General features: G+C 38.1%; 1 protein-coding gene across 2 annotated transcripts; it reads left to right on the top strand.

Moving 5' to 3' along the window:
* The first annotated feature begins 46,791 nt into the window (after nucleotides 1-46,791).
* TMTC2 (transmembrane O-mannosyltransferase targeting cadherins 2) lies at nucleotides 46,792-287,686 on the top strand. Of its 2 annotated transcripts, XM_071552136.1 has the most exons (12): nucleotides 46,792-46,958; nucleotides 153,583-154,153; nucleotides 197,791-198,619; nucleotides 212,071-212,185; nucleotides 221,455-221,540; nucleotides 222,409-222,593; nucleotides 224,288-224,366; nucleotides 235,259-235,380; nucleotides 249,386-249,467; nucleotides 262,462-262,576; nucleotides 270,158-270,221; nucleotides 287,077-287,686. In XM_071552136.1, the coding sequence occupies exons 1-12, from the start codon at nucleotides 46,876-46,878 to the stop codon at nucleotides 287,254-287,256; spliced, it is 2,511 nt and encodes an 836-aa protein (XP_071408237.1). In that variant the 5' UTR covers nucleotides 46,792-46,875; the 3' UTR covers nucleotides 287,257-287,686. The 2 variants fall into 2 exon arrangements, with proteins under 2 accessions (XP_071408237.1, XP_071408239.1); XM_071552138.1 differs by lacking the exon at nucleotides 153,583-154,153 and having other exon boundaries at nucleotides 46,881-46,958.
* The last annotated feature ends 672 nt before the right edge of the window (nucleotides 287,687-288,358 follow it).

Below are 288,358 nucleotides of genomic sequence, written 5' to 3'. Positions count from 1 at the left end.
AGGTGTTTCTTCCTAGTTGCAACCAATACATTTCCACACCTATTTTGTAAATGAGAGAATGAAGACAAATATAATAAACTGTGTTCTGCAGAAGAGACAAAGTGGAAATAGATGCTCTCCTCCTACATGTCAGCATGCTCTCTTCAAGGACAATTACATCTCCCTTTTCATGACAGGATTTCTGAAATAAAATATTCTTAGGTTGACCTGCAGCCTTCTTCCTGTCTAAAGCAGTGACTTCATAGATTAAAGCTACAATATAAGTTAAAGACATACCTCACAGGAAAAAAAAATCAGTAATATTTAAAGAGAATTTAATATGTGAATTTGAAAGTCAGTTTAAATATATACTGACATTCATCAAACTTGTATTTAAATTGGCATTCAGACTCAAAGCTACTGTGATAATGCAATTCTGGACTCTGAAATTTGTAGGCAGGGAAAAAATTTACAGACTAATGAGAAACTTATTAGAAAATGCAAATTTTTTTTAAAAGTTTATATTACACATCAAGAAGTTCTACATCGTTGTGTATGAAGAAAAGTACACCATAACACATCTTCAGCTTTCACTGTGGTTCCTTTGTGTAAGTTCCTTAAACTAGTGGGGAGTTACAGATTTCACATACCCTTGCAAAAGCTGCGGGGAATGCATTGTACTCTGTTGAGGCTCACATTACACTGCGCTGTCAGCTTACAACTTGGGCACTGAGGTCATAGTCTGACTGCGCATTAGAGCCAGGCTTAGAGTCTGTAGTGCAAGATCAAAAATCACACAGTGTAAAGGCAGCATTAACACCATGTTGCGTGGTCTTAATTTCATGAAATAGAGTTTGTATAACCATGCCTGATCTGGATCAAAAATATATTAGATCTGGAAATGTATCAATCAAGTGTTAATGACTGGGATATTATGACCTAAACCAGATATTTGTCAAGGACTTTGATACTTACATTTCTTAACTGATGCAGGATGCCAGAAGGGAAACATACTTTAAAAACAAGATAAAACAAAACAAAAAAACAACAACAAAATCAAACAGAATTACTTAAAAATATATGGAAACTTAGAGAGATGTAGAGCACATTGAGCAGAACTTCACAAACACCGGGACAGAAAAGACAGGCTCTGAAACTCTCACAGAAGTGGAGGAATGCTCTGCTCCATGTTACATGAAAGGAGAGAGAGGTGTTTTTAATCACAGAGTGAAGAGAGGATACAAGATTTTCTGACTTATAGAGGCCTAAAACTCTCAGATTTTGGAGGCTAAGTTTATGTATAGCAAATCACATTGGAAATCTGAAACAGAAGACAGGAATTAATAGGGCATTGAGTTTGAAGTCTTTAAAAATTTACTTAGATTTTTACTTTGAAGAAATGAAGGCAATTTTGACAGAGAAGATGCAAAATAAGATGAACTGCTGCAATAAGGAATACATAAAGTATGTGGAGATGAAAATCAGCATACGTGAAACAGTTCCATGCATTGTAATAAACAACACAATGCCTGACCTTCAGAAGAAAATGCAGACACTGGAAGTAATTACACCACATTATAAGAGTTTGCTGGTGCCATAAGAGTCTGAAGGGAGAATGAAGAAACAAGAATTTTTGGACATCATTGCTTCAGAAGATGACTAACCATCAGTATAAAAGTAAATGAAAAATTTATTCATTTTAAGTTGGACACAGGTGCATAAGTCAGTGGACTGCCAGAAACTGTGATATTATCACTAAAAGAAAAGCCACAGTTAGTAGAAGGTAATTGGCTAGATTCAGGATTAAATAGGAGTGATCTTTCACCTACTGAGAAAGGAAGAAAACTAAGTGTGGGGGAAAAATAACATGGAAACCTCACAATTTCTGAAAAACAAACAAAGAAAGGTGTCCTTTTTTATAAATTATCATCTTGAGAAGATGCGTTGTTAAACAAAATAATGAGGAAGAGTTTAAGGATGCTTTCCAGTAGATAATATATTTCTCAAAGGAGTACATGCCAGTTCTGACAGAACTGACAGTTCACATCTCCGGCAAAGTTCTGCTTACTGTTAGCGACCTACACAAGACATCTTAGCTGGCAGAAATAAGCATGTGAGCAAGACCAGAAGCTTTGTATTGTTCCAAACAGTAACAAAGATACTTAAATTTAAATTTAAATTGAGCATAAGGAGCAGAAGCAAGCAATGAACATGGTAAAGCACACAGACAGCCACCTGCAAGGCAGAATCTCCTGTAACTCCAAGCGGCATGTGTAGATCAGAGGAGGAGTCCATGGGGATCAGGGAGGAGAAGAGCCTATGCGTACTCAGCCACCCACAGCCAGAGGGTGACACTTTGCCTCACTACCCAATGACCAAGTGCAAGTCTGGTGTTGCACAGCAGCAGAGATTAAAAGCATAGTGTTTGAGGTGGCTATGCAAGAGGTACACCTGAGTAATGAGTTAGAAAAACTTAAAGACCCAGGCCTGAGGTGTTATGAGCCTAAGGACAAAGCTTTCTGTATTGCCTGTGAATGATTAAGAGAAAATCATTTATTCATATGTATGAGAGAATAAACTTAAAATGCATGACAGCTATAGTCACTTTTGTCATGGGACATGTCCACATGATATCTCAAACTATGCCTGCTTATTGTCTATTCTAGCAAAACGGGGGAGCTCAGGCCTGAGGAAAATAAAGTTTGCAAAGCTTGTAGCCACAGGCTACTTCTCCAAAAGGGATGACTTTATCCATCTTTTTATATTTGGAATGTTCCATGGCCCTTTCTCAGGGACCTGATGGTGCCAGGGTCCTTAGGGTCCTGATACCCTCCCCAGCACTGCCCCCGCCCTGCCCATGGCCCATGTCTGACTCCCAGGGCTCCCCTCACCATGCTCAGGGCACAGGACTCCGTGCCGGCCACCAGAGCCATCAGCCTCTGCCCCAGCAACACTGCAGCAGCAGCAGTGTCCAGCTCCCCACAGCCCTGCTCTGCCCAGCCATGGGTCGGTCCTGAGCTTGGCCCACCCACAGGCCTGTGTCTCAGCCTCAGCTTCATCCCCAGAGAGGACCCAATGCCCAGGGCTGGGCTATCCCTGGCTGGGACAGTGGGATGGAGCCCGGAGTCAGACTCTTCCCTGCTGCACCCCAGCACCCCAAACAGCATCCAAACCCACAACAGCTGACACAGTCCAGCGCCACTCCAGGGCTACATCATTAGGAGCTTTGCTTGAACCTATCTATGTCCTCTAATTTCTGCCTATGAATAGAGACATGGTCTCTAGTCTAGTTGTGCTCTGCAGGTAGCTTACAGGTTGATGGGACAATATTTGGAAATTTTCTGCTGCATTAACATGATTTTCAGTCATTGATTTTTAGTTTACATTCAGCTGGAGAAAAAGAGTGGTGAAGAATTAAAACCTCAAGACACACTTTTATAACCAGAGCCATGACCTGTGAACACAAGGACTTGGTTCATGTCTTGCTGCTCAGCTTAAAATGGGGCAGGAGTGAAAGAGCACTCTGCCAGGCTTCTCTACTGCAAAATCAAGAAAGGACTTGCTGAATAAAGGATCTCTGTGAGAAACTAAACTGCATTTTAGCTGGTATCTGAGTGGCTGGAGTTGAAGTTTGCTTTCCACAGAAGCAATCCTGTTTGTCTCACATCTAAATTTTAGGGACTTAAATTTTAGGCACCCTGGAGATCTGGGTGCCTAAGTAGTACCTGAGAAGGTTAAGGGATGGCAGAATCAAGCATCCACATGCAGAGTAGACCATCTACATCTTACCACTGCAAAAAACTCCATAGACAGGATTTACTTGCTTTAGTCTTTCTTATTCTATATTTATATTTACCCCTTATTCATTGTGAAATTCCTCAAATAGGTCTACAGTTTTTCATACAGAAAATTAACAAGCATTACTGCTGTCTTCTAAAATGTGAGTAGCAGGTGCTATAATCACATAATAACTTAAGCTGGAAAGGACCCCTGAGGTCAGCCCCCAGAGCAGGGCTAACTCCAGAGTTAGACAAAAGCTAAGCTGAAGAAGACACAGCAATCTCCAGAAGACGGAGACATCTCCATCTGGAATGTGAGTGGCCAGAACACAGTAGGTGGTGGGGATTCAGTCTAGCCTTCCTCTCATGTCTGGGACTGCAGTGACCACCAAACAGTGGCAAAAGAGGAAGAAAAAAGGGAGACAATAAAACATTTGTTTCTTCTGGCCCTGTTCTGGAGGGATTGGTTGCTTCACCTGTGTGCTGTGTGACGTGCCGGCATTTCAGACCAGTGCAGCAGGCTTGGGCAAGGCCTCGGAATCCCATCTCTCTAATCCTAAATTAGATCTAGCACCAGGCATGGACAGTGCTGCTTAGCCTCGCCAACATGTGCACATGCACATGCCAAGAATAGGAGCTAAAGATATCAATGAAAAGTCTGTCTTAAAAACAAGAGTGCCTACAGTGTTTTAGCAAATCCAAGGTCTGTTATCAGCTATACAGATACTTACAGGGTTATATTTTTGTATATTGGCACTTAACATGTGACCTAAATTTCACCTGAAAGGGTGTTCTTTTCCTGTGCCTGCAGTGCCACATTGTTACTGATTGTATGAGCAGAGGCCCGTGGTTGTGTCTCTGTAGGTCATTAGCAACACCTGATTGTGGCACTTGACCTTCAAAATTCTGTTTTCAAGTTACAATTTAGAGAATAACTTTCTGACCTAGTACATGTGGAATCACTTCTGTGAATGACTACCCAAAAAAAAAAAAAGACTGAGTCCTTTTCTTGTAATTGTCAAATTGCTTGAGGATGATGTTCTTCGGTTTTCTTAATTTTTTATCATTGCAAGAAAAAAAAGTCAGTCCTTATTGGAAAACCACTAGTTAAAATCTTTTAAATTGCTTCTGCAAAGGAATTGTGTACTGCTTTCTATACGTCTAGCACCTGATTTGTGTTCCCAGAACACATGCTTCATTAGCCCCTTTCACAAGCTAAGCGTCTGCTGTTCCAAATGTAATGCAAATCACTTTTTAATTGTCACACTGACTAGATAGGAAATGCTTTTGTTGGAGCTAGGACTTGTAGTTAATTAAGCCAATTACCATGTGATAAAAGCACTTCTGGAAAGATAACGCCCAAGAGCTACTCTCAAGAGGTGGTGGAAGACTTTACTGCAGATAGAAATGTTACAGAAGCAGAGGGGAATGAAGCACGAGAAAGTTTAAAATAAATTTTAAAAGTATTTGCTTCTTTTTGTAGTTTGAAGCAGTGTCAGCTGATCTTCTATGAGAAACACGATTGTTGGGCTGAGAATCTACTTACTATGTCTGTGTAAGGAGATAAAATCGAACTTTTTACTCAGCAGAGAAGATTGACAATAACGTTCCTCCTGAGATCCTGTTTATATCACAAAATTATCTGATTTATCTATTGCACTTTTGACTTCTTTCCAAGAGAAGACTTTTTGATGTTTAACACCAGAGAGAGTCTCACAGACTTGCTGTGAGTGTGAGTCCTTTCTTCAAAGTAATAACGAAAAAGATTCCTGGGCCTTTAAAATGGAAATGTATCACATTCCTTCTAGCACTGTTTCTCAAAGCAATGGATAACACCAAGACATTTGAGAATTTAACATGTGCTACCCTTGAAATATGCAGTGTACATGAAGTCTTAGGAAGAAGCTGCATTGGTTTTTCAGAAGTCCTGCTAAATTGGGTCGATGAGTAGCTTGGAACATGGAGTGACCAAGAGATGTTGTTATGATAAATTCCTTTCAGTATGGAAGATACTCGGGTGTCATTTGCTGGGAATTTCTCAATGTTTTTGAGAAACCCATCATTGCTCAGTGTAAAATAAAAAGTCTTTCACAGTCTGTCCTAATACACTGTGAACGTTGTTCCTTTTTTGCCACTTACTTCTTCTGTTGTATCCTGGAATGAAACATTATTTTCAAAAATAATAAAATCTCTCAAGTACAATTTTATTAGGATGCTGAACTACTTAATTGCAATTGGTAGTCTAATTTTGTTCCCTTCTATTTAACTTTAACAGAAGTTAAATTCAGAAGCTGACAAGATTCTGTTCATCAGTGTAATTTATTGATGTTCTAACGTACTTTCTATTACCATACCATCTACTAGATAAAGTCTTTTCATTTTTAGAAAGTCTACAAAGTATTTAATCAATCTTCAGTTCTTCACTGAAGGATCATACAGTGCAAATGATTTTTGGAGATTCTTCTCATAGTGCAATGCTGGTTGCAAATCAATATGCAGAGAAATACTGTAGTTATAGTTGGTTTGTTACCTACTAACAATGCTACTGTACAAGCAAAGATGTTTGAGAATATTAATGCACTGCATGGAAATACATAAGAACAAATGACTTAATTTTAATATCAGCTTCAATTAGAAACAGACTTATATGATTAAGGAAAAAGACTAGTCTAGAAGAAAATATTTCAACCTGCTGAGTGGGAAATTAAAATCAGTGCAATGTAAACATCACCAGCAAAACAGCTCATAATATTCAAAACCAGTAACTTTTTATAACAATACTATTGCATATCTACACTTGTATATTTGTAGTAAGTTGTGCCAGTTATTGCTACAGCAGCGGCTGCACATCCAGATAAGATGTGCCCTAGGATTTGTGTTGGGCAGGAGTAGGGGGTAGTTGTGGGCCATCCCCATGGAATCAGTGCCACTGGTTTTCCTTCCTGTACTTCTCTGATCCTGCATTGCTGCAAGAGGCTGAGCAAGAAGGGGCTCTGGCAGGGGACAAAGGTCATCAATCAGCTATAAGGGGGCCATGGATTTTGTGAGTGATGCGTGTATTTACGTCCGGGAACTGGGTGCTCTGACAGTTCAGCACAGCCAGCACCTGCTGGTTTTGCAAAATATTGGATAACTCTTTTGCACAGCAGACCTTACGTAAACAACTGTGTGCCATTAAGTTGTTGGCTTTGCTTCTGTATTGACTGGCTTTAGAGACCAAATCTTGAATTAAACAAATGTTTTATTCCATTGTGGCTTACACCACTGTGATATCTTTACTTCCAGATGTCTGTGTTTTCTAAAGCTTTCTATTTGCCATTAATCTTTCTTTTACTGGCTTTCCAGAAGGTTTGAGTCAATCTGAAATGTGGACATAGTAGGATAAGTGGAGCCATTCGACTGTTCATACTATGCAGTTATAGCAAAGAATCTGTATGTTGTATGTAGCAACACTTAAGGTCCAGAAAAAGATGTAATATTCCACTCAAGCCTACCTATCTTATCTATACAGAGGCTGAGATGGAGTGTTTTCATGCTGATTGAGAAGTCTGAATGTGACAACTATTCAGATTAAGATTTAGGAATAAATCAAAGGAAAATTTTAATGACATTTTTCAGCACACTGGCAACATCTCTCATCCCAGAAGAGGAATGCTTCAGATCCAATTAAAGATTACTGCTCAGTAAAGAATTCTCTTTCCAAAGACGTTGGATATACTATTCGATGTGCTAACTGCAGAATCACATAGTGGACCATAATAGCACAGAGCAGTTTGATTTAAAAGAATCAAAGAAAACAATCACAGGAAGACTGCTTTTCCTTTCATGGACATACATTTGCAGTAAAACTTCAAATCTCTTATGGACGCCTTTTGGTGCATCACAGACTGTTTCATTCTACACCAGCAAGTGATCAAAATGGCTTCACTACTCTGTAATCCTGTACCTTCTGTCATCAGTATTTTAGAACTGTATTAATTTCTGATTTCATGAATCTTGAATTTTTGAGTTGTCTCTCACTTCTGATTCAGAAAGGACTTCCAGCTGAGTGGCTGACCTTTAATTACTGACTCACTTCATGTTGGCAATTCAAGTGCTATAAGTCAATAGACCAATAAAAGCTTCTTTTGAAGGGCAGGGTGACCTCTATGTGACGAATTCTATACAGGGTAGGAACCTCAGATATGCAGCTCACTCAGGACATGTTTAACTTCCAGTTGTGAAACTTGGGTGGTGCACAAATATGCAATTCTTTGCCTGCTATTATAAACCAGAATAGAAAAATTTGGAAGTGGTAAGTTGGAGGAATATAATGATCAAAATTACTTATGCAATTACATGCCAACAGTGAAGAGGAACAAAGTGACCAGAAGGTAAGAAAATGTGTTGAAGCCATTGAGCAAGATGCTGTTCTGGACAGGTAGTTTTAGATTATTCATCAGCAGATAAGATGTTCAGGTATGTGCATGCACACCCACGTTTGATAATGATATTATCTAGCTGATAAAACTTTCTAAGAGGTTTAGCTGGGACTCAGACGACCAGAAAGATTATGTGGTCAGGTCACAAATGTTTGTTTTCTTAGTCTTGGCAAGTATTCATTACCAAGTACATCTCACACCCCAAAGTGTAACAGCACCCTTCCTAGCTATTGTTAACTAATTGGTTTAGATTAGGTTTCTACCTCGAGTAACTTTCCAGTTAGGTAAGTTCTTACTTAACTGAAAATAAAAATTTATGCCTGTGGGGCCTGTCACAAAAGGGTAGATGTAAGTTTAAAATGGTGAATTAAGTTCACAGGTTCGAGTTAATTTAAGAAGAGTAAAAAGAGTAGGAAGCTGAAATAATACACTTCACATTGGTTGCAAGGGATTCTTAAAGGAAGGATGGTTGGGTAGATCAGTGTGACTGTCTCTTTTGACAGACCCTGTTACCTCATCTACCTTTGGTGGGATAACTGGAATAAAGAAATGCCATGGGGAAGGGCAATTTTAACTCAGAAGATGGACTTTGCATGTACTGACAAATACAACCTACTTTTTTGGTTTTTTTTAATAAAGCAAAGGCTATGAAAGGGTTTCACAGACTAAACTTTTATTTCTTGTTTTCTGGCAAGGTAGGAGGGTTTGGCTGTGGGCTAACTCTGTGCTTCCATTTATCCTCCTGCAGAATCATATGATAGACATTAGATTCTCTTTTTAAGGCCAAACTTTAGACTGCCAAATCAACTCTGGAGAAGATCACGGGAAAGTTTCTCTTTTTGTATATATGTATGTATCCCAAACAAAGCAGTGTATCCCAAACAAAGGAGTGTAAGTATCTTGCTAATATTCTACCCCTGGTATACAGATGTTACAAATCATGTTTATATTCATGAATATTCATTGCCTAAACAGTAGCAGACATGAGAAAGTCTGAATGGGAAACCTAACAGGAACAGTCTTGTGGGAGGTTTTGACTATTATTTATTTATTTACTTGTTTGCTTGTTTATTATTTTTTAAACTTACTTCACTTAAAAGGTAAGTTAAAATTCTCTTTTAAAAAATCTTTTTGAAGAGTTTAACTATGAACACTTGTGTTATGGGGTATTTTATTACTGGGTATTACTGGCCTTTTCTTGATCTAAGTGTAGACTACTAATCAAAAGTAACTGCAATGTCTTTTAGCAGTGCTTTTGCACTAACTTCTACAATGTTTCATGGAAAGCCCTCAAGGACTCTGACTTGCATCCTGAAAGAGAGAGGCAATAGCAATCATACATAATTTTGCTTAGCATCTTGTTGAACTATCTATCTTCTAGTAGTGATAAGGCGTATTCGAAATAGATTTGACTAAAACGAAGTTTTTTTGGTCACTTTTGATTTTCAGTTTTTGCTCAGAGGATATATTTCCAGTTATACCTCTCTACCAGTGCAATGTGCCTTTTCCCCCCTGAACCTCTCATGATGTGATATACCCTGTGCACATCCACTGTGTAGGCAGAAAGGAGCAATACAAGACCACACCATTTTTCACTAAAGCCTCCTTACAGGTTCTTTAAAGGAAATATTCCTTATCTCTCCCCTGCTCTGAACATTTTCTTTTAAAAGAAAACAAAACCAAAACCAAACAAACAAATCCACAAGCATACTCTGAGTACAGTACATACCTTAAAACTTTATGTTCTCTCAACCCTGGGTCTCTCAATTATGCCATAGTGCACACAGGGCCAGCACTCCTGGGCCAGTCTCACTCATGAGCTGTGGTGCAACATGGAATCATCTGCGGGATCTGTAGCATTTGTGGCAGTTTTGCCCCAGACATCGTTTATTAGCTCTTTAGAGGTGTTGGATATTTGAAATGTTGTTTAGTGCCCTTGTAATTTTTGAGGATTATTTTATACTGGATGAAACAGGGTGGAGTTAAAGCACAGATGAAGGTCTAACTCACAATCAAGTTGTGGAATCATTTACACACCTCAATCTCTTAGTCAGGCTGGGAGTTCCAGGATGTAGAAACAATCTTGGGTTGTTTCCCCTTCTTTCCCTGGATCTCTTGTTTTTCTTTTTTATCACTTTAAAATGGGGAAGGAACATGTGAAAGAATAAAGTTGTAAAATGGGAATATAAAAGCAACATCAAATCTTTAAAATATTTTGATCTGAACAAAATTTTATTAAATATTTATTGCTTTTATTCCTAGGGATCTAGCAACACCAAATTGCATTGTCCTGGCCTTACATTATATAAAATGTGCATTGAAGAGACATAGCATGTCTGAAGATATTTTTAATCTTGAATCTATCCAACGACTTTGGACAAATGTCACAGTTCCAGCTACTGAATCTCACTCAATGTTGGGTGGTACCATACCTTCTGGGAAAGGATATAAATAACTTTAGTGACTGGACAAAAAAAAAAAAAAAAAGGTAGCATAGAAAAACTCTTGTTCCAGAAAGAGGATGAAAATGCTAGCACTGGTTATACTTACTAAAGTACTCCCATCTTCTAAACCAGCTGTCATTTCAAGTTTTGTCCTGATACAGTTTTCTTTCTGTGGTAATATTGTGAGGGAAGATACTTTCTAGTGTACTTCTATATCTTATTACATGCTACATCTTGGCATTTGTAATTAAAAAATTAATAATAAGAAGTGTATTTCTTTTCACAAAATGAAATTTCAGATAGTATATTTTCATCCTTATTCACAATTTTCATGCTGGGAAACAACAGATGCAGCCAAACACCTGGAGTTACACTGGACAGCATTTCAGCTGAAATGTTACAACACTATTATAAGTCTGTGAAAGAGACAGACTCCCTTTGATATACACTTGTTTTTTCTGGACTCAAGTCACTTATTTTGCAGCAGGTTATCTGAAACTTGCCCAAAGTAGTCCAAACTAGCATTGCAGAAAAAGTATTCTATTTTCTTGAAATATTTATAGTTGTTGCAGTGTTACTTGCAGTGCTGTAGTGTTTCAACCTTCTATAACTATAATAATGTACAAGCAGCAGAGGTCACCATACACCAAGCTCCATCAGTGTCCAAACTTCAGCTGGGAACTGGGCTGGGCACCAATTCACATAACATTGGCTCAAATTGATACGAAACTCTTTGAAAGAGTTCTAGTCAGCAAGTGTCCGCATATGGTGGGAGGAACATTGTAAATGCTGCAGCAATAATTGACTTCTGGGAAAAGAATACAAATGTTTAAGTGTCTGTAATTAATAATCATTTCAAGATGCTTGCCATGAATTGGAAACTTTTTTGCAAACTACCCTGCTTAACTAATCACCCTATGCTAGTCCCTGTAATTTGTCCAGTGCCTCTAAAAGAAATTGCAAAATGACTGATCCATGCCCTTTAAAACACATTAATAATAAATTCAAATGTGTTCGTTTTGGCTCTCAAGTAAAGCTGAAGCTCCATGCTGAGCACAGTTACAAATAATGTATGAACTACCATGATGTTAACTACAGATGTCGAGCTGATGAAGAAGAGAGCAAACTATCCTTCCTAGCACATATGCTCAGGAAGTTTAAAATGTATGACTTCTTTTATTGTATCTTGCCTTCTGAACAGTGTACAGCTTCTTTCTGACACCACAATGTACTCATTTGCATTTGGATATTTCCATGGAGAGTCTGTAGAAAGAACGTTCTCAGACCAAGGACAACAATAACCATAGGACTTTAATGTATCTACAAATTATAGGGCAAACTCATGCCCTCATACTTTCCATTGCAAATTGTGCTTTGATGCTGTCACATCCATAACAATGGTAAAAACATGCAGGTTTATTTGTAAAACTAATAGGATGGCATCCTGACCTCCTCTGAAGTCAGCAGAAGCTGCACCTTAACAGAACTGCAATTTAAGCCTTATTCTTGGCAGGGGTGATGCATTTGTATTAAAGCTTTATTTAATTTTTCTTTCAGAGTTGTTACTTAAACATTAGAACATTTCTTGTGGTACAATGCAAATGGACTGAAATACATACTTAGCAGTTTTGAGTAACATTGAGCAAGTTTTAGCGTAGAAATAATTTTTTCCCCGAAATTAGGTTAAAGGACTTTGGCAATTTCAAGAAATAGTGAGTAGAAAAGGAAGGCTAAACTACTGTAGCTGAGGCTTATTTCCTTTAGTCTTATGCTATATTAAAAATCCTGATTTTCATGGCATGTGAGCTGTCAAGGTATAATGTCCAATATACTGTTTACATTATGTTTTGTTTAAAGGGAGAAACTCAATAATATCATAATGTTGCTAATACAAAGTTGCCTAAGCAATTGTTATGTTTTCTGAAAAATACTGGAGCATTTTGTATGTAGTGTCTTTGATTTAAAAGGCCATTTGTTTTTTAACAAGCATAAGATGATAGAAGAATGAGTTTTAAACCAAGGTCAAGTAGTAGCTTCATCGTATAAAGATGAGGAAATTACAAGTACAGCTGCAATTCCGTCCACAGGTTATGTTGTGTTCTGAGACTGGTGCAGAAGCACAGCACAGAGGCTGAAGAAGAGGGAGAGATCAAGCACATGTCAGTGAGAGCCTTGAGGGAACAGTTGCAGAGACACAGATTAAATTTGAGATGTGTAGCCACAGCTAGTTTACAAAAGTTATTTTAAAAATGGTTTGTCAGTGAAGTATTGTATCAAAGACAGTGGCTGCTATTTTATGGCTGAGACCAGAAGGATGCAAAACCTAATGACCAGTAACAGTTTTGTTCCACCCTCTCTGAACTCCTGTTTTCAGTGGCTTTTTTTGGATATTTCAGTAACCCCAGAAACATTCCTTTAAATAAAGGTAAAGCTGTGATCTGCCCAAAGTCTGCTAACGATCCATTTAAGACTTGTAGAAATTAGATGGTGGGTTCTCTCTCCTAAAATAAGAAGGACGACACACATGTGTGTCTGGTTTTCCACTGAAAAACCCTGACTGAATACCTACCATGTGCACATGTGATCTCCACACAGAGGTTTTCTTCTTTAAGTGTCAGTTTGTCCTACACACTCATTTGTTGACGGGATTGACAGGAAGAGACATAGTTCCTAGATGGGGAATAAAGAAGGATAGGACAGGCTAAGGAGAAGTGAATGGGATGGGGCTTAGGGAAAAGGCAATCATCCATTCTAGCCACAATTACTTTAGGGTTCTGGTATTATTATTTCTTCTCTGCCTCTTTGGGTTTTTATTAGGGTCAGGCAGAGCCAGAGGAAATCCCATACAGCACAGGTACAATACAACAATGTTGCCAAAAAGCCTGAAGGCTTGCCTGAGGCCAAAGCAAGCAGGAATAGACATAGTCATCTGCTTAAGAATTTGAACAAATTAATAGTGCAGTGCCCTTTTTTGACTGAAGAAAACCTTAGCTCTCTGGTGGAAGAGCCTGCCTCTCTCTCCTAAAGGTCCTCATCAAGTAGTCTTCTTCTAGAACTCTCTTTTGAGGATTGTAGTGCTGAAGGGAATGATGTGGTCCAGTTGTTGTAGACCATAACTCAAAAACATGATGATTAATCTAATGGGACAAATGCAGCGGAATGCCATAGAAATTAAATTACTCTGATAAAATTAGTATTGCAAAATATTATAGAACCCATTTCTAAAAATATCTAAAATTAATCTAAATAACTTAATGGAGAAATATGTCCATTCTGCTAAAAGTGTATGCTACTTCCATACTGACTGTGGCAAGATCTTTTTATAAATAAAGTGATTAATTCACATCTTAAATGATCCTTCATTCTTATGACAGTTTTTGTAGCTGCTTAAAATTTCCTGTAGTTTCACCCTTCTTCCCAAACCAGACAATATTAAAGTATTCTGCATTCATTTACTATACATTCCCTCTAGTCCATATATACATTATAATACTTGCAGGCAGAACATTCTATTTAATGAGCAATCTAAGGTTTCACAGCTCGCCAAGAAAACGAAAAGTTTTTGACTAGTGGAGATTAAAAAGAAGAAGAAGAAATTCCAGAACTCTGAATTGTAAAACTTTACACCTTACAGCTGCCAGCTGTAATCCACAAGGAGACAGCATTCTTAGGCTCCCAGGAACATAGACTGGGCTATTTTTTAGCAAATACTTTTGCTGTTTCTTCAGAAAAGGAAGGAAAGGGAAGACAGAGGTCTCAAACCCCAGAACACCATGTATAGAGTACATAGCATTGATGAGGGGCTATTTTGTCATGGAGTGTGGAAGGATTGTGGTGATTTGATAAGATCTATTAAGATTATGTTTTCTTGTTATTACAGTTGAAATCTAACAGCTGAAACGTTACACAGGCTAAGTCACACTAAGCCTGAGAGGATTTTCACAATGTAACATTTACAAAAGATAAGGACATGGTGGTTTCTGGTTCTTTTTAACTGAAATACCTTCATCGTACTATTATCACATTATTTTTATCTTAAACCAGTTTTTACTGTAAGATTAAATGTATTTGTTTTAAATCCATAACAAGGCTTATTTTAAAAACCCGTTTTCTTAATAATGTCAATAAATTAGCATCAAACAAAATCCACAGGGCAGTTAAGATTCCTGAAGTTGCAGCTGACTTGCAGAAGTGAAGCAATGCATTTAGCACTGAGGGGTACTGGGCAGCACATTGCTGTGCTGAGACTTTTGAGAAAAAAACTGCTTCCTCTTCTGAGTAAATGAGGGGCCCAATAGCTTCAACAAAAGAAGGAGCAATGGAAAACTATTTAGGGCAGGTCCAGAAAAGCTTGGATTTAAAAAGTGGGGGAAGGCAAGGGAGAAAAGGGAGAGAGATATGACAGACTACAACTCTGCATATCTATTCCTCATGTGCTTGTCTGCCTATGCCTGTGTGGTGAGAGAGAGGAAGAAAGAACAATAAGAAATACCAAAGAATCAGTAAAAGGTCAAATCTGAAGATGCAATGGCCTCAAATTCAGAGGTGCGCTGGAATACAGGAAGACAGAGAAAAACATCTTCTGAGCAAAACTGGGTGATAGCATATACCTTGCTAATGACTATTGCATATAAAGAAATATCTGGGTCCAGCATGAGTTTGTTTTCCCAGTGAAAAGATCCCAGAGAAGCTGATATAAGATCTAGCAAGCAAAATAGTCTTGTAACCCTTACAGTTCATTAGATATTGGAAAAGAATCTGTAAACTTGACAACACTAAATATGTGCATGAGACAAGAATGGGGCTTAGTTATCTATGTGCTCACTTGTTTAAAAACAGTGGTTATTTTTTTAAGTGCTCCTTGGTTGTGTCTTTTAATTGCACCCTTGTTGTCAACTGATCTTGATTTTGTTACAGATTTCTTCCATGTTCATTTCTATGGAGCATATTTTTTGATTGGTATAAAACACTAACACGAAATAGAAAACAAATCCCTTATATTATGGAACAACTCCATGAAGTCCCTAGAATTAGTCTGCTTTAATTCAGATTCACATAGATAGGTTTAGTGCTAGGCAAGTCTGTGAGTAGAATTAGAACAGAGATACTTCCTTAGAGGCTCACTTAAAAGATTATCATATCTTCATCTGTGGTTTTAAATGCAGCTATCACTTTAAGACTTTTCTTCTAGTTAGAAAACAGAGGCAAGAGTCATATGGAAATCTACTCCTACTCTTTGGTTCTTCTGATCTGAAGTAAGCCACAGTAAAATGGAAGTAGTAAGCACAAGAGGAATTGGTGTTTTAGGCTCATGTTAAGCTTTGGTTTCTTGTTTGACCCGGGGATAAGCACATGAAATGAAAGATCCGAAGGAGACTTGATTGTATTGTTTTGTATTTTCCCTTTTGGCCTGAAATTCTATGCATCCACGTCCCTTCATGGCACTTTGGAAACAGGTCATTAAAAGAATAAACCTCTTCACTGGGCACAGAGGATGCCTTTTCCCTTTCAGTAGCCCAGGTGTGGCTGAAAAAAAAGGGGACTCCACCACCAGGAAGCCTGGCTATCCAAAAGTCCAGCATTTGGTAAAAAACATTTTCCTTGTTGACAGTGAATGAACCTGCTGGTAATGTTCTAATGCTGGAACACAATCCTTTCCAGAATTGGGATTTTTACACTAATTTCCTGTCAGTATCACTCTAAGAGAAGGTACACTGCATTTGGTGTGAGCCCTAGAAAGCATGAGCCAAATTATCATTTGAATACCATGTCAAAACCAGCTACCCAGTGTGGAATTATCTACTCGCAATAATAAAAAGAAATGTAAGAGAGACACAGACTTCAAAAGACTTCAGGATAGTTATGCTTTTCACATTTTAATCTTTTCTGACATAGTAGAGCCATCTACCCTGCTATCCCATTTTATCATAGAGTTTCTATGGCGGGAAAACTGCGTACAGAAGAGCTCTCATGCTCTAGCTGAAATCATGGAGAAAAGGGCTTAAATTGGAATCTCTTAAAGACTATAAGTATTTTTCTACTTAGATATTGAGGAAAGCTCTGGAGAATGTACTCACTTTGATATAATTTGGATAAATTTTAACAAATTGGTGAGGGTTTGGGAAAACATGATTTTCCTTAAAATTTGCCAGGCTTACTGTTTCAGCAAGAGCTTCTGAATGTATTTCTTTAATAAGTGACCACTTCTATTCAGCTCAGTAAAAATATAGTCCGTGTTTCTTCATTTATATTTTCTCTGTCAAATGCAAAATCCTATCCAAGTTTAAAAGATTAATTTATCATCATTATTATTATTATATTACTCTTTCATGTTATGGCTATTACTTCCAGTGGCTACATGAAGAACTTTTACACAAATGAGATTTATATTGTGCAAAACTTCTGTCAGTTGAGATACCTACAATACCTTGAGTGATGAATAGCTAGAAGAGGTGTGACATACAAGCATGGTCAAAGTAAAAAAGACTGATACACTCCACTTTACTCAGCTGATACAATTTAAGGAATAATTTGCCCATGTAATAACAAGTTTTGCATATTTTTCAAATACAGTCTTGTGCAAAATATTTTCAGTTTATCAGGAACTATGTGTCTGTTCCATTTGTTTCATCCCCAGAAACTGATCTCATACAGATGCATTTTAGAAATGACCTTGCTAATAATTTTTCATCTTTTTAATTAAAGGATATAAAAATTCCTATATATGTATTATGGAGAAGTTCAGTGTGACATGTCAAAAGGACATGTGACTGGAAAGAATAGCCTCACAGCTGTCTCTCTTTAGGAATCTTTCACTTGTTTTCATTATGTGACTCTCTTCTTTTATTCAAATGAAGCATGTTGTTATGCTAATTTCATTTAATTTTCATGGTTAATGTTTCTTCAGCAGGTTTTCTGAGGTCATGTGTTTTCTCTTTTTCTACAGCATGTGTTGGTCACAAGATAAACTTGCAGGTTATCACAATATCCTAGACATGAAAATGGTCCTAGTGTAATAATTTTTTTCAATGGCACAAACTGGTAATGGACAGTTTGAGAGAAGTCAGTATATTTTTGAACAAAATTATTTTTTCTTTGACTTCTTTTCCTGCTCTCAACACCACAGTGATCTGTCAGCTTTATAGCCATATTGCACATGGATGCCTCTTCTTCCTTTGTATTTCATCATGTGTCATTTCCAAGTGCTTTGGAAGTACTCAGTAAAGCTGCACCACATCCCTTTTTTGAAGACATTGCATGCAGGTTCTCAAGCTGCATGTCTTTTCTATGGATGCTTGAGAGCTTTATCACATCTCCCTCTCCTTCCTCCTCTAGTTCAGCTGTGGCCCAAGCTGTCTTATTTGAGACACTTTTGTTAGGCCTCATTACATTGAAATTTTTATTTTTATGGATGTTTCCCTTTGATGTTGATTGTGAGGTGAGCAGATTTCCTAATGAAACATACATCAAAGAACTTTCACTCTTTCACAGAAATTCTTTGGAAAGTGACGAGGGAGAGACATCTTGAAAATTAAATTTAAATTACTCCTGAAAAGGCTTGACCTGCAGACTTCTCATCTCAGTAATAAGTTCTGGCCGATGCAAAACCCCAGCTGGAAGAGAGAGCCATGATCAGCCTATGTGAGTGGGAAGATGGAAGAGGTTAGTCAGGCCCTTCCACAGCCAAGAGCTTTAAGAGATTTTCACACCCACTGTCATCACTCTTCCCTCTCCCCACCTCCTCCAGCTATCCTGCTTCTTTCTGTGAACTCTTTTCAACCACTGACATGTTTTTCTGGAGCAGCAGAAGCCAGCAAACCTTAGTTATATTTGCCCCTTCTGGTCGTGCTCGCTCTGCCTTGGCCCTCATGCACCATCACCTCTGTGGATCATTGACCCCTTCACAGCTCACATTGTGCTTCAGGCTGCCCCTTTCTTCAGCCAGCCCTTCCTCACATTCTGTTCATTGTGCACTTTGTTTTCACCCAAGATTTTATTCTTATTGACACAAATTCTTTTTCCCCTGGCAAAATAAAGGATTCACTGTGTGAATAAAAATTATTCCTGAGTGCATGTCCATGAGAGACTGTGAGAGGATAAAAAGATAAGTAAAGCACAAGGAAAGCTGGCACGAGGCCTGCTAGAAGCAAAGGTACCCACTAAATCCCTTGTCTGACTTCACTAAGCTAGTGTGCAGGAAGACAGAAAACATAGAAATAATTCAAACTGGGAAACAATAGGAAAAAAACCTTCATATGAGAAGAAAAATTCAGCACTTAATCGTCACAGATGGGTTTATAATACTAGATGGAGGATTGAATCAGGAATATATGTTGAAGGACCATAATTTAAAGGAATATTATTAAGGACCCGTGAATAAGGGAAAAAGGGAACATGATAAGGTCATCATTTGCCTGGAAGAATAATGTCTTTGATCTTTTGCTATTAGAGTCTGACCTCGTGTGTAACACATTATGGAAAAAATTATTTGTCTTATAATATTTCTAGAGAAATAGATTCAATTTTTTGAATTAATTTCTTGCAGAGATGTAAATATTATGGCTGAAACACAACTTTCAAAGGAAAGTGGATAAATGTGCAGGTGGTTTAGATCCACCGTTTGTACTTTATGGATAATGGTATTGATCACTAGATTGCAAGTGACATGCCTGGTAATTTTGTTATGTTAAACTGTAAGTGCTTCATAAATCTGGGGAATGAATCATGGTCATGACACTCTCTCAAAATCATAGACTGAGAGACTTGCTAAAAACTTGTAAAAGTTGCTTTTTGAGGATCTGCATCCAGTATTAATAAACAGTTGCATCAGATCTTGCAGTAAATAATGTCAGTGAGGTTATTTCTTAACTGTTTTCTATAACTTCAGCAGTGAATACCATTATTTCTACATGTGAAAAATTCAGTTCTACCATTTTAAATATACTTAAATTAAAGCAGGCAGTTCACAGTATTGTTCTATATAAGAAGCTGGTCAGTTTAATTTTGTTTGTGGAGATGCTCTGGAACAGAGAGGTCCAAATCCTGGGCCATGTTGACAGTTGTGTTCTGTTTCATTTGCAGAAAAGTGCTCCAGTAGGGATAACTTCTGATCTTGATTAAGTTCTGTAATTGCTCCTGTCTGTACAGCATTCCTTTGGTTCATATCTAAGTGGAGGCACTTAAACAGTCTCCTGACTGCCACATGGATATGGAGAGCCATTAGAAGACAGAGCTGTTGCTGAGGAAGGGGACCAAGTTGAGCGATGGTTTTGAAACAAAGAGGTTTTGTTGCTTCAGGGTATTGATATATGATAAAAGCAACTTAGCAATCATGTTTGTATTGACAGTAGCATCAGAATAAAGAAAGAAACAACATATAATGGAAACCTCAGGTCATAAGTTCATCTATCCTAACACCTGTAAAGTAATAGTCTTCTGTGAAATGCAGGTGGTCCACAAAGAGAGGCATACATAGTGCTTAAATCAAAATACAGGCTTCAGTTAATGGCTGAAATAGGTCCCCAGAGGAATTGTCTTTCCTTGGAACAACTCTGTACATGACAGCCTGTAAAAGAGGTAAAACAAACGCGGATAATTTTACAAAGCTAATTTTAAGAGTTGAGCATCACCAATGTGTGAAACTACTGCAGACCTACTGTGGTTTTAGGAGAGTCCAGCACTAAACAATGGCACAAATGAATCTTAAGGTCTTTAACTATTAAAGGTCTTGACACAAAGGTGAAGTAATTCCGGCTGTTCTGCTGGACCACTTGAAAGTGATATGTGATATCTAACTAAGATATTCATACCAGGTGCAAGTAACAGATGCAACCAGCATGATGACAGACCAAGAGTCCTTGTAAATCTCATCAGAGGAGCCCATTTATTAACAGCTTCAGCACTTCCAGCTGTTTCATGTCAGCAGATCTGACTGAGCTTCTCTGTTAATAGACCTTATAAAGTTTCTGTGATTATCTTATTTCTTATTCTAAATTCTTGGTTGTCAGGCTGATGAGCTACAGGAAAGATAGTCAAAAAGTTCCTTGACTCAGACCTGATTTTCACCCCCATTTTGGTTTCTATTTGGTCGTGTTCAGACATTTCCTGAGGGAAGCCTTTTTCAGCAGAGAAGTAGAACATAGCACAGGTATTTTGAACAGCAACAGAGAAGTATATATGGAACTGCTTTTATAGCCATGTCACTTTTCACATGCAAGAGTGATCCTAGAGAGCAAGAAGCTGAACTTAGATAAGCTTCTTGAATCATCCCTTTCTGAACACGTGGAGAGTAATCTGAGGCACTAATTCACATCTTCCCAGTGAAGTTATACTACAGTCTGCGAAAGACATGGTCTGCATTCATTGCCATGTATCACTCTGCAGTCCCTTTCTCATAGTCCCTAGAGATGACTCAGGTATCTACTCCAGTGTCATTGCAGACGTCTTAAGACATTATAAATTAATTATAATCTTAGCAAAATTTAGTAAAGCAATTGAGCTAGTATAAATTACACAGCTGGGCTGAAGACTAATTTCTCAAATGATCTTCATGTTATTGTTATACCCATTATCTTATTATTACACATGACACTATTTATATATAATGAAACAAATGTGCTTTGTTCTCAGTTTTCAAGCCTGTTCTGTGTTTTCAGTTAAAATCTTTATTTATGGGAGTAACCATGAAGCTACAATGGCTGACCCAGTGTCAATACAGCCTGGAGGATGAATAGATGGAGGGCAACCCTGTGGAGAAAGACTTGGGGGTGATGGTGAATGAAAGGCTGGACAAGGTGTGCTTGCAGCCCTGAAAGTCCTGCACCAAAAGCAGCATGGCCAGCAGGTTGAGAGAGGCGATTCTGTCCCTCTTCTCTGATGAGACCCCACCTGGAGTGCTGTATCCAGCTCTGGGGTCCTCAGCAGAGGAAGGATGTCAATCTGTTAGAGCAACTCCAGAGGAGGGACACCAATATGATTAAAGGAATAGAGCACCTCTCCTATGAGAAAAAGGGTAGGAGGACTAGCATTGTTCAGGCTCAAGAAGAGAAGGTTTCAGGATGACCTAACTGTGGCTTTTCACTACCTGAAGAGAGTCTACAAAAAAGATGGAGAGAGACTTTTTACAAGAGCATGTAGTGATGGGACAAGGGGGAATGATCTCAAAATGAAAGGAGTAGCTTTAGATTAGATTTTAGAAAGAAATTCTTTACTTGAGAGTAGTGAGGTACTGGAACAGGTTGCCCAGAGAAATTGTGGATGCTCCATCCTTGGTAATATTCAAAACCAGTCTGGATGGGGCTCTGAGCAACCTGGTCTAGTGGAAGATGTCCCTGCCCACAGTAGTGGGATTGGACCTTGATGATCTTTAAGGTCCTTTCTAATCCAAGCCATTCTATGAGTCTATGATCCCACTCAGGACAATGCAGGCTGCTCTGACATGAATGACACTTGATACTACAGTGACTCCACACTCCACAGCTGTGTTATGCCAGCCACAGACCACACGATTTTCTTAGGCACAGGCCTGGAATGGTATCTCTATAGGACCACAGAAAGAAATTTTAATGGCTGAATGAGAATGCCATGGCAAAGAAGCAGGAAATGGAGATTTGAAGGCAACAGAAATAGCCCTGTTAAACCCCTGAAAGTCAGTCCTTCAGATACACTGAGGAAACTTCACTGACTGTTGAAAAATAAAGGTTAGAAAATTAGGTTGCATCTTTAAGGAACGCAAATTCATATTCTTATTTATCTGGACTTTTTGAAGAGTAAAAGTGAGCATGTTGTTTTATACATAAGGTTGGAACAGGAAGAAATAATATAGAAAAGCAACTGAGATGCAAAACTGGTCCATTATGCTAATGTTATTCTAACCTCCTCTGAGTCTGGTTGTTCTTGACTAAGGATTTGTTTGTAAGTTGGTGATCCTTTGCTCTTAATGCTACTTCAGTATCTGAGCTATTTAATTGAAAGTAACCTCACCTATCTCAACACTATACTGCAGTCTCATCTGTGATGCCACTGTAGATGTATACATCTCAGATCTCCAACATTCAGGTCAGTACGGTTTGCCAAGAAACTTATAAGAGAATTTACAGTGAAAGAACTGTCTTAAAAATTTCTTCTTTCATTGCTGTTTTTCTCTGCACAGAGGGCAGTCTTGTATTTTCAGTCTGAATAGCCTCAGGCAATTTACACAGTACAGAATAATACTATTCTGTTGAGAAATGAATTACAGTGAGAGGTATTGGAGAGCTCTGTAACCTCAGAGAGCATCAGAAATACCGTGTTTCACAGAGGCATTGCAAAACTCCCCATTAGCCAGGTATTGCAGTCAGTTACAACTCTGTGAGGAAACCTACCTATTACTCACAGAGTACTTATCCAGGTTGTTCAGAAAGGACACAGGCCCAGAATCATACCTGTACTGAAACCTCAGAATCTGAGAATGGATTTAAGCATATCAAGATCCGTTACCTGCAATATTAATATATTAGCCATATTAGTAGCTGTAGCCCTGCTTCTGCTTCAGCTTGGGGAACTTCTGTCCTCCTTCCTTTTCCAGTGACCTGAACATCTTTGACTGGGCGGAAGAAGAGGGCAGGTGTCCCACTACACTGTTGTTAAGCAATGTCTTTGTGCATCTGCTGACTTAGACCAGTTAGGGGCACGATCATCAGGAAAACAACTGTGTGCTGAAAGCCTAACAGGACTTTGTAGATGTATTAGGGAAACTTCCCAGTCTCATAATTCTTGAGCCTCTCTGGCAGTCACACTTCCAACACCAGACACTTTCACTGCTGGCACCAAAGCCCTTTCACAGTGGCTCCAGTGACTCAATGGGGTCCCCATTTGACTCCCTGCACATCCCACTCACACACATTCAGACCAGGTTTCCTGGCCGGTTCGACCTCAGATTTCCCATGGCAGAGTGGTAGATGTGTCATTTCTTAGAGACATTTATTCATGCCACAGTAACAAAGAAACAGGCAGCTTCCTGTCAGGTCTTGGAATCTAAGCAAGGTCAGCCTCTGTTAGCACAGAATGGGAGACCTCCTGGCAATACCGGGGCTGGAGGTTCTAGTCCTGAGGACTTCACTGTCACTGTCCAAGCTCGCTCGGCTGTGGCAGATGAATGTGAGGAGTTAAATGGTGGGGCCAGTTCTGAGCACACTGTGCCTCACCTAAAAAATCCACTGCACAGGCTGGAAGGGCACACCTACATGGGTAGAGCCTTTCCCAAATTTTTGTTCCGGAAGTGGAGCCACCACATCAACAAAGAAACAGCCCCAGGCTGATGCCAACGAGAAGGGACCCCCAACAAAGCAACCTCTGGGCTTTTATACCCTCACAGTCTACCTGAACACCAGTCTCACTCTTCTCCTGAGGCCTCCGCTCCTGATGTGTCTCTTAGTGTCCACCACCTGGTTTACAACACCCTTTTTGTGTGCTTTGTTATCCAAAGGGTTGGCATTTCACAGCCTCCTGCCTTGGGCACCCATCCAGAGCTCAATCTGCATCTCAATCTGCAGCTTGCAAATAGACCTACCTTCATCAGACATACTCCTCAACAGACCATGCCTTCAGACTGACTGCTAAGGTGCTGTGAGCAAAATTGGCTCAAAATCAGCTTGGGCAAAAAATCATTATGTGACCACCTATGACTATTGCTGACCCTGTGCAGGTTACTGGGGAGCTGTTTCAGCCAGTTTCACTCTAGGAGGGTAGATCGCTCTCTTCTAGATGACTTGCAGCACTTTGCTGTTTCTGTACCTGGCCGGTACGCATTAGCCTTGATACATGTCTATCTGATGCTTTTTTATTTCTTATAACTAGTCTCTAGAGCACACCATAAGATTGCAGAGGATTATCTCATCTCTTTTATTTTTGTCTTTTCTTCCTTATTCCCAAAGCCCTATGATTTAGCATTTTGATTGTGTTCCTTTATACACCTTAGTTTGCACATTACTGCCTCTAACCTGCATTTTGTACTTGCAGCTTTCTGAAGTCACACCAATAACAACCAATACATTAGATAATGAAATACAGTACATGAATGACATTCTTATTTAATTGACAACTGTCTCAGTTGGCAAGATATAAAGGCTTAATCTGGCAATAAAATACTTCTGATTAATTCATTGTCCCTACCCCAATACCCTCCATTAATTTTAGAGGGATTTGGACTGTGGAGTCTTCACTGATAACATCTTTGGGCAAACATACTAACTGGGGTGTATTGTAGTGATTAGGCCTTAGCCTAATTTTTGCTTTGTCATGTAATCTTGTCCCCTCTTTCCGTGAGACCCTAAGGTGGATTTACATTCTGAGCAATAATTTTTATTTATTGGCTGCAAAGGATCTGCCTAGTAATCACCTTCAGATGTACCTGGAAGGTCCCTGGAAGGTCTTTGTCTATCACCACCGCTCTGTCAGAGCTACCAGATTCATCTACTTTCCCAGCTCTGTGAGAATCCCACTGAAAGAACCAGTAAGACTCTTCTCTCAACAGACAGACTTGACAGTATAGGAATACTTGGTAAAGTTTTCAATTTATTGGAGATTATTTTTAAAATATGGTTTAGAAAAACCTCTGACCAGACTATCATAGGGCTCCTTTTCTCTAAAGCTCCAGTTCATCTTTCCCTGTTCATGCTAGTGCCAAGTCAGACTGGCTGCAGTGGCAAAGCAGAAGGGATGTGTTGAGGCAGCTGCTCACCCAGTTTCGGTACATAATGCAACTCTCAACACTGATAGCAGTTCCATGCTCTGTCCTCAGCTCTAACATTACTTGGACATGCAGGTGTCCATCCTCAAACTCCAGAACACTTTTATAGCTCTCTGCCTGGTTAGTTTCCTCACAGACCTATCCTAACTGGCTTATTCCATGTCTAAGTGCACAGGAAGGTTGTTCCAATGGGACATGGTGTGTAGAGGCTAGAACCTCCTGTGAGAAGTTTATGGCCCAGCTGACGCCAAAGTCCTGACAAGGAGCTCTCTAAAACAGACATGGAGAGCCCTTATTGAGTATACAAATACCCTGAAGTGTCAGTTCCCATCTCTGCTACATGCCAAAGCTGGAAGAGTCCTTTTTCTCCACCCTCCATTACAAGGCCCAAGAGCCCAACACCCTCATTGAACAGACTGTCTCTCGCTCTCCAGATGTTCGCCCACTCCTGGGCAGTGAAATAGGAAAATGTTTCATGTAGCAGGAACTTTAACAGTTCCTGTACATTCCTGAAAGTTTTAATGAGGCTGAGGCTCATTAAAACACATCCAGCTCTCACATCATGGGAGCTGAAGTGTGGGCATAAAATACCAGATTAGTGTTACTGTGAATGAGGAGGGTACAGCACGCCTGGTCTCAAAAACCAGGAAAATCATTCTGTCACTACAACAGTTAAGTCTTCTAAACCCACATTTGGCTACACAGTCTGAAGAGAGGAAAGTATGATTAAGGCCATAAGTAGGCAGTAGTATGTCAATGAGGCAGCCTGGCTGTCTGTCTCCTTATGCACAAAGTTCGAAGTTTCTTTGTTCTCCCTCTTCCACCAAATCACCACCATCACCTTCAGCAGATGAGCCATTTAAGTCTGCAGATCATTCATTGTGATCCAGTTCATGCCTCATCTTATCTGAACTGATCACTCTCCTTTTCTTGTCTAGTCAATATGTGCAGAGACCAGTATGGAAACCAAATGGTTCTTTCAGATGCTGCTCCTTGGATGAATGTGTTCAGAATAGGGAATCAGTTCACAGGTCTTGTCCTTAGTACAGACTTCAAGGGAAGTGGCTAAGCAGACTAAATACTATATCAACAAGGAGGTTCAAAGGGTCTACAAATGTAGACTTGTGTTATTTATTTTCTGCTCAGAATTTGCTTCACATGGGATTCCCTCTAAGGCCTGCTCTGGTCCTATCTCAGACAGAGGACCATGAAGAAGGACAGAAAACACCAGGATCTGCAATGAGGGAGGAATCTGAGAACTTTCACAGCAATACGTCATCTCTCTTTGTGACCTAAGGGCCGTGTTGGTGTACTGTGAATTTCCCTAAGGATGATCAGGTGTTCCTGGCACAAGAGGTTAATGATCAACTAAATCTGTGAAAAATTTTTGCCTCTTTACAACCACATACTCCTGTCCTTCCTATGGTGCCTACAATACCTCCTCCAAGTGCTGATGTGGTACACCTCAGCTGTCTGTTTGTCTCCCCGGAATCTCACCATCCTGCACCTACTGAGGGTAAGTGAGCAGTGGTATCACATTGCTGCAAGCATGTCCAAACCGAGGTGGGGCACGCCATAGTTATGGGGTAGGAAAGCATCCATTGCTTGAAAATCTCAAGCTGAAGGCCTAGATTTTGCGGGTTAGATTTTAGAAGCTGTGCAGCCTTCATTGCTGAATCTTCATTCCTGCCCTGGAAGACACAGTGGATGAAAGCCACTTACCAAGTCTTGTTTTGTTTCCAAACAAATCCTAGAACTTTAAGCACACTTTTCTTTTTTGTCATATTACTTTAAAGAGTAAGATGAATAGGGCTGTCTTTATGTTCCCTGTATATCTTTCAGCAATTCGCCTAGCCCAAGCAGGAATGCTAGTATTTATGTCTCCTATATTTCACAGAGTACTCACTCTGTGGCCAGAGGGTCTATGTATTATTGTTATTTTTGGTACAGCTTTCAGGGCCTGCATATTGCCAATAGCTATTTTTTTCATTTTCTTTCTTTTCTTTTTTTTTTTTAAATAAGGAGACAGTAAAAAACTTGGCCTTTGACAATGTCTGTGTCTCTTGACTCAGTGCACTTTTGGAAAGCCATCTCCTCTGGTATTCACACTGTATCATCCTCTACTACATGACAATTTAAAATAAGATATTCCCAGGCCTGCCAGCTTTCTCTAAACAAAGCTGAGAATGAGCTCACTATATGCATGATGTGTATTGGCACAGATGTGCCAATGGGAGGGGGGCAGTTAGGGTAATTTAGGACACTTAGGAGAGACCTGTGGACCTCTCACTAGCCTTCCTTCAGGATCTTCCTCTTCATTCATTTCAATAAAGCATTTTCACCCTCAGACCATCAGCCTCCACAAACCCCAAATAAAGCACTGAAACAAAATACCCGGGCACCAAGGTTTCCTATTCCTGTGGCTGCTACGGAGTAATAAGGTGAGGAGGCAAGAGCAGAAATTTATTCTCCATGAGGTGGTGGTTTGAGCTGCATCTGCCTCTGGAACAAACAACACATGCCCTCTTGTAAAGGTACAATAGGGGTTCTGATACAGGAGGGTACTGCCTGCATTTTTACAACCAAAGCTGACCCCAGTGATCATAAGGACAAATGTGGCATTCTTGTATCCTTAGAATGGCTGCAATCCCTATTTATTGAATATATGAGTCAGTTATAAACAAATAAAATTCACATCAGAATTCACATCTTGAAAAAAGTGACTAATCAGACACTTTTAAAAAGCTGAACCTGAAATTCTTATTTGGAAGTGTCCATATGATTTAAATTTTATTTAAATATAATTACCTCTTTGAATCTTGTACGATGCTTTAGAAGAATTCAGGTGCCTAATTCCTCATAATATGAGAAACAAATAAGGCACACAAATATCTTTGCAATATGTAAATAAGATCTCAAATGCACATGAGCACTGAAAACAGAACTCGGATTTGTGGTTTTGTTGTGAAATTTTATTCACAGGCTGCCTGTCTTTACCAAAAATTTGTCCACTGCTTCTTGACTTTTTTTTAATGTTTAAGCACTTTGAATAGTTTTGTTTGTTCTCAGTGTAACCAATCTCACAGAGGGATTATTAGGCTTGCAGAATTTGTATACATTTATAAATCTTTTTTGTTGTAGCTGAAACATTCTTTGAGGGGAGAAGAAAGTTTTTTCTGAAAAACTCCCTTTCTTTATTTAAAATGTACTTCTGTTTTGTTTGAAGAAGGCCACATGTCCTAACTAGGCTGGCAGGAATGGGTGTATGGCTGCACACACAGAACACAATGTACTTTTTTTGGTAATTTTTTTAATCTCTCCCAGTCTCTTCTCCTTTTATACCCACAAACTTTAATAAACTGAAAGAGAAATCCTGTGAAGGCTGGAGCTTTCAAACCAAAAATGCAATGCTTGAAATGAAACAGAGTGATCTCATACATCCCTAATTTTTAGTGCCTTTTCTATGCTTAGCAGACAACTTTATTGTTACAAGACTTGAGTCCTTGTCAGCCTTGAAAATGCCACTTACTGACTTGAAGTCACTTGTATTTACTGTAAGCAAGTGCCTCTTGTATGTGTCCATACACAATAACTTTCCAAACAAAATGTTGGTTTTTGTGTTGATCAAGAGATATAATTTCAACGTCAAGCTATTCTCAGACTGTGCTAAAGTGAAGGAAAGTTTTTCAGTGTACTGTGGTACAGTTTTGCACTCCTATACATCTTACATTAGAATAATATGCACTGGGCTTGATCCAACAGAGAGTGGCTTTTGTGTCTGTTGATCCTGGACATTTCAAGAACCCCCCAGGACCTCTAGTCAGAAAGTCTATTTTTGATTCTAATGGGAGAAAAGTGCTTCCTTCTATGGCAGCAGAGTGCCAAATTATGCAACCTATGCTGGCTCTTTCCTGACTGGCCCTGCATAAGAGCTGTGGTAAAGATTTTAGTCTTGAGCTGTGGTAAAGATTTTAGTCTTTACATCTAAAGCCAGTTTGGCATAAAAGATTGATAAGCTGATGACTGGAAACTAAATGTAGTATTTCATAAGAGAACATACACAGAAAGAGCTGCTGAGTGTTTTCCCCTTTTGCACAATAAATGAACTAACTAGCCAAATCCATTGTTAGGTTATCTGTCCCATAAATAACCCCTGCAAGTTTGGAAAATGAAATCAGCCATCACAAGCAGGCTTTTGGAAATGCCACAAGGGCTGAATGCAGTCAGCATACTCAAGAAATCATTTGTCATGATTCAGCCAATGGACCAGGGCAAAAATCTAAAGAAAGGCTGCAGTAGAATAAAACAGGGTCGGGTTCCATGCACACAATCACTTCAAAAGATGATTAGTCCAGCAACAATTACATACTTATTCTACTTTGCGTATTAAAGAAAAGAAATTACTGAAGTGGGAAGAATACTATATTTATCAAAATGAACAGAACATAGCTGCAACCAGAAATGTAGGCAGCAACAGGAAATATGGACTGTCTCCGTTGATACCTTCCAATGCTGTCGATCCAAAGCTGGAATAGGTCCCTGATTCACTGAAGTACTTAAGCATGTGTTTGATCCACAGTGAGTTCAAAGAGACTTAATCTTGTCCTTAAAGTAAGCATCTGCTTAAATATTTAGCTGAGTGAGGACCTACCACCTTGATCCCATTTTTATTGGAAACATCCACTGACTTCCATGACTGCAGAAGTAGACTCCTAAATAGGACTTGCAGAACTGTGGATCTGGGCCTTAGTCATTCATATATTTTTCTTGAAGCATCTGTCCTTAGTAGAGGATGTACTGTCTATCAGCAATATATATTTATCCAGCCTTGGGATAGTTAATGGATTGAGGAATATCCTTACTAGGAATCTTCTCAGCTGGTTGGGATGATAGAGTACATGAGCATGACTGCACAAGCTGGATAATAGGATGAAGTTTGTTGGTTTGTTTTGGTCTGGTAATGCCCTGAATAAATAATATGGTACCCAGTTACTTCCCATACATTTTCCCACAGGCCAGATACAGCTTTGAGGACACAATTAGGTGGAATAAGGTCTAATGCTCATGCAGAGCAAAAGAGGCTCTGGTGTTTCATAGAGATTCAGACCAGAGGCCATGCTGCAGGGTGGGCGAGGTGGGAGCAGTGGCGAAAGTGTCACGCACAGCACGCGAGGTTTGGCGGGTCTGTGCGAAGCCCCATTAAAATCATTGAGAACGAAAAACACGCTTTACTCTGCAGAGATGGGATTACTCATGCGCCTAAAATTAAACATGTGGTTAAGTGCTTTGCTGAATCAGGGCCAGAGAGATGGAAAATGAGCACTGCCAGTACTGATTCTCCCCCATCCTCTTTTCCACACAGCTGCCTCCTGACGCCTGCTGACTTCTGTAAATAAGAATTGTAGCTATAGGACTTATTAATTACTAAAAGAAACTAGGCCATATCTGAGGTCCTGGCCTGACTGAGGTCCTACTTAGTCAAAATTCCATTAACACCAAGTTAAGATCTGACTTCATGATCATAAAAATGGGATTCTATAGCATAAGAATAGAGTTGTTCCTAATACAATGGATGGAGATGAGGTTTCCTATGACTAAACCAAATTGGTTAGAAAGTATAACTAACAGACAAGTCCAAAGGAAAGGTAAATTTTCTATTGGGAAACATACAGTAGAGACCTTCTTCTGCATTTTTCTTGTGTGTGCACTTAATCAGTTCACTTGTCAAGCCTTTTAGCAGAAATTAACTTTCATTTTGCCATAAATACCTTTCACAGTATCTTAGAAAATTACATATGTTTGTGCACAACAGATTTATTATTAACACAATCACTCATTTAGAAGATCTGTCAATAATTATTAATTTGATCCATCATACAAAAGATTTGTGGTCACATCAAATTATTTCTTTGGTTTTAAACCAAAAATTCAAGCTAGAGTGTGGAATCTCTGTTTGAACTCTGGGAAATGTCATATGTGTGTGTTTGACAAAAAAGACTGTACATATGACAAGCATCTGGAATTTACATTACATAATTTGGTAAATCACCATATTCTTACATTACCTCACCACTTGCAGAATGATGTTCAAAGAGTTACATTCCACCTGCTTTTAGACGAGGCTATACTTCCTCTGTCCACGCAAGCACCCCATGAGAAAACAATTGAAATAAAGTATACAAGAATGTAAGTGATACTACAGATATTACAAGAGCTTAATAAACTGTGTGTTTTATTTTTGTCTAAATTATAAAGCCATGGATTTTCTGATAAATGCAGATGATAAGGCTTTGATGTACATTTTATTATCTTTGGAAATGTGGGCATTTGATCTTTCTATCTAATTGAAATAGGCAGTACAAAATAGGCAAATTCTATACATTTAGAAAATGTTGTCTTCCCCTCTCACAGTGCAACAAAGTTTAAAAGACCTTAGAATTACAGAGCGTGTGGTTTGTTCTCCTAAGTTAAATCAATATTAGAGTTAAGGCTGAGGAATTCTGAAATTTTTTGCACAAATCATTTAACTTACCTGTTTCTCTACTTGTCAGTCTATACAATAGTGTATTACTGATAACTGACTTTGAACCAATGCAGTAAAATGGACCTAGAATTATAAAAATCTTGAAGATATTAGATGGAAACCGATGTGTAAGTACAAATTATTATGTCTAATGTATATTAAGTATAATATAGGCACTACATCATAATTAACAACAACAGTAGTAATAATGCAATGAACAACAATCCTTGGTAACACAGTGTCTTTCATTACTGCCAATGGATCTGGGTGTACAACAGAAGATACTCCAGCTATTTGCTTTTTAATAGAGAAAGTGAGTTGCCAGGCTGGACACTTATCCGTAAGGTTTTGCTAGATGCAGACTAATACCAGGAAATGGAGAACTGGTCACATATCTCTACCGTGCTCCAGAGGACCATAAAGCCTCTTCAAACCATACTTCAATGTTCAACTCCTTTCTTGGTTCTTGCCTTCATAATCATCATGAAAAACACAACCCAAGACAGTTGGTCTGGGGTGTTTTTTTGGTTTTGTTTTTTTTGTTTGTTTTTTTTTGTCAATCCTCACATATTAAATGCACAGATGTCTGTGGTGGTTTAGGTGTAAGGAGGATGTGCTCATACCATATACATCAGAAAATAATTAATGTCCCTTCCCAAAATAAAAAGGAGAGCCCAGCCCTCACAATGTCCATGTCTTGCAAGAGCCAGTTTTATTTAGCTGTTGTGCCTGTACTTAACACTTACCCAGTTGAAAACTGAAGTCAGGGACAAACGGATCCATGTCAAGTTTCTTTCCTCTAACTGACAGCTGAAGAACTCGGTGGCTAGAACTCAAAAGTGATGCTGTCTGTCAGACTTTCCTGTGGAGCAGCAGAGCTGGGAGCTGGTGTTTGCTTTTTTTTAGCTGTAAAAAAAATCACATTAAGCTGAGCTCAAGTAAAATGCATTTTAAAAAAATATATAATTTCTTTTTCAGCATTACTGTTATGAGGGACTGAAGAGTGTTTAAGGAATGCAATCCAGGAAAGATGGTAGAAGCTTTTTTTGTATCTGTGACTAGATTAATATTAGAGTGACTATAACTTCTACATTATCAGCTCACTTTGGAAGATAATGGTTATTTGGATGAATCAGCTAAAAGGCCTGGAAGGAGATAAAAGGGAACAATGCTGCACTGTGCTGACTAGCAAGGAATGCCTATGCCTAAGAATATCCTAGTGGAAGCACTGACCTGTGACAGTTTACCTCTGGTACTGGAGTATGTAATTTTTCTCTGTCTACATCACCATCATGTGGTCCCCCACTTCCCTTAACAATTTTACAGTGTTAATGTAATGGTCTGAGACCTGTTCTTGCAGTCCTCTTAAAGGACATCCCAAAATCGGTAGGACAGAATCAACATGCAATGGGAGGTGAGGTGTCACGGTATTAGAAAACATATGTATTTTCATACATATTTTTATGAGTTTTTCATATTTTTTTTTGTATGTGTATTTTCAGTGATGCTCCGTCACAGAAAAATCTACTGTACAGGGTCCAGGAGTAAGAAGCCTGCATGATTAACCCATCCCAAAAGTGAAGAATGAAAGCTGGAATATCTCTGTCTATCAGTTCTTAGCATGATTTCAAGAAGATAAGGTCCCTCCGTGTATTGCAGCTGAAGAAGACATTTAGCCTGCGAGTCAGAGAGGACATGTAATTTAAGAATGACCTAGTTTCACTGGACTGGCTAAGACTACGGATATTCTCTGAACTATGCTGGAAAGCAACCACAAGTCATATGGCTCTGCTTGAGAAAACCATGGAACAGTAAGAATAATTTTAGCTTGAAAAATGAAGTTCTGTCAGTTTGGATAGCTATCTCACAGAGACAGTCTGGTCTGTGTCTGTGGTACCCTCAGCCTACCCAGTAGCAGGTGCCGAGCTGGGGGGTTACAAAGTTGGATTTAACTAATAGAATTAAAGAGTTTCGTGGCTGGTCATTTTAACTTCCTGATGAAGGGAGAGCAATACAAGAGCAATACAAGAGCAGGAAGCATGAGGTAAGAACCACAAACAAAGCCTGGAGGGATGATTTGTCAACAGAATCTGGGTGTGGTAAGAGCGCATCCTAGCAGAAGGTCTTAAAGCAGGCAACAAAACAATAGCAAGAGTTCATGTGGTCTAGACCAATGGCCAAATACAGGAAACCACAAAGTGCGCTTGCTGGCAGAGAGGAAGAAGAGCCTGAGAGTGGAAAATCACTGCGACAGCCCAGCAATGTCCAGGAGGGACTCAGACACTTCCTCACACAGCACCAGGAATAGTGTGGGCGACTCTGGCTCTGTGTGCTCAAGGATGGATCAGGAAAGATGCCAGCAGTGAAAGCAGCATCTCTGGGGGAGTGTATGCAAGGGGGAAAAAGCAGAGCAGCAGGAGGGAAAGTTGGAACTAGACAGAAATAGCCATTTCACAGCTACCCATCACAAAAAGTGGTCTGTAAGATCAATTGGGGGCTGAAAGCAGCTTGTCCTGCAAATGACCTTATGAAGGAGAGCAGCTGGCTAAGGGCCCTCTACCATTTAAGGAACACTGGAGTCTTGTGTCAGAAATTTATTGACATCTGTAGATGCTCACCCCTGGAGCACCTTCGCCCAGTGATGAAGGAGAAAATCTAAGGGTCATGTTGGCCATGAGCCAGAGTGGTCCAACTGCACAGGACTACAGGTGAGCCTGACAAACCAATAACTGAGGAAAGAGTAACCCTTACTGAGACGTCACTGGACTGGAATGGTCTGCAAAGGGCTTGAACGGAAGGAATTACTAGGTGGACTAGCTCAAGACAAACTTACAGCACATATGAGTGTCACAGGCATTTTTGGTAAAAATTAACATACTCTAAAATAGAGGAAACCATGAAATATGTAACCTTTTTAAACAATCTTAGGTAATGCTGCTGTACCCAGTACACACAGTCAACCTAACAGTATAACTTCTAGTTGTCTTCCCTGAGTGGGATGAAGTGGCTGGAAGGCTGCAGTGTGGGATCTGTCAGAACACCCCTAGAGAAAAGCATTCCCTTTTTTTTTCACTGCTGCTGGCAACTTAATGTTGCCTGAAGACATGTGCAGCAGAAGCATTTGGTATTTTGTCAAAGCAAGAAGGACTGGGTGTTATACCCAAACTGCATGGTAGCAATTGACTTTCTGTGTTTTGCATATACCTCTGCAATGTACCCAAGGCACCATGGAGGCAAAGCAAAATCTGCATGCAAGTCAGAGAGGAGACTGACATGGAAAAGTGATGGCAACTGGCTGGATTTGGCTTAAAAAATGGGATGGAAACTGGCACTAGTACACAGTCCTGTGCCATCCAGCAGTGATAAGGGCAGAGTGACCACCAAGGGGCAGCATTTTCTTTATTGTTTAGTCACATTGTTTCTAAGATCTGCTGCCCTACCATCCCTACACCACTCAGATATCTGAAATAAATAAATACAGTTGTGGTTTTGAAAATCGCCTTGAGAGCCTGTAGATACCAGTTAACATGAGAGCACCCAGCACTGGCCACTTCTTTGGATTAGGACACAGTGGGGAAGTCACAGAGTCTGGAGAAGAAAAGGTAAAATGTCCTGACTAACACCAAAGGTACCATTGATCAATATTTTACATTTAAATGTGATGAAGTGTAAAAGTGTGATTAATGGCACAATTAAATTTCCTTGCTTCCAGCAGAGACCTGAACATGCACTTTGAAGCTTTTTTCCAGTACCATAATGTTTTGCTAGTTTAAAGGTATTCCTTAATTTCATTTTGAGTTTACATCCCAATTTTACAGAGGTACAGTGAAAGCTTATGTCACATTATCAGCAAAAACTATTAGATTATGATCCTTTAATCACTCATATTGAGCACAAAGGCCCTGATTCTGCAATGCATTTAAGTGTGTTTTGAATTTTAATTATATATGAAGACCATTGTTATTCAGAAAAGTGTTTAGGCATGTGCTTATATGTTTTGGTGAACTGGAGCTTGAGAGCAATAAGAAGGCATCTGGCACTTACCTAAGAGCAATCAAGGGTGAGTCATAGTAGTGAAACTGAAGCTGTGGCCACAAAGAGTTATTACATAGAGCAGTCTCCCTACCCTGTACTGAATATTCCAGTCTTCAGACTCCTGAGGTGTCTTTTTTGCAGGTTGAAAATGCATTATTTTACCAGAGTTCTTTCATTTCTTGTCAAGCGAGGATGATGAATATGGGAATGTTTGTTTTTTCATTGTACTTTCCACTGGACAAATAATTCCCTGCACACAATGGTGACTGTTAAACAAACTCCTGCTGTAAAACCAATTGAAAGGCTCCCATTGATTCTAAGGGAAGCTGCTTCAGGCCCTGGGTGAGTCAATGCACAGCCAGCCCTGGTCTCAGCACTTCTTGTCTTGTCTCTGTACTGTGGCAGCAGATCAAGGTCTCCCAGCCAGTGACTAAAACAATGCATAGATCAGAGACTCATCTGCCAACTCTAGTCTTCTGACAGCAGGCTGCTGCCTCTTTTTAGCTGTTTCTTTGTTTCTAGGTTTTGCAGTCATCAGTGCAAGCTACCCTAGGGTGGCAGAACTGTCTTAACATCACCTGGCACAGGCTCTGCGGTAGATTCTGCAAGCACTGTACTTGGGTGTGGGGCACCACTGCTCCACATGCCTCAGCCATGATGCCAAGGGAAGAATTTAACTTGCTGTCAGCTCAGAGTAATAAATGAGGTAACTCTTGAACTGATTATCAGCTGTTTTACCTGCAATGTCCAGGACCATTTAAAACCTTACTATGACTGATTAAAAAGCATAATGGAAAATTGATTTTTTTTCTGCTTTATAGGGGAAAAATCAATGCAGATTAAGAACAGGAGAAACACCAAAAGGGAAGAAATGCAACTGAAAATTCCACCGGACTCAAACTCAAACCCAAGAGTATATATTCTAAACTGTAGGAATACATGCTTTCTAAAGCCCACTAAGTCTCTGCACTGGTAAAATAAGCTGAAACAAACTTGAAAGCAGATGGAAAATACATGGAATGTCTCTAAGTAAAAAGAAACTGCTATCCTCTGCACTTGCTAACAAACAAAGTTCTTTTTTTTTTGTTATTATGAAATGTCTCTAACGTAATATACTGTCTGAAAGTGAGCTCCTTCATCGATCCACCATGAATTCTTCAAAGGCATTTTGGAAGGCACTCTAAACCATAGGCTTTATTTAGGCTTTGAGGAGAGAGAATACTGCAATCAGAAAGGAAGAAAGACAGACAGACAGAGGAAATGATTACCTTTCAATCCCTCTGTTTAGAAAGAATGACATGCTTCTTTCTTGATCTTATATACTTACAGAACAAGATTTGAAAATGTGGCATAGAACCGTAACTCACTGCTGAAGTGTTATCATCCTACATTGAATATCAGGGACTTCTGGACACGGGACTTCTTTGCCCTTCCTGGAATGCCATCCTCCCACTGCTTTTGGATTAATCACTGTATGCTCCCCTCTGTACCTTTCTAGCAGAAGAGATTAATGCAAAGGGTGGGCAGACATGCCCTCTCTGCTATGTAGTCACTTCTCTTTATTTAGAATAAAGGTCAATTTTGACAGCAATACAATTTTTTTTATTTATTGTTTTCTATTTTTAAATTCCTCAAACTCTCAAACAAACCTAGATGAGTTTTCCTCCTTTCTGAAGTTGTGCAGCCACATTCCTCATGTAAAGGAAAAAAGGGTTGCTGCTGCAGTGCAGTGCTCTAGGCATTTAAGATCTGCTAAAACTACAGCAGAAAGTAGGTAGTTTTTCTGGTGGTGATGGGTATGTATCTAGCTGAGGATGTACACCTGAGCTTGCTGTTAACTTTTGTAGGGCTTCTCATACACTTCACCATTTCACCTCATATGGAAAGTAGGCTGGGGAAAATGCTAGGCATTAGTTGTGGGAAAGATCTTCCTGTCTCCATTTTGACAACGGGATTAAGAAAACATGATTTCTAATGGCTACACTGAGAACTGGGGACATTTGACATCTGTTTCTGTAATTCTGAGCTCCCTAAATGCTCTAAAAACCATCCAGAAGCACTAGGTTCTGTGATACGAACACCAGAAGTCCCTCAAGAGGAATATAACTGGGAAACTGGGCACTGTATATAATGGGTACTGGCCTCATCCCCAGCTGCCTGCAGCTGGAGGACCCAGAACTGAGCATTGCAGGAAGTCCACTCCAGTCCTGTTCTCTCCTTTTTTTCCCCACCATGTTCTCTGCTATGTGCATGTTTTTGTCTATCCATTGCCAAACTCTGAAGATCAGAAAACTTATAAACTCAAACTAAACCATTTGGCCTAAAAAGCTGCAATAAAAGTGAACACTGGAGAATATGAATCAGATAAATGTGTCCCTGTGACAAGAGTTTGTTGTTTCTACTGCAAAATAATTTATTATTCCATATGTTTTGCCACTGAAGGTTGACTACAGAATGCGCGTTATAGAGACTATCAGAAATTTTCTCTGAAGCTGAGTTCAAATATGTGCAAAAATTAGACATTTATTTTTTTGGTATGTCAGTAACATTGCAGCAATCTCCTCATAGAGTGTATGGCAAAGATGGAGATATATTTACAGATAACATGAGAAACAAGGCAGTTAAATGCCACCCTGATGCCTGATCCCGTCAGATCTTGGAAGCTCAGGAGGGCCAGCCCCAGTTAGTTCTTGGATGGGAGGCCTCCTGAGAATACCGGGGACTGTAGGTTCTAGTCCTGAGGACTTCACTGTCACCGTCCAACCTCGCTCAGCTGTGGCAGATGAATCTCAGGAGTTAAACCGTGGGGCCAGTTCTGCACATGCTGCGCCTCACCTAAAAAATCCACTGCGCAGGCTCGAAGGGCACACCCACGTGGAGAGAGCCCTTCCCAAATCTTCATTGGCAGAGCCGAGCCATATGATGTGATATGAAGCATGTATCCAGCTTTGGTGTCTGCACAAATCAACGATGACTTAAGTGAACTAAAAATTTTGCCCTGTGTTCATAAAATCGGGCTCATGGCTCAATTCCTTTTTGCTAGTAAAACCCTTGGGTTGCTTAGCAACATTTTTGGAGTGTCGTGTGGTAGCCCTTTTGCCTGCCTGGTGCTGCTCGGTAGCCCTGTGGCAGTGCTTATCAGATAGTATTCATGAAAAACTTTTGTCAAGACTCTTTCAAAGTTAAAGAGAAATTCTTGTTTAAGGAGGGTTGGAATTGTAAATAAAGAAACTTTTTTCTTATCTGATTTCAGCTTTGACTATGGGGAAAGAAGTACTTTGTGGGTTGTTTGTGGGTTATTTGTACACAGGGACGACTGTGTCACAGGAACCTTTTAGCCAATTACCATCTGCTGCTGCTAATGGAAACTGTCCAAATTGCCCCAAATTAGGCAAATCTCTGAGACCAAACCATATGATGAATGAAAAATTCGAAGTCAATTAAGTGTTCAAAATGGAATTCTAAAATGGGTGGGTTTCTTCCATGGCCCTAGCTAAAATATGCTACAAGTAGCTACAAATGTACAGCAGTGCAGTGCTGAGGGTGAGTCCAGGGAAAGAGGGATAACTCTGAGGTAATGGAAAACGTAGTTGCCTGGAAACAGTTGGAATATGCCCTGTGCTTTGGATGGGTCTATACGTTGTGGGTGCTGGGAATAGGGTGGAGAGCCAGGAACCACTTGGGAATATGTATTTCAGCAATGGACTTTAGTAACACAAGACAACTGAACAGACCCACCTTGCATGTGCATGTGATTAATAGCTGTGGCAAAGGGTTAGTGAACAACAGCCTGATGCCAAATGGATATCAGTGGGATCAAACCATGCATTTGGCAGATATAGGAAGGAGCATTCATTGTTGTACACCGAATAAAGGAGAGTGCAGCAGCAACTCCCTGAACCCATGGTAGAGCTCTGGCACATGAACAAGAATCTGGCTGTAACCCCGTACAACAAGGACCATGCATGTACACATGTGCACGCAATTACATGGCATAAATATAACAAGAAAATTGAATATAAAATATTACAGAAAGCCAATAATTCTCATATCTTTCTTTCTCCTTGATGCATAAGGAAACTTGGCTATTTTAAAATCTGCATTCTGTTTACATTGCCAAATTTAATGCTCTTTCTTGTGCAAAATAAGGTAGGAAGGAATTTAAAATGTCAACCTTCTCTAGACCTATTTATCTCTTTTCATGCCTCCCTCTGTATTTAGTACTAAGGAATAGATACTAGATGATAGAAACTATGACAGTTATGTGAAGCTATGACAGGTTATACCACCAGCAAACATGATTGTTGGACAATGTACCTGCCCAACAAAATACAGATTTTATGGTAACTAGTATATGGGAAAATCTTTCTGCTGATCATGCAGGTTGTATCTTTCACTCATTCACAGATTCAGAAAACTAAATAAAGGCTTTAACACAGAAAGTCAGTATTTTGCATGAGATGTATTCAGTAGGACATTGCTGTTTTCCAAAAATTTCTAATGGAAATGGGAAGGATAACATTCTTTTTAAGAACTTTATCTACAAGTTATAACAAAACGAATCTCGTGATGCTAAGTTCTCTGACAGGTCAACTGGAGATTGATCAAAGTCCAAGTTTGCTGTTACTAATGCGGAAAAACATTGGTATAAATGGGCTGGTTTGTTGATAGTAAATTTCATGGGAGCTAGAGCTAGGTATATTTTCCCAAGCAAACAAAGTAAGCAAACATTTAGAAGGTTGCCACTTTGTAAAACACAGGGAATTCTCTCTCCTGTGCCAATGTACCTGGAAGAAAAAAGTGCCAGAATAGGGTCTCAGAATAATTTTATTTTTGTGTACACTGGAGATTATAACCTTTCACTTCACTGAATTCTATGCTACACATCAATGTAACTGGAATTCAGCATCTGTACTTAATAGCCGGTAGCCAAGCAATTGACTCACTGTTCACACAAAGTGTACAATTCTATATCTATCTGCGTGACACAGCAGGGGAGAAATCTGGGTCACCTGCATTTCCTGAGTCACTGCTGTCAGTGAAAGGCTGAGAATGCTCCATTGAACTGATTAAACTTCTGCTAGAAACCTTATGTGCACCCCCCGCCCCAAACAGTTCATTTTTTGTATTTTACCATATTTGCAAATAAAAGCTGGAACTGCCTTAGCTCTAATTCAAAGAAGCAATGTCTTCAATCCACCAAAAATACAGTAATATCTTAAATCTATTAAAAATTTAATTTAATGTCACTTTATTGCTGGCATGTGCTAACTATATTTTAAAGTATGGAGACAGAGGCCATCTGAGATCTCCATTCAGGATTTCATATATACAGAGAAGGTGTTTCTTCAACCGAGCAAGCAGAGTAGAAACAATTTGATTCTGCTAATTCACTTGCTGTTTCTCTTTTATTGTTCATTGACAATCTAGAACTCCTTGATTATCCTCTCTGGATTTGTCTATATTGCAGTACAAAACACCATTTGGTTCCAACATTGTTATGAAAAATCAAATTGACTCTACTTAGAGTGATTCAAAGGTTTATTCCTTGTAATAATTTTCCCTTGTTTATTTAATTCTTGAGAATTGTGCCTGTGCTGGTGTTAGATATGTTTTGGTAATGTTGACATGTTCCCTCTAAATTAAGAGTAATCATGGTTTTCCTGGCTTTACTTCATTCTTGTACAACTGGAAGCCAAGACTGTACTGAAATTAAGAAGTAAATTAGATTATTCCATAGAAAATCTGCAGGAATTAAGGTGGAAATTATACTTGCATCTTTGGCTGCTTTTGCGCTGCCATGAGATGAAGGTCTGATGTTGCTGCCATAAAGATGTATCATTTTTTGTCCAGTTTTCACAGCCTATACCCCAAGGTGAACATTTGAAGTACAAATGAAGTAGATGTAGACAGACCTAGAGTAAAAAACTGCCTTTCAACTTCTGCATCACAGGGGAAATGTCAGTACCCTGAAAAGTAGAGGACTAATGGACAACACAATGACTTGCTTGTTTCTATGGGCAAGAAGATGACAAGGAACAGATTTTCAGCTGTTGATGAAGCTTTTTCATCTACTGGGTTATATAGCTGCCAAGAAATGATGAGAAGCAGGATATGATATACCACTCATACTCCCTATCCTCCACCTGCACAAAATCCAGGCTGTGCACCACAGACCTCTTGGTTATATTGCAGTCATCCATCTGTCAAGTAGGACTTTCCTCAGAATTAACATTTGAGGCCAAATTAATCCCTGAGATAATTCCATTGTGTTTTGTCTAAGGAAATATCAGTTACTGTGAACGGAAGGATGATCTCATGATGAAAGCAGATGAATGACTTGGAAATATGGCTGGGATCTTGGAGAGATTCCTCTTCTGCTGTAGAGTTTCCATTTGATCTGGACAAACTAACACAAATGCCGGTTGCCTAGATTTCCACCTGTGTAAAATGAGGTTAATTCTTATTCACTTTCTGAGCCATCTTTTAAGAATCTGTATTCCTTTGAGCTGTTTTGATAAATGGAACAACAGTAACAAAAATAAAACTGGTATATTTCTATTTTTATGAAATATGAAAAACCAGTAAAGAGGCCTATGTTCTGGGCGATGACAAATAGACATATCTGCAATTAGTAAATTTACACTGTCAACTTACTCTGAACAAGAAGGATTAAAAACTTTGTTTGATCTCTCTTTGAGCTATCTCAAAGGACAAGGGAGATAAATATGTAAAGCAGATTAGGATTAGTCTAGAATGAAGTAATATTAAGAAAATCATCCTTGAAAATTCAGAAGAGACTAAGAACTGCCTTTTTCTTTGCCACTGAGATATGCTCACCTGTGAGTCACACAAATGCTCTTACATGTTTTGTGCGTACAAGAAACTTCCCTTTAACTAGCTTTTTTCCTCCCAGAGAGAGTTTACATAATGAGATTAGGTCAAGCTAAAAAGGCACTGTTTTTCTCTCTCCCTCTCTCTCTCTCTCTGTCCAGCTCTGCAGCAATACTCTAGCTCCACTGACTGATCTAAAGCAGGAACTGGTGCCTCCTGGAAACGTGCATCCTTAGGAAACGCGTTCAGTTAAAATATCTTTCAAGTACTGACGGAAGTCCTGCGTGTTCTTGGGTTTTCAGCATGTGTTTAGTTTTTACTGTCTTATTTAAAGCAGATTTCCCTGAGATTTTACAGTTTTGCAGTTGCAACTAATTTTTACTTTGGCTGTCATTGCTGATATTATTATTATAATGCTAGCAAAATAAAAAAAAAAAGCAATTTCTTAGAGAAAGCAGAAATATTAGTCTCTTGAGGATTAATATGATCTTGTTAGCATGACAGGGAAACAGCAGCTTGGATCCTAGTCCATAAAATCAAACAACTTTACCCCATGAATGAATTTTTAAATGTGAAAGCAGCACTAGGCTAAAACATTCTCCTCTACTTCACTTTCTTCACTTCTGATAAAGTAAGGTCACTTTTTCCTTCCTCTCATAACACTAGCTTATCCTTGACTGCTAGCAATTGCAACTGCCTGGCTGTTTTGAAATGCACCAAACTTTACATTTCTGAGATTCATTAAGCCACATCTTTTAGTGTAATTGAGGTTGTTCAAAATTAGGCACAATATAACATCTTTTTGATGGTATCTAAGCATAAAATATTTAAAAATCCTACTTGATTATTCCTATAATGAACACTTAAAATCCAGTTACCTCTTTCTAATCAAAACCCCCAACGGTTCTCAAAGGTTTAGCCTTTCTCTTCTCAGATGCTTTAAGGAAGCTGACACAAATATTTTCTACAAGCCCCAGCAAATGAGCCCAGTGTACAGAAATTGAAGTGTCTAATCTAATCTGTTGAGGGATCTGTACCACATGCATTACCCTGACATTTAAACTCTCATAGTCAGTGACCGGTTAACCAAATCTGTCACTATGACAGACATATATTTCTACATGCTGTGCCACAACTTAATCTTTCAGGCACAGTTTAGGTAAAGTATATTGTAGCACAGTAACTCAGAGTTCATAATGTTTTTAATGAAGAAATTTCTGAACTGGTATTAAACCAGATCATTTTGATTGCCATATTTGCAATAAAGTGAAATAAATTAATTTGTCTACTAAGCTATACACAATAGATCTTAGACTACATAATTTCAGTTATCTTTAAAATTACTGTTGTCATTATTATGTGTTTTTACAACCCTACACCTCTTCCCTTTTCCCTGATACCAGAGCTTGTGACTTTCTGGAAGTGAAGGCTATTTTCAAAATGCCTCTTTAGTGACAGGTCTGAACTTCTAAATTACCTCTTCCAACACCTTTTGATTACTGCATATCACACTGTAAATCTGCTGTGAGTCAGCATATTATCTGATATCTCTGGATGATAGAGTAAAATATAATGTTGTTTGTAACCCCATGCATTTTAACAGAGGAAAAGAAGGAATTCTTCCATCATGATTTGATTTCTACCCTCTTGTTTTCTTCAGTGGTGTTGTTTGTTTAACAAGAACAATTTGTATGTTGAACTTGTTTTTAGCTTTCTGCACTGGCTCTTTCTGGCTGCTGCCCCCAGCTTGGCCAGGCTTTTGGAGTTCCAGAGCTGACAAATGGGGTGGTGCAAGCACACGTTGCCATTTATTTCTTTGTACAAAGCAGGTTATCTCCACCAGAGAAAGCTCTTGCCATTGGAAGGAAACTTATCCCTTGTTTATACAGAGAAATGTCTCTGCGAGATACTGACTTTATGAAATTCTTGTGAGTGTAACTAAATCCACTTGGATAGGCTGGTGGAGCCCTAATGCTACCTCCAGTCACCTGGAGCACTTGTGATGTCCTGGGGAGCAGGTACTCCTTACACAGTCTATACACTTCATCCTCCTCTTTCTTGACACTCATCTGTTTTTATTAGAGTGTCAGGCTTTGTTAAACTTTTTTTTTCCTGAAGGATTTGTTTTAAGCTTTTCCGCTTGTCCTCATTTACCCCAGTCAGTAGTTCTGCCTCTTTGAAGAAAAAATACACATGCTTTTGATGGATAACAAGAGACTTTTACCACTGTGACTCAGCAGCAATTATGTTGATTCTTATGTAGAATTTACTAGGATGTTCTAGAGAAAGAGCTGTGCAAACCTAGTGTGTGAGCTCAGCAAGAAGGACTAAGTCATGACGATAGGGATCTTCGCAGTAGGTCCAGAAACACATTGAGAATCGGCATTTGAAAGGAAAGCTCACAGGTCTTCTGACAAAGCGTACCAACTCCTTAAAATCTAGGTTCTGTGCTTCAGGCAAAAATATTTAATGCCAGATCAATGTGATCTGCTAACCAGTTCAGTAAGGTCCCTCAAAGCTTTAATATTCTGAACAAAATATACTCTCCCCCAAGTCTGCAATTACTTCCACTGATGGTGGTAACACATTCCCTGAATCTAAGTAGAAGCAGCTGAGATGTTTGTGACACTGGGGCAGACTTCACAGGAGCACTTTAAGCCTTGCTTGAAAGAAGTCTTAATGCATTTTATGTATTTTGAGGTTGCAAAGAACAGCATTAAGTAAACACATAGGGGAGAAAGAAAACTTGTTAAAAGCTCCCCAATTTATTAGACACAGCTTGATGTACAGACTCCCATTCTTTAGAAACAGCATGATGTACTACTGGATGGAAATCACAAGGAAACAGTTACACAAAAGGGCTGGCTAGCAGCACAAGGTGGCAACATTTTAAAAACTCCCCATAAAAATAGAAATAATCAGCTGATGGACCCAAATCCTTTCCATAACTTCACACCTCTATATCCCAGGAATTCCAGAAGACCTTCTCTAGATTTCCTCCCACTGCGTTTATCTGTCCCGCTCCCAGTGCGCAGCTCAGGCTATGCCCACCTCACCTCTCACAGGCAGCGCCCCGTTGTGGGGCTGGCCTGGGGGAGCTCCAGCTTGCAGCACTCCCTGGGGGTGTCTTACTTTCCGCCCCTGCTCTGCCAGGTTTCAGTGGTTTTGCTTAAGTGGAAGCTGAGCTAAGAGATCCCCATGAATGTTCACTGTGGTGGAAGGGGCAACAGCAGGCTCCAGGCAAGAGTGTGGAGTCCCCTGCTCTGGCATCCCATCCACAGTGGTCCCTGCCCTCTCTTTGCTACTAATCTGACCTATTCTGGGGAGCCGAGTAAAAAAAGGGGGGGAAAAGGCGAACAGGAAAACAAAGAAAAGAGAGGTAGGAAAGGGAAGAAAAGGGGAACAAAGAAAAAGAGAAAAGAAATTAAAATGAACTAAGAAGAAATGAAAATGACAAGAAAGAAAAAACAACTGAGAAAAACGATTGAAAAAGAAGTCAAAAAGAAAACAGAAAGAAAAGCAGAGGAGAAAAGAAAGGGAAAGAAAATAACCCGCTGCAGAAGGTGATAGTGGCCAGCTATTAGAGGCGGCAGCGGGGAATGCCCGGCGGGCCCCGCACATATCCCCGCACACGGCCGTGCCCGCGGGGCCGCCCCAGCACCGCGGGGCGGGGGGCGCGGGGCGGGGCGGGGCGGGGCGCGGAGGGGCGGTCGCGGGGCGGGTCCGCACGCAGGCGCGGTGGGAGCCCCGGGCGCCCCACGCGGGCGCTCCCAGAGCCTCGGCAGCGGCGCCGGCTCGGCAGCAAGGGGGGCGCGGGCCGGGGCCGGGGCCGGAGACGGAGACGGAGCCGCAGTCGCAGCCGCGGCCGCGGCAGCGCCGGGTGCCGCGGCAGGAGGGCGGGAGCTGGAGACGCGCCCCGCTGCGCTCAGCCCAGCCGCGCTCTCCCCGCCGCTCGCCCCGCTGCCATGGGGTAGGGGCGGCGGATCGGGGGGACGCCGACAGGCTGCGGCGGCCGGCGGAGCGCGGAGCGGCGCCCCGGGGGGCGCGGGGGCAGCCGGGGCGGGCTTGGCGTGGGAGGTCGGGCAGGGCGAGGGGCTGCCTAGGTGCGAGAGCGGCGGCGGCAGGCGGAGAGATGATCGCGGAGTTGTTGAGCAGCGCCCTGGGGCTCGCCCTGTACCTCAACACCCTAGGCGCCGACTTCTGCTACGATGACAGGTAGGGCGCGGAGCGGCGGGGCTGGGCGGGCGGGGGCTGCCCACCTGTCGGGAGCGGAGCTTCGGCCGCCCGCCTCGGGGTGCCCGAGGCGGCGCCGGAGGGTCCCAGTGGCTCCTGAGCTCCGGGTGGCCGCGGCGGCACCCGCCGCTCTCGGGGCTTTGACAGCTTGGACTCGGTCCTTTCCAGCCCCAGGCAGCGGGAAGGGAACTGCCGCTCCAACTTGGCATGTCCTGGGCTGATCCGATCCCTCGTGCGCAGTGCCAGCGGGGCGCTCCGCCGCTTCCCGTCCCGCCGCCCCTCTCCTCCGGGACCGAGCCCCGTGCGGGATGTCTCTGCCCGGCTGCTCCCGGGAGAGGAGCCCCGTCGGCAGGACCACGCGGGGCTGGCTGGTAATGGACTCCCCACCTGCTCCTCTCCTGGCCCTACCTGCCCGCCAGAGCTGCGGGAAGGCGCTGTTCGCGGTCGGGGGAAAGACCGCTTTGTGCCTTTTCCGGTGACTTAATCTGATCGCATTTAAAACAGATGCATAATTATAATGTTTTACGGAGAACAGCACGCCTGGCTAAACTTATTAACCGTCCTGGGGTGATTCATGCTCCATTGGAATTAAACCATCCAAAAAGTGAGCAGGGATTGACTTTGACAGCTTTTCATCAGCCTCTTTCCTCCGTGGCCTGCGACCGTCTGCCCCGGGAGCGGGTGGGGGGTTTCGGCGCGTTTTGCCCTGCCCCGTCCCGGCAGCGCTGGAACCCTGCGGGAGCCGGCCACCCGTGACGGGTGTCTGTGCGTGCGAGTGAGTGAGTGAGTGCCCCTGGCGGGGTGTGTAAGCGAAGGGTCCCTGCGGCGCGACGCAGGTTCCCGGTGCCAGCGAACTCTCCGAGCAGCCGTCAGGCAGAGTTGGTGCCTTGGAGCCTTTGGTGTGAGAGCAGGAGGAACGCGAGAAAGCACAGTGGGATGGGATAAGGGATGTGCCTGAGCAGGAAGGTATTTGCTGGATGAGCTGAACTTCCCGGCCCGTTGATGGGATGCAAAAGGGTCAGATATGTCTTTGATTAGGTATTCGCCTTGGGAAATAACCTGCCTGTCCTGGAGTAGATTAGTTACTAAACTTGGAATTTTTCTCCCTTAAGCGGTATTACAGTGCACCTGCCGTGTTTAAGGATCTGTCACCGCTTCCAGAATACTCCCCCCTGTTTTCAAGGCTTGCTTCTATTAAATCTATTATACTGGAAGCAAATGCCAAGTGTTAGTCCTGGTCTAGGTCTTTGGCTGGGAACAGAGTTGGCTGCAGAATGTTGCAATTCAGGCTTCAGCCCTGCAGGTCATTTACATGCACTTGAAGCCTTGTGAGCAATTAAGTGGTTTTAGGTTTCTATGAGTCTTCCAATTTCCTACAATGATTTCTCTTAAACCTATTTAAAGTTTTGAAACTTCATTCACAAACAATAAAAGCAAAATTTGCTCTTACTCTGTAATGTGAGGTCTGAGTTGGATCAAGAGAAAGTAGTGAGTACTTTGACACACTGATACTATTTTAAACCCCATGTTATAGTTAAGAACTGCAGGAGTTGTATAATATATAACTCCGCTCAGCATATATTGCAATATTTGTGCAAAACTGGGTTATTTAAGGACATTCTTATAAGCCTGTCTTGTAGGCCAGTTCAAATGGGTAGGGCATGGAAAGCTATTTGAAGTACAACCTGGTGCTATTGATGTGGAAGTCAAGGTTACTCTTGATCTTGCCTGAGTGTGCTTTGATGCAGTTAGAGAAAGCGACATTTGAGTGTCATCTCGGAAAGGGTGGAAAAGGTAATCATGCCTTGTCTTTGCTGGTGCTAATCCCCAGCTATTTAGGTGTTCTAAAATACTTATTTGTTTGTGTGTTTACCTCCTAGCTAAATAAAGTACTTCTCGTCATTGTAGCTAAGATTTAGGTATTCACTAGAGTGCCCTGAAAGCCAGTTAATGGCATTTCTGTATATGGGGTCATCTAATTAGGATGTTTTTCAACTGCAGCACGGAAGGAACAAGGCAGAAATAGCTGTTTCGAGCTAGTAACTGTTGAACTAGAAGGGTTTATCTATTCAAAAAGGCAGGCTCTCAGACCCAAAGTATTTTTTTAACTGTAATCACAGGATCTCGCTGCCCTGCAGGAGCCAGCTTGAGAAATAACCCTAGAAAAGGAGGTTGGTGCTGGAGCTGCAGGATACAGCCCTCCATGTGGGAGATGGATCATGCTACTAACTTCAAGTGAAACAAGATTGCGCATTTAAGCTGGAAACCTGCAATGTCTTGTTTCAGGGGGTCAGCATGTTGCCATGGCTTTTTCTGCTTCCTTTGCTATCATATTGAAATTACATCAGATTGTTCTCTTTTTAATATAGTGATCAAGCTTACTACATAAAGGCTGTCTGTAATTGGTTTCTGTATTTTTTTACGTAGGTTGGGCAAGATTAAATGGCGTCATAAAACTTCTTATAGCAAAATCAATTTCCCAGTGGTAAAACTTAATATTTTAGCAGGAGCACGGCACCAAACCAAAGACTATCTGGACAGCGATATAACAAACTTGCTTGTAGTCTGGGCTTTATGGCTCTATATCAAAGGATTCAATATTTTATTTCCCCCCTTCACCCAATTAAACTGAAATTGAATGAATTTAAAGCCTAAGGAAGTTGAGTGAGCAAATCTATATGTTCTTACTTTTTGTCATTAGACTGCCTAGCTTGTTGTTTCTTTCAGACTAAACAGATCTGTGGCACACACATAATCAGTACAAATGTGATACTTTTGATCAGTTGACTTATTGATTACTTTGAATGAAAGTTACGGTCTTTAAACTCAAGAACCAGTGTAAAGAAGCACTGCCTTTTTTCTTCTTCTGCCTTTTTTTTTTTCCCCTGTATATTTAGACCTAGAAAACACAAGCTTTTGCTATCCTGGTCCCTGCTTCTGGAATTTTTACAGACAGCTGTGATATTTCTTAGTTTCATGTGAATTACGAACCTCCTTCTTCATTTAGGAGCAAATAGATATATTTTCCCTTCTTTTTACTTACTTGTTTTATTTGAAGCTGAATGTGACATGCAGTAACCCAAAACAAGAGATAATGAGGGAAGAGGTGGGGAAAATACTTAGATGTTTGTCTAATGCCACAGTAGCTCACATTGCTTGGTGATAAAAGTTTGTTTATTGCTGAGCAAAATCATCTTGAAACTGGTAAGGGGGTAGGGAAAAATAATTTCTATTCCTGCAGGTGCATTGAAGATCTTGGTTGTTGCACCATGTTAAATCCAGTTTCTTGGCAGATTAAGGGGTGCTAATCTCTGCACATGCAGTTCATGTTTCATGCTAATATCTGCTAGTATTACAGGAGGGAAACCCATTGCTGCAATTAGTCTTACTTATCTGCACTATTGTTTTTCCCTACCATTTAAGCCATCTCTGCTTGCCTCCCCCTCCCAGAAAGCAATTTGACCTGCAGGTGCCTTATGTTGAAGCTGTAGTCCTTCATGTGACCTGTGTTAACTAAGACAGGTCACTGTCACTTTATAGCTGGAGTGTGGAAGATTTAGTGTTTTGCATATCTGAGGTCATGCATTGTTACAGTGAACATGTCAAAAGCAAGTCATCCATTGAGGTGTTCCTTTTTCTCCTAAATGTCAGAAGAAAGGCGTATTTTAAAGAGAGCGTGAGTAAAAATGATGTATGATCTCAGGGGCACGGTGACAAAACTGGTGCTCTGGAAAACACATACAGATTTGTCTGTGTCCATGTAGTGCTCTTCCATGAGATTTGGTAGTGCAGACCAACTTTCGCTAACTTGTACTGCATTTTATTTAGCTGATCTGAAGGAGGCAGCCTTGCTGATGCTAGAAAATATCCATCAGCCTTGTTTCAAAGTTGCCGGGCAATATTCCAAACTGCATTCAAGAAATTCTGATAAATGTTTTCACCCTGTAGTGTCAGACATGCATAATTTAAAATCAGGCTGAGCCCATACACATTTGACAGTACCTCTGTTGGGTCTGCCACATGAGATTTAATCAAGCAAGTGACCCAAATACGTGCACTAGAAGAACAAGTGTAAGTACACTGGGGAAAATTGCTTGCCATCTGTCTCCTTGTTGTGTGTGTATATTTGATTATTAATTTACATCTCTGATTTTTAAGGCCCCTTTTTGTCATCTACTCTCAATTTTTCAACTCCCAAGTGCACCTCTCCAGTAGCTTTTAGTAGCTCCAGTTCACAGGTGGCTGAATTCTGAATTCCAGCAGTTAGGTTGGTGGTGGGAAGCCAGGGACTTCCATGCTTTCTCTGTAATGTTTTCCTTTTGTTCCACCCTCCATCTTCTGCGTGCTAATTTCAAACCAGCTGCTAATTTCAAACCAGCGTAAGGGTAATTTGTATATGAAACAGGGGCTTTAACATATTCATGAAGGAAAAAGGTAACCTGGAGAGGATGCCTGAGTGACTTAGGCTGTGTAGTTTTCAGGTGTTGTAGTTAAGTATTACCCAGGTGAACCAAATCTAACCTAATGGGATGAACCTGGCACAATACTAATCTATTAATATGATGCCAGTTCCATTTTTAAATGCTTAATATAACCTAAAAATATATTTGGCTTTTTATTAAAAAGGATTTGTGTATAAAAAGTCCTGTTAAATGAAACACTTTGATCAAAATATGAAAAGTGTGAAATCTTACTTTCATCAATTATTGTGGATTTTTTTTCTTTTCATTTGAGATGCTGTAGTACAGAGATTGTTGGAAGCAAAAAGAAATTATGCCCCCACAGGCTTTCTTTTAAGGTTCTTGTTGCATATGTAACACTAACATAAAGCATGCCACTTCTGGTAGCTGGTTCAGAGAATAAATTCATGACTGTTAGCAGACTCTCTCTGAGTCACTGATGGGATGTGCCTCATCTGCAGGAAGTTCTTCCAGCACACAATGGAGTTACAAATTCAAATGATCAGCTTTCTCCAGCATCTCCCATATGTATTCCAGCTGCACTTCTGAATCCTTAAAGTTTGCCAGAGTGAAAGTCCCTGAAAAGGCTCAGAAGTATCTCATCTCAATTTGTTAACCATCTGATAGCTGCAAGAGTGGTGAATTAGAGCTCCTTTACTTCCCTCATCTGGAAGTTTGCCCTTCCTTTGCTGTTGGCTGCTAGGATTTTTTCTGTGTTTTTGTTGTTGTTGTTGTTTTTTTTTTTTTTGTGAAGTTGACTGAATCAGACTTTGCTGTTTGTTTATGGAATTTCTTTCTTTAGCTGAAATATTTGATGCTGAAGCTGTAGATTCAATCCTGCTGGCAACCTGGGATGAAAGTTGCTCCAAATATACAGTTGGAAAAACAGATTAAATCTGAAGACAGAGATGGTCATTGTTATTGTTACTTATGTAAAAGTGAATCTGTTATTTGGGCCAGTGTTTTAGGTTAGATTTTTTTAGTTTTTATTTCTAAATATTTTATAGACCTTACTCAACTTTTGGGTTAACTGTGTTTTTTTGGAAAATAAAACTTTTTAAACTGTCCGTTTCCCTCAATGTTCTTTTAACAATAGTATTTGTTGGAGTGGTTGCTCATTTTATCTGGAGACCTGAACCTTATGCTGAAAGTTCTTTGTTCTTTTGCCCTCAGATTTTTAAATAAATTGGGGAATTTTTCTTGATTATGGAACCCTATCATTTGCTTTTAGTCTTGGCAACCTTTGAACACCCTCTTCTTTCCTGCTTGGGGTGACTGATCATATGAACTCTCCTTGTCTTTTAGATCAAGTTCTTTGGTCCTATTCACGTTATCTCAGGATGGTCCTTCAGACTTGAGATATTTGTGTTATTGTTTGCACAAGCAGTCCCTGACCAGTAAGAGGGTGTAAATATTGGAATTTCTTTCCACTTTCACCCTCTGCAGAGCTCCATACTAAACTGTTTTTCCCCAAAGTTAGCCCATTGGTAAATGAAACTCGAAGGTGTTTTTTGGAATGGCATCCTAAATATTACTTAGAATGTCAACACTACTGCTTAGTTTGTTACTTCAAGACAGTTGAAATATTTTGCAGATCTGTGAATAGCTTGTAACACACATCTCCAAAGGCAGTGACGTGCACTTGTCTCTGCCTTCAGAGGATGCTTTAGGCTAGCACAGGGTGGCTGCTGTTGTGTATGACAGCTTGTTGTGAAACAAAGAAACAAGCTGGATCACTGGGGCAGCAGCCAAGGATCAAGTAATCTATCAATCTCTGTTTCACTTCAGGAAAACGAAAATTGATAAATCAGACTGTTTGAAGCTGATAAAATTTGGTAACCTAGCCTCTGTAGCTGGGTATGATGGGTATGATGAAGCTTCACCACATCAGCTACTTATGGCCTTGTTAAGCCTTGTAAGGGAGAAAAAGTAAAAGTGGCTTTCTTGAATACTAATTCTTGTGTTCCCTAGGATGTTAGGAATTACTCTGTTAGCCATTATTGTCTTAGTGGCTTCATGAGGAGATTTTTCAAGAATAGTGGGAGGTTTCAGTTGGAGGAAAATATTACCCATTTACTGTATTCATGTCCCTTATTTTCTTCATCTCTTCATCTATTTAGTTGCTCTTCTTATTGGAAATATTGTGCTTTTAGCCTAAGATGTATTATCTTCTGTATCTTAATTATTTTGATTTTTTTTGTCCAGTAGTTTATTCAAATGGCCCACATTCATTCTTCAAAAATGGTTAACGTCAGTGTAAACTCTAAAAACATATATAGGTATATGTACTATCATTATATTTAAATAGCAGAATTTTGTTGTATACCTAAAATTTGAGACCACATCTTTTTTGGCATCTGTCTTCAAGCAGACAGCTGGACAGGGTTCCCATTAGTCTGCCACAAAGGCTCCTTAATTTATTTGCAGGGGTCACTGACTGCCTGAGATCATTTCCTTCTCTCCAGGATTTAAGCACACTGGCCTCAGGAGTGCTCCCAGTCCCAGCTGGCCCAGGCAGCCAGAGACTGACAGGTAATTGAACAAGGATTTTCCACATGATGGTACAAACCATTACTTCTAGATGACTGGCCTGGTCTGTGGCATCCTCTGTTATTCACCAAACTGTCAGCAGACCCAAAAACCCTACCCTGACCTCTGACCTTGTGGTTCAATGGAGGACAGATTTTTCTGAATTTAGCATCCTGTTTCTGCACTTAGCATTACTCTAGGCTGTTTTACTAATGAGAGAATTGTATAATTTTAACTCCTATGTGTTCTAGTCAGCTAGTCTAGTATGAGTTTAGGGGAACAACATAGTAATTGGTAGCAGAACTATAGCTGTAAACTCTCTGCCAGTGCCTGGATGGTATTTTCATGCAGACTGGTAACTTGCGTACTTCAATCTTAAGAAAAGACTTGAACTCTTGAATCAGGGTCACGATTCAGTGACCAAAGTGGTCATGGAAACAAACCCACTCAGCAGCAGCCTAAACTCTTTCTAGATCTCTGTCATGTCTTTTCTCCCTACCTCTGTGGCTTTTTACATATAGCAATTATTAACTGGTGCTGGGCCCAGGAAACCGGACTCCAAAGTGCCACTTCCCCATCGTGGCTGTAAAATGACCTGCTCCCAGTGTTTAGATGGGAAGTCCGTCTTTGAACACTCTCAAATACCTAAATAAAAGATACACCACAAGTGTTTATCTGCAGTCCCAACTTAGAGATATCATTTAATTTCTATACATGGTGTTTCCAGTTGCTTGGTTACCTGCTCTGTGTAAGTGTAACTTTAGATTTTAACTGCTTTTCTAAGAATATTCTTTCCCTCTGATAAGTCCCACTGAAAATAGTCTCTTTTTGATGTTTGCAGTGGTTGTAAGGTGATATAATTACTTGGGGGGGGGGGGGGAGGGGGAGTCACTGGATGTTGTCCATTATAAAGATCTTAAGAATTAACTATCTGTAGGTAGGGGTCAGCCAAGTCCTTTATTATGGAATATCACAGTTGAAACCAAGTGCCAGAAATCCACCCAACCAGTTGCAAACTCTTAGTTTTATTGGAGAGCGCCTTGATATGACTTCATTCAAATTCCAACAGGAGATGAAAGTTTTCCAGAGTAGTGTGCTGAAGGTACAGAAGGTACCTACCTCTGCCTACTCTAGAAGGTAGGCAGAGGAGGTCTGCCCTGTTGGCATTTAAATTCTAAATATTCAGTGTGGGGCTGATTTTGGAACTATGTGTCTTGCAGTAATTCCTGTACCTGTATTTTACCCCAAGGTGTTTCCCTGAGGTGTGTTGTATCAGGTTCAGTGTTTGAGCTGTTGTGAGTTGAGAAGTTGAAGTTCTTTACTATGTTAATGCCTATATACTTGACAGCTTTTACTCACTTTGCATTGAAATATGCGATTTGTTGGATTATAAAGTAGTTGATCAGCATCTTGGAGACAACGTGGGGAGAAGTGGAATTCCTAATCCAGAATAAATTTGGGTTTTTTTCGCAAATGCCTAATTTGTTTCACATTTCTCTTATGAAACCTTGAAGTGAGAATTCATTCCAAAAGTCAGCTGCTTCTGAGTCTTTAACTTTGGTTTCTCCTAGTCTTTTGTGTGTGTGTGCAGTTTGATTTACTTGTTTTCAGAGTGTGTTTTTCATGGTGGATCTTTGAGAAGACAATGGGAGGATCTTGCTGCCTAGTGTGCAAAACAGCACATTCAATGATACACTTAAAAATCTCATTTTTAAAATGCACAATGCCTGTGCCTTTATAGGCTATTTAGTTTCTCTTCTGCAGACTGATCCTCTTGGTGCTTTTAGCCTTTATGTGATATTGTAGCCTTTTGGAAACATTGGGATCTCCTTGGTTTCACTTTACAGACTGTTGACTTTCCTGGGTCAGAATCAGTTATGTTTGGCTGGCTCCTTTGTTTGAGGGGAATTGTAGTTACTGGGATACTTTGAGAAGGGGATTAGGTCCAGTTGAAAATTCAGATGAGATATCTCCAGTCACCTCTGGCCTTTAGAGTAGCTTTCCTAAGCCCGAATAACACAGGATTTCTGTTACTGAAGTGGAAGGAGCCCACACTGTGTTGGGTGTGACTGTAGGTGGAACTTCTAGCTGTTGTTCTGTAGACTATGAACCTTTTGCTGTGTAATCTTTTTTTCATGCTTCATATGCGTTTTAAAAATAGATTTTTTTCTTTTCATTTAGAAGTGTATTTGAAGGAGTACTGTGCAGTGTTTTATCCTCTCATTTACAACAGTTACGTGAAGATGAAGGTGCTGTCATGCCTCCTCTTGTATTTGTTACTATTTATCTGATATGACTGCTTAGTGTAGCAACAATGTTGATTACTTTAATTATTGTAATAAGAAGATAAGAGAAATTAGGCTCAGAAGTGAAGCAGGATCTTAAGAAACCTTATTTTGTATGTTATGCATCAGCACTCTAGGTACCACTAAAATGAGAATATTTATGTCTTGGATTAAGCCTCTTTGTATTGGCCTATCTGACCTTGTTAGTGCCAGAATTTAGTCAGTGAATCTTGGGCAACTAACTCTCTGATATAATTTGTGAAGCTTGGTTTGGAAGTTCAGTTTGAGAATCTCCAGCAAGGTTGCTCTCATTTTGCTATCCTTTCTTTGGCTTTCCAGGCCTTTTCCCAGGTCCCATGCCAAAAAAAAAACCCACTGGGAAGATACTTCTAGGTATGGTATGCACCTCTCTATGTATTTCCTTGCTGCAAAATCTTGAATTATAACAAGAATTTCCTTGTAATAAATGCCATGATTTTTTAGTGTATGTGTTTAATTTTGTTCTAACAGTTTGTTGTACTTGAGGAAATTTTTAAAGATTATTTTGTTTGTGGGTGATTTTTTAGGAAGAAAAGAGGATCTGTCCAGCAAAACTAACATTAGTTGCAGAAGAAAGGTTTCCTTTTTTAGCTAATTATTTGTAATTAAACTTCAGATCTTTTACATTTTTATAATTAAAGCAGAAGAAAACTTAGGTTTTTAAATCACTTTTATCTGAATTAAAGTTCCAGTGCCAAAAAATAATTTAAATGCTGCATGTCTGTATAAGTAAAGCCTGCTGAAATGAAAAGTTCTAAGAGAATGATGAAAAAAATAAATCAACCAAAAATGCCATTTTTGTGTCTAGCAGCTTTCATTTTGTAGCACAAACAGTTCTTTATTGCTTTTTTTGTAATACCAGTATACTTGAATGAATTTTCTATTTGTGTGAAAAGATGTAGTTATATGTTCTATTCTATTTCACATTGCTGTACTCATCTCTTGCATGTAAATCACTTGGCTTGTTAAAAATGTTAGTATTTCTCTTTAATAGATGTCATGCTTCTGGAGAGTTCTCCAAATGCACTTTTATCCAGAAAACAAAAGACTTAAGGATGGGGAAAGACCACAAAGAAAATGGTTCCTCACACTGTTGGGCTCATGCCAAAAAGCCAAACTCAAACTGGATCACCCCTGAGTTCTGTCTGCACTGCTGTTTGCTGCCAGACATGGTCATGCTCTACCTGGACTCTGGTGATGAAAGCAGCTCTGCACCAGTGTTGTGTAGCTTGAACTGCTGTTATGGAGTTGTTGCGGTGATGTGGCTTATGGAATAGCACTGGCAGGTGAACCCTGGGATTGATGCCCTCTCCACCTGTATGGACCTGTGGCTGTGTGTTTGGATGTGCCCCTAGTGATTGTTCAATTAGCTCTATCTCTTACTGCTTCTGCTTCTTCTCTCTCTGTTCCTACTCATGATGTGCTTGCCAACTTTGGCAGCCAAAACTGCATCTTTTGTAGGTCTCTGGCTGGCTGTTTCAGTGTGGCTCAAGCCTTCAAAAGGGCATCTATCTTTTTGTGGACATCTGGCTATTTTAAACTGATGGCTTGGGCTTACAGAGAGGAAGTTATATATACTTTCCCCTGTCCATAGAATTGTGAGGTGTCTAGATGCTGTGTAGCCAGAGCAGGTGGGCCATGGGTTTTTTGGAGTGTGTTTTGCTGTACTTGCTTTTATTAAAAGATGGCGAAGTTGTGGAGAGTCTCCATCTTTGGAGCTTCTCAAAACCCACCTGAACACAGTTGTGTGCACCCCGCTGCAGGTAAACCTGCTTTAGTTGAAGTGTGTGGAGTGGGTATGTGTTAGACTAGATGATCTCCAGAGGTCCCTCCCAACACTAGTAATTCTGTGAAATTCTCACTAATGATGAATGAGTAGGTTTGCATGTGTTCAAAGCAGAACCCTGGATTACCCTGATGGACTTGGGTAACTGAAGCTTCATGCCTGACTGATGCAGGGTTAAAAGCAAAAGTAAGGATTCGATATCCAGGAAGCGAGGAAGCTAGTTGGCCCTCTGGAATGTTGAGCCTGCTTCTAGCACATGATAAAAGAAAATAATGTAAGGATATTAATAAAAAATGATGTTTATAAATTAGCAAAACTGACCAGCTGAGTTACAGTAAACCTGTGAGAGAGTTTTCAGGAAACTCTTCTCCTTTAGGGGACAGTCATCTTGCTCTTCCATTTTTTTTTCATAAGTGTTCCTCTTCGAATCTATGTGAGCAATCCTATCTGAAAACAATTAAAGCACATCTTGTTTAAGGGCTGGGTGAGTGGCTGGTGAGATGAAGAAAGGATCCTACAAAGAAGAAAGGCCTTAAGGAGTATTGACTTTCACCTATTTGTGTGCCACATATCTAGTCTGCTAGCTTGCAATACTAATAATTAATATTTGATATTTTACTCTTGAAAAATGATGAGAATACTGACTGTATAGGAACACCTATAGCATTTTGTCCATGTATCACTAAGATATGTGCTCAACCTACTGTAATTTTGACCTGTTGACTGATGTGTATGGAAATAGACTAGTTTTGCAGGAAAAAAAGGTTTGCAGCTATCTGTGCAGCTCTAGATCTCAGTGCTGCTTGGGGAGAGTGCTGGAGAAGAAGCCTGGTCTAAGCAGGAAAATTGGATAGTACAGGTCTGCAGATACCATGGTGATGAGTATCGTATACATATCTTGAAAGGCTGTGAAGCAGTAGCTTGAAGCAAGATACCAGCACCCTGATAAGCACAGTTTTAAGAAAGCACATGCTGTGCATGAAATTTAACTTGATTCTGTGCTTGTCTTTTTATGAACATTGTGCAGACTGAAATTAATAGGTTTTGTTGAGGCTCTCTGTCTTGTAGCTTATTATAAGCAAGAAGTTTCAGTTTATGTTCACACTATGCTATTTGTTAATGATGTGAAAAAGTATGAGTTTATTTTAAAGCAAAAAAGTTTAAAACTCAATTTCTTCCTGCTGTATCCTAATGTTAGGGTACTGTTCTTTGAGTAAATAAAATTCCTCTGAAGCATGAATATAAAGAACTAAGACACAGGTAAATATAAGTATGAAAAAGATGACAGGATTCCAGAATAAAGAGTATTTTATTAATACCTATGCCTCAATCTTTCTGTAAATATTTAAGCAAAAATCTAAGTGACATGGTGAAGAATTTTCAGTAATGGATGTGATTAAAATTATCAACATTTTATTTCCTTCTGGTCTAGTGTAATTGAAACAATTCTGGTTAAAAGTATAAATTGCCCTGGATCTTAGTGTGGATGAGGATGTAGCACATCTATTCATTGTGTATCACAGTGGGTATGATGGCTGAAGGTTTTTGGTTGAGCAAAGGCACAGAGAGCACTTTATTTTGCATAGTTCTTTCAAGATAAGAAATCATAGGGAAACGTCTGTGTGTACAGTATGAAAATGCACAATGTTAAACTTTGTATGTGGCTGAGAGGATATTAGTGGAGAGTATTTGTTTTTCATTCTCCTTTTTCTTGGATTGAAATCCTACATAAAATGAGTGAGGTAGTGGAGTGTGGTCCTGTTAAGGAAGAGCAGATACTGTGATAATTCTTAGCATGGACTTGAAATTGTACCACTTAGTCCTTTGCCAAGAGCACACTTGTAGAATAACCTGCTCAAGAAAGACTGCTTATTCTTGGGGAACCGAGGGGGGAATGGCTCTCGAGTAATCCAGACACACACAGGAGTCATGAACGCTCAAAAGCCTTAATTTGTGGTTATGGTGGTGTTTTAAGGGCTTGGGTAGGGGCATGGTTTGGAGGGGATTGGACAGTGCGTGTGAGGGCAGGATTAGACTCAAGGGCAAGGATGGGAGAGGCTCAGGTGGGGGGAGGAGGAACCATGGGTCTGCGAGCAGGGGGCAGGTGGGCACACTGCTGGTCCTGCTGGGGCTTCAGGAGCAGCTGCAGCTCTGTGCCGCTTCTGCGAAAAACACCCAGAGAGGGGGAAGGAATATGGGGGTTGTGAGCCTCGGGGGTTGACTCTGACAGCTTATCATGCTGTATTTTGTAGTGTAAAATGCAAAAAACTCTATTCATGACAGGATGATTGCATTTAATATGCATATTTAATTGCTCATATAATAATAGATGTATAAAAATAAACCCATAATTTTTCATCCTCTCTATACTTGCATGCTGTCTTATGTCTGCACCAGCAGCACTGGTTGTGGATAAAGTGAAGGGATGGACCCTATGATCAGTGACTCCTCCAACAGAGTGATTGAGTTAGTATCAAATGATGCCCTTGTGAATTTCTGAGCTTAAAAATACAGTAAGCAGTAGGGTAATCAGAAAAAGCAAGGGTTTTTTCTGTGTTCAGAGAGTTCTTAATTCTTTAGTCATTGTTCTGAGTTCCAGCAGGAACTTCTAAGCTTTTCCTTTCTGCAGCAAAGGGTCCCTTCTGATTTTGCAGTTTTTGGGTTTCCTTTTTTTTATTGCTGAAGGTTAGAAGATAGGTACTTGGGTAACCTTACACTGTCTCTGTTAAATCAAACTAAATGAGAAAGCAAATGCAGGGATTACATTTCAGTTATTGTTTCAGGAACTGACTAAACCTTGATTTAATTGAATTCAATTTAGATTGGTTGAATATTGCTGCTGTTGTAATTAAAGAAAGAAAACTGCAGCTTACTAATATGTTTTTCTTATACCTGCCTGAAATTTATTATTTTTTGAAGTACAGATAATCAAGTGAACTCTCCAGCTAACCAAGGTCAATGCTTGTGCCTAGATGATTATTCATTAACTATTTCATGCTTACTAGAATGTTAAAAAATGAGCAGATTGCAGAGGACAAGTAGCCTCCTTAGTAACATGCGGAAAGGAGGAAAAATATAACTTAATCTACTTTAGTGGTGATTTTTTAATTTTGTCCTAACTTAGTTAAACTCAAGACAAAAGCAAATTATTTTGTGGGTCTAGGAAAAGGTAAAATGGCAGCATATGCCTTGGCTTTGCTGTTGGGATTTCAGTTTTACAAACACTTGGACATGTGTTCAGCTTTTCAGATGTAAATAGTCCCCTTAGATAAAATCTGAGTCCAACTGGAATCAATGGTAAAACCTGTGGCAATTTAAATAAGGCTAGAATTTCATGAATGAGTTCAGTGAGACTACTTTGTATACATAAAGTTAAACACATGGCTAAGTGTTTGCAGAATAGAGGGCCTGCAAGGATATGAGAATAAGACCCTTGCAATGCAGTTTCAGGTTAGACCTGTCTTGCTGCCACAGTGAGAAAGTAGGCAAACATTTTGTGCATTAACAAACACAGTATATAAAACATCATAAATAATTGCAATTCATAAAATGCTTGGTTGGTCCTGAATTATGGAGCAGTGAAAATGTTTATGGGATGTGCTTGTTCTTGTAATATATTATTATTTTATATATTTTGTGTTTATTTTTTATATATATATATATATAAATATATATGGAATGTATTTGTATGTTATATTTTTTTTGGCATAAATGCATTTAGCTATCATTATTTGTTTCATTATTCAAAAGAACTTAGTAGCAGGAGGCTTTTTCTTGGAAGAGGAGAGGTAAAATAGAAATTGCAAGGCAGCTCCCCCTGCCTCCTCCTCAGGACTCAAATCACAGGAGTCATGCAGTATTTGATAATTATGCCAACTGTTTTAATCGTCATGTATATTAACTACTTGATTTAACCTCAAGCTTGATAAAGAAATGCCATGGGTATTACCGTAACTGAGATGATTCTCACCATCTGAGGCTCTCCCCTCCAGATGTTTCACCAGTTTGCAAATTTGATTTGGAGCCGCATGTGCAGCAAAACAACCATTACATACAGTATCAGATCTGTGTCTCTCTTTGTTCAGAGCACCTTTGCAGAGCCTAGTTTCAGGTTTCTTAGTGAGAAATATTATATGAATGACTGCTCCCTTATAATCCCATGAGATTTAGGTAAGTGCAATTTTCCAGGTTTTTGAGGGAGTCACAATTTACATTTCATAACACAGACTACAAGCAATTAGCATGAGTCTTATGGCAGGCTGACAGTCCTTTGTGCTGATGGAAACAGTTACACAATAGTGCACGTGCAGATAATGTTATCAGATGCCCTTTGTGTGTGTTCTTGTTCTACCTGGAGCAAACTAAACAGCTGCAGCCTAATTCATTGTATTTAAACTCAACCTGCTCTGTTGTACTATGAACTTGCATAAAGAGAGAAATGTTAAGGTCTTCAGAAAGTTATAGTTACTATTCATTGTTTTTAAATGGCCGAATTTTGGCAGGTTCAGGCTATTTTTCTGTACATGTGTGCATGGCTTTTAAATGGCAGTGATGGGAGTAACATGACCCCTTGGAGAGATTAGATTCTCCATACAGGGTGGTACAGAACCATGTATGTCTCTTCTCGAAGTTGGAGATTGATACTGCCTGCATGTTTGGAGAATGGAGAAGAACATACCAGCTGCATTATCCTGCTGATGGTGCAATACAGGTTTTGAGGAATAGACAGGGAAGACTTCGTATAGTGGGCAAGAAGGAAAAGAAGTAAAGCGGCAAGGGAGTAAAAGGTTTGATGCCGGTACAAATCTCTTCAGCTGTTGTTTGCATCAGTATCTGGGGCAAATACTTCTTCAGTTCTTACTCATTGTTTGTTGGGTTTTGTATAAGGGTTTTTTCTTTTGGTCTGATAAGATGCTGATGCAATTTCATTCACTTCAGTTATGTTATCCCACTGGGTAGGGAATGATACCTTAGGGTGCTTTCAGGAGCACTTAAGAGATTTTCAGTTTTAGACTGAAAAGTATGAGAAAAGCAATGCATGGAAAAGAAGCAGCGTGTGGTCCTGTGTCTTAGAGACCGAATGGTGCTTGCAGGTACGAGAGCTGTGTGAACATGTTGTGGTGACAGTGAGGGAAGATCTGAAAAAAGAAGGTGTGGCAGAAGACATAATAAGAGAAGTGGGCATGAGATACAGACCTTGGTTGCTTTTATGTGTGTGGGATGCAGAAGATCCAAACCCAGTATGCAAGCTGTGAGGAAAAATTGCTCTCAGAGTATGAATCCTGCTACTGCATTTGCTGAGAGATGTTATCCCTAGGCTTTGGTAATCTCAACCGTTTCTATTGTAGCAAGCCAGGCTGGGTCAAACTCTTTAAGCCTGTTTACCTGACTGAAAGAAACCTGAGATGGATCATGCCATCAGCATGGCCAACAGGTCTGAAGGGATAATTGCTAGTAGAGTGAGTGAGGGTAAGCAATTGGTGCTGGTAATCTGATCAGAGGTTACCAGCAAAGCCTCTCCAGGGAGGCCTCCATGAATTTCACTCCTGCCTTTCCTGCCTTTTCAGCTTGCTCCTCTAACCTGTTCTCTCTCTGTCTCCTTAGGTGGCTTTCTGCTCTCATGTTTCTTCCAATGGAAAGCTAGTAAGACATATACAGAAAACAGATGCTGGAACCAAAGTAGGAGAAATGAGCAATGACTTAGTTAATAGATTTAGGCCTATTCAAGGAGAAAAGCACAATGTGGCCTAAAAAAGAGACAAATTGTTTGGGAAAGGAAAATGGGTAAAACAGTGTGACTGAAGACAGAGACTTAGCTGATGCTGTGCAAAAACTATATTGCTACAGAAGCTATGGTTTTGTGGCTGCCTTGTTTGGCTATTCCTCACATGAATTCCTAGTTTGGGACAGACTGCGATGATGCAGAGCAATGATGCGGAGCGCTGCTGCTTTGAGCTGGTCCTTGCCAAGGCTGCTGTGTGGCTAATGAAGTGCAAGGCTTTAACCTAGTCTTGGCAATAGTGATGTGGATGAAAGGCCAAGCTGAACTATCATCAGAGACAATACTGTTTTTAGGGCTGTGTGTATGAAGAAATAGTTGATATAAAGGTATGGAAACTCTTAGAAAGTGGCGCTGTGTCTTTTGCTTGTAATACTTTACACTGAAGCAGTTTTCAAATTCTCAACATGGGAACTGACTGTGAGTTTCAAACATAGCATTGCACAGCATGTGGCATTCATTTATGACTCCATTATTAGATTAAATGTTATGAATTAAACAAGTATTCTTTTCCCTGTGTTTGCTTAGGTTATTCTTATCAAAGACACACATCTTTAATTCCAAGTATTTAGGCTTTTCTCTTTCTTTTTGGATTTACTCTTCTTTCCTACCATGTCTTACCTTCAAGGACAAAGGAAAACTTAATTTTTACATAAAAGAAGAAATTATTTGTAAAGACACATTATACTCCGAGGCTTCCAAGACTTGTGGTCTGAAACTGGAAATGTGGCCACAGCTAATGTATTCACAGACCAGCTCAGTGTGGAGTTTTACTGAAATGTTTGGTGGATGCTCTCAAGAAAGATGAGCGAAGCTTGAAAAGTTTTCTTGTAATTCCCTCCATATTGCCCGACTCTTGATGCTTATATGAGCTTGGTAGAAACACATTATATAATTACTTATCAATTTATTACAAAAAACAAAACAGCTTTCCCCATCCCCACTTGCTTCTTCTTGTATCTCCCTCTGTTATCCTAAACCAGGAAGAAAATAAACCCAAGTTTTCCATGCTGTTAGTATTTATATACATGTATATAAATACGCACATGCCATTTTCTTAAATGTGAGGAATGTGTTAGAAGTGCTGATGGCAATGGCCTCTGTTCACCTTTAGCTAATACAGCATTTCTTACCAGATGTCTGTGTTCTGTGCATGGTGGGATAGGCTTTGTGCTTAGTGGTAGGTAGATGACAATATTTGGAAGGTAATAATAAGACATACTACATGTAAAAGTGAAAAAGACATAATTTATATCTAGTGCATATTCAGGAATGGTAATACTTTTCATAATATGATTTTATCAGTTCTTAAGTACATAGGTCAATAATATTCTATTTTCAAGCTGATTCAGTTGGAGTTTTGGAGACTCTGTAAATACTAGGGACAATTGAGAGGACTAAAATTAGGAAATTGTCCAGGGTGACATATGGGCAGCACATACTCTTATGTTCCTCCGAGGTCTAAATATACTGAGAATCTGAGTTGAAAGTGTATTGTGTTTGTGCTTTGGTGTTCATCGAAGTTATATTTCTGACATAAGCTAGAGTTGTAGCTCTGTCTTCAGGGCAGAGGTAGCCAGAAGACTGGGATAGAGACCAGGACCAGACTTAATCAATAAATTGCTTATCTGCAATATGGGTGGTTCAAAAGTATAAACTGTAATTTCTAATTTCTTACCATTACATGAGTTCTGAAGCAGTCTGATCTTTCTAGTGTTGTCCTTGCTATTTGAGAGGCTATAGAAGTAGAAGCTGTCCCAGTGCTAAAGTGCTTGTTGTTCAGGCCCCTGTTCTGGAACAAAAGCCCCTACCTCAAACCAGCATACTTAATACCTACCTTTGGCCATTTTTTATTTTACTTTATAGAATTGCTTGTATAAACAGTAACATTGGTATGACTGTCTTATTTTTTTAAGAATGTAAAAATACCAGCAATTTTGCTCATGTTTTATTTCTGATTACTTCATGCTGTGGCTATTGATGAGGTAATGGAAACCTGTATCTGGATCACCGGTGTGGGGAAAGCAAATTGTGTGCCATGTTTTTCATCAGCTGTAATTAAAGGATTGACTATTACAATCAAAATTAATTGAGTTTAATAAAGGATTGCTGTACTGGGTTGAGGTTTTTTTTTCCTTTTTTTTTTTTTTTGTAGCGTATTCAAATCACACTCTCATAACTTTCCCTTCATGTTTCAGAAAGGTTTTGGGAAATTCTATTTTCCTCCTTCAGTGTAACTATTTCGAGGAAAAAAGGGATTCAATACTTCCTGAAGGTAGTTGTATTTCTTAAATCATTGAATCAAAATGCAATGGTTAATGTTAATAAATATTTACTTTGGTTTTAAGCTTTAAATCATGAACAGTGCCACAAACTAATCTGTGGATTTGCCTGAGGTGATGTTGTGAGCCTTCAGAGTGTTATGTTTGAAGTTGTGCTCATCCATTGATGTACTGAATAAAATTTGCATTTTTAACAAAGACCTATAGCTTTATCTAGGTACATGATTTTATGCATATTTTCCAGTAGTATTTTAAAACGTTTTTTCCCATTTAGTTGTTTTAACATTATTTTCTTCTCTGTGCTGGGTTTGTGTGTTTGTTTTCTCTTTTTTTTATCTTTAGTAAAACTGTTGTTTTCAAACTATCAGAAAAAAATGTTGGAAGCAAAAGCAATTTCCTATCATCGTAGACCATGAACTGTGAAAGTGATGCAAGCTCAACTAATCTTCTCACAAGTCAATATTAAATCTGTTCTGTCTCCTATTGTTTGTGGTTGTTGTCTGCTTTGTCTGTATCTGCTTATTCTTTTCTGCCTCTGACATAGCACCTCCTGTGGGCTAAGGACAAACCTGCGTGGAGCTTGTACCATATCTTGTGAGTAGGTGTCTTCAGTGATGGGTTGGATTCTTCAAATGTCATTACCCAGTACTCTGAACCTGGTATTTTTGTTGATTCTTATAATTCACTTCTGCATCTTGCTTTTGGAAGTATTTTGTAAGAATGAATGTCAGGGTTTATGTTGCTGAATACTGGTAATAGTGTCTCTTCTATATTACATGAAGTTCTTGAACACTAAGAGATCATAAAATAGAAAAATAATAGAAAACAATGGTGCTTATGTGAAATTTGTTTTACTCATTGCTTTTGCTCGTGAGCTGCAGTACACCTTCCGGGACACCTTTGCCAGAAGGGTGAATCTGTGAGAGACTTCCCCTTGTCAGGGGTCAGGGCACTTTTTGAATCTGGAGCATTGTCAGTCCTGAGGATGTGCTGCTTTCCAAGAATGTTTGCTGCAGAATGGGTGCATTGACCTGGCTGAAAGCCCTTGGCTTTTCCTCCCCTGCTTGCTTTGCTCAGATAATCCTGCAGCAGCTGTCGGAGTTTCCTTTTGATTCCTCTGGCTTCAGCAAAGCTGCAGGGACACTAGAAACCTGGCCCTGACCCCTGGTGAGCTGGTAGAGATAAGAGCAATGTCATCCTTAAGGAACCTGTGTACCATTGCCCTGGTTCAGCTAAGTGAAGAGTCAAAATCAAATCCTTAATTTGATTTGCAAGGATGAGTGACAGGCACTCCTGCCATCGCCAGTTCCCCTGTGATGCCAGCTGCATGTGCCCTGCTCCCAGTGCCCCTGTGCAGCACAGATGTGGAGTAGTGATGTGCTGTCAGCAGTTCTGTGTCATTGTATCCCTGCTTGTGAGAGCAAGAGTGTTTGTAGATCAGGTTATGTTCAAATTTGATTCTGTCTGTCTTGTGATCCACTACAAAAAGTGTTGTCGGTGGGTGTCTTTGGGGGAGCTGGGAACTAGGCAGCAATGAGATCAAAAATACAGAGCTGCCAAGTTGATCTTATGTTTTTGGTACTGTTTGAAAAGCTCAGTGGAACACACATCTCTTATTTTAGATGATGCCTTGCTGTGCCTGAGAACATTTCTCTTAAAAGTTTTCCTCTTACTAGTTTTAGCTTCAGCATGTATTTGTGAACTATCTGTTCAGGAAGGATGGTTTGCAGTTGATTCAGTTATTTTCCTACAAAGTATCCCCACTGAACTGATTTGGAAATGGCTTAATGTACACTCTGCAGTGTGATGCGGCTGACAGTGAGAAGGGTAGGAGTAGGTGATTAAATCGTTCCATAAATACTGATTGACAGTTTGAACATATACTGCTCAGATTAGCTACCTCTGCTTTATGTACACTGTTAAAATAATTTCTTTTCCTGCAGGTAAAACTTAATGATCTGATTTTAGATTAATCTGGTTTAACTTCTAGTAGCATGATCTCCCTTCTCTTTTTGTTTTGACATCATGTTCAGCTATGTTAGGTTGATCCTATAGTTTTAGCATTTGAACTTGGTATGTGAGATTTTTACAAGTGTGTAGTTATTACTGATTTGCCTTTTCTAGACCTTCCATGTCACATTGTTTAATAATGTTTTTCATGCCTAGAAATATAGAGGGTGATACAAAGGTTATGCCTTATTGTTTCAACCTATGAACACTGTTCCTTGAGGAGCTGGATTTGGCAATAATCCCCGCACCCTCAGCCCCTCTATGCAATATTAATCCCAACATAACTGCTGGAAGGTACACGTAAAAGATCTACAAATGTATTTCTGCAAAGACTTGTGATGTGAAATTAAAAATATATGTTCCTCCCTTGGTTTTTGCTCTTATCAATATGTCTGGATTATGGCTTTCTTACTGGGTGGGTAGTATAAGCTTGGCTTTGACCCTTCCATGGGGTATCAGAAACTCTTGGCTGAAAACATTTTCAACTCTGAAGTCTCTTAGTCTTGAAGCCTTTTTCTTTGTCCTGTTACTGGCAGTACTGATCTGACAAGCTGCGTGTGAAAGCAGCAGCTTAAGGTCGCCACTTGCAATGTGTCTGGGGACCTTGGGCCGTTCCATTTGCTCCTGGCTGCCTGAGAGCTAACCACAAACCCAGGCATGGGCATGGGAACCAGTTTAGGGGTGCCTCAGCAGCTGGTGCATCCTGGAAGAAGTAATACCTAAGTGCTTTTTGCACAAGGTATTGTGAATATCATCCTATCGCTATTTGAAAAACAGTGAAACAGAGCCCTTCGTGATTGTTCACTCCTTTGTATGCCTCATGGCTTCCTAATTAAGAAAAAGCTGACTAGTGCGTCTATTCTGTTCCTTTGTTTCAAAGCAAGAAATGTGCATTTATGTATTGGAAAGGGGAGTCTTATCATTTATCCCTTTCCTTTTCCATCTGCAAAAATGGTAGAAAATAAGGAAATACTAATGCAGTGTTCAAATTAACATGCCTCTGTTTTTGAAAAGGGCTTTTCTCACCTATTGACTGCAGTTTATGCTTTAAAAAGTGACCCTGTGTATGTAACTGCTAATGTGGTGCACAGTGACTGTGAATACTGGGTGAGGGGACTAAAGTCAGATCCTCCTTTATCAAATCTTTACTCAGCTTAGTCAAGCTTTACTTTGCTGTGATAGTGGATCTCTGCAGATCTTCCAGATTTACAGTCCCTAATCCAGGGTAATTTTCAGGAGTTCCAGTTTGTGGTATTCTCACCACCAAAAGAATTGCCCAAATATTGAACTTCTTAAATTCCTGTATGTTACTCCTGTTTGAGGACATAGTGTACAATGGGGAGGAAGGTATTGTTAGTCTGTGTAAAAAGCAGTTTCTCAACAGCTTTACTTCCTGGTTCCAATCTGGTGTTTCGTAGGTTTTATTGTTTGGTTTTATTGGTGTTTGGGTTTTTTTTGTTTGTTTGGTTTTTTCTGATGTAGATATTGAGTTTATTGAGATTTTTCAATTGCGTTTCTACCTTCCTGAGATTTTTCTTCTTTATTGTGGAAAAACTAATTGTTAATTTCCTTGTTCTTTTTATGTTAGTTTTGAACATGACCCTGAAACAAATGATTCAAAAGTGCTATTGGTCAGGCAGGTTTGCCTGAGTATTTGCACTGATGTAGTAGGGCACTGCTGCCAGTAATGGGGGCACATCTACTGGCTTCTTCAAAGGCAGTATGTATATATTTTTCTTCTTCTCCAGGGATTTTCTAGTTTTGATATTTACTCAGATATTTTTCCTTTGTAGTGGTTTTAATTTTGGATTGCTGAGCAGTATTAGGGACAGTGCAATGCCTCAAGAGATCTGCTTAGTTATCACAGAATTTTTGTTAATAGTTGACTGTGTATTTGCAAGATCAGCCTTTTGCAGAATGCCACCATTTATTTATCTGTTTGTTTTACCTACCAAGACAACCTAAACACTAAACCAGCACCAGTCCAATGAACAGATGGAGAGCACCTGCTGTGTACCTCTGCTTCAGAATGGGTGTTCTCTCAGCACAGATAATGTGTAAGCAGAAGTCGTGCATATATTTTAGTTTGTCCTTTTCTTCAAATTCTGCTTCTGTTTACGGACCTTCTCTCTAACTCTGTAGTGTTTCTCTCCTGAACAGATATGTAGAATAAACAGGAGGTGAACTACTGTTTCCAGAGTAAAATTGTACTTTTAGTTGAGTGGTAAGCTCTTAAATTGTGTATGACGTGTTTGGCCTTACAAATCCATCCTAGAAGAGATAGTCAGCAGATGCATTGTAACTAGACTCTATTGGAAAAGGTTGCAGTCTGGAGAGGAATGTCCACTCAGTACTTTAAATCTCTTTCCATTAAAAGTTTCCTTAGTTGCCAAGGAAATAAAGCAATGATCATGTTTTGGGGCTGACTGTTTTGCTAACATTTCATATTTCCAGAGCACAGCTAACCTTGTTAAACTGTTGAGGATGATGTGAAATTCAAGGACTCTTACTAATGTTTTTGATGGGATTAAAATATATTTTTACACCCCCTCCCCACCAAAATCCTGAACCTCTTTTCTCAAGGTGATGGAGGAAAGAACTCCTTATTTAATGGATTTTGGTAATTGTAGCTAGTAATTAGGTACTCTCTCCCCCTCTCATGATGTAAAAAGCTCCATACACTGTAATCTGGGCTGCCTTTGCTGAGGATTAACTGTGATGGGGTTCTCCCTGCTGTGTCTCCTGCTGCAGCTTTTGACTGCTCCTTTGGTGTTGTGGATTTTGCTGGGAAGAGGAGCTGTTACCCATGTCCCATTCTTAACTGTCTTGTTTCTGCTTACCGCTTCATAGTGAGAAGTGTTGTTTTCATCCCTTTGTTTTTTCCTTTGGTCTGTGTACTTAGGAAATAAGATACAGAGACTATTGGTTTCTCTTTCTGTGGCAGTTACTAAGGCATGTTTAAGGGCATTGGACTTAAGAGTTTTACTTTGTGCACTGGATATTTGTGCACATGATAAAATTATGTTAACTCAGATGTTGATCACTTTTCCTTCCTCTTCTAATTCAGAACATCAGTGTAAGACAGGAGTGACCAATTTCCAGTGAGTCTGTGATGCTGCATCCTCATCCTCTTCCCCCAGCTGTTTCTGAGAAAGAAACAGGAAGTGATATTCTTCCTTACTTTTGATGTTGGCAAACTTGGTGATGGCTTTTTTATTGAATAAAGAGGAAATGGAAGTGGAGGCAGTTTGTATTCAGGCTTTTTCTTTCTGTGTGCGTTCTTGGTGCATGTTTGGATGGGTGGTACTGACAGCACTGGTACTGATGGCACTTGCTCTGTAACCCATTTCTGATTTAAAAACTGGGGCTTGAATGACATACTAGTAGTATGAGCAAGATTTATTTTGCTTAACTTTTGTCTTAAAGTATTTAGGTCTAGATGAATGTAGTTATGGAGGAGAGAATATTGCTCAGTGGTAACAAAGATATGTGGCTCCTGCACGCTCAGTGAATTTCATTACCAGAGAGACTTCTCTCCTTCTTTGTCTCCATTCATAATGGTTTCTTATTTCAAGTCAAATGTCTAAAACATTTACTTCTCCTACATGGATGACAGGATTATCTCCTTTAGCTTGAGTATTGTTGTTTATTCATAACCTTTAGAAATAATCATCTTGTGATAAGGAGTGGATGCTGATTTGTTGGTTTACATAACCAAGATATCAAAGATTACCAAGTAATGTGGCTAAAGTATGCAAAATATATCAAGTTAACATTTGTTTTAAGAAAATCTTCCCTTACCAGTAATACTCCATGAGAAGACTCATGTAGAAAGATGGTAAATTAGAGTGACTAGCATTATTGTTGATCTCCTGTGTACACAAATACTAGTCTTTTTTAAACAGGATTACTAGAAAATATGATTACAAAATCAGTGGTGTATCTTTTATCCTCCTTCCCTTCCCTTGTTTTTAATGTTTAAAATAAAGATAAAAACCCAAAAAAACCCCCCCTAGTGCTATTAGCTCTGAGTTAGAGTTTTAGCTGATGTAAGTCAATATATAGCTAGTAAACAGAACTGGGCTAACAACAAAGAAAGATGTTCCTTTTTTCATCTGTCAGATGCAAGAAGAAGGCAGACCGATTTTTAAAAACAGCTACAATTATGACAAATTAGAGAAATCAAAATATTCTGTAGAAACATAGAGAATTCATGGGGCTGTCTTTCCTAGGCACACCGGAAGAGAGAGACATGATGCAAGTGAAGTGGTTAAATTAGGTCGTGGCATGAGCTTTAGTGGGGATTGCTAGTAAATTATTTGCACAGTGGAGTAGAGCTTCCTTCCTTAATTGTTTCCACCTGGTAGCAGGCTATTGTCAGAGCAGGGACCTCTCTGCCCCTTGGAGCAGCACTCTGAATGAGAAATATACAGTGCTCTGTAAGTAGTGTTTGGATAATAGCTAATTCTGTCTGGGTTAGTTTTACAAAGCTGTTTGGAAATGTGGTAGAACAGTGCTATCCTTGAGGAATACATGCTTTCTCACTGCAATCTCATTTGGGGACTGTCTTTCTGTGTTATTGTGTCACCTCTGCTTCTGCTACTGCAAGAACCATGGTATGTTTTCAAAGATCAGTATAAAAATGTGAAGTGTTACATCTGTCTGTTAAAGCACCGTGACTTCTTTGTTGGGGAAACTGCACTGCCTTAATAGAAAACAAATGAAGTAGAGCCCTTTATTGTACTTTTGATTTAGGTACTAGGAAGTTTGAGAAAAAAACCTTGCCTTACACAAAAAAACCCACACCCAAACCAAACAAAAACCAACAACCCCAAAAACAAATGAAAAAAGAAAAAGGAAAGGGCATGCATGTGAAGTGATATCAACCCTATCTTGAAAAAAATCGTAATGACTTCTAATGCAAGCACTCATGCTTTGGAAATCGACCCCTCACGTCTTATGCAGCTTGTGGAATTGCTCAGAAATTCAGCCCAGTTTTAGTAGCTGAATATGGAAGTCTCCCATTTTGTAATCTATGCCTTTTTAAAAGCGTCCTTGATTTCTACTTTCAAAGTCTGGAGGACTTAAAAGTGAAATGGGATAAGCGTTTATCAGGAATCAACTGAAATGCCATGGCTCGAGGTAAGTATGCAGGATTACTGTGGGCTGCCTATGTACACCTATCGTAGTTTCACAGTCTCATTTAGTTTCTCTCAAATAGTGGTACTGTGGCCTACTTAATAATTTGTTGGGCATCAAAAATTAAGAGTTAAATTACAGTGATTAAAAATGTACAAGGAGTGAGACTTATGACTGTCTGGATGTATTAATAAATGGAATCCTATCGGTTGCTGACAGCCCATTGCCTGTGCTGGATGGATAGCTTTGTCATGATCGAACACGCACATTCGCTTTGATGTCCCTGACATCAAGCAGGAGACAGACAAATGCCTACTCACTCCCAGTGAAGCTTCATCTGCCTCGGCTACCTCGACTTCCAGGAGCTGCTTGGTATTAGCTGTGGAATATTAAGCAGGGTTGAATCTGCCTCAGTATGTTGGAATGAGATTGCATATTTCATTAAAGCTTAATTTGTTTTTCATGGGGAAATACCAGAGGCTTCAGCAATTATCATACTTTTAAGATTGAGAGAAAGATGCTTGGATGAAATTTAGCAAACAAGGCTGTCAGTGCTCATTTAGTAACTCCTTTGTGAATCATTTTGAACTGAATTTGCATGATTGTAGCAGACCCAAAAAACGTCTTGCAACAATTACTCAGTGATACCACTATATAATCAGTGGGAGGTAATGGGTACGCTTCTTACAAAGATTTTTTTCACAATTTCTGGCTCTTTCAGTCCCTTCTGCCTCTCTGAGGGCATTCTGAGAGAACCTGGCTTTGACCCAGAGAAGATACATGAAGTATCAGTAGGTTGAGGGGAAGAGGAATACTGGCCTTTTGACAGAAGGATAAGATTCTGGTTTTTCAGATATGACCATGCAGTTCTTGAAATCTGCAAGATTTAAGGACAGAAATCTTGTGAGGTACTTAAATCCCTCATATTGGAGCCTGGATTAAAAGTGCTTTATATATCTAGGGTTCATGATGTGATCTAGGAATGGAATTAAGCCCGTGTAACTTGCATGCTAAATTTTGAAATGCTTGCCAGCTCGGGGGGAAAAAACCCCAAAAACAAAAAAAGGAAATTGGAGAGGAAGTAGTGCCAATTAAGCTCTAACGTTGTGTTACATTTTTCTTTCTTTCAAGTAGTGGACTAGGAAGCTGAGTCTTGAGTTGAAATGAAAAAGGAATTTGTGCCTTACAGTTAATATTACTGTGCAAGTTAAGGATTCGTAAATGACAGAGTTCAAGACTGGCAGAAAAAATAAGTTAAATCTGAAATAGAGGTGCAGACGTTTTTGATGGTGATGGAGTAGGGTGGAAAGTGTGTGTGGAGCTCTGTGGGACAATGTAATTTTTGTTTCCAGTCATGGAAGTGGTTAGCAGCTGCTTATTGCCCTTAACAGTTTGTTCTTAACTGACACGTTCTCATCTTGAGAGTTTTCAGTTGTATGCTTGAATCTCATCAGGCTTGGTTTTCTCAAAATGGTATAAGAAGCCTGGCATATTTCTTCTACCACGGCAGCAGAAATCAAATTGCACCAGAACAATCAGACATTGTAAAGTGAGTTGTTATGGAAGTCTCTTTGCATGAGATACAGCTGTTTCTCAAGCATATGCTATCAGAACAGCTATGAGCCTCAGTAATGCTGGATGGGAAACAAAGAATTACCACTGAATGACTATTCAAAAGAGGAATAAAATCCAAGTGAAGGCTCATCTTTGGAGGAGCTGAAATACAGCTTGGCTTGCACTTGCTGCCTTTTGGGTGTGCTTTTTTTTTTTTTTTAATTCTGTGGCATAGATAGATTTCCTGAGAAAAAAACAGTTAAAACCACACAGATCCCTTTCAAAGATGGTGTTGCTGGTCTGGATAGTTATGCTCTGTGCAGCTGCAGTTCCATTGTGTTGTTGCACATGCTTATGTTTTTACATATAGAAAACTGGCTTCAGAAGTTTATTGCAGTTCTTAGTCCACAGTTGCGGTTCTAATCTCTTGGTTTGATACTTGATTTCAAAGCTGGAAATAGCTTTGTCAGTGTGCTTGTAATGTTAACTAACACAGTCCTAGGGACATTTTTTTTTAATGATTCAATGATAATTTAATAATTTTTAGATATAGTATCATTGCTAGTAAAAGATGTGTTGGCTAAGCCAAAGGGTAAAGGAAACATTAAAAATGTTTTTAATATGTACGTCTGAGCACTGTCTAAACTGTTTCATTTTAAACAGTGATAACACCTCACCTTGCAGTATGTTGTTTCCCTGAATTTCAGTAGCCTTTGGTCTGATCCCTCCATGAACAACTGAACCCTGCTAGCAGCAGAGCGATCTTTTCCAGCGCATTGCCATGCTGTGTGCATGTATTTTTGTATATTGATACTGTTGCCTTCAGTAATATTTTTAAAACCATACTTCTGTATCTAATGTTCTTGGTTAGTAATTTAACTGATGTCCTCTATAAATGTGATCTTTTTGTTTCCACTCCATTGCTGTGAAAGTGCAAAGTGTATGTAATTTTAGGGTTTATGGACAATCTTCAAAGGATTTGGGAACCCCTCTGCCAATTAGATAACATCTATTTTGCCATTGCTCTCATATAATTGTGTATGATAACATAAAACTGAGACTCCTAAACCAATTTGATTATTCATTCAGATAAGAAGTTTTACCATAAATCCTTGTTGACAGTGAAATGGAAAATCAGAGTGGTTTTAGTGGCTTAGGTGGATGCACAACTGCTCCAGCATTATGTTATGATGAAATGGTTCCCTGTAAGGGAATGCCTATAAGGTACCATATGGCAATATGTTCTGTAATTTTTTTCTTACATTTTTTTTAATGGAAGCAATTTCTTGTAAAGATAGTGGCCTTGTATCTCTTACTAGGTAAAAGCATCGTTGTTCTCTCCTGTAGAGCAAATATACAATGAGAGAATGGGTTTGTGGTGACGCTCCTGCTTTTTCTCTGGTGGAAGATAGAATGAGGTTGTGCAGGACAGAATGGGGATGGGCAAAGTCCTTTAAGTGTTCATGTTCTGCAGTGAAGACGAAGAAGAAAGATTGCAGCATACAGGGTGGGGAGTGCACTTGACCTTAGTGATCCTCAGAGTAAGAAAAAAAATTACCTTTTCGATGTAAGCATCTTTCTCTTAATCTTCAAGTTTCACAGCTGGTGGGAAGAAAGCTGCATGTGGCCACTTTGTGAAGTAGCAGAGAATGTAATTGTGACTTGTATCCTTGATTTATTGTTGAGCACTGATAGTGAGTGACTGCCTGAAGAATGCTCTTAGAAACATAGTCTGTCTCAAACTTCATGTCTGGGTTTAGCTTGTCTTTAGCATCTGTGTTACGTGTGTTGGGTGGATGCCCAGTTGTCAGAAATGTTAGTGACTGCTCTCTGCATCTTCATCTCAGCATCAGGAAACTGAACAAGAGATCAGGAGGCCAGCCAGACTTTCTGGCTTCTCTTGCTGCCTTGCCTTTGCTTTTGAAAGCATCCTTAAATCTGTGCTCTCTGCTGTCAGCAGAGGTGTGCTTGTCTAGCTGGGAAGGTATCAGCCTGATTCTTACTTGCTGCCTTCTGGGGGTGAGGTGGGACAGAGAAGAATCAATTAAGAGAGGAAAAGCACATTTTAAATTAAACTGAGTAGATAAAACTCCCAAAAGGATGAAACTATTTGCAGGACATGATGAAGGTTTTGACATTTGCATAATTGCATTAACATGTGAAAATCAAACGTATTTCTTGCCTCACAGTGAGAGAAGCTGGTTTTAAATATTCTATGAAATTTTGTTTAATATTTGATAGTGAAAGAATTTTTTTAGAGCGTGTAATTGAGTTGGATTCATGGATAAACAAGTTAAAAGTTATTTCCATCTGTGTCTCTTGTTCCACATAAATCCCCAATTTTCTATGCTCTCTTGAGTACTTTTAGCACTTTAGCAGTAAAACCTTTATTTTACCTGACATTAGAACCAATTTCTCAGTGAAAGCAGTTTTAAATATTAAAGCATCATTTTTTTGTCAGTAAAAATGTTGCTTAACTGAAAATTCTGTCTGTAAATACTAAGTCCAGCTTCCAGATGACCTCCAGGTAGGCTTCTAATCTTCTAGTTGGTATTTTGAAGAGTGTGTAAAGACCAAAGACAAAGGGAACACTTCTAGAGGAACTGGGTTCCCAGCTTAGTTACGTGAAGATAATTTCTTCTTTATCGCTTAGGACTCAGTGTCCTTGGGGCATGATAGTAGCATTTTCTTCTGATTTTGTTTTGTTTTGCAAGACTGTTAATTGATGTATTCATGATTTGTGAAATGTTATGCATAAATCTGTTGCATATTATGTTTTTATAGACTTCTGTTATTTTGACAGTATTGTCACCACCAGTAATGTAAGATTGATTTGAAATTGAATCTGTATTACGCCAGCAAGTAGTGCATCCAATTTTCACATGAGGAACTAATCCATTTGTGTTCTGAATTCAGGGAAAATTCAGCCTTTTCCAAAAGGAGGCCTGATTTCACAGAATGTTAATTATCTTTGAAATATCTTGCAGAGCTGTATGAACACAGCTTAATAATCATGCAGATTTATTTAAAAAAAATGTGTTAGCCTCCTTGGTGCAGGAAAAGCCTTGCATAGTTCTTGAGCAATGAGATTTGTATCACACTCTTCATCAAGCTAGACTTCCGTGGATTGTTCTGAGCTGCAAGTACAGGAATTAGCTTTGTAAAGGATAGTTTCACATTTGCTTCTAAGGTAGCTTGCAAATGAAGTGATAAGTTTTAGTTGAGGAAGATACATCTAATATTTATATGCTTAAAGGAATCTTGGAATTGCTAAACTCTGATGGTTGAGGATAAGTCCTTGCATCATGGATAGCCAAGCCAAATCCTTGCCAGCGTATCACATTGCCATTTCTCAGTGTAGAAGGATCAGAAAGTGCCTTGCTAGGAATTGGTTGATATGGTGTAGTGACTCAGTCTTCTGTTGGAAATTATGCTTTTTAAGTACAATAATATTCTTGGTGAGGAGAAATAAGATGCTATCAGGAAATAACTGAAGAAAACTGTATAGCATACCAAATGCAAATTGTAGGGCGAGGCAAATTTTTGGCAAGAAATTCAGGAGTGTTTTCATGTAAGACTGTAAAGGTCCAAACCTTTATTTTTCTTTTATTTCAAGAGGGGAAAGAAACATTCGCTTCTCAAAATTTGTTAATGTTTTGTCCCACTTTGTTAAGTAGTGATGTTGCTGTTGACTCTGAACTGGTCAATGTAAGATCTCACCTCTCACAGATATGGTAGTTAAGATACTGTGTACTCTACATGTTAGTCACAGTTAAAAGTTCCTATCAAGGAAACCAGCAAATGAGGAGATAAGGCTGTACTTAAAATGTACAAAAATGATTGTAGACTCATTTATCTGACTGCTCTGGTACACACTGCCTTAAAGTACATAATGAGTAACTACATCATGGTTCATGTAGGGTTTAGCATTCCTAGGTTAGGCTTTTATCAAAGGCATTAGAAGAATGAATAGCTATCATATGTATAAATCATATGGATAAGCAGAACATAAAGCAGAAGTGAAATATCCTGCACCCCTTAGTGGCTAATCTGCAAAGGATAACAGCATACTTTCCCTGGATGATTATACAGCTACCCCTTCACTTTGCATAGCTCCCATGACGAACCTTCAAATCGTATTTACTTATAAAATTTCATTTATTGTCTGAAATTGAAGTTATTATGTGAGAATAATGTGGAATCTTCTCTGTTAATAATCAGTGCATTCTAGTAATTAGGAAGAGTGGATTACAGTGCTGTCCCTGTTGTTTTCTCCTCTTCCCTGCCCAGGCCTCCCCTTCTATTTTTGTACTGGGTAAGAAAAGACTTGATTAACTTGTTTGGTGTATGCTTGGAACAGAAGACATTTTTCTGGTAGAGTTTGGGTAGCGCATTGCCAGTATGGATGGATGGTTAATGGATTTTTCAAGGCATGCTGAGAACAATGAAGACAAGTAACTGTATATTAGTCATGTATTTTTGTCTCCTTGGCTTTGGATTAGGGTGCTATGATCTTTATTTTTGATTGGTGACCTTTCACTTCCACATCATGATTAGGTCATTAAGTTAGATCAAGGTCTTGATTTTGGTCTTTATTTCTGTGTTACTGTATTGTACCAAGCCACTCTTTAAATCTCTTGAAAGAATGAAGTGACTTCAAGAATAGAGTGAATGTCTTATTTGTTAATGTTATTCTTTACCATTGCTACGTGGCCCCTACTGCTATGTATGGGTGCAACAAAATAGCTTGTTATTTGTCTACTAAGACTGCAAGAGAATCTTCAAATGAGATCTCAGAAGCAAGTGTCTTCTGCTAGCTATCATATACATACATGTCTCTAGGAGAGGCACCCAAAAAAAAAAATCAGTCTGTGTGGAAGGGGATTGAGCTGTTTGACTCTGAGGTTTTTTTCACTTTGGAATTTACTTAGTTTCTTTTTCCTTTTGACTGGTGTGAAGTAACCCAAAGTAGGATTGTCTCTGAAGCAGGCTGTGAAGTCATTCTGTTTTCCCAGACTTTAGGAAGAGAAGGTTATGTTTGCTTTACTCTTCTTGACCTCTGTTCTCATGCATGGTCAGTGTATTCTCTGGGTTTCTGTCAAGCAGCACACCTTATGGAGGAGAATTTAGTTAGCTGATAACCATTTTCATGAAACCCTGAGCCTCTGGCTATGTATAAATACATATTCCCATACTTTATCCTACCTGGAGCAATGTATGAAAATTACCTGGGGGGGGGGAACCTTCCTACTCACTGAATCTGGTTTTGATAATAAAAAGCAAATTATATTGAAGCAAAAATAATGTAAACCTTTAAACTGTCAAATAATATTAAAAACTAATCAAGAGAAGTGGTATTCTTCCTGTGTTCTCCTTCTGCCTCTGATTTTAAGATCTAAGCATTAGCACTATATGAGGCTATGGGTTGTATAAAGACACAAACTGTTTCCTCTTGGGCCTTCATTTTATTCTGTTTCAGTTAAACAAAATGAGGACTGATTAAGTCTCTAATGCTCCCTCTGAATTATTGCAAACTTGGTTAAGATATGTCTGTGTCTATGCTGATAGTTTGATAATATGAAGGTGCTTACAATCTGATTAATGCATGCTGCATTTTTCTTCTCTCCTTCTGGGAATAAAAGTCTGGAGCTAATAAAATGTTTCCTGACCTTGAATAGACGAGTATAGTGTTTTCTTTCTTGATACAGGTGTAGGTATGAGTACTGATATTTGCTGATTTTGTTGCCATAAAATTTGAGAAGTATAGTAAACACTACAATTTGTGAGAAGATATGCACAGTAAATCTTACCTATCTCCTTTTTTGCATTAGAATGTTTAACTCCCTGGGTGAGTAGTGTTAAAAAGAAAGCTACTATGTAGCTAATAATAAAAAGGCATTTTTTGGTTTAAAGACATCTGTTCAAAATTTGTATTTAAAACAGTGAATTAAAAATACTTAGGATAATTGTAATACTGCAAATATTTTTTATGTATATGACATCTGGGGATTCTACTTTGTATCCTCTTAACACAGGTACTAAAAAAAAAAAAGAAGGAAATGGAACATGTCTGGCTTTAAAAGTTTGCTACAAATGTATCAAAAATTATGAAGACTTTCCCTTTTTTTTTCCCCTCCATTATAATTTCCCAAATACTTTTTAATGCAGTGGCACTCCCAGCTTTTTCGAGTTGTTTTGCATTAAAATGGTTTTCTTTGGAGTTTGCAATGACAGCATAATGAAGGTCTGCCTACAAGTAAGGTTGAATTAGGAAGTGTTGATTCAGTTATAGAGTCAGGTGAAATTTCCAGCTGAAAACATTTGAGCTGGTAGATTTTTCATAACAATCAAATAGAGAAAAAAAACAAGTCATGACGTGTTCTTCCCTCCTGGTTATGCGGCTCAAATTTCTTAACAGCAAAGGTTATCCTGATGCAGCCAAGGTCCCCTCCTAAAGCAGCAGCAGCTTTCTCAGCTGCAGGAGATAACAGATGGATGGATGGATGGAGATGCAGATGTAACTCGAGCTGGGGAGCTGTTTACTAGTCACTCTGTCAATCCCTGCACCTCACTGTCATCCACCTCTTTGAAGAGCTGGCTCCAGGTTTTGTCAGGAGTCCCATTTGGCTTCTATTCAAATCTGATCGAATAAAGACAAGAGAGAAATTTGTGTCTTTGCTATACCACACATTCTCTTATGCCTATTTGTTTTTAGTGGTTGGCACACCATATTTATCAGGAAACTGTCTTTAAAAGGGTATTTGCACTGAGCACCTGGTATCTTTACCACAGTATAACCTGAGACTTCTCCAGCAGTCCTTGAACTGCTTTAGGGAAAGTGGGAGCATCTTTCATGTCTTGAGCCTTCCCAGCCCTAAAAAGGATTAGTGCCATAGTCACTGTTTAAAACCAGCACAAATAATATATAGCACAGCCTTAAGGCTGTCCTAGAAGTGGGAGGATGGTGATCCCTGAAGGGTGAATCTGAAAGGTGGTTTTGTTCTGATGTGTAGGAGATGATGGCTTGTGGCCACCTCTGTTGGTCTTTATTTTTTCTGAGTTGAGGAAGGCAGGGTGAGAGGAGAAGCTCTGGGAGCAGCCCTTTGTTCCTAGAGTCTTCTGGCATTTAAGGTTATGGAGAGCACATCTACACCGGAGATGATAGCTGAGCAGGAACTGGGATGTTTTTGTTGCTATATTGTTTTTATAGTTGGAGGAGGAAGAGAGGAGGGATGCTTGTAAAAGGTGTCTTCCTCCAAAGCAGGATGTTTTTCCCATCTGAACCTGTGTCTACAGCAGGAGGGAAACAGAGGCTGTAGAACTTGCGGGAGACACATTTTTCCAGTAGAAAATTGCTAAAATGCAACTGTCAGCTGGGCAGTCTCCTAAAATGCTGTTTGCTGCTTGTTCTCAGTGATGGGCACTTGGGTGTCAGCTTCTGTCTGTAATTGTAGCTAGATTAGTTCCTTCTTTTTTTGATGGGTGGGAGAGGCAGCCATGGCCACAAGTGTCCTGCTCATATTTACTTAAACAGATGAGTTTTTGACAAGGAATGGGAACATTTATCAAGAAATTCAGAAGGATTTTGCTAAATGTCAGCAGCAGCCTATGCCCAGAAGATGGAAGGAGGGGTTATAAGATTTCCAGTGGGTGTTGTGAACCTGCAAATCTCTCTGGTTGTGTTACGGTGAGGGTCAAAGGCTATTTCTGGATTTCTTTGGGGAGCTTTGAAGTGGTGGCATTACTTCAGTAAGCATTGCCCATGTAAAGGTTATGAGGGTCAATCATGTGACACAAGACTACATAACTGAAATACGCATTATTTTATATAATCACATTGTGTGTGATCCACTTGTGCTCTACTCATCTAGAAGCCTTTGGTGGTGGCCTGGCAGCCTGCTCAATAAGAAAAAACCAAACTTCTTCCTGCTTTTTGAAGGTCTGACACAGTTAATGTGATTTTTATCTTGCTATTATCATACAAAAAAAAATCCTGTAATTAATGATGTGTCTTTGAAAACAAATTTCTAATCTCTATTCAGGTGACCATCTATGCCTCTGAAGTTCCAATGTGTTGTTTATTAGAAAATATTTTCATAGGTTTGGACTCTTTCGAAAGAGTCTGATTTTTGCTTTTTTAAGGCAGCTTTTAGCAGATCAATAGTTTTTTAAAATCATTACCCTGACTTATTGGCTGAGATTACTCCATGCCCACCTATCTCCTAACTTTCTACTGTGTCTTTGAAATCAATTGTTTTGGGATGGAAGTCACTCTCTGCAAATGTAGCATTTCTTGTAAAGTTCTCTGAAGTGGTGAAGTGGTTTAAAACATTTTGTTAAGAAGGAAATTGGTTTCCTCATAAATCGAAGAAGTGGAAGTAGCATTTTTTTTTCCTATTTGTAATGTTCAGAGAACAGTATCAAAGAATTTGGTATGTGTTTAAAAAGCAAACATGCAGAAGAACAAAAAATATGAAAGAAGGCTTTGATAGGCTTTTTTCCTCCCTAGGCTCTTATACTTACAGGCAGAAACAGGACTCTCAGCCTTATCTTGTAGGGATTTACACCTGATAGGAAACTAGAGTGCATTTTGAAGGACAGAATTACTTTGTTGTCTTTGGAATAGTTACTAAGCCGGGTAACAGCATGACTGTTTACAGGGAATAATGCCTCTAGGCTTTAGGCAAAGCAGTGTGAAGGATGTGAGAATAACTGGCCCTGGGAGACACCAGGGAAAGCTGGAGCCTGCTGGATAGGCTTCAGCATCCCAAGGCATCTGATCGACTGTGAAATTTAGCAGAAATAATGGTACTTTGTAACTCAGGTAACAAGAATTTAGGATACAGTGTTGCTGCTTATTTCTTTCATGAAGTGGTCTGTCGACATTTATGTTGTTTCTTTTGTGTGCAGATGTGACTCTCTGGCGCTGTGGGGAGGTCTGGTAGTAAGATATGTGTGCTGTTTACTGTGTCGTTGGCTCAGACACCTTACATGTTTCTTATTTGACTCTTTGAACTTTTTTAGTGGGAATTTTCACTGTGAAAGATGTATTCAATTTCAGAAATTGAGCTATGAGATTGCATTAGCTTTATTAATGTTTGTGGAGTTGTAACATACTGTGATTTTAACAGTAATGGGGTTTGCAGCTCTGGGCTGATTTTAGTCCTGCAATACTACTTAAAAATAGAGCTGCCTAAAATGATTAGAAAAATTATTTATATGCTCACTAAGCATCAGGCTGCAGCCAAGATTGCCATCCTATGAATTAGTGTATGATTCTACTTCTCCCAGACTGTCCTTCCAGCTCTCTTCCTGCCTTTTCTATCTGTCCTCCAACTACTTGCTTAGTATGTGTTGGCAATAGTTCAAAAAGGAAAAAGTCTGTCCCCTGCTGACCCCGGGAAAGCCTTCGAAGCTGGAAATTAGAGGGCTTTGCTGAAAGGTGGGAGATCATATTTCAAAATAAAAAAAAAAGAAAAAAATGGAGGTAGGTTTCAGTCTGGCTTCAATCTGGGAAGGGAGTGCTGGCGGCCCTGCAACACAGTGTCTCCCATGTGTTTCTCAGCCTCCTCATCCTGGCAGCCACTGGAAGGATGCTGGTTCTCTGAAAGGATTGCTTCTTGCATGAACCAAAAGAGTGAGACACAGTTATTTTATTTAGCCCCACCTTTACAAGTATCAAAAGTGTGAAGGAGGAATACGATTTATGCTGACCTAGGGGAAATAATCTGTTGTTCATTTTCAGTATGGCTCTGGCATTGAAGATGATGTGTTATAGGGCTTCTGTCCCATCCTTTTAGCAAATCTGAGCTCCTTTGAGATTATAGGCTTTTCAAATTGTTGATAGCAGTGGTACACTTGTAACTGTCTGCTGCTACCTTGAAGTCCCTTGCATAGAAAGAAAGGAGGGAACATTTGAAATAAATTTAGTAATGTTAGTAAAGACCTTTATTGAGAAAATGTTCTTGTCTGTTCAGGTGTGTGCATGAGGTGATCCCGCTACCATTCTGTATTTCCTGTAATCTTGTTTTTGTATGCGTTGGTTCCCCTGCTTCTTGCAGTCCAACTCAGAATAAGGGACATCTCACTGATTTATCTGTACAGGGAATGCTGTACAGGTAGCATAATAAATAGTTCCAGTGGGCTTGACAACTAATGCTCAAAATACATTCTTTCAGACTAAAGTGACACTAATATGAGAATAATATTAAAAATTAAAGTATTTCTGAAACAATGTTTTGGAATTGGTTTGAACCCACACTCAATTCAGACAACTATGCCGTGGAACACTGTTTATTACATGATTTTGAACTAGCAGCTATACACAGGCTACAAAAATAGCTATGTCATTATTGTCTTAAAAGTAAACAAAACAAATCTCATGCTAACCTACAGAGAAGGTAAGAGGCAGATACTTCTGTAAGTCAAATAAATGAGAGTATAAGACTGGTTATGCTTTGACAGTGTCATTTGTTCAGAACCAGATAAAAATGGAAGTGTGCGGGAGTGGCCACAGATTTGTATTTTTGAGATGGAAAAGGTCACCTTTCTGCATTTGAGCATGTAGGGATTCTGAATACATTTGAGCACTGGGTTGCTAGTTAGCTGGTGATAGATGGTATGATTGTGGCGTTGAGCTCTGCTGCTGTAAATTAAGTTTGTTTTGAGGGGTGGCAGGGTCGAATTAGCACTTGTGTTAGTGAGGGAGACTTCTGGCTCAGTGTTTGGTTTTTAATGCCAAAATCTAGCCCACAGGGGGAAAAGCTTCTATTAGTATTACGCTGTTTTCTGGAAGAAGGTAATATACCAATGCAAGCAAGTTGTTCTTGGAGTATCAACTGTAAAAGATTGTATGTGAAAAAATTGTTATGGATATCTAGTGTATAAAGAAAAGAGGAGACAGGTATGCTGCTGCCTGTATGTTCTACTGGAAAAGATTAAACTGAAATAACTTTCAAAACCAAGAAGGACTTTCTGAGTAAATAAAAATATATTTTCATATAAATTCACAATGTAAGTCACAAAATTAATGTTAGGACGTCTTATGATCTGAATTATATTAGATACTTTTAACTTTCACTCAGTTATCCCTTTTGTAAGATGTTAAGTAACTGGACAAAATCTAGGGGTATACAATGTTAAGTACTTTGCTATTTTTTTCAGTATTCTAATCAAGACTTGTGTCTGTATGTCTGTGTCTCCTAGAAAGCTGAAGACAATCTGCTTACTTATGTAATGCATAATTTATGCAATTGTGATAATTCCCACTCACTTCACTTTTCATCTTTCTTTGTATAGTGTGTAAAAGAGGCGAGTTGATTTTTTGAACATTTTTGTGTTGAAATCTATAGTCTTGCAATTTTGGATGAGTTCCATATCCACACTAAGGGATGGATTGGGGGACTTGTCTCAAAAGGCTGTGAAATGAGTTTCAGGGGTAGGCTGTGCTTATAAGGGCTCTCCCTGTCATTCTCTCCTCCAGAGGAAGGCCAAATTTTGGTTCAGAGAGAAAGACCAGCTTGTGCAGTGGGAAAATTGTCTTTCCTCTACTCTTGAAGTGCTCCTGAGTGTTCACTTCATCAACTTTCTCAGGGAATTTAAATTGCCTTATAAATGAGTTTCTGCTTAGGTGTTGTTTGAGTTGAAGTATCTATGGCACAAGTAATTAATTAAGAATAGTAACTGAAGCTGAACAATGCAATTAGAGGACAAGATTTCACGTTCTGACTCTGCAGGGGAGAATTAATACCTCAGGTAAAAAAACAATCACACATCACATCAGGTTATTAAACATCTAGATGATATTTGCAGTGTATTTATGGCCAAAACATAAATCCATAAAATCTGGTTTCCATAGAAGAGCATCAGACTCTTAAAAGCAGCACTTGTGTAGTGTTGTTGCCTCTGCACATTTGATTTCAAACTGTTTCTAGTTTTCTGTGGTGATGCAAAGTGCAATAATCCTGTTGAGTCCCTAGAAGGGAAAATGTATTTAATTTTCTTTTTTTTTTTTAACTTTTGTTAACTTACAGGCATAGACTGAGAAGCTTAGTGGCCTTCGTCAGTGTTGCATTTCCAAGAAGACTCCAGAGAATCATGTATGTGGTGTCCTGTCTGAGTCCTTGTCAGTTTTGCTGCTGGAGGGCAGAGCAGTGACTGTGTGCCTGGGGGCATCTGGCTGTGCCCTGGACACTGGATATGTGGGCTCTGGAACAGGATGTACCCTGGCCATGTCAAGGCATGTGGGTACCTGGTGGGTGAGGCTGGTCAGGTGGCCTCTGGTCAGTATCCTCACTGGAGTGTTTCTTGGGAATGGACCTTAGGACTTAAATGGTGGGGCCAGTTCTGCGCACGCTGTGCCTCACCTGAAAAATCCACTGTGCAGGCTGGAAGGGCACACCCACATGGGGAGAGCCCTGCCCAAATCTTCATTCGCAAAGTCTGGCCATACACATACACATATTTGTCCAGTTGATGACTAGCCTTCACTTTTAATTTCACAGGGATAAGGGCACGTTAAATATTATGCAATAGAAAAGGGGGGAAAAATAAAAGAACTACTATTGAGGACATGGTATGTCTGAAGGAGTGAGCTTCCTATGCTATTTTACTGTATAATTATGTGTAAAGGTTTTTATTACAATCTGTGTTTTTAGTTCTTGACAATGCAGGTTGTCAAAGGCACTCAGCTGTTATTGCATCACATCTCTGTTCTGAAACAAGAGTTTGTTAAAATCACTTACAATTTTAAGTGAGAACTAGAATATCTGTTTTAGCAGGGCTTTCAGGCAGAAGCAGCCACAGAGCAGCATCACTGCTTGAAACTTTGATTCATGAAAAACAAATAGTAAATGACAGAATACAGACCTTTCAAAATGTGGAAGATAGCATTTGCAACTGTCACATAGTCTAGTGTCCTATACTCCTGAATGTCCAAATTAATTTACATCTAAAGAATAGAAATGTTATTTTATTGTAAAGTGAGCAGTACCAAAAAATGGCTAGAAACCTTTTTTGTCAGGAAGGCATAGTAAATCCTTTTTGTCTGAGTTACTCAATAAATGTTGCTGCAGCACCACAGTCAGATATTGCAGCACTAATATTCTAAGCATTATCAGTAAAATCTAAGTTTTATTGTGAATAAACATGTTTATTGCAATGTGCTGAGATTCCAGAAAGTTACTGATGCAGTGCACTATCTCTATCAAATCCCAAGTTATTCCACTCATGTGATTTGCAGATAAGTAAACAAAGTGCTTTATTATCCTGCCAGATAGTCGTTTTCCGTAAAACTGGTGGAATTGCTTTCCAAAACTTGCTAAAACACATCTTTAAAAGATTTTCAAGTTCTACTTTTCATGTTGTTTCACTCTTAGGCCAGTACTCTAATGATGGTTTCGATTCCTCATTGATGCTGATAAATTTGTAATTTTCATACTGAATCCCATCATCCTGAGCTCAGTGTTGGCAGAACACTGCTCTACAACACCTAAGTTCTATTCTGTGATCTCATGCAATACTCTCCTGTTTCATTTAATTTTATCAGGACTGATTTTTGAGTAAGCAGATGGCTCTAGGAATCCATAAGGAAATGCCTTGCCATAAATACTTTGTTTCATGACATTTGAGTTTGGTGTGATTTAAGGGTTTATGAGCATATTCAGGGGTTTTTTTTGTGCTGTTCATCAGTAGAGTTTCATTGCCGATCCTCAGACTCATAAATGGAGACCAGAATTTTGTTGCCAGATGCCTTTCTGAGCAAAGCCTGTTTGGCCGACAGGACGCTGGTTCTGTGCGTGCCGTTGCTTAGGCTGCTCAGGCAGTCTCATCAAAAGCTTAATCCTCTGTCTGTTTTGAGGATCTGGATATATCTAGTGCTGCTAATATGAACTGGAGAAAAATAGCACAAAAAGGCAACCTGGTTTAGCAACATTGTAGGTTTTCTTTATTTGTTTTTATTTGTTTTTGTTGTTGTTGTTGTGGTGTTTTTTTTGTTTCCACAGAGTGGATTGATCTAAATTTCTAAAATGTAATGTTAATTGCCAAAATCATTACTTTGAAAAAAAATAAAGCAGGCAATGCTAAGTACAAAGAATATTTTATTCTTCTTGACCTCTAACTATCATTATATATTGGTTAGTGACTAACTATATAATTATTTACTGTGAAATTTAGCTTTCCTTTACTTATTTTTTGTTATTTTCCAGTGTATATCTTGAGTCTTAATTTTTCCTATGTTATAAAAGAGTGAATGACACTTCTAATTGCATTTTTCATAGGATTTTTTTTTTTACCTTTTATCGTGATCCTTTTGGTTAAATAATGTTATGTCGCAGTATCTTAGATGTTATTGTATTGTGTTCTTGAGACAATGAAGGCCAACCACAGACTTTTTTTTGTATTAGCAAAACTGCAGCCAGAAGGTCAAGGGAAGCAATGGCTCCCCTCTAACCAGTACCTGGGAGCTTGCATCTGGGGAATCGCATCCAGTGTGGGGCTTCTCAATACGAGAGAAGAGTTTTTTGAAGAAGAATCCAGCAGAGGAACATTGAGGTGGTTTGTGTACAAGGGTGTAACTTCAGGGGAGAAGGCTGAGGAGACTGGGTTTGCTTAAGTTGAAAATGAGAGAACTAAGGGGGATCTGACTGCTGACTTCAGCTATCTAGAAGGGGGGCATTTAAAGGAGATGGATCTTGTTGATGTTACACTGGAAATGGAAGACAACAGTTACTTGTTGTTGCAGGAAAATTTTGCTTAGGTAAAAGGTTAAAAAATACCCACAGTGTGAGTGGTTAAGCACTAGAAGAGTTTTTTCAGGTTTCTCTTCTCTTGGAGTCCTGAATAAGTAGACTGAACAAGGAAGGTATGGAGCAAACTGATCTTTCTTTGAAATTAGCCCTGCCTGATGCAAGGGCTTGGGTAAGATGACCTCCCATCCTAACCTAGAGTACTTGGTGATTCGACGAGCATCCCTATGAACAATGTTTGTTTTGTTTTTTTTTTTTTAAATTTTAGTTCTTGTTGCCTTAAATAAACTGAATAACTAAGAAAAATTGGGTTTATGCCAACTGCACCTCTGAAGTCTACTTACCAAAGGAGGTATTTGTAGTTAACTAGACCTAATTGATTTTGCTTACCCATGTCCCTCCAGATTTGTTCATGGAACAAGAAGAGATCACACTTTCATTTTACTGATGGACTGGAAAATAAGCTCTCCTGTTTTTGCAACTCCCTGGGGGTTCATCAGTTTTGAATAAATTGGTAACTGAATGGAGCTATTTGCATGAACCAAGATTAGAAGAAAAAATAGAGCCTTGCTGTATTCATAAAACGTGCTATAGCTGTCAAAGCTGATTTTTCTCTTTAATGAACTACACGGGTTGAGACAAACTTTTTTTTTTTAAGAGCTCACTATTAAGTTTTCGCTCTTGCATCATCATACAGTGAATATTCTCAAGAGTGTTAGTACATTTTTGCATGAATAAAAATTCGTCTGTCTTCGTCTTCTCTCTTTGCCAGGCAGACCAGGTGCATTATGTATGTGGAACAGAAGTATAAAGAAGATACATATGAAAAAGACTGTGTAAAGAAAAAGGAAATTAAAAAGACAGGAATTTTGTTCTGAAAATTTCTAGCAGCTAATGTAGTATAGCCTTCAAACCTAGGCTATTGTGCTGGATTTTGTGTTACATTTTCCCTCTGTTTGTGTAGCTCTTTGCTTTTGAATTGAATGTTTGCTGAGATGGAGGGAAAGTTTCTTAAAAGGGTGAAATGAACAAAGTTGTCTGAGCAAAGTTGTGCCCCAGCAACAGAGTGATTTTGTTTTTCAGTTGACTGAACTAAATGTAGGGGGAAGAAACTGGGAAATGGCTTTGGATAGCACTGTGCACATCCCCTTCATAGGGCTAATCATCAGCTCAAATTAGCTGTCAGTGATTGGGATTGTTTTCGTGTGTCCCAAATCTTACCTTTTCAAAGCAACTCCCTGGCAGGACTGCAGACTATTAAGGACAGAAATGGGACTTCTTTGGGTATAAGGAAACAAGTGATAGGATTGGACAAAAAAATTGCTCATGAATTTAGTATCTTCTTCATTCCTTCCCTTTTTTCTGTTTTGTCTCTTAGCTGACATTCCTGTTGCTCATTCCAAGTGACCCAAACAGGGGCTTATGTTCTTTCATTTCCATCTTCCACCTTCTACCTCCTTCTCCTAAGTGTGAATCACTGCCATTCTCTGACTATGTATGTAGCTCCAACTATCTGCTATGGCTCAAACATCCTTTCCTGAATACATGCAATTTCCATGGGTGGTGAAATTAGGAGGCATGTATGATAGAGAAATAGTTCCTTAGAAATGAGTATTCATTGGTTTCTGTTCTTATTTGGTTTGAACCTTGGGTGTTTCAGGAACTGAGTTTGGGGAGGAATTGTTGCAAACAGTACTGCTCATGGTGCTGTTTTCTTACATAGACTGTAGATGTGTCTTTAAAAGCATTGGTGTGTACCTAGAAAGGTAATAATGATAGAATCACTCCTTTCTGTCTTAGCATGGATTGAGAATACTGGGCAATATCATAAAGCCTCATCTTGTTTGTTCATAGTTAGGCTATTGGCCTGTATACTCTCTTCAGCTACCCTGCTTGATTGAAGCAGAAAAAAAACCCAAACAAAAACCTCAACAAAACAAATCCTCAAACAAACAAGACCCCAGCAAACCCACTAGAAACTCCAAACAAAAGGCCTGGCACTAAACTTCTGCGTAGTCATATTGAGTGTCCTGAGTTTTTGTTCACAATTTGGTGAGAAGAGTGTATAGGAAGGACGGTTTGGCTATATGTTAATGTGTGTGGTCACAGTCCTTCTGGCTATGCCTGTATATTGTGGACTGTTTGAACAGCATGCTTTGCCCTCTGATCACGTTCAGTGATTTGTTCAATGTTGTTCATCATAAATGCTCTTTACTATTAAAAGGTAAAGCTTAACTGTGGATGAAACAAAGAAAACAAATCATTTCACCTGGCACTACTTTAGCAAGATGGTACATAGTGGTTTTTTATCACAGGCAAGCTGTCCATTCTATTTCCTCTTAATATAATTAGGAATGAAATTCTGTTTTGTTTTATCAGTTTTTGAAATAATATTCATGGTACTATTTGTCAGGTTTTGTGCATAAAAATAAGCTGCATTTCCAGGGACAGATCATTCAACAAACTTAGAAGCCATGCAATTAGGTTATAAAGCATATAACCAATTTAATGCAATAGTAATAGCAGTATTTTTCCTGTATAAAGCTTCCAAGGAAAATGGGAATCATCACAACTACAATTACATATTTCAAGTGTTCCCGTATATGTCTTTTACAAGTCAAATCAAACAGATGCTATTCTGTAGGAAGAAATGCATTAGATTGAAACAAGGTGTGTATTATTGGCCTTTGCAGGTATCTCTGGGGTATGAGTAATGTTAGATTCACTGGCCTTCGTCCTGGCTTTAGGGATCAGCAGCAGTGGCAGGCACAGCTTTGGTGCTGCGAAATTTGTCTCTAGCTCCGTTGTTAAACTCTTCTTGCAGTGGTATGGGGGTGGGGAATGATGTTCTATCTGAAGGTCAACTGAGAAAGATGCAATCTGCTGGAAATGTTAGCTTATTTGAAAAGCATTTTTTATCCCATAATGACTAAAATGATGGCACCAGATGCAGAGCAGTGGCTTTGAGATGATTTATATTGATCATCTTTACTCATGTCCTGTTTTGCTGCCTAATAAGTACTGCTGAGCTTTTTGTCCTAAGCTGATGATAAGATATAAGGATTGTCAATAGCTCTCATTATCATTACTTTGAATTTGCATATTAACACACAAACATATCATAATTACTGTGTTTTTATGGCTGTTTGCTGTATGTACACATGGAGAGGAAATAAAAAAACCCTGTATTTTTCATTTTGTTCTGTAAGTCTGGACAGTGGTCTTGATGCAGTAACATATAATCATTAGGAAGGGCTATAGATAGTGGGTTTTGAAACTTAACTTTTTTGCCCCTGTGTTGTAACATGAGACCATTTCATCTCTTTGATCCCTTAAGCTGTGTACTGCATAACCTTGGATTAGTAGAAACAAGAAATGCTGTGCATAATCTAATGACATATTTCTTTTGGCTACATCAAAGAAGGTTAGATAAGATCTGCTGTAGGAAATCTTCTGCGTAGTCTACAGGAGTGAAGGTTGTAGCCAAGGATACTATAACTTCCTTTTGCAAAGAAGGATAAAACTGAAACAATCTGCCATGCTGGTTTATTTTAAAAGGCTTAGAGAAGCCTTGAACATACTTGAAGTAATGTTGACACCGTAAGAGCAGATCTTCTCATGTGTTCTCCTCTCCTACTTCCTGATATTGGAAATACTGATAAGTACCTGAATGTTGTTAAGGCTTGTGTCTTATTTTAGAATATTGAGAAACTGCTGTTTAATTCACCTATTTATGATATTGTGCTGCTTAAAATTCTCCTCAAGTTAAGGTGGTGAACAGTATTTTTGTTTTCCATCTGAAGCTGAAATAGCGGTAATACTGCTTTTCAATGTGTTGCTCTTGTGTAGCCCTGAAGGTAAATAGGTTTCATTGTATCCTGTAATGGAATGAATGGCAAATTGGCTTCATTCCAGCCTCACGTGAAATGGGCGTAATGTTTTTATGGTTTGGAGATGGTGCAAAACTGGCAAAATGAGTTAAAGATGCAGTCAGTGAGTCCTTTTAAAGACACATGTTGTGCTCCTCCCTTAATCTTTGAATAAAATTGGTCTTTGCTTTTTAGGAAGAAAAATAACTGATGTGAGAAGGAATTTTTAAAGAAAATTATTTCTTCTCCTGAAAGCTTAAAAACAATTACATTTTCTGCTGTAGCCTTGCCGAACAGAAATGTGTAGGCATAGTGCAGAAACATTTGGGATGCAGTGAGAAAGAGGTGCAGGCATTGATCTATTCTCCGGGGTGACATGACTTGAGGGAGTGGCCTGAACTTGTGTCAGGGGAGGTTTAGGTTAGAGATTAGAAAAAATTTGTTCACCCAGAGGGTGAACAGGCTCCCCAGGGCAGTGGTCACAGCACCAAGTCTGACAGAGTTCAAGAAGCGTTTGGACAATACTCTCAGACACGTGGTGTGACTCTTGGGAATGGTTGTGAGCAGGGCCTGAACTTGATTATCCTTGTGGGTCCCTTCCAACTCTTCATATGCTGTGATTGTGTGAATTATTTAAAATAATATGTACAGGAGGAGTCAGGCCAGTCTCATTTTATGTAGAATTTCTGAGGTGCTTGTAGATGGTTGGAATTACTGTGTGTAGTTACAGTACAGGCAGGAGCTGACTTGGATATCAGGCTACATCTTCTGTCCTCTATTTGCAGCTCTTTCCTCCTACCCCTGGCACGGGGAAAAGTGGCACCTACATTGAGTGAGCACCCTAAGAATTTGCATGTGTGATGAACTGCTCTGCAGTGAAATGCTTCTCCTTTGACAGTTCATCTGTCATACATTGACCAATATTATTGAGTGCAACAAATCATGATGCTGTTCATGTTTAATTGATGGCTTTTAAGAAACCTGTGCAAAAGTGCGTATTTCAACTCTACCATTTTGTGAGGGATATTCACAGAGATGTTCAGTTGCCTCACTCACAATGTACAGAGGAAATTCCAAGGTAAAAAAGTACTTAATACTAGCCAATAGAATTGATGATTTTTGAGTATTTTCCATTTTTATATCTGAAAGTAGCAGATAGTTTCTTTCTTATATAAGAGAATGTGTAGAGACTGTAATGAGTAGCAATGAGGTGATGTTAGTAATGTTAAATTTCCTGTGCATAAAGTAGTTTGACTGCTGACCTGGCCTGAATCAGCACTTTCCTTTTATTTCAGAGTGTACTGAAGGGATTCTGCTCCCCTCTCACTGCCTCCAATTCCTGATAACTAAATGTCTTATCAGAGATCAGTCTTTGCATCTCTTAGGAAGAAAAAATAATCAGTGTGAAAAGGAAGTGAGTTTCTTAAAGCCCTTTGGATAGGAAGAGACCAGAATAGCTTTTATATGAGGGAGGTATCCTTCAGGATGTAGAGGAAGGAAAAGAAATTGACACAGAAAAATTCAATCATGCTGCCTAGAATTTTTGTAATAAATATTTTCAGAGATAAAGTAGACAGGATAACAGTTCAAGAATTCACTTTGAAAGTGTTTTTGCGAAGCTTCTCGTGGGAGAAGTGAGGACGGACTGCTATTTTTGCTCTGGCATTTTAGCAAGTACGAATCTTTAACTTTGGCATGTCTTATGTTTAAAATCTATTCTTAGTTTAAATGTAAATAGCAAAACACATAAATGCACTGAAAGTGGTTGTATGTGGCACTGAGTAAAACTGCCTACAGTAACAATGGGTTTAAAGTAAATAAAATATTTAGGATTTTTTTTCTTGGCATTAGAACTTCAGCTACCTCAGAGCAATATCTTTTCATCTCTGTTCATTGTGGACAAAAATGCTTCTGATTCATTTCTGAAGTGGAAGCCAAACTTCAATGTAGCTCTCTGTGGTGGTGTGAGATGAGAATTTTTAACCAAGTGTTTTCTGTACTTCAGGCAACTGAGATGTAAAGATGTGGTAGTTCTTTAAAATTTGTTCTTTCATACAATTCAGTGTCAAACTGTATTTTGAAGTTCCTTTAGAGTCCAGTGTACACTATTGACTAAGTTTATGGAGAAGCTAATCACATCGTGAAGTCACTTAAGACATGTGGCTTATTGGTTGTAAACATAAATGGTATTCTTGATCTCCAAACTTTATCACTGGGAAGAATGTATCAAAATACAGTTAAGACTGTCTACATTTAAAGCACATTTCCACTGATACTGATTGAAATGGTGCAAATGGTTGCAGTGGTTGCAAGTCACTGCTAGTTGTCTAGAGCAAGTTATTAATCTCTTTTTGCTGGTCAAAGAACCTACAGCTGCTCAATGTATCTGACTTTAGTATTTTGATTTAGTACAGTATGTAATGAAAAATACTTCACTAAAATGCATATACCGAGAAAGGAATTCAAGTCAGCTAATACAAACCAACTCTGAAAAGATTTCTGTGTGTGTGTGGGCTCGGCTTTGCGAACGAAGATTTGGGAAGGGCTGTCCCCATGTGGGTGTGCCCTTCCAGCCTGCGCAGTGGATTTTAGGTGAGGCTCGGCGTGCACAGAACTGGCCCCACCGTTTAAGTCCTGAGGTTCATCTGCCACGGCCGAGCGAGCTTGGACAGTGCCAGTGAAGTCCTCAGGACTAGAACCTACAGCACCCAGCATTTCCCAGGAGGTCTCCCATCCAAGTACTAATCCGGGGCTGACCCTGCTTAGCTTCCGAGATCTGACGGGATCGGATGTCAGGGAAGCATTTAACTGCCTAAAGATTTTTGTAAACAGAAAAGAAAAAGTATAGGCATAAGAATGAGTTTCTTGGTATTTATGAGATCATTCAGACACGTTTTGTCTAAGGTCCTGAAAAATACTTTTGACCCTTCCTGGTTCACTAAGTTTGTACCTTTGCAACACTTCTAGTGATATAAACAGAACAAACCTTTTGGTATACACTCATTTTACAAAAAATAAGCAAAGAAAAGAACAAACAAAAAAAAAATTGAGTAAATAAGCTTTTTATTCTTCCCTTCTCTTTTTTCAGTCTATGTTCACTCTGTGGCACTGAAAGCCTTTCCTCCTTCAAAAATTAGCATGGAATCACAATTTAAACATATCCTTTTCAAGCATCAACTATTTAAACAGATGGGGGGTAAAAAAAAGAAACAGCAAATACAGCTCTTTGCAGAAGATGACTCCAGCCAGTACGATTAGAGGAAGTTTAGCTGCTGGAGAGCTTTTCTGTTCCTTAGTGATTCATTGTAGAACAGCTCTGCCTAAGCACTGATGGTACTTGCTGGGTTTGGTTTGTGGAACTTAATGGTTTCAAGTTTCTTTTTTGTGTACTCATGTGTCTTGGTTTAAAGACAAAATTATTGGGAGGCAGGAGCTCCAATAAAATGAACCCCCTTCCCTTTTATTTCCCCAAGCTAGAGGGACAAAAAAATGTGATGAGGTAAAAGTGAAAAAAATAGCAATTTACTAAAAAGAAAATAGCAGTAACTACAAAGATACAGGGGAAATGCTTTACCCACAAAAGAGGAATCCACCAACCATGTGATCTCCACCCCAGCCCCTGGAACAAAGGGGAAGCAAAGATGGTGGAGAGTCCTCGCATGTCTGCCCAACCAAACTAAAGGAAACAGTGTGAGAAGAGGGGCAAAAGCAAAAACCCAGGAAAACTGCACTGCTTACAAGGAGCCACACTACCAAGTTGGCCACTCCATGCCTCCCTGTTCGGTTCAGGTCTTAACTGCAGTGGTGTTGCCAGTTTGAACTCTCTTCATCTCCTGCCACGTGTTGTCCCGCTGGGTTTGTCTGGGCTGCAGGCAATAATGCTCCATTTCACTTGACTCTGTCTGATTCAGTGGTCCCAGCATAGGCGGCAGTTCCACATGGTGAATGAGTGGTGGGTGAGTGGGCAGCCATGGTGGCGCTCCAGTGGTGGTCTGGTATAGTGGTCCCGGGTGGATGGCGGCGGTGGGGATCCTGTGGCAGTGGTGGCTTGAGTCAGTGCTACAGTGGCAGGGAATTGTGTTGGCACGGTGACTCCCTCAGTGTGGCTTTTTCACTGTCCCAGGAATGGTTTCTGCTTCCAGTAGTTTCTGAGACCCTGGAACTGCTCTGGCCCACAGCAAACTCCTCTTCCCCCTTTTCCCTCCAACTTCCTGGGTCAGAACGGATAATGCTCCTAAACATGATACTGTTGTTGAGGTACAAAAATGTTATCTAATGACTGAGATGAAGGCAAGCAGAGGAAACATTTAATTCTCCTAAAAACACACATCTCAGTAAAAATCTTATTCCTCTGCAGTGTACTTAATTTTGTAGATTTGTAAAGACATAAACAGAATTGAAAGACTGTTACAAGTTACAGTGTTGGAATAGGTTGTTACCATTTCCTGTCAGTTTGCTGACAGGGCTGGGTAAGATGCAATTCAACTGTTAACCATTCATATCAGCAGTGTTAGTAAAGGTTTTTTTACCATTTTGCTGTCATAAACAGTCTAGTATGTAAGTTATATCTCAGTCTTTGGACACCAGGAACACTGAAAACAGTAATGATAAATAATGTGAAGTTTCTGAGTAGCACTCTAAAGTTCTAAAATGAGTTTTCATTTTTAATTCTTAATCAAGACAATGTGCTGAAATTTGTCCTGTGATTTAATTTTTATCCTCCCCCCCCCCCCCCCCCCCCCCCCGAGGCAGTGAGTAGATAAGTACTGTCAGATTTTCTTTTTGCTTTCTAACTCAGTTGGATGGATCAACATGTGTCTACTGTCTACAGCAACTTCAGAGTGCTTAAGTTATGGATTTTATTTTTTTTAGTTGACAGTGACTTTTGATCCGGAGCTGGTTTATGCTCTGAGGCTCTAATGTGGCATGGAAACACTCTTATTCAATATGAACTGGACAATGAGTTCCCCGAAAGCTGAAGAAGCAGAGCTGAGTAAACCTGCTGACTCCAGAGCAGCTGAGTCTTACAAGCTGAGCTATTCACTTAGTAATAACACTGTAATGACACTCACCATTTGTGGCTGTTTTTTCTTGCTGGAAATGTTGGGTCAGAAGAATCATATTTACTACAACAGCACGTGGTACGTGTCTGGTCTAGAGGGATTCATCTGCCTCACATACTGGTATGCAACCACAAACCATATGCTCTTAGCTATTGAGTACATCTCTTGTGGGTTTAGGGAGTTTGGAAGGAACCATTAGCCTAAAAAAGAAAAAAATGAAACTGAGGTGGGGGAAATCTCTGCAGTGGTCTATTTCATCAGAGGGTTTTGCTTAGTAAGCAAACATACCATGTTAAATAAGGATGTGGAGAAACATGTACCTCTAAATCTTAGCGGCTGTCTGCCAATCTGACTTGGGGAAGAGTTTTTTCATGACTCAGCTGTGGTGACTTTATATTTAGTGCTTGAGCAGAGAACATCAATTTAATGTAAGTAGAAACATTCAAGCATCTTCTCTATAGCTGTGATAGACTGTTGGTGCTTTAGAAGAAGGTGAAATCTACCCCCTCCTCATTAATCTAAATTCATTAATCTTCTGGCCTGTTAATAAGGGGAGTAGTGGAGCATTGAATGTTGTCCCCTTCTTTTAATGTCTTGGGTAGAAATTGTGATTTGCCTCTTCTCTAATTCTCCCCTCGCTTGTGTGCTGTCTGCTTGGGTCTGGTATTGCAGTGTATACCTGAAAATCCTCCTTTATTCCCATTATTAAAACTGCTAATAAGTCCAGGACAGATAAGCTGAACTTTCCTTCCCTGTACAACTTAGGAGAGGCAAAAAGAGTTCCATATAGCAAGAGATATCTTTTAGAGGAAATGCTCTGAACCTCTACTAGTATGTTCCTTAGTCTTCCCGGTGATTGGTAGAGTAGCTCGGCCTATGTGGAAGACATAAAAATAAATGAGACTTTACCCATTTAAATATTTTTGAATGGGATCTCTAGTTCATAGGTTCAATAAGGTTTGGGCATACAGTTCTATTGGTAAATTGGCATCAATTTCTTTATTATGTTAACTTCTGTACATGGTACGTGCTTTGGTTTGCACAAGAATCTGTAAACAGGTGCTCAGATAAATATCAGAGTGTCTCCATATTTTGCTATTTAAAAAAAAAAGAATTTACAGACAGAATTGTACCTCAAGGTCAGCTGTCAGACAAAGCAAATGGTAAAATGGAAGCATTGACAGGTGACGAGAAGTGAAAAGTTTGGCTTCATGGCACAAAGTTATTGGCTGCCTTATAGTAAATGAAACTGCTGTTGCTGAATTGTATGGATGTTGCACCTTACTGTCCCGGGCCCAGACGTTTCCTGACATATAATTTTGCAGATCTCAGCATGGGCAGAAGAAAGCGGGATTAGAGGTTTTTTTTGTTGTTGTTTTCTAACATTAGAATGGGGAGACCTAGTAGCATACATAATTTGATAGAATGAAATGGAGCAAAAAGAGTAGTTAGAATTCTTGTACTCCATCAGCCTGTTACTGTATAAAACCAGAATGTTTACCTTTCCCTCTCACTTTGTCAAATACAGTATATGCTTTTGGTTGTTTGGATCCAAGACTGAATAAGCTTTGTACTTGTGTGGGAATATCTGTTCTTGGTTTTTGACTTCCAACCTCTATGTAAAATGCAATGCCATTGTGATTATCAGGCTGTGTCAATGCAGTCATTATTATTCATGAAGATTTGTAAATGATTCTGAGTGGAATGACTGCAGAAGACAAATATTAGAGGTATTTAATGTCACCATCTGATATCTGAAGCAAGCTATGCTGCTGGTTCTTAGTATTCTGTAATGAATGATAGATAAAATAAGCATTTGACTGAAAGCTGATGATAGAAAGCAGTAGCCTATGTGAATGCTACTCCTTGGGCTACAGGTTTTTCAAACAAACTGACACATGAAAATAGTTCTTAAAGAGGAGAAGGCAAGATTGGAGAGATGAGCTTAAAGTTCATTAAAGCAATGAAATAATTGGACTCCTCAAATTGCATTTAATGGATGTTAAAATCTTGGCTTAATTTTAAAATTTCAGGAACTGAAAGCACACTCAAGAGTATTGTATCTAGTATGTGTAACCACAGGTGCCAATAGCTGTTGTGTCATGAGTAATATATTTGTACCTATCTAGAAACAGTCAGTGTCTTTTAATGTGAGTTCTACAATTTGGGAAGGAATGTGTTTCTGCATTGTCTCAACTGAGAGAGACAGTGAAAGCTGGGGAATTGCTGGAGCTGGGTAGCTGGTGAAGAGTTGTGCAGGCTCTCTTGGTTTGATGACAGCATGTTCAGAAGGTGGGATCTCTGATGAGGAAGAACCCTCTTTATCTTTCATTTATTTCCCTCCCCCAAATATTGAAAAAGTTTGAAGTTACGAGGAGTCTGGGTGAAGGAGGAAAAAGATAACAATTTTACTAAAAAATGGAGAACAAAAACAAACAGCAGAAAAATATTACATGGCCCCATCGCTCCCCCATGGTTAAACCCAGAAAAACCTGGAAGAGGATTTAGTTCAAAGAAAGAAGTCCTATGCCACTGTGAATGCAGTGCGGATCCTGACAAAGCAGAGCCATGTGACATGTCAGTGATGGAGCTGGAGCGGCACCAGGACCTGGGTGATCATGATCCATGTGCTGGCAGTGCCCTGTACAGCTCCCAGAAGGAAATTCCTGGGCTTTTGGTGTGGCTGTGGCAGTGGCTGAGAGTGGCACTGGAACCCCTCAGGGACCCGATGTCTACTGCTGGCGATGGTGGCGAGGGAAGGCAGGCGTGACCGAGTGTGAAAGACAGCCACTGATGAAGCAGGCCGGTCCCTGGGGAAAAGGCTCCACTGAGTAAAAACCCAGGTACCAAGAGAGACAGTTCCAGATGTTCTGAAGACTTTTACCTCTTTTCCCTGGTTTCTCGAGATGTTTTGCTTCAGGAACTCTCCCTCTTTCCACCGGGGTATCAGTGCTGCGGAACAGTCCTTCCCTGGCACAGCTCTGGCGGGGTGGAGTGGCCATCTCCTGCAGTTTGAACTATGTGATAATAGGAAAAATACAACAAACAAATATTTCTCATTTTACTAAAACTATAACACGAGTTTTGATTGAATCCATGTTTCTGTTAGATAATAGCCCAATGGACCATAAAAATGACCATTTTCAGTTGTGCATTTTATAAGTTAATCTTTTATGCTGCCTCATACTTAATCAGTGTAAGTAAGCCTGGAAGAAACTCTTTTTTTGAAGGTACCTGAAGACTAAACCATATCAGAAAACATGTTGAGTTTGTGTGTAGAAGTTTGGCAATTCAGAGGCAGTTTTGAAAATCTGTTGTAGTAGAGAGCTACTTTTATGAATGCAGTTTATTATTCATCAGCTGCATTTTGTTGGTAAAACATAATTTTCTATTTAACTAGGTAAGCAATGTATTTTATTTAGACACATATTGGTTAAAACCTATTGTAGTTTACCAGAGGCGAAGTACACAAAGCATCAAGGCTGTCATTGCCAGCCTGACAATCAGTTCCTCCTGTCTTATAGATGCTGCCATTTTACCTTCTGTTTGACTTCTTTTCTTAGTTTAGGATTTTTTTTTAAATGCAGGCCCAAACACAGAATTTCACTAGTATATGCTTTGATTTCTGAAATTTGAGAATATATTCTTTTATTTACCTCAGAATACTAACAGATATTTTTATGCTTAGGGGACATACAGTATTTAAAAGATTTCACATTCCCATAAAATGACAATTTTGTTTCCAGCAAGATGATTGTGATTTGATTACAGACGGTGGGAATTTTCTACCTGAATAACTGACTTATTTAGTAAAACTTCACAAGAGTTGGTGACTTCCTAATTCAGTGGCTTTTCATTTTTATATGCTCAAGTAAACAGATTATTAGCTAATCTCAAAGCTTAATAAAATCAAATGTCCCATCTCTGATTTATGGGGATCAAATAATGTATTTAATCATCTCCTTACACATGGGTAGCCATGGTGTACCTCCTGCTGTTGAGGGCTGCTCTTCTTCCAGATAAAGCTAGTAGACTCTTCTTATAACAAGTTCCTGCAGTGATATAGCTCCACTATTTTTGGGTTTTTAATGCCTGAAATAGTGTTGTAGTTTGGGATTATTATGTAAATTCTCTCCCCTGCCCCTTAGCTGCCCAGGCCAGCGGTTAACAAAAGAAGCAGTTAACTGTTGATCGCTGGGGTGGGGGCAGGTTTGTCTCTTTTGGTTTTTTTTTTGGATATTCTGCCCAGTCTTGGCTCAGCAGAACGGGGGAGTGGGGGCTCGAAGGAGGCAGGCTGCCCTGCTGGTTACTGCTGGGGTTTTTCCTGGCTGTCTTGCCGCTGCCTACTTCAGACTACTTTTCGTGCCGCGCTGCTCCTGCTCCCTGCCTTGGATTTGCTGCTGGTTGCTCGTACCTTTCTGCTTCTTGGACGGGGAACACAGGGGGAAGAGACTGAGTCCATCTGAAAGCTCACTGCTCGTCTGTCTCGCTGGAGAGGGACTGAAACTCACTCTGCAGCCAGCCGGGCTGTGACATGAACACTTGAGTATAACCTTTCCTCCCGGAGAAAAAACCTGCTGGGTTTTGTTGTTGGTTTTTTTTTTGTTTTGTTTTGTTTTTTTTTTTTGTTTTGTTTTTTTTCCCTCTCTTGTGGTGTTGGGGAAGTGGGTTGCACTAGTCTGTTTACATATATATATATAGCAGTTATCCTTCTTGTATTAAAATTCCTTTTCTTAAATTTGATAAAGAGTGGTGTGATTATCGTGGAGGAGGCCCCTCCCCTGCTTGTGGGTAAAGCATTTTGGTTTTTTTCCCCTCAAACCGAGACAAATAGAAACACTGATTCCTACAGTATTTAACTTCTTAAACCTTTCTGGTTTGCTATCAGGCAGTGTATTCTAATGTTTTAAACTAAGCAGAGATCTGAGCTTGCTGCAGTTCCTCTCCACTGCACATGATTTGCACAAACTTTGCTAAGTAATTGCTTGAAAAAATTGTGTATACTAATTCTTCATGAAAATATTGAGTGGAATAATAATTGGATTGTTTCACTTTGAATCATGAGTTGAATTAGATGTGTTGAGCTTTTGTGAGTATAAGCAGGTTTCCTTTGTCTGCAATAGCAGACACAGTTTCTATGATTTGATGTAGCTTTTGGAGACTGCGGGAGCATTTGCCTATAGGGTTTCAAATTAAATTAGTTTTTTACAGCTGTTGGCTTCCTGATGCCAAGAGTCCACAGATTAAACTGTTCCTTTTTATTTTAAAGAAAGATCTGTAAGCATCCTTGTAACCCCCTACACCCACTCCCTCTCAAAACCCCTCACCCTTGATCATAGCTATATCTGAGAATGAAAGCAAAATCTCTTAAATGAAAGATATAAAAATAGGATTTATATATATATATATCTAAAAATATATTTAAACTTGAAAGTTGATGTTGAATGTACAAGTCTTGTCCCCATCAGGTGTGTATATTAAATCATGTAACAAATTAAACTTTATATTTAGGATGGGGGAAAAATAATTATGTCAAAACAATATGAACACTTATTATGCAAATATCCAATAAGCAAATGCTGAACTTTTGAGCCTTAAATTTAGATTGTCTGCTTCTGGTGTGCATTGTGTAAGCAGGCAGGATGTTAGGAGCCTGGATAAGAAGCTGGAAAATAGTTCATGCTTTCTGCAAAGGCCACTGGAGCAGGCATGCTCAGAGGTCTTATGTGTGTGGTTCATGTACAACATTACCAAACCTTACAAGCCTTTATACTCTTTTTTTCCCTCTTCAAACTGTGTGTGCAAATTAGGGCAGCGTAATTGAAGGTTGTGTATACACACGAGGGTGCAGATACATTCACTGTCCCCTGTGTGTGCTTTTACAAAAGAACTTTGACAACTAAAACCTATGTCATATTTGGACCAATTTTAGTTTTATTGCTGTGTCCAGGTATGCATACATGCCTTATTACCTCAGTCATCTAGCTATTAATACTCAATTATACCCTTTTTAATTCAAAAGGAGACTCAAGTTGTCTCGTTTCCAATTCTTCCTTTCTTTCTCTGTGAATTATTTCAATACTCTTCGTTTAACAAGTAAGGAATGCAGCATTACTTAATACAGCTCACCCACATTAATGAAGTTGGCAACTACATGATATAATGGGATTGTGAACAGTAGATTTTAAAAAAAGACTATGTAGTGAACTGTAGTGGAAAAAAGACAGAGTGGAAACAGATAAGGCATGTAGTGAGTGTGGATCCTGTAAAGACTGCAGAAGGTTTTTCCTCTGAGGATGGTGTAGTTTCTTCAAAAATTTTAAATTTTCTTTTTTTCCTCTTCTCAGAGAAAAGAGTTCTCATTTCTTTCCTGTTCATTTTGCTTAAATCATGTTAGGTATTGTTTTATACTTTATTAAACAAATGGAAGTCTCATGTAGGTCCAAGAAACAGGTTAAATGCCTATTCACTTAATAGATTTCAATAAATATCAGAAAAAATGTGTTAAATGTTGAACTTGCTTGAGGGAAAAAATCTTGCCAGGTTCAGAGTTGATGTTAAAATACTGTAAACAGTGGAAGTAAGCAAGTTCCAGGCAAAGATTGCTCCAGCGAAGGTAGCTCAGTCCAGGTTTAAGCTTTTTGCAATAATTACCTGGAGTGCATTTCAACTGCTATTCATTATAAGTCTGAACAATTATGTTAATATAATGGGATAAAATGAAACCCAACATCATATTGTCTGGGAGGATCTCAGCAGAGCTTGAATTCAAGTCCAAAGGATTTAAGTCTTCATCATGTGTGCTTTGCAGAGAGGGATGAGTGCAGAACAGGCTTTCTGAGAGGTGAATGTTCTCCAGACCAGGTTGAGCCAGGCTGCCTGAAAGTCTCTCATATACTGGTATTGTTACCTCCTCATGACTGAGATTTGATTAAAGCAGAGAGAGAAAGAGTTTGTGTCTTGTCAATATTTCTGTACTGAGTGGTAGTTTTTTCTTTTTTGTTGGTTTAAAAGAAAGAAAACAAAAGTGTCGGTGCCACTGGGAATTGTGACCTGGATGTGTTTACCAGGTCACTTAATTGATCTGCGAATTCCTCAGATGAACCTCATTAGAGAGCACAAGGTTAAAAGAAATGTCAGACTTTGATGAGGAGGTAAAGGTCAGAGTTATGGCAGTGATTTTGGTCGTAGAGGAAATAAAACTTTTGAAACCTCATGTTGATGATGAAGAATTCCCTACAGGTTGGCACTGTCTCATTTAAAGAAATAAATACAATTTATGCTGATCTTTAAATTTCAAGTCATATTGTGTGTTAGTTATGTCTTTTGATCTGAAATTTTGAATGCAAATGTTACACTCCTTGCTGTTACTAAATTAATTAGAAGGAATCAACATAAAAGCAATTAGCATGTTCATGTCCTCAATCTAAATTCATCTATCTAGAGGAATTGGTTTGCATAAACAATAAGAATCAAAATTTCTTCCTATATGCTGAAGAGCTGCAAATCAACAGATGTAACACTGAACATACTGTTATAGACGTTTTTGCTCTCTTTGAGGATCATGTAATGAAATATAAGCAGGTGCAAATACATTTATGACTTTACTGAAATAAAATCCTTACTTGCCTATTTGCAAAAAAGTGAAAAAGTCTCAACCAAAAAAAAAAAGAGACCGAAAACTCATTATACCTTACCTTGACTTGATTTATTTTTCATGATTATCTTGAGAATTCTGGATATGCTCTGTAATCTGATCTTGCAAATGTTTCTCATCTTACAGCTTTATTATAGAACTGGTCTACCTGGATGCATAAGAAAATTGCATTAATTTTCCTTCTTAGGATTGCAGTTTGTCTTTCAGACTTCCTTGTGATGACACTCACCTAGTCTGAATTGAATTTAGAAGGACAAAGAACTGGAACTATTTATTCCTCCCTAGAGACCTCTCATGCAGTGAGGTTGATTTTGCTTAATCAGAATCAGGCCTTATGAATTTAAGCAAAGTGCTGTGATTTCAAAAATGGACTTTACATTGTCCAGAAGAAAAACATGTGTGAAACTCTGTACTGTGCTCAGTGTTTCTTGGGGCGGTAATATACAAAATATGAGTTCATGGAAAGGAGGGCAGGGGTGTGAGGAATCATAAGGTCAAGTTTGTTAAATAAATTAATCAAATTCTGCTTATAGTTGTTCTTTTGTAAGCCACTTTAAAAAAGCAATGTGTTGATAAAACTGTACCAACCACAAGCAGAATCACTTGTCATTTAAAGAAGTTGAGGAGGGCATCCCCTTGCAGGTAGGGTGGATAGAGCAGGATCGTGTCGCCTCTCTAAGGGAAATCCATCACCTTTCAACAAGTTGTCCATCACAACTCTTAGTCCTGGAACTTGGGAAAAACCAAATTGTATATCTTCTATTAAGTGTCTGAGCGGAACTAATACAGTATTTGTACTGTGGATAGGAAGGACATTCCTAAACCTCTGGAAATAACTCCTGTGTTATGATGATCTGTGGTCCCAGGCAGTAATCTTGTCAGATTGGTGTGAATGTATAATCATGCCTAATAAAGCACGACAGCTTTGGGCTGAGATAAAGACCATAGTACTGCCTAACAGTTGCTTTCACTAGGTATCAGTATATGAATTTTGTTAATATATATAAAATTCTTCAAAAAATAGAATTTTTACAATACTTTGTTAATTGACCATTTAATAAAATTCCACGCTAAAAGTCTACCTGTAGCTTAACTTGAGTTCTAGGAAGCAGTGAAATAGTTAAACCTCTCTTACCACATAAAGTTGTATTTCCAACAAAATACGGCAGAATTCCCTTGTTTCATTTAAAAGTGGGTTTAGTGTTTTTTTTTCCCACTTGTGATTTGATGTTTGTATATATTACATGAACATCTATAGAAACACATAACAAAATTCAGAAATACCTTGTTCTTAGTAGCTATTTAGATGAACTGTGTCATGTTTAAGCTGCTGTTGGAGGGGCTTCAGTGTGTTGCAAGGCAGTGTGCTGTCTTGTGAACTCTTGCATATTGGGATTGTGTGCTTGTGGCAGAGCAGAGCTGTCTGATTTACTAGAGTAAGGGTAATTCATAACGTAAAGTAGAAAACATCCAAGGTAATGTTATATATCATGACAATCCATATCCCACATTTCTTGCCTTACTCACATGCTTTTACTTCACCTTTCGTTTTCAAAATAGCAGGTAACCTTGGTGGCCACCAGAGTGCTGATGGCTTAACATTTGTCATCATGTGATTCATACTGGTGGATCTGTTAGACTGCTGGCTTTTGCAGAGTTATGTGATGGTTTTGTGGTGTGGAACGTGTTGTTTTACAGAGTCTACTTTAACCAGAGCCTGATTCCAGCCAGTTACCCCAGATCAATCCTGGCACTTTGTGTCGCTGCTATTGTAATAGACACCAAAACCAGATCTAGGCAGCTGTGCAGCTTCAAAGCTAATATTGTTGCTTTCTCTTGCAGCACTACTGTTGCTGTAGAGACATTCTTATTTCTTGTGCCTGCTGAAGGGAAGAAAGGTGAGGACTAAATACTTAAGATTAGAGGAAACATTTTCAAGAGAAGCACTCAAAATGTGGTTCACTTCCAGCTTGTTTCCCTCTCATAATTTTGAGTGCTCTTCATTGATTGAATGTTGTGTGCTGTTTTTTCTGTATAGACCTCTAGGGAAAGTTTAAGAGAAACATGTTAACACAAATTAAATACTTTTTTCCCCTCTCCCTGGTTGACATGCCATCTGCCAATTCCACAGGGGTGTTAAGTGTTTCAGAAGTCTAATTGTAGTTTTTTTTCCTGTAGCATAGGATGTACTTTTCAAGCTGTTCTCAAGTGCTGAGCCCCTGCCTTTTCTCTTGAGTAGCTTATACAACGATGACTTTAACTTTTAATCAACTGATAGCTTGTTCTTGCTTTTTCCTCCACCTCTGGTGCTTCAGCACTTGCAAGTTTGACAGTGTTCTGGCTGGACTTCACATGCATATTAGTTCTGTGCAGTCAATAGTCTCTTAGCTGTGCTAAGGTACCTTCAGTATTGCCAGTTTTTACAGTATCACTGGACATGTTCCTTGCTGTATTTTGATTGCTTGCTTGCTCTCCTTAACTCAGGTGATGTACAGTGTAATAATTTGTTTGGAAAATATGATACAAACTTGAAAGTTTATCAAGAAATCTGTATTCTGGGAATAAAGCAACTGTACTCTTATTATGTGTCTGCCTCATGATGTACTCCTGAAGATATTTATCATTCTGTTTTGATATTTACTACATCTTAGTTGCTTGGTGATGTCATGAGCAACTAATGTTCTAATCTCTTTTCTGTCAGAAATGGCATTTCTGAGGAATATGAGCTAAGGATAATTGATGCTAACATGCTACAAAATCTTATAGGGACTATTTTAATGTTGGAATGCTTACTGATTTTTCTACTCAATTGGATTGATCCATAGAAATTACGATTCTAAGTATTGAAAGCAATATTGCACTGAAGATGTATATAGCACTGCCATTGGTGTTATGTGCCACTTGCTTATGAGAGCAAGGAGAGAGTAATGTTTGCCCAAGTTTACTGAAGCTATGTCTTCGCTTAGAGAAGGGAAATTTGGAAATGGCCAGTTCTATCTCTGCACTAAGATAGAGTTTGAGTAAAATGGGAGAGTGTTCCTCCTGGAACTATCCATGTAAGTGAACTTCAGGTAACAGTGGTGCATGTGAGCCTCTTAAGAGAGGCTGTAAAGGAAAGAATTTGTCAGGGGTAAGAGACAAGCCCACTAGGATGGCCCTGCACCTCTGGATTCCTATTTCTAGTGTTGAGGCATGGATCCCTCAGAAAGCTTAAAAACCTCTTCATAATATGCTCATTAAAATGTACACTGCTAGTGCCAACATTTTCCACTGATCTGCATTGCAATATCCAGCACCAACCCTGTCCTGCTTGTTTGAGGAAATGCTGGAATTTGAGCATGGATAAGTGTCATTCACAGTGTTTCTTACTTTTGGAAGCTGTTCTCATCCAGACCAGAACAGATGGCATTAGGATAACAATCTTGAAGATTCATGGTGCTGAGAAAGGGCATTGTCATTTATTTCCTTTATTGTGTTAAACTGAGAGCCTAAACTGAAGTACCTGGGGAGACACAAGAAATAGAAGAGGAAGGAAGGGAAATCTTTTATCTGGTCATGAGGCTCATGAGCAATGGTCTTCATAGTATACCTTGGCATCTGGGACTTGTAAGTAGAATTTCTGTATTTTTGATGATTCCTCTTCAAACTGAAACACAATTTCCTGTTGTTGAGTCTCAACAAAACTTATACCTTATATATTTATTTTTGCATTTGCATTCTGGCATGAGGCACAAGTGAGATGGAGTTTGTGGGACAGTTGTCCATATTAGAGAAACATCACACATTAGGAACCTGTCTTCCACAGAGGCTCAGCGCTGGAAGTGATGGGTAGTTGTAGATTGGGAGTGAGGCATATTGGCAAAGCTTTCTCATGCTTACACAGCACCAGCCTTTACTGTGTCTTGATGAGGCTCTTACCTTAACATGTGAACATGCTAATAATAGTGTTGTAGAGAACATTGTAGATACTTACTACAATATGTGGCTTCACTCTGAAGGGCAGACTGCCCTTGCAGTCATTTGAATTGTATTTTGCAGGCGAGCTATATTTCAGAACTTATACTGGCAGTCAGCAAACTGGCAGGGGAGAGGTGAATAAGTGCTGCGATCAGTATTCTGGTATTCAGCTTGCTTGTGCAAAGCAGGCTTCTATCCAGATTCATGAAGTCTTTGGGAAGAAAAGTCTCAAACTTGTGGAGGGTTTTTTATGTCATTGCAAAATACTAAGCCTGTTTTTCCTTTTTAGAGAATCTTGCTAAAGGCTGTCTTCACTCTGGTTTGCAGCTTCATTCAGTCCCATTCTGGTTTTGCTTTTTTAAAGGTTTGGTTTCACTGCAGTATAATTTTCAGCATCTGTAAGAAATCTCTATGGATCACTGAACAATGGGGGGGAGTGAAACGATTGCCAGCTCTGTATGAACTGAAATCTGTACTTTTAAAATCTTCTGGGCCTTAATGTATCCATCTAACTTTGAGATCCTGATTGATCAGTGCTGGGAATAGCATCAAATTCCAGCTGGTTGTGATGTGCCAGGTCATGATTAAACAGTCTCATTTGGGAAGGGAGAAGGAAAAGGAGATTAATAAATCCATATTTTGCAATTCCCTAAAAAGTCAAGATTCCTGTAACTTTCTTTGTAACTCTGTTAATAACTGTGTTACTCTCTTGTGACACTCTGGTGTGGAATAATTTTTGCCACTTCTTCCTTAGTGCTTCAGAAGTACTGAAGTCAATGAGGAATGGTCTTATGGGATCAAGCTGTTGTTAGAGAAGTTGGGGTATGGTGCTACCTGTGATTTCTGTGTACAAAACCCAAAGTATTCAAATCTGGTTTAGCAAAATTCTGAACTCTTGTTGAAGCTGTGCTCTTGCAAACTGCGAAGTAATATTGCAAATAAGTTTTTGTGCGTAACTTAAGAAAGCAGGAAGATTTGCTTTTTGTTTTGCGTGATGAGATGAAGAATCCCATACTTAAGGGCTCCCAGGTCCTTCTCTACACAGCTGCTCTCTAGTAGGTCAGCCCCCAACCTGTACTGGTACTTGGGGTTATTCCTCCCCAGGTGCAGGACCCTACACTTGCCTTTGTTGAGCCTCATTAGGTTTCTCTTGCCCAACTCTCCACCCTACCAAGGTCCTGCTGAATGGCAGCCAACCTTTAGATGTATCAGCCGCTCTTCACAGTTTTGTATCATCAGCAAACTTGCTGAGGATGTATTCTATCCTTTGTCCAGACTGTTGATAAACAAGTTAAATAAGACTGGACCCAGTACTGGCCCCTGGCGAACACTACTAACTGCAGACCTCCAGCTGGATTCTGCTCTGCTGACCCTCTGAGTTCTGCTATTCAGCCAAGTCTTGATCCAACTCACTGTCCATTCCTCTAATCCACGTTTCCTGAGCTTACCCATAAGGATGTTATGGGAGACCGTGTCAGAAGCCTTACTGAAATGAAGGTAGACAACATCCAGTGCTCTCCCCTTGTTGACCAATGCTGCCATGCCATCATAGAAGGCTATAGGATTGGTCAAGAATGATTTCCCTTTGGTCATTCCATGCTGACTACTCCCAGTGACCTTTTCTTTGATGTGCTTGCTGATGACATCCAGAATGATCTTTTTCATCAGCTTTCCAGGAATGGAGATGAGGCTGACAAGCTGTAGTTTCCTGGGTCCTCCTTCTTGCCCTTTTTAAAGATCAAAGTAACATTGGGTTTCATCCAGTTATCAGAACAGTATCCTGTTCTCTGTGATTTTTAAAAGATGATGGAGAGTGGCTTAGCAACAATGTCTGCCAGCTGCCTTGACACACCCATGGGTACATCACATCAGGGTCCATGGATTTGTGGGTGTCAGGTCTGCCTAGCTGATCTCTAACCCAGCCCTCTACAACCTATGGGAAATGTTCCTTTATCCAGCCTTGCTCTCTTACCTTCCAAGTCTGGGATTCCTGAGGGCCATCCTCAGCAGTAAAGACTGAGGGAAAGAAGGCATGTAGTAATTCTACCTTCTCTGTCTTCTATCACCAGGACACCCATCTGAATCAGTAGCGGCCTTGCATTCTCCCTAATCTTTGTTTTGCTGCTGATGTACTTGTAGAAGCCCTTCTTGTCCCTGAAATCCTTGCCAGGCTCTATTCAAAGTGGGTCTTGGCCTTTCTCATCGCATCCCTGCATGCTCTGATGATCTTCCTGTAGTTCGCCCATGTGGCCTGTCCCTTTTTCCACACCTCATAGATTTCTTTTTTCTATTTGAGATTTGCTAAAAGCTCCATGCTCATCCATGTGAGGTCTCCTGCCCCCTTTGCTTTATTTCTTGCTCATGGAGATCCCCCAGTCTTGAGCTTGGAGGAAGTGATGCTTGAATATTGACCAGTTCTCTTGGACCTCCTTGTCGTCTAGGGTTCTAGCCAATGGGATTTCTCTAAGGTCTTTAAAGAACTATCCCACCATGTCTCTGTAATTGCAAGTAGACCGTGTCCCTGGGACTGCACATAGATGTCTGCTTCTTCCTGTTTATTTCCCTGGCTGCATGTGTTTGTATGCAGGTCCTTCAGAGAGGTAATCAAGCATGCAGGTTTCCTAGAAAGGGTGTAAGAGGATTCACCACAGCCATAGGCACCCTTGATGTGGTTAGCCCTAGCATTGATTCTCTTCTTGAGAGGCAGCCAAGAAGCATTTACTGCTGCACTGGTTGTCATGGCCTACTCACTAGGGGGAAGCAATGGCATGAGCATTGCCACTTTGGACCCTACCCCCTGAGTCCCTCAGTTTAAAGCCCTTCTCAGCACAATGGCCAGCTGCTGCCAAAGATTGTCTTGCCCTTTTTTAGGCAGGTGGGTCCCATCCCACCTTACCAAGCTACAATCATTGGAATACCACTTCTGTTCAAAAGCACAGTAAAGTACAATCATTAAAGTAGGATTTCTGAAGTTAATTTTAAGATCTGTGGTATTCCTTTTCAGTTGTAATCCAAACTGCTATCTTGAAAGGTGCTGATGAATTGCTAAAATCAGAGTGGATATGCCTTTACAACATTTGTTCCTTAATTTCTTTGACTGAAATCTTCAGTAATGTTACAGTTAATTGCCACCTTCATTCTGTCTTTTTTTCCACTTCAACTTTGCTTAACCTCTTGGTCTAAAGATTCATGACAATAAATCTGCTGAAGCTCCAAAATAATTAGTCTTTTGACTTCAGTGGTGTATCTTGAGAAGGGGAATTAGATGGACTTTCCCTGAAGTTTAAGTTCTCCTCCATTTCTTAAACCAGAGTAGTGTGATACTGCATATAGAGAAAGAGAAAAAAAATTTTCTTTTTTTCTCCATTAGATTCAAACTACTCCTTAAGGAGAAGCTATTGAAACCAAATTGCATTTAAAAAAACAACTTTATTTTTCAAGACAAAAGACTGTGCTCCAAAATCTGAACTGTGACATTTATATTTTTCTTAATTCTGTCTGTGACTGAAATGAGAAATGAATGCCTGTTTAACACATTATACATATTCCATGTATTAGCATATATAGTACTATGAGCATAAGTTGGCTTTTCTCTCCCTTCTTGGGAGAAAATTTCCTGAAAGTCATGCACCATGTTAGTAATCACTCTTAAGACATACTATGAGGTGTTTCTTAAATTCTTAATTTGAACCAATAGGAGTATAGATCTGTATTTACATGTTATGTTCTCTAGAGCATTCATTGTAGTTAAAATAAGTAATATAGAAAATATGCCAGTTAATAAACAGTTAATATACAGGTATAATTTTAGAAGAGATTGCATTGTTCTGTTTGGCAAGGTTATTCCCTCTTCAATTCATCTATCTGTGAACAACATTCAAATATGAAAGCACTGATTTATTTTAATATGCTGAGCTGCTGATCCTGACCTATATTATTCTGGAACATCTGTTGCCCTATATTTTTAGGTTTTGAGGTAGTCTAAAGCCTACAATATTTGGTCCGATCATATATTGACTTTATCTGAAATTCCTCTTTGATGTTCATTTTGCTTGAATGATGACTTCAGATTTGACTCTTAAAAACAAGCCTTTCTTTCACCTTCCAAGACTTCAGTTGATTTCCCATCTTCCCTTGTGAATTCAGAGTTGTCGAATTATATTAGTCTTTCAGTCCATTCCTCTTTGTCATTGGGCTCTGGTTCCATTCATGTGTATCCTTCCACTGTCTTTGGAACAGTTACTACCTGTTTGCTCTTATTTTCATTATATTTTTAGTAGTTACCTCATTATTCACTAGAATATTTTGCAAAACATACTGAGTGATAGTTCCTGAAGCCATCAAAATGTGGAGGTATTTTTAAAACAGTTCTGTTTATTTCTTTTTAACCTAAAATAATGTTTTCCCATTTGTTTGCAAGTGTGTGGCTTACAGGATTAGCAATACAGTGTATACCTACTTAAATAAAATAATCGCACGATGACTTGCTATTTTTTCATTGCATTTCAGCAAAGTTTAGGAGAAGATTTGAGTCCTGGAAAGTGTAGTGGGGTTCTCCCACCACCTTTTTTTTTTTATCTCTCTAGTGAACACATGGATGATAGTTTTTATTCTGATATGTTTTAAAATAATCAATACAAACCACCAAATGTGACAAGACTCATAATCTCTTTTATATGTAATTTCATTTCCCATTCTTTTTTTATTTTTGGTGCCCTGCATTCCTCTGCCCTTCACTGCTCCAGCTCTTCCCTTCCTCTCTGATTGCCTCAGCTCCCTTCCCCTCCCCGTGTGTAAACCTGGTTTTTGCCCTCTGATCTCCCCAGCATATGCTCATTTCCTGCTGCCATTTCCTGCCTTTGCTATGCATTATACTGACGTTTGGCCCCTTGAGCTTTGAGTAGTTTGACTTCATGCCAAGGAAGCCACGAGAAGTGATGGTCTCTCTGGCTGCTGACAGCTGTTCTTGAACAAAGTGGCTGCAGGTAGATTTGGTTCTCTGATAAGAGCACCCTTTTTTTCCACTGGAAATTTTGACCTTTTTGATAAAGGACAAACATCTCATCAAATTTTAAGGAAGATGTGAGGTTTATACAATGCCCTAATTGGAGCAGCTCTACTAAACCTGACAGTGGTGTGTTTAACTCACTTCTAGATGAAATTTGAAAAGGAAAAAGAAATTCACCAGCATCAGAGCTTCAGTGTATATGTTAACATCTAAGCTAGGATTGTGAACTCCCTTCAAAGCCAATGGAGGAAAATAGGCTATCTGGAAATGATTCTGGACTGATGTTGAAAATGGTCAGATGAGTGCTTATTTCTCAAAGGGAGACATCTGAAGTTTGGAGTGTGTTATATCTCTGGAGAACCTGTTCAGCGATGTGTAACATTTACTTGGGAGCAACAATCAGTTATTCTGCTTTTAAGAAACAAACCTTCTAAACTTTATGTACTACTATTTTTTTTTTTACTTTTTCATTAAAGCATCAATCCTTGTAATAAAATGAGAGTCATTGAATTAGGTACCATTGATTAATTCCAGAAATGTTTCTGTAAATGTTTCTGTATATTTTCTATCCTCTCTGTACTGGGAAGTGTGAAATTTTTTGAGGTAATATTTGTACTTTCTTAATGCTTAGCTAATTCAGCCCTTATATACAACATAAACAATTTTGGCTGGAAGTGATGTGGACTTGGCCTCTGTTTATTTGTGTTTATTCAGGAATTTGTAACTGCAAATTAGTAATCATGTCACACTGACAACAGAGCCATTTAATTTCATTCTCTCTTTTAGGAAGGGCGAGGGAAGGAGAGGGAGGAAGAGGGTTTGGAGATTTTAGCATAGTTTATTGTCTACACAAACGAGAAGCTTTGCTGCCCTGTAGCTTGTGTATTGTCTCACAGAGTTTTGGTGGCTTGACCTGTGCTTCAGTCTGTTGACCCTTGTCTTTCTGCTCAAGCTTGTGCCTGTCTGATGCTAATTAGAGAGCTGTTTTCAGTTGTATCCGCCTGTAAACAGAAACTTGTCCAAAGACCACATTGGTGGTCCCAGAGTGATGCAACACATTTTCCCCGTTGCCCTATCGGCCTGCACTCTGAGCTGTTACCATACGAACTACACTAGATGGTTAGTAAGTGCTGAGGTTAAGATATCAAGTGCTCAAACACAAGTGCTTTCCACCTAGCTAGATAACACATTCATAAAGGAGTTTTACTGGTGTTCTGCCTGTCTGCAGGCACATTTTGGTTGGTTTTTTTTAAATGTAGATGTCGATTCAAAACACGGAGAGTGTTATATAAAAGACTATTATGCTGGAGATTCAAATAGTGCAAGACTTTTTGTGTGCTGGGCTGCCTTTGTATTCTTTCTAAAAGTAGTACAGAGGAACTAATAGGCATTTGGTGTCACGGCTTGACAGAATATCTTGAATATTTTACAGCAGCTGGATGAATAGAACAAAAAACAATGTATAAATTACCCTCAAATAACCTGTTTCTAGTCTTTCCTTGTCATGGAGCAGTTGACTAAAACTATGAATCTTACCAATAGAATTATTTGTTTCTGAATAATTAGGATAACGTTGTTATATTGCACAAATCAACTAGAGTATCCTGTATATATATTGTCCAATACTTTGATAGAGAGAAGATTTACCCAAGTCCATCTCAGTAAGGTAAGTGTAGACTTGACAAGTATGTCCTTAGAGATAGCTAGGGTGGCTTGGAAAGCATAGAATTAAAACTTTTGTTTGCAGTTTTCTGTCTTTTTCTTTGTATCACAATTTCCCATTTTGAGGAAGGTTGATGGCATTGAAGGTTGGCGGCATTCAGAAACTGTAGACACTTTATTTTTTTTCTGTGTTGTTTTGTTTTATTTTTCATGGTCAGTGTTAGGAGTGATATAATAAAGTTTGCTTATTAGTCCATTAGAATTTGAGAACTGTTATTAAAATCCAAGCTACTTTTAGACAGCAAAAGCACAGAAATTAGTTTCAGTTGGATTGTCTTTTGTATGCATCAAACAAATAGCTCCAAAATATCCATTCCCCAAGTCAGCTGAAACAGTTTTAGATGAATATTTACAGGTATGTAAAGTTTGCTCAGTCAAGGAAATAGCCTGCAAACACTTGAAAAATGTGACAACTTTTATTTCCAGAAATTTTTTTGGTGAGACTTACATGCTTTATTGAGTGAAGTTTGTGAGCAGAGGACTGTGTACAGTCTGTTTTTAATTGGGAGCTGTGGGCCTTATTATTTGGAACTGATTAGACAATGCTAAAAGACCGAATCAGCTAAGATGAAAAACTTATTTTCCTAATGACTGTTTTTAAAAATTGCAAATAACAACCTAGAACGCAACAGGATAAGGCTGATTATTATTCATAGAATCATAGAATATCCTGACTTGGAAGGGACCGACAAGGTTTGAGTGCAACACCTGGCCCCACAGGAGAGCCCCAGGACTCAGCATGTGCCCAAAAGCATTTTCCTAATGCTTCTTGAACTTAGGCTTGGTGCTGACCACTTTGTTGGGGAGCCTGTTCCAGTGTATGACCAACCCCTTGGGAAAAGAAACTTTTCCTAATATCTAATCTGTCTGCCACAACTTCAGGTCATTCCCTTGGGTCCTGTCACTGATCACCACAGAGAAGAGATCTTTGTCTGCCCCTCCGCTTCCTCTCTTGAGGAAGCTGTAGACCATTATGAGGTCTCCCCTCAGTCTCCTGTTCTCCAGACTGTACAGACCAAGTCACCTCAGCTTTTCTGTGTACAGCTTCGCCTGTAGACCCATTCCCATCTTTGTGGCCCTTCTCTGGATGCTCTCTAGTAGCTTAATATGCTTGTTATAATGCAGTGCCCCAAACTGCACACAATATCCAAGGTGAGTGCAGAGCAGACTGGGACAATCCCTGTCCTCAGCTGGCTAGTGATGCTGTGCCTGATGCCCCCCAGGACAGGGTAGGCCCTCCTGGCTGCCAGGGCACTGCTGACTCATATTCAACTTGCCATGAACCAGGCTCCCCACGTCCCTTTCCCTGGCACTGCTTTGCAGTATCTCATTCCCCAGTCTGTACATACATCCAGGGTTGCCCCATCCCAGGTGCAGAATCCAGCACTTCCCCTTACTGAATTCCATATGATTGGTGATTGCTCAGTCCTCTGATTTGTCGAGGTCTCTCTGCAGGGCCTCTCTGCCTTTGAAGGAGTCAACAGCTCTTCCCAGTTTTGTGGCATCTGCAAACTTGCTTTGTATGTTCTCCAGTCCTGCATCCAAGTCATTTATGAAGATGTTGAAGAGCACAGGGCCCAGGATGGAGCCCTGTAGAACCCCACTAGTGACAGGTCACCACTCTGAGGTCACCCATTCATTATTATCCTCTGTACTCAACTTGTGAGTCAATTACTCACCCACCACATGATGTGTTTATCCAGCTGTGTGCTGGAGATTTGGTCCAGAATGATCTTGTGACAGACAGTGTGAAGAGCTTTACTGAAATCCAGAAAAATTCCATCAACCAACTGGCTTCCTTGATCAACTGCATTGATCACTTTGTTGTAAAAGGAAATTAAGTTTGACAAGCAAGACTTCCCTTATGAAGCTGTGTCAGGTGACAGTGTTGTCTTTTAGGTGTTTCTCAGTACCTACCAGGATAATCTCAATAATTTTGCTGAACTTACTGTGTTTTATGTGTGAACACAGTTACTGTATTAAAAGTTTGTTGTTGTGCTTGAATATTTAGAGAAGTACTATAATAAGTGTATTGCCAAAAGAATTGAACAAATCATCTGGTCTTGAACTGTCTTGTTTGTTGCATCAGATTGAAAAATTACTCCACAGAAGAAAAATTATAGGAGTAAGAGCCTTTTTGGTGCGTGAATCTGTGGTCTGTAGTGTAGGAACGTGGACTTCAAATGTGTGTACGTTTTATTTCTGGCACTTTGCTGTTTGTGATTACTGCTGAGCTTTCTGTGATCCTATCACAGCCCCAAATTGCTCTTAAACATGAAACTTTGTCCATTTGTTTTAAAAGAGGAGTGCTTTGGCTGATGTATTTGGCATGCACCTTGTCAGTGACTATAGTTATATCTTATTATTAAGTGAGCAAGAGGAAGAATTGCAACAGAAAAATGTCATGACATGTAAGGTCTCTTCAGGTGTTTTTAATCACAGTGCTGCTTTCCTCTTCCTAGAGCAGCGTGAAGGTTTTCACCCTTCATCGCTTTATGGTTTACAGATATCTTCCTGAATGTTACTTTGCTTCCAAACAGCTTCATTTCTACTCTATTTGGAAAAAAAGCAGTTAGACTTTTCTTTGGGTAGAACCTGTGACTCTTTGAACGTATGACCTGAACATTTTGATAAAGCATAAAATACTTTTAATGTTGATTTCAGAACTAGGATGCTGAAGGCATTGGATGTAAGATCTAGCTTAAAAGTTTGTTTTAAAATTTTATGATCTGCTTATGTAGGAAATGCACTCAAATATTTTTCATCTAAAAGTCAATGAGGCTATGTAAAGACTAGTGTAAAAGTCTCTGGCTTTATAACTAAATGCAAAGTTAGACTGCCTAGAGGGTGTTTAAAAAAAAAAGCCCTGGAAGTTGAGTATTGATACCTTTGTAGTTCTGTCTCATTGCATCTGTGAATATTTTTCTTATCTGTGTGCCAGTCTTAGTAAAATGTTGGAGTCAATATCCTCCATGAGTTAATTCCACCTACTTCACCTTCTTGCCTCTACTATGAAAACTGTTCTTTTTAATTTTCTTCTAAATTGAGAGCTCTCTTCCCCCACTAGTTTTGTATAAGATCATTGCTTCATTATTCCTTCTGCATTCCAAATGTTTTACTTATTTATGTATATTTTGAGTGGAGTGGGGTTGAAAAAGATCATTAAATAGTTGGGCATTTTCCACCCTTTTTTCTCACAGCAAATCAGGTCTTAACGCTTAGTTACTCTGCAGCTATTCAGACTGTTGCAAGGTAGGTGTAAGCCACTACATTCTAGTTTGGCAGTGTTTTGGAATTTCTCTCTTGGCTTTTCTACCAACACTTCTTCTATTGGTATAAATGACTGTATGCTAGAAGCTAAAGAAGAGTCAAACTTGAGGTATAACAGAACCTTTTCTTTAATACTAAATTTCTAGATCTGCATCTTTTGCTGTGGTGCCTGTGCCTTCAAGTTGTCATTTGTGATGCCTTTTGTGTGACTGTGTTTGAAGTAATTAATAAGCATTTTAAGTGAAGGAGAGTAAGTTCTGTGATGCTAATTTTAAGCAACATTTGAATTTTATATTATAGCACTTAAAAACCAGGAAGGCTACTGTATATGGCAGTTTATTGTTTTCTAATGCTAGCTTTTATGAATTCTAACCTCCAAGATGTCATTTCTTTAATAATTTCCCTAGCATTCTTCATTCAGAAACTTTTTTCTCCCTAATAAAAAGAATGTACAAGTGGTCATAGTAGATCAAATTGCTTATCCATCTAGCTTACTATTTTGTTCACAGGAATGAACAGCAGGTAAATAGAGGTGTGAATGAGAGCAGAGGAAATCACAGGGATACTTTCCTCCAACCATAATACCAAGTATCTGCATTTTGGTTCTGCACTGAATACCCATCAAAGTGTGTGTAAAAAGAGTAAAGTGAAAACCTCACTTGTAATTCACTTACTACAAACTATGGAATGTTTGCACATATCTATTCCGTGGCTTTTTTGTGGTATTTTTTTTCCAATTTGAAAGTTCTGTTTGTTTAACTGCTCCTTGTATGAAATATGGTCATCCTTTTTCTCTGATTTCTAGTTCCTTTTTTAAGAAAAGGAAAATAGCATTAAGCACAAGGGTCTCAAAATAAATAAATGGGTGTACACATAAGTATATAGCATGAGATAATGACATTTTTTAAAAAAAGCCCCTTATATTCTACTTGAGCTTCATAATAAATGAGCATATTAAATCTCAAGCTTAAGAATATCTAATAACTGCTGAGATTTTTTTCTTCATAGATAATATCTAGTTCAAAGTTCATTACTTTCTATGTCGATATACTCAGGATACATTCTGCCTGACTAAATGTACATCTATAAGAATACATTAGGATTTATTAAAAGTGACTCTTTTCATGTAATTAGTTGCCTGCAAAATATCATGAGGACTTTCTGCAACACTTCACAATTGGCATTCATTTTTACTATTTTATTAAACCCTGCAAACCTCCTCATTTTCTCTTACTGCTTTCTGCCCCTGCTCCCATTTTTCAATAATTTGATAAAATGGAGAACAATAGAGGTGATTTTTCTGTCTGTCTAAAGACATTGCAGTGATCATTAAGAATATATTCTCAGCCTTTCATAAAGTTTGTTTGTGCTACCTGCCTTGTTTTAAATGAAAACAGGATTTTCTTTTAATTTCTTTCTTAAATGGCAGCACTGAGCTCTTGAGCTTTTTATCAAAACCAGTGTACGGGAGTGGAAATTCACTGTCTTTTTTGGAAGAAACTACCAAAGTTGAATCTATCAGGAATAAAACAAAACTTTAGTTTACTTATTAGCACTATAATACATGTGTCTTTCTATTTCATTCTTTCTTCTATTGCATTTAGCTCTGTTTGAAAGTATTGATTCTCGTTTTGTTGAATTTTTATATCAGAATTTTCATCAACATAAGTGTTTATTCCCCCTTTATACAAATTAAAATAAGACTTATTAGCTTACTTGCACCAGACATGGTAATGAGCAGATTTTTGAGAGATAAATTGCAAATATATGAGTGTACATGCAGTTTGTCTTTTGTGAAGGTACGTGTGCTTTATTTAAATATGCAGGAAGATTTACCTCCAGCTTAGTTTTTCTAGGCTGCTTGGTAACTTTGCACAGTGCTATTTCATCTTGACTAACCTACATAATTTCCTGCCATCAGCATTTTTTCCACCTCCTCTAGGTCATTAATAAATACATGGAACAGTGTAAGTCCCAGCACAGCTCCCCAGAGCACACCACTGTTAACTTCTTTCTGTGCTGAGAGTCTGCCATTTATTAATACTCCTTCGCTTCCTACCTGTTGGCCGGCTTTCAGGCTATGACAGGACTTCACTACTCACTCTGTGGTTACCAGGGTTGTGTTTTGTTGTGTTGTTTTTTTAAACAGCCTCTGATGTAGGACACATAACCTACATCCAGGGCTTCTTCCTTGTCCAGTGTTTTCTTAACTCTCCCAAAGAGTTCTGTGAGGGAGAGAGGCAATATTTCATTTGTAAGATCTGTACTTCTTTCCATCCCTGTAATGCTTGTCAAAATGCTTTATGTCTCCATGTAGATTCAACCTCATGGTCCTCAATATTCAGTTATTTTTCACTTTTAAGTATGCTACAGTATACCCTTCAACAGAAGAGGGTAAGAAGAAAGTCATAATTCAAGATGATGGTGCGTAGTAATGAATGATACAGCTAGATATTTTCCAGTATCATTGATGTTCTTTTATTCTCATTCCTACTAGCAAAGAAAGTGAAATTGTATCACATAAGGGTTTTTTTCAGTTACCTTTTTACTGTAAAGTATATACATTTGGTTACTGAAAATTGCACCCTGAAGGCAATTTACGAGATTTTAATCTTCCTGAATAAAGGACCCTCCTTTTTTCTATATACCAGAATTAATTCAGCATATAAGAAACTATAAAATAGTTTTTTTTTCATTTTGTGATATTGCAGTGTTTCTGTTATGTGGTGGTTCTCTTCTATTGTATCATCCTTTTGGCTTTTGTGTTTTGCTTTCTCTGCTTTTCACTCCTTTCAACAGTTAACATAGTTGCTTTTTTTTTATATTGGGTTCATTGCCCCATTTCACACTTCCTCCTGATTCTCTCAAATGGCAGAACTAAGGAGGCTGTTTTCTTGTTTTAGCTGAGTTACAATTTACAGAAAGAAAAGCTTTTTGTTCAGCAGCAAGCATAGATGTAGTAAGTTTTGTAGCTGGTGTGTAGAAAAGCAAAGCTGGGTTTACCTTTGTCTAAAACATTTCAGAGCGTTGCTACTGTCAGTTGAAATTCAAAATAATCAAAATTCTGTCTTCTGTCTATTGTGATGTAATATAAACTTCCCATGTTGGTACTTCATAGGAGACCATGGACAAAACCTTTGCAATCACAGCATTTGTGTATATGCATGGACTAAATGTTGCCATATGCAAATACCTTACTGGTTTAATATTTAGAAATTTGGATTATTTGAGGGCAGGCTATTGGTATTTTAAAGAATGATGAATGTGTTAAATACTTGAATTCCTTATCTGATGTTATTTAGATTATAAACTTTTTGAATTAAGGAAAAAGATAATGTGGATGAAAGGCAGATGGTCTGCAACAAGATCACGTGCTGGTGTACTTGGGTATATACTTGTGTTTCATTATTTAAATACTTTGTGGCACTAATTACATGGGTATATATGGGGATACAAGTGTGTGGATCACTGAAAACTTGGTTTCATTTAGAAAAGTACTTTAAAAACAGAAAAATAACGGTTTTATACTAAATGTTATGATGGATTCCACCCTGAAGAGTGTGTGGGAAGATAGCTTTGAAGAATGGGGGAGTCTAGTTCTAATCATAACCTGATAATAGATTTCAATGTGAGAAGGCTGCTGGGAAGCTGAAGACATTGTCCTTTGGCATAATGTGCTTAATTCTTTGTAGAGTCTGGTCCTCTGGGAAATACTTAGGTAATACCATTTATTTAGATTGCTTAAGGTAACCATATAAGTAATTCATAGCAGATTGCTTTGACTCATAATGAGTGCTACTGCTTTTCATCTTGATATGCTACTTGAAGCAAGAATAGCAGAAGTGCATGTCTGTTCTTTGACACAAGAACTAGTGTCTTAAGTGTCTTAAAGCTTGAAGCTGTTCCTTGTCACTCTCCCTTACCTCTTTCCAGGTGAGGTACCATGTTCCAGCTGAAAACACCCAACCTTCTTGGTTATTAAGAAAACAGAGAGGCCGTAGGTCTTCTCTCGTTTATACTTGCTCCACAGTTGTGAGGAGTTCTAGTTGAGAACAGGCTTTGCTGTATAGCATGTGGTGTAATCATACCCAACTGAAAGACCCTGTGCTGAAGAGATTAATTCAAATAGACAAAGGGATAGATATTGCAAACCAAATTCCTTCATTTTTTTTTCTGGAATGTAATGCTGTTCCTCAGCATTTGAAGATGGCAGACTACCATCTTCATCCTGTGAGTGCAGTTAAGAAGGGGCCTTGCCTTGTAGGGGAGCTGATGCTTGAGGGAGGTCATTCAATTAGGTACATGTGCATGGAAGATGCAGATGTTAGGTGTAAGCATTGATGCTTTTAAATGCTCTTTTAGAAGACCTAAGAGGTAAGCCTGAGGAGAGTTTTGTGAGTTGTTTCTTCTTGCTTGTGATGGGAGCCCAGCAGTAAGGTTGAGAATCCCTATGGACCTGCAGGTCTGAGCTGCAACATACACATGATCAGTCTGAGGTGACAGGTCCTTTTGGACAGGTACATTTGCACTGCTTAAGACCAGAAAGTGATTTTAATTCTTGTTTTTCCTTCATCACAATTACAAACAAATCAATTTCTCTCGCTTTCTTCCTTTATTTAAATCTTGGTTCATGGCTCCTGCTTTTTTTTCTTCCCTCACGTTGTGTGGCTTGATCGTAGCAGGGAAAGGTGGCCATGCAGCTCTTTATGATTTTCTTGAAACTTCTTGTGAAGGGAGTATAATTGGTTATATGTGGCTCCAAGCAAGTGGTGGCATATCTTGAATTGGGGACGGGTGTGTGTTGGAGAGTGGCACAGCCCTTCTTTCATTTGTTCAGCTGTTAAGAGCTTCCAGGATGGGCAGACTTTCTGCAGAGCATTTGTTTGCTATTGTTCACTTGCTTTCACTGTAAAACTTGTTTGATACTTTTGTTTCTGCTGAAAGTTCTCAGTAAGATATGCTTATTTACACCTAAATCATCCCATCCTTCTGGCCAAAAAGTAGTTCTGTATTTTAATAATAAAATGATAAAAAAACATAATAGTCCTTTGCGTCATCTGTTAGAAGATGACATCTTAGAGGTCGGGGCAGGCAAAGAGTTGCTGTTACATTGATTTGGAATGCCACAGAGTATTTCTTGAAGGCTGGAAGTCATTACTTTTACAGACCTATTATGTCTTATGTGCTCAGTGTAAGCTTACTCTTTTGGCCCTTGCTGTACGCTCTCCTGCCGTGGTCCAAATGTTTCATACACTGGCTACACAGCCTTGCTTCTGCCTCGTATCAAACCCAGCTGATACACAGGTCTGTGACCTTTCACTGATCTACTGGTGTACAGTCCAGAAATGTGGGAGGGACAGAGCAGCTCTGTTACCCTTTGGAAAATGTGTTATAAGAAACATCTTCTCAGTACCGGCTTTATAAGGTAGGCATTCCCTTTTATGGGTTCTAATTTGCCTTTGGCAGGACAGCCTCACAACTCTCTGCTTGGGTTGTGTTGTGAAGCCACGCATAAGTGTGTTTGTTCTGAGAATAGATGCCTTTTTTCCTGGATGCTGCTTCCATGGAATGAAGTGTTAGACTCTCATGTGAGACTTCTAAGAACTGGGGACATTTGCATTTTTATAAAATCATTTCGGTAAAAGTCCTTTCTAGCTGATCTAGGAAGGAATTGAATAGAGATAGATGTCTTTGCTGCTTATTCAGAAAGTACTGAGCTGCCACTTCCATAGTCTGAATAGAGAGGTAAGGAATAAACTTCAGAGAAAGTTTAAGAAAACAGCAGGAATTATCAGAAGGATTACAGGCCTAATTCAAGCTGATTACCTCAAAAATTGATGAGAAATTAAGCATGCTAGTACTGATATGCAATTGTTAAAATAGGTTGTTATATGTATACACTCTATTGCTTTTTGACCTTCTGGTTTTGTTAACTGGAAAGCAAGCCTTTGTTTTCCTCCACCTGCTGCTTTTTCCAGACACTTTTTGAACATCATGAAACATGCACACATCTTGTTTTCATGCATAAAAAGATTTTTGTGTGCCATCTCACTTGGGATGCTATAAAAATATTAGTAAATTGATAATTGCAGGCTTCAAGTATTTCAAGTAAGTGCTGAAATGTGAACATTTCAGATACTTGGATTGGAAAGGGGTAAACAAGATTTGTTTTTCTAACGATAGAAGTGGTATTTTGGTATTCTACTAATGCACAATCCAGTATTTACAAATAAATTATATATGTGAGTAAAGAATTTTTCTGTATACACAGTCAGACACTGGACATATTTGCTCAGTAGCAACCACTTACAAACTTCCATCAAGTAAACAAGATTTAAAAGAAATTCACAGGTAACATACTGACTGATATTTTGTTATTCTGTTGGTCGTAGTCATAAGCACAGAGCAGCAACTCTTGCATTGTATATGGAAATTTTAAAGTCTGTAACTTAGTTCATGTTCCACAAGGACTCAAGGAGTCTTTGAAAGGAGAATTTAGCGTGAAATGTGATTGTTTGCAAAGTCAACTGGTTAATTGCTGGACTTCCATTTTTCATGCTGCTAGGCTATTCACATAAATCCATATCTTTCTGAAGCTAATTCATTGTCCCACTTTCATCAGTGAAGCAAGATCCAGATACACACTTCCATTTAAATCTTAAAAGCTCTTTTACAGGTCTTTTAAATTTTTCTCCCCTGAAATGTTCAATGGAAATATTAGCCCTCAATATTTTTCTTATAGGACTATTACGTTTGCTTAAGTAATAACTAGGATTTTACTCCTCTCCACCCACAACAGAAGAAAGAAAATTCCCAAATGGGACCTTCTACACAAATGATTGCCTTCAGTGCAGAGCTCAAGTGGAGGCCCAAACACGGAGCTGCTATTTTTCTTTTCAGCAGGAGAAAAACATATAATGTCTTAGTGGCGTTACTCGTACATTCCTGGTAATGATATAATCTCTCTCCATTCCTTCAAATGAATGTCTCCCAGAGAAAATATATGAAGGAAAAAGGGAGGAGGTATGATTATTTGTAATTATTTTCATTTGTCAAGCAAGTTAGTGCATGTTGTGTCTACATGTTACTTCTTGCATATAAAACTGAGTTCTCCATTAACAATGTGTGTGTACCTACATCAGTATAAATTTGAGCTCCTCACAATCTTTGTAGGACTCGTCATTATAGCCAGGTAAATAATTTTATTTTAATTGCTTTACTACAAAGGAGTTACGGGTCAATTTTTAAAGTTACATTCCTAAAGAATTTCTTTGTATATTTCAGTGATTTCAAAAGGCATTAGAATATTGGTACTCTGAGTTATGTGACACCATGAAGGTACTGATGGATACTGGTCCTTTAAGCGATGTTTCATTAGACCACAGGCGTAACATGTTTGGTAAAGCCAGCTCCAAAAGCTCCTCCAATTTGTGATATTTCTGTTGGTCTTCGGGACTTTGGAGGCATGATTTCCTGCTCTTCCAGATGGTTCAATGTGACCCGAAGCTGCAGCAATCTGCTGATGTTAAGGGACAGCCTTATTACCCATCTCCCTAACAAGATGTAGAGCACGCATCGTTTAAGCAGTGAACCGGCAACAAATTAAATAGTTGTACTGTTCATGACAGAACCTTAATTAATAAAATCGGACTCAAAGTGAGCAAGTCTGCCTGTAGGCACATCCTTGTGATTAGATGTTTAAAAGAATTGTGGGAAATCTTTTCATATGGTGTAATTTAATTATTGTAGTTTTGGTCCTAGTTTTCATTCTTGCTTTCAATAACCCCAAAAGTGTGAAAACAGAGAAAGGAAGAAGGATTACTGTACTATTGTGTGCCAAAGTATTGCCCACATAGTTCTTTCTGTCCATAACTCCTAGGGATTTTATTTATCCCCTCTGGTTGCATGCTGCTTTTTTCCATGCCTGTTGTTGATATTTTTAAAAGGAGACTGAAAGTGAAGTCAAAATTGACTAAGGGTGGATAAATTGTTTCAGTAAAAACGTCTGAAGCTTTTTGACTTTGGGGCAGGTCCTACAAAAAGCCTGGGGCAGGTGCATTAAACAATTGCTACTGTCAGAATAGCATACTATTCAATCAACTTTAATTAAAATAAAATATTTGCATGAAAAGGCAGGGACTTCACAGAGATTGTAAAATGTGTTTTTGTTTAAAGGGCTTTGTAAAGTGAATTTATTTTTAGCATAATAACATAAAAGAAAAGGCTTATCACTGAACAATTAGCGTCTGGGGTTCTAATATATTCAGTTTTCCAAGTATTTTATTTGCATGTGGAATGACAGGAAAAAGCAATTGGGTAATGTAGTATTGTGAGTTGTATTCTAGCTTTAGTATTCTATGAGTAGTCTAATTGCCATTAGAGAATGATAGTCATTCAAATTTACTCTCAAGTTGCTTAGATTGGCAATCTATTGATCAGTTTTTAAAGAGAAATTTTCTATATTCAGTGCCACTATTTACCATTTTTGGCCCTCTTTCCTGGCTATAGTCAAGAACATTACTTTTGGTAGACCATGGTTTGTACATAAATGTCACAAGACCCTGGAGACTTGGAGGTGCCAATAAAATGGGTCCCATCAGATGCAGTGAACTTATTTCAGCTGTAGGAAACAGTTGCATCAGTAGCACTGCTATTGGGAACAGGTAGTGGTGTGTGTGGCTTGTGTGAGTGGTGATGGCAGGACTCCAGCATGTATTGAGATGTCTTTTCAGGTACGGGCTCCTAAACCAATATCTGAGTGACCACTATTGCCTTTTATGAATATAAAAGTCACTGGTGGTGAAAGTTGCTACAGAAATGATGTTCTGAAATGAAGTCATGACTCTTAATATTACTGTTGAAGCCAAGCATGTGGAACTGGAGATTTAAGTGAAGTGTGAATACCAGGAACCCTTTTCTTGTTCGTGCTGCAAAAAGTTTGGACATTGCTGTAGTAACACCAGTCATTTGACCTCCGAAACGTGTCAGCTTCTGCAGAATGTAAAAGTGCCTATTTGTGTAGTGTCAAAGTGGTAGCAAAGAGAATTATGTTGATTTGTTATTGATCTTGTGAGTGCATATACAAGGTACGCATTTTCTATTTTTGATGCTGATTTGAAAATATGAACTGTTTAATGTAGCTTCACACCACCTTGTTCATTGAGGCTTGTTATTACACAGCTGTGAGAGGCTTAAATTTAGGTGTTTCTGCACAGACTACCGGTATATGATCTCTCTGCAGAAGGGATGATGGAAAAGATCGGTAATACCTCTATCTTCTGTATACCTACCTAAAACAATTAAAACATTTTCAGTCATTTTTGGTTACACAAGTATTAATACGAATCTTCCATTTGTTGTTCTTGCCACAGGTGCTTGACTCAAGTACTGTGTGCAGTTTTGGGCACCACAACGTAAGATGGGTATTAGAGAGCATCCTAAAGAGGGTAACAAGGATGGGGAAGGATCTTGAAGGGAAGCTGTATGAGGAGTCTGAGGCCACTTGACTTGTTCAGCCTGGAGAAGGGGAGACTGAGGGGAGATCTCATCACGATCTACAGCTTTCTCATGAGGGGAAGTGGAGAGGCAGGCATTGATCTCTTCTCTCTGGTGACCAGCAATAGGACCCAAGGGAATGGCATGAAGCTGTGTCAAGGAAGTTTTAGGTCGGATATTAGGAAAAGTTTCTTTTCTCAAGGTGTTGGTCAAGCACTGGAAGGGACTCACCAGGGAAGTGGCAATGGCACCAAGCTTAACAGAGTTCAAGAGGCATTTGGACAGTGCTCTCAGGGACATGGTGTAATTTTGGGGGTTGTCTTGTGCAGGGCCAGGAGCTGGACTGCAATTATTCTTGTGAGTCTCCCAACTCAGAATATTCTGTGGTTCAGAGTAGTTACATTCATATAGCTATCATTATGTAAGTTCACCTGGTTTTAGTAGCCCATGTGAATTTCAATGAGTTGCCAATTGAGGTTATACCATGACAAATAGAGACTATTTAATATTGGAATGGAATAAATTATCCCATTAGAGGGTTAAAAACCCTTGTATAAATAGTGCAGAGTGGAGTGTTGGTTTTTAACCTCTCTGTTGGGAAGCATGGCCAGGTGGAGGACTGCTGACAAGGACGTGGGACACTGTGTGTATAACACCCAGTGTTGGTCCTTTTATGCAGAACCATTTCTTCTGTAGAGGAATTAGCAGTGCTGTTCAAAAGTGATGTTTTTCTCCAACTGTACTGTTTAATGAAAGGTTGGCAAACATGAGTCTCTTCTTCTGTTACTCAGCTAATAAATGTTGACCTCTAAAACATGATTTAAAGTTCACAGTAGTTAAAGCAGTCTTATTACCCTCTATGGCCTTTTGGGTCATGGCCGCCAAAAAGACTCTGAGTCCTTGCCCTTTCATTTCAGAACTGTGATTTCATGAGGGCTTCCTGTTCCTGTGAGGTGACTGCTCTGAGCTGACTTTGTTCAGAATTGATTACAGAAACAATCTGATTCTGTCCATGCTTTTAGTGTTCTATTCAGTGGTTAATAAGTATTTTCAGGCTTTTTATAGACAGTCTGTGAACTTTAAAAATATAAAATGCTTGCATTCAGCATGATGACTGGGGATTTAGCTAAACTACTCTTATTAACATGAACTGAATGCCTTTAGTATTTATGTAGTATTTTACACTTTTGAAGTGCTACTAACATTAATTTTCAAAACACCCATGTGCAGTACTGTAGATGAGAAACTTGGTGTCTAAATACCTATCAGCAGTACTGAGAATATTCCCCAAGTGTATAAAAATGACTGAACAAAGATGTTCTGCTTAATTTAGTTTAATCTAATTTGCTAACTCTAACTTTTGTTCATGCTGAACAGCAGGTGACTGTGCTTCCTCTTAAGACTCCTGGCGCTCCTGGGCATAATGAGACAGTAGTATGCAAGAAACAATTCCACATTTCTTTGCTTCCTCCCCCCTAAATTATGCTGACTGTTTTTTGCATAAATACATTTAATGTGTTTGTGTTACCTAGAGAGGGACATTGAAAGGTGTGAAGTTTATGCATATGCTAAAAAACTCCATAAAACAACAAGGTACTTGATGATAGATCTGTTGATGTAATTGGAGAGAAATAGAGGGGGGTGTATTTACAACAGCTCAGTCAGTTGTAAGAGTTTTCTGATCTGCTTCTAGAAGTAAGATTTTAGAACTTGGCATGAAGAAATTCCTAGCCAGGCTATTAAATACTGACATAATAAAAAAATGTAGATTACTTGAAATGTTGATCACTTGCTTAATAGAATGTTTAAGTTCCTAAGAGCCAATACCTCATCATAAATTAGCACTTGAGAGAGAACCTCTATCACTCACTCCAACTATTAACAAGATAAAAATGTTATTTTCCTGGGAATTGATTAATTTTTAGATTATTTTAGCATCTCTTAAATCCCAGCCAATCCTTACTTGACCTACAGTTGCCCATAAACTCACCACTAGCACAAAGTGTAAAAATAAAAAATGAGGAAAATAGAAAATATTACTGTTCCTTTTAGTATAGTAAAATGCTTTTCCTTTTTTTTGCTATTAAAGAAAATGTCTTCTAATCTGATGTAGAAGTAATCTGAAGAAATATTAAAAGGTTTGACCAGAGCAGAATAAGTTTGAAATCTTACAGCAGAAAAATACTTGAGGCTCAGAAACTGTAATTCTTGAAATTACAGTGTTTAAAGGCAGTTTGTCATTATAGTATTGAATGTTTTTTTGTGGATGAAAGCATCACTTATAAGAAAAAAAATGCTGAATATTAAATTCCTGCTCCTGCTGTAATAATCTTCCTTTAGATTATCTTTGTTTGGCTAAGTGACTCTTACAAAATGCAAATCAGTCAGTAAAGCATCAGTCATGTAAAAACAATTCTTTACAGGAATATTTGTCTTGGAATGCTTGAGTTTTTATTTATACTAACCACTTTTACCACATGAACTGAAAAGGTTTTGGATATCTACTAATTTCAATTTATCTCCTGAATCCTAGTTTCTAGTGGCTGTTAAGTTATTGTGCCTTTTCCTAGAAGTTGTGGAATTATAGAGTCTACATTGAAAAAGATCTCTAAGATCAAGTCCAAGTCCACCACTAAATCATGTCCCTAAGTGCCACATCTACATATAAATGAGAACTAGAATACTGGTGAATATTTTAGTTATTTGGATTAAAAAATAATCCCCAGCAGATGCATATAAGTTATTTTTCTGTAAAACAAGATCTGTTTTACTCTTAGAAAAAAATTGGCAGATTAGACAGTGTTAATGGCAAAACAAGGAGATGTGAGTTTGCATCCTAATATCCCCTTGGCAGTGAATATTGAAGTTCAAAAGATGTTTTCTGTCATCTGACCATAACCACGTTTCCAAAAGGGCTAAATGGCTGCTTAAAAAATAAACCACATCACTTTATTGAGGGTGTTGAAAAGTGGTGTTCTCTGCCTTTATGAGTGTAGCTATTATGTCAGTTTTACTACTGCTGGCCTTGCAGAACAGGTACAGTCATGGGAGGCTGAACTGGTTCATGCATCGCCTAGAGAATTGCTAATGAAGTTCCAGCTGCCAAATTCTGCCTGCAAATTAAAAGCATGGAACAGTTTCACCTTGTTTATGTGGCTATTTAATATTCTGCTTTGCCTTTTAATTTCTAATGAATCTGCTTGCTGATCTGAAGCCTTACTTATATTTTTTATGTTTGACTCAAGCTGGTTGTCCTGTACATTAATTTTGAATGTTACTGTTTTGGGCACAGTAGATGTACTCCTATGCATGTCTTGTTGAGATCTGCAATGTTTAGCACTGCATTGTATAAATGTCCCTGCAGTTGCAATTAGTCCACCAAACCTTTGCTCATAAGGTAAGGCCATATAAGCTTCAAAGGGGAACAGCTTGATTTGCAGAAGCCTGGTTTATTTTGTAGAGCTAACAGTTGGAGAGAGGTAACTTCTTTTTGTAAGCACATTTGATCTGGATTAGAAGGCTATAAACCTAGAACCAGTCACCCATTTTCACATTTGCTTTTTCGAGAGGAAGCACTCTTTCATTTCTGGTTAAATGACACATAATTAAACAGCTGTGGGAGGTGAGGGAATATGTTTATGTCCAATTATGAATTCCTATGTTTTATGAATAGGAGCTATGATTGCAGCTATCCGTGTAGGTTAGGACTTCCATTTTGTAGCAGAAAACATGCCATGTCTGAAGACTTCAAAAAGGGACATAAAGGGAGTTGTTGTCAGTGGGTAGCTGTAAGTTTGTAGAACATGGATTGCTTAAGGCAGTAATTAGTTTTTTCCCTAATTTCTGTCCCTATTGGTCTCTAGCATGAGAAATCCTAGTGACGGGCAAGAACAATGAAATTACTGCTTTTAAGACAGGTGTTCTAGGACTGGGATCCAGCAGCTAGGGGCAGACAGAAACCCCCTTCCCTGAGTTCTAGTGAGAGCCTCACACTTGCTTCCTGTCTAGTCTTTCCTTCTTTTCCTGAATTAATAATGAAGTTATGAAGGGAATGGATGAAGTTTGAGTGACTTAAGGTTATTTCTGTGGTCAGCGGTTGTATTTCACTGCTCAAGGAAGAGAATGGGAACTAAGCAGTGACTGGGATCTGCCTTGCTCCAGCCCCATGGGAACATGCAAGATTCACTGTGCTTGTGCTGTTTTCCAAAAATAAGACCCTCTGTTGGAAAAACTGTAACAGAAATACTTCCCTACTTTTCCCTCCCTTGCCTCTGCCAATCAAATGAGAACCAATGTAGTGCTCCATAGCTCTTTGTTTGGAAGAGCTGGAAGCACCTGGTTTTAAGAAATCAGTTGCAATACAATAAGGATTTTGCTTTAATATAAAGAGCTTCTTAATATATGATCTAATTAATCCTAATAACCTCTGCAATATAAAGTTTTGCACCATCTTCCTCGCTGTAAGTCTGTACCTGTAAAAGTAGTTCACATGTTATAACTGCATTGTTCTTTCTGACCTGTTGCAACTTCTCTACTGAAATATTTTTGGCTACATTTAAAGAACAGTTATCCACTTAAGCAAAGTTTTTTGTATTAATACTAAGTAGACAAGAAACTGAAAAATGTACCAAATATATTTTTATTATATTCAAAGTGAGATTTTCTGTATTTATGAGAGTTTCAGGAGTGCTGAGGAGATATGCCAATATTTGAATATCTGTTTTCCCTATAAAATCACTCTCCTAAAACCAAGCAGTAATTAGTGTATATCAAAACCAATGACCAGTTTTCTTTGTCTTCTTTCCAGACATGGATATCTGGGAGTATCTGCTTAGATCTGATCTGAATGGCAGAGATGAAGAGGGTTCTACACTTGTTTTGGAGTTTGTACATCACAACAATGAAGTTTCATTTCCCAAAAAAAAAAAAAATCCCCAACAATCCATGCTATAATTTTCTAGTAGATAAAACCAGAAGCCTAAAACTAAAGAGTCTAATTATAATTAATTGAAAAGGTCTTCTGTAGAAGCTAGTGGCAGTGATTTGCATAAATTCTTATTAAGGTGAATAATGTATTTTCTTCAAGATCCATTAAACAAACTGTAATCAGTTGAGCTTGAAAAACCATCACCATGAAACTTCAGTTTAAAGTAATTACACAGCCTGTATTTAAGTTCTGAAAAATTACAAAACCATATCTAAGAGACATCAGCATCCTTCAGACAGTAAGAAGCCATGTAATAAATACCAAGAGGAAGAGTGGATTGTTTTTCCTGGCTTTAAGTTAATTGCACAAAAGCATAACATGGGTGATGGGAAGGAAGCACAGTGGGGTGTTGTATCAGAGTGAGGTATCTGCAAATTAGTTTTTGTGCTATTTTAAGGAGGAAAATCTAATGAACTGCAGGTACGCCACAAAAACTTTAGTATTTACCACCTCTACCTTATGTGGTGAATCCTGTACTGCAGGTTTGGTGCTTTTTTTTTCTTTTTCTTTTTTCCTTCCTATTTCAACAGTTAAACTGAGCTGGCCATTGAAAGTTTTACTTATGTGCAACCAGAAAATTTGTCTATATTTCTATCCTCTTTTACTTTCCAGGATTAATTCAGATACAGTCTTTCAAATCACAGGTGCTAACTGCTTAGATTGTCTTTACCCTGTGTTTAATTAACAATTTTTCTTTCCGAGTTAGTCCATTTGGTGATAGGAGCTGTGTGGAATTCAGCTTGGAGCAACCATTAACTTCCTTTAACTTATTTTAGCAATCTTTCAGATGCCAGGAAAGGTGGAGTTTCAGGAACTCAGAGTGTCTGCTGTTCTTGGCAATACTTTCCTCTCTTTATTTAAGGCCATAAAGAAATGAGCAATTTATAAAAAGGTTACTGTACCAACAGTAATAAATCAGTTTTATTAATTGATTTTTGTTATTACTGAGAGGAGCAGTGGATCCCTTCCTTGGCGTTTAGTGAGAAGTCCTGCTTTTGTACGCTTTTATGTTGCAGAAGCCAAACTGAAAACTTCAGATGATAGCACTAAATCAGCTATCTAAACCAGCAGTTCCTTGATTGTAGTGTGTATATATATTCACAGTTATATAACTTATTACACACTGTTCAAAGTAGCAGTTGACCAGGCTGTAACTGGTACTGCTGGCATTGGTGTGTGACAACCTTTATTATGGCAGCTGTTCAAATTAAAAATTGTCACAATTTGATTCTATTCTATTACATTTTCCTTGCTGTTTTCTTTTGTTTGGTATTTACAGTCTGAAATATAGACATGGGGCCATGAATTGCAGGATAACTGCTAAAAACTTCATTCTCTTTATTTGTATCAATTTGGCACTTACTGTCCTAAAGAGAGACCTTTTTATGGTAGATAGCAGTACCACCAGCAAGAAAACAGGGTAAGTATAACATTTGTTGCATGTGATAGCAAGTTTGAAACATCTTTGCTCTTTCTTATCAATTGTCATAGCTTTTTTACCTTCTGAATTTGTCTTACTTTAGAGACTTCAGCTGTAGGTTGAAACAGACTACACTGATGTTTTCTTGTGCTATGAAAACCTCCCTCAATAAAACAGGAAAAGGTTTGAAGCTTCTTCATTACTTTGGGGCTCTGGACCCCAGAATGTAAAACTGATGGCATGTTTATTTTGTACCAGGATGTCATTAAGACTGTTGTTAATGGTAGTTATTTTTGAGTGTTCAAATCAGAATTTGTTTCTGATGTCCCCATGTCATTGTGGTATTCCTGGCAATATGAGTTAGCTGTTACAGTTTCTTTTAATGACCTTGAAAAACAAAGGGGTTATTCTACTTATTAAAAAAACCCAAACAAAAGCGCCCAAACAAAAAACCGAAACAAACACCCAAAAGAACAGAGCCAAAAGACCTCAAAACCCCAGTAAGGTGGCCTGAATTACTTTCTTTGTTTTGCGATAATTGTCACCGTTATTTCTTGTTTTATTATATTGAACAATTTCTGTATTTCTTTTGTCTGTCTAAGGGCTTTTAGTTTCTTTATTTTACTGTTACAATTAAAATGCACCCAAAATGCTGCATGACTCATCTGTAGAGGAAAATACACACTGAAATATCTCCAGATAAAATCTGTTGTGATGTTTTCCTGTGTTGCTTCAGTTTTTGATGATTTTACATCTTTTTTTTTTAAGAACTAATATCCCAAGGCTAACTGGTACATGCTAAGATTCACTTGAACAGTTCCTTTATATGTTATGGGAGGTCTATAAGTGATGGGTGGCCCAAAACCCAAAGTCACCATTCTACTCAAATAAACACACAAAGAAAGTACGTGCAAGACCTTTAACTCTTACAGGAGCTTGGCTGTGTGCCATGCTTCTGACTTAATGGAATGGCTGAGTTCAGGGTTGCCTGGGGCCATAACCACAAATAAGCATATGTATCTCTGAGGTCACTGAAACTGATTTTATATTTTCATAGCTATTGAAAATAACTCACCTGACTTGATTTATACATAAAATATCAGAATATCACCTACAGAAGTGACCTTTAATTTAAACATTCACCTGTTTTTTTGGCCAGTAATATTAAATTTAGAGCAGCTTATGTCTTTAGAAATACTATTTTATTTTTCTCAGAAGTTGATGGTTAGGCATTCACTGTAAGATTGGGTTTCAAGCAGAAATGTCTTCCTGTGCAGTAAGGCTTATACTCGGCACTGCTGCAGTTCTCAGTTAGACTCAATTCCATTTCCAGGGATGGGACTTCTGACTTGTAGCCAGCTGGAAAATGTGATGGCAAGTTTTTGAGTTTCCTGTGGACTCCCACTCCCTCTTATGAGCCAGAACCCACCTCTGTTCCACACTGGTTTCTACATGGACTTGGACCTGATGATCTCAGAGCTCTTTTCCAACCCAATTGATTCTATGATTCTAGGAATGAGAAGGAACTATAGGAGATTATCAGATTGGTTTGAACGGGGTATATATGGCTGTCTACATGCATCGTCTGAGTAATTTTTTCTAAAATTTTGTTGGCTAGCAATATCTTGTCTCAGCATTTCTTTGGGTTTCCTTAAAAGAACATGGCAGTCTACAATGAAGTCTTGATATGCCTCTGCTGCCACATTGTCTTAGTGGATGGGATGTGCGAGTTGGGTAGCTGTACTATTTATTATGTCATAATGAATTTCGCAGTGTCTTTCTGTGTACCACAACATGTGAGGAACCTGGAAAATTTATCATGGGTACACAGCACTGTATTATTCCAAACAACTAATTTCCTGTGGTGAGAAATAAATCTTTAATTTCTGATTACTTTGTAGCATGATCAATGCTACAAAAAAGTGCCCCAGAAAGAGAATCAAGTCTCACAGAGCAGAAACTGCTTATTCTTTATTATGTTACTCTAGGTTGATTTTATTATGCAGGCATAAATACATCCTGCTGTTTTATATGACCTGGCAAACTATAATTTTCTTCATTAAATTTACAGTGGCTAACAATGCCATGGTAGGCAGCAAAGAGGAACTCCGAACTCTCAAGAAGTAACCTTCCCCAGCATTCTAGGCAATAGGTATTCACTTAGTTTATGTAAAGGTTCAAGTGGACTGTCTAAAAAAAGACCTTACATTGCTCTTTCTTAAATGATATATAAAACACAGGTAGTGTGCTCTAGCTGAAAACAGGCTGTGTTCAAGCTCAGACACATGAGGTTGAAGCTGCTTCTCTCCAAGGTGAAATGCTCTATTTCTTCCATCCATGCGTGACAAAATGAGATACTTGAAGAGAATACATTAACCCTGTCAACAAACACGACGACACTGTTTTTCTGTTTTTGAAGTCTGAAAGTGCTGACTGACCTCCCCCAAGGCAGCGTGTTCTTTGATTCGTTTGGGTCACCTTCATTGCACTGTTACATGTTTTTCTCTTAACCTACCTGTGGTTTTTTCCCCATGTCTGAAGATTCTTCTTATTGCGATCTCAGCCAGTCCTCCTTTGAATAGAGGGGCAAAATTATTACTCTTCTTTAGCACTGATGGAATTTTGAAAGCCAACTTAAAATTTCGGTCTTAGTAAAATACTACATGAATTGTGCTCTCATAGACCATTTTTGTTTGATGTAGATTACTGAAAGATACAAGCTGTTTACTTTTTTAAATGTCAACATTTGTGATCAGCTTTCCTTCATAGGTCTTTCCAGGCAGAACTTAGAGCTGTCATTGTCTAAAGGCCAGTGTTATGAAATACCATAGCCTTTTTGTGGCACTCAAGTTTCTCATCTGCCTAGAAAAATGCAGTCCTCTGGTGTGCTGCTGTCAAGGGCAGTTGGATGTAAATGTTAAAATAGGGAAGTTGAGCCTGGCAGTTAAATACTGGTTTGATCTTCCAGTAGATCTTCGGAGCTTCATTTATAGAAGGATACTTCTTTGGTAATTTAAAGAAAAAAAAGCCCATAGAAATCACTAGTAGAGAAAAGTGCAAGCAGTTGACTAGCATAGAATTGGAGTAACTTGAAAATCTGGCACTGTTTTGGTTCAAAGCAATTTGCTTTTTGTATTTCAGCTTGACTTGACTTAGCTCTAGTTTTATTGTCAGGAAGATTATCAGTTATGTGATTCAGGTAATGGCTCCAGTTTACCTGAATTGCTGTCTGAGATCCTTCTTACTTACTGCCTGACTCCCAGCAGCTGTTCTAAAATGTAGAAAGGAATGGGTTTTGGTTGTTTTGTTCTTATGCTTGGAAGTCTGAAAACTCTTCAGAAAGGCTGTAAACGCTTATGCCAATTGCAGTTGATTATAAAACCTGCTGGTTTCAGTGACACAAAGTGGAGGTTATTCCAATAGTAATGCGAATTAAAGCTAATGTAGCAGAAATCAGGATTTGATCCTGTGTGTTTTGATAACGTAATTCAACTAATTTGTCATTTCCTGCCTTTTCAGTTCAATCTTTGACTGCATTCCATAAAATCCTTGAGAGTATGCTGGATGCAAACTTGCATGTAATTGCAATGATAAAGCCCATATTTTATTTTTTTTCCCCAAAGAACTGTGATTACTCTTCTTGATGTCATTCCTAAACTTGCCTATAAACTGGGTGCTCTTAACCAAGGAATTAAGAGAAAATAAAATTTATTTTAAACACTGCTGTGGTATCAATTTCTAGTCTTTCACAATTGCTCTTGTGTGCCACAAACTTGCTTTACTCTAGTGAATCCCTGCATCTTGATAAACTGTTGAGCTATCAAGATGAAAGAAATCAGGAAAACTAATTTCAACCATTTTCAGTAGGATCCACACTTTCCAAGTTAGTGAGTGCCAATCTGCTCTATTAAAAGTACTTTTATCAAGGGCATCCCTCAGGGCCTCCTGTAGAGAAGTTTAAGAGCTGGAAAGAACATGATTCATTCATAGAATTATAGTATCATTAAGGTTGAAAGAGATCTCCAAGATCATCAAGTCCAACCTTTGGCCAAATACCACCATCCCCCCCTAAACCATTCCTTAGAGTGCTCATTTTTTTGAACACTTCCAGGGATGGTGACTCTCCCACCTGCTGGAGACCCTGCTCCAGGGCTATTCACTAGAAGTCATTACACATCTTTGTGTGAAAAAAACTGGTTGTAATTATGTGGGTTGTTTTACCTTTTGGTAGAATTTAGTTTTCATAAAAATTGGTTTTGACATAATGCTGTAGCAAGGTCCATTTTTTTTCTACTAAAAAATAAAATTATAGAAATGCTTTCAGGAACTTCTCACATGTCTGTGACAAGGCCTGAAGATGAAGTCTAGCTCCATCACAAATGCTTTCTAAGTAGATTTTAGGCCCTCTATGTATTTTGTAGGAATTTTGTGTAATAGAAGTCTTGAGAAGGAAAAGTGCTGCACTATTTTTAAATTTGAAATCCTCTGAGAAAATACTGAAAATATTTTGATTGATTCACTAGTGAGTAAACTATCATCACAGAGAAATCTAAGCCTCAACTACATGTTAACCTTTCTTACTGTGTTTTCTATCAACCTTGTTTTGCTTTGTGTGTTTCCTCAGACTATTTCATTGAAATGGCAATACATCATTTGGTTTGTGATCGTGTAGCTGGACTTTGAAGGTGACTGAGAACAAATTCTTGTAATCCTCAGGAAGATTTCCCTTGCCCTCCTTGTTTTTGTTTAGTAACTGCCTTTAAATGCGACTATGGCTACAATCATCTGTGACTGCATATCAGACAAATTGGTAAACTAGATTAGAGCTATAGAATTGACTTTGAAGACAAGTGGTATCTGGAAAGCCAAATTTTAAGTGGAAATGCTGTCTGAAAAATGGTATCTTTTGTAGTGTGTTAATATCTGGGCAATCTGTCATATACATAATTGGGCAACTTGTGAGGGCAGTTATACTAAAAATGGACAATACTGCAAGAAAAAGTACCCAAGAGTTCTAGTTTCTTGTCATAAAAATAGTCCTTTAAGGCCTCAGCATAAATATTTGTAAGATACTAAAAGAACCTAAATGAAAAATGTGTAATCTGTACAATATTATTAAAAAAATCCCAAATCCAAGCAACCCACCCCACAAATCTGCTAACATGTTATCCTTTGGGTAGCAGAAGTGATATTGGGTGTACAGTCGGTGTGTGTCAGAACATTAGTTTTATGCATTTATGTATCTTTTAGTGGGGCTAAAGGGAGAAAAGAGGAGACCTCTTGTCAATGGGAAACTGCTGTGTGGTCACAGATTGCCAGGCTGTTAGTTCGTAGCATGGCCCAGTCTGTGCTTGCCAGTTCTGTGGATACGTAAAGCCAAGGTGGGTCTGCCTGTTCTCTGAATCACTTGATTCTTAGGGTGAGTAACATGGACATGACCAGTGATAGCTGGGTCTGGGATTGTTTGGAGTTTTTTCCCCTCTCCCCCCAGTATGGACATTCTTCTAAATGAATTCTAAAAATAGTATGAATTGACCTCTGTTGAGATGCATACACCAAATTGCTTTCACTGATTAGATTTCGAATAAGGCTTTTCAGTTAAACCAGGAAAAGTCTAAGTTTAGACCAGAACTTTGTTAATGAAGAGTTGTTTTGGTGCTTAATAAAAAGGCATGAAGAAAGGAACTTTTGCACAAAACCTTGATGCATTTCTTTATCCTTTTTTCCCTCCAAAAAAGAAATAAAGGAGGGTGCCTGTATGTTATGTTGTGGTTCCTTCTCTATTCGTTATTTCTATATTTGTATGTGCTCCTGGGTATTCTCTTCAATACTTCTCTAAAAATCAAAATCAGAGTACTGCCTAAAAATTAATTTAGACTTTAAATTTATTGTACATAAGAGTCATGGGCTTAGGCATGATTCTGTATAGACTCCTTGAACTTTCTGAAAATGCTGTATCGAAAAATAGATTAAATGAGGCAAAAATGTAATTTTTCAAAAATTAAATGCTCAGCTTTTGTCTCAGTATAGCCTGCCCTATACTGGAAAGAACAGAGAACTGTATAGTCATGGGACTGATGTATGGCTGATAAACTCTACTGTGTTTTGCTACATTATGTGTGTCTCTTTTTTCATATAATGGCTTAAAATGTGTGTCTCTTAGAAAGGCTTTATGTATATTCAGAGAGTAACCTGTCAAAAAAAGTAGTTTGATATCCGTACTATTAATTTGGTTAAGAAAATCAACATGTCTACTTTAACTGCTATATTTTCAAGCCTTAAAATTTCTGTCCTTGTACTGTTGTGAGTTGCTTTATGGTGAAGTAGCAAAAATTATTTATGTTTTATTTTTTCAATGGAAAGTGGGAAAGAAAAATAGTATAGTGCAATATTCTACTGCAGAACGGTAAATCTAATATGGCCTGCTGGGCCTATGCGGTATCATCTCAAATAAATTTGAAAAGGGCAGCAGAGGTTCCAACTATGAATTCTGACCGTTCTTCAGAAGCTGGTATTACATACATATATAAAGTTCTTGCCAGGCAGTAGTGTGGCACTGAAGAATATTTTAAAAAGCAACTTTGAATGTGTATTTTAAAGAATAGGTATCAGGTAAGTTCAAAGCATCTTGAAGTCTTAGAAGAACAGAATTAGCAATTTCCTGTTGCATGGTGTAGTCAGGAGTGAAGCTAGTTTATAAAATAGCTGTGAGAACAGCAGGAAGCATTTTCTGCCTTAAAAATGTAAGTATATTTTCACCGACCTATGGTAAATGCTGCAGTGAAGCAAGTCAGGGAGCAGACACAAAGACAGAAGCTGTTCTTATGTTTTTATCAGCTTCCTCTTGAGAGGACAGTGATGGTAATTCATTGTTGAGCATACGAAAGTATTAATTACTTCTCTCATTCCCCTCCAGAGTGTGTTTCTTATTTTTAACCTGTGCATGAATAATCAAATATTACTGTGCCAGGCAGTTGGAATTAATTAGGGTTTCAAATTTCCATTAGTCCATCTTTTAGTGTTTGTTATGTTAGGCTAAATCTTACACAGAGAGGGAGTGGGGTGCTCTTTGAGTTACTATTAGGGCCATATTCTTTCAGCATATGAGAACACACTTAGAATGGAAAGGCTTACACTATGGGGAACAAGTCAGTTCAAAGCCTTTATAGTTAGCTTTTGAAATATTTATGTTCTGAGTGAAAAAGATTTTTCAAGCCATCTTGACCTTCTTGTAACTAAAATATTTTGAAATTTCAGTTATTTAAAGTTTTCAAAGCTCTCTTAGTCAATAAGAAGATCCAATACATGTGGCATACTTCGGTGTAGTTAAGGCAATTCCTGTTAGCATTCAGTGTTATGTGTAAGTATTGCCACCACTTCCTTCTTTTGAGCAACAAAAGAACTTTGCATCTTCAGTTGCAAAGTTATGAAGTCCAGAAATGTGGAGCTCATGGGCTGCTGGATCACAGCCAGTTATTGATAGACAAAGTCAAACTGCAATTGTTAAAGTCATTGATGGAAATAAACAAGGAACAAGTTACCCTGCTTAGATGTCTTATGTATGTCATTGTGCAGTGTATAGAAAAATTGTAGAAAGTTTGTATGTTTTTATACTGTGATAGAAGACCATAACCTTTCTATGTGATTTTGTTCTTTATTTTCTTGAGGATTTTCATTTATTTGTCTGTCTTCATTTTTGGCAGTGTTTTCCATCATCTAAGCATGTAGTTACAGTTGACTCATCCACCTTTCCACTCTGTATCTAATTCAGGAAAGTTATCCAAGAAAGTTTTATGAGTAAAACACCACTTCCAGACCTACTTGTATTTCCTGTTTGTTCTGGTACTAAAGTGACGTTCACTGTGGAATTGCTATCATAGTCCAAAGTACAGAATTAAAATTATCATTTATTACTATATTTTCCAGAGGTCCTGTACTAACTCTATATAGAGATAATAGCTTTCACTAGTGATTACATAAGGTACGAAAATTATTTTAAAATTATATGTTGTCTTCAGTGTTGGAGTTCTGAGTTTGATGCATTCAGATATTTCTATACAGTTAGAAAAGGACCATATTATTGGCAGAAATTAACCAGGCACAAGGTTCTTGTAAACTAATTTCTCTTTTGTGATGTTAGGTTTCAAAAATGATTTGAACCGAGGTGTTTTCTTCAATCTGGTATGTATAGACTCATTCTCAGAGCTAGCTATCTCAGGATGTTGCATATCACTTACCTAGTTGTTACCTGGTATTTCCTATCTGAAAACTGCTGAATTACTACATTTTCCATAAAGATTCATCTAAGAACAAATTTTCTTAAGAGCAACTGAAAGCTGCAACTTGAAAGCCAGAGGATTCAGGAATGTTGGTCTCCTGCAAGTGTCCAAGTTGATACACAATACAGAAGTGGGGTTTTTTGTTTTATTTTTTGTTTGTTTGTTTTTTGGGTTTTTTGTTTGTTTTGGTTTTGATTTTTTTTTTGTGAAGTGGCATGAGTAAAACTTTACTGTCTGCAGGATTTGTAGCTAAATTCCACTTTTACAACTGTTGAGAAAGAATGAACTTTAATACATAACATGTAAGACATAATTGCCACCAGAATCCACCAGAATGGCAAATAGTTCCCTTGAGTCCATAATTAGTCCACTTAGATGAATGTGTTTTCATGTACTTAGACTTGTTACTTTCTTAAGACATCTCTACATACTAAAGAGTATCTTCTGATTTTTACGTTATCCTGTCAATACAGACTGCATATATGTTGTATTCTGTGGGCAAGTAGAACTCTCCAGAGTATGACAAGCTCTACTTACCTGCTTTCTGACCACCATGTGCCTAACAGATAGCCTGTAAGTAGCTTGTAGGATTGACTCAGCTGGTATATGCTCTGGGAGTGAGAAGCTGGTTGTACTCAAAAAAGCAGTCTCTGGCTTATTTTCAATCTTGTCTATACAGGGAACGTATAATCTGGAAAGCATACTTAGGGTGTCTCATTAAGATACACAGTTAAAATACTCTAGGGTGCTGTCCTATTGCTATTGATGAAGAAGGACTAAATACTATTTTAAAAGGACTTTGAAGAAAAGCAGTGAAGAACTTCGAAGTAGAGACTTGCCAGTCCATCACTGCCTATCTGTTTTCTGTGAGAGAGGTCTGGTCAATGCCTTCCGGTGTGCATGTTTGGGATTTCTCCTTTTCCTTTAAAATACATTGTCTGCTTCAAACGCTGATGTTAATTGTCAGCATATGGGGACCATTAGCAATACTGAAGCTGGATATAAGGCTTAACTGGTTAAATCACTTTAGAATGTTGTATCTGTTTTTTTACAGTAGTGTTAACACCTGGAGAAGTTTAGCACCAGTGCAGACATTTAGGACATATATAGCTGTTAATTCTAAAAACATCTGGAAATTTTTTGTGTGTGTATGCATGTAGATGTGCATGTGTGAATGGCTGGATCTCCAGCATTTTAAAGGTTGATGGAAAAAAGCTCAGTGAATTGTGCTCAAGGTGTGTATTGACCTGGGCAAATAAGTGGTTTATGGCATGAGGCGGAAGGATTCTTTTGAGTGGATTAGAAATGAGGATTTTGTCTTTACAGTTTTTTGTCTATCTTCACCCTTGCATTTCTGAAGAATTCTTAGCTGACTCCCATTCCTTCCCCTCCCACACCACAGCGTGTCTAGTTGTTGTATTCGGAATAAGATATCTTGCTCTCCTGGGATGTGTGAAATGGGCAGACATTGCAAATTGAAGAAAGCAAGTTCCCTTACTGAGTCTGCAACCCTTATCAGGAGCTGCTTGAAAGTAAAAATGCCAATTGCATTAGAATTTTGAGAAATTACTTTCTCGGGTGACCTGCTACCTTTTAGCAAGAGTTTGCAGTTCTGCTGAAGAATGATGAGTGCACTTGGAAGGCTTCTCTCATGATGGCCATTAGCAAGATTGGACTAATCTGCAGGACGTAACCTCAAGGTAAACTGTGAATGAAGCAGCAGGCAAGGCTAATAAGATGTTTTGTAGTTTCCTTTATCCCAGAGTCTTTCACAGAGCCTGCAATTAATATTTTTTTCTATCCGTGGAGAGTGAGGGTGGCTGCTAGCATGGGATGCTTTAGTGGGAGCATGCTTGGTACTACCTGCCAGGCTGGGAGGAGGGGTTGCTCTCAGAATTACTGCTGAAATAGCTAACTAAGCAGAGTTAACCACTTGGTAACTAAATTAAAAACAGTCTTGCCCCGACCAAGAGCTGGGGCAGCCCCAGCCTTGGGCATTGGGCACCTCCCTAGGAACAAGGACAGGCTGGGATATAGACCCAGCTCAGTGAGACCATCATCTCTGAAGCTGACAGGAGGTCCTGGGACTGTGGGCAAGGTGTGGGAGCCTCAGGTTGGGGTCAGGTTGTAAAGGCTCATTAGTGCTCTCGGGACCCTAATGTGAACAATTTAGTACTACATATTTTTATTGTTTTATTTTTTTAGATACAGAGCTTGTATTTGTCTCCCCTTCATAGACACAAATATTTCACTTCATGTTTTTCTCAGCACTGCAGTTGCACAATCAGGTTAGGGATGCAGGTGAGCACAGCCTGGCTGGTTGTGCATGGGCTGGATGCAGCCCACAGACTCTTTCTGCCTGACCTCTGTCTTCATGTTACTGAGACCTCGTTCACTTTTATTGAGAGTAAAATGACACAGAACTACTTAGCTGTGGTATCTCAGGTGCTTGTGTATCTACATCCTCCTGTGCAGTCAAGTCTAATGTTGGCCAAGTGTATTTTACAATGTGAAACAGAGTAGTTGTTGACCTTTAACAATCAACCTGTGTAAGACTTGCTTCCTTGCTGTAAGACCTTCAGATTTGCTATTGTATTAGACTTTTCTAGTATCCCAAAACATTAGCTAGTCTTTTTTTTTCTTAGAAATATTTGTTAAAAAAATAACCATACAGAAAGAAATTTTAACTGTATTTAAAATCTTGATATCTCAAAAATACAGCATTTGACCCGACTAAAACACCGAGTAAGCTGGAACTGGCAGCTTCTCTATGTTTTCTGCTGACTGGAGGTTCTAGAATGTGTTGCATTTACATGCACAAGAAACTAGGAGCATTTCAGAATTGCCTCCTGAAATCTATTCCCAAATACAGCCTGATCAACCCTGTATCTTCAGGGCTTCCGTTGGATTTTTTTATTGTGTGGGGTTTTTTACTTGTTTGTAATAATTTTGTTGCTTCTCCGGGGACACCCCCTTGTTGCGGGGGAGAAGCTTGCGTGCCCTCATGAGGTTGAGAGCTATACTGGCGGTGGTTTGTGCCGCCGGTAGGGTCTCCCATGCCAGACAGGTCTCAGCTGAAGGGTCAGACAAAGTGTGTCCATGGGCAGGATGGGTTCGCTAGCCGTCTGGCAACCATCCTAGGAGAAGGACAACTCCAACCCCAAACCTGGGCAGATGGAGCTCATTTAGCCCTGTAAGGCCATTCATCTAAGAGAAGGATACTCTAACCAAACCTACGTCCTGAGGTATTCGCTGTCACCGTCCAAGCTCGCTAGGCCGTGGTAGAGGAACCTTAGGAGTAAAGAGTGGGGCCAGTTCTGCACACGCTGTGCCTCACCTAAAAAATCCATTGCGCAGGCTCGAAGGGTTCACCCACATTGCAAAGCCCTGTAGCGACAGGTGAGGGTCGAAAACAGCAGGTGATAGGAAGCAGCTGGAAGCCGCAGACCCAACCCTGCATGCAGGCGGTTCAGGATATGGGTCATTAGAGACTTGACCCCGGAGATGACAGTCTCTTGCGGCAGCATCCTGAATGACCAAGCAGCCTTTTCTAGGGACAGCACTGCTTGCTCCACATGGAGAGGGGCCTAGCAAAGGTGGCCTTAACAAAGCTCATCTCCACACCCAGCTGGATAACCGCGGCCAACCGGCATCTTCCATGCGGTCAAACAAAAACAAAGAGATTTCAAAGGCATACACTTTCCTGCAAAGGTGTGCTCAAACTGACACTCGCATGTTGGAACATCAGAACCATGCTTGATACTGGGGATAGTGGACGTCCTGAGCGTCGTTCTGCTCTAATTGCCCATGAACTGTCATGGCTCAGCATTGACATTGCCGCTCTCAGTGAAGTTCGTCTTCATGAGGAAGGCAGCCTTAAAGAATATGGTGCTGGCTACACACTCTACTGGTCAGGCAAACCCAAAACCGAAAGACACCTTTCAGGAGTTGGCTTCATGATTAAAAACTCCATTGCCTCCAAACTTGAAAATCTGCTGACAGGTCATTCCGATCGCATTATGTCCTTTACGCCTCCCTCTACACAACAAGCAACAAGTTGTTCTTTTTAGCATATATGCCCCAACTCTCCAAGCTGACCCAGCAGAAAAAGACAAATTCTACACAGACCTGCGCCGCCTCACCCAAAATGTTCCTGCAGATGTTAAGATCATAATCCTTGGTGACTTCAATGCCAGAGTAGGTAAGAATTCTGAAGCCTGGAAAGGAGTCCTGGGCAAGCATGGCGTTGGAAACTGCAATGACAACGGACGCCTCCTGCTACAGTTTTGCACAGAACGGCAGCTCACCATCACCAACACTATCTTTCAACAGAAAGACAGCCTGAAGACAACCTGGATGCATCCTCGATCCAAGCACTGGCACCTCATTAACTATATCTTAGTACAACAGAGAAATGTCAGTGATGTCCGTCATACTCGAGTGATGCCGAGTGCAGAATGTCAAACAGACCATCGCCTTGTGCGCTGCAAACTTAACCTCCACTTCAAGCCCAAACCTAAGAAAGGTGGCATTCCAAGGAGGAGGCTCCAAGTCAGCAATCTTCAAACAGCCACAGTGAGAGACAGCTTCCAGGGCAACCTTCAAACTGGACTTAAAGATAATCCTATAGATCCCTCTCCTGAAGCGCTTTGGCAACATATTAAAATTGCATCCTGCAGTCCTCTGAAGACTCCCTAGGGTTCTCCTCCAAGAAAAACAAAGACTGGTTTGATGAGAACAATCAAGAGATCCAGGAATTGCTGAAGAAGAAGAGTACTGCTCAGCAAGCACACCTTGCTCAGCCATCTTGCCATATAAAAAAAGCCACCTTTTGTGTTGCATGCAGTAAGCTCCAACAGAAACTTTGAGACATCCAGAACAAATGGTGGCTCGACCTGGCAGAAAAGACACAACTATGCACAGATTTGGGTGACCAAAGGGGATTCTATGAGGCCCTGAAAGCAGTTTATGGACCCACACACCAGGTTCAAAGCCCCCTACTCAGTGCAGATGGTCAACTGCTTCTAACAGATAAAACCTCCATCCTGAACCGATGGTCTGAGCACTTTCAGACTCTCTTCCGTGCCAACCGTGTAGTCCAAGGCTCAGCAATTCAGCACATTACACAACAACCGGTGAAACATGAATTGGATGCCGCCCCTACTATGGGAGAGATACTCAAGGCCATACAACAGGTGAAAACTGGCAAGGCAGCTGGGGTTGATGGAATTCCACCTGAAATCTGGAAACATGGAGGTCAAGCACTCCATGCCAAATTCCACGACCTTGTTGTGCGTTGCTGGCAACAAGGGGAACTACCACCAGATCTCCGTGATGCAGTCATTATCACCCTGTACAAGAAGAAAGGAGAAAAATCAGACTGCTCAAATTACCGAGGTATTACTTTGCTCTCCATTGCTGGTAAAATCCTTGCAAGAATACTTCTGAACAGATTAGTACCCACTATTGCAGATCTTCTACCTGAAAGCCAGTGTGGTATCAGAGCCAATAGGAGCACCACAGACATGGTGTTTGTTCTCAGACAACTGCAAGAGAAGTGTAGGGAACAGAACAAAGGTCTCTATGTAACCTTCGTTGACCTCACCAAAGCTTTTGACACTGTGAGCAGAAAAGGCCTGTGGCAGATCTTGGAACGTTTAGGATGTCCCCCCAAGTTCCTCAAAATGGTCATCCTGCTACATGAGGATCAGCGTGGACAGGTCAGATATGGCGATGCACTCTCTGAGCCCTTTCCAGTAACCAATGGTGTGAAACAAGGTTGCGTTCTTGCACCAACTCTATTCACAATCTTCTTCAGCGTGATGCTCCAAAGAGCCACAGCAGACCTCGATGAAGAAAACGGCATCTACATCCGATATCGTACCGATGGAAGCCTATTCAACCTAAGGCGACTGAAGGCCCACACCAAGACCCTGAATCACCTTGTTCGTGAGCTTCTTTTTGCTGATGTTGCCACCCTCGTTGTTCACACAGAAGCAGCTCTGCAGCGCTTAACATCCTGCTTTGCAGAGGCTGCTGAGCTTTTTGGGCTGGAAGTCAGCCTGAAGAAGACGTAAGTTCCCTACCAACCCGCACCTCAAGAAGTCTTCCATCATCCCCACATCACCATAGGCAATTCAGAGCTTAAGTCAGTCCAGCAGTTCACCTATCTGGGAAGCATCACTTCCTCAGATGGTAAGATTGACAAAGAGATAGACAACAGGCTAGCAAATACATATAGAGCCTTCGGAAAACTCCATGAAAGAGTCTGATGCAATAAACACCTGAAGAAAAGTAGAAAGATTAGTGTCTACAGAGCCACTGTACTGTCTACTCTTTTATATGGGTCTGAATCATGGGTCATCTACTGCCACCACCTGCGGCTTCTCGAACGCTTCCATCAGCGCTGCCTCCGTTCAATCCTAAACATCCACTGGTCTGATTATGTGACCAATGTGTCTGTTCTTGAACAGGCAGGGGTCAGCAGTATCGAGGCCATGCTGATGAGAACGCAGCTGCGCTGGGCAGGGCATGTCTTCAGGATGGAGGGTCACCGCCTTCCGAAGATTGTGCTCTATGGTGAACTTGCCACCGGCTGCCGCAAGAGAGGAGCCCCGAAGAAGAGATACAAGGACTCCCTGAAACAACACCTCAGCCTTGGCCATATTGACTGCCACCACTGGTCCACTCTGGCCTCCAATCGGGATTCATGGAGACACACCATTCACGACGCTGCTGCTTCCTTTGAGAATGCACAGAGAGTCAGTTTTGAGGAGAAAAGACAATGCAGAAAGAACCGTTCCTTGCCAATGTCACCTAGGGAGACGTTCCGCTGTGCCTTTTGTGACCGGACCTGCCTATCCCGTATCGGCCTTTTTAGCCACTAGCATGCTTGCAGCAAGAGTGGGTAGTGCCCTTCTCAAATCTTCGTTCGTGAAGCCTAGCCATGATGATGATGAATAATTTTGTTGCTAAGGTTGCAAATAGAATTTTACTGAATTACTGTCGGCTTAGAGGGAGGGCTGCTCTCTTCAGAAGCATAGCAGCATTTTGTTTGTTTTATACATGTGTACTGATAGCCACAGTTTTGGGATGCGGAATGTTTTGTTTGTTTGTTTGTTTTTGGTTTTTGTTTTTTTTTTTAAAGTGGTTACATGTCGTCAAGTATTGAAAGTGGCCACATTTGCAAAAGATATAATAAAAGCTACCATTGCATAGGAACAACCTGTGCACTGTCTAGGCTCTTTGTAGCAGAATGCGGTGCCTCGGAGGAGGACGGTTGTGCTGGCAATATTGTTGCCACTTATTTTCTTATTGTTTCCCCCCCAATTAAAAAACCCCAAAACTTTTACAGTTGAAAGTTTTAACTCTGAATCTTGATAGCCATTCTTAGCCTTTGGGAGCCTGGAGTCTAAATATATTTTTTCCTCAGAGAATGTACTCTTTCTTGCCTAACACCTGCTTAATTTTTGCTGAAATCCTATTTTTCCGATTGTGATTCTGGGAGAGATACTACAAACTGATATCACACACAGAGGAATTAGGTTTCGGGAAAGGACTACATGGAAGGACAAGTTAAATAATGTGAAAACAAAGATTTTGTTTTCTTCCAGTGTTCTTTTGTGACTGGACTAAAATGAGAAAAATGGGGGGGGGGGGGGTTTGGGAAAACAAATACAGGCAACCTGATCCACTGCATAAGCAGAAGTCAAAATGAAAATTTTCAAATATTCTAGAAAGCGTCATCAGATCTTTAAAGGATTTAAGCTGACCTTTCCATAACCTCTATATGCTCAGAAGCAAAAGGACATGCTGAGAGGAAGCGTGTCTGAAAGCATTACAGCAGTTTGCTCTGGACAATGGAAATGCTGAGCTGCATGGTATTTGGAGTATTTGCTGGAGATTCTGTGGTGTAGTATATCAGTGTTTGAGGATTTTTCTTTCCACAACAAGAACAACATTTCTGAAAGTAATACAGTAAAAAGTAAAACCCAAAGGATTTGGATACAGATTTCAAGGAAATGGAGAATTTGAGGGGAGTCTTGGAGTATGAATTAGAGTCATGCATTTAAAATGTGGTCTTGTATTTCACACCTTTTTTTCCCTCCCTCATCTGCATTGAAAATTACTAATTACAAGAGGATATTTGTTGGAAAGGCAGATAGAGGATATGAGTAAAGAATTAGATATAAATCATCCCTCTTGTTTAGAATTTTGAATAGAAGAGTCTTGAGCTGGCTGGATTCTTAATTACCGTAATAAAATAAATGCTAAATGAGTTAAGCTCAGTAGTAACAATGCGTGTTTAAATAATTGCTTAAATACAAGTAACTAATTAAATTCTACTTATCTTTTTGTACTAAGCAGGTCTTGCACCTTCTCCCGCTGCATAAATTTTAAATGCAAATCTTTGGATTTGTACAAACGCTATAGTAGACAGACTTTATAGTAACGAATTAGACATGGAGACTGCTAATGGCTGGCACTAGTCCTTGCCAGGGTGTTTGAAAGCATAAATGATGAAAACTGCAGTGGTTTTTCTGGGATTTTATTTCTAATCAAGCTGACAGACTTGAAGTCATAAAAGTAATACAGTGTAAAACCATTTCCCCCCCTCTATTGTCACTACAAGAACGTGAAAGAGAAGGTATATTTCCACCTATAAAATATTCTGGTTTTGTCTCCATCAGAGTGTTAGCAGAAAGTGTTGTCAGTCAAAATATGTACAGGACAGTTTTTGGAGTGCCCTGTACAGAAGCAGAAAATTGCATGCTCCTACCGACTTCAGTATTTATTGTTCATCTGTGTCAGAGCGATTTTCAAAATCTAAATTAAAATTTCAATATGAAAGGCTAGTTGGGGTTTTAGTTCTGAATTACTGAAGGATCCATTATTTCAACAATAATGTTTGCAAGTTTTTCACATTTCTTTTACATTTTAATTATAACTCATCAAATCTTAACCGATTACTCCTGGTTAGACTCACAAGAATGTCACTGAAGGGTGTTTTAATATGTTTTAATTTAATGGAAACAGTGTAACATCTGTGTCTAATGTTTTAAAAGCCAATTTATATGGAAATTTTGCTCTAGCAGGAAGTCAATGGATATGTAGTTTTTAACACCTCCTGTAAAAATTTAAACTTGAATTAAAGCCGCACCAAAGCAATGCCATTCTTTTGTGTGGTAGTAATGTGATTGCATTTTCCCAGCCTTTCTTTTGTACTCTTTTCCTTCTGTTAAAATGAAGCTTTTATTTGTCTTTTGCAGTCGTGCTATCAAGACAAACCAGGACCTTCTGCCTGAGACGCCGTGGATCCACATCTTCTACAATGACTTTTGGGGGACATTGCTTACTCACAGTGGGAGCCACAAGTCCTACAGACCTCTCTGCACACTTTCCTTCCGCATTAACCATGCTCTTGGGGGAATGGACCCGTGGGGCTACCACCTTGTAAATGTTCTCTTACATGCTGCAGTCACAGGCCTTTTCACAAACTTCTCCAGGATTCTGTTTGGAGATGGGTACTGGACTTTGATAGCAGGCCTGCTGTTTGCATCTCATCCCATCCACACGGAAGCCGTAGCGGGGATCGTAGGAAGAGCAGACATTGGAGCCTGCCTCTTCTTTCTACTTTCCTTGATGTGTTATGTGAAGCACTGCTCTACAAGAGGTTCCTCACCAAGTACTTGGGGCTGGATCTTGGGAGCGGGGCTGTGTGCAGGGTGCAGCATGCTGTGGAAGGAGCAAGGAATGACTGTTCTGGCCATTTCAGCCGTGTACGATGTCTTTGTGTTTCATCGACTGAAAATGCATCAGATCATTTCTGCTTTATACAAGGTGAGTTGTCTTTGCTGTAAGCTATTTGTAAGGCAGCAGTCACTGTTAAACAGGTGTTAAATGAGTTTTCAAGTACACAATAATTCTTACTAGTTTAGTCAACTCCCAGAAATGAGCACAGATGTCTAATGCTGAAAGAACACTTAAACAGCTTCAGTATGGGGTTTTTAGATTTTGTTTAAACAATGTATTATTAGCCATTGCTATTACTTGGCACTTGGGATGGTATTTTTTAAATTACTTTCCTTACTTCCAGCAGTTCCCTCATTCTGTTTACTGACAAGCACTGGATATCTGAGTTGAGCACTGGGTATCTGACTAGCTTTTGCAAGAAATTCATTCATGCTCTTATCCTCTTGTATCTTGCAAACTCAGGCTTAGTTTGGTCAGGCGTGATAGCTGATATCATCTACCGGCTCCCTGAGGCAAAGACAGAGCTCTTACTGTTCTAGTTTAACAGAGATGCATGGGACCTGAGTGCCTTCCTTTGGCGTGTGTTTTTTCTTCCCCTAGTAGGAGCTATGGCTTAAATGTAATACTGCCTTAATGAAATAACTCTTTCTTATTTTTTAACTTCTTTCCCAAGAACAAACAAGTAAAATAAGCAAACAGAAAAGCTCACCAAACCCCCATAGCTTTGCTCTCCCAGCACTGCGCATGTATTTCGGAAACCCCAGCTGAAATCTAGACTCTATTACATCAGTTGCTATATGAATGAGTAAACTGAGTATATGTAATTTTCTTTTCAGTGAAATAGCTTTCTTTCAGAAAAGTACTGACTTAACAAAAGGAAAAAATGTTTTGTATGGATGTGTGTTGTCACATTTTTCAGTGAGACATAAGGGAAATAAAAAGCAATGAAACAAATCATGGCTTTGCAATCTAACTCAAACACCTTGATTTTAAAATTCTGATTTCTCATCTATGTGAATTAAAAAGAAATTGTAGATATTGATAAAACAATGATGATTTCTGTTTGCTTAGTCTATATATCTTTAGTATAAAAGGAAATAGTAGAGGGAAAAAAAGCCCAAAGCACCTCTAGTCGCTGGTAGTTTCCTCTTAAACTGCTGTCATATGCCGACTTGGTGATCATACTCTTTTCTGACAAAATTGAAAAGGAAAGAATAATTTTCTATACATTTATAAACATGCTTTCTTTTTTTTTACTCCTATGTATTGGAGTATGTAAGACCTCTGTTGCATGTCAGTAACCAAATACTGTATGGTACATAGTTTACCTAATGTTCAGTGGAAACAAAGAGTAAACTAATTTAGTTTTGTTTTCTTCTCTCCCTTAAACTGCATCTGTAACAGCAAGCTTTATACTGAAAGGCCCAGGATGAGACTTTTTTCAAGTACTTCAAGGAGTTTGGGTAATAATTCAAGTGTTAGCTTATTCTATACAATTAAACTGGTAAAAACATTCATATGACACAGAGAATTCTGAACACCTAGAAAGTTTTTTATTACTAAACACTCATTGCTGAAACCAAAACCTTTGAAGATACTTCTGTTTAACTTTTCATGGGGAAAAGCTTTTTCTCCCCCTTTTCTTCCTTTTCTCCTTGAAGGCCAGGGTAAAATTGGTCCAGAAGAAACCTAAGTGACAGAGATGAAATCCAAGCTTCCACATCCCAATGTTTTTGAACACAACGCCTCTTGTCCTGGGTGTGGAGCTCTAAATTTGGGCACCGGGGCTTGCGAGGTTTTTTTTCACCCAGCATCAGAGGTGTCTTGGACAGTAAACTGGTGTCTGTGGAAATGTACTTTGCCATCTGTAATGACAGAAATAACAATTCTGTGCTTTGTAGATTACAAACCTAAATGGAGATTGGAATTTAGCTGGAGGGAATGTTATGGGGAGAGACTACAGTGAACAAAAATACGAATATTTTTCTTGATCTGCCAGAAATCCATTTCCTAATTCAATAAATTAGTGGCTACCTATTTCTTGCATGGCTGTTCAGGCTGAGTGCTGCTGGCCAAGTTTTACCTCCATGCCAGGGAAGCCTCTGTTCATTCATGTACTGCCTCTGTGTGTTTCATTACTGAGAAGCCCAGGTGGGAGCTTCAATTATAAAGTATCTCCAGTAAGTCTTCTTTTTTATCTAAGTTTTACAAAAATCCTTCACAGATTATATAGATTTCTGTAAGAATATAATGTTTTGCAGGGCTTGGGATGTCAGGAATATCTTCATTGGCCTAGCTTGTTATGAGAATCATTCCTTTTTGAGTACTTGTCTGCACACTCTTTTGTACTCCACCTTTGCATGGCCTCTACCTTTAGCATCGCAGTTTCCTGTTCCCAAGCATTCCCCGGGCAATAAAGGAGTGAAATAAAAGCCTTTTGTAAAGATAATAATTGTAAATTAAAAAAAAAAATCAAGACAGGTGTATCAAAGAGGAACAAAGGTAGCACCTTAAAAGCAAATTGAAGCAAATGTGTCAATCTTCTCGAAGGCTTCACATTGTGTGATAAAAATGCTTTAGGGCAACAAACCCATTATGATGACCAAAAAAAGATACTGAAAATAATAATTCTAGTATATTACCTCCTTATCAGTCATTATTTTCCAAAGCACTTTCTTACTGTATTTATATTTCCTTCGGCCTTTGCATTTTACCTTTTCACATAAAATACTGTTTAGTGAATGTTCAGGTTAGTGAGTCTCTGGCCTGCTCTGAATACTGAATCTGGAAAGTGCTTTTGGAAGATGTATGTACTTGATATCTGGATGATTTGAGAATGATCAATGCACTTAGAGTTGAGAAATTTGGATTTTGATTGTAGCATGTCTGACCAATATATGACAAATCCTGACTATGAAGGCAGGTTAGATGCTGTCCTTTTGATTTGAAATTACATTTAGATTTATTTTCAAGTAAATTGAGGATGATTGCGCTATAAGATGGACAATTCAAAGTAATAACCTGTCACTTTTGAAATAATTAGTAGGAACTAAATTATGTTTTTTCACTAAAACCTTTTGATTTAATTTGGTTCTGTCTTTATATATGTTGATAAAAACAAGTGAGGTTTTTGTTGTTGTTGTCTGTTTGTTCATCCACTTTGTATTTAGAAAAATCAAAACCCCAAGTATATAGCTAAGATTAATTTTTGCATTATGCAGAATTAAAGGAATTAAAGCACACACTTGGATTAAGTTTGTTCCTTTTTTTTTTATGTATTGCAATCACTATTTCTTGCTTGAAAAGACATTTCTGCACTGTAAATTGATGAGACCAAAGTAGCTATTTACTGTGTAAACCCAACTGGCTTGAGCATTTGAAAAGCTAGAGTACAGTTTAAACTGAACCAAAACCCTTCCACCATATAAAAGCCCTTCTCCTCAGAGAGCTCTGTATTAAAATGCCAGGGCAATTAGAGTTGTGTTCATATATGTCTTCTGGAATTTGTGCTTTATGTTTTCCAACTTTAATATTGGGATATGGCAGCTTCAGGAGAAAGGGGAAAAAAATACATCAAAAAGATCAATCAAGGAAAAAGTTAGTCTTTTGTAGTGCAGTGGAAGGGTACAGTGTAGAATGGAACCAAGGAAGAGAGGAAATAATTTTCAGGTTGGTTAGCTCAAATACGTACTATCTAAGTAAGCAGTAATGGTGGGAAACTGAATGCTTTGTAATGGAATAGTAGAAAGGTGTTACCCCTTTCAATCTCAAACTTTCAAGGTTTTTTCCACTTTCAAGCTCAAACCTGTCCAGTTGAGCTGGTACATCTGTTTTCTAGACTGTCCTGCAAAATGAACCAAGAGAAAGTACAGGTAAAAAAGTAATCTTTAAACACCATTTCCCTGCCTTGTCCAAAATATCCCAGATATATCTTTAGGAGTTATTTCAAGCTTGAATCAATTCAGTTTTATTCTGTCCTCATCGTTGCCCTACAAATAGCTCAATGGCAAACACTGCGAAGGGAGGTACAGGAACAGAAACAACAGAAAGAGAGAGGGATTTGGGGCGAGTGGGTGGTTAAGGACAGGAGCTGGCATGCTGCCAGACTATAACTTTCAGCTTCTGTAAGCTTTTTCAGAATATACCACTGGGGGAACTGGGACATGATTATTTATGTTTAAAGAACAATAAAACTAGTGACTGTTTTCAGGATGGTCAGTGTAGTATGAACTGGTAAAAGCAACTTCAGAAATGCTCCAGCTGATGGTAGGAAATGGTATTGGTGTGACAAGCCTATATTTTCCATTGTGTTCTTACTTTGGGCCGATATCCAATGAATATAAAGCGATGGCTACTACACAACACCGAATATCATGTGAGTCCTGATTTGTCACATCGAGGACATGACAGCATCCCAGTGTGATTTGAGTACACTGCCAGGGCTTCTGAACAAGGTGGCTGCAAAGCAGGAACACCAGCAGAGTAGATAAATGTTACCCCTTTATTTAGAAGCTATTCTTAAAGAACCTTAAAAATGTATGTAATAGCTATTTATTGAACTGTGCAGCTCTTTTCTCTCTCATCTGTGTATTGGTTATTCAGTAGAACTTGGATGCTGATTTTTTTCCTTTTGCCAAGTCTTGTATTCCCATCTGCCTGTGATGCTCTCACTCTGGCAGAAAAAGTTGTCAGTCTGGATCCCATCTCATTTGGTTAGCTCTGTTTTATTCTCACTGGCTGACAAGAACCTACTTGCTATCTTTAAGTGAGAAGATTTTGACAGAATCCTATTTATTGTGGTCATAAATTAGTTGTCTGAAATGAGACAAAGAAGTGGTTTTCCACTGGGGCAAAGCATTCCTTACGGAAGAAAGTTAGAATTTTGTTTGATTTTTTCAGCACTTTAGACCTTGAGTCATTTGCAGCGTACATTGTGTAGCAGGTACACAGATTGATTGAGTTGTCAGGTATGATAGGTATCAAAGGGCGGTACCTCTCTGCAGCTAGACTTGTGCAAGTTAAACCACCAAAGGTGAAGGAGTGAGAGGGGGAAACTTATATATGGGAGAAAGCTCTGATCAAGTTTGTTATTAAAGAAAATATGCAAATTCATAGGCCTAATTGTTTTTGTACTTGCAATATTCAGCTTGAGAGCAAAAGCATTAATCAACAGTTTTCTGTCCAATTAATAGTACGAAGCTAATACAAACACTACTGCGCTGATCTTTTTTCATCTTGTGGAGTTTTTTAGGTTTTCCTTTGTTTGCTTGGGAGTTCATTTTTTGTTTTGTTTTGGGTTTTTTGGTTAGTTTTTTTTTAAGTGGGAATGGAACTGGATAACATAAGCAGTTAAAAAAGATGGGGCAAATACATTTAAAGCTCATTTTTAATATAATGGTAATGATAAACTATTGCTCTGTGGTATGCATACAAACTCACTTACAGAAGTAACTAAACCAGATGTATGTTCTACTAATGTTCTATTGCTATGATACAGTAACATTTTACGAAATCAACATATTGTTAGTACAGGCGGCTTGTTATACTAAAATAAGGAAATGTCTCTTTTCCCATCACTTATTTGATTAAAATCTCCCTCCGGGAGGTCTGTCTCACATGTGGAATTAGTTACTGGTATCTGTAGCTTATCATGAGCCACAAATTGGATTGCAGGATGCATTATCCAGCCTTCTGTACTATTATAACGGTATTGGTTTTGTAAAAAGCAATTTTATTGGAAGCTTATATTTTATTTAAGGTAATGATGTAAACCTGGGGCCTCCGTGGATGACATGGTCAACCACCAAACCAAGTTTTATGAAACTCTACTTTCTTTTATGGTCTTGGAACAGCCGTAATTGTGGCTGATATGTATGATTGCTGCTAGGTATTAGATAAAGCTACTGATTTTTGAGAACACTCTAACTTCAAGTAAGCCACTTTCTACATCCTTTAGTCTTTGAAGTTTCTTCTTTTAGAACTATTGTGCTTTGGAAAGCAATGTCAAAATAAAGTGCTGCTCTTGGTTAAAGTTTGCAGTCTTATTCTTCCCTTCTGAGGAGCTTAGCAGTGCAGTGGTTGGTCTTGCTTATGCTTTACCTCTTCTCCACCTAAAAGTTTTGCTGTTTTGCAGCAGTGTTTCAACCTTATTTAAAATATATTTTCTGCTTATTTCCTACGTCTCAGGAATTTTGTTACACTTGAACTTATCCACAGGTGTTGATATTTTGACAGATCTTATCGGTAAGGTATTATTTTGTAAGTTATTTCCCTTTTGGGTGCCTTGTATCTTTGAAATACAGTGTTTAGAATGTTTAGACTGTTAGGGTACCAGCTGCTCTCTTGCAGGACAGACTTCGTTCTTAGATATTTAGCAAATGTAATTTTCGTTTGGACTGCTTGTATTCCAGTTAAAAATAATAAAGAATTTAAAGCTTTAAAACATGACTTGACCTCTCACAGGTTCATTTTGTGTAACAACTGCATATTCAAGTGTTCTGTGCTGTTAATTATTGCATTTGTGGGCTGGGTAACCTTTTATCATTTCAAGAGCTGTGGAAAAGATTGAGGGCTCCATTGCCAGCTGGGGCCCCATGCTGTCCCTACCATCTCTGTCTGCAGTGGTCAGCTGGGGGTTAATTTTCCTGGCAGCTTTAAGGCTGAACAGAGCTGTGGAAATGCTGAGATGAATGTGCCTGCACAGACATTGCTCATCTTTGCGGATGAGCCAGCCTGATGATTTTCTCTTCACTCTGCTGGACGGCAACAGCATGGGGCCTGTGCAGTCCTGACCACACTCCCCCGACCCAGCAGATATCTCCTAGACAGAAGAAGCTTTTTGCAATTTACTTCTCTCTTGACAATTTCAAGTAGCTTATACTGCTGTTTCCTGTAGTTCCCACAGCTCCTTGCTGCTTTTCTGTTTGATCCTGAAATAAGAAAAGTGAGATTGGCCTCTGCTGTCTTCTCAGAGATATTGATCTCCTGCAGGTCCCTGTGATGTTGGTGGAGTGGTACTGAATTGGACATCAATATGTATAAATAGCTGTTGTTTCCTGAAAGTATTTTCGTGGAGGGATTTAAACAGATCACATATGACAGAAATACAGCATCCAAGGGCAAATTTATCAATGGTGTATCTTTTTAAAAATAAGGAATCATAAGCTGTCTTGGTGAAGTCACTGACACTGGCATAGTATGGATTATATTTTAATATTGAATCTGTAATGCCCTTATTGGTGTTGACACTAAAATCCTCATTACTTTTATCTAGCTGCTTGAGGTCTACAGTAATATTTGGGAGCATGTATTTGAGAATGCCTCTCTGGAAAGATGAAAAAGGCAAAGTATTCTTTAATAAATGAGTAAGTAAATAAAAAAATGAGAGAAGCCTTTTCATATTTACAGAAACTGTGAAGAAGCTTCTATTTAACAAAGAGTTTAGTTTGCCAGAGAAGGGTTGTCACTGTCTTCAGTAACCATACGATTTATACTGTATTGTAGCATGCAAAGTATACTGTGTTCTTCCTGCTGTGGCTTAACCCCAACCTGACAAAGCCATCCCCGGTAGGACGGGAAAGAGGAAAAGTCAGAAAACTAATGTATTGGGATAAAGGCAGTTTAATAGATAGCACAAAAACTGTGTGTGCAAATGAAGCAAGGAATCAATTCATTGCTCTCCATGGGCAGGCAGGTGTTCAGCCATCTCCAGGACAGCAGGGCTCTGTCATGCGTTACAACTTGGGAGGACAAACACCACCACTCTGAGTATCTGCCCCTTCCTCCTTTTTCCCCAAGCTTTCTATGCTGAGCATGATGCCATATGGTCTGGAATGTCTCTATGGTCAGGTTTCCTGGCTGTGTACGCTCCCCACTGCTTGTGCAGCCCCTGCCTCCTCACTGATGGGACTGTGTGAGGAACAGAAAAGGTCTTGATGCTGTGTGAGCACTGCTCAGCATAACAACATCATCCCAGAGTTATCAGCACCATTTCCAACATATAATCCAAGTAAATATAAAACCATGCCCCATTCTAGCTACTATGAAGAAAATTAACAAACCAGCCCAAACCAGCATATTCTCCCTGGTCTAAAAGGGAGCATCTCTTCAAGAGGCACAAGGTGAGAAAGTTTCCACAGGCTTTGCGCAGGTTTTGTTAGTACTTGTTTTTTATTCTGAGGTGATATGCCAATTGCTGACATCAAGAACACCATGGCATTTTTATAGTGCTGCTTAATTACAGGGTCTTGGTGAGCTCACTAATTTCCAGTCTGTAAAACCTTTGCAAATAGTATCAACCTGAAAATGTTACTCTTGTAGTTTTTAATGTTTCTCAGAATACTTAAGGAATCAGTTGAAAGCACCGAGTTTATCAGAATATCTAACAACTGTGTTTCAGAATTAGGCATTTACAGGTGTAGATTTTTCTTCATTTTAGTGATTATTTTTGTTCCCTAATTAAAGAAGCTCTGTAAAACTGTTTTTCCAGAGGCTGGCAATTTTTCTGTTTAAATATTGGTATTAAAGAACAGTTGAATTTTATGCTTTTTGTTAGGGTAGGTAAATATTTTATATGTTTAATACTTTAATATATTTTATGCTGAGATAAGGGGACTTGGGTACCTGTGAATTTTGGGGGATAAGAAATACATGCAACTTTGCCCAATCTTCAGTTTTCCATTTGTCCACTAGCTAGAAAGCCACATTCCTTACCCTCTAGCTCTGCTTCTCCCATGGGTCAGTTGTCTGAGTACTGGCCACAAAATGGGAAAAACAACATGCAGTGCTAAAGCTTGATCATGTTTTAATGTGTTGAATGTTTGCTGGTGTAATTTGTTTTCAGCCGGTTTTCTTCAGGAGTTATGCCTTTCTGCTTAAACCTGGTTTAGTGCCTTGGTTAAAATGCATACATTCATAGTTGTATTCATCAAGTATGGATTTTGTTTGTTAAATACCACACAAAATTTATACCTGTGTCTATATGTTCAATAATGAGTACCTTACTTTAGCCTCCTAATGTCATGTTTAGACTCCTAAATGTCCTGATGAAAGTGTTAAATGCTTGTAGCTCCTGGTGAGCTTTACCTGATTAATGCATCACATTTGGTCAATCAAGATAAATAGCAAGCTAAACTTTCTGCTCCCAGCAGTCAGGGCATGCAATAATAGTGTCAGAAGACGGAAAACCTGTAAGCATGTCCCCCATCAGAATCAGATTAGGGAGCAGGTGCAGCTTCTGGATGCTTTGAGTTCTGACTCTCAGCAGTGTGTTACAGCACCTTTGGGAAAGATAACACTGCTGAGAGCACATGAAGATCAGGCTCCTGATTTTTGAGCATTTTAGCTGTAGTCATCTAAGTTTCAGAACTGAGCACTTTGACAGCATTGCCGGAGTCTGTTTGATAGAACTGCATTCTCAGAGTCCTGCACAAGAAAGACCTGTTCCTGGTACATGAGCATGAGCTCTGATTCCAGACCCGGGAGAAGGTGTTTTTAAGGAGCAGGAACATATGCAAACCCTAGGCCACAAGGGAGACTATTCTCTTGGTTTAGGGTTTAATTTTAAATTTCCTGGCTTATGCTCATTTTTATTTAAGTCATAATGATTTAATGATTATGTGTGCACTTTCTCTGATTCTAAACATTAACCTTTGTAGACAGTTACAATATTAAAAAGGGGGAAAGTACAAATGCATAATATTTACAGTCGAAACAGCCAGTTGTGATAGAAGGCAGCAAACATTTTTTGACATATTTACTGGAGGAACTGGACAATGCTTTGTACATATGCCTGTATTTCTTTTTCCATCTGCAATGTAGATTAGGTATGGGGAGGGAAGGAACCCAGGCTTGCAATTCTGTAGCTGTCTTTATGGGTCAGTTATTAGGAGGAGAATTTCTAGCCTCACTAACCTTGAATGTCACTTAGAAAAGAAGAATCTCTTGATGCTGCAGATAATCCGCATTGGGAGAAAGGGAAAACAACATATTTTTTTATTCCTAAGTTTCTCGGAAGCAAGGTGAAAACGTGCATGCAGAAATTATGTTAAAATTTTCCAGAAGCTTTTGAGGGAAGGGAGAGATAATTTTTGTACTTGGCTCTTAAATGCCAGGTAGAACACATGTACCTGTTTATGAACAGAATGGTAAGATTTTCAGACACATACACAGATTGCTTTTAAGGCTGTAGATTTGGTTAGGTTGTGCAAAAGTCAAAGCTTCTGTAACATTTAATCACCAAAATCTTGTTTTCCTCCTTGACAATATAATATGAAATTAAATTCCCATAGCAACAAAGTCTTTAAAGTTAGCATAGGGACATACTGACTTAATAAAGGCAATGAGGGAACAAGGCAAAAGAGAGGGTAGAATTGTATTGTGTCTCTGTAAATTCTTTCTCTCCCAGAAAACAGGACTTTGGGGGTTATGGATAAATTTTTTGCATGTTTTAGTATGCATGTTTTAAAAGTATCCTGGGTAGCTTGTACTGCTGTAGAGTACAATGAAGCTTGCGTCAACAGCAGTGTTTATTTAGTAGGGATTGTAAGATTATGGTTTATTTTTAAAATATGGTTTATTATAGGTCTGTCTCTTACTTGGAGATTTTTCTCCGTAAAACACATTATTAGAAGTGGCAAAACCCTACCACAAAATAGCTCCCCTGAGTTTTAAAAATAAGCAGTGCCAATTTTTTAACTTTAACTCTTGCTTCTTTGGACTATTTCATATATAACATTTTTTGCTTCTTGTAATTTGAAATCTGAGGAAAGTCAGCATTAGCAATTCTGCAGAGTGATTTTTTCATAGTTTGTGTAAACCATTATATTTTTACCTCTTCTGACCTGAGCTGTTAACTAAGAACATGACAGTTTGTGGTTAAGTCTGGTTGAGAATATGGATTGAAAAATACCAGTTTCCATGATTATGCAATTCTGTTTAGTTACAAAACAAATTCCAAGAATAATTTCTTCCAGAACAAAAAGTATCAAATTATGTATTTTTATTCAAGTTTTAAACTCCTTTCTGCTAGAAGGTGTCTGCATAGTGTGTATTTTTACCTTGCTTCATTTGCCCCTTCCCTGATCTCTTACTGATTCGCATACTTGCCATACCATACAAACCAATGTCCCCCATCCCAAGCTAGACAAGTTAAAAATCCCTAACAAAAACAAAATTAAAAAAATTCCCTCAAAACAAACAACCCCCCCGATTATGACACCTTTTGTCCATGTATCTTTGTTCTTGTGGTGACATTTTTCCTTGGAAGAGAGCATCAATTAATTATTTCAGTCAACTGCTGGAAAAGATCTTAGTGGTAAAAAACTCATCTCAAGTTAGACTTGTACCATAGTATGCAGTTAGTGATAATGGTACAGTGTGAAAGTATCCAAGCTGGTATAGGCTGCAAAAATTGATTTAAAGGCAAGGCGAGTAGGTGGGGTCCTTGGCCACCTGATACTAGACTGGTGCTACAGCACAAAGTTTGATGCTGGCCAGACAGGTACATATACCCTGATTTCATAGTTTGACCCAAGTGTTTATGAGCCCTTATCACTACACATTCTAGTAAAAAGTTTGCCCTGTCATCATCTCAGGCCTTTCAAAATCAGAAAGAAGTGTTAATAATTGAGAGGTAAACATTGAAAATATTTAATTTGCTTTCTGTTTTGTAAATCTAGGGAGTAAACCTTTTCAAGATTTCATCTCTAATCATGAAGTTTGCAAAGGGGGAAGAAAAATTCCTTACTTGCTAAAAATTGTGCTTCTTACCCCATGCTAGGATACTTTCAGATAAAAGTGTGACCTGGCTTCAGGTGTGGCAGATTTCTTGATATCTGGAATCCCACTTTTTACCTGCAGTTACACTTCAGGCACTTTATGTACCCCAATTTTTTTGGGAGGGGGGATAAAAGAAAAATAAGCAAGTACCATCAATACTTGTTTATATTTTATTTATTGTTTTGATAGCTCTGCATTGACATATTTTGATGATGTGATTTCTAAATGCGCCTTTAAAAACCATGATACTTTTATATCTGTTGATTTTCAATCTAGTAAATGTTTTCTGCTCCAACATAGACCTTGACACATACGGTGCCATATTAAATCTTGAACCTTGCAAATAAACATTTCTACCTTGGCACTTCCCTGCTCATGATATGGTGTGTTGTCAGCAATCTGTGATTGTACAGTAGCGATAAAGGTTGATGTGTCCTTGTGCTCTCAGGTTGGTCTCCAAGGTTCTGGAGCACCCAGATGGCTCCTCCATGCTCTGGTAATCTGATAATAACCTCTGCCATCATCAGGTGAAATAATGAAGATACAGGTGTCAGCCTCTTCACTACAATATGCCTTACTCATATTTGTAACTGCAAATCTACATCCAGTAAGGAGGTGAAATATCCATGGAATAGCTACATGGGATAGATATCTCCTTCAGTTATATCCTGGTTTCCTGATAGAAATGAATTCAGTCTGAAATGATAACGTTATTCTGAAGCAGCAGTTACTTAATAGATTTATTAATGAAGACAGTGCTCTTTGACTTAGTCCTTGGTGGTCAGTGTTTTAGCTTCAGGTCTGTATCAATCTGAACTAATATTTGTAGTTTTTTTCCTGTGATATTAGAATGAAGGAATTTCAGTGCCTGGTTACATCCAACCCTTTGGACTAGCTGCCTGAATTATAGGGAAAAAAGGGCAAAATCAGTAATTGTGAAAAAAAAAATAATTGATTGAAATGTTAGGCATATGAAAATTTGGGTGCCTCTACAGGTTAAATATTCCTATATTAATCAGCAGAGTTGTTCTTACCAGCCAGGTGATACAACACCTGTTCTCTGTCAATATTGTATGCAGTGTTTGTGCATTTTCTTGTAAGTTTTGGCAGATAAATGAAAAGTGAAATTTTATAAAATCTTATTTGGTATGTGACCTTCCGCTCTGTGTCACTGGTGATTAGCAACCGACGTACTACCTCACTGGGGTAATAAATTCATGTTTTAGTACAGTTATTTGTTTTACTTGTAGTGTGGCAGACAGCTCCAAACCCTCAGAGGGAGCTTTTTAAGTCCGTCTGTCTGTCTGCTCTGTTTTGCTATTTCATCCTCTGGGCATGGTTGCAGTATTTTGATTAAATGTTCTATTACTGCAATACATAAATAATTTAAAATACCTTTTTTAAAAAAAAAGTATTAGTATTTAAAACAAGCCCAAACATACTTGTGTGCAAACTCATTGCAGGCTTAACCTTTTTTTGAGTCCCAAAGCCAAGCTGCTCAGCATCAACAGACTTTCTCCAAACCTATCAATATCAAGAGATGCAGCAAAATGGCTCCAAAATTTTCTGACTACAAGTCCTAGAAGTGCTTTTTAAGGAAACTGAATTTTCTGTTCATTAAAACAATTAAGTAAATTTTTCCTTTTTTTTTTCCTGTTGATAATGTCAGTGACTGTGGAAATTTAAGTCTATTGTGTTTTCTTTACACATTTTTTTTGGTAAACTAGTATATTCTGCCGTGAGCTGGCTGATGCAGCCAATTGTGAATTATGTAGAATGCTTGCAGAATCACAGACTCCTTGTGAAAGCTGAATTAAATGTAATATCCAGTTAACATTGTCACAGCTTCTGCAGTTCTACACTTGAATTTTACATCCTTGTTCTGTGTGCTGTCCTTAAGAATGAAGACCATGATTTTAATGTGAGACTGTTGACTTTTTCTGGGCTTTGTCCTGTGAAGGTCTTAACTGAACCCTGAAGCAGGGCTTCATGTTCAAGAGTTGTTGTTTTGATTTGTTGGGGTTTTTTTCCCTTAAGATATTTGTTGATCTAATAAAAGCTGCCTTTGTGATGTGCTAATGCATCATGGGTGTACCTCTATTTGTATATGGGAAACAGTGAGCTTCTTCCAGGCTGTGAAAATAATTTGAAATCTAGTTCTGATGTAACGCTAGTTCTGTTCTAATGCTAAACTGTTTTTCTTCACTGGACAAACTTGTTTGCAGTCTCATGCAAGATCTTAGTCAAGATTTACTTCACAAATTTAGCTTTGGTTACTATTTGATGGTGTGTGGTGATGGCCCTGAGAAGGCCTGATGGGTTGAGGAATTTGCCTCAGCCCCTGGAGGGGTGCTCCTTGCCGAGGACAAAGGCTTTCAAACTGATAAGGTTAACATAGGGTGGAGTGTTGTTTGAGGAATGACATGGCCTCCCTTTGCAATATCTTCTATGACTGCTCAAAGGAGCCACCCCCTCTTGGGCATCTGCATCACCATCAACCCCCCAATAAATTGACTATTGGTCACAAAACCACACAAAGGAAAAAAAAAAGGTATAAAAAGTGTTTGGAGTTTAAAACTCCAGCAGAGAAGAGAGGAGAAGGAGAAATGCCAGTGTCTCTGTGAAGGTAACTGCTGCAGCTTGTCCTGTCCTCCTCCTCTTGGAACAATGTAGGGGTGAGGAGACCATGTGCTCTCTATTTTTTCTAACTTTGCTTTCTTCCTTTCTTACTTTGAGTCTTACTTTATAAGCATTTCTTTTACTAAATGTGTTTTGCTACCTTAATACTAATAACAGTAACATGCTTCACACTTTGCTACTTTATATTTGTTATTGCTTTTTGCTATTCTTACTTTATAAGACCAGCTCTGTTTTGCTCTACAGTAACTTGCTTGACTTTCAAGGTGCAGTTTCTTTTTTCAGCATGTATGTTGATAAGAAGCAGCTCTGCTCTTCCTTTTGTTTTGTGTTACAGAGAGAGTGGTGTGCAAGATACTTTATTGTCCTATGTTATTGAGAGAGTGTCTGGATAAATGTTTTAGGTGGCTGTGGTTTTAGTTAGTTCTTTGTTGCTGGTTTCTGTCTGTTGTGAAAATGGGATACATTGCTGTATTGTAACTTGAGTTTAGTGTGTTTGTCTCTGTAGAATGTATTTTGTGCTGGTTTCTTTTGGGGTGTTTTATCATCAATTAAATACAATCTTGCAGCTGAACGTTATCACCGGCAAAGCAGAACCCACAATAACTGTGACACATTTGTATTAATAAATGTTATTTCGGGAGCTGTTGTGAGAAAAGTTCTTTTTTGGCTTAAGTGTGGCTTCATATTAGAAGTCAGAAAACCTTCCAACCTGTGGGCTGTCCATTAGTTGACAGACAGTGTTGGGGAACATAAGACTCTGATCATCTAGAAGCGCTTATTGCTAATGTTTTTCTCCCTGGCTTAAGTGTGGTCCTCATATCAGGGGTTAGAATACCTTCCAGACTGTGTTCTGTCCTAGTTCAGCAGGCAGTGCTGGGTTCGTAAGGCTCTAATTTTTCTGGAGGCACTTATTGTTATAATTTCTCGCTGTCTGAAGTGTAGCTTCATGTCAGATGTCAAAACCCCTTCCAACCTATGTGCTGTCTGGTAGTTGGCAGACAGTGTTGGGTATATAAGGATCTGATTGTCTGGGAGCGCATACAGCTAATAACTTTTAATTAATACAGTTAAGACTGGAATTCTTTGTATTTCTGTCTCCCTCCTCCCTTTCACATGACAGATGCTGTTTTCCTGGTGTAGGTCAGAAACGACTGGGCCTGAAGAGAGATTATCTAGAGATTCTCTCCCCAAAATGGGAGATTGGTTAAACAAGATCTAAACTGTTAAATCATTGCTTAAAAGGCTTTTATTTTTCTGGTAAGTTAGTACGTAGTTTTCAAAATCCTATCTGAAGCAAAGTTGTCTTGCTGTTTTTCAAATTATTAGAGATAAGCAGAGAAGGGGAAAATGACTATTTTCTCCATCATGCAGAGAGAAAAATCTTTGATTTCTTGTATCCTTTGGATGCTAAAAAATTCAATAGTGCATAATACATAAATAAATCCTAAATGTTAACCCACAGCTACTTCAGATAGGAAATGTTAATGAAGCTGAGGCTGCCATTGAAGACTAGTCAATCAATTTCCATGTTAAACATACTGTTTGGTACCCCACTGAACACTAAGGACTTGCCATCTAAAGTTAACAGCAGCAATGAACAGTAAAGGATTATTGTTCTGCTAGAAGATTCCTCAGATACCTAACTGTGGCATTATTGTACATATGCCCATGGGTTTATCCCCGTCTCTAAAAATCTGTAATATTTTTCAAAGCATGCATGGAAAATTATTTAGATGAGGATCACATTGAAATGCTTGATACAAAGTCAAAATTCCTATTGCTAAATCAGAGTTAATATTGCTTGAGCCTATTTGAACTACCTGTTGGGAAAATCCAGGGTTGATATGCTGCAGGAAAGAAGATTGTCATGAGGCTGCTTAAATATGAAAGTTGTGGATAAGTGATTGGAAATACCAGAATCATGAGACATGATTTTGAGCCCAAATATGTTCTCATGAAGTTTACAAGTGCTTTTAGTAGCAGACAACTCAAAGCACTTTTGTAAAAGGGAAATAAAACATGGGCAGATATGTCTTTCAGAAGAAATCCAAGGACAGTGAAAACCAGAGTGATTGAGTGGTTGCCAAAGAGAATGAAGTGAGAGACACAGCAGCAGAGAAGGAAGAACTTCATTAGAGACAACAAGGAGGAGCTGACAAAAACAAAACCCTTTATCTCCCTCAAAATCCCACACCCCTGCAAAATCAGGATGGAGACTTTGTCACTTAAAATTACTCTATAAGAATAACAATGCAGTTTGAGCAGCTGGGAAGAAAAGGAGAACATACATGAACTTAATCCTGTTTTCTTTTTGTTTGTAAAGATTGTAAAATAAAACAAAATGATGACGAGAGGAGAGTAATAAGAAAAATATGAACTCATAATGTTATTGGTTCTTGAGTTCATAGTTTAAATTATAAGTTAAACTTCAATGTTTTAGTTTTCCACTCAGGAGAAGTAATAGTGTACAGAGAGGAATGTGTGTGCAGTTATATTTTCATATGCATTCATTTAGTCGGTTGATCATACACTGTGCTTGTAGTAAACTTCTGAAGAGATGGTGGATCATCTTACCTAGAAATTCTGAGTTCTAACATGTAAATGATTAAACTAAAAATATACAAATTCTTTCCTGTAGTTTTAAAATTTTGTTGTCTGAATTTTGCATCTTGTTCTTCTGTTATATTTCTGCTCCATCTCAATTTTACTTTAAAAATAATTCATATTGATGTTGTTAAGACTGTTACTATGTGGATGAAAACCTGGGTAGGTGACAGACAAACCAGAGGTGTAAATGACTGTGTCAAAAATAACTGGAATGTTAGAGACTTATATTTACGTCTGTACTATGCTATGTCTTTCTAAATACTTTTTAAGCGTCCCAGAGAAAATTTTTAGAGGATTTTGAAAATAAAGGACTCAAATATACCACAATTAAAAGGGGATGAGACAAGTCACAGCTCTCAAGCTAACAGAGCTAGTCTTTCGAGGTAATTTGAAACGTTTCCAGATGATTAAGAAATATATATTTTGTGCATGTTGTCTTTTTATTAGAATAGAGGATCTGAGAAGGTGCATTTTTTTTTCTTTAGTGTACTAGACTCAACCCTTGTGCCTCTCTCTCACCTTGCCCATCTGCTGCAATTTTTATGCTGCCAAGTGTTTCTTTAACAGGTGCTCTGTTGTGTCCAAGTATACATTTGGAACTAGAAGCAGGGACCTAATCTTAATGAACTGCAGTTTCAAAGTGGGTTTAAGAGATTAGGGTAATTTGCTTCTAAGAAATTATAATCTAAAACTAATGATCACAGATGTTCGCTCAGGTAAAAGAAATAATTACCCCACCTAAAATTAGAATAGAGCTTTGCCCTTCCTATCTTTACTTAACATTTCAGAGTGTTACTAACTTACGCTATTAAATGTTACTTGAGAAGATATTGAATTAAAGATGGTTTACAGTCCTGTATTTTAGCAGGATACATGTAACCAATTGGGTACTACTACTGCAATTAGATTAGAAATGTGGATGACAGTATCTTTTTAAAAAATGCTAGTTAATGCAAGTGATTTGTTTGAAAAAAGAGTAACTGTGTAAAGAAATTTTGGGTGATGGTGTTACAAAATATAAACCAGATGTTAGAAGAGGAGTAATTTGAAGAAGCTAATTGTGAAAGTGTGTCCTGCCATATCTTCCTAAAGAAGCTAAGTCTTGAAATAGATTCTGTGAGCTGTGCAAGAATGAGGTTTTTCCTTTCTATATAACATTTTAGATTTTTAAAAGCCAAAACTTTTTTGCAGGATTTTCTCTACATGAGATAATTATGAGTAAAAATGTTAGAAATAAGACAAAAGCAGCAGAAAGTCAGGGGCTAGATGCTTTTATTTTATTTTATTTTTTATAAGGGAGGCCAGAAAACAAAACTTTCAAGTTTAGCATTATGATGACAGAGTTGACTGTTAATTTAGAAATAATTGAATAATAATAATAATATAATGCTTGAAGGGACTTTTTTCACGTTCTCTAGTGAAGAATGAGCCTCTCTTACACCAGGTTGTGAGACTATTCATTCAAGTTAAAGAGGGAAGCCTATTATGTATTGTGAACAGAGCTAGTTTGGAAAAGCTTACAGTTAGAAAAAAGGTACATAAATTGTGGAAGTGGAATGTGTTCCTAATTGACAGTCTGATAACTTAAGGTCTTGACTTTACTTCGTGCTTTGTCAAGAAAACTGCAAATCTTAAGAAAGGAGAGGTAAAAATCCAAGTTAGCTGTATAAGCTCACTGGTAAGATGTGTCAGTCCAGATTGATAAACACACAACAGATGATCCAAGAGCTGAGCAAGACCTTTATTGAACTAGTTTCTGCAAAAGAGCCCTTCACTTTAGAAGGACAATATCATACACACCAAATCTAAACATAATTTATACATGCCAAGACTGGAAATTTGCCATAGAAGGCTTTATTTTAGGAAAGAGGAACCAACTGTTCTCATGTTAGCTCTGTACTGTCCCAAGGACCCGGCTCTTTATTCTTTTTCTAATGCCATCAATGATAACCTAAAGGTGAAAAGTTTGAAGTCTGATCTAAATATATAATCTTTGAAATTCCAGCAAGAAAATGAAGTAGGAAAAAAAATCACTGAACCTGAATCACCTGCTAATTGCCCATGCATCTTTATCCACCATGTGAATTTACTTTGTCAGTGAGATTGAGTGGTGTCCATGTCTCTCTCTAGGTTTAGTAGAAATTGTTGTGACCAAGAAGGATTTAAAAATGCATTTGACTAATCTTACTTTATACTGTCAACTATTATTTAGATAAATGTTAAACAGCAACTGATTAGAAAGTCTAGACAACTGAGTGACAGTAGATTTTTTTGTTTTGAATTCTGGGAAAAGCTGAAGAGCTTTTAGCATATTCTAACATTTTATTGTGTATCTCTGGAAAATACCAACCTCTTAGAAGGTTATGCTGTCATGTCTCTCCCCTGTCAAGTAAATCATCCTAATGTATGTGTGAAGCATCACGAGGTTCTCACTTCATTCACCCATCAAACTTAAAAGGGAAAATGCCATCCCACAAAATTAGTGAATCTTATGAGACATTTTTACAGAAAACTGAAGTCCCCTGCCTTCTGATTTCTGAACTATGTTATGTATAATACTTAAACCCAAACTTGTCAATCTGAAGGAAACATCACTAATGAAAGCTGATCATTCAGTATATTTATAATGGAGTCTTCAGACCCCAGGGCGCTTCTCAATTAATAAGAAAGCGTAAAGCTTGTTGAGATCTGCATCACTGAGAGCGTTTAGGAAAAATTCAGTGGGAAAAGATAAGGATTAAGCTGACAGTTTTAGCATCTAATCTGTAACTACACAGATGACTGCTGGTAGCAGTTTCAGACATGAACCAGGAAAGTACCATCCTGTCAGCCCTGTGCTCTAGGGGGGTACCAGGATATCTGTCACAGCCATGGCGTTGTGTGCTCCAGGAATCAAAGGAATGGACTGATTCAGCAGCATAGTTCCTTGTGTGGAGGGGCAAAGGGACAACACATTTTGGACATGACTTCAAAGAAAGAGAGACCTGATGCCAAATACCGGAAGCAGATTATTTATTATGAATCAGAGAAATAGAAACATATAAAAACTCACATTTGCAAGTTATAAGTGATTAGCACAACTGTGTTTCCTGCTGTGTATCTTCCTTTTCGAATTGACTTCAAGTTCTATTTTGTACTCCAGGAGGAATTTAATTTCAGAACTCTTCCTGATAATACTTGAACAATGGCGTTTTTAGTCATCTCAGTGCTAGCTTCTCCCCACGCATTCAGCAAAATAACATTGTTGATACTTTCAGTATCCTCCTAAAGAGGCCTCAACAAGCAGATGTTAGTTCCAAACTTATTTATAGCATTTATAGCCTAGCTATAAGAATTGTCTAGGACAGAATTTAGAACAGAGCATAATGGGACAGAAAACATGTTTAGTATTCCCAAACTATAGATAGAAAATTTGTGAGTTTTATCTCACAGAAGATCTTTAGCAAGTTTATCTCTGGATGGTGTTGTATAAGAAACTAGTTTTAGTGTATGCTTATTTTAAAAGACAAAGATTATGAAAATTAAGCTGTCTTTCTTACTTCTTCATACATCATCACTAACAGCCAGACAACAGAAAACGAGACTATCATTCTGGCATGCCCACAGTGAAAAATTATTGAGCAGGCAGAGTTGTTGTACTTGGTATTTCTCTCTACCTTTCTACTTAGTTACTTTAGTGTCCATCAGTCAAGGAGAAACCAATTTGACAGAGGAACAGTGTTCTCAAGGTTAGACACTTGTAAGCTTCATTAAAATTGTAATTGGAATAGAGAAGAGACCTCAAGTTGCCCTGAGAGAAAAATAACTCAGAACCACCTTGTTAGATATGGAAAATCCAAGCAGCAGCAACACATTTTGAGTTCTGAAAAAGCACTGTATCTATCAGTCATGGTGTCTCTTGTCATGATATGCGCATTCAGTGGAAAGGCTTCATAAATGCTAATGCTTGCAAGCTAATTGTGTATAGTTGGCTTAAAATATTTTTTTCTTATTCACTCCTTCAGAAGTACATAAGCTTTTATGGAATACTGATATGTATTCCTAGTCTCCAAAGCAGAAGTAGGAAGGTGTTCTGTTGGAACATCTGTATTCAAAAGAAATTTTTTTTTTCAGTCTTCATCACTGAACTCAAATCCTTCCTCATTCAAAATATACAGAACAAATAACAAAACAAGATTTGTCTGATGCTGTGTTTTCATTTTTTTTTTCATTTTTAAAGGCAATGTTTCAGAAGGACTGCCACCAAAATAGTCCTCTCTATATAGACCTGTGCCCACTGTGACGCAAGTCATGTTAGTTTCTCCTGTAATTTTGCTTTCTCTTGCTTTTCTTTGGGAGTTCCAAACTGATAGTCCAGCTACAGTTTTTGGGAAGAGTTTGGATGCTATGTGTGTATATAAGCATTCATTTTAATGCCTCATGAAGAGAAAAAAAGCTCATCAATTAGCTGAAAGATTCTCCAGTTTGTGACAAAAGTTTTAAATACTTGCAGTAGCTATTAAAAATGTTCTTGGGGTTTTCTAGTATTTATGTATCTGGGAGTGATACTTCATGTTCTATTTGACACTGAGTCACTTAATCCTTTGATTTGGAAATCTGCTTGAAAATGTTATCAAGACGTTAATTAGGAATTGTTTTTTCCCCTCTTTTTTCCCCTCCCTTGTAATGTTTAAGATAGAATATTCTTGGTGGCTGTTTGACCAAAGTTCTTAATCCCCTTACAGGCTTACTAAAGCCACTTTACAGCTTTCAAAAATATTTGTTTCTTTTTTTTCCTTTAAAAATAAAATACCTGGCAGTAGTTGGCAGGAAATATTTCTTAAATGTGGTCTGCAGCTATTTGCATGTTTTAATATTTAAAAATAATAACAATATTTCAGTTTGCTTTGTTCCCTCAGAAGTTCTTGAAAGTTTTGTCCATTCTGAAAAACATGACTAGGAAAGGGCAATATAATGTGATTACTATTCTTGTAGCTAGTTATCACAGAAATTTATCAGAAAAGGGAAAAAATGTCTACCTCAAAAGTCAGTGCCCCAAAGCATAGATATTCTCTGGAGGAATCTGACAATGCTTGCCTTCCCCCTTTAGTATTCCCTGCTGAAATAGTTGCTTGTGCTGTGTTTACCAACATGTATTAAATTGTTGTGGCAAGATGAGAAGTATTTTTAAGTATCTTGGGTTCTGTCAGTTTATGCCATTGACTCATTATTACCCTAGCCTAGACCCATTATTCTGTCTAGATTGTTTCCCTCTGGTTTAAGAATAATAATAGTAGACTGTTTCCATTATTTCTATGAGTAACTATCCTCAGAGAAGGTTAATTTCTATAGACTGGTTTGCTATAAGTTTATTGATATATGTTTGGAAGTAGTATAGTTAAATAGCTCAAGAGAGTTCAGGGTGAGAAATAGAAAGGAATGGCACTGTCTGTAAATAGTACTTGTGGTGGAAATTCCTTTTCCTTGAAAGACATACTGTATTTGTGGTTTCAGGTTTCAAGTATGAATGGAGTTCTTTTATAAAGTTTCTAAGAGACCAGCAGTTTTAGAAGACATGTTTTTTGTCTGTGAGAGTCCTTTACTGAGAAATTTTCCAAATAGAAAAGATATGGAATAATCGGTCTTAAAATTCCAATGATCAATTTGTGTCAAGAAAAGGCCTGGTGTCAGAATTTCAGAATATGATACTTTTGTCCAGTGATAAAATTGCAACTTTTCAGTTTGTAGTTTTTCACCTTTAATTAAACTCCATTCATAGAGATTAGTAATTTTTCTCATTTACTGCTCTTTCAGACTGCATTAAGCCTTCATTCCTTCAAGAGGAATGCCAGTTAAGCTAAGTGGTGAATCTTCCCCTTCTTTTACGTATGCTAACTTTATCAAACTCTAGTCAGTTTTGTCAAATTGTATAATTTACAACAGCCATGAAGAAAGCAGTGTAAAGCCTGGAAATACCTTAGTCTTCAGAGAAATATGCTTTGCATATAGATCTCATAGTTTATGCGGGAAATACCGGTGCTATTCAATGGCAAGTTTCTTCATTCATGCTTTATCTGTTGCACTGGCGATCATAGGAGTATGAAAACCTGCTATATCTTCACATTTCTGTTAACAGTTCACTCTTTAATGCAGCAAAGTTAGTTTGGCATAACAGAGGTTTTCTGTTAAAGAGGTGCTTGCTTCCCACCTGTACAGGCTTCCTTGCTGGTCTGCAAATTTGGGGCCTCATGTTGGCCGTGTTTGCTTGCATGTTATGCCAGATGTGCAATCCGTTAGGAACTTGCACTGGAATGTTTCACACTTAAGAAAAGATTTCTATAAAATAGCATGACTGTTGGCCACCTGGGACAAGGCAAAAATCCAAGGAGGTGCCCAAAGTGAAAGGTCAGATTCCACAAATTTGCCCAGTGCCTCCCCTGCTGCTTCCCTCCTCCTGCTGTCTGTACACGTGCTGCACCTGATAAAGCACCACCCAGCATTTCCCAGCAGGGTCATGAATCATCAGGAGATGACTGACAACTTGATGGAAGTGCTTCAGCTCAGCCATGATGGCCAAGCCAGGCAGAATTCCCACTAGACATATTTATCTAGGAATTAATACAATTACTCTAATCTGTTGGATAAGTTGTCTAATCTCATAGGTCTACATAGGAGAGAAAAAGGTGTCTGTAAGAATGTCAGTGTTGGCAGTGGAATTAACACATACTGATGGTTTTCAGTCATTGTGGAAAAATTGTGTGGGGTCTAAAGACCACTTCCTAAATAATTTCTGAAATTTGTTAATCCTTTCTAGGTTTTCACACAAGACCTTTTTTAACATGTACAAAGTACTTGTTATATGGTGTAGAAAAACAATGTGTCTACCTCTGGGTTAAGTTATTTGTGAAAGTATTTCCTCGATAGTAGGCTGTTACGATAAATTTTTGGAACATAGCAACTTTTTGTACAAGCTATTTCTAGTTGCCCAAGGGCTGTACAGAGTAAGATACAGGATGGACATGAGAAGCTAAGAAAAGCTGAGCTAATTCCTAAAATAGGCTTTACATTCCCAAATATGTTACACTTTCTGGGTTCATATTCCTATTTTAACTTTGTTTCCAGGGTAGAGCACTGTATGGGTTATATGTGGACATTGCTCCGTGACTGAGTACTATGTGCACATCTCTGTCTGGTGTAAAGGGGTACTCATCACTGTCCCAGAGGGCTTGGCCTGTAAGAACAGCTGACTGGTCACAAAGAAGAGAGATGCTGCTTTACGAAGTACAACTGTTGTAGGCATTCAGTAGCTTTCAATGTCTGCATAGCAAACATACTTTAACTAAATTTGCTCTTTTTGTTCTTTATTACCTGTTTGGTTTTGTTTTTTCTAGATGCAGTGGAGGAATGTGGGGGGAATTTGAGATCGGTTATATCTTGGATGAATGATTGTGACTATTCCTGATTTTTCAGTTGCTCACATCCTCTAAATGTCTGCTTTTTATGCACGAGACTGTTGAAAAGACATGTGATTAGGACTGTGAAAACAGAAGTTAGACATCTACAGTAATACTTTTTATTTATCAGTCTATTTACAGCTCAGACACACAGACCAGTGAAGGCTTAGGGGAAGTTTTGGACTTCAGATAACATAAAGACGATTAGCCAACCAAAAATATCTTAAAGTACCTTCCTTCGTTCTTCATTTGTTTATCCACCCCAAAAGCTAAGCTTGGATTTCTCAAAGCTGTTTTAGCCCTCTTTAGACTCTGCTGGAAACTTTCAGGCTTATCTCTAAGCAGTTAATGTTAATGAAAGAATGAAGGTAGTTAATTCACAAAAGGAGATCCGTTTGTGTAAACTGGTTATTGTCAGTTGGAAACTATCATGGTCAGCTGAAGAACAGTTGATTTATTCAGACAAATAAATTTACCATTGCAATGTTAACACAAACCAAACCACTGAAAGCCCCAAAATCAATAAAAAAAATTTCAGTCTCATTAGGTATTGTAGAGAAAGTTTGTATGGCTGGCATGATGGCTGAGTTCTTAAGCAGTTATTTTAGTAGCCTGTCCAGCCGAGTCCCCTCCAATTCATTCTGTGAGTGCTCTCTCTCTGCCTTCTGTATGTGGAATTTTTCTTCAGTCTGAACGAGTATAGTCTATCAAAAATAGTACTACTTTGAACACCTCGTCTTTCATCCACTTAGCACCTCATTTTTCTACAGGCTCACTTTAGACAATGTTGTTTCACTGTCACATGGATGCTTTGCAAAGCTCCTTCTGCCTTGTCATGCCTACTGCTTCCCTGCCCTGCTCTTCCCTTATTACTGGTCTGCAACCAGAAGAGGTGTCCCAGCCGGCTGCTAAAGAGGGAGTTTCAGCCGGTGGGAAGGGTGAGGAGAGAAGGCGGCTCTGTATTGCACTGAGAGTCAAGCTGGGCAGGGGAGGAAGAGCTGGAACTGACGTGGGATGGCAAGGAGGGAAAGAGGAATTTCCTGGAGCAAGCTTTTAGGTGCTACTTCTGCTCAACTGGAGTTAAAACCCCAGATCTCAGGGGCAAGTTCCTGTACCATGTCTTAATCCCACACATCCCACCAAGTGACATCTCTTATTCTTCAGGATATCCTCTCTGAAATGTTTTGCAATGTCCTTTGAAAAACCTGTTAAACTATTGGTTAAAAATTTTGCTAGGTATGTGGAGGGGAATTCATTAAATTTTAGCAAAAAAAGTACATAAGAATAAAAGAACAAGTAAATAGTAAAGGATTACATAACTGGAGAATATAAAGAGTTACTTTATTGCAGAATTATCTAGTAGCTACATTTGATATTTGTATAATTATCCCCAATATTGTGGTTGGTACTTTGCAACTTCACAATTTTTGGACTTTTGGTTGGTTGGTTTTGTTTGTTTTTTTGTTTTCTTCTTTGTTTTTTGCTTGACTAATGAGTTTTGGAATTGCTGTGGTTTTTGTTTTGTGGGGGTCTTTTTGTTTGGTTTTGTTTGTTTGTTTCGTTGCTAAGTGTATTCATGTTGCATTCTCTCACAGTCTGTAATCCAAAAAGCAATTACTATGCAGAGGAAAACAACCATTGTTCATGTTATTCATTTATTCTTCTCTGAGATTTCCAATGGCATGACTTAGCAGGTATATTCTGGCTAGTCAGACAGTTCTAAAGAGGTTTTAATGGTACACTTTTCAGCCAGTAAGACTTATAACTGGGCCATTATGATTCAATTATGGGTTTTAGAAGTTACAAAAGTTTTTCAAAAGAAACAGTTTTTCCTCCCATCTATTTTGGGTTCAATGGAGAAGTGTTAACCTGTCAAATGATTTTAATCTGGAGAATTTTGATTGAAGTTCAGAAAGAGCTTGCACATTTTTAGTTGGTGTTAACACAGTCACAATGACATGTTCAGGACTGCAAATGTCTTTTCTTATCTGGAAACCCATACTGTGGCAGAGGCAAAATGAAGTATCAGAGGATTTAAAGCATACCACTCCTCAAAATATGATCTTCACTTGCTTTTCCAAAATTCTTTTCTCTAGAAATGAATACTCTCTGCATTTATTAAAACAAGTTCAAATGTTATTATTTTTCTTTCTTTTTTTCTTTATTTGTCTCAACTCTTCCATATGGCCTCAAATAATCGAACAGAGGTGTTGCATAATGGCACCTTACATGTTTATACTTGAAAGAGCAGTATTTAAAGTGCTCACTCATGTGGATCTGTCCAGATCAAGAACTCATTCACAGCATAAAGGGATTTGGGGTTACATTTTCAACATTCCTCACGTAAATACATCAAAGCTCAAGCATTTCAAGAGCAACCAAAATTTTTTATGCTTCAGCACAGTGATAGATTTGAAGAGAAACAATATGCCACTTCTCCTTTTGGTAGTTGTTGTTTAAATTGAAGGAAAGGTATTTGCAGGAAAAAAAATCTTTATGCAGTGATGCAAGTTACCTTGAGTGTTAGCTAGATGGCACTGAAACATGCTTGTGCTAAGCTATCAAAGTGACTTGTCTGGAGCACAGTCTTTCTTAAATGAAATTTTAGGAATGAGGTATCTCTTAGCTGCTTCTTATCCTTTTCTAACCATACTTACATATCTGTTAAGTCTTCATCTGAATGTATTTTTCTTTGAAGCATGCTTCCAATTTCACAAGCCTTTTCCTATTCACTAAGTATCTTGTCACAGAAGACAACGTGAGATAAAAAGTGCTGGAACTTTTGCAAACCATATTGTATTTTTGGATTTTTATTTCTTTTGAGAATTGAAAGTCCATGTTTTAACATAGAAAGGATACCCTTCTCTTTCTAACTGATTTGTAAGGTAACCTTTTCCAGTCTATAGAAAGAAGCATGCTTAGCATTACTAATGTTTTAAAATACAAATGCTGTGTGAATTGCAATTGTGGGATAAAAGATAAAATTTACTTTCTAAGAAGTTAGCAAATGTTCTAGTAATACTAGATGCATCATCAGAGAAGGTTAGGTACTACCCTGCTGGGGGTCCTGCAGAGAGACCTTGATGAATTAGAGGACTGGGCAATCACCAACTATATGAAGTTCAACAAGGGAAAGTGATGGATTTTGCACCTGGCGACCTGGGGTCATTGGTTGACGGCGAGTTGAATATGAGTCAGCAGTGCCCTGGTAGCCAGGAGGGCCAACCATCTTCTGGGGGGCATCAGGCAAAGCATTTCTTTGGTGCTCTCTGAGAGCAAGCTCCCTCCTCCTTCTCAACATCCAGCTGAACTGGTGCATAGCTGCTTGGTAAGACAAGCAGTCAGTGTTGTGCTCTTTTGACAAGCCACAGCCCTTTAGCAAAACACACACACATACTGTAAACTGTGAGGAACGAATTATACACTTGTAACATCTGTCTCTGTGAGAATATCAGCTTTCACAGAAAAAAAGAAACAAACCAATATACGTAGTCCTCATGGTTTTGGCTAGTGCTTAAGAATGTAAACCTTTTTAATCTGGGATTTCAGAAAGCAAATAACAAAAATTGAAATGAAGTGGGTTTTCTAGCCTTCCAGTTGTTTCTGTGATAAAATTCAGAGGCTGACTCTGGATTTGGCAGAAGTGAGGTCAGCCCCAGCTGTTAATGCTCTTGTCCAAGGGAGGCCTGTTGCAGGCAGTAGGAGGTGTTCTCCATAATTTAACTGGTGGTTTAAAAACTCCTTTGTTTATGCTTGTGGTATGTGGAAAGTATGTAAACCTTGGCCAAGATGCAGAGGAGGATATAGAGCGCAGTTGATTGTATACTATATGACATTACACAAGCCCGAAACTCACATCTTCAAGTTCTGTTCATCTGTTGCCTGCAGTTGAACCATTGTTATCTCCTTTTAGGCACACACTAACAAGTGCAAGTGCACAGTGCTTGTAAAGCCTGTCCAGATTTGCGCATCCTCCATCCACCTTTACTTCTGTGATATCAGGATTTTTAGTGCTTCATCCCACTTGTGCACACAGGACTGCTATATGGACGGTGAGCTCTGAGTGATGAGAATGTGCTCTAATAGATGCTAAGTTAAATATTTATTCAATGAGATGTGAGAGCTCAGGCCTCCTCCAAAACAAGCAACTCAAATCATGTGTACTCATGACAGTCTTAGGAAGAGAATATCTGTATAGTCTGGATAAGGAGAGACTAGAAATTCAGGTTTTCTCTCAAAAAGAAGGGTGTTTCCATGATTCTGTGTAGTCACTGAGCAAAAGGAAGGAAAATACTGTCTTCTCAAAAAAGTTCAGCTACCTAATTCTTCTATTTGTGTAATTAAGATGAGTTCTAAGGAACTTGGAGACCAGCCTTGACAAAATGATGGTTTCTGTGGAGTTTGTGCTTTAAGGCTTTTCACTTTCAAACATTTGAGGTGCCGATGCTTTTAAGCTGGTAGGTAATTTAAAATGGAGTTGCTGTTGTTTTCACCATTGTAATGTTTTATAATTTTCATAATTTCATCATTTTACTATTAAAAATACTAATCTCAGAAATCACCTCAGACAAACAACCCAGAAATACTGAAAGTTTGTTTCAAAGAACTACAAATACAACTACAGGGTAGTCTTTACAGTTTAGTTTCTGTTTAGGTGTGTGAATTGTAAGAGGCAGTTAAATGCCACCCTGATGCTAGATCCCGTCAGATCTCAGAAGCTAAACAGGGTCAGCCCCAGTAAGTACTTGGATGGGAGACCTCCTGGGAATGCAGGGGGCTGTAGGTTCTAGTCCTGAGAACTTCACTGTCACTGTCCAAGCTCACTCGGCCATGGCAGATGAACGTGAGGAGTTAAAGGGTGGGGCCAGTTCCATGCACTCTGTGCCTCACCTAAAAAATCCACTGCACAGACTGGAAGGGCTCACCCACGAGGGGAGAGCCCTTCCCAAGTCTTTCATTCGCAAAGTCTGGCCATGATGATGATGTAGTTTTTAATAACTGGAAAAATGCCAAGGTCCCTTCATAGGGACTCCTGAAAAATTTAGCAATTGTCGTTTCTGTCCCTGAATGTGTTTTGTTTAATGATTTTTATGTTCCTGTGCAGATAAGAAGGAATTTTAATGAAACTTGGAAGTGTGTAATTTAAAATGTTAGCCTTTTCAGTCAAATTTTTCATCACAGAAATAAATATTGACAGCCAGGTAAATCCATAAAGCATGAACACTCCTAGTCTTTAAAGGTTATTCTTATTTTTTTCCTCTAAGCAAGGTCAAGAAATGTATTTTGTTCGTTCATTGGCAATGTTGAGAAGTGTGTGAGTGATTAACAGCTTCTCTTTTGCTGCTCTGAGCAACCTGATTTCCTTGAAGATGTCCCTGCTCATTGCAGAGGAGTTGAATTAGATTGTCATTAAAGGTTCCTTCCAATCCAAATATTCAGTGACTCTACAATATTTCACTTGGGCTTCCTGGAATGCAGTGTTCAGTTGTGTTAGATTTTACAAGACACTACACAGAAAATGGTGTACACCACCTTTTTGAAAAAGGTGGTTTTTCAGGGTAGTACTTGGTGGAAGCAAACAGTGAAAGGAGCTAAGGGCAAAGAGAGATGAAGCTACTGAAAACTGTTACTTAGGTTGGATATATGCGCATCAGAAGCATATTAGATGAAAATTTCCAGATCATGTAGTAAAGGAGTTTGCTACTCTCTGTAGCGCTTAATGATTTGTATAATTGATACTTTTGTGGGGTAGGACCTTCTTGAACACCACATAAAGCATAATTACAAGTTTCTGCTAGTTAAAACATCTGAATTTAGAGGCAGTAGGAAAGGATTAGGGTGAAAGAACACAGAAAGTGGTTAAGTAATCTGCTTAATATCATTCAGCGTATCTGTGTCAGAGCTAGTGTCTGGAGAGGAGTCTTGATCTCTTCCCAGGCTCATTTTGTCGTAGTGCTTGTAAGAAAACTTTGAAGACTCTCCACTTTTTGGAGCAATTTGAGGATAGCTGTACCGCCTATGAGAAGTAGATGAAGAAAGTTTCATAGGGAGCCTTAAGGTGCTTTTGACAGGAGAATGATGTGCTGATGATCTGTGGGTTGGGCAGATGGTTTGAAGCACAGACAAACATGAGCATGAAGTTCATCTTACTGTCTGAGGATTATCATGTATCTGAAGATGTACATATTTCGAACGGACAAGGAAATAGTTTGGGCCTTTACTAGCATGACATCTGGTTAACCTGTGTACTGATCCTGAAAACAAGCAATTTGTGTAAAATGGATATTTTTAAGACTGCTAGGTGGGAGGGAATTTTGTAACCATGTAATGCATCTTTGTGCGTGATAGCTCAAGGACTTTGTGTTTTAATGGAGACTGTGTATTTTATCTTTCGTGAAACTTGTTTTTTTTCAAGACAGAAAAATGAAATATTACTGCTTGAGGTATAATAGTTGTAACTGTTCTCATATAAGTATTTTTATTACAAGTCTCAGTTTGCTGATGAAACAGGGATGTATGTTTTGTTACAATGTATGGCAAGATTGCAGCTGTGATAGTGATACTTGTGGAAGTCATGGTTTCATTGGCATCTTTGGTAGCAGTCATAGCTTAAAGAAGTTGCAACGCTTTCTTCAGCTTTCTACTTCCCTATACTGTTCCCTCCATTGGACTGACACAATGTCCCTTTGCACAAGTAACTTATGACTCTGAAAACAATAGAAAAAAGTAAACAAAAAAGTTCCTAAAGCATCATTGCTATCTAAATTCTTATATTATCACATACTAAATTTACTAGTTAGAAAATAAAAGCAATTTGAGGCAATTATGCCCACATTTTTGATTTTAAGGATTCTGGCATACTCTGCTCCACTGCCTTCTCCCCACCTTCTCACTGTTGTCCTTCATTAGCAAACTCAATAATGTAATCTGAAAGCCAAAATAATTTCTAGCATGCAAAGTCCTTACGTCCCCATCTCATGCATGAAGACAGTAGTTTACTGATAATTCACTTACTTTGAAATCATTATTGGAGGCTCGATATTGCTTTGATCTGGAGATGGATTAAGAGGAAGTTTTGGTTTGCATGTAATTGAGTCATCAGCACGCTTCATGCTCCCCTGAAGGGAGAGTGCTGCAAGGAGGCAGGTAATTGCCACAGGCCCCTCCTGGGTTTGCTCAGTCTTGCTTTAGGGTGCGATTTTTTCTTGTTTGCGCTATGGAGTGTCTGACCTTAGGCAACCTAGTTTTCTTCATTAAACATTGGTAACTTTTTTTATATTGATATGTGTCTATTGCCTAATCTGTACAACATTGTGTTGTAGATTTGAAAGTACTTATTAAAAACAAGCCAAAAGCTCAAAGATAGGAAGAAGGTTGAGAATTTTTATTTTGGTGGCTTTACTGTAGCAGAAATGTTCAGTGATGTGTGGGTGTCTGCATAATGTAACACATCCTATTCCAAACCTTGCCTTTTTGGAATTCTTGAAGAAATCCCATACTCCTTAAATAGCTTTCTGTTATGATAGCTCATAGGGAGAACTGCTGTACTTTGGCCTTCCTACTGAGTGAATTCTCATTATAAATAATCTTTTTATGGCTTCAAAATGCTGCATTTCCAAACTTCACTCATTAATGAGACTGGAATGAATTTAATGATGTCTGGCTATTGCACTAGAGCAATGCTAAGGAAAGACTGTTGCCTTTATATATTTGATGCCTGAAACATGTTTGCAATGCATTGGATTTGCAAACCGGAATTACTAAGGATAGTTCTGTGTGTGTGTGTGTATCTGTGTGAATATGCATGAATATGTGCAAGCAACATGATTTCTATTTGCATCTTTTTTTTTCCCTCCTCCTTTACTTTGTCTGAAATGCTGAGAAACTTATTTAAAACAAATGTTTTGATAACGGTACTGAATTTATTTAACAAAAAATAAATATCTTTGTTTCTTCTAAAAGAATATGTAATTTTTCATTTCCTTCAGAGAAGCTGGATTATTTTACAGCTAAACTGATTTGACCACAGATCATTGCCTCTCAGGAATTATTAAAGATCTTATTTTAAGCTAAATGAGAAAACTATGCAGGCTTTCAAGTTAGTTTAATGTAATCAGTTAAGGGGTTTCAACATACCTCTTGCAGTACCAGTAACTGACCTCGTTTAAATTCTCTACCTTCTAACAGTTTGGTTGAGAAGTATCTTGGTATTGGTTCACAGGAGATTGCTAACTGCCTCATTTCTTCACATTGGCTTAATGGAGAGTAATGACATTCCATGTCATGAAGTAAGCTTTGTCATCCATATTCTGCTTCACTATATTTAATCTCCCTTTATTTGGATTATTAAGGATTTGGTTTTGCATTCCTGAGGTCAGCAATTGCTTTACCTTTAACTCCATCTCTGATTCAGACCCTGGTAATGCAGTTTGTATTTTTGAAAGGCGATGCTTAAATATTTCTTTAAGTACCTCTTAAAGAGGTATCTAGACATCTAGACTAAGGGTAGGAAACAACCCCCACCAATAATTTTTATATTGCTTTCTACATATCTCCTGTGTAGGGAAACTAAGTACAGGATATCCTATTCAGGGTGTTCTGTTATTGTTATCAAACATACATTTGAGAAAGTTTTCTGTTGAAGTGTTTACAATTTTTATAGTTAGCTAAACATTCTTATATTTGTGCATTTCTACTCCTTTGATGTCTTTGCAACAGTATTTGCTATCATTGGATAGTGATTACTAGCCAGAGCTATTTTCTGCGAACAGTTTAATTTGTTTTCTCTGTTCATTTTCTAATAGGTATTCGTTCCCATTTCTACTTAGTGTAGTGAATAGGGGATGAATGCAGATAAAATTCCCCAGTAATTAACAGAGGACACAGCAAGCTTCTTCAAATTAGTATTTGACCATAACCAGCTCTATTAAAATGCTAGCAATCTAATGAAAAAGATGAACAAATGAAGTTGTTATTAAAATGGTAATTTTCCCAGTCTTGCTTCTCAAGATTGCACTACTTATTGGTCAAATCTTACAAAGGTTGTTCATGCAATTTCTTTTGTGAGGTGGTTTGGGTTTTTTAGGCTTTTTTTTTCTATTCCAATATGTTATTCTTCAAACTTTTATTGCCAGTGCTTCATAGCTACCTGGTTAGCTACCTGAGAGGCAAGACTAGGTTAGGTGAGAAAGGAGCATGTAGATGTGCTTCAGACTGTTTTGACTAGGAGTTTGAGAGGGGTTCCTCTCAACACACTTGGAAACAAAGCTTTTCATCAGTGGTGGTGACCTACTGCTTGTTAGCATTCTTTGTGAATTACCTTTCATCTGCTGTTGGTTGGACGCTGAATCTTCAAGGTGTGTGGTTCTCGCTGTAGTTCACTTTTCTGAAAGCTTTCTGAGGCTGTTAGCCATTGCTGTGTTGCATTTAGCTTCTTCAATTCTTTGTGGTTCCCATTGTTTGAAATGTGATGCTAGTGTAGCATAGAATAAGTAGTAATTAGATGGAGATTGCATCCAGACCACAGGAGACATCCTTTAGGCTGCTATTTGTAATAAGCACTGCATCTGAAATAAATCACTAGTAAGTGGCTGATACCATGAAATGTATTCCTACTTCTAAAGGTTACTGACTTCAAGCATAGTAGTTATGCTACTTGTGAGTGTCTGTTGGCCATTCTGTTGTACCTACTCATAAATAAAAATGTGTTTTGTTAGTGTAGAAGGGAGGTGGTGGTGGGGATTTTTAAAAATAATTTTTAGTTACAATACAACCTGTATTCAATTTGTCACATAGATGGGTTCTGAGTCACTTAGTAATCTTTTTCTTGTCTTGCTGAACTGCTAGATCTGAAAATAAAATAGCTGCACAAAAATCAGCTTTAAATATTCTGAGCTTTTAAAGCAAATAAGTGACTCCTTGTAGGATCTTTAATCTTTCTTGATAGGATAAAATGCCTTCTGAGTTGATAAGTAGGTTCTGTGTTTCACCTGAACTTTCAGTACTATTTGTGTTTCTCTTTGAAATGTTATAGGTTTCTTAACCTTTACTAGAAGAAATAGAATGAAACATTCAAAATTGTAATATATTTTCTTTTTTATGAGTATGGTTTCTATAGATAACTTTGCTGCTTCTTTTTTTTACCATATTTTAAAAGTACAAATAAAACAAAAAGAACAACTCAGGTTTTTCAGTTGGCAAAGAGATAAACCAAAAAAACCCCCACATGTAAGACACTGCTTACATGGCAGATCCATGATTCACTCCATAATCCTGCTACCCAATGCAGCAACTGACTTTTGTAACTGGAAGGGCTGCCAGCTGATAGATTTCTGTTACACCTAGAGAGGTTGTTCTGTCAAACCTGGAGCCAACTTGCTACCACCTACAGCAATTGTTTTCTTCCTTCTACTGCTAACTTGATAAAGTTGCTTAGTTATTGCCAGAGGCTTAGTCTGGGATTAAATGACACTTTTGCTCATAAAATCCATTTCTATTTGTATAAGTCAGGTAAAAAATATGTGTCTATTTACATTTATATGGTGTGTGTTTTTCTCCCACTGCATATTAAACCAAGTCATAGGCTTTAGTTTTTCTTTATTTCCCTCTTATTAGTGAAATGTGCCATAATAATTTTTTGCGGGTAGGTAGGATTGCAGTCTGTGTTCTTAAGAGCCATTTTATACTTTCCTCTTTTTTTTATTAAGGATGGCTCTTCATTGCATAGAAGACCAGAACAAACTTCTTTAAGAAGGAAAACTGCATATCCATCCATTCAGATAAGCAGGGCTTTTGACAACACTTCATACAGGTTGAGTAGTTCAAAAGCATTTTCAGGTAGGATTTATTTCATATGGGGTAGGAGATACAAATGATACAGTGAGCCTCAGCTGTGGGTACTCATTTTCATGGTTTTTTTTTTGTTACTCAAGAGGACAGGCTAGCTATACAGCAGGTACAGCCCTTACTTTCCCAGAGGGACTGGGCCAAACCTTCCTTTCTCCTTGGGGCTCTGCAGGCCTAATGATCAATTTGCTCAAGTGTAGTGCTGAGCTGTGCTGCCCACCTCAGCTGTGCCACTCACCTGTAAGACTGCCCTGTTTCCTTGTAGTCCATGTGTCAGAGACAAGCTGCTTTCAGAAGAGTGGAAGGACTGCTTCACTTATCTTGGAGGTTGTGCTTTCATCTGTAGTCTCAGTGCAGTGTTTCCCTTTTCTTCCAGTGGTTTAACAGAGTTGTTTGTGATCTCTGATAATCCCTGATGTTTCTCTGAAGATGAGCCAATTCCTTGTTCCGCTTCTGATACTTGCGTAGCTTTAAGCAGCCAGTGTTGCCCCTGCCTTTTATACAGGTTTGTTTTTCTGAACATTTCTCTGTTATTTCAAAATCATTTTGAATTCCAGTTCTGCCTTACAACATACTTGGATGTTTAGTGATCTCTCAGTGTGTCTAGCATGGAAAGTGCAGCACCCTTTCTTCACTGCAAAACCTCTCAAATGAAACAATACTTGCTAAATGAAATGCAGATATGACTGTTGGACCACCTGTCTACCAGTGAGGTGTAACAGTAGTGCTGGACAGCATTCCTGAGCAGTCTGTCAGTTCAGGAATGTCTTTTTGTCCCAATGGGTTTCTAATCTGTGTAAAATTCTTACTGCTGCAGATAGATGGATTATATCTGAGTAGATATCCAAAGCCTCACCATTGTCACACAACATTAGGCTGTGTGGACTTAGAGAAAGCCTTTTCCTTGTGCTGATCATGCAAACAAGTTTATCAAGCTACTGTTGTCCTTCTGCTCTTGTACTATTGCATTGGGTTTGTAAGGCCAGGTTTTGGTAGCTGCAAGGTGGCTGCATGAGTGGCTTCTGCGAGAAGCTGCCAGAAGCTTTCCCCACGTCTGGCAGAGCCAATGCCAGCCAGCTCCAGGATGGACTGGCCACTGGCCAAGGCTGAGCCCATGAGGAGTGACAGTAACACCTCTGTGATAACATATTTAAGAATAGAAAAAACAGTTATTGTGCAGCTGAAAATTGTACCCAGGGAAGAGCAGAGTGAGAACATCTGCACAACTCTGCAGATGCCAAGGTCAGTGCAGAAGGAGGAGGGGGAGGAGGAACTCCAGGTGCTGGAGCTGAGATTCTCTTGCGGTCCATGATGCAGCTGATGGTGAAGCAGCTGTGCCACCGTAGCCCATAGAGGTGCTGAGATTCACCTGCAGCCCATGGAGGAGACCCATCCCAGAGAAGATGAATGCCAAAGGAGGCTGTGACCCTGTGGGAGGCCTGTGCTGTTTACCTTGTGCTATGGGCTAATTACGATAAAAATATGTGCACATAAGCTGTGTTACCAATGCACTGACTTCCTTGTTGAGGTAGAACTGTGTGGGTCATAACACTAGAAGTAAATGTCATTAAATATGTATAGTTGGTCCCAATATTGGACAAGCTATAGACAGAGTTCCAACTCAGAGGAAAAACAGACCTTCAGGCCAGCTCTTGTATCACCAGTGTAAATTAGTGAACCTCATTTAATGGGTCACGTGAGCAGAAGCAAACTGGACCGGTGATCAAGGGCTGTTAAAGGCCACTTCCATCTCAGTACTGTGGTGCAGCAGGGCTAGTGGTAAACAGCTTCATTCCCAGTGGAGGTATGTTTTGAATTCTAGTTTGGCTCAAACTTGGCTGAGCTATGATCCAGGAGCCTCTACCTACTATGAAAAAAATGCTGTCAGTCTAGTGATCTGGCAGCATTTTACCACTTTGGGAAATCCCAGTTTTCAAGCCAACATTTTTTTAAAGGAGCTGTAAGCTGGAAAAGAAACTCCTGTGAGTAATGGCTAGTGAGTTATCTACTTTCATTTCTGCATTTCATGAGTTCTAAAAATAACATTTTGTGTGTGGTGGTTTTGATATCTGGACTGTCTTGACCATGTGCTGTATTTAATACTCCTTTGTGAAATGCACAAGGTGAGGTTAAAAGAACAGTGTCCTTTGAAAATGTTTTGAATACCACTTACTTGATGACTGAGGTTTGACAGGGGCTGCCCAGTGAAGAAATCTGCTGCAGTACCTTATTTAAGGGCAGTATAATGAAGTGAGGAATTAGGATTTAATGGAAGGGAAATGGGCGATGTGGGTGGGTTGTGCTGATGGACTTTGATAGGGTAATGAAGAAGGTTTCTACAGTCACAAAGACTAAAATTGTAGTGGTCATACTTGCCTGTTAGCAGGCAGCAAAGATGTTAAATCTGATCTAAATCACTGCTCATCGTTTTTCTCCAGATGAAAATGACTACTTAAGAAAGGTTAGAGGATTTATGGGGGTGTCAAAACATATGGCAGATGGGCTGGATTAGGACTCATGAGTATAGTAATCCAAATCCTTTCTGCCAAGCATTACAGAGAATCTCTTCTGTTGCTAGACTGCACTAAATATACACAGGTTAGAGGAGCACAGGCTGTCAGGAGGCTCAGAGAAAGGGTTACTAGTGAAAGTGCTTGTCTGAGTAGGGTTCATTTTGAAAGCACTTTTCTTTGCAGGCAAAAGTCTACAGGGGAACTGGCTTTATTATTTAATAAATTGCTGGAATTATTTTTTTTTCAAATTGATGGAATGATTTTCTTCCAAAGCCTGGATGAAAGTAAAGCTAAAATATATGCTAAACCTTTCTCATTCTCTCTGACTATATTAGCACAGAGGGATAAAAGCTGTGCAAAAGTCATTAATGTTGAGAGAGGAAAAAAGGGAAATGAATTTGTAGGCCAGTGCTATCTGTGTGATTTAAAAATAAAAAAAAGAAGAAATTAAAAAGGCATCTTTAAGTTGTTGTGACAGAAGTTTTAAGTGTTATGGTCTGTTTTAATTTTGGTTCTAGATTGAGTCTCCTCTGAAATCTGAAAATTCACAATGGCATGTCAGTGTTACACTGGTTATTACTAACTGTTGGGAACATGTAGTTAATTTTAAAAAGTTGTAAAGCTATTGACTTTTGAAAAGATCCATGTCTGAAATAGTTTCTGGGGAAGGATGCAAACCATTTGTATCTGAGGCAACAACAGGATATTTGCACCTCACTCATCTAGTCAGTTAACTAAGCTAAAGAATCTACCAGAGCTTTCTTTTAACTAGTGCTTTACAGCATGATAAATTGATATGCTGGTGTCGAAAACCACCTGCTCAGCTCAAGCTCCATAAGTGAATGCTTAGATATTTCATTTGACAGTCATGTAAAATGCTTTAAAAATAGTAAAAATGTTCAGTTAAAGCATGAAACACAATATTATATATGCATAATTTGTGTTCTTTATAGTACCAACATGGATGCGAGAATACAGATCTTAGAGCTCTTAAGTGTAAGCTTAAAGGGAAGGCTGCAAATAGTTACTCCAGCAATGAAGATGGATTACCTCCAAGGTAGAGATTGTTAGCATTTCTAGGGATAGATGCAAGAGGCAAACTTTTAATTGTTACTATTTTATGACTTGTGGGAAGACCTGGAAGCTTTTAGAAGGTGTCCCAGTTTAAGGGAAACCAAAGTGTTTACCCAGACCAGAGGAGAGGATTCCTCCTCAATAACTACATCATCCCTTATTAAACTAAAACCCCCTGCTGGGAGAGGCTTGGCCTCAGTCCCTGCATTTGCCCTACCCCATGGTTAGGCTGGCAAGGTCAGCCTGACCTTGGGGCAGCCAACAAGGTAGTAAACAACCCCAGAGCAGGCAAGCGGGCCAGACCCATTGGCGCCAGGGTCTGATGCTCGCCGCGTGAACACCACATGCAAGCTGCCTCCCAGCCAATGGGAGAACCCTTCCACCGCATGAACAAAGATCCTCAGCCTATCCAAAGCCGCCCCAGTTCGCGTGTACCCTTCAAAACCCTATATAAGATGTTTTATCCCCTCAATAAAGTTGTCTGACTATTCTTGCTTCTAACTTTGGTGTATGGCGGTATCTCTATGAGAAAGACGCACATTGCGACTAGGAGCCCAAACCTGGGGTCACGTTGGGGCTGGCCGCGGGGACACGGAAAACCCTCTTGCTATGCATCACCTTTTCCCCTACAACCCCCCTTAATTAGAAAATGTATATAAGAAGGATTACTGTTCTCAACTACTATATATAGATATAACTGTAAACAGACCAGAGCAAAAAAAAAACCCAGCACAAAAAAAACCCCAACCCTCAAAAACTGTGGGTTCCTCTTGGTGCAATTATGTTTATGGACAGTGGTGGTGTCACACCTTGGCTGGCTGCGAGGTGAATTCTCAGTCTTTTCCCAGCGAGGCAGAGACAAAGGTGGGGTGTATGACTCATGTGGGGGCAGGACAGAGCCTTTTCTATGGGGAAGAGCAGACTTTTTCTGATTCTCCCTCTCATTCTCCCTCTCATTCTCCCTCTCATTCTCCCTCTCATTCTCCCTCTCATTCTCCCTCTCATTCTCCCTCTCATTCTCCCTCTCATTCTCCCTCTCATTCTCCCTCTCATTCTCCCTCTCATTCTCCCTCTCATTCTCCCTCTCCTCCCCTCCCTCTCCCTCCCTCTCCCTTTCTCCCTCTCTTCCCCCCCCTCTCTTCCCCCCCCTCTCTTCCCCCCCCTCTCTTCCCCCCCCTCTTCCCCCCCCCTCTTCCCCCCCCCTTCCCCCCCCTCTTTCCCCCCCTCTTTCCCCCCCTCTTTCCCCCCTCTTTCCCCCCTCTTTCCCCCCTCTTTCCCCCCTCTCCCCCCTCTCTTCCCCCCCCTTCCCCCCCCTTCCCCCCCCTTCCCCCCCCTTCCCCCCCCTCTTTCCCCCCTCTTTCCCCCCTCTTTCCCCCCTCTTTCCCCCCTCTTTCCCCCCTCTTTCCCCCCTCTCCCCCCCTCTCCCCCCCCTCTCCCCCCCCTCTTCCCCCCCTCTTCCCCCCCTCTTCCCCCCCTCTTCCCCCCCTCTTCCCCCCCTCTTCCCCCCCTCTTCCCCCTCTCTCCCCCTCTCTCCCCCTCTCTCCCCCCCTCTCCCCCCCTCTCCCCCCCTCTCCCCTCCTCCTCCCTCCCCCTCCCTCCCCCTCCCTCCCCCTCCCTCCCCCTCCCTCCCTCTCCCTCCCCCTCTCCCCCCTCCCCCCCTCTCCCCCCCTCTCCCCCCCTCTCCCTCCCTCCCTCCCTCCCTCCCTCTCCCTCCCTCCCTTGTCCTTTGTTGAAAGAAGGAAACACTGGGAGTTGAGGAGTGGTGGTAGTTTCCAGAAATCTCCTTGCAGTCAAAGTTGGTCCCCAGGAAAACAGGGTCTACAGTGTATCCTGAAGCAGCCATGACCCTTCTGTCTCTCCTCTCTGAACCTCAGGGTGCCCAAAGATGGAAGGGGGAAGGCGAAGAGCAGAGCCAGGAGCTTTCACCAGCTCAGCAATCAGTGGCTTCTGCTTCAGCAGCTGCCCAAAACCCAGTGAAGCCAGCAGCACCGGAAAAGCCTTTCTCCCTCCCAGGTGCTGGAAGTCTGTTCCTCACCTCCACCCCACCATTCAGTTGGAATCTAGAGTCATCAACCACTCTTTTGTTCTCGGACCTGGCTCTTCAACTTCCAAAACCTTTGTGTTGGTAGGGAGAGAAAAATGCTCTGAAGAAACCTTCCCCTCAACCATCTTTCTTTGAACCTTTAACAGAAAGTTTCAGTATTATCCATGAGGAATGGCATATCTGCTGTAGCATGGTTTTGTTAGAAACTTTGTAACGTGAACTTTCTCTGCATTTAATTGAAACTTGGAATGGTTAGGACTTTATGAAAGTGACATTTTTTACTAGTTGTTAAGTAAGAATTAACAAAATAACAAAACAGTCTAATCAGACCATGAAAGTTCACTTCTCATCTGTTAATCTTGACTTCCTTAGTATTTTGGATATCTTAATCTTCTAAGTGGTATGTAGCCTTCAAGCAAAAACTTGCTCTGAATTTCTAATTCAAGCAAATAAAGAAAAAACATCTTTCACTTCCCAGCTTCTTTCTGCCTAAGCAGCCTCCTCTTAAGAGACTTTATAAGAATTTATAAAAGAAAAATAAATGTCGCATTTAACATTTGAGAGTTGTGTATATACATGTTTGAAGGAAATGAGTTTGAAAATAATTGAGCCAGAAGGATGGACAAAAAAAATTAATGTAGCACAATATGACAGGAACGAAAGGACAAGTTGAACCAGAGACATAAGGTTTTACTAAGGACATACATTCAAAACCATAAAATCTGAATAATCCTTTTATTTCAAATATAAACTAGTTGGGAGTTTCAATGACAACCAGTTTACACAGCTTTAAGCATTTAAGCAGTTCTGGCAGGCATGGGTGAAACAGTATGTGAGAGGAGTGGCAAAGTATTCTCCTGCTTACAAATTTAAAGTAAGTTGTTCTAATAGGCTTTCCAGGGAGCGTAGTTATCATGAAGTGTAGATGTCTGGTTTGATTGATATATTACCAAAAAAGTGTGGATTTTCCAAGATACAGAGATATACAAAAGCTAATAAATCAAACTGGAATTAATATGGCAAATTAAATCTGTGGCCCCATGTATAAAAAGTGCCAGCATTTTTTAGGTGTTTCTGATACAAATGCATAAATAGTCTCATTATAAATTTGTTCGTTCCCTATTACTGCCTCCATTAAATCATTCCATATTGCATCAAAACTGAATGCATTAGTATCTAACTGCCATTTAATATTTTAAACTTCATGAGGAGAAACTCTATAGAAATTTGAAAAAGAATGTAATTCTTCATGATAATTTACAAATGAGCATGACTAGACTGCATTTTATTACTGGAACATTAGTAAACTGATTTTAGGAAACTATTAATAATTGACTTAAAATGAAGCAGCTCAATCATCTGTATCTCATGATAGCGAGAGTTGAACCTGCCCACAAAGGAGAAAAGTGAACTGTTTTGAGGAAATAAGATAAAACATTCCAGTGTGAGGTCCCGCTTCTGAATAAGTAAGTAAATATTGAATAACCATGCCAGGAATGTATAGTATGAGATGGAAAAGAGACCTAATAAAGTGAAACATGACTGACAAATAATTCCTTTTAATAATGGGGGAAAGATTATCAAAGCACTTACACTGTATCTAGAACTATTTGGCAATGAGGATATTTTTTCTTACAAAAGGCATCTTACAAATTGAAATATAAAAATGCACATATTTTAGCTTCTAGAGATTCTTCTGTAAAGAGAGAATAATGTAAACGGAGCCCCCATATAATTGAGAGCAGAACTTACCCAAGAAGCAGCTTCTGCTGCAAAATGTTTTTACACCATAAATAAGTGGAGGATCTTCAAGTTGCTAGGATGATGACATGGATAGGTGGAGTCAACTGCTTCATGTAATATTATTTAGGTGTGTATGAAGATGTGAAAGGTTTTTGAAGCACTTAATATGGTGCACTTGAAGAAAAACACTCTATGTATTGTTTGGCTGTGAGATCACAGAATTTAGTGCTGGAAAGGATCTCTGGAGCTCATTTAATACAATCCTTCTGCCAAGGCAGGGTCCCCTACAGCAGCTTATACAGGAATGTGTCCAGGTGGGTTTTCAATGTCTCCAGAGAGGAAGATTCCATGACTGTCCTGGACAGCCTCTTCCAGTGCCTTACCACCCTCCATAAAAAGAAGTTATTTCTCATGTTGAGGTTAAATTTTCTGTGTTTTATTAAAAGTGAAGTGGGACTTTCAGTAGTAGTTAAGTCTGAAGTCTCCAGATTACCACTGTAAGTAATAGGTGGGAGGTAGGTAACCTAACCATAGAATCCTCATCTGTTTTCCTCTCATGCCTTCTTGGGAAGTTTAATCAGTTTTCTAGTGAAATGCCTTAGGAGAGACTTCCATTAAGGAAAATGGAACTGGAACATTCTTTAGACTTTAAATCTATTTAAGGCAAGCTGGTGTTTTGGTCACAGCCTGGAACAAAGAAAGGATTTTGGAGGTTATGTAGGAACTATTGTAAGATTCAATAAATTCCTCTAAAATAAAGAGTTTTCAAAGAGTTACACAAATAAACAAGGACCGATAGCCCTAAGATGTCTGAAGGCTCAACTCTGATACAGGCTAGATTCAGTTTAAATAAAAGAGCTAGTTCTTTTATTCTATGGTCAACATACCCCACCCAGTATTTTGTGATCCAAATATCAGAGAGCGAGATCTATTGTGCTTGTTTCTATTACTTGAAAAAAGTTGTACCAAATGATTTCTTGGTTCCTTTTGTGTATGATTTACAGAACTAAGTACCTCGTGTTGACTTATGCTATTTTTTTTTTTCAGAGAAAGAATTTAACCCTGTTCTTCAGCATTGGTTTATTGACCTCCTGGGGCACTGCACTGCTGGGTGTTCGCTTGTACTGGATGGGCAACAAGCCCCCGAGTTTTTCCAATTCTGACAATCCAGCAGCTGACTCAGACAGTTTTCTCACACGTACGCTGACCTTCTTTTACTTGCCAACCAAGAACCTCTGGCTGTTGCTGTGCCCAGATACCCTCAGCTTTGACTGGTCTATGGATGCCGTGCCTCTTCTAAAAGCAGTCAGTGACTGGAGGAATCTACACACTGTGGCCTTCTATGCTGGACTCCTCCTCCTTGCCTATTTCAGCCTGAAGGGCTCCAGCAATGAGAGAGAATGCAACGGGAGAACTGTAATGAATGGCAAGCCAAATGCTAATGGGCATAGCTGCCACTCAGAGATGGAGTACAAGACACTGGAGGTGAAGTCAAGCTTTTCATCAAAAGAAGAGAATGGCATAAAAAAGCATGAAATTAAGAAACTGCAGCTTCCTTCAACTGAGAACATTGTTATTCTGTCTCTCTCTTTGTTAATAGTGCCCTTTGTTCCTGCCACAAACCTATTTTTCTATGTTGGCTTTGTAATAGCAGAGCGTGTGCTGTATGTCCCTAGTATGGGCTTCTGCCTGCTGGTTACAGTAGGTGTCAGGGCCCTTTATGTCAAAGCCCAAAAGCGCTTTTTGAAGAACTTGGTTTTTTGTTCCACTGCTGCATTAATTATTTTCTATGGACTCAAGACTGTTGTCAGGAATGGGGACTGGCAGAATGAGGAGATGCTGTATAGGTCAGGGATAAAAGTAAACCCTGCGAAAGGTAATATTTGCTCTTTATGGTGTATGATTCCTTATTTCAATCTGTCTTTGCCTTTGAATTGTCTGATTTTATCAGCTACATCTAAAGAGGATACTTTAAGAAATGTCCTTTCAAGTTGCAGTGGTATGTGCATTAGTACAAAATGAGGAAAAGCAAGAATTTGTTTTGATTACGTGTTACAGGTTTGGCATTAACATGGAGAAAATAAGACCCTAAGGTAAGAGGATACTTTCTTTTTCACTGATAATTAGTTCTGTATTCTGAAATTAAAGATGCATTATTGGTATTATGGGCCCCATCCTGATAGTTTTCCATTTCGAATCTGATATCTATCATGCTAATGAAGATTTTTCATATGTTCACCAAATGTTCTGTTTCTTTGAGTAGAAAATATAAGAAATAGTAAAGGACAGTATCAGGGAAGTGCTGTTTCTTTATTTCATCTGATGCAAATAATGTCAATGCTACATAATAAAAATGAGGAAATGAGATCATATAATTCAGCCTAGGAAATGACTGTAGTTCTCCCTGCATTCAAGCACTTTAAAGAGTTACTGTCAAATACTTATGCCTTCCTGTTCATGTATAAACGTCAGCTATTCGTTACATTGACCAGCTATGTCTCTCAAAGGTTGTATCTATGGGGTAATGAAATGTGACCACAGCTTATGTAAATACATCCAAACAGGCAGTACACCTGCTAGTTTAGGGATCAGTAACAGTGTTTAGCTGTGGCTCTGTGGTTTCAGCATATATGGCAGATCCAGCTGGGGTCCTGAACTCCATGCTGCATGGCTGTACTGCTCTTGGCACACATGAAAGTTTATATGAGAATCATCAAAATACCACCTGTGAGTGCAGTGTAGATATTGACTAAGTCTTCTTTATTCACAAATTGTCAGAAGTGAGTAGGGATCAGTTGACTGCTTAGCCTGTCTGTGAAAGAAAAATTTGACAGTGCTTGGAACACTTAGGTTTTTTCAGTCCCTGGCTCAGAAACCTATTATATGATACAAAGTCATCTGCTGACAGAGTTGTGCTTCTTGGTTGAACAGTTATATATGCCATAGTTTAAAAGCTCTGATAGTAAGAGACAAATTCAGATAGTTACTGTGAGCTGATAGGGAGTAAAAAGAGTAGATTTGGCAGATAAGGTGCCTTGCAAAGTATCATTATAGTAATCGTCAGTCTGATTTTGTAACTCTTCTTCATATCCTTTCTCACCCTAGGAAATTTATTAAACTTATTGCTGCAGTAAGTGACTTTTGTTAATTGTGAATAAGCACGTCCCATTTATTTTACTTTTTTTTTTTTTTTCCCAAAACTAGGACACAAGAGCAAGAAAGAATTAAATGAAAAGCAAGGCAGCACACCAGAGTGTGCTGACACATGAGGCTCTGACACGAGATTAGTGACAATGTAAAGCTTACTTTAAAACATTGGCATTCCTTGGAAAGAAAAGAGTGTATATGCACTCCATTAGTTAATGTATGTTCCATTTTTGCTCTTGGTAGAGATCCCCAGATATTAATAGTTGTCTGATTTCATTGAGCCAAATTTTGTGATAAAAAAAAATGTCAATTTTTGTCCAATAGTAGGAGTGGCTGCAGCATTGTCTGGAAATTAGACTACTGGGTGTTAATGCTCCCAGGAGACAAGATGAGCTATTTTCATCATACAAATCTCAGTATGCACAGAGTTGTGTATATATATGATCATCTAGTTTCTTGGCATATATGCTGACATTAAGTGTCTTGTAAGATATGTAAAAGCAAAGACAGCATGTCAGTATGATGATACAGACATGGCTGAGCTGACTTTAAATCTCCTTAAAATACCTTGTTAAACTTCTGCTGAATATTTACTAGCCCACACACATTGTAATAAAGCTAGGTATAAGAAACTCCCAGCTAAAGTGACCTGTCACCCAACTCTATTCATTTTTTGAATACATCTGAGATTATCCCTGGTTTTGACTATGCTAATTTTATTTTCTGTTTCTCATACAATCAGGCAAGTCTGACTGGACTATACTGGCTGCCAGTCCTGCCAAAGCATTAGGAGATCAACAATTCAAACTACTCTTCAGTAATTAAATGAGGTTGACATAGGAAAAACAACTTATTTTTGTTTGCCTCTTTTTAGTTTTATGAATGCTACTGATAAATAGGCTATTCAGAGAGTGAGACAATGGGCTGCTCAGTCAAACTGTAGAGGGAGAAGTGTTTTCCTTATTTTTAAACTACTAAGAGGCTGTCACTCCTCATTTCTCTGTTTTCTTCAACTTGTAGCTGTTTCTCCTCAATAGTATTTTCTAACTTCTGAAAATTTTGAAGTGGTAGGGTAATTTTCCCTGATGATCTGCTTTTCCTCGCTTCTGCAAAGACCTGTCCTAGGCTAGAAAGCAGTGAGGAATCCCTTCAAAAACTCTCCATATGGGAACTGATAACGAAGTAGAAATCTGTGAAGCCCAGTTTTGCTAAAGCAAAGAAATGAGTGTTTTGTTCTGGATTCATCTGTATTCTGGGCTAGCTGGATTAAAGCCACTTGTTGCTGGATGCTGTGCAGCAATATTGAGCTGATGTGCTGTACTAATAAGGTCATTTGCAAGGCAAGCTTTTAGCATAGGTGCATTTGTGTACTAATGTGGCTGAACTGCTTTGGAAATGGAGTTGTCTCACATGGTGATGGTTTATAATCAGATCCTCTGTGTTGTAGTACATGTAAAAATATAATCTCATCTGCTGCTATGGGACTTTCAGGCAAACATATTCAGTGGCTTCTCTATCTCCAATCCTCAGTGAAGAATGGTTGATAAGCACCTCACCAGCACTTTCTTCTCATCCCTTCGGGGGCACCTTGCAGGCAGTGCAGACAGAATACTGTCCTGCCTCAGGTGAGAAAGTCCCTACCCCCCCAGGCAGCCAAAGCCTTTCGGCAATTTATGTTCCCCCAGGCTGTTTTTGTCTATCACTGACAATGTGGAAAAAATACTCCAAAGCATGGGGCATAGGTTATCTCTTAGAAGAGCCCCAACATATACTATGGAAGAGTCAATTGAGAAGGAAGTGGTGATACTGCCTCTAAGTTACCATGTGTGTTCCAGCTTTCCTGTCTGCCTCACTGTGTGGTAGGCAGCTACCATCCCTTGGCCAGTGGAGCTGTAATGAGAACTTGAGATGTTTCAGCTGCATCGTTTCTGGTCTTGTTCTGCTATTTTTGTTATGACTGGTATTTCAAATAACTTTAAAGTGATCCAAGCATTACCCTGTTACAGTTTGTCAACGCACGAGGGAGAAACATGCAAGACTGATTGATTTAGTTTCTGGATCCTGAAGTGGGTGTATGCATGTTTTGATCCTAGCGAGGGAAAGGCACAAGTGTTTCTCTGCGCTGCCTTAAATCTAATGAGCAGCCCAAGTGATATAAAACCATTCCCATTATCTGAGTGTTCTTTTATAGTGAAGGAAGCCTCCCAAAATGTAAAAACAAACAAAAGTTAAAAGTGGGTGGTAGCTGTCCCATCTTTTTCATTTACTGCGCATCATTCTATGGTGATGATTGCCTCATGTTTAATATAAAATTATAATGACACACAAAATAATTGTGCTTATTATGCCTCATTAACTCTACTTTTCCCTGTAGTACAAAAAGTAAGCTTGAAAAAGCATAATTTTTTTCCTTCTTGCAATTTCATACCTTGAGGTCTGAACATCAAAGATAATCATATATTTAATATATGTGTTACAGACACTGATTGAAGGAGTAGAAAATAACAGAGAGAGGCTTAGACTGCCACAGAAGCAGTAGTTGCTTGGTTATATTTCCTGATGAAATTTTAATCTCCTGGTGTTTGCCCTGTTATTTGTTAGTAAGCTTTGAAGATCCTTCATGGAAATAGTTGACCAGGTACACCAAGTGGATGCTTAACTTTAGCCATGCATTCAAGTTTTGCTGAATATTTGTATGTAGCTTCTGGATTTGCAATGGAATGTACAGCAAGAACATATACAAGGCTGCTTCCAAAAGCTGTATTACTGCATTATTGTGACTCTACACCTGATCTGATAAGCCCTGTATAAGCCCTGACTAAAGTTGGCCTTGCAGCTGTTGGCTTCAGAACCAGTTCTGCGTGTTGCTGAGCTGTTTGTCCTTTTCCATCGCGTAGTAGTGTTAGTGAAATGTTGTATGTTCACATCTGTGGCAAGGCATTGGGACTTGCATATGTGCTTTAGTCCTTTCCAGAATCAGTTCTGCAGGGGGAAAAAAGTCTTAATATCCATTACGTGAAGGCAAAGTTAGGGTAAGAGTGTTGAGTTTCTTGGTTCAATTAAACTGCTGTAGGAGTTGAATTGTTTAGATGATCCTGATAGTTGACACAAAGAATAAAATAAATAAGCAAAAAAGGTTTTGCAGATCTTGCAAAGTCATTCAGATCATGTGTGTTTTAAAGTTAGTATTATCTACCCCTTAAAATCCTGCTTTGAGTTAAACATCCTGTTCATCTTTGTTCATCCTGCTTTCTTGCATTGATTACCACATTGTTCTCATTGAGCAGTAGGACCAAGACATGGTGTTGACAGAGCAGAATATAGAAGCTGGTCCATACAAATACAGAAAGCCGCTATCGTCCTGTCTTTCTACTCTTCTTCCTACTCTGAGGTCTTAGGAGTGTGAATCATTCAATCCTGCCTAATGTTTTCAGAGGATATTATAATACTGAAAGGCTCTTCTGGACCACAATGCTGCTGCTTTTCCCTGTCCTACTTTGCTTTTTTTTTTTTTTTAACTTAATCACTTCCTTCACTTTTTTGCCACCTTTGACATTCAGTCCTGAAGTTTTCCTGGAACTTCAAGCATAATTGTCTTTCTTTTTTTGATATTTGTTTCTGTTTTTCCTTTCTCTTCCCTTTGGCATGACTATAGATTGGATTGGTAAGGACTGCTGCTTTATAATTGTGTGAATGCCAAGTTCAGATTGAGAAACATCTTAGTGGAACAACATGTGAGGTAGCTGTAGGCTCATTTGAGCAGTCATTAAAAAAGTAGCAAGTGCATTTTTCTTTCATTTATAGTTGTAATGCCATTTTATGAAGTTAGTTTTAGATTGTGAATAATTTCTGCTGAATAAAATTGAAGGAATCTTTAAAGCTGAATTTAGAATTTAGATTATTTAATCCCTCTGTCAAGCATAATACTTGCTTTTCAGTCTGAACTGAAAAAATATACTCTCTGCTGCTAATATTTTTAAATGACAATTTTGATTTTGTTATCCAAGTTACATAGTTTGTAGTGTGAAATTCCTCTTTATTTTACTATAACTAATGAAGCTAGCAGATTTATTTGCTATATGAGCAGGTTTAAGTGTTAGTATAGCAGGAAAGGCAACCTCCACATAGAGCTCTATGTCACCCTGATGCCTGATCCTGTCAGATCTTGTAAGCTAAGCAGGGTCAGCCCCGGTTAGTACTTGGATGGTACCTCCTGGGAATACCGGGTGCTGTGACAGTCCTGAGGACTTCACTGTCACTGTCCAAGCTCGCTCGGCCATGGCAGATGGACCTCAGGAGTTAAACGGTGGGGCCAATTCTGCACATGCTGTGCCTCACCTGAAAAATCCACTGTGCAGGCTCGAAGGACACACCCATGTGAGTAGAGCCCTTCCCAAGTCTTCATTTGTGAATCCGAGCCATGATGGTGGTCCAATTCATATAACATTGTACTGAATAGAAAATGTGAGTTTTGAAAAACAAGCCTTTAGAGGGAAAGTGATTTCAGTGCACAGGCTGCCATATAAACCGGCAGATTTTAGAAGTATGAAACCTACTAATAATTACACTTAAAAGTTTTGCATATTATCACTGTGGGTTTGTGTGGGGTTTTTTGTTTTGTTTTTGTTTTGCTTCTTTTTGGTGCTGTTTTTGTCTTGTTTTGCTTTTTTTATTTCTTCCCTAGAGGGAAAGAGTAACTTTTAATTAGAGAAAAAGGAGATTATCTAGATTTGTTCTCAAGCTGAGCATGTTTGTTTAAGTGCATTAGATAGTCATCCAATTGTTTCATTATCTTGCCTTTTTTTTCAAAATATGTCAACTCTGAAAAATTTCTTATTATGTAATGACTTCTCTTATGACTCACATGTCTTCATTTTCCTTTCTGTAATGAATTTCATATTAGTACATATTAAGGTCACCTTACATAAATCTGGTAGAGAAACTAACCTTTAATGTGGACAGGACAGTGATTTACATATTTGCCTTTTTATACCACTTCTGGTAGTGTAAAATTCCAAGCTTGCGGGTGAGTGGTTCTTCACAAACACCGTGGCCTTGGCAGGGCATAAGAAAGCTTAGGAATCTGTGAGAAAGAGCTTTAGTAACTTTGCAACACCACTTAAAAATGTGAACAACCAGGAGAATCCATGTAACCTGTAAGCTTCCTAAAAATTGCAAAAGCACACTAAATCTTTAGGCATCACCATTTCCTTCTCTTTCCTTGAATACTGCAGCACCCTGAACTTTTCTTTGCAGTATTAAAAAAAAAAATGTTATTTGAAATATGGGCTATTAAATATGCTAATTAATAGTTTCAGGGTCTTTAATTACTGTCACTGCTGACAAAAAATGCAGGAGGTAATTTTATGACCCACCTTCCTTCCTGCCACTTATATTTCCATGCCAATGTGGGTATGTGTTGGCTTGCAAAGCTTCACAGGCTCTGTCTTGCCTTTATAGGTGATTTAAAGCAAAACAAACAAAGCGATACAACGAAGTGTTATGAAAAGCCTGCTTCCTGGATATGCACTAATTTGCTCTTTCCAAGTCTGACATATGTTGTCTGAGCACATCTGAAGATTCTCTTGGTTTGACAAACCTGAACAGTGATTTTCCCCTCCCTGTGGCTCCTCTGACATGTCCTGACACTGTGCTTTCTGTTCCTCTTTCCTGGAAAGAAGTCAACAATGATCCATCACTTTTAGTTTTGAGGACTAGGGCTGATGTTTCAGTTCACCCTGCCATTGCTGCAGGAATCTGTTTTACAGTTCATCCCTTGGGACATAAGTTACAATTTTGAATGTATCATAGATAATTGTTTTTAAAACCATGCCTGCTGTTTAAAAAGTTACATAATTTGACAGATTTAGTATGTGGTCTCCTTCTTTTCTGAGTCAGTTTGGGTCTCTGAGATGTTCCTCAGCGTTAATCCTGAGGTGACTGGGCTGCCCAGACATGTCCTTTTGTTCCACTTGTATTATTTCTGCTGCTTTGTCCTCATTTCATTTTCTTGCATGATTTAGATCCATTGGCTCTACAACATACAGTTCCTTATCACATGGGAGTTTTGGGTCAGCACTGTTCACAAGTCTGTTCTTGGCCACTGTAAAGTTTCATGGAGTAGGAACTTTGCGACAGTAATGTTTTGCGGCATTCACATACTTTCTGTGTCCCCATAGCTAACGAAGCTGTTGAAGCTTGGAATCAGATTCAGTTATAAACAGAGCAGTGACGATTAGATGTTAAGCATACTGTCATCTCCCTTTTCTCATTTTTTTTCCTAACCTGGATCAGTTCAGTTTTCTGATTCATACAATATCCTTCCCCAAAATCATTTTAGCTTGAGGGATGTTGTGGCAGAACTGAATGGCCTGGGGGTGGTACGTACAGGAATTCCTTAAAGTAGTGATTCCACCAGAGCCATGAAACATTGCTCTGAAGTAACCTCTGACAGATATCTTCTTTGATAATGAGATTTCTGTTGAAATAAAATTTAATCTGTGTCTTGCGTTATTACCTTTCTGTCAGATGAAAAGCTTTTTCCTCATGCACTGAAGTGTGCCAGCACAGCTCAGGAGGTAGATAACTGTTGTATTCTCAACAAGTCTGTGATCTTACAGGAAGTAGCTTTAGCTTAATCAGAATGCCTTTGACAGAATAAAGTTATACAAAGACTGGGAAATGAGAGGACATATCCAAACAAGTGTGTGTTGGGTTTTTTTAATTGTTTATCTCTTTTAAAGAGCCCCTGCAACACTGCAGTGAGGCTGTGATTTCTGGTTTGCATACTTTTAGAGGTTCTGCAGTACCAGCTTTGGCTTTAAGGGTTGAATCTGGTTTACAGGACAGCTTTGTCTGTAGCATTGTCTTTCAGTTGTGGGAGAAGTGGAAAGGTTGTCCTTGTAGCACAGTGGCTGTACCGAGGCAGCTCCTGGACAATGTGAGATGGTACTGCCATCAGAGGGATCTGTGGTTGGGGGGAAGCATGTTTCTTCCTGAATTTGTTGACTAGTACTGAGTGAAGGCTGTGCTGTTAAGAGTTTCTGTAATGCTACCCTGAAAATATTTTACATTTTTGATAATTAACTAAAAACAGTAAGGAAGTTATTTGGTCTCGTGGCACCTCAAACAAAGGTACTGGTGAGAATTTCTTCATACCGTAATCTGTCAGAGTGTATAGAAGTGTGTGTATGTGAGTTAAGTGTACTCACCTACTTTTCTTTGATGGTTCACTTTTACTATTCATCTAGATTGTGGAACACTCACACATTTGAGACTAGGATCATCAGAGCTAATTGGATTACCAAAATCTGCAAGTATGTCCTAGGCAGAATGAGGAGTTCATTCTCTAGACTAAAAAGGGTAAATGTTGAAGCCAAAGAACACTTTAACAGCTGCTCAGCCTCGTCTCTTGGGTTCATTGGACTGACAGAATTACTGTGCTATCCTTTGAGGAGGAAAAGTTAATTTTCTATAACATAGCAAGTGAAGCAGGTAAATCAGGCAGCAATGCTGAGCGTACTGGAGCGTCATGCATTGGTACGCATTTGCATCAGGGTTTCAGAACTAAGAAACAAAACTGAAGCACTGCCTGCCAAAACTGAGTTGGTTAGTACCTGTGCTGACATGGTGTTGGATAGCTTTCAGAGAACTGCACAGTTTTCAATTCTGTTTTTCTTTCACCTTCTGTCATTACAGAAGCCATGCAATTGATCAATGAATTAAGTGTTGAACAAATGATATACAAAGCAACCTTAATAAAAAGAAGTACATGTAAAAGTTAGGAGGTGATAGATGGCTAATACAGTCTGTCTCAACATTACCACATACCCACTGATATATAAAAAAAAAGCAAAGTAGATCAAGCTCATAAATTATGGATATATAGAAACCATTTATCCCATTAGGAAACAAGAAATAAAGCAGTTTTGTGGTGGAGTTAGCAAAATTAGGTAACTTGATCAAAATGTTCTATTAACAAGTGGAGTTTTTAGAGGAAAATTACTACAAATTGTGTGCATGGATTTATGACATTTTGAAAACAAAATGTTATTTCCTTGAAATGACAGGAGAAGCACAAGTACCTTGTACAAGCCATAATACAGAGCTTAGAAGAAACATGTATGGTAGAAAAACTGTTTCATATGTTGAGCTCTCTTAATTACCTTTTTTTGAGTGGGCAACTAAGTTTCTTATTTCACAAGCTAAGAAGTAGTAAATAATGCACAAGTATCTGTGAAGCTCCATAGAGGTTTTCTTGGCTTGTGCATTTTTCTGTGAACTAAAGATGCTAGTTTGGAACTGCTGACAAGCTGATTACGAAGGACTTGGCTGTTCCCTAAATGCTTCTGTCTTTGTTCAAGTAGCTTGGTTCACTCTGGTAATAATCTAGTCCATGCTCTTTAATGAATGCATCAATTTATAGTTTAATTTTTTTTTGAGTAGGTCTGATAGCTTAAGGTGAGTACTGTATTACAAAACTTCAGTAATTTGTTCATGTGAATTGCGAATATCACATATGAATTTTTCAAGTCCTACATTTTATTTCATTAGTTTTCAAGTATGTTTTTTCCTGCTAAGATTTGAAGACAGTGTTTGCCCTTTGGCATAACATACTGGGAAAGACAGCATTTTCTTTTTCTTAACTATATTATTTTTAAAAGTTCACGAGATTGTGTTTTAGTGATTTAATAGGCAATTTTAGTCGGATTTTTTTTCCTCTCTGTGTTTTCCGAAGCGGAGTTTGGACAACAGATATGTTAATAGGTTGTGAGTTTCCAAACAGAATTTATTATTAGTGACATTTTCATGGGTTTTATAGAGGTGACAGGTATGAAGGAGAATCCTGCTTTAATACTTTGGGTTGTCTTTGTAAATAATTGGATTATGATAAAGGTGATGAATTGGTTTAATTGTTTATAATTAGTTTATGACAAAGGTGATGAAATATATTTAATTTTTAGTACGCTCATTGATATTGAGCACAATCTATAGAAAATTAAATAAAATTTGAATGGATTGACTGTTTTGTAGGTGAGATATGAATGTTACATTTGTTTCCATGCTATGATGGAGTATTATTCCTAAAATACCTGGGTCTGTTTTGGTCTTATTGCTTGTTCACAGGGAATTAAGCAGCGGGCAAAAAGTAAATATTGCAAATCTCTTTCATTCACAGCTTATTTTTTCTCTTGTGCTGAATAGGGTCTTCCATAAGGAAAAATTTAAATTTTTAATTAAAGATTAAATTGTGGTGTATATTTATATATACTTTAGAATCTTATGAATGTTAAATGTTCCCTTTTGCAACTTCAGGTGGTACTGTTTTTATATGAAAAATATTTATTAAAAGTAATTGGAATAAGTATCCATTTCAAATTCTAGAACTACTGACCTGTTTTTTTTCTTTCAAGAATATTAATGTTTCATTTCTCACCATGTACAGATGGAAAAAAGATGACTGCTAAAATTTAATTGTAGGGTATGTTAACAGGGATGTGGCTTCATTTCAGTGTCACTTTGTTTCTATTTCTGAATGTGCTCATATTTGAACAGATGTTGTTACAATTTAACAGGAAAAAATTTTGTTGAGATAGGACAGGTAATAATTGAAGTTCTTTGTTTTTCCTGTAGTGAGTTACACTACTTAAGACAAAGCAGTAGAGAAGTTCCTTTAGTAGCTCATGTAGCCTCTTTTCTGTGTACGTACACCATCCTCTTTTACCCTCCCTCATATACCAAAATGATGAGGATGTGGTTGCTGCAGATATTAGCTGCTCATAACTTCTGGGGCTTATGAGTGTGATCTCTGCACATGAACATTTATTCTGCAAAATGTTCTACATAGCTTCATCTCAGCCAGAACTTGGTAATTCCTATCACTAATTCTGAATTTAAATAGATGTGAAGGTTTATACTAAGCTTTTAAAGTTTGCATTAGTAAAAAGACCTGGTTTTCTTTTTTCCATTAATGATAAATTGTGAGATTATCATGTTATATGATATTTTCTGCTACTAGCTCTTCTTCTAATGCATTACATAAGGTGAATCATTCACAATTTTACAAGTTTAGACAAAAGTCTAAATGGAATACATTTAAAAAGAAATAATGCAGATTAGTTATTGATTGATATTAAAAACATGGCACATTATTTTGCAAACTGTAAATTTAAACATTGCCTTAAAAATTGTATTGACTGAGATAAATATTAGAGTCTACATCATGAGATGAAATGTAGGGGAGAAAATATTGCATTTAACTGTGTTAACAGTGTATTTCCGGTCTAACAGATGAAGAGTTGAACTGAGTCATTCTTCTGTGCATCCTTGCACTTGCAGAGCTTCTGAATGATTGGGAGGAAATAACTATATAGCAGGACAATTTTATCAGTAGTCCAAATGGTCTTTTGATGTAAAGCTTTGTTATGGAGATCAGAGTGAAAACAAAAGTAGCTGCAGATTATATGGAACATACAGTTATGGGAAATTGAATGGTCATGTACTGCAGAAGCAACATCAGGATATGTTTTCACAAATTAATTTAGAAACCGTATATAAATCTGTGTTTTTCTTGCAAGTGTTACTGCTTACAGGCTCTTTTCAGCATGTAAAAGGAAGAGTTGCAGTAATGGGAAATAAATTCAGAATTCTTCCCATATACTAGCAAAGACTGTAAAAGTTGATTGAATCTGAGAATAGTTTTAGTAGCTTTACTTTTAAATGATGCAACATTTTCGTGACTTTTGTTAATTTATCAATAAATAATGTTTGAATTATTTCTCATTAATTACTAGGCTAAACTGAAGTGACTCACAGAAGTGTTTTCTCATGGAAATATTGATTTTTTTTTAATTTGGCTTTACAGAACATGTTGTGCACAGTTGCATGACATCATTTTTATGAATCCTGAAAGGATTTAATAATTTTTTTGCCAGCAATGATTAATTTATTCTGCTCAGAGAAAATTCTGGTTTTCCTGCTGTTTTAATCCCCGTGATAGGAAGATTCTGCAACAAACCACAGCAGATTAACAGCAATGCACTTTCTGCTGAAAAAACACATATCTCAATTATCAACATATTTTGCAATGTTAGATTAAAACTACTTCGAAATTTTGCATTAGTCAAGATTGATTCTTATTAAAAAAAGGCTTGACTAGAATATCAGAGTTAACTGCTACTTGAGCTAATGTTTATGGTTAGTACATCTGGAAGGAAGACTATTTTGACATATATTGTGTGTTTGGTAGAAAGGACGTGCATCATCTTTCCATTGTTTTTTTCTCATTAAAAAATATGTGTGTGAAAGTAGTGCTTTTTTATGAAACAACTTTGATGTATTTATAAGCATAATGTGGTTTGAGTTTTTTTCATGTACATGCACACATACACTATAATTATGCCAGTTAAATTAGCTTCCTAGATTCTGACTAGCATGGGCCTGTGTTTTCAATTAAAAGTTCCAATTCCTTTTTTAAGTAGTTTTTGTATTACTTAACAAAATGGCAAGGGAAACATGTGGAGCTCTAAATATTTTTTTACCTCAAGTCCTTTATAGATGGGTTATAAAAGCACATTGTGTAACATAATAAATTGTATGGAAAGGAACCACATGTTTTACTAGTAGAAAAATTGCATTTTAGTGATCTGTGTTGTATGTTTATATCCATATGGCATATTTTTAATCCTAGTTGCTTACCTAACCATTCTTTCAATTCCTGCGTCATATGTCAAATTTCTGTACTTCAGTGAAGGCTGCATCTTCTCTGGGAACATTTCATGCTGTTTAGGGTCAATAGGCTCAAAGAAATGTTAAAACTAGGAAGATGCCCCAGATCCACACTTCAATCTGGGGATTTTTGTTTAGAGGTGATATAAAATAAAATGGGCCCTTCCCTTTGCTGCAGTAATTTCTAAAGCATAGAGCGATTTCTTTTTTTAAATTTCCTTTTCCCACCTGAAAGCTATGTGCATGCAAAATGCATGTATTTCACATCTATGAAATGTGAGTCTCATAGTAAGATGCAGAGATCCAGAGAACTTGGGGGAAAAACCAACCTGCCCTCCTGTTCGATAAAAACAGGGGTATTTTTCTCCCTGAGGTGCTTCCTGTTACTTGGATACTCTGTCACGTGTAATTGGATTGTCGCTCTTTCTGAATACTGTTTTCTCCTCTTGACAGCATGGGGTAACCTTGGAAATGTTCTTAAGAGCCAGAGCAAGATTTCTGAAGCTGAAAGCGCCTATAGAAATGCATTGTACTACCGCAGCAACATGGCTGATATGCTCTATAATTTGTAAGTATGCATGGCTTTCCTGGGCTTGAATTGTCTTTGAAACCTCTTGTGAATGGAGCTAATGATTTACTTCTTGGAAATGGAGGGGATGTTATTTGTTGCTATGTAGTAGTTATTTCATTAATTGTGGTCCTTAAACTGTGGGGTAGACAAGATTTTTTCTTGGTCAACATTATTGTGTATTCATGTAATGGGTATGGAGAAGGTGAACTTACAATCTGTTTTGCTTTAAAAGAAGGGAAAAAAAGAAAACCCACACTGAGTAAAGCACCAGTAGATGACCTGTCAGCTGTAACCCCCAATCTGTGCCTGACTCCACTGAATTGTAGAGGTCTTGCTTAGACTTCTTTTTTAAGTCTGAATAACACTGAATGGAAGGAGGGGCTGTAAGCACTTCCAAGCATAGACCAATATCCCTTCCTTAGTTTCAGAGGTCTGAACTGTTAAAACATCAAATTACTTTTCTCCTGTGACTGACTTCAGAGCAGCATAGGTTAAGTGAAGTTTAATTACTAGAACCCTGTTGTAAGTGTGTAGAGGATAAATAACATGAGCATCAAAGAAACTATACAGCAGGGGAAAAGATTTCCTAACTCATTAATGTTCCAAATCATGAACATGGAAGGGAATGTCATGCTAAGCTTCTCACTGAGGTGAGGCTGCATGTCCCCACAAGGAGGGGACTGATTCTCTGGTTGTGTTGCACCTGCTTCCTGCTCAGCTCTGCTTGTCGTGCTGGTGCTCACCTTTCCTTCTTCTCCTGCCATGACCCAGCCAGCCCAAGCCCCCAGAAGGGCTCTGCTGCAGGACAGGCTCATCACCTCCGCTAGCCATATGCTTGTGATGTGTGTGGAGGACAAAATCCAAGTGACTGCCATTCCACTGGGATTAGTATGAAAATAATGTCTTGTGCACAGTACAAAAAGTGTGGATGTTAGATAATCAAAATGTACAAACACTAAATTCAAATAATAAGACTCTTCAAAGAAATAAGTAAAAAAATAATGTTCTACCTGTAAGTCCAGTTTAAAGTCGCCATTAGAATATCTAAATATTATGTTTATCATAATGGTTTTTTTCCCCTTGTTTGACAAGGAATAAGTTGCCAATTTCATTAATTTGCCTTTCAGTTAAGAATACTGTAAAATCAGAGTAATTTAAAGATAGAATTTCTGTTCAGAAATTATAAATCAGCATATGTATGTTTTTAATAATTGTACAGTTACACAAATACACATATGCACATAATTTTCTTGTCTCTGTTAGGCAGTAAAGAGTATGCAAAGCTTATTTCTAAGAAGAAAATCCTTTTGGTTGCATTGGAAAAATAACTTCTGAAGCCAGCAGATGATTGTAGGAAATAAAGTGGCAAGATTGGTACTTGTACATTTCTCATATGTCATTGGTTTTGGAGATGAAAATTATAACTATTAAAATCTTTTGAATGCCTATACAGTACTTTTGTCTCTTACTCACTGTGTCATAGAGGGAAACTGAAGTTAATACCAGGGTAAGAAAAGGAAAAGGGGTTGAACAGTAAAGACAGGGATATAAAAGAAATCAGATTTCAGTTGTTTTGCTGTTCTCAGAATAAGCTGCTAGTCTATGAGGTTGCCATTGATATATAAAATGTATGCCTATAAACCATCATCTCTGTTGAATAGAAAGATTTTTAACATTCTACTGAATTTGTGTGGAAGGAATTTAACTGGAATGACGGTTGGAGTATATAAGGGATAAAGTCACCTTAAATGTACCTGTGGAAGTAAAGGAAGTAAAGTTGAATTCCTAACCTTTCTACTATTGTATTGAATACAATAGAATCCTTTACTTTTTTTAAAGAAAAAGCTCAACAAAACCATTAGTTATTCAACAGTAGTTGAAAAATCTTGCATAACTTTTTTGCATTTTTAGTCTTTCTTCATGTTGGATTTTCCAATATCCATCATGAAAACTAGGTGGTAAGTGGCTTGTCCTTTGATATTACATCATCACAAATGAATGAATTCTTTGAAGCACAAAGTCTCAAGAGCTCCTTTGCAAGCTAAGCCCATCCTTGGCATATAGTTCCATGACAGCCTTTTGCAAAAATCCTCTGTTTTCAGTGCCTTTGAAACTGAAACAGATGTGAATCGAACTCCAGGAAAAAAGCATCCTTACAGTAGCTTAGAAGCAAGGTGTGCGTCTCATGTTCGTTACTGTTTCTAAGCACTCATGCCTCAGTATTTGATACAAGTTAATTGGCACATGCAGCCCCGTGTTCACATACAGCAATAACAATCCTAGTGCTCTCTGACTGGGGAAAAATTATTAAGTTTTAACTCACAGTTTTAATAGATAATCAAACAGAGAAACTGCACAAACAAAAGTGTTTGATCACTTTCCTTCTTTTTCAATAAACTGAAATGTGAGATTGGCTTAAAAGTTGGCTATTAATACCTGAAAATAGAAAGAATCTAACAGATTAGATGAATGGCTGATTTCAATCGTATTCTATTTTCTGAGTATTATACCTTATGGCTGTGAGTTACAGTTGCTTTTGCTATTTAGAAGAATTTAAAATGCATTAATTTAGGTTACATAATTGCGTTATCTGCATTTGAAAGTTTACCTGATTCTGCACATTATTTCCAGTGTTCAAGTATGTCAATTCTGTAATGTTAAATAAATTTCTAAACTTTTAGAGACCAGAAGAATTTTTTATTAGTAGTATTTGTATTGATTAAAAAAAAAAAGAGGAGGGCGATAGAGGGGAACCAAAGAAATTGCAAAACCTGAGCTTAGGTTAAGGACTTGAATTATTGTTAGGAAGCTTGTTTTCCGAAAGTGTCATGAAGAACTCAAGGGGTACGTTCCTGGAAATTTGAAGTGTTGTATTTTTGGAATATACATTGTCCTATAAAGAATGAATTTTGACCAAACAGCCTTTCCCTTTTTTCTCTTCTGAAATACCTCATTTTGCCTTTAGTGATAGAGGGCTGTGCATACAAGTTTGTTTTTCAAATAATTTAATTGCTTTGAATAAGGTTGGATTATGAATTTTCATAAATTTTACATGGGAAAATTTAGGGAATTATATCAATACATTTAAATATTTTTAGGTTTCTGTTAGGTAAAGTCTCCAATGGTGGCTGAAATTTTTATTCTGTAAAGTCTAGGATTGCAAGAGTGTTTTACATGCATAATTTATCTTTGCATCCTTGGGTAAAAACCAGTATGAGCTAAGTTCTTCCTTGTCTGTTGTTGTTAGCCTATTTAACATCTGCAAGTGTATTCCCTGCCTTTTAAAGATTCTGACATAAAAATCTCCTTATCAGGTACAAAAAGCACTAAAAGCAGGCTGACCAACAAACCTGTGTTGAACTGTGGTTGAACCTGCCCCCGACGAAATTCATGTAGCAAACACGAAGTAGGAAACAAGTCAAGGTTGTGGTTCCTCTTCCTTGATAGCCCAGAAGTTTTTATCATTCAGGATGTCTAGTTAGAAAGCAAAGAGGATGTGTCATCTGGTGTCTGTCCAAGTACTTGATTACTGTTTTTCTCGGCTTTGAATGCCAACTTGTTACAAACATGTTTGGAATTAATCTCTGCTTTGCCAGCTAATTCTTCCTCTGTCAAAAACAGCAGCTAAAGTTTGAGTCTTGTTGTACCCATGCCTTGACAAAATCATGCTGTATTGTGAGTGACTGGTGGTGTCCTGCAGGGCAGAACTCTGCTTTGGGACATTTTGTAGGGTCTATATGAAGAACAGATATTTTTCAAAGTAATATTGAAAGGTGAAAGGCATTCAGTGACCTAGATATTCAATTGCATGTCTCAGTATTTGAAATTGTGGACATTTATAGTCCTTATGTAAACTTTACCCATTTAATAAAATTAGGAAAATAATTGAGTCTCCCATGCAGTTTCAAAAAAGGCCCCTCTTGTAAGAAGTTTTGTTCAGCTCTCTCTCTGTGTAGACTGTTGAGGAACACAAGGGACTGTAGGTGTCTAGTTTGAGGACTGCAGGCATGGCACAGAACTGCCCATTGGCCAGAGGACTGAGCAAGACAGGAGCAGTGCTATTCCTTATCTCCACAGCAGCCCTCCTTCTGTCAAGGAAATCAGGGTTGTGAGAGTTGATGGGGTGCTGGAGTAGGTAGTAATCCCAAACTGCACCAGTGACAGAGAGAACAGGACTATGTTTCCTGACCAATTTACTTGCATTTGGGAAGCTCCTCCCTAGATCTAGGATAACATGACAGTTTTACTACACTATCTGAAAGACTAAAGGTTGTTTTGGGGGTATTTGGGGTTTGTTTGTTTGTTTGTTTTTTCAGTTGTGCTTTTTCAGTTCTGCAAAGGGAATGGGCATTTTCTATATGGTTGGGTTCTTACTGATTAAAAAGTAGGATTTATGGCAGCATCCATACTATCTTTCTACTGACTGGTCTTGCAAATGACAGTTAACAAGTTACCTTAGGCAAAGCATATCCTCTCTTGCTGTGTTGCTGGAGACATCTATGTGTGAGGAATAAAAGAGAATTCTCTTCCATTTCTTTCTTTGTTTGCCAGTGTAGTAATTAGGTGAATATAGTGCTTTGTATATAATCCCACCTGAAATCAATGGGATGAATGTAGCTTGAGGCATGGAAGAAGTGCAGTCATGGCAAAATAATAGCTAGCAGGCCCTGTGTTAGCTGTTATAAACCAGTAAACAAAATTGATTAAACTGTTTCAATATTGTACCTGGCTGTATTTTATAAATATTTCACTAACATACATGTTTACTTTGACATTTACAGTCAATTTATGCCAACTTTAGTCACTGAGGGTTTGCTTTGTAAGTAGACCAGCTGGCTTTAATAGGACTACCAACAGGAAGAAATGAATATGTAACTTGAGAAAAAGGACAGGCCATCTACTGCCTGTTTATATTCAGTGACTGCCTTCCAGTCCTTGAAAACATTTTTGTGCCATTAGTCTTTAGTGACTTCAGGTCAAAACCACAGCAGAGGCGGAAGACAGGAAGATTTTTGTTGTTGGTCAAGCAAGATAGGTAAAAGAATTCAGGAAGGTTGAAAGGAACTCACTTGGGGAAAATGTTTTCCTGCACATATTAACGAGCAATTCTATCTATAACAGTGATGTGCATTGTTTCTAGATAGTCTGAACTTGCTTCTCATTCTTTTCCTTCTTTTTATTTTTCTTCCTATTAGAAAAACAGGCTTCTGAGCTGCTTCCTAAGTCACTTGGTGAAGTCTGCTACTCTTGCAAGCAATTAGCACATATCCTCCATTTCATAAATGACTAACACTCCACTGTGAAAGCAGCTAGAAGTAATGCACACAAAAAAAATCTTGCTGTAACATTCCAGAATCTTGGTATTTTTGATAGTTAGAAGTTTTCTCCTAATTAATCCAAAATAAATTCTGGGACAGGTTACAACTGTCTACTGGGTGTCCTGTGGTTTAAGTAGCTTTTTCTTTCTGCTGAAGAATTTTCATCCTCATGAGAGAGCAATGAGATAAGAAAACAAACAGTAAGGCAGCAATACTAATGACATTGGGTACAAGAAAGGAACGATTCACAGGATACCCCCCGACAACAGATAATACCCAAGGGCTCCCTCCAGCTGCCCCATCACTCCCTCCGGCTCGGAGCTGGGGCTGCACTACCGCGCCCTGCGCACACTTACCCGACTGGAAGGAACACCTTCTCCCTGGAAGATACTCCTTTCCCCCCACCTCTGGGAATTGTGTGAGGTGGTATAGAATAACCTCTGGGTCCTAGACAGGCCTCCTCCTGGCTACTGCAAAAGCTACCCATTTCCCAGCCAGGACCAGGACAGAGCCCATCTCTTGGCTTTCTGTTTGTCTTGACATTTGTGGACAATTTTAGGGCCAACCACTTTCAGAGGCAATGCTGGGACTTATTGCCTGAACTCAGCATTGCTGAAGCAGCCAGCAGAGAGTCTTGGGAACGGGTTCCCTGCTCTGCTCTCTGGGCCCTTACCTGGGGATGCTGTTTCTTCACCAGCCCTCCTCTCTGCACTGATCAGCTCTACTGATTCAGCAATGTAGTATTAAGGTTAAACTGTGTCATTCCTCAGAACCTTGTGTCTGCCTCTCAGATGTAAAGCCTAGATTGACATGATTTTTGTTTTGGAAATGGCTTAGGTGCTATGAAATACAGCAATGGAAAGGAGAATATAGGACCTGATTTGCAGTTTTGCTTAAAATGATTTTGAAAGAAACAATAGTTCGTCACTTGTTCCCAAGACTTATTTTATATTTTGCTCAAAAGTTAAATATTTATAAGAAGCTGGTGGTGTTTTGCTTGTAGAAACTGGAGGCAGACGCAAATATTGCTCATTTATATTCCTCCTGTGTGGTGAATGAGACAGTAGACCTGTGGAAGTTGTAGTGCACAATAGTGTAGTTGGAGACCAGGATCATAAATCATAAAATCGATTGGGTTGGAAAAGACCTCCAAGATCATCGAGTCCAACCCTTGGTCCAACTCCAGTCCATTTACTAGATCATGGCACCCAGCGCCACGTCCAATCTGTGTTTAAAAATCTCTAGGGATGGTGAATCCACCACCTTTCCGGGCAGCCCATTCCATAATACATCCTCTATAATGGGAAGTGGAGTATTTCACAGGCAGTATTAATTTTGGCAGTAACCAAATTTGTAGTGTTTGGTTTTAGTTTTACTTGCATTTTGCCATTAGTTAGATAGAAGTTAGCAAGCATATTTATCTGCCTACATTTTATTTGAGCTTAAAGCTAGAGAGGATGTGATTTTTCACCTGAGCAGTGAGGTATAGCCACGCTGGAAGATCTTCTAATATTCTTTGTAAATTTAGGAATGATTTACAAGTTTAATGCAATGTTCATCATCTTAACTTTTTATCTGTTTAAATAACTGTTTATCCCTTCATGAGTGAACATCCAAGTCATTTATCTCTCAGAAGCATAGTTGCCTAAGTGTTAACTCTATTCATCTAAAAGTTGAGATGTTTTTTCATTTTCTTTAAACTTTTTCCTGACTTTGTTTAATCTGAAACTAGAACTGGAAACTCATAAATCTAGTAATTTTTGAACTGCCAGAAGCCACAGTGAAAACTAGCGATCAATGCAGGCCAATTTCACATGGAAAAGAGGCAGTTTCATGCCTTGTTAAGATTTTTTTATTATATCCCTTTTCTCCTTCTTCTGCCTAACCTCGTAATAATACACATGAAAAACTAATTATTTGCTGGAATTCAGCATTCAGTCTTGCATCTGAGCAGCTTGGGTCATATATATATATATATATATGAGAAAGAGAGGGACTGACAGACTGACTGTAAATGGAAACAGTTAAAAGAAAAAAAAGTCTTTTGGAAGAGAAGTATGAAACCCACCAGCTTAAAGTATGAAGGAATTAATCAAGAGTGGGAGTGTTAGAGCATGTAGTGAACATAGAAGATTAATTTGTAATAATTGCAAATAAAAGTTATTTTAATCCAAATGCCCAAATGTTGTACACTTGCCAAAGCAATTTGTGTTGTTGAAGTTGACCAATTATTTTTACTTTTCTTGGTATGTTAAATTATTCCAGAACTAAATAAGAATGGAATTTCATTGATCAATTGTTTCAAAATTGTGTGTGAGAATGTTTTTGCTTTTAAAAAAATTAAGAAGCAGCTTAAATGTAAGTCCAGGCACCTCATTTGTTTTTTTCTGTTAATTCTACTGCTGTCAATAGAAAACAGAATCAAAATATCATAATTAATTTTCCTTGGAGTAATAACCATCTAAAATTTTTTTACTGTAAACAAAATTCAAGGTCTAGGAAATGTAGAACATGTCATTTCTATCTTGATGATCATATCTCTTGCCGTTTGCAAGATACTTAACAGTTGTTACAAAGCTTGATGCTGTGCCAGAAAGTATCCTGAATGTTATTCCCTCATTGTTCACATTACTGTGAGCACTATCTAAATGTACGTTCTGTTAATATTAGAAGTGATCTATTACCTAAGCTGAAGTTAACTGGGAGAGAGTTTCAAAGGGAGGCCGTGCGGTGCTGATAAGATAGAAAACTAGGAAAAGAGGATATATACCTCTATTCTGTTAAAGCCTAACCCAGTGACAGGGAGCAAACAAAAGAGATGGTGGGTACTACTTCAGCTAACTGCCCTTCTCTTCTTCCTCTGAAGTTTACTGGTTTAATTCAAAAAGTTTTCCTGATGTGTTGGAGTGTAAAAAAATTTTCTCTGATTAGAGACTGGAGATGGAAGAGGTCCAAGCTCTTTGCAGTTAGAAAAGCTATCAACAGATAAAAGTATGGGGGAAGAAAATTGCTGTAGGTTAGGGAAACATTGGGTGGATATACCTCTCCAATCTTAAGAGTAACAGCTACATTTTCCTGTATGTGACAAGGGACGTTTATGCCTGGATAATAAGGTCTGAGTCTCCACTCTGAAATTACTAGTTTTTAAGGATTTTTAAATCCTTCTGGTTTTAATATATTTGTATATGCATTTTTCAATCTTCTAAAACTTTGGGAACACTGTAATGTTCACTGAATGCTTTGTGCATTCATATCAATGATGTCCAGACCACTTATTTCTCAGAAATTTGTGAGTGGCTGGTGTAAATTGTAATTCACAAGAATGTTTGTCTTAAAAGCCAAATTAAAGCCCATGTATGATGAAACTGGAAATATTCAGTATAATTTTAATACCTCTTCAGTTAGTGAAATTGTTTAGAGCATAAAGAATGCAGGGAAAATGGAACTGTTGTAGGTGCTTAGCTGTTCAGTGAATAATCAAGTGAAATTGCTCAACGAGGGGCCTATTAATGTACTGCGTGTGAAGTGCTCGGTGGTCAACTTTATCACATGTTTGAAAAAGACCTTTTGGAGTCAAGAGAAGATGACAGGCTAGACTTGAATGACTTAGTTACAAATACCTCCATCATACTCTAGCCACTTTAAAAAGTCTCGCAGGCTAGCAACTTCTGAACTGAGAAAACGAGTCTTCTGGTTTCCAATAAAGTCAAAAGTGTTGCATTTAACATCTGCTTTTTAAATGTCATATGGATGCAACTGATGTCTATGAATTCATCTTTTTACACAAAATAATTTTTGCACTGAATTATTAGTAAGAGAGTGGTTATATTTCTGAAATACCAGTCAGCATATTTTTCTTTGTTACCTGAGTTTTGTTTTCAATGTTTGTTTTCAAGTTACTCTTTGTAGTAACCTCACTCTCTCTTTTATTTTTTTTCTCTTATGCAGAGGATTGCTACTTCAGGAAAACAGCAGGTTTTCAGAGGCATTGCATTACTATAAAATGGCAATTGGTAGCAGACCCACACTAGCTTGTAAGTATTTCAGCCATACAAGCTTGTAGAATATTGATTATAGCTTTTATAGAAAATTTTGCTATTCTTTAGTAACACTTCCCTTTTTTTCAGAAGTTCTTAATTCAGAAAAAAGAGGGTGAAATTGTGCACTTGATAGCAAGTGTTTATTAGTAAACAACTACATTTAGTGTGGTACAAGGAAGAAGCACCTAATGAGTTAAACTCAGCAACAAAACTAGAACATAAAATGCTTTTTCTCTGGGATGTTGAGCCACAGATACCATTGCCCAAATTTTCAGGTTCTTTTTTTCTGTTTGTTATAGTCACCCGTTGATATTTATGATATATGTGAGTGAGTAATTCAAATATTTTTGAAGCCCTTTCATTTTTCCTTTCTTTCTTGGGGGAACTGGAGAATAATCATTGAGATGTTCTGACTGATCAGTTCTAAAATTAAATGGGTGCTTTTTAAGATTTCTGAGGCTTTTGTACCGTCAGTATTAAATCTTCTCTACACGTGTGTGTGTATATATATATATGTACTTATGTATATGTATATTTTTGTCACATTTCAAACAATGGTGTTATATGCTTGATACAGTCCTAATAAGAGGAATGAAATGGAGTACCCTGGCTAACAATTGTTACCTTTCCTCCTTAGTCCATTTTTATGGCCACTTTCTTCTCTCCTTCTCTCTGTACTTTTACAAACTCTCATATGTTCTCATATTCATTACATGTTCATCTGAATAATAATATCATCTATATTATACACAAACCCCAAATTAGATAACCATGGGATCTCCATCAGATACTACTTTGAATTAAAACAGTAGATAGAGCATAATAAAACTCCATTACAAATAACAGTTTTCACTCTTCACAGCTGCCTATTTAAATACTGGTATCATCCTAATGAACCAAGGGAAGACAGAGGAAGCCAGGAGGACTTTTGTGAAGTGCTCAGAGATCCCTGATGAAAATCTGAAAGATCCTCATGCTCATAAAAGCTCTGTTACCAGCTGTCTTTACAACTTAGGAAAACTTTTTCATGAACAAGGACAATATGAGGTAAGACTCCAGATTTGTCTGTAATACCATGATAAAACCATCATACATGAATAATACCTACTGCTTCCACATTAAACTTTTAAAATACTTCATTGGCACACATTTCACCAAATCAGGATTAGCATTCTCTATAGATAATGTTTGTTCTCTACAGCCACAAGTGTGATGATATTAATTAGCAGAGTGATGTTCTCATGTCAGAGTCAACATTGGCAGTGGTCACATCTGATATGTGTAAATTCATTGGTTTTGGCTTTGTACCCATAGCTGGTATGCAAAGGATATAACCTAATTACAGACCAGTCAACCTAAAGTGTACTGACTTTATAATTCAAAACAGAGTAAATCCATCCTTAGTTGGAAAAATGCTATTACGTTTGTGTTTGAGTCTCCAAAAGTAAGACCCAGTTGAAACAATTTCAAACTTCAGTGATTAAAAACATCCCACTGTGTGCTATTTTCAGCTAACCTAGACCTAAGTGCTAAAGTGGGTTGGATATTTTTAATGTAACCATATGCTGCACCCAAGCCATCCTGTCTCATTTATGTGTGCAAATGTGACTGTTGTGACTCCACTATCCCAGATGAACTTACTGAAACTGGACATTCCCTTGAGTTTTGACCTTTCACAGTATTTGAAAGAAAGTAATTCTCTCCTTGCATTGTCAGGCATCCTTCAGAACAGGAGTTGTGTGTGGTTTTGATCAATGTAAGTGTTCCTACCGTGACAGTTACCTCAGCTGTTTATGATTAGGCATGCACAAGCTCTATGGATTCTCTGTCATCTGTCTGCTGCATCCGTGTCTGTCAGGTGGCTGTTACTAATTGGTTAAAACACAGACAGCTATTGCATACCTATCAGAGAAGAGAACAGCAGCATATTATCTGCACAGCTGATACAGTGTAGAGTTGTATGTTTTGTATTCTCAAAATCTCTTGCACCTCAACACCTGAGAGGTGCAAGGGATTTTTATGGATATAAAACATCAGATATCTGCCTGGTGGCCATTGCATTCTTTATTTGTTCATACATGTAGATTCTTTTCAAGTGTATTCTATCCTGCATAAGCTGTGACTATTTTGATACAGAGCTGACAGACTGACACAGTAAGCATCCGAAGTGCAGAATGTGTAAATGTGTGATCAAGTAATTTGAGGTACAGCGTATTTGCAGAGGGATTCCTGTTCTGGCATTCTTGACTTTATAGTGCATCTCATTCTTTCTGTGGAGCAGACCTCAGTTGTGAGGGTTATGTTTTGTTATGACTTGGCAGAAGACAATGATTTCTTTATTTTTAGATCACTTCAGTGTAACTTTATCGTCAGAAAGTTCTTTGTATGCAGTTTGATATTACTCCATATTCATTGACAGGCTATAGAATTCTGCATCTGTTCATAAACTCCTGTCATGAAGGGATATAAAAAAATGTTCTTATTACTTCTACCTGGGAAAAGAGATGCAATATTGGGACTAATTTGTTATGTGGTCAATAAGCTTCACTGAATTTGTTAAAATTCATGTTAAAAAACTTTTTAAAAGGAGAAACTTGAACTTTTTGTGGTATTTTTGGTGCTGATGTGTTTCCTCTCTCTCTGCACCATTCATTTGGGGAAGAAAAGTAGTTTGGTTTTACTTTATATGTGAAAGAATGCTTTTAAAAGTAGTGCTTTCCAACTTGTGTGTCTCTTTTCAGGATGCCCTTCTCGTTTACAAAGAAGCAATACAGAAAATGCCAAGACAGTTTGCACCACAGAGCTTATATAACATGATGGGTAAGTGCATTGTTAATGCTTCAAAATGATATCTGAAGAGTCAGGCAGGGTGACACAGAAGAGCTTAGCCAGGCAACTGGTGCTCAAATAAATTAGCTAATAAACTCCCAAAATAATTACCTTCAGTAGATACAAGCCAGACTAGGTTCAGAGCTTAAATGCCAGTAATAGCAATGCTGGATAAGGCACAAAAGGTGATGAGACTATTAGATCCTGGATATCTTTAAGAGTGTCAATGCAGCAGTTTTATATTTAGAATGCATGGATTAGTGTTTTTCTCTGCCTTCAGAATCTTTCATCCTCTGTCTTGGAGGCCCCATATGCAATTCATACTTGGTTTTTTGTTGTTTTTTTTTTATCTCTCATAAAGTAATCTTTGTATAGAAAAAGAAGTGAAATTTATTATAACATAAAATTTCCTGTGGAGAATGAGATGTTGAATTGCCTTGTAAATGAAGAAGGTGTCCAAACAGGTCCACAGAGATAGCTATACTTTTTTTTTTTTAAAATTTGTGCCAAAAACTTACTTCCCAGTTGCTGTACTTTTGGTTAGACATCTAAAATGAGAGAATTCTTTTTCTAGTACCAGCTATCTGTCCTACAAAATTTTAGAAGAGTGCCTTGAGTACTGCAAGAAATATCAGTTTAGCTGTGAGGAGTTTTTAGCTTCACCTCCTCATACATTAAACAGATAAAAGAAAGAATAAAGTATGAATTACTCTTTATAGTACTCAGATCTGTAAACAAGAGGGTAGGTTCTTATTGTTCCAGTGATGCTTTTAAGTGGAATTCTCTCTGAAAGGGTATGTGTTCCTGCTAAGCGATCTCAGTGTCTGTCCCAGGGAGCTCCTCTCTGGGACAGAAAAGGATGTGAGAACCCTTAGTTTAATGTAGTTCAAAGTGGAGCAATTGAAAATATATGTGGAAACAATTAAGATCAACAGGAAGCATGTGAGGGTTTGTGTGGTATTGCCCTCTGCCAATGCCTAATATACAAGGGAATATATTGGTTGGTACCAATTGGTTTGACACAGTTGTTGAAAGGAGGCATCACTCACTCTTCCCTACTTATTCAGGAAAGTCATCTTTTATTAGCACCTTACAAGTACTAGGGCACAGGAGAAAAATAAAATTGCAGTTGTAATTGATACTACATATTTGAAAAGTGTATATATAAATACTAAACTAAGTTCTCTTGTCACAGTGACAAACTCTCTGATGTCAGTAACAGTATAAACACTTCCTTAGCAGTTCATGCAGTTCAGTGGAGAGTTATTTTTCCCTGAGTGCGGAACTTTATCAGATTGATGCCAAGGGCTAAATTGATTAATTCAGGTACTTCTGTTCATTGTCAGCCTTAGTGAAACTATTGTTTTATCAGTTTTGTTTAAGAGCATTTACCGATAAATTTGGTGGTATTATCAACAGTCACCACTCTATGAATTAAGCCTCTGCTTACTATTGATGTTCTCTTAGTGACTGCTGAAGTACTCTTGTATTGTATTTCACAGATTATTCTGAGTTGTAAGGAACCCAAAAGGATCATCAAGTCCAACTTTTAAGTGAATGACCCATATGGGGATTGAACCCACAACCTGGGTGTTGCTCGCAGCATGCTCTAATGAACTGAGCTAATCTCAGGGTCACGGCCATGCTTGAGCACATCCTCTGTAGTTTGCTCCCTTTAATGCAGATATAAATTTCATAATTCCTCAGAAGTAAAAAATTTAGAAAAATAAACTGGTGCTGTTTCTAGCATGGTGGTTGTCCAGTTACAAAGCAGGCTTGTGCCACCATTTTCTTTTCCCATGAATAGAGGCTCCCTTTAGAACCACTGGGACCTGTAAGTTTCCCTAGGTTTTTACTGGTTTGCCCATTGGTCATTTTTTTAGGTTCAGGAGGCCTTTCTCAACTTCCTTTTTAAGAACAGTCAGTAACATCCAAGTTCTCTCTGTTCCTGGGATTTGCATTTATTAACTCACAAAGCCACAGTGAACACAAAGCCTGTCTCAGTCCTTTGCCCAGACTTGGCTTCTGCTGTATTTCCTCCCTTTACGACCTAGTCCGTACTCTGGTTTCTGCTTCCTTTCAGCAGCTACCAGCACTTCACGGATGTCCTAGTGACATAACAAACTACGGCCAGCTGAGTGTACCTTAGCCCCATATGGAGCTCTGTGAAGTTTAGCTTATCATTAACATAGGATATATTTGTATTTTGGTTGCTGTTGTGATGGCAGTTGTTGCACGAAAAACAGAACTTGCTTTGTGCTGGTTGCTCAGGTGTTGCTTTTAGGTTATGTTGCAAGGCAATCCAAGAGGCTACGTAATGAGTTTGGTAGTGACTTGAATGCAGTGCAGCTATATTAGCAGGACTCAGACTGATTTGTTCAAAGCTGTCCTGGATGTGTCTGCATAAGCCCATATGACTACAGTTAGTCTCTCCTAATAGTATAAAGATTAGATGACAAGACAGAGTTAGGTAGCTATGCTTCTTTGTAGTTTGGAAAGAAAACCATACCTCTGGGGACTAATGAATCCTGTCTGACTTAGACATCTATTTTAGATTATATAAATAATCCCCTACAAGCATACTTCTCTAAAAGGAGCTGAAATGACTAGCTTAGACTTAATAGCTCAAGTTGGGCGAGATAAATCCTAAATACCTATTCAGTCATTTTTTTAGATTGGGTATGACAGAAGAACAAGGCAACTGCATCCATTATCAAGAGTGAATCCACTTTGCAGCTCATGCTGTGTCATTATCAGAAGACTGACTGGATTTGTTTATTTCTGTTTTGATGTTGAAGATAAAATTATAAACATGTTCACTGTAACACTTTTTTGATAAATAGCATTACATAAACTTGTCTGCCTTTGAAAAGGAGAGTAGAGGAACTGAAGTAGGACAGTGGTGTCTTGTGCACTTGTGACTGTATAAACCTGACTGAGCTGTGACCACTCACTGTTTGCTCATTGCTGGGGAGAAATGAGCCATGGAGAAGGAGGAGAAACTGGGGGAGTGCTAGGCATCTGCTCGGGAAGTAGCAGAAGGAAGTAGTCCTTCCCCAGTTCCCCACATGTGGAAAAAGTCTTCACAGCTTATCATGAAATACAAGAATATTTAGTTTGAGTATTATATGCTGTGGTTGTTAGTGTGGTTAATGTATTCTGAGTTCTCTGGCAATCTCTCTGCTTGGTTGAATGGCACACATATTGCGGCATATAAGAAAACATGCTCCCTCTAATTTTTAGTAATTATTCAATCATTAATTGACGAATTTTGAAGGTTTTTTCCCTTGTGTGATGTACAAGACCTACTTGAAAAAGAATAAACAGGAGATGAACTGTTTAAACTGAATTAGGTTTGAACTCCAGCACTCTTGAGTGTGGTAGCGTTAACACTGCAGCAGTGCTAAGCCTTTACACCACCTGCTTTCCCTGTTTGTGTTACACTTCTTTTCCCGTGCTTGCTTCTATTGGCCTTTTGCTCTGACAAGCCCAGTGACTCATTCCTCTGGTGTGTCAGTCTGCCTGACACACTCTCATCCTTTAAAACGTTAAGTAACTTGCCTCTTAAAGGGAAAAAGAAGCACATTATCCATTTGACTTTGCATTTTATTCATGGTACAAAAGACAGGGCTGGAGTACCAGCATCAGATGTTCTGTGTTTGTGCATATGAAAAGTTGCAGGGAAGATTTTGGTCTCCTGTTGCTGTGATTTATTTTGCCAGGTGTGCAACAACTCAGCTAAGGAAACCATATGTTTCTCTGGCTTTGTACCAAGAAATAAAGCCTCTTTTTTTTTTTTTTAAAGAACCTAGAGCAGCCAAAAATTGAAACTCTAAAACTAGAATCAAAATAGTTATTCAACAAGCTGTATAATGTTGGCTTGATATTTATTTTCTCTGTGTCATATTTCTTTGATGTAAATTAAAAAGTACATGCTAAGGTTACCCAGATTAATTTGCTTGGCATGGCAACTTGCACTACAAAGCCCAGAGTCCAGCTCAGCTATATTAAATAGGTAATATATTTTGTTAAAAGTTTCAATTAAAGCCTGAGGTCAAAAGATAAAATGGTCCCAATGGGAACTTGAATGCTTTAATGCCAATATTAGGATTGCTTAAGGATCAGCCTATGCTCTAGATGTCTTTTGCGTTCCTTGAAATCTGATATTGTACAGTTTATTGTATTACATTGCTTTTAAAACCACACTAGCCCACCTGCTACAGTAATTCAAACTCCTGACAGTTAAGTGGTGTGAGGTGGACCATGGAGGCTTTATTTTAATACCAAACAGTAACAAGAAAGATATTGGGGTGCATCGACCAGATTTAGGTTGGCAGGATGCTGTCATGAAGACAAATGTGTTGACTGCATTTCATCTGCCCTTGCCAACTAACATCTGAGTGTCTATTTTCAAATGCATTTAATGCAAAGCCTTACAAACATTTTTTATGAGAAATGCAAGTTACAAAAGAAGCTAACATTCCAGGAGTCAATATAGTTCATGATGCTCAAATTAAAGTTTAGATTTCTCTTTGTTAATCTTCTGCATTGCACATGGACAGAAACCAAATCATACAGAAGTATACAGACCACAAAAGGGGAGCCAGATTTTGTATCTGGTGCAGAGGGTCATATCATAAGTACAAAGGCGTAGCATGCAGAGAGACTTTGTGTTGATGATTGTAACATAACTATCACTTTATTTGATTATGCTTTTGGGTGGACATGGCTGTTTCTACAAACCTGTTAATATTGTTAAGGCTTTTATCCCATTAACCCCTTGCTCCCATTAAATGCTTTCTTACTGAATTATTAAAAAATTGTTTAGAACTCCAAGAAACCTTTATGCTGGTATAGCTTTACTGTTTGTGCTGTACAATACTTAATTTTTAAGATCCAAAGATGATTAATCCGTGAAATAAGCTCCAGTCAATGGTGCGCTTCCTATGCATCTCTTGAAGTTTTACTGGTAATTTCTTACTAAGTGTACATTAACATTTTTTTTCATTGAAAACTAGTTTCGTTGGGAAAAGTGAATTTCTTTTTCTTTCATAAGTTTATTTTATTATGTGTTCCATGGAAATAAGAATGGAGTTTGTTCCAATGTTGATGGGAACAAAATGCTGTGCAGCTTCTCTTCCCCTTCCTGTCCCCATCCTGATACTCTATCCCTTCCCTCTCTGAGACTTTGCAAACTGTGGTAGTTTATATCTGCTGTCCAAAGCTAAGTGCTGCATCCAGTTAGTGGCCAGTCACTAGAGGCCAGACACTGAGGTGCTGGAGCATGTCCAGAGAAGGGCAGCAAAGCTTGTGAAGGGCCTAAAGAGTGAGGAGTGGCTGAGTCAGCTGGGGTTGTTTAGCCTGGAGAGGAGGAGGTTCAGGGGAGACCTTGTTGCTTTCTACTACTGCCTGAAAGGAGGTTGTAGCCAGATGTGAATTGACCTCTTCTCCCAGGCAACAAGTGAAAGGGCAAGAGGAAATAGCTTCAAGCAGTGCCAGGGAAGGTTCAAGCTGGACATCAGGAAGAAATTCTTTACTAAAAGGGTTGTCAAACATTGGAATGGGCTACCTGATTGTAATGGAAAGTGCTTCTATTTATAGTATTTTAAAGAAACCTATATGGGCATTAAAATGAAATTATCTATCTCATGTGAACTGAATGCCTCTATTTTTGTCAATATACTTCTTTCACTGGAAACCTTTGTACAACAGGAAACAGCTGTGCAAAGTCCATGCTGTTCTATGCTGCATCCAATTTTATTTTGCCCTTCATTTATGTCTGTTTTCTACTTTAGGTATTTTCTGTCAAAAGTAGCTTAGTAGTCTAATTAAATGAGATAAAGCTTTACTTTGGCTAAATGAGGCCTATAAGGGTTTGTTCAGCCAGAATAGATGTGGATTGACTCCCATCCATCAAAAGGCCTCTTAAAATACAGTACATTCCTTGAAATCTTCAAGGAGATTGTTCTGTAAGAGAAAAAAACACCCAAGCAGAATATGCTTAGTCTGTGCAGCACTTGGTGCTCATTATGTTCACATGCTTCAGCTGTTTCAGAGAAGGTGTGCATGCACTGCATATTTATAACCCAAACTGTTAATCTCTTACAGTATATCTTAAACATCAGTATAGTATAACATCAAACTGGGCTTCCAGATTTATTATGTTGTTTTATGCACTGGTGCTGAAGGGAAAAAAGAAGGAAGTCATATATCTAGGGAGGTGCATTTATGGTAAGCACATCTGCAGCCTTGATTTGTACAAGAAATCTTCACGGTTGCATTATCAAAGACACAAATTCCTTGTGGTATTTTGGCACACAGGGATGCAGACCTCTCCATCATTTTCTAAGGCAAATTTTTCATATTCCTAATTCAAAAAAAGATGGAGAAATGAAATTTAAATCCCGACTGAATTATATATTAGAGATTTCTCCTTTCAAAGGGGTTTGTGCTTTGACATCTGATCTGTTGTTCATGCCAAATTTTATATTGTCTATATTACATTTTTACTACCCAGAAATTTGATAATTTGAGGGTTAGATTAATTAATATATAGAAGGATGATGCAAAGCACAATTATCCTGCATTGTCTCCTTTATGGAGATAATTTTTCAGTTGTCTTTTGGGGTCCTAAAAGGAGGACCACTGGAGGGATGTATTTTCTTAATCCAAAAATATGGATACCTTACATCTGTGAAGGCACAGTGATAGCATCCATAGTTCCGTTATACTTGCTCAGCAGAAAGTCCAGCATGCTCCCTGTCAGGACATGTCCTTTGTGTGGTGTGACTGCATGAATCTGAAACAGAGCAAATACAAAATCAACAGATGAGAAGTTAATGGTACCTAATTTTGCTTTTTAATAATGTGTGATATGTATTAGAAAATCCTGTGGATTTTTTTATTTATTTGTTTAAAATTTTTTTCTTAAAATGACATTCCACTTAATTATCAAGTAAAAGGTTAGCGTTTCAGGGGAAATACCTGCTCAAGCAAGCAAATCTTTTATTAGCATCATTATTTAATATAAATATTTAATGTTTATTATGATTCTTATTGGTTTTTAATTATTGTTACTTAGATGTTAATTATTGTTAATGATATGTTAATTCAATATTTTATTTATAATTAATGTCCTGGCATAATTTTAGTGGGGAAGTTTGGGTTGTTGTTATTTTATAGTGCATTTTTGTTTTGTTTTCTTTATTTTGAAGGACTATTTTTAAATTCCAAAGATTCTGGAGAAATATGGGAAAATACTGTAGGTGAATGGTAGTCTTGCAAGTGATCTATCTCTATGGCAAACTAAAATCCACTTGCAAAGAAGGATTTTAGTTACAGTGGTGTAAATCTGGTTAAAAGGTATCCAGTTTCTCATTTCTTTGAATGCATTAATAGAAGTGCTAATGAACTTCATATGCACTTTTTAAATAGTGTTTCAGCTGTGTATTAATGTTTTTCTTGCACAAGAAATGGTTCATAAAATTCAGAAAATATTAACTGAACCTACCCCCTTAAAAACGGAAACAATTTTAAGTTACTGATTTGTCCCATTTTACTCCAGTTGCTACTGAATTTATTACCAGCACTCATTGTGCAGGCAACACTGCACGTGTCTTTGTGTTGATACAGATTAGGGAACGGAAATAACTGTCAGTTTATGTCTTGAGGTTTCCACTGCCATGAATTCCTTTGTGTGTTGTTGTTACCTTTGTTGAACTTTATAGATCTGACAAGTTTCATTAATAAAGTGTCTGTGTATGATCTTTCCGATTTTTAGCGTGAGTTTTAAAAGCTTGTGTAAAAATAAGTAATTGTTAAATAAATCTTAAATTAAAACTGTTTATAAGTGTGCAGTCCGTTTGCCTATTTTTTGACAATGGGCACATCTTTTTAATGACTAAATTATTTGTGTTGCAACTTTATAAAAGCACATGATTGTAAATGACAGATAGATATTATTCCTATTTTAATCTCAGATGTACAAATGCAATGACAGAAATCAATCCATACATGGTTGACGTTGTTGGAAAATTGTCTTATCTGGAATAGCTGTTACTGAATTGTATCAGTCTAATGCATAAAATCACTTGATTGAATTAATGGTTCAGTTAGCAATTGCTTGATTTTATTCTCATCTTTGAGTACGGCAGTGGTAGGAGCTGTTTTAAGTTTTCAATTTACTTTGATCTCTTTTTAGATAAGGGTATCACTGTAAATCATTTATAAGATGCAATTAATAACAGACCCTCTAACAGTACTTCCTTTTGTAATAATGATATGTTCTAATTACTTACAGTCTAGCACCTCTTGATTATGTGGGGCTTATAGACAGAAAACAGGATCCTCAGGAAAGAATGTTCAGCATTAGAGAATTCCCTGCAAAAGTTTTGGAGGAATACAGGTTCTTTCTTTACAGTTTGACATTTAGATTGACATGTTGTAGCTTTGTTGCTAGGTGCAACACTCAGAAATATCCTTGAAGTTTAAGAAGGCTAGCTTGCAAATTAGTTGAGCTCCTAAAACCAATTAAAGATTGAATTTGCCAGTACTCCAAAGATTTTAATCTCCTATATCAAAATCTATCATGGAAAATAGATGAGAACTCTGGATCTATTTGAAATTTGGCAGTACATTCAGCCTTTACTACCAGCAGATAATAGCTCCATCTCTTATGGCTGCTTACATTTTAGAGCATCTTGTTGTTAATTGCTTGAAACTTTGCCAAGCTATAACAGGTTGGGCTGGAATTTTCCACTTAAAGAAGAGGACAATATGGATTCCTCATTTCGTGTATGCTAAATGAAGCAGTGGCCTGTGGGAAAAATGATATGCTATTAGATTAATTAAACCTTCTACCATAAAGCATGCAGCTAGGGAGAGGAGGTGAGGGGATCATATAGCTTGACTTATGGCTTCTTCCATCCTTTCAACACTTCATGACTTTGTTTTGTGCATATAAGGTATAATGTTATGTCACTTATTTGTGAGTGCTGACTTAGTGAAGAAACTGCATGTGATGTTAATATTGCTGAATGTGATCGTGGGTTTTGGGCTTGTCATGTTCTTCTGGGATTTCTTACCTGTTTGGATTGTTGTTTTTTTTTAAATTTAGCCTGTGCTTTTTTTGGGGGAATTGTTATTTTAGTTTGGTCCTAAACAGCAGCGGAATTACTTGAGTACTGGGACTGAAACATCATCTGCTTCTGGGTATGTAATCATATATCCAAGACCAGTGTATGAATGCAGAGTGCTCTGTAGATCTTTGAGTTAGAAATCCTGGTCTGCTGTATTTACAGGGTTGCACTGCTTTTTGGAAAAAACTCTCTTTGTTCATAAAAATCAGGATGGCTTTCCTTAGCATTGGCTCAGCCTGACTTCTAACTACATCATTCTCATTTTGTCTGTGGGCTGCTGCTTGGTCATTTTGCATGCACCTCACCCTAACTCCTGTGCCACGTTTTGCCTGGGATCCTTATCCTCTGGTCGCAAAGATAGCAAAAAAACCCCCAAAACTAACTGGGCCCTGTCCAATTTTCTTTCCTCAATAAAATCCTCCATTGCCTCTGTAAATACTTAAGAAATAGTAGCTCCTATGGTAGGAGTTCCTTATTTTACTTCTTTGATCATCTTTTTCTCTCTGAGTTTTTTGGGGGGTGGTTGTTGGCTTCAATGTTAAATAAAGGACATTGGTCCATCTGATGCCTTCACACTTACTAATTTCCATGTAGTGCATAACTGGAGGCAGTGGCTCACCTGGAGACAGCCTTAGCTGACCTTTATTTGGATGTCAGTTGTAGTCCTCTCTTGATCCTGCAGTAATAGTGCTTGATAAACTGTGACTTCATAATTTTGGGGAGATGCTTAGCCATTTATTTGAAATGTATCAGCTGGTGAGATGATGAAATCCAGTATCTCCAGTAGGCATTTTCAGTCTGTTTTTGGCTTAGGTAAGGGCACATTTATACTAGAACCCTTGTGAAAGAGCAGTGTAAATGCAGAGTATTAGTCTGAAATCTCTGGTTTTCACCATTACATACATGTTTGATATTGCTTATTTCCAACCTTTGAGAACCTTGGTTGTTTGCTTCTTGAAGAAAGAGATTGTCTTGCTGTGTATGCTAAACTCTTTCTCAGAAAATTTGACTGCAATTATCTGTATAACAGTATATGGCTTTCTGGTTCCTATTCATCTGTTGTTCTTCAACATTGCGTGCCTCAGTCTCTCACAGTAAAGGATTTTGCTTTAAAAATGTCCGATTTCAATCATTTTGTATGTGAGTTCTTAAGAATAGAAATTTAAAGTAAGGGAAGGTATATTCCAATTTAAAAAAAAATTGTGACAGATGACCTAATATGACTACATTCAGAGATTAGGTTTTTCAATGTCTTGTCTCTCCCTCCAGTATAGTTTCAGGATTGTTTTCTTAAACTTCACCAGTTTTTAAAACAAAATCTAATCCTTGATTTATTCTGATTAAATGAAAACTTTTTCTATATCCTCACAGCTATTCCATGATTTGCAATGTAGACTGATGAAAAAGAATTAGCTTTTTTTCAGTAGATGAGATAAAATTTCTGTTACTTTGAGACTTTTGACTGAAACCAAGCAGCTGAAGCTCTCTCTCACAGTTCTGTTCCCACAAGAGTTTCATCTCAACCATGCTCTTTCAGCCCTAATAAGATCTTAATTCAATCTTCTCATTCAAGTGTCTTTAGGGTTTGGGGGTTTTGTGTGTGTGTATGTCATTGCAAGTATTCAAATCACCTCACCTTTTTCAAGATCTCTGCACATTTAAGACAGAAAAAATTATACATGAGATAAATTATGGAAGCCTTGAGAAATGTGGAGTATTCTCAGCAGTGTTTGTTTTCCCCTGTAGGAGAAGCCTATATGAGAATGAGCCGGCTGCCAGAAGCAGAGCACTGGTATGTGGAGTCACTGCGATCCAAGAGCGACCACATCCCAGCCCATCTCACCTATGGAAAACTGCTGGCTCTGACGGTGAGTTTATCAGCAGCTCCTGCAAACTGGTCCCAGGGCCCTTGAGTAGGTTAGGTAAAGGGATGAGAAGACTTTGACCTGAGAATTTCTTATTACCCTTTTCTTCACACTGTTTAAGTAATTTTTTAAATTAAGGATTGTGACAACATTGTAGGTTTTGGATTTTTTTTCTGAGACATTGCATCTATTCTTGAAGTATTGCCAACTCTGTGGCAGAAGAAAAGTTATAATAGCATAGAAACTTTATAATGCACAGTAAGGAGTTCTCTGGTTGATAAAATGTATCACAAGTAATAATATTAATTCAGTAAGATACTCAGCATTTGACTCAGTTGTAGCAGCGTGTGGCTGTGTATCACCTACATTTTGTGAATAACATGACTCATGCTTTGAATTAACACTTCTTTAGGAGTATCTCTGTGCATGTGAAAAGAGCTACTCAACTACTACAAGCTAAAAAAGTCAGAAGAGTTGAACACTTTTATTTCTGTAAAGTCTACTTGCCTTTTGAATGTAGATAGGCTTGTAGCTCCAGCTAAATTGGCCCCATATGATAGTTATAGCAGATTGCCAGTCCCTCCTCGGTTTTCACACATTTTGAAGATGAAAATGGATTTCTATTTTATTCACTCAAAAAATTCTGTTTTAAGACTACTTTTTATTTGTTTTCTCATTCCCATTTTTGTGACCAAATTACCTTTCATTTTTACCTATTCTGCATTTGCTCTCATTGTTCACCCCTAGTAGTTTCATATTTGCTTTGTATCCTTTACTGATACACCTGTATGGCTCCTCAGTCCTTGTACTTCAGTCTGAATATCTTCTCAACTTTTCACCTAGCAATGAGGTTTTTCTATGACCTTGATTATGAGCTGCCTTCAAGCAAAAATGTCCTTTTACACAGGGAACATATCCACTGGAAAACAACAACTCATAGTTAATTTCAGCAGGTATATTACTGCTAAAAGTATCTGAATTAGAAAAAGGGGGAGAAATTAGAACAGAAGTTTTCTGTATGAGTAATAGGTGAAAACATAGTTAGAAAGAATTAAAAGGTGGGCAGTTATCATGTAATGTCAAATACAGGGTTTGATTCAAAGCTACTTGGATGGGAATTTTTTAGCTTGTAGTGGAAGTCAAGAGGGTAGTGTTATATCGCCACTGCCTGTAAGTTCCAGCTTCTGGGAAGGCATTTTTTTTCTACAATTTTGTTACAGTTAAAATCACTAGGATTTGACAAATACATGCACTCACTGATTGCTGTCCTCTGGAATAGAACTGTGAGTAAGTGATACAGAAAAATTTCCTAATTTACCATGCTTTTCTGGAAGATATCTTTATATCTTGCACCTAAAGGTAATAGGAAAAAGTCAGATGTATTCGTTTCTTCTTACCAGATCTTTGACATAAAAGTTCTAATTTATTGAAATTGCTGTGGGGAAGTGTTGTGGTTTAGGAATGTTTCCCAATTCAGTGTTCCCACTGAAACACTAAAAACCATGTGACACTCACTCACTCTGCCCTCTCCCTCCCCTCTGCAGTGGGATGGACAGAATTGGAGGCACAAAAGGTAAAGATCATGGTTTAAGATAAGAAGAATTTAATGGAAACAGCAATGAGATAAGAAACGAACAGTAACAGCAACAACATTAATAACAGACTCTACAACGGAGGTGAATGATTCACATGCGAATGTTCACCACACAGAAACCCCTGACCATATCCAACCATTCTGCCATGCTCTGTGACCGGCAAGGACCCCTTCCCTGTCCCCAGAAAATAACATGAGGGAGTAGCGAATAACCTCTGGGTCCTAGTCATACCCCTCACTGGTACTGCAGAAATTAACACTGTCCTGGCCAGAACCAGTACAGGAGGGAAAGAATTTTCTTAAAATCTAAATAGCCTTTTTTCTGGTTGTTTTGGTTTTATGTGAGTTTTTTTTTTTTTTTTTATTTTTAATTCACATATTCCCCTATTGCAGTACTTTTCTGGTTAATTTTTTGAACTGCTGATTGTGTGAAATACGAGGTCTGCTAGGGAAAGTCTTGCAGTGGTTCTGGGAAATAAGGTCTCACAGTTTTCTTCAAAATATCAAAATCCCCAAATCCCAGAACTGTGTAAACACTGTGAGGTAGTAGTTTTTATTTATTTTATTTTGTCTCCTCATTATGAAAATGGAGGTATAGGATTAAACATTATTGTTATTGTTTGGAAGGAAGTGATTAAAAATGTACATGAATCCTTATAGCAGAATTGAGCTGTTTACTTTCCACCAGGGATATAAATGCAAGATGTGTCTGGGGTGGATTGTGCCTTGAGCATCTGAGCTGTGTTTGTGGAAGGACGTATCTCATTAGGAAGGAGGAGAAGAGATGTACACAGGTTTGAACACTGAATACTTCACTGTGATAGGCAATAAAATACTATACCTTTGTTTTCTCAACACACACTTGCTTACCTATACTTGCTCTGTGCCATAATTGTAGTCTATTCTCATCACGTTTGTTTGCTATCATCTCTTGTCACTTTTTTCTATTTTTATGGTTGCTTATTCTCATATTCATGGCAGTATGTACAGATAGAATTGATATCCATTCTACTGACAGCAGCATAAGCTGAAAAGATGGTGCTGATGTCCTGTTGACTCGTAGGACTTCATAAACATATAGCAAGACAAGATGTTAATCTTAAGTAATTAGAGGTGGCAGAACACTTTTCATGTGGTTATTTCATTCATGAAAAATAAAGTTCCTTTATATTTGGTCTATTGGAAATTAGCATTTATTTCTTTTAGTTCTTTCAGCTACAAAGTCTGAAAAGACATTCAACAGGAAAAGAGATGATGAAGAGATTTGGCAGTAAAATATGGATTTTTGTCTCCATGTTGTTCACTTGTTCTTGATCAGTTTTACAGTTCACTGTCTGCTCAGTGATTCACATTATATGAATGTCTAGTTTCTGATACACTGAAGTGTCCTAGTATTAGTTCCCATCACACATATATGATTGCTATAAGTGACATGCTTCCTGGAAATCTTCATAGACTTGGGATTCACATTAGAGCTGCTGCCTTTGGCATAGTTGTTTCAGCCCCTGCCCAACTTGAAGTACCACTGTGATTTATTCTCCTATTACAGTTTGCTACCTGGGCTCATGATCATTTTCTCACAGCCTGTAAATTTAGGAGAGAGAAAAGCCTACTGCAGTTAGTTTTTGGATGTTAGAGGAGAGATGTTGGAGAGACATTTGAGAGGCTTCTTTCCCCACTTCTTTTAGAACCAAGCATTCAGACTTTTTACAAACCTGTTTCTGAATATAGGTGCTGAGATGAAACTGTTGATCACACTTCTCTGTGTCTCTTTTCCAGGAGAGAAATGTGAGATGGTTGATGAAGTGAAGGGTGGACGTAGGTGCTAATATAGATAAAAAATTTTTCTCTGTCAGTGAACCTGGGGGGTGAGGGAGGAAAGGAGGTAAGTTTCAGCAAGTTCCCAAGTTCCAGCCAAAGGTAATTCGAGTATAAAACCCCCTAGCAGTAAAGTCAGACCTGTAAAGTTCACAAATTCAGATATATTTTACTTCCAGACTTTAATTCCAATGAAGTGGCCTAAATTTAACCCCAGCTTTTCTGCCTCCTCAAGTCTGTTGCCAGTATTAAGACTTAATAAAAGCAGCATGACAGAATTATAGGATCACTCAGGTTGGAAAAGATACAAGAAATGCCAGGTGGACTTGGGCATACTGCTGTATATGCAGGAAAAAACAGACAATCTTAAGAGCTTCAGAGGAATAGCTAAAGAATTTACAGTCTTGTTACCTATTATCATAAGTCACAAGAAATTCCTAACTCCTGTGTTGGATCATATTATGTGTTCATATCTAAAGATTACAGCTCAGTAAGCTACAATATTCTTGAAAGGATGTTAGGACAGCATAATTTAGTGGTTGAAAAACATGATTAGTAACTCAGCTAGTAGAATAATTGGAAAATAGTCAGTTGTCTGAGGCTTAAGTTTGTGCTTTTATTTTTTTGAAACAACATGTAGCTGTTTAGAACTGTAATGCTTTAGCATTATGTGTTTTTCATACCTTTAACTTGTTAAGCTGCTTAAATCACTTGTGGAATTCATTTGTCAGTGTGACGTGTTAGTTAACCTATCCAAACTCCTGGTAGCACAGCAATTTGGTACCACAGCATCTGAGCCTCATCCCTTGCTTAAGTAATTTATTCCTATATCACAAAGAAAAACATTTTTTTTAAAAAAGTCTTTAAAATTGCAGGGCTTCCAGCTTTAAGATAAAATGAGTCTGTCAAAAATGACAGTGCCAGGTGATGTGTTGAGTGTGCGCTGTAATTTATTTTCCATTATTTGAGCAGTTCTTCTAGAAGAGTAAGCGTTGTCTATCATCCTAAAAAAATAATTTGCAAGAAAGGCTTTTAATTTTTTTCCCTCTTCTCACTTTATAGTCTTAAAGAGAAGACTAAGAAACCCTCCCTCCTAATGTCTGGCCTCTCTGCCATCAGTCAGTGGATGGTTGTTACAGTGGCACACTAGTCTGAGAAGGCTTATTTCAATTATAAATAAATGTTTTGAAGTTTTATTTGTTTTGAGTGAACTTGAACCCCCAAACCACCCTGCATAGGTTGCAGTAGTGCCTGTAATTGCTAAAGTACTTAGGGACAGGCTCATATTGTAACATTTAGTGTGTTGTATCTGGGAATTACAGGCTTTGCTATTTCTCTGGAAAAAATTGCACAGTATTTTCTTGCATTTTACGTGGCACCACACAGTGCTGTTAATCTGCTACTTTTTGCTGGCTTGGAAAATCACTCAAAGTGCTGTAAGAAAAATTTACTTTGCCTTGTAAAATTTCTGTGCTGCAGCTCCAAACTATTAAATTCAGTAATAATCATCCTAGAAGATTCCCTAAAATATTTTATTTTAAAATGTTTTCTTCAAAGGGGGACTGGGAAAAAGCAGTCACAGACATGATAGAGACAGACAGTGTTTTGGATTAAAATAAAAGTAACAGGATTGGGACATTCAGTATGAACAGTGAAGTTTAATACTTTTCTTAAATTTCAAAATAATTCCTCCTTAGTGGGTGCCCATATTTTTTCCTGCAGTTGTTTCTTGTTTATGTTCCTGACAGAAAGAAGGCCAGAGACGAATCCTGCCATTTTTAGTTAGTTGTGAAATGACTCAAAATGCTGCTGTCAAATACCCTACTGTAATCAATACTTGGTGTAGGTCTTGACTGTCATCTCAAATAAATATAAATTAAAAAAAACCCATAGAAATGAATGGAAGGTAGGAAGAACAGAAAAAATGGGACAGCAGAGGAAAAGGGGGACAATGCAATGAATAGACTAATTCAACATTTGCCGTAATTACTTTCTGTGCTAGTGTTTCAGCACAGAAAGGAAATTTGCATTTCTGTTGGAAAACTCTGTCATATTGTCATTTTTTAATGTCATTAGTTGATTGCTACTTTTTTCCTGTTTCTAACTTTACACAACTTAGAAGAAAGCAGGAATGAGGGAGAACAGTCATGGTGTCAAAAGAATTGTGACTGTTTTTAAGACAGACCTATTGAAATGATTTGTGTTAAATTTAGGTATGGTTTTCTAGAACAGTGTATCTCTTCTTTAGTGATAAATTCCTTTAAACCAAACAAAAGTGTTTTTAGTAATACTTTAGGGAATGACAAATGCCTTCATATACAGAAATCTTTAATTTATGAAAAGGCATTTTCTGAACAGGTCAATTTAATTAGATCAGCAAAGCTCTTAGGTATTTAATTTTGGGAGACTAAATCCCTTGGCTGTTAGTACTGCTTCTAGGAAGAATTTTTTAATGAAAGTTGAATATTTCAGTTAAACTCACATCATAGCAATATAGAAATGACATTGAATCCTGGAGAATGCCCTCCCTAAGAAATAGAGCTAAGCCAAGCAATAGCCACTACTGCTTTTTTTTTCTTGTATTCAGTTTGTCTTTAGAAGCTTATGCAGACACTATGATTTTTCTTGCCACTTGAAATCTCTGGAGGGTTAAAACTGATCCAAGCACAAAGTTTGTATTTAGTTGTGAATTTGCAATATGCCAGAAGTTGTTTTCATTTTGGTTTCCAGCTTGCAAGCAATTCAGTTCTAGGGGGTAGGAGGAATAGGTTTCCTTTGTCATTGTGGAAAATCGTGTCTATTGACTTCAGAACTATGGGCCCTAGTTTTTTAAGGTTTGGTTATCTGGTGTATCTGGATCTTTAACACATCCAGGCTGAATGACAGGATTTCCGAACTGCAGAAATTTCAATAGCTGACATCTCTTGAGCTTGTATTTCTTCTGAGGTTGGCTGTATGCCATAAGTATTGCATTCATAGATATACTTTTCAGTCCCCTTAGGACATATGCTTGGCTGCATGCCAGTTGTAATAGTATTAATTGTAAAGCAGAGTATTTTCATTTAAATATAACATATCTGTCTAGTTCATAAATGAATCTGGAGCAGGTATTTAGGCACATAACCCCTCACTAACCTCCTTTAGGGATCTCATCTTCTGTATCGTGTTTCTAACTTCCTGTAGACAGGAAAGGGGGAGCCCTAAACTTCTCGCTTTACTCAACATAAATTTAAAGCTTTTTATTGAGAACATTGCTGACACAGGATGAACTGCTTTCATGAAAGAGTCACAGAGTGGTTTAGATTGGAAGCAACCCTAAAGATCGTCTAGTTCCAACCCACCAGAGAGAGATCTTTTTGTTTTGTTACATGGTTGAATATAGCTGCTGGTCACCCATAATTACTCTGTGTGTAGTAATTTTGTCAGTAATCAAGGGAAAATGTATTATCTAGGCCATATTTAGCTTAGAAGAAATTCATAGCATTCAGTGAAAACAGTATGTGAAGAAAGTGAATTTATATTCTACTGACTGGCCAGTGAAATATGAGTAGATATTAATACACTACTTTATCAGAAAATATAAAACGTGGTTTAAGATTGAATGGAAAAGAAAGGAACTAACATGGACATTTACTTAAAATTTTATTACATATTCTTGATACAAGATAATCTAAAGCTTAATGACCAAGGTGAACATTTCAATATGGGTCTTGACAGTGGGTAAATCACAAGGTGTAGAATGAAATCTGTTCTTTAAAAGTTTACTTAAGACTGTACACAATATTTCTTGGTTCCCACAGTGATGTAATGATCTAAATTCCTTTTAGACTATGAGTTGCCCCAAAAGAAAGACTAAAAAATCGATATATCATTATTAAAAAAGAAAGTAACCCCACAAACAAACAGAACTACCAGAAGAAAAAAAACAAACTCCCAATGGGGAAAAAAAATTCTGTGCCTAAATTTCTTTTCTATATTACTTTGGATGCTTTAATAGAACAAGAATGTTTTTTGTGATAGGAGACACATAAAGCAAGAAAATGGACATCCAATAGCTTTAATATATTATTGATAAAATATGACACATACTACTTGAAGAATCTATTACCCTAATAGTCTTTCAAACACTCTACAAGCCAGTAAAATTGTGAGCTGTGCTTTAAATTTCTGAATCTATGTATAAGCAGGAGTGTCACATTCAAAAATGCTTACGTTCCAGTGGATTCATGCCAAAGTCAATGGGCACTGCCTAAATCTCAGTTCTCTGGTTATCATGCCTTAAATTATCCCTGTAGATGTAGACTCGAGAACCTGGTTTATGTTATTCTCTCTAAATTAACTTTGGCTCATAGAAAAATTATACAGACTTCAGTTGAATGTCAGTGAAGCTAGTAGATGGATTTTTACTCAGCAAAAATCTGCATGTGGTTGAAGAAGGACTTATGTGATATATTAAGATGGAAGTGAACCACTTAAGGTGCAAATAGAGGATTAAACTAAAACAAGATGTTGCATTTTATTGATCCTACCAAGGTGTATTTCCAAAAGCATGTACTGGATTACACAAGCAGTATGCATAGACTCGTGTGTGTGAGGACCCTGGCCCAGTGAAATGACTGGGAAGGAGGGTTTCAATCATGATCTCACTGACAAGGTTATGTGGATGTGTCACACTGAACAGTAATAAGAAAGCTGCCTCACATTTATTATAAGGTGAAGATTAGTATATGGTGAATTGTTGTGAATTGATAGATACAGATTTATTACCTAATTTCCTCCAGCATAATCCAATTCATGCACCCATACACTGAGATTAATATATTATACCAAAGAAATAATATTACTGAACATGCTAGAAAGACAAAGCTTGAGGATCAGTACTAGTATCAGTATTATTTCTCACTATGATCATCTAAGGCTATGAGAGAGGAAAACTTTAACAGCATCTTTTATGAGCCTACTGATATTAGTTGGACAAAGAACAGCTCTGCATGACTTTAAACTCCTCCCCTCTCACAACTATTTTTTTTTGTTCTAGTGAAATATATATTGCTTGCTTCTCATTCACTTCTCCTTACAAATGTTGCCTCATATGTGTGTTTCTCCGGGACAGATGTTAACCTGTAGAAGTCATTGCTTTTCTGCTATGCTCAGTTACTTTTACTTTATTTTAATAAGGATGATATGAAGAGGCAAGATTTATCTCCTTAATGCACAGAAGGTATAGAAACTGAGATAAATTTTGGACCTTTGATGTTAATAATGCAAGTCCTGTATATTTCAGTTGCATTAGCATTTCACATGCAAATTATGGTGTAAGATATTTGCATTGTAATTCAGGGTAAAGAGGGAAGAGTTGTAGAAATAACAGCAAAATAAAGGGAAAGAAAGAATACCTTTAGCAACTAAATGCTAGATATTAAAATTGTTTCTTAACTATTAATATTTAGAGAAGGGGTGGAAAGCTTGCCTGTGTTAATAACATGACTGTAAGACATAACTCTTGAGTTCCTGTTTCCTTAGTCCAGCTAAGTAAAAGCTTTGAAGAGTATATTACTAATTTACTCAGTGTCACACCACTTAAATTGTGTTCTGCCTATCCCTTCACAACTTTTGTAAGGCAAAAGGAACTGGTTATGAAAAAGATATGCAGGTTTGCAATAACTTAAGTAAACATAGAAAGTCACAGGATCAGTTCACTTGTGTAGTCTGTCTGTGACTTTAAAATGTCTTAGAGAGGAAGAAGAAAGCATGTAAAATAGTCTTTTTTTAATACATTCAGTGTCCACTGTTTAATCAACCTTCCATAAATCAACCTTTCATAAATCAATTAAAAATGTGAATGCTTGCCAAAATAAAAAAAAAAAAAGAAATTGAACAGATGTGAGAAATGACAGTCAAATGCATTTGTGGCACAAATTGAGTTGTTTATGCAATGACATAATTACCAGTTAAAGCTTGGGAAAAAAAACCACAAAAACCTCCTATATTGAAGAATGAAGTCTCTCTCCTATTGGTGAAATCCTTGTAAATGTTGGAGAATGATGAATATTTATTAAATATAGTTGGTTCAAATTGCAGAGACCACCTAATTTGTTGAACCACCTTACTGGGTGCCACTGTGTCATCATAGTTTCCACAAGAGGGTTATTCAGAGCTGCTCAGCTGTATTAGTATTTTCCAGTTTTACTACATCTTGGGGTCCCTGGGCCTCCAGCAGCCTGAAGTACAACAGCTGCCTCAACATGAATTTGGCACAGTCTGCCAGCAAAGTGGGGAAAAAAAATTGGGGTGGATATCAAAATGGTAGTTTTGTCCTCGGCTTTTTAATATTTTAAGGATAAATACAGCCTTCACGAATGTATCAGCTGCCCTTAGCTAGCTCTCTTTCATTTATTGCGGTGATCGTAACAGTGATGTGTAGTAAAGCCCAGTTAAGCAATATGTCTGACCATATTAGCACGGACAGATACATTGTTCTGGTCTTTAGGGAAGAAACAACCAATAAAACAAAAAATCTTTTGCAGTCAACTACAAAGAACCAGCCTTAAAAAAAATCAAGCCTATGAATTAGTGTATAAACAATTAACTGTTTGGCTTCTGAAACTGCGAGCAACTAGCCATTCTGATTTGAAGTCTGCATGATTTGTGGAGAGTGAGGTATTTCTGAAAGCCAGGACAACTTGTGTGCAATGTTGTAAGAGCCCTGTGTCACTTAGCTGCGCTTTTTATTTTTTTTCCTTTAAAATTTGTTGACGTTGCTTGAAAATGGTAATCATAGGCAATTTGAATTTTTTTGGATGTGAGAGAGGGAAACTGAAGTTTTCTTTATTAATGGAAAAGTAGTGAAAGTTTGCCCTCATTATATGCTTTAGGTCCGGGTCCAGCAAGGCAAATATCATCCCACTCTTCCAAATCAATTAAAATTATTAAAATGTCTTCATCATTTTTAGGGTTTTTTTTCCTTAGCAATGAGATTCACATTAATTGTTTTATGATTTGCTGTTGTTAGTCTCTGTACTGAAAAACCATAAATATGTCGTTATGTCTGTGCATCTGTGCAGAGAATCTCCATTAGGGCTTGGACTAGGACCACCCACTCATTTGTCCTGACTAGTCCAGTAGCTGTCAAATAACACTTTTTCTTTAGCTACACCTCCTGGGCTGGATGTAAACTGGTGAGCAACAGGTGAAAGGTATTTTGCATGCCATTATTGATCCTAGAGCCATCAAGTATTTTCATTAAAATTTATGAATACCTTTTTTATCCTTCAAATAAGTCTACTATCATACAGTTGTAAACTTACATTTTTTTGCTTTGTGAATTTGCCAAAGCATGTCGTTGTGCATATATGACTGCACACTCTGCTGCTAGAAATTGTAAGGGTTCCAGTGGCTCTCAATGCCTGCATACATAACAGTGAACATGCACACCAAATGCCTCTCTGCCCCAGACTGGTACTTTCCATCTGTTTAAAAAATTATTTGGATTTTCTTTAAAGGTCAGAATTTTATTCCCTTATGCCATTACTGTATTTAGCACCAAAAGCACAGCAGCAGGAAAGGAGCAATGACAGGGATTGATGTCAAGCTAACTACATAGGGCATACATTCTGTTGTGGTAATTAAGGTATACACTGGATAGTTGAAAAAAAGTTGATAAATACTAAATTTTAATAATGAAATAGCCTGATTCTGTCAAGTGGTTGAATTTTACATAATTTGACACAAAAAATAATACGTATTTAGTCTATTCTGAGGTACTGACATTTTCATAGTAGACAGCACTAAAGAAAATGTATTGAAATGTTTGTCACAATGCCATTCTGCACGAAAACACTTTTAATACTTTTATTCTTTTTTCTTTTTTTTTAATTTCTGACAAATGTGGATATATGAAAATGGTGGTCGACATGAACAAATAGAGCTTTCCTAATCATTTTTAATCAGATAACTTTGTCTTGGCAGATATAATTCAAGATTTTTCTCCCCTCCTTTAATCACCATTTGACCCTGTTAATAGCACAGTTCTTTGATTATATGTATGCTAGCACCTGTCATCATTATGTATTCCAGGTCTCTTGACTGGCCTTAACTTGAGTGCAATAAACCATTTGGAAAGTGCCACAAAGAGTGCAACAGTCATGTATTTTTGGTGATTCCAGTAAATATAAATTAATCATGTTTGACAAATGTTTGTGGCCTTTTAGTTCTGTAGGCAGAAGCTATGATTTTGTGACTGTATTCAATGAACTGTCCTTTTATGTGGTAGAAAGAGACACAGAGTGCAGCCAGCTAAAACTAATTATGTTAGTGTTAAAAAAAGCAATTATGCAAAATATGTAGATGTAGATTCTGTCAGTATTAATGATACATATGCTTGGTGCCCGTCATTTTGAAGCTGCAATGCTGGACTTAAATATGCCATTGTAACTTTTGCCAGATCACAACTGCCAACCTTGGCATTAAATGTGAAAAAATTAAAGTTTGATTATCACCCCCCCCCCCGCCAATTATTTTAATTTGAATAATTATGATAGTGACCCAAATTTGCATTGTGTTTTCAATCGGTGATTATTTTCTTCTTCACTTCTTGTTCTCAACTATCGTTGTATCACATTAAAAGAAAAACAAAAAAAACCGCAGAAAACAGAAATTGTGTTTAAACTTTAGATATATCTTTACTGAACTAGCAGCAGAAGAAAAATCAGTCTGGGCTGTGGTTTTTTGTTTGTGCATTTGTTGGGATCTTTTTGTTGGTTTGGTTTTTTTCATTTGGGTTGGGTTTTTTGTTTTGATTTGTTTTGTTTGTTTGTGTTTTTTTTTTTTAAGCAGGGATGAGCCACAGCAGTATAAGAGAATGTACTCTGTCATGTAGTTGCACCATGTGGCAGGAATCTTGTACCACATGGATTTGACTTTAAGGAATACGAGTTTGCCAAAGAAAGTTTACTAAATAATATGGCTAAATTCTTACCTCCAATGAACATTCATTTTGTGAAACTGGAATATTGTAAATGTTAAGACTGCTTATATCTATGCCAGGACGATCTCTTGAAATATGACTTCTGTGTTGGTTTTGATGGAACCTGGTCTTGATACAGTTCTTGGTGTGCTATGCAACTTCCTTCTGTCTATTTTATTGTATCTAAGGCCCTTGAGGGAAATACTGAGAATCTGGAGCAGCTGTAATCATGAACAGACCTTGTTATTATTCCTATGTTAACTTGTGGGATAGTGCAGGATGAACGCCATGTCTGTTTCCAGACCACAAAACTTGAGAAAGTCTATATGCTTATATCTGTGAAATAACACTCAAGGCAACTTGAGAGGTGCAGACCACAATACCTTTCTTCCACAGGGGTTAAGCTTAGTTGTTCTTTATTCTGGAGGCCTTCTATTTTATAAAACCACAGCAACTAATTTCATGAGGTTAGGGTTAAACAGGTTCCAGGTATCTTACTGAATATGTGACGGTGATTCATGTTTTGAGTATCAGAGTAGGTTAATCTGATATTGCTGTTTTCTTCAAGAGTAATGACCACTAATGGATCTGCTCTGGCACTTGGACCCAATAATGCAACTTTAGTGGCTTGGTGATGTCAGTGATAAGGAAATTTGTGCCTTAAAAAATGTCTGCTCATTTTATCATCATTTTTGTTGGGTCTTTATTTTGTTTTTTTTTTTCCTAACCACTGTCTTTAGTAATTATCATTTCTATTACAGTTTCATTTTATGGTTGACAGAATCGATTTCTGATGAAATGTTACTTCTCACATTAAAATCAGAAATATATATTTCTCTATATTCCACACTAAAATCCAAAATATTTTCTAGTTATGTACCTTTCTATTAGCCTTGCCTTTGGCTATATATGTAGTGTTATTTAGGATATGAGGAAATGGAATGAAACTGCATCAGTGGAAGTTCAGAATGGACCTTGGGAAAAAGTTCCTCACTGAGAAGGTGACTGGTCACTGGACCAGGCTATGTAGGAAAGTGGTTCCAGCACCCAGCCTGTCAGAACTCAAGGTGTATCTTGATGTTGCTCTTTAGTTTTAGGTAGTCCTGCAAGGAGCAGGGAGTTAGACTCAGTGATCTTTATGGGTCCCTTCCGACTTGAAAATTTCTGTGATTCCATAATTTCATAGAACCAAAACATGCTTTTTCCTAACACCTCCCCTACCTCTTTTATTTTTCTCTTTCTTTTTTTAATTTTTTTAAGAGCATGACTCCATCCTACCTTCCCTTTTGATTTTAGCTTGGTAAGTGTAATGCTTGTCCAGAAAAATAGCATGGAGCTTGGTGTTCACCCAAAGCCCTTTACAGTGTTTTTTGCAACACATTTCTACTGGTTCCTTACTTCTTGGACATTGATGATGTTGGACACATTTCTTCCTCAGTCTGGAGATCTGCAGCATGAAGTAGCTGACCACAAAACTTCCTGTAACACTTCAACGTTCGTACTTATTTAGGTGAAATCTAGTGATAATAGTAGTTGTTTTTCTCTAGTGCCTGGAATTCGGAAGTTTTAACTGTACATGATTGCTCCATGGTGACACACTGTTAAAATAATTTCCCCCCCTTTTTTTTAAGGGACGCAAGAGTGAAGCAGAAAAGTACTTCATGAAGGCTATTCAGCTGGATCCCACCAAAGGAAACTGCTACATGCATTATGGTATGTTTCAGATAGACAGGGTTTCCACACGTTTTACAGGCTTGCTGTTAATCTCTCCAAACGATTAAAGGTTTGAAAAGTGCTACTGGCAAAATATCTTCTTTAAAGGGAAAGAAACTAATCTACCATGTATAACTTCATCTCCATTTCAACTTGTTAATCACTGTAGAGGGAGAGCTGAAGAATTTCATATTTTGTATAGCTTTCCTCCTGTGAGAGGTATTTCAGAATTGCTGCCTCCCTGAAAAAGAACAAAGGTGACTATTGCCATATGTCAAAGTTTCATGGCCTGGAATATTATTGCTAATAGTTTTGGCCTAACTTCACTGGTTGCCGGTGGGTGGGCAACTAGAAGTTTTACTTTGATGTGTGTGAGTTCTATATGTCACAGCGTCTTATGGGCCTTACATCTCACCCCTTCCCAGCACCTCCTTGGCTTGAAATGCTTAAGTATTACAACAGGTTGTGACAAATTGGCTATATCTTTCCTCCTAAGCCATGCATGTGCTTACAGCACAGTTAATTTGAAGGTATCTTTGTAGCTTTGGATGGGTTTTGGAACATGTGCAAAGAATATTTCCAGTTCTGTTTAGTCACAAGGAACCAAAATTATTTATCTTTATGCACTAATTCTTATTGTATTTTAAAGCTGATAATAGATAAATCTTAAAGTGCATTCTATGTAGTCCCAATTGGAAAATACAGAAAGAAGAAATAAGTTTCATCTTAGTTTAGGAAAAAAGTAGGGAACCACAAACACAGTATATATATCTTTGTATATTGTTTTAATTTCCTCTTCTGATTCTAACTAGAAAATGTAAAATAAAGAAAAATGAGTGGCCAAAAGGGAAAATTAGTCTCACATAATAACTATACTTTTACTCTGTGTGATATCTTTGTCTGAATTGCACACATGTTGTGTTTGTATTTGTGTTTGGTACTATGCAATATGAAATTCTCTCTGTTAGATTCCCATAATCGAACTTTGGACATAGAACAAGTCATTGTATTTAAATTAATGCAATCCAGTGTTGCATTATTTTGCATTATGAAACACTGCAGTTTTTGACTTTGTCTTCTATTTATGTCTGTACAAGTAAATGTGATAGAGGTATTTGTGCACAGAAGTCCCATTATTTTAGTTGGATATAAGTACAGTTGATACCTCAAGATTATGAGGAAAAGTTATAGCTGATTGTTTCTTGGAATCCTACTCAACCCCCTTCTAGCCTTTGTTATTAAGAAATCTATCAGGAAATCTTATTTACATACAAATTCAAGGGTAGGTCTCCACATTGCATCTCAGCAAATGACATTAGGATTGTATGTGTTTTATTACAGATCTAGACTTTTTTCTTTTTCTCTCTCATTATTTCATCTACTTGCCTGTCCTTCCCTGCAATATTCCCTGTTTCATTTTCAAATGCCCTATAAACTAAAAGAACAGTTATTCAAATCATCATTCATGTCTGATATATTGACTTCTTCATTACCAGGTTACAATGTTAAAATAGTGTGTTGTTTCCTAATTAAGATTATTCCCTAAAAACATTAGCAAACTTTTCCTTTATTGTGCCCCAGGTTCAAAAAGTGGGTTCTGTTCTCATGCAGAGATCATTGCTGCAACGTAAGTGAGGTTCTACTCAGTAGGTTAGGACTGAAGGGCAAAATTTAGTCAGTGTTTGGAATGACAGCGTAGTACACTGTGATGTTGAAGGGCAGTAGACACAAGAAGGTTCTCTGTAGAGCTGCTAGCTCTCTGTATGGAGCATTATACACCCAGAACACTTCTGAATGCATGAGAAACATTTTCATTTTATGACTTCTGATAGTCTTACCAAAATCAGTGATGTTATTCTATATTTATATCAAAGTATCTTTGAGAAAGATACGGTCTACTTCTGCTTGGCCTGTGTGTCTGTAGAGTACAGCTGATTGCAAATCCTTGTCATTTTGGGCACAGGACTTTGTAAAATTTGAAATAAATTGTTCTTGTTTTTTCTCTTTCCCTTTTTCCTTTCTTTTCTTTTTAGCTTTATTTCTCTTTTCCCTTCCACCTATTTCTTGAATTGATGAGGACTGTGTACTGTGTGTTACCGAGGGCATTCCAAATATTACATGGGAATCCCTAGTGGGAACACTTTATCTCTCCATCTCATTAATTTATTCCAGCACCTTGTCACAGGTACATTCTACATCCTGTATGCCAAGCATTTAATTATGGGGAAATACATTGTATTTTGCATGTAAATCTTAGAAATTACTTTTTTTTTCCTCAGCATGAAGATGTTGGAACAGAGAATAAAGTAGTTGGCATGAGTCCTAAAAAAACACATACCTCACAAAACAGCCAAATGAAAAGAGTGGTCATTTGGGACACAGCAGTGTGTTGATGGACTAGCAGAAATAAATGGACTGAAGATTTTCTTCCAAGTGCACATGGATTGCACACCCTTATAATTTGTGCTCCCAGGTTATGCAGATGGTTTTTTTGACGTTTAACCTTTTGGACATTTTTTTTTTGGAGCTATGAGACAGACTGTCAATGTGCTGTATCTTTTAAGTGACTTACATTTGTATTATAATGTGCTTTAATTCAAGCCTTAAGCCAAAGCTATTTTTAGGTATGATTTGGGGCAGGAGGCAACTTACTTGGTCACATGAAAATTTGGAGAGAGGTGAACAGTTTCATGTTTGCTCCTTGAATAATACCACCACAGCACATTTCTCTGCTCAAACTAGCATGACAATCAGTTTTGTGTAGATACATTGCTGACTTTGGATTTCAATGGGCTTAGGCTTGAAGCAGGGTTTCCCAGACTCATTATACTTGAAGATGCCTGAAGGGAGAACTAGTGGAAAAAGTTGAAGAGTTATAAATCCCCTTAGGTTGTTGACACAATGCCACTTCATTGAGCATAAGGTAAAGTGGCTTTTCCTCTAGTGACCAGAGAGAATGGCAGTCCCCCCTCAGACTGAAATGCAGGCAGCTGCTCACCTGACCATATTTCTTTTCCCCTTTTTTCTTTTCCCCCTCTCATATGCCAGTTATCTGATTACCTGAACCTTGTGCAAAACCAATGCCTTATAAATATATGAGTGTTGATGGGTGATATGATAGAAGCTGCTCAGGTACACAGCATGCAACCAAAACCACCTCCCAGATGAAAGAGAGAAAATTCATATGAATCAGGAAAAAGTGACAGTGGAAAGAGTGCTGAAGCACCAATGCAATTTTTTTCTTTTTTAATTCTCTGACAATTAAACTATTATTTTTGTGGCACAGCATGCAGGTTTTTAAACTAAAACACTGGAGGAAGTTTTTTGGTTACTAAATTTGAATGTTCCTATGAAGTTTGAGTCTTTCAATTGGATATTTTAATACACATTTGTTAAAGACAACTTAAAGAGAACAGTTTTTACTAAAACAAGTTGAGCTTAATAAATACTTTATTTTTGAATTTCTTTCTTTTTTTTCCCTCTGGGAAGGTTTGCTTCAAAATATCCTACCCACATCTACTCAAGATACCAGCTCTCATGCGTCGCAGTTTACTTTGAGCAGTTAACTCAAGTATGTCATTTTGAATTCTGCAAGACCTTGGTAACATCTGTCAGTAAGAGATTGATGACATAATTGAAGTGGCGCCCATTGACATACAAGAGATTCTTTCTGAGCTTCTTGTCTCTATCAAATGAGATGAATCCAAGTCACAATCTGAGAAACCACAAAGAGCTACCTATGAACTCAACAGGTCCAAAGGAACTTCAAATATTTTAAGAACCTAATGTCATCTAAAGAATCAGTACATCAAATTTGCTAACAAATACGCCAGACATAGAAATGTTGAGTCAGGTCAGACCAGTGCCCTTATGGCCCAGAGACTATTTAGTTTTGGATATAGTATTGACTATAGGAAGTATTGACAGAGGAAGTAAAGGCATGCACTGAGCCTATCTCAGAAGTTGAAGAAAGTTAATGTTTATATTTTGCCAGTGCCCAGGGATGAGGAGAATTTCGAACAGTGAAATACTAAAGAGCTTGTCTGTTTCAAAAGAAACAAAAGTAAATTCTTCATTTAGTAGAATGCAGTGTAATTGGGGAGTCTGAAATTGTTGAAGGCTTTCTGTACTAGCTTTCCCTTAAAAACCACCAAAAATCTACGGGGATGTCTGTTGTGCTAAGATTTGACCTCCCAAACTGTTTTATTTAGTTTATATTTTGTTATTTAAAAGCAATAAAAACAAACCAAGCCAAAAACCCACCAACACACCCCCCACCCCGAAATCCCAAAAGAAACATGACTAAAGCCTACTTCATTTTACTTGTTTGCTAAAAATAGAGCATATAATGTCCTCTCTCCAATGTAATGAAAATGGAGTTGGGAAAAAAGAAGGAAAGGAGTGAGGTTTCAAGATAAATGTGTGTACAGAGGTCCCTTCTCACTTAGTTTTGTAATGGCTTAATTGGAATAGGAAAGTCTAGAACCCAGTGGGAAGCTGAAATTAAATCTGCTTTATTAATCACTGTTGAGACCTCCTTTTGAAATAGTTTCCTTTGAATAATACATTGCTTCTAATAACTCTAAATTAACAATTCCTTTTTTGTTACAAAAATGGATTATTCTCATTAAATTAATTATGCATTCACTTAATTAGGCAGTTCACATTGATCATCTGCCTTTTTCAGTGCATTCCCAGTTACAGATATAAAACAAAATGAAAAAGAGGCTTTCAGATTACGTAAAACTGAAGTGTATTAGCTATGCTCTCATTGAAGAAAAATTACCATGTTCCCAAATATACTGATTTCAACAGTCTTTGATTTTTGAATTTGTGATAATTTGGGAGTTATTTTTATAGATTTTGCTTTTATTGTCTTTCTTTTTACACAAGTTTAACTTGTTAACTGCTGTATTTATTGTTTTTCAATTTCATCCTATGTGCTTCTAAGCACTGTTTCTGCACAGGACTTTTAGCCCTTTTTGATGCCTAAATTTTCACCTAAATCTATGAGCACTCTGTATGTATCTTACTTCCAGAGATGACTACTTTACCACTCTTGTGTCACAGCCTGAAAATCAATTGGAACTATTGCAGTTTGAGCTTCAAAATAAATTTCACCAAAATATAATAGCAGATAATTTTCAAGCACCATGTTTTTTCATTCTTAAGTCATACGCTTACATGTCTTAGTGAGTGTGAGGATTTTCATATATTTAGAGATGTGAATTCAGTTTTCTTCTTAGATGATTCTTCTTAGACTGAGGCTTAATAAGGTGAAGTGCTGGGTCCTGGACTTGAGTCACAATAACACCCTGCAGAGCTACAGGCTGGGTGCAGAGTGATTGGAAAGTGGCACAGCAGAAAAGGACTTGGGGGTGCTGGTTGACAGTCAGCTAAACATGAGCCAGCAGTGTGCCCAGGTGGCTAAGAAGGCCAATGGCATCCTGGCTTGTATCAAGAATAGTGTAACCAGCAGGACCAGGGCAGTGACTGTTCCTCTGAACTCAGCACTGGTGAGGCCACACCTTGAGTCCTGTGTCCAGTTCTGGGCCCCTCACTGCAAGAAGGATCCTGAGGTGCTGAAGTATGTCCAGAGAAGGCCAATGGAGCTGGTGAAGGATCTGAGAATAAGTCCTGTGAGGAGTGGCTGAGTTAGCCTGCAGAAAAGGAGCCTCAGGGGAGACCTTATTGCTCTTTACAACTATCTGAAAGGAGGTTGTAACCTGGTGGGGATTGATCTCTTCTCCCAGGCAACAAGTGACAGAGCAAGAAGAAATGGCCTCGAGTAGTGTCAGGGGAAGGTTCAAGTTGGACATCAGGAAGAACTTCTTTACTGAAAGGGTTGTCAAGCATTGGAACAGGCTACCCAGATTTGGGGTGGAGGCAACTCTTTCATGTACTCACATTATTCACGGTGCTGGAGCTTTGTGTCTTTGGTCTTCATCAACTAAAGAGCAGCCTAGGAAAGCTTTATATTTTTTTTACATGCTTAAGGAAGAGATCTTATGAAGAAAAAAAACAGTATACTAATGAAAAATAAAATGTCGATTTTCTGTTTGTAAGAAAGAGAAACATCAACCATAACCTCCTAATGAAATCTTACTAATTTCTACAGGAGAATTTTATGTTGATGGAAGAAATGTCATCCTAGTCCATAGGAAGGTCAGTTTTTATTTTTGTCAATGAAATGAATGACAATCCATAATTCCAGTGAGTGAATTGTCCTATTTCTGACTGACAGCTTAGCTGAATGCAATATATGCCAAATGATTAATAAGAGAGTGCATGGATCTGCTGCATTTGGAACACCAGATCCAACATGGTGATTATGTATTGAGAAATTAAATTCCTTGATGAGCTGGAGTCAAAGCCAACCAGTTGTAGTATGTCCATTAGGAAGTCACTTTGCCAGCCTTCCCAATATGCACTCATGAACCTTTTTGCAAATGAAAGGGGCTTTGCCATTTAAAATATTTTGGAAACACTAACATTAACATACAATGATTTTGTAGGGAAATTATAAGTTTGTGATACTCAAATAATGCATGTTTTTAGAATGTATATGCTCTTTGGAGAAAGGGTATTTCTATCTTGAGCACAGTGTCATCAAATTAGGATCCTGACTTTCATCTTTGGCTTGTACTTCCTCCTACAATATCAATGAACATAATTCCAGGAAGACAGGATTCCTCGACCCGAAAAGGGAAGGACATGTAATTGTTTTGCAGAAAGACTTGATTAAGTTTCTGACCTTTCTGTTTCCAGAAATCTCTCTAATAACTTTGATAAAAGAAAATCTTAGCTAGAACTAACATAACAGACAGTATTTCTTACTTCCAAAGTGAAACTGAAAAATATACCAGAAGCTGAGCTGTTCAGAAGAATCCACCAACATGAAGTCCTTTTTGTTACTCTCTAGGCTGTTATCACACAACATTAAAGAAGATTATTATAGACCCATATAATAACTATTTGTTCCAAACTTTCAATCACTAAAGTGCAGTGCAGTGGAATATTTCCTAACAAGCTAGGTCACCAACCTTAAATGCTTAATTTCTATGTTTCTGCTGCCTGGCTTGAGTTTATCCTTAAATCTAGTAATTCTGACATGTCAAATACATGGTTGACCCTGCTTTCTCAGCACAATATATTGGATTGCTCAAGAGATGTGGTATAGATATTGCACAGCAGTGACAGGGCTAGAATTGTGTCTCTATGCTTCTCCCATTTTGCCAAAATGTAGGGTTTCTCCAGGAACTGAAAAAGCCCATGACACAAACAACTCTGAAGACTTCTTTGCTAATGATCATATGTTTTGATCTATGAGTACTCTCATGAGAATAGTTTTTGGGGGATAGTATGAGGCTGTCAAAGATTGATTGTTTTTTGTCATCCAAATTTCATATTTCCAAACTTAGACATCACCAGGTGTTTGGGAAATGACATAGGGTTCAGAATATTCCTAAGTATTTGTAAATCATGAGGTCTCTGTAGTATATATTTTGGTCATTAATCTTTTGTTTTAGTGAGAGCTTCCAGTGATCCAGATGTGGTCACGTTTAGTCATCAAGTCCCAAAGGTTTGCTCGTTAATTTTTTCTCTTATCTCTGATCATTCTCTGGATGACATCCAGTGGTACATTTAGCACAACTGCAACAGATAAGTTATTCAGACAAAGGAAAAGGCTAAAAAAGAAGTGTTTTCCAAGCTAGTGCGTATACTGATATTGCAGCACCCACTGGCTTGTGTAGTGTTTCTATATATTTTATTTGCATAAAATAATTTTCTCTATGGGAACCACTTGAAAGGGTAGTCTCCAGAATTCCTTCCAGCAAGAAACTAAGAGAACAGCTTTAGATTAAGATGGAATGTGAGATAAGGAGCAGCAAAAAAAATTAAATGCTCCTACCATTTAGGTGATTGGGATATAAGTTCTCTTGGTTTTTCCTGTCACAACGTGTACATTCAGGAAGAAATTGCCTAAACAGGCCTGGAAAGCAGGATCTTTAAATATTCCTTTGCTCTGGAAACTGCTCCTTCACAGCAAATGAATCTGTTATGAAACTCTTAAAGGAAACAGTTATATTAGGTCATATCTGTTGACTTTGCATCTGCAACCTTGATTCATCACCTGAAAAGCTTTGGAAATCAATTTGCAGGCAAGGTCTCTCCTCATTTCTTCCACAGAATGCTGTTTCAGTTTTTCATTTAGAAAGCCCTGATTGCATTGCTCTTTTGCTTTGCATTGCCACAGCAGAGTTGAAGTTGATTGTGACTTCAGTGATGGATCTGCTTATGCCACAGGAAATATAGTTCAATTCTCAAGACATGATCTTACATCCTTACTGTGCTTCAAAGACAAAATACAATGCATGGGTTAAGCCAGAATCCTATCCCTCTTCTGGTTTCTGTAGAAATTTGAAATGCTTTGAAAGCACCAACATATATTCAGTTTCAAATCCTCAGTGTTGAATGTGCCAAAAGAACTTCTAGAGAATATTATTATTAATAGATTTTAAGTTGAGTCTAGATAGAGCCACTTTTCATATTGTGCAAGTATAAAACTCTTTTGAAGAGGATAAGAAGCGGAAGACTTGGTGACAAATGTATATTAGCAGCAAATTCCTGTTATGGTGCTGTTGGAAGTTTTTTCATTCTTATTCAGAAGATTACTCAGCTTTGCTTGGATTACTAAAGATAGCAGCACGCAAGTGTAAGTCATTGAAACCCAAGTAAGTGCAGAACCAAGAGCATTCTGAGAACATTCAAGATGGTTCTTTTCAAAAGCAACAGCAACAAGATAAGCTATTTCAGAAATTTACTCTGTTCTGGGAAAAAGTACCTTTGAATGTAAAGTGAGGAAAAAAGAGAACATCAGAACTAAAGAAAGATCGGGGCAAATTGCACTCTTGTCTAGTAAAATAAGCAAATTACACTTTTATCTAGTAAAATAGAAGCTCGCAGTGCCTGCAAAGAATAGTTAAGCCCATTCTAGAGCAACAGACTAATGTCTTTGTGCTCAGAACATAAAAGATTATTACATACAGACATATCCCAACCAATTAATACATTTCATATTACAATAAAGCAGCAGAACTACCACTTCAGATGTATGGCTTTTAAATTGTTGGTGGTGCATGTCTTAACAAACTGCTTTACAAATGTTCATGATAATTTTAAAGAGACAATTATACAGGATAGAAAGCTGTATGCTTTCATTTCTGTCGATAAATATTTGTTAAAAAAATTGATAAAAGATGAAAATACATTGTTCTTTTCAATTCTAGGAACTGGAAATTTTTTGTTGCTGTTTAAATTACATACATACTTTTATCTTACTTTCCAGTAGATTGCTTATATTGCTCAAAGAATTTTTGGTCAAATATGGACTCAAAAAACACTGTTGATTTTCAAGAAAAAGTAAGGTTGAACAAAGCTGCAGGTGTAGAATTCAGCGGCTTCAATGCTATTTCTGATTCTTAGATAGTTAAGGGGAAAATAAATAAGAGGACTGTGAAGTATTAAATCAGTTCTGTGCTGTCAAAGGTCTTAAAAACTCCTGACTACACATTTGCACTCAACTCAGGAAGGAAGAAAGGTTCTCAAAAATTTAACCTGACATGTTGCTTAAAAGTCCCAGTAAACCATTAGTATTGGTTTCCAATAATGTTACATTTTTTGAAATTAGATGGATGAAGTGCAAGCATTTACTGTTTAATAAAATAAATCTAATGCAAAAAAACGGATTATATCACATGGAGTAGAATGTATCAATTACATTTTATTACATATGGGTAGTTATAACTTACTAAACAAATATAAATATTTAAACATAAAACTATAAATTACTAAACAAATATAAATATTTAAACATAAAGCTATATAAATATATAAAACAAACTATTAAATTAATTAAGTCATAGTTGTAAGTTTACATAAGGTAACCACTGCTGATCTTCAGTGTTAAAACTTTCATACACAAACTGGAAGGATGTTTCTAAAGATCTCTCTCTAAAACCTTTTGAATAATTTTTTATTGACAATAATAAGGATTTATTCTCCTTATGTAACTAATTTGCTTAATGAGCAGTTGACATTATTTAAAAATTTTAATATGCAAAAAAATTTTCCTAAATTAAGGATATATTTATTTGAGAATGTTCCTGATAGTTCACTATCTTGAAATATGAAAGCTCTCATCCTCCTCCTTCATATATTAATAATATATCTAGTTACCAGTGTTTCATTCTGCTAATCTAGGTCTTTCATAAACAAAAGAACCTTAATATGAACAATTTATGGCTGGTTCACTTTAATGGGGTCGTAAAGATCAGGGATTTTTTTTTGTTTTGCCTAATTTGTTGGAAGAGAATTGGAATACTAGTTGGTCAGGCTTGTTTCAAAGATTTCTCTTTAAAGAAAACAGGAATTCGGCCCAAATCAAAATATATGAACCACCTATTGTAGTTGGTAGATTGTTGTAGTTTGAGATTATTATGTAAATTCTCTCCCCTGCCACTTAACTGCCCAGGCCAGCGGTTAACAAAAGAAGCAGTTAACTGTTGATCGCTGGGGTGGGGGCAGGTTTGTCTCTTTTGGTTTTTTGGATATTCTCCGGAGTCTTGGCTCGGCGGAACGGGGGAGTGGGGGCTCGAAGGAGGCAGGCTGCCCTGCTGGTTACTGCTGGGGTTTTTCCTGGCTGTCTTGCCGCTGCCTACTCTGGACTACTTTTCATGCCACGCTGCTGCTGCTCCCTGCCTTGGATTTGCTGCTGGTTGCTCGTACCTTTCTGCTTCTTGGACGGGGAACACAGGGGGAAGAGACTGAGTCCATCTGAAAGCTCACTGCTCGTCTGTCTCGCTGGAGAGGGACTGAAACTCACTCTGCAGCCAGCCGGGCTGTGATATGAACACTTGAGTATAACCTTTCCTCCCGGAGAAAAAACCTGCTGGGTTTTGTTGTTGTTTTGTTTTTTTTGTTTTTTTTTTCCTCTCTTGTGGTGTTGGGGAAGTGGGTTGCACTAGTCTATTTACATATATATATATATATATATATATATATATCAGTTATCCTTCTTGTATTAAAATTCCTTTTCTTAGATTTGATAAAGAGTGTGTGATTATCGTGGAGGAGGCCCCTCCCCTGCTTGTGGGTAAAACATTTTGGTTTTTTCCCCTCAAACCGAGACATAGATTTACCTGGAGAATTTTCAGATTCAACTCTGAGTTTGTACTGATGTGATACCCAAAAGGAAAAAAAAAGAAAAAAGGTAGCAAATTTACAGCTTTTGCAAGCATTTTTGATCCCTTCATAAGAGTTCCATTAATGGTTCAACCAATGGTTTCTAATTCTGAAGACAAATTAATTTCTTGTGCTCCAAACTGTTCCCAAACTATGTTTTCTTTTATGTTTTTATCTCTTTTTGTATATTTAATTACTTCCTTTATTTACTGTCTGAGAAAGCTTTTTTTGTAAATCATCTGTTGCTGCATCAAAATATGACACATATTACAGTGTGGGTGTAACTAAAGCAAGCAAACCTTATGCAGTGAATGCAGGAAGGCACCAGGATGTTTCTACAAGAGTTTTGCAGATCTGAATAATTAAGATATAGGGGACTGAGTAACTAATCTTCCATCTCTCCTAAGCTGAAGTGTATCCACAGAGAAAACAAAAAGCTAAGAAAGCTGTCTTTCATTGTTTTTTGTATTGAGATTATTCCTCTTGCAAATGTCTTAGTTGTACCAAAGCATCTCTGCATTCACTATGCTTGTACAGACCTTGCTAGTTCTGGTTAAATGAGTTTTTTGCGTTGCATGTAGCAAGTGTATGAGCAACAGGGAATGCCTGAAGAAAGGAAAAAAGAAAAAAGAGAAATTCCATTGCCATGAGAGGAAATCATTTGCTCATGTTTCTGAAGAGGGTTATGGTCAGAGATGGCATGACGGACTTTTGGTTGAGTGACCATACTTATGAAGTAAGATAAAAAGGGAAGGATGGGATGCTGAAATGTATAATCATCATGCTTGAGGATAGCTTTTCCAAACATAAAGTTATGTAGACACAGAGTCTAGACAGCTGAAATACTTTAAAAAGTCATTGCAAAAATAACACATTTTACAAATTAGGTGTGAACAAATCATTAAAAAGAGTAAAAATAAGATTGCTTGAGTACCTTCAAAATTGCTTTTTCATCTTCTTCAAAGCAAAACTCATATGTTACATGTTTTGTTTTGAAACTATTGTACTTCAGTTAAAGTTTGATTAGTGCTAAATTATTCATTCTTTTCAGTTGACGCTTGTTTTAATGATTATGGTAACTTGATTTTAACCATCTTCTATTTTTTTTTTAATATAAAAGGTAAGTATCATGTAGGAAACTTATAAAAAGCTACCTGTTGTGATTCTCTATGTGTTATTGAAATACATGATAAAATACCAGTTCATCACGGTGTGTGTATATATATATATATGTATATATATAAATATATATGTATGTATATGTAATAATTTTAATGCCAATATCATTTATAATGCTAAAGCTGAAGAAATATGTTCTCATGCAGCTACACAAAAATATTTTATTATATGACTTTGATATACACTTTAAAAATGAGAATGTATTTCATTTGTAGATGTTACTTTATTTCAATTTGTTTTGAGGAAATTAAGTTCAATGGCAGAAGGGCAAGTTCTCAAATGGTTGGGAGTACTGTTTCTTGATGGCTGAGTTTTACTCTATTATTCTCACTTTTCTTAAATATGTTCCACAAATATTGTTATTACCTGTCATATTTATTGCATTTTTTCTACATTGACTATATTTTAAAGATATAGAAATACAGAGCAGATCAACAAATAACATCGAATCTAAGACTACTGTTTGTTGGGGGGATTTCTGTTAGTTTGTTGGGTTTTTTTAATTCCTTTTCATAAGTATACTGTCTGTCCCTTATTTTCTGGGGGCTCATGTTCATGCTCTCCATTGCAGGTCAGTTCCTCCTAGAGGAATCCCGCTTGAGAGAAGCAGCTGAAATGGCAAAAAAAGCAGCTGAACTTGATAATACGGAATTTGATGTTGTTTTCAATGCAGCCCATATGCTCAGGTTAGTGCTTTTACATGTGCCTTACTTGATTTTCCTCTTATGTTGGAGGAGAAAAGTCTTTATGGTCTTTGCTCATGCAGAATTCTTTTTAAAGCCCAGCAGCTCTTTGAATAATTCAGTATTGCTAATATAATACAAAGAACTGAATGAAACTGTTGCAGGATTCAGCACTTTTCATTTCGAATTTTCTGTATCTCATAATGTCTTACCTTCAAAAATTCTGTTGTTAACAAGCATGTAATCCATTTTGCTTCCATATGTTATGGGTTCACCTAGGTGGGCCTAAATTTGGGCTCTGAAGTTTGGACTAGGCCGAAGCTGTCAGCTGACTTGAGCTGGGCTGAGCTGACAGCTGACCTCTTCTAGCCAGTAATTCTGTATTCCATATCACATTATGACATCATCTCCAGGGAAGTAGGAACCAGTGTGGGAGTGGTTAAGGCAGTCGCTTCTCAGCCCTCCTCTTGGGAGGACGCACGATGCTGTCCCAGGGGGGATGGAGAGGACCAGGCCCACCACTGGCTCACAGGGTATCTCAGGAAAGTAAAATGTGTTGTTCTGGGTCTCTCCTTTCTGCTTGAGTTTGCTCCCTGGGGAATAAGTCTTTTCTTAAGTAATGTGTAGTTAGGGCAGTAGAATTTGTGTGTTCGTTAAGTTGAAGTGGGGAATTTGTTGTTGCAGACTTGTGTGAGTGTATATTTGTACTCTCTTCTAATTGTCTCTTCCTTTCTCTGAAAAATACATGTAGTTTTAGTATAAATCCAGTTTGAAGTGGTTTTTTTTTCTTTCCCCTCTCTTTTCCTCCCTTTCCCTGGTGTTAGGAGGGAGGCTTTTCTCTCTGTGCTTGGGGGGGTTGGCTGTTGCTTATCTCGAACCAAGACACCATACAAGAACAAGTGTTTCTTTTGTTAAGACCCTTCTGCGGGATTTCCTTTCACCTGATTTTTAAAAATAGCGCAGTAAATGAAAAGAGGAGACCATATTTCTGATCTAGATATAAATAGAAAATATTGAAAAATTCTGTTAATATCAGTAGGGAACACCACAATGATTAGAAATCTAAATATTCCCAGGCTAATAATGACTTTGAGAATGATAGGAACACTTAGCAATATTCTCAGAATCTGTGATTTAAAATGTAGTCTTCTATTTAATTCAGTTCTATATGAATAGAATAAAATTTTAGACTTCTTTTTTAGCTTTTCAAGCTGTCAGGCCTGGTTATTCAGTAACATTAAGCTTCTGTTTGTGAGTTTAACATTATCATTAAACTCACATTACTGTAATAGGTATCCTCCATGCTTATTTCTAGGATAACTATCCAATTATTGCCTATTGTCCGCTTAGCAGCAATAAGGAAGCTTGATTTCATTTAGATGATATCTAAGCATAGAAAATGCATGAAAAAGGAAATTAAAAAATATACTTCATTAACACAAAACGGTTCTTGAGATAATTTCTCTGATGAAGGTATGTCACTAGGCTGTTTATGCTTTTAACATTTTAAATATGAAATGAAAGAGAAGGAAAATGGTATAAAAAAGAAGGCAGATTGGCCTTGTGCAAGTGACCTGTGTTTCAGAATTACGGTTTCGATATCATGATTTTGAAATATACCCCAAAACACCTTTTGAAAAATAACCCTTGCTGCTTGTAGATACAAAGGAAACCAAGACAAATGGTTCACTGGTAAACAATTGTTTGACCTGACATAGGTGTATGAACTATTTTAAGGATCCCTGCCTTCCCCCTCTACTATTTCATCAATTTTATCTCTCAAGGTAGAATTCAGTAATTACAAACATTTAGATTAATGCTACAAATTGACAGAAAGAAGCATAGGAAGTTAAGTATGATAGCTGAATTCAGAGGGATATAGAGGGTGTTGGATTCCTGATTTCAGTGAATGTGTTGTGCGAGATGGTTTAGTGTTCAGATTGTGTGTATTCTAAAATGTGGTGATGTAGATTGATACTATTTTGGAAGTAGGTTTAATAACTCTCTCACTTTTTCTGTGAGCACTGTGCAGTATTCCAAGTCTTGAAGGCATGTGTATTTACATCTAGTTATGAGTATTTTTTCACTTTAAAGTAACAGCTATGCTGCTGTACTGTACATCAGTCATGGTTAACCTACTTGATCTGATTGGGAGTAGACTGTTTTTGGGACCCCTTGACCAGCACTGAGCTCAGTGATTCTAAAGTGCATTCTCTATTTTTACTGTAAGCAAACACCAGAACTTTTAGAAACAAAGAAAATCCACCAAACCAAAACCCTTTAAAAAAAGGGCCTGTTTTAGTTTAGTTAAAATCCATTGTGCTGCTTTGGGATACCCAGTTGGTCTAATTTTTCACTTAAATGCTCCGCTCTCTTTGTGGAAGATTGTAATGTCTTCCTAATATGCTCTGGGATTCTAAAGTGGTCTGGAGGATTTAGAAAAAGTCAGGGTGGCAAAGTTAAATTGAGCACTGCCAAGTATTTGCTTAAAACCCCCATGTGTTAGCATCTGACTGACTTTTGCTAAAAGGTTAGGATTCTGTTTTCTGTCCTTGTTCACTGCTCTACTTAGCAATTGATTCAAATATATTGCTTCCACAGTACTTGTTGGACAAGGGCAATGTGTATTCATTCATTAGAACAGAGCAGCTACAAATCCATCATGAGTCTTCAGGACTTCAGAAGCAGCTGATTTTCAGGGTCTTTAGAACAATGGAGAGCTGATGTAATTCCAAGAGGAAAGCAGGTACCAAGACACAAAAGAGGAAGGAAAGAAGGGAGTAAACCAACTGGCATAGAGTGACACAGCTAGGAGCTGTGAATGCTAAATGCAGTCATAAATGAAAAGTCAAAATAGTTTCATGTAGGTGACCAACTGCTCTTTAGGTACCCTAGACAGCTATAAAAACTGCTTGGTAAGTGAGTAAAAATTTTGAATGAACTACACAGCTGTGAGGTAGAAAATACATTTTAGATGTTCACAGAGCATGAAAATTAATTGAGTCTGGTGAGTGAGACAGGATAAATTTTAAAGATGTGTTGTGTATGAAGAGAGAGAAATTGATATTAATGTGGATGATGCAAGGTTTCCAAACTGATTACAGGATAATAACAGCAGCTTATATTTTTGTTTAGATTCTAACTTTTTTTCAGACCAAATGTTCCACCCAGTGATGGATTTTCAATTAGGAAGGAATCATCTTTCCCTCCTCTCTTACTAGTGTTTCCACCATTAACCTAAGGAGTGTCAGAAGACTCAGAAACATGAACACATTTCAGAGGCAACTTCCTTCAGATTTGGTTTACAGCTGTTTTGGTTGCAAAGTAATCACAATATTCCTACCAAGTTCAATTTATTTTTCTACTCTACTGTTAAAATATTTTCCTTTTTTTTAATCCCTTTACTCTCTGAGAAAAAACCAAATGAAATTAAAATGCATCCTACATAAAAATTTACACCTTTTGAAAATTTTGAACTGGAATGCTGGAAGTTAATATTCTTTTTCTTAAATTTGCAACAAAATTGTTAACTGAGTCCAAATGCAGTAGTTTTATTTATAGATAGCCTGTTCTCAGTTTAGCAGTCACAAGAAGAACTTCTGCTCATCGTGTCAGGTATTCCGACATTACTTACCTCCTCTTTTTGTGACTGAATCTGAAATCAAAAATTTAACAGCTGAGATAGTTCTGTCTGCATTATTGAGAGACTTCCCTGCTCCTAAATATACATTGTATGGGTTTTTTCCAAAATAACTTTTGTAGCATCCTGATAATGCAATGCGAGATCAATCAAGTGATCTGTAAGAAGGGTGAGATGTGGGATGAAAGTAATTCATTTCTTTGCAACAGTCTGGTAACTTTTAACTTGCTTAGAACTTGCCCATAAAATTTATTTTCTCCACAAATTTGTTTTCCAGACAGTTTTCTTCAAGGGTCATGCAGCTCTTTGGGTGGTTCTTAAAAGAGGATCTAGTCATGTGTTTTACTTTTGTACTATTCGCAGTGCTCTTGCTTATAGGAATTTGAAGTCTTTCAGAAAAGCTAGATACATTTTCATGAAATGCAGTGAAGAATGTGTTTGTAAGGCCATATGGTGGCTGTAGCTTCAGTAACTATGTCATGTATTAACAAGTGCTAAGTTTCACTTTTTCATTGTATACGAGGTGAGCTGCCATGAGATTTCCTGTGGTCTAGGGGGTGATTATTTTTAGAATGAGGGATGGCAGTGTGGTGACACTACTGTACTAATTAGAAACAGGAGAAGAGCTTCACATTGTCTTCACATGAAAGCAAACTTAGGAAGACCTATTTGCTTAAACGCACATTTTGTAGGAATAACTAGTTTTTTCATGCTTCTGTAAGTGGGTTATTCTTGGAAACTTCCATATTACATGAAGTTATAGCATGTTTATTGGCTGTTTGAAAACAGAAGTCTAAATTAGAACAATATTGCTTGACATGGTCTTTGTTTCTCAGTGAATTTCTGTAAAAGTATTTTGGCTCTCCAGAATATACTGATAGAACATGGAGTGTAATTGCTGAAACAGTCTCATAGGCCCAATTCCACCCTCTGTTATTGTCTGAACACATTATATTAATTCTTTAATTACTGTGTATGTGCTTAATTATGTATATGCATGTATGGCAAAGCATATAATCTATACATATTTTTTAAACAAAAAATGAGGATGAACAGTTACAGGTATAAAACCTGATTATGATTTTGTTGTGACACAGAAAGGTCCATTAAGAATGCTAAGTATCAACATTCAGTATTTAAAAAATAGGACTCTCTGAAGAAAACTTCCATGATTCACTGTAAAAATAATCAACAGTCTGAAGCCTTGTACCAAGCAACAGACAGGTTAAAACTAAACCTTTCCCACTCACATGTTTATGTATCTAAACCAGTCAACACTAGTAGTGTTTTTTTTCTTAAAATATTTTTTGCAGTGATTAACATAAAGATTCAAAATGAATGTAAACTGTTATAACTGGGTGTCAGGAGAATCTAAGTGATGTGTTGTCAAGCACATTTATGAGGTGTCACTGTCAGTCAACTGGAACTAAATACAAGGAATTGGTTGGTCTGGAGGCTCAGGTTAAGAGATATGAGAGAATAAAAAGAGAAAGCATTTTGGTCCCTTAAAATAAGATTGAATGCTAGTTGCTAATAAGGGAAATCAGGTGTATTTTCAAGGTCAGTTCTCATGAAAAGATTTAGGATAGAGTTTGAAACATAGCTCATAATTATAAAAAAAGACTGTCTTCTGAACTTCTCTTTGCTTTCTTTCTTTCTGTTTTATTATCACCATTTTATCTAACATTTTACTCTAATATGAATTATGTTACCTTTAGTAATGTCCTTCCCTTATCTGACACTGATCCAGAACTCTTTACTGCTCAGTGGCTTAGAGTTACTGCAATTTCCTAGCTCTGTGCCTTTTAATTTTTCCCAAGGGCTTAAAATAATGAATTTCTAGCTTAGATTTGCAGTGAAAATGGGAACCAGAATTCTGAAGCATCTTAAGAAAAGAAACTAGTGCTGAATGCCCCAGAAATGGAACTGGCATTTTCCTGACCAGATTACTGTTTTGTCTATTTGTTTATATAAACTGTTTTTAATGGAGAACTATACATTCAAACTGATTTCAGCTTAGCAATTAATGATCCATGTTTCAAAATGTACACATGGGAGAAAAGCAAGCCATGTATTTCCACTAGGCTAAGAGGGGACAGGATTTTAATGTGTTCCACATTCACATGCCAACAACACTTTTTGGAGGTGAAGTGTACCATTTCTATTTGCCTCCTGGGTAAAGCACCTTGTTTATTGTATGTTATTTCACCATGTTCAGAATTACTTTGTGCTCTGACAGGAAAAAAAAAAGGCTTTGTAACATGTTTCATTTTACAGCACCTTGTTGTAAATCCTGAAATTCATAAATATGAGATTATTTTTTTTTCAGTCATTTCAAGTGCTACTGATGCCCAGCAGGAGTGATTCAGAAGCAGGTTGAATGAATATTTTTAGACATTCAATCATTTCTAACCACTGCAACTGCCGAGTTAATGATATATGTCCAAAGTAATTTAAAACAGTTAACAGGTATAAACCAGGTTCTATTTAGCAAATTGTTAGTCAGGAAGCGGCTTCAGCTTGCTCAGGAATTATGTGAGAAACTTCAAAGGGATTATCATTCCTCTTTTTCTCCTCCCACAATCAGTAGGTGTCAAAATGTATTGATTGAGATTAAGTGCCTATCGCGTATTAAGTGGCTAATGTTCAAATTCTGAGTAGGAACATAAAATTAGAACACAATTTATTACTGAATAACAAAGCATGTAAAGGTTCATGTAATGAACGAGGTAAAATACCCAGATACAGGTGCTCAGTTGATTGAACTAGAAACTGTTCTCAAAAGCAGGAAAAGGAAGAAAAAATCAGAGAGCCAACCCTGCTCAGTGTTGTCTTTGTTTGCTAATTTTTTGATTTTGTATCACAAAATGGGCCTGTAATGTGTGATCACATAACAAACACAAATATGCTGAACATCTCCTGTCCTGTATCTCCTATGAAAGGACCCAACTCTTCATATAAAAAAAGCAAATAATTTTAGCAGAAGATATGTATCCTGCCTGAAAGTCATGCTAGGTTGTTCTTACAGATTTACCATCTTTCTCATGACATTTATGTGACCAACTCATATTCTTTGGACCAGTAGACAAAATGAAAAGTTGGAGTGAAATTAAGAAGGTGGAGACAAAAGGAGAAGAGAGAAATTTGAGAGAAGAGCTAAAAAGGGCCTGTTGAGACAACAATGTGTTTAGATTTCTTTGGCAATAAATTTCATTTTCATTTGGAGGCAGTAAACTAAAAACCAGGTGAAGAAATAAAAATTAAACTACTAGGAGCATGTAGATGCTGCATGTGTTGGTAAGGAGAAGTGAAAGAGTTGAGCTGATAGTGCTACAGGTACCCAGAAATTCTTCTTATTCTCCTGGGATAGCAGATCTAAGTTTAAATCCCCTCTCAGAATGCTGTGACTAAATGTTGAAATGGAACTCTCTTCTGAATTAATTCCCTCAACCATGGAAACCTAGTTTTCAGAAATCATTGTATTATCTAACTTTTTATCTTTTTTTTTTTTTACTGGAATGAATGATAGTGGTTTTAGGGAGGTACAAAGTGAGAAACTGCATTATTGTATAATCTACAATTTCAGAATTTAAAGTATGTCTGAGTGCAAAAAATGAGCCAGATTTTCCTCTGGTGAAGACTGGTCTATCTCTGTCTTGGCCTGAGATGAGTGTTCGGCTTTCTGTATTTCTTTCCAGTGTACACTAATATAATTTCAGAACTAAAAAGAAATTGATGTAGGCAAAGGGGATAAAAGCTAATGGACATTCTGAACTATAAAAAGCCTTTCAGATTCACATATTTTGGGCACTTGTTAAGGTAATATCCTTAAATAGAAAAGTAGTTGCAGTGTTTTGTTTTTAACTATGCTTCTTTAGTTATGGTTTCTTTTCTAATGCAAGGAAAATGAGCTGTAACTATGTTGTTTTTTTCTGTTCTGATAGACAAGCCAGTCTAAATGAAGAAGCCGAGAAGTATTATGAGATGGCAGCAGGATTAAGACCTAATGTAAGTACCTTCTTAATGATATCCATCACTTAAGTTGATGAACATGCTATGATAACTGAACCCTTTTGTTGAGGAGAACTTGCTGGAGCATTTGATCTTTTGGCCAGTGTTATATATGTTCTTTTAATGGTTAATTACTGGGTACTCAGATGAAGCTGTTCATCTGTCAAACCAATCACTATACTTTCAAGTTGCCTCAGTGAAGTGGTCTAGCAATAAGTCTTGCTTAGCTCACATACTAGACTTCTAGATTTGATTTAGATTTATTTATCTACATTTAAATGTGTTAAATTTGGGAAACTTTTCCAGTTCCAGCTATTTTCACTAGTAAAAGAGAATGAAAGGCTACTCTGTCATCTACTGTTTAAGGCATTTTAGATAATACATTTATGTCTTTTTCTCTGTCATGAATTTCTGGCAAACATTGTTCAACAAACTTAAAGATAATTTTGCCTCAGAAACATTTGTCTCTGAGGAAGTTGTATATTGGCAAAGAAATACTCATTCTTTGAAGGAGAAATATGTAGAAATAAGTAACAGATGCTTTTAAAAAGGGAAGCTCATTTCTAATGTTATTGCGTCAGGAGCTAAAGAAATAAAATATTTTTTACTTACCATTTTTTACTCAATGTGATATTTATTTTCAATTACTGTCACATTTTGGGGAAAAAATCATGAATATAAATGAGTCAGGATTTATTTTAAATACATAACACTTTGTCTATGAAATAAATCAATTCTAGGATAATTCCTGTCACAGATGTCTACAGTACTAAAATTAAGAATATAAGTTGGTAAATTCTGTTAAGAAAAAGGAAAAAAAAAAGAAAAAAACAAGTAAAAAACCCCCACAAATACAGACATAAAGGAGTTTACAGACCTAAACATCAAAACCAATGCTAGCTAAGACTCAAAACAAATGCTAAAAAAACAAAATCCAAAAAAATCCCCAAATAACTTAGTCATGTGAAATTACAGACTATCACACTGTCTCTTTAAAAACTCAAAAACCTATCTATTACATTAATTCATACTTAGTGAAATAACAGTATAGACCTTGAGATTCCTTTTGCTTTCAAATGCAAGACTTTTTGTGTTGGTTTTTGGGTTTTTTGAGAGGATACCTTAATGTTGAAAGGATTCCCTCGATTGTCTGCAAATTGGTACAATTTCTCTACTCTTTTCTGTGATTCATTGTATGCTCAAAATGTTTCTCAGAAACTCAGAAATAAATTTATTGTACAAACCATCTAGGAATATATGTGTGAGGTTTTTCAGAGAGCTTTGGAGGTAACTGACGGCTGGCTCATACCAAATGAACTATAAATGTTAGGTATTTATAATTATCAATGACCAGTTTTACATGTTAAGACCAAAGTATCCTTTTTAAAGGATAAGATTGTGAAAATAGTTAATTATAGAAACTTCCTTTTGACTTCGATTAGGATAAGCAAGATGTAATAAGTACTGGTGTTCAGCTTTCTTGAAGAGATAATTTCATTTTCATGTTCAAGATCATAGTTTAACTTTCTAGCTAAGTGTTATATGCGTATAGTTTATGACTTTTAAAAAATATTTTATTGATGCAGAATGGGAAAGTTGTATCCCTTCTCACTGCCAGCCTCACTGTAAAGCCTGATGACTTTACAAGGGCATTTCTCAAAAGTATAAAAAAACCAAAAGTAGTCATACATATCTTTCTCAGAACTGGGGAACAACAGTGAGCAACCGATGTCTGAGGCGCTTTCACGTTCCATCTAATCCAGTTTTATAAAATTTGTGACTAAGGATGCTAAAAACATGGCCAGAAATACAGTATTCACTTAAAGAAAATATAACTTCTCTGAAAGATGCAAGGTACTGTATTTAAGACAGCAAACATAAAGAGATTTGTTTTGAATATCGGAGGTGATTCATTCATCATTGATCTAATTCTGAGGGGTCTGAAAATACAATTTATTTTCCATTACAAGCTTTATTAAAATGAATAAAGTATTTGCAAGAAAAAAAATACTTGGTAAAGGAAAACCTGAACACAGCAGAGGTGTGTTACAATGTATATCCACATCTTGAATGCCATCTTTGCTTTTGGATACACATTCTTTCTGCAGAGTTTAAAAGAATTAAAACACTTTGGTACAATAGCAGCACCAGCTGAATAGGAGCTTAGATTCAAATTAGTCTGACTGTATTATTGTTAGATATATAGACCTAACTGTTCTCTTCATAATGTTCATGATTCGCCTTATTTGCAATAGGTGTGTATTTATCCTCTATGAAAGTAATTTCCAAGCAAATTTCAGAAGAGCATTATTTTCTGTAAAACACACTGCTGCTGTGGAGATGGGAATAATTTGTCTTAGACTTTACTGAAGAAGCAAGCATTCTCAAGGTCATGTCTATTTATTTCCAAATAGGCTTCACAGAATTGACTTCCCCTGGACAGCCAAGGGGGGACAGAAGAATCCAGGAAGCAGTTCAGAAAATAAATCTACTTTTATTTGCTATGAATAATTTGTTACAGGACTCTCTTTTCTTCCTTCAACTCTGTAGGTAACCTAGAGAGATTAGCCTCCTTAGCCCCTTGATCTTCATGAATGCTTTCCAAAAAGTGTATTGTTGCATTGTGTCTTGCACTACGATCAAAACAAAATCATTTTATAGCCTTCTCAGTGAGAAACACATATGTGTTTCTTCTAGCAGTGTTGGCTTGAGTGTGCATTAATCACTAGTTTAATTTTAACAAACTCAGTTGCATGAAGAAATGAAAGTGTAGGTTTCTCAGACATTCATACAGTAATTATTCTGAGTGGGAGTATTGCTAAAGAAAATCTGTATTTAGAGATGATTTATATGTGCCCTGTATATTGTAATGTTCACAAACCAGGAAATTGTTTTAACAAGTTGTTAGACACTCTAAAATGTGAGCTTTAAGCTTGCTTTGTTGTGGAAAAATCAGTCATCCAGAAACTCTCTTTAAGTTGGCATTTTTACAAGAATGTGAGATATTGACTTAAACTTTTTATTCAACTTTTAAGACATCATTTGTGTAATAGAGCTGCATTTCTATCTTTTTAACTCTGAACCTGAAGCAGCCAGTCTATAAAAAGCTGCTCTAGAACCTCCACATATGGCCAGTGGCTTTTGAGAAGGAAGGGCACTTTGAAGTGTGACCTCAAGAGTATTAAATGAAAGAGAGCTCACCAGAGCCTTAAGACTTTGAGCCACCACCTTGAGCTGATTGGCTTAGAAGCATTCCTTAAAGAGGTGCCATGACCTGCAAGTCACTACCATCCCAACCACATATTAGTGCTGCTTACAATCTGGAGCTCATGACAGCTTTAAGCCCCATGTCATCAGCACATTGTCAGAAACAGCTGTTTCTACTCTACCACTTCAAAAGGACTTGATTAAATGTCTTACTGTAACAACATACATAAAGACACACACAGAGTATGAGGGGGAAAGGAGAAATGTACCTATAAGCAAAATAAACACAATTTCCACTAGATGGTTTAATCATGATGTGGGGGACTAAACCATTTCTTTACTTGAAGGGTTTATGTAATCAGTTAACACAATATCATATTAAAAAGCAGTTTCTACAAGTGCTGCTTTTATTTTTTTCCCCAGTGCTGGAATACAGATTTCATGTCAAGGGCTTCAGTCTTGCAATAAACTCTACCTCAAGCTGTCTAACTGGTGAAAGAAGAATGCTAGTGATTCCCACATAATTGACTGTAATTCTATAGCCACCTTACAGATAACATGCTTTCAGTGCCTTCTTATGGAATATGTTCATAATATATGGGGTTTATTCATGTCAGGACTTCTAAAAATTAATATACTTCTATAGATCTTTAAAAAAATAAAGGAAATATTGGATTTTGTTTTGAAGTATCTGTGATCAATATCTGTTTTATTATATTTTTCCTTAGATGTTTCTGTGCCAAATTTCCGTGTTTAATTTTCTTGTGAACATTCAATAATTGTCTCATGTAGATTTACCAGGCTTGGAGTAATTGTGAGGGAAATAGCTTTAATCAATTTTGCCAGCTTTAAGGGCATGTCTTGCTATTGCCAGGGATAATTTTCATAAATTTTTTAAGGGCTGCTGCTATGTTAAGTCTGCTGCTGCTGGCAGTAGTGAATGGGTTAACAGTGCTTCTTATGTTATCTGCAGCTGATTCTTCTTTGTCAAAAAACTGGCACTGTTCAACATTACTCTGGATCCAGCGTCATCCTCACACTGCTCTAGAGATACAGCAGATCCCCTCTCCAGTAATGAATCTGTTGCTCCTGCAGCTCTACTACTTAGTCCCTGTTGAATGAGTGCAACTGGAGTGCCTTGCCATCCTACTCCTGCTTTCTGGAGCATAGTACAGATAAAGGTGACATATTTCTTTGGAGAAGCAGTACATCCATGGTTTTTACACCATGTATTATTGCCAATAAAGCATGGCAATTTCCAGAAGAGAATCCTTGTTTTAAGATGTTCTTCTGTCTATATACTTGTTCATTCAAAATAGTGAACATCTGACAGTATTTTATCTACTGGTGCCATGGAATGACCACAGAGCTGTATTTTCAGGTAGTTAGCATCCAACAGATTCACTTGTTCAGTTGTCTGCCTTTACTGAAAATAGAAAAGTGAGTCTTGTGGGGCAGAAGGAGCTTCTGCTGACTGCCTGTCTGCCCTCCAAGATGATCGCAGCTTCTCCTGCCCCACGTCAGGGCTGCACAGCTTCCTACCAGCAGCACCAGTAGTTGCTAAGCCTCGCATTGTTTAAGGCTTCCTCTCAAGTGTGCCAAGCTTTCCTCCTCAATAATGTGAATGGCTGTGGATGCCTTCCAGCCTAGCAGCACTCTTGGCCCTCTGAAAATGCTTCCTTTCTTTTCTTCTGGTGAAGGTGTGAGGAGTAAGGCGGCTTCCCAAGATCCAGTTCTTCCTCTCTTCCTGCTAAAGACTGAACCAATTGTTACTGGGCATGCAGGACTTTTAGGGGCTAAAAAGGATACTGTAGCTTCCTATTGAGAAGATAGGCATGACTGATGTGAAATTCAGATGGCATGCTTTAATAGTTTGACTTCAGTCAGATGCACGGGTGGGAGGCTTAGGCATGGATGAGTTCCACTGGGAGAGAAGATAATGGAACACCCTTATTGAAAAGGGGACACCACTCTCTGATCTCAAAAGGATAAGAGAGCACTTCCTTGGTTACCCATTGAAATGCCATAAGAAAACTAACTGTGAGATTTGATATCAGAATAGCTGTGGCATTTTTCAGCCTGCATAGCAGAAGGGTGACATACTCTAAAAGTTGAACAGAATGGAGAAATTAAAGAAAATTGTTAACTGAAGCTTCCCTTCACTTCACATAGAAAGAATCTTCAGTGTTTACACAGAAATAGGAACACTTCTCCGTTTACTCATGCACAAACTCTCTCTGCTCCTCCTGAGCTGGGAAGCTGTTTTCTGTCTGATTTGGGCTTGAGCTCAATTTTCTTTTGTTGTTGTTTTGCTTCACCCTTTTCAGATCCTTCTTCTCTGGGGCTAAGTCCAAGGCAGATACATTATTTCTGTCCAGCTATTTGGGGAAAGAACAGTGTTTATTCTTTTGAACTAAAAATTATCTTTCTATATTTGCAATTACATTTGTTCATGTGTTTTTTAAAGACATTTAGGCTTTTTGTTGTGCACAATTTTCAGCTTCAAGATAGGCTTGTGGTTTTGAATCTTAAAGTATTCCTGCTTTCAGCAGAAGTCAGTGCCTCCCACTCTTAAAAAAACCCAAAAGCAACAGACAAAACAAATGAAAAGCCCTATACAGTGTTTTCCATCCCTGTGATCTCCATCAGGGGATAAAGAAAGATTATAGGCTATTGGAATGGGGATATTTATCTGTAATACTGAAACACAGTATCAGGATGAGTTGTATAATTTAAAAATCAATTTACTCAACTGTGGAAAACACTGAATTTCCTTTGGGAGATATGTGAGATTATTTATAGCATTACCTCAGAAGACTCTACATGTGTTTTGTCCTGCATTGTAGCAGCTCTGCAAAAGAAAAGATTGAATGTGCTTTGGGGCAATTATGGAATATTTCAATCTAGTTCTCAATATCGTAATCCATCTTTGTGTAAGGTGTGGAGGAGAAGGCTGGAGATCATGTCAATACAGTTCTCAGCTTCAGTTTTGTGAGAGTTAGGTTATGGGTAGTTCATTTGTACTCTTCTGATTATACAAGCAGTTAAACATGCAAATACCTGAGATCAATTGGCTCACTGAGTGAAATTTGTGAGCTTTGGAATTGATTTAAAATGCCTTTAAGTTGCTGTTTATTTCTCATCTAGAATAATTTGTTGTACATTGATATTCTAATCAATACATAACTATTTTGTCAGTGCGAGTTCTAAATGACTGAAATGAAAATACATTTGTTCTGTTTACCTAGGTATTGCATTGCAGTAGCATCAGTCACTTATTTAGAGTTGCTTCTGTTTCTCCTACATGTGAGAGCTAAATTGTATTCTCTAGGTTGTGATTTCAAGTGAAATTATGCAACCAGCTATGAGGTCTTATTAGCTTCAAGTTTTCCAAACGGTAAGCTGCATACCCAGAAACACCCAGCAAGTAAGCCAGAAACTCATTGTCATGGTAATTCAGAGTGCTTTTCATTTCATTTTTAGCTATGAAAATGTTTACAAATTTCCCATAAATATTGATCCTTCTGCAGTCTAATTATTGACATAATATACTTTCCAAGTCATTCAACTTCATCAACTGTGAAATGTATAGACATGCTTTTACTTAACAGGCGAACAAATTTTGGAAATAGGCAACTATATAGTAACTTTTTTCTAATTTAACTAACCTTTAAAACTTCATTAAATTATCAGTTACTCCTATAAAGAACTGTTGAAACAGTAATTTTGTGCTAAACATGTAATTTGAGAGAAAGAAATGCTGATAATTCGTGCGCTATAAACTTAGCCTGTAGGTCATATCAGGTTTTCAGTATGTCTGTTGTGTGCTGCTTGGACCTGCTAATAAAGTCTCTTCTTCATGGAAAAAAATACAATACCCCAAGGTATTTTGGTTTATGTACCCATTTTTCATTGTAGGCTCTGTTGCCCACAGTGTTCAAAAATGTTTATGTGACTAAATCTCAAAAAAGAAACAGACCATGTTTTCACAAGAATCATGCATGTTTGCCATTAGTTTTGTGGTGTTTCCTAACAGTTAATCGTGCAAGTATTAATGTATAGGTATAGGAATAGTATTAATGTATAGGTAGATTCATACCTACCTATATTCTTCCAATGCCACTAAATTATTCTCATTCTCCATGGATGACTCTTAAAGTCTCAAAAGAGAAAGCATTCTCATACCAAATAGTACTTGAGCTATTTCATTGTCAAGACCTGCATTCAGAAATTTTGTAGGACTGCACCTCAGTTAACTCAAATGAAAATCTTAGAACCCTCACATTTTTTATATGTATTTTTATTATGCAAATCTCAAGTCTTTATCTGGTATATATATATTTTTTGATGAAAAAAGGATGTGAGGTCACGCAGGCCTGTCTCTTAGACTGCAGATTTTTTGTATCTAGTATTTTACTATGTTTGATTCCACATCTTAGTAGATAGATAAGTATTTTTCCAGGGCTTACTTTTCAAGTATGAAAAATACTGCACAACTGTATTTAACTGTGATGTTCATTACTGAATAATTAAAAAACAGGTTAGTGAAACTAATTAATAGGAAGGCAAAGCCTAGATTTGTAGTACTGAGTTAAATAAAGTGAATCATTATGCTTTGAGGCGATGGGAGGCAGTAGTTTCTAAAGATGCAGTCTCTTTGCCATAATCATGGAAGTGAAAATAATGTATCATTGATGAATTAATGCATTTGATTGTGATTCACAGTCTTATAGTAATATGACAGGGGGTACTATGGTGTCAGCATCAGTTCCTGGGGAGAGCAAGATTGCTTTTGCCTTGTAAATGTAGCCCTTGGTGTCAATCAAAAGTAAAGTGCCATGAAATAGAGAACTCATACCAGTAGATTAGCATTTTAGAACTTAAACCATCTGTTTGAATGCAATTAAAAGATCATCTAGCAAGGTTTTTCCTAATAGCGAGTTCTAGTACTGATTCTGGAAACAATGCAGTGGATTTATCATGCAATTAAAACTGATAAGCAAGTGGCTTTAATTCTTATTCAATACACCTGGCAACTGTACATCTTCCTAATTTTCTTCCAAGTCTATAGTTCTGCTGTATTTCTCATTCTAGGAATGAATTTAGTCGTGTGTTGACATACCCTATTAGATTTTGTCCACCCAAAAGTTCTGGAGAACTAAGGTTTCTTTTACACTGGATGGTTTTGCTGAAACTCGTGATACTGATAGACCATGTTATTATGGTAATTTTATCACTTCAGGCAATAAACATCCATTGTCCTGCCCTGCCGGTGAAATTATTACCAATAGAGGAATAATGATTGATTCTGTTGTCTAGGGAAAGTTAGCCAAAAGAAAGTGAGTCAGTGGAGGGATGGACTAAGGGTTAAAATTCATTCTAAAACAATCTTTAATGCCTCAAAATCTCATAGTGTTCTTTTTTCTATAATGATCTAATACCACACTTCGCCTGTGGTCTGTCTTAATAGTGATTCTACCTGTTAGAAGCCTTAAAAATATTAGCAAGATTATCATTCTTGGTGCTCAGAGCAAGTATGTGAAGTTGCATAATGGTTTAGACGTTGTGCCTGAAAGCAATGCCTTATACCTACAAATACCTAAATAGTTTGGGAAAACGTACATTAATACCAATATTTATCTAGTTCTCAGCATTTATTTCAGCTGACTACACTTGTCAGCCAAAGCTGTAAAGCCTTGTTGGATGTTTAATGTTCTTCTGAACATCTGAGTCAAAATACTGGAGATTTTGATTTTGATTTTGAGATTCCCCTAACTAGAACACTACTAAATTTTCAAGGCTAGAAATCAACACTACTTCTTTCTGAAATTTCAGTTGTTGGCTATTCTACTCAAAAATAGAAACTCTTAATGAAATATAGTTGGTACCAACATCATGGGAAAATTATACATCCTTCTCTGTCAACTGATGTATTTGATCAGTATCTGGGCAAAAATAGATGGATGATACCTCCATTCTCAGCAGACATTTTTATTTTCCAATGACATTTTATTTGATTGTGAAAAAAATTAACATTATTTTCATGCTAATAGTGTGAGTGTAATTGTGCTTATAAACTCAGGTGATTTTCTCTGAAGATCAGCCAGTGTTGATTGTGTTAAAATGCACATGTATTCTAATCAGCCCTGAACGTGTGCTTCTGGGTAAAGTAGATTATATTAATTTTTCTTTTAACACATAACATGTCTTTTAAATTAAAAGTGGGCTTTATTTTCAGGCACAAAACCCTTTGTTTTTCTGATTTCTAAGGTTTAGAAAGAAAATGCATGCAAAATCATATTTACTCATGGATTGATTTTCATTTTAAAAAACTCGTTTCTTAATAGGACAAAATTCTGTTACTGAAAGATTTTGAGCAATTTCTAATTTGTCAGTATGATAGTACGGATGATATTTCTATTCACCAGGTTTCTCACTTGCTTGAAGAACAGTCTTCCCAGTTAACATGCAACATATTTATGTTAGATAAGGTAAATAACTTGTTAAATGTTTTATAACACCATTGTAGCTGTATATTAAAATCATCACATTGCAGACATTAGAACACAGCTGAGTTTACACAAACAAAACCTAAGTAATTTGATTTTTTTTTAAAGTGAAATCCTAAAGTGCTACGAAAACTGGGTAAGACTATTCAGTCCTGTACTGGTGACAACATTTAAGCTGTAAAATAAAAAAGTTTAATTGGAAACACTTTGAGGTCTGGAAAATGTTGATTTTTATTTTTTTTAATATAACCATAATGTGAAATACTCATAACGCATGTTCCTCTTTAGCTTTTATTATGATAATATGAGTATGTTATCTAAAAATATCCATCATAGTTTCCATATACACTGAGAGTGATTACTAGGAGACTTTTTAAGCATAAGTCAAAGCAACTGATGCATGACAATTGGGAAAAAAAGTTTAGATACACAGAAATTACAGATGTAAGTACATTTTTGTGGGATGTTTTCAGTTGTTCTGGACTGAAGCCTTTAACAGTTCTAACACATGCTTTTGTTAACTTGCTGATATGTAAACCAGTATACTCTGAACTTGCAGAAAGAAGAATAGCAGATAATTTTTCAGCAGCAAAATGTAGCATATACCCATATATGCTTGTTTGGTTTCAGATAACTGTGTTTTTGAAATGCTAAACGGTTTTCTGAAGGTTAGGATGAATAAGATGTTGAGGAAAAAAGTCTCCACTGGCTGGAGAAAATTGATAGTAAAATGTCCCCTATTGAGGTGATAATTTGAGAAGTAGACTGCTTGATGCATCCTTCCTATGCCAAGTCTTGAACTCTTCCCTGAATCACAGCAGGGGTTTTCCTTAATGATGCTGAATTTCTCAATCTACACGCAAACTGAATAATTCCATGATATACTTGTGGGTGAAAACTCCCACATCTGTTACCCATAAATAAAAAAAAAGGTGAAAACACCTTCCTTCACTTTTTAATTTCTGGTTTTAAATGTACGTATCATGTAGTTTGCAGTTTTAGATAGGATAGTCTCCAGTGTTTGAAAACACACAACATTAGATGCATATAAACAATTTCCATGTATATCCTCCTTTCATCAGGCGGATTAAAGTGTCGCCTGCTTTAGATGTCCAGATGAGGGTATCCAAATGTAAAAGATTGAAAAAAACCTTTAAAAATTAATTAAAAAAATGTACATGACCTAATGTTTCTGTAGTATCATCAGGTATTGTGTTAACTAATTCTGTTTTTTCTGCCTTACTAGCATGATATATCATCTTGATTATCCCATATACTTTTCTTCTTTGCCTTTTTTTTTTCTAATGTCCTTTTTTATTTCTGGAGAGTGTTCATAATTTGTTGGCTTGGTGAATAATAAATGAGGTCTCTTTCTATTTAATGACATGTCAGTAAATAATAGTTAAGGTTGTTCTCGATCAGCATTAACAACATAGCACTCTTAAAGATGATGACTGAATCCAATGATCCACTCCTCTATAGAGCCTAGGCTTGTCATTACTTAGATTTATATACCTATTTAGGTTACTCATTCTTAATTAGATAGGGACACAGACTCCCTTTGCAGCAGAGATGTTTAGGTACATTTCTGACTAATACACCAGTGAAAACTGCTCTTCACAATGTTTGTTCAAATTAGTACTTGCAGGGTAAATGCATTTCCTCTCTTCACTGTTAAACTGAAAGCTGTTGTCAACACAAAAACATACTTAGCAAAATTGTTCATGAGCAGACTTGCAATTTTAATTAATGTACTTAACTGTCATAAAGGAAAAGTTTCAGGGCATTTTTTCATTTTAAGAGTTTGGAATGATGCTGGTCTTTTTGTTTATTTGTTTTCCTGCAGGACCAAATGTTTTGCTATCTGGGCTGATGACACAGGAAATCCCCCTCAACTCTGGATTTTAGGCATTTTATTCTGTCTGATCCATGCTGCTTTGCCATACATCCTGTCATCTCCATCCAGGATATTTTTTACACCCAGTTATCTGTTCCTAGACAATCTGCTTTTGTTGTCTTAGCCAACTTATTGGAGATCAGTGTCTTAGTTGTGATTCATATGCTGTTTGGAACAAAATACCAGTCATAGCATATGCAAACTGCAGTTCTTAAAAAGCCTTATAGCATAGAAAACTGGGTAGAAACATTAGTCTCTCTCCATTACTGGTGCTTGGTTTATCTTGCAACACCAGGTCAGTCACTCCTGTAGAAAAGTCTGTTTCCATGTGTCACTGATCAATATACAGTGTTGTCCAGTTGGCAGCAATTATCTCACTACATGTCCCTCCCATGCTTCTCTTTCTACCTTCTCTGCTCACACCATGCTTTACAGCAGTATGTTTACATCTTGGGGCAACTCCTAGGTCATGGTTTTTCTCAAAAGTTGTGTGGTCTGTCAAAAGCAAGTGCCACCTCTGAAGTGATTCTGTTGTCCACAGTTATCTTTACTGATAAAAAAGGAGCTGTAGACATTTCGATTGTTTCAGACAATACTGTGCTGTGCTACAGCAATCATACCAGTAATAAAAGTTCTAGGGAAAATTCTTGCCTTCACTATAGGAGGATAAAAAAGGCCTAACAGCTCATTATCCAGTGGTCACTGATCAGATGAAGCAGTCCACCATGCTTTTCTCTCATGCTTAGTGAGCCATCCTACAACAAATACTCTGCTCTTTGACTACACACTCATTGTACCATCTAAAGTGTCTTCAGTTATCAAAGAGGAAATATCTGAACTCTTCACCCCTATTTAAATAGAAGTGCTGGGATGAAATATTTACACGTGAATGATATTTTGTGTCTGTCTGTAAAGTATGGACTTTACTCAAGAGGAACCCTTAAAAGAGTAAGAGTCCTTAATGCAGTGGTTTAAAACAAAGCACAGCCTCTGTGTTTCTGGTGGGTTGGCCACGCATATTACAGTATCCATTAAACAGTTCTGGGGTTGTTTTGAAATATCTACAATATCACACATGGCAGTAATTAATTAAAAACAAGATCGATTTTGGCATCATCTTTTCAGTGACCTTTTGAAATGCACAAATGAGAAGTAGCTTGCACTTGTAATTCTGCTGAAGTAAAAATTGCCATAATTTCTTCGTAAGTACCCCAGCAGCAACAAAATGCACTTTCGTCTCAAAATCTGCTACCCTGACTACTGCTACCCTGCTCACTGTAGTGCTGAGCAGAGCTTTGAGGAAAACAATTTCAGATTTCCTTGTTTGTGTTTGGATTGTTTGTTCATACTTGTCTGCCCTACAAAAGGTCTGTTTGTGCTAGGTTAATGGTTTGTGTATTTGTTTCTCTCTCCATAACTTCTTAGGCTATGTAGGAGTTAAATTGTCTCCTTGTGTTTGGGACTGTTCTTCTGATATGGCATTTTCTATACGTGGAGCCAGAGGTTACGAACAAGGAGGCAGTTCATCTTCTGTGTCATTAAGATTCATTGTATTTGCGGGTCCAGTACTGTACATGGTTACATTGGTGTAATCCCAAAATACTACCTAGAATTATTTTGAATTCCATAGTTATCTAATTTTAGGGAGGACTTTATGATAAACTTTTTGCTTGCTCTTCTTTTATTTTGGTACTATAAGGAAAGTTTGAAAAAATTGTCATCAATATAAACCAAAAGCACCTCAGGCAACTAAATGCATGCCTTATGTTATTTCATTATTCATTCACTACTCTGTTATTTCTCTCCCCTCCTCCCCACAAGCATCTCTCCCCACTGTCCCCAAAAAACCACTAAGGAAACAAGCACACCACGATAAAAATGCTAATAAAGGGAATAATTCCAAATAGACCATAAAAGACAGCATTTATAAGTCAGCTTTTTTTGATGTAAAGCATCTGTCTCCAAAAGGAAATGAAGGCAGGCCTGTTTCTCCTTTCAAGTTTTTGAAGTAGTAGGTGGTGTCATTTGTTATACAGTGCTACAAGTCCCATGTTATTGCACTGGTAGCTGTCAACTGCCTTTGTTAACGTACTGAAAAGTTTTATCAGCTGTCTTTAATAAAAGACAATCTATGTGAAGCAAAACTGTAGCAAGTGTTTCTTGCTCTCTTATCCTTTGACCAACCTTTATAGTTGTCAGAGGGTAATGGTAGTGACATATAATCTTTTGGACATGCAAAATTCATGTAGCTATTACAATAAACCATAAATATTGGGGTGACTGATACCCTAGAAAGTTAGGGAGCAGTCTTTCCAAAATGCTGTGTACTTCCTCATTTGAAATGTAATGGGAGTTGGAATGAACTTTCAGGACTACTTGAAATAAGCTCTCAGTTCACATTTTCCATGGATACATTTGTTTAGAACTTTAACGGCGTAGAATTTGTTAGGTCTCCAAGAAATTAGGGATGGTGTGTAGAAGTTGGAAAATTTCAGTTAGAAGGCATTCAGTTTGTTTATTTTATTTGTTTTTGTTGCTTGCTCTTGTGAAATAATATATCAAATTAAAGGCATGATGGTAGAAGAATTTCTTAGCTAGGCATATAGTGCTATATATATGATGTTCTTTGGAGTACTTGATTAGTCCCATACACACACCACATTTTCAGGAGGCTATGGAGGAAATGGAAAGGAATTCTGGGAGCCATATGAGACAGCTGTGTTGCTTCCCACACAATAGGTTTTGTGGGTACTGTGGAATTGGCCCTGAGCACATTTAAACATGTGTCTTATGTATATGAGTTTTTCTCAATTTAAGGTTTTTTAATCCTTATCCATTGTAAGCTTTGTCTTGGTGCAAACATACACACATAGTTATATTTCAAGTGAGAAGACAGCTCTGTGTCAATAACTGTGCTCTTGAAGAAAGCTGTTTGATTCATGAACTCTCATTTGACAAATAAGTAGCATGACTAGTGGGAATGGACATTCCTACTCGTGAGAAAATTGTCTCAATCTGAAGTCTAAAAATAAATTAATAAGTAAAATATATGGATATTTGGGCCATCATCCATATAAAGTAGAGCTGATTTCCAAGTATTCTTCACTTTAATAACATCAGTTGATACCCAGAACATCTGTAATTAAGGAGTGTATTGTTCTATGCAAGACTAGCACTGTGAAGGACAAGCTATGAAAATGGGGCTGCTCATATGTGTTGCCATAGCAAAGATTACATTTCAGGGGCATGGTTTTCCTTCTCTGTACAGAATATTACTGAAGAAGAAGTTTTGGAGAGCATTTAACTGGAAAAACTACATAAAACCCAGCTGGGTGTTTTTATTTGTTTGTTGATTCTCAGTAGAACAAAGTAAACTGACTTAGGGGAGGTGGAAAAAATCTGTCCGGGTAAAACAAGAAAAATTAAACCTAAAAATAACATCTTCAGATTTCACTGCATTTCCATTGTGATGTTTGCAATAGGGAGAGCTGAACTAATTTTGTTTCGCCTAATTTTGAAACTTTGGAAGCCATTTGTTCTGAGAATTCAATGTGTCACAGTTCTTCCTGAGTTTTTGTGATTCATGTATTAATACGTGAAAAGAAGCAAGAAGAAAGCTGAAAAATATGTAATATTTAGGAATATTTATAGGATATAGGATATATATGTAGAATTACCTGAACATTTGCACAAAATTTAGGCCTTGAACGTAAGAATTTTATGGAGGTATTGTTGAAGCTTGATTCAAAAGGATAAGAGTAGTGAGTTTAGCTTGCTAGTAGAGACGTTTGGAACATTGGTAAGTCTTATCCTATTACCACATCAATCTTGGGGACCAACTGTAATGCATATTTTATTGGCCTTATACTTACTATATTTTCAAGGAATCACAGAACGGTTTGGGTTGGAAGGGTCGTTGAAAATCACCTAATTCCAACCCACCCTGCCATGGGCAGGGACACCTTAGGAGACTGCGTTGCTCAAAGCTCCATCCAGCCTGGCCTGGAACACTTCCATGAATGAGATATCCACAGCTTCTCTGGACAACCTGTTCCAGTGTCTAACCATTTTCCTGAAGTTACTGTCACTAAGGGACTTCTAAAGCATACAAACATTCCCTCCCCACAGTAATCTTAGGCTGATTTGCCACATGGCTTCACATTTTGAGTATTGTATTTTGATCAGAACATTGCTGAGTGGTGGCTTGAAACACTTACCCTCTGAGGCAAAACTATGTGATTTCAAAAGTAAATGTTCCTGAGGCTCAGTTTAACTTAGAGTGACCTGACAGGGAAATCATAGTGAATTTCGTGTAGTATTTTTTTCCCTTTTGCTTTGAAGTGTAAGGTACTGATTTGGCAAATGCCTTTACTGTGCTCTCACTAGGACATGAATACCTTTGGTACTTGCCAAAAGGTGAGTTAGACTGTTCAAAGCTTTATAAATGTGCATTTTTGCCCTTGTAATATTTGTTGACTCCAATGACCAGGCATGTTTATATCATGAAGAGCCTATTATTTCATATTGGAATCATCTAGAGATGAAAAAATAAAAGCAAGAAGTGTTTTGTGTTAGCTAAAGATGGAAAAATTGTTAGTAACATGAGAAGCCTTTAAATGGATTTGTTATGAAAATTTTAAATATTTTTATTAAAATAACGTGTTTCCACCACTGTTAATTTTATTCAATCATTCATTAAGAAATTATTGCCACAGCCTGAATCTAAATGGATATCCTAGAAACCCTGAACATCCTTAGAATCTGAGAACAGTTTGTATTTTCTACTAGCTGTAATTAAGAAAAAGAGAAGACAGCGTCAAGTTCCAATGTGTTAACTATTCTCAATTATTATAAACTCTTTATTTGAAATGAGCTTGATTAAAATTAAATTCCTTGCTTTAATCCATTCTTGGATTACTTAAATTTTCTCTTAGAACCTGTGCAATGCCACCATTACCACATGTAAAGCTTATTGAGTTCTGTATTTTCTTATTAAAGAGGGAAATGTATGTCTGTAGACACCAGAGCTTGACCTGTTCAAAGCATAAAGTGTACAGCAGCTGTTCAGGAACTTTTTTTTTGTTATTTCTATTTGCTTAAGTTACTAAATTGCTGCCATGGGAAGTCTGAAAACATAAGGGAATAATTTGTTTAAGTGGAAAAATATTGTCTAAGAAGCAAAATTGAAAATATTCCTAATATTCTTCCTTCTCTCTCTTTTTTTTTTAACTTGTACCAGTATCCAGCTGCCCTAATGAATCTTGGAGCCATTCTCCATCTGAACGGTAAACTGAAAGAGGCTGAAGAAAACTACCTCCTTGCTCTTCAACTTAAACCTGATGATGTCATCACCCAGTCCAATCTTCGCAAATTGTGGAATATCATGGAGAAACAAGGTTTGAAGACATCCAAAACGTGATAATGAAAACTCTGAACTTTGCTTCCTTAAACTGATTAAATCAATAAACCAGAACTTCCACACAGTTGTCTGGTCAGAGAACTCATTGGACTTGACTGCAAGGATAAGAGGTCTTAGTTACTGCTAAGGGGAAGGTATTCTGCTACTTAAATAGAGTAAGGGATACTTTGAGGGATTCGTGAAGGACTTGTTACCCCACAAAAATACTTGGAACCGTAGCACTTGAGAGAAGTTGTTTTGGCATATTTGATAAATCATTGCAAATCCCATATTGCTTACTTTTGGGTGGGTACTTGAAACGTGTACTGTCATAGAATACTTAAGGGAAAACCACACAGTATACACTAAGCCATATGGGAGTTAAAGTGGTAATAGTAAGTTAAAGTATTTTTCTGATACTGTAACTCATTAAAATGTATAATGAATCCAACATGTTTGCAGTTTGTCTTAATGCTGCTGTATCTCACTTTCGAATAATTTGATTACCAATTTCCCAGCTTATATGGCCAATTTTTATCAAACCTGTCACATGATGACAGTAGTCAAAGTTGTTTACTGAGAATATGCCTGTTATTTCAGCTTGTTAACTTTAATGCAGTTTTCTTGAGATACACAGTCAAATTGCTGTCAGGTAGACAGAATGATCAAGGAACTGCCCATATTCTACATAAAATTTGTATATAGACTGGTTAAAAAAAGGTCCCAAGGTGTGATTTAGGAATACAAGCAGAAGTCATGTTTGCCCTGATACCAAATCAATATGGTCAGAAAGTCATCTTAGGAAAATAATAATTGGTATTATAGAATAATGTGTTTGACTCTCTTGACTGTCAGATAAGTGTAACTTTAAACTGGACTCTGCATACAATATTTTTGCAATAACTAATACAAATGAGATTTGAAAATATTAGTGCTTGGATTTGCTTCAAATGAGACTTCATTAGCAACTCTTAGAAAAGGGAATGATATTCATTGATGAGACTTGCAGATAAATGAAGGGACTGGATTAGATTGTGCTTAAAATAGTGTAGATCAAGAGAAATCTGTAATGGCGGTTGCCAGTTGCTTTTCACAGTGGTGGTTTAAAGAGTGTTACCTATTC

Source organism: Pithys albifrons, chromosome 3 (assembly GCF_047495875.1).
Source record: "Pithys albifrons albifrons isolate INPA30051 chromosome 3, PitAlb_v1, whole genome shotgun sequence".
Lineage (NCBI taxonomy): Eukaryota > Metazoa > Chordata > Aves > Passeriformes > Thamnophilidae > Pithys > Pithys albifrons.
This window is presented reverse-complemented; position numbering and strand designations above follow the sequence as displayed.

Bases quoted from the DNA above. Each gene is read 5' to 3' on its own strand.
- TMTC2 (XM_071552136.1), top strand. From the start codon at position 46,876: ATGATCGCGGAGTTGTTGAGCAGCGCCCTGGGGCTCGCCCTGTACCTC. The intron at 249,468-262,461 runs GTATGTTTCAGA...TCTCCATTGCAG, and splicing joins AAACTGCTACATGCATTATG to GTCAGTTCCTCCTAGAGGAA. The intron at 270,222-287,076 runs GTAAGTACCTTC...AACTTGTACCAG, and splicing joins CAGCAGGATTAAGACCTAAT to TATCCAGCTGCCCTAATGAA.